This window comes from Pempheris klunzingeri, chromosome 20 (assembly GCF_042242105.1).
Source record: "Pempheris klunzingeri isolate RE-2024b chromosome 20, fPemKlu1.hap1, whole genome shotgun sequence".
Classification (NCBI taxonomy): Eukaryota; Metazoa; Chordata; class Actinopteri; order Acropomatiformes; family Pempheridae; genus Pempheris; species Pempheris klunzingeri.
This window is the reverse complement of record NC_092031.1, coordinates 3,565,704-3,854,061: the sequence shown is the minus strand read 5'-3', so window position 1 is coordinate 3,854,061 and position 288,358 is coordinate 3,565,704. Positions and strand designations below refer to the sequence as shown.

General features: G+C 42.2%; 8 protein-coding genes across 10 annotated transcripts; 2 read left to right on the top strand and 6 right to left on the bottom strand.

Annotated features, from left to right (window-relative positions):
- Positions 1-79,811: 79,811 nt before the first annotated feature.
- On the bottom strand, positions 79,812-82,985 carry ormdl3 (ORMDL sphingolipid biosynthesis regulator 3). Its single transcript, XM_070852024.1, has 3 exons — positions 82,799-82,985; positions 82,093-82,244; positions 79,812-80,751 (listed from the first exon to the last, which is right to left on the bottom strand). The coding sequence occupies exons 1-3, from the start codon at positions 82,970-82,972 to the stop codon at positions 80,616-80,618; spliced, it is 462 nt and encodes a 153-aa protein (XP_070708125.1). The 5' UTR covers positions 82,973-82,985; the 3' UTR covers positions 79,812-80,615.
- Positions 82,986-92,478: 9,493 nt separating this feature from the next.
- On the top strand, positions 92,479-110,533 carry wnt3 (wingless-type MMTV integration site family, member 3). Its single transcript, XM_070851312.1, has 4 exons — positions 92,479-92,558; positions 104,449-104,690; positions 107,484-107,749; positions 110,054-110,533. The coding sequence occupies exons 1-4, from the start codon at positions 92,479-92,481 to the stop codon at positions 110,531-110,533; spliced, it is 1,068 nt and encodes a 355-aa protein (XP_070707413.1).
- LOC139219455 (vesicle-fusing ATPase-like) lies at positions 92,549-136,977 on the bottom strand. 2 transcript variants are annotated; one of them, XM_070851311.1, is made up of 22 exons: positions 136,893-136,977; positions 133,253-133,338; positions 132,908-133,004; positions 132,032-132,071; positions 129,567-129,733; positions 129,333-129,449; positions 129,171-129,246; positions 128,339-128,494; positions 125,963-126,162; positions 124,157-124,322; positions 123,900-123,974; positions 123,266-123,453; positions 122,293-122,388; positions 121,735-121,891; positions 121,422-121,555; positions 120,966-121,032; positions 120,742-120,821; positions 119,365-119,499; positions 118,923-119,036; positions 115,958-116,013; positions 115,671-115,743; positions 92,549-92,591 (listed from the first exon to the last, which is right to left on the bottom strand). In XM_070851311.1, exons 1-21 carry the CDS (start codon positions 136,902-136,904, stop codon positions 115,713-115,715), a joined length of 2,250 nt encoding a protein of 749 aa, XP_070707412.1. In that variant the 5' UTR covers positions 136,905-136,977; the 3' UTR covers positions 92,549-92,591; positions 115,671-115,712. The 2 variants fall into 2 exon arrangements, with proteins under 2 accessions (XP_070707412.1, XP_070707411.1); XM_070851310.1 differs by lacking the exon at positions 92,549-92,591 and adding an exon at positions 113,150-114,364.
- Positions 136,978-138,691: 1,714 nt separating this feature from the next.
- Positions 138,692-146,887, bottom strand: psmd11b (proteasome 26S subunit, non-ATPase 11b). Of its 2 annotated transcripts, none has more exons than XM_070852108.1 (13): positions 146,788-146,887; positions 145,523-145,624; positions 145,233-145,429; positions 143,666-143,723; positions 143,108-143,302; positions 141,911-142,055; positions 141,735-141,799; positions 141,315-141,373; positions 140,946-141,071; positions 140,190-140,225; positions 140,043-140,094; positions 139,785-139,927; positions 138,692-139,691 (listed from the first exon to the last, which is right to left on the bottom strand). In XM_070852108.1, the coding sequence occupies exons 1-12, from the start codon at positions 146,876-146,878 to the stop codon at positions 139,785-139,787; spliced, it is 1,269 nt and encodes a 422-aa protein (XP_070708209.1). In that variant the 5' UTR covers positions 146,879-146,887; the 3' UTR covers positions 138,692-139,691. The 2 variants fall into 2 exon arrangements, with proteins under 2 accessions (XP_070708209.1, XP_070708210.1); XM_070852109.1 differs by having other exon boundaries at positions 138,692-139,686.
- A 2,811-nt stretch (positions 146,888-149,698) lies between these two features.
- On the top strand, positions 149,699-150,607 carry cdk5r1b (cyclin dependent kinase 5, regulatory subunit 1b (p35)). Its single transcript, XM_070851911.1, has one exon. It carries the CDS (start codon positions 149,699-149,701, stop codon positions 150,605-150,607), a length of 909 nt encoding a protein of 302 aa, XP_070708012.1.
- Positions 150,608-158,646: 8,039 nt separating this feature from the next.
- Positions 158,647-239,552, bottom strand: myo1d (myosin 1D). Its single transcript, XM_070851909.1, has 22 exons — positions 239,458-239,552; positions 221,972-222,180; positions 221,248-221,341; positions 219,241-219,406; positions 218,518-218,571; positions 218,051-218,146; positions 217,373-217,489; positions 216,550-216,753; positions 215,990-216,135; positions 215,688-215,802; positions 215,332-215,502; positions 203,721-203,791; positions 201,816-201,890; positions 201,216-201,348; positions 200,794-200,960; positions 196,666-196,873; positions 187,642-187,865; positions 186,848-186,986; positions 186,233-186,337; positions 185,965-186,078; positions 178,094-178,248; positions 158,647-158,892 (listed from the first exon to the last, which is right to left on the bottom strand). The coding sequence occupies exons 1-22, from the start codon at positions 239,550-239,552 to the stop codon at positions 158,736-158,738; spliced, it is 3,015 nt and encodes a 1,004-aa protein (XP_070708010.1). The 3' UTR covers positions 158,647-158,735.
- A 1,222-nt stretch (positions 239,553-240,774) lies between these two features.
- Positions 240,775-244,582, bottom strand: LOC139220012 (uncharacterized). The gene is made up of 10 exons (XM_070852049.1): positions 244,575-244,582; positions 244,396-244,446; positions 243,948-244,022; positions 243,620-243,685; positions 243,127-243,189; positions 243,004-243,046; positions 242,641-242,820; positions 242,280-242,549; positions 241,718-241,810; positions 240,775-241,412 (listed from the first exon to the last, which is right to left on the bottom strand). The coding sequence occupies exons 3-10, from the start codon at positions 244,020-244,022 to the stop codon at positions 241,006-241,008; spliced, it is 1,197 nt and encodes a 398-aa protein (XP_070708150.1). The 5' UTR covers positions 244,396-244,446; positions 244,575-244,582; the 3' UTR covers positions 240,775-241,005.
- Positions 244,583-248,846: 4,264 nt separating this feature from the next.
- On the bottom strand, positions 248,847-254,767 carry pdk2a (pyruvate dehydrogenase kinase 2a). The gene is made up of 11 exons (XM_070851693.1): positions 254,621-254,767; positions 253,691-253,832; positions 253,227-253,298; positions 252,748-252,932; positions 251,800-251,889; positions 251,572-251,649; positions 251,112-251,188; positions 250,922-251,020; positions 249,684-249,794; positions 249,228-249,341; positions 248,847-249,035 (listed from the first exon to the last, which is right to left on the bottom strand). Exons 1-11 carry the CDS (start codon positions 254,763-254,765, stop codon positions 248,892-248,894), a joined length of 1,257 nt encoding a protein of 418 aa, XP_070707794.1. The 5' UTR covers positions 254,766-254,767; the 3' UTR covers positions 248,847-248,891.
- Positions 254,768-288,358: the final 33,591 nt, after the last annotated feature.

The following is a 288,358-nucleotide window of genomic DNA, read 5'->3' as shown; positions in this document are numbered from 1 at the left end:
AAGAAATGAGCTAAAATGAAATAAAATGCATATAATGAATGAGTGCAGTAACAAGTAAGTTAAGTTACCCCAAGCGCAATACAGGAAGTAAAAGTGCAGTACAGAAACCAATCACTCCAAGGCACAGGAGAACAACCAGATTTTTATTTTGGATCTGGAAATAGCTAGGGTTAGGGCACATTTGAGATCATCAGGAAGTGTGTTCCATTTGTGTGCATCATAGTAGCTAAAAGCAGCTTCTCCGTATTTGGTTCTGACTGGAGGCAGTTGACTGGTTCCTAAGGATCTAAGGGCCCTGCTGGGCTTAAATTTTTCAAGGAGATCAGACATGCATTTAGGCCTGAGAATGATTTATAAACTAGCAGCAGCACTTTAAAATCAGTCCTATAAGTAAGTGAGTACGGTCTGAAAATGAGGGCTCCAATTCTTGCTACTTGCTTGAGATGATAAAATGTTAATTTAGTTATGTGGCTGCTGAAGCTCAGAACAGAGACTGTTAAAAACACCAAGATTTCTAACTTGGGTTGTCGTCTTCATAGCTCTGGAATCAAGCTGAGCAATAACTTTCATTCTTCCTTCCTTGTTGCCAAAAACAATGATTTCTGTCTTTATTTAACTATAGGAGGTTGAATTCCATCCTACCTCCATGTGGTTTTATATCCCACCAGGAGTGTTCAGAAGCTGTGTTTCTGTTGGTTGCCCTCTTCATATTTTGTCGATTTCGTCATTTTCCCTTAATTTTTGTGGCAACATTTCTTATTTTGTCTGTTTTAATTGTGTTTACTATGGATATTGCCTACTTTGTTGTGCTGTAGCTTACAGACAGTAGGCTAAAGTGAAAGTGAAACTATTTTTCCACTTTCAATTAGCTGTCTGGTGCCACCAGTTATAAAATAATATTGATGTAATGATGACATATACAATTGGGAGTCTGTACTGGGTGTTTTATTTTGAAAATTGACCAAATTCTCTATGTCGTTTCAATGTCTGACTTCCTGTCTGGCTCATCTGCTCTGTTTGCTTGAAGCTGCAATCCATTGCTTTTGTCAAAAATAAGCCAGCCACTTCTGGGACACTCCTGAAATGCTATGCAGTGCTTTGGGTGGAACTTGAAGCATTAACTAGAGTATCACGATCAGCTCCGGCAGCCGCGTTGCAACAGGAACTCAACGCAGACACGCCAGGTAGAATTTAGCTGCAAGGAATCACAGTCACTTGGTGAAAGAGCCAAGTAAATCCAAGTGTCATCTGCATAGCTGTGATAAGCAACATTGTTGTCATGTATGATTTGCGGTGGAAGGAGCATGTACAGGTTGAACAGCGGCCCAAAAATCGAATCCTGGAGGACACCACATGTCATCTACTCTCTCAAGTGATCCTCTCCGATAACTGGGCCCCAGTGACATTCAAGATATGATCTGAACCAACTGTGGACTGTAACAGATAATTCCATCTGCTCTTCCAACCTGTCGGGTAACTTTTTATCATCCACAGTATCAAAGGCTGCGCTAAGATCAAGCAGCAAAAAAATGATGTTTTACCTGAATCAGTATTAAGACAAGCATCATCTTCAGTGGTTTCCATGCTGTGATGTTGTCTGAAGCAAGACTAAGAGTTTTGAGATGGGTCTGTACTATTATTCTTATTCAGTATTGAAGGGACCAGGCTGCCTTTCTTTAGAAGGGATATAACATCTGATTCTGATGCATATCAAAAACCCATTGACAATTTTTTTTTACCGGATACAATTTAAACAGCTGTACAAACAGGGAGTGGCTGGGCTAAAAATTAACTGTAAGTGTCTTTGTGTATATCCCTACATGAAATACTAAGTACCTAATGCAACATGTGTTCTTTACACAAGTTAATGATCTGTAAACACATGAGTGATAACATCTTAACTAAGAATAGCTGCCTGCATGTGTTCGCTGACTGGGTGTGGTTTGTTAGATGTGCCTCTGCTGGTGTGAATACGTTTGTATATGCATGTATATCAATTGTATGCGTGGCCCTGCAAGTGTGCTAGCATGCAACCTCCCTGAACTTCTGGGTCCAGTGTTGACGGGCCAAAGCTACTGCAGGGCGGTAGTGCACACTAATCACAGAGTGATTGTCTCACGCTTTGCATATTGGGTTTCCTGCTATCCGGGCCAGCTATGTCGAAGGAAACATGAAGCCGTCCTCTACACCAAACACATGGAGACGCTGCAGAAATACAGTGCTCACACAAACAGCCTTGTATATACCCACACACATGCACACAGCAAGCATTCACATACAACACACCCCTTGCCACATGCCAACACATGCTTGTGTGTAAAAGAAGACACGCTGCTTTCAATTTTAGCAGAAAACTGAATCAACTTAGATGAGTGTCTACTGTATGCCAGATTTTGTTTATTGGCTGCAGTTGAAACACCTCAGACGAGGAATGCGCATGCTTGCCAGATCAGCAAGTCTTTTACAAAGACAAACACATGCACATGCGCACACACACAGCTTCAGGGCACTTGGCATTAAGTTGGTATTCTGGACCTCCCAGTGCGTAACTCTCCATCCCTCCACTTGGCTGGCAACACTAACAGGTAGAAATTAAACACACTCCTTGACTTAGTAAAATGCAACACAAATCCTGAGACAATGATACATTTAAATTGGACAACAATATCTAGGTTTGGGAGTAGGATGGGGGACTTGGTGAGCTTATAGCGTTACGTTCATTATTCCATGCAGTGCACATAGCTCCCAAACTAGTGCCTCAAATTAGTGTTCATGAGCACCAGAATGCCTTTGTGCAGCAACCTTGTTGATGAGGATTTAATCATCGGTTGTGCTTGATTGTATTAAGGGCAGACTGCCATTACAAGAGCACTTACTCTATCTTTTGTATGATTATTTGCTAGTTTCACACCTCGAGCTGACAAAATTTCCCTTTCAACAATCCAGCACACCTGACATAAATCATATGAATCATAAATACAGAAATCACTTCAAAGCAGCAATTCAAGTGATTAAAACAAATGTTACACTTGGTATGAAAAGAATAATCACTGACATTTGAATTGCACATGTTTTCAATTGTACTTGAAAACCTGCTAATGTAATATAAAGTTAACCATGAGGGAGAACAAACACACTGCAGCACTTTCACTTAATGAACCACCTCAGTTTTCCCATTTTATCTTCCCTCTAAGCAGCTTTAAGGTTAGAAAAATCATCTTACTCCACACTGTTTGACTGTTAGAGCTGCAACAAATGATTATTTTCACTATTGATTAATGTTTATTTTGTGGATTAAACTAATTTGTCTATAAACTGAGCATTTGAAAAATATCCTTTACAACTACAAACATACTGAACTTGTTTTCTTCAACCAACAGCCCAAATCCAAAGCCCAATATATGATTAAAAATAAAGCATCAAATCCTCACATTTGCAAAGCAAATGTTTGGCATGTGGATTTGAGCAGGGCTAGGCTGCACAGTATGTGTTTGTGATAACAGGTTTAAAAGGTTAAATCCATTTGGACAGCGAGCATCTGCAAGTGACACCTGCAGCATTGCTTTGGATTAAAAAACAGTTACTTTGTCCCGTTTAAGCAAGAATTAGCAGGTGAATCTCTGCAGCCTCTAAAGGGCTGCTGAGACACTGCATCCACGAAGCCACGACGACAGAGCGACCTGGACAAAATGAATGCTGACCGTTTTATCACAGCATTATCTTGATATAAATTCATGTTAAAATGTTAAATTAAGCATTCGAGCCCACATGCTAAAAGCTCAATTTTATGTTAATGCATGTTAATCACAGTGATCATCTCTCTGTAAACATTATCCTTTAATCACTGTCATCAAATATAAAAATACAAGAAAACTGGCACAGTATCAGATGAAAAGTGTGCCACTGTGCAGGAAATTAAGATAATAATCACGAGAAAGTGACAAAGGGAACTTCAGCATAAGCAGCTTTGGCACGGCAGTGTCAACAGAGGTGCCTTTCCTGTTACCAACATGTCCCTCCGCAAACCGCAGCGCTCCCACCTGCAGCTGTAATGTAGTGGCAATTTCAAAATTTCCACCATCATCATAATTCGATCACACAAGCAACTGCCAAACTGCTCCCCACTCTGATGTTCACACATACGCACAGGAAGGGACGGTGTGTGGCTCCTTCAACACATGCACTGACCTGACTCAACAAAGGGCCGACTTAACTGAACTCTCTTAAAAGCGACGCAAAATAATCATAGTAAGGAAAAAAAAAAAAAGGCATTGGCTTTAGGTACAAATGATTCCATTTTGCCGTGATGTCAGAAAAAGAAAAGAAAAAAAGTTTCCTCAAACAGAAAAGTGCTTGGTGGGCAATAAGAGAGAGGCCCAGTGGAGAGGGTCACTGTCAGTCACACTTCAGAGAAGCCCAGCTAAACTCTGGAGCGAACTTTAACCTCGCAGACAGTCATAACATAAACCAAAGTCTAATTCCTCAGCCAGGGGAATATCTTACATACACATACACTCGCTGCCCCAGTCAGACAGGGTTGAGACTCGACCACTGTGAAAACCAGACATGTGACCGAAATCTAGGGCATTCTCCAACTGAGGGCGCAGCTTGCTGTAAATTAGTAGGAGAGCTGTGCAATAACAGTTAGAAAGATAAAGCCATAATAAGGCTTGCACAATCCCTAAGCTTTAATTACTTCTTTTTCAATGCCTAATTATAAAATGCATTACCAGTACAGATATATCTTATTAAGACAGACCCGTAGTGACATTTTACAGTGATTCCCAACCAGGGGTATTTCTGAGGTTTTCAGGGGGTTCATGGAGAGACTGTGTCATAGCTCAACTAATTAGACACAACAGAATTTCATTCATTCATCCATTGACTACACCACAGCTTGTGGGGGAGCTAGAACCAATCCCAGCTGACATTGGGCAAGAGGTGGGGTGAACCCTGGACTGGTCGCCAGTCAATCACAGGGCAGACACATAGAGAAAGACAATCATTCCTACACACACACACACATACACATACACACACACCTACAGGCAATGTAGAGTCACCAGTTAACCTAACCTGCATGTTTTTGGGCTGTGGGAGGAAACCAAAGGGAACCCATGCACACTCCACACAGAAAGGCCCCACGTAGAATTTACTAATAGGTGAAAGAAATGGATAAATGGTTTAGATATTTAAAAGCAACATCCAGCTTCTGCCGCCCCAAATAGTACGAGTGCAAACCAAACCAACCTAAACACTAACAAATCAATTGTCAACTCATTAAGAATATATCTTGTTGACGAAGGGGAGCTCGCATGCATAACGGCCTCATTCACTCCTGACACGTGTAACTCCACACTGTCTGGAGTGAAAAGTCACGACCCTAATGAAAACCTACATGTTCCTATTCTGGACGCCAACTGTATAACCAGAGGTCTTCATTCATTTTAGCCGTCTAATTATGCAGCAAAAGCACCTCAGGTATATGGCATGTGTGGTGGCCTCAATCTGAATCCCAATAAAAAAAAAAAAAAACTACAATGATCAAGAGGTGGAGTTTTGTAGAAGCTTGCCAAACTGTCAGGCGCTGGAACAAGTCCATCCAAATTTCCTCAAGCATGACAGATTACAAGACAGGGAGCAATAAACCTCCAGCCTTTGCTCTGCATAGCCAAGCATTTATCCAGCTCCTAATTCAGGGGCATTTGAGAGGAATTTAAGCAGTGGAGGCTTTTGTTCGATCAGTTTATCAAAAAAAAAAAAAGAAAACCTGTTTTATTTGCAACAGCAGCAAGGAAAAGGCATAACACTCACTCTGACAGGACGTTTGAAAAAAAAAAAAAAGGTCAAACTATTCTGTACGCATGGCTTTTTTTCCAACAGTAATAAAAAGCTGACCTATATACAGTGCATGTTGAAAGAGCAGAGTGGCCATAGCGGGACTTGGGTCTCAGCCAAAATTCTAATTGTGGGGTTTTATAAGCATCTCTTTGCTCAGAGTTATTCATTACCGCAGCAGATAATATGTTGAAGCGTGGAAAATTTCCAAGTGGAAGCGATACAACGTGTTTGTTCTTTTGCCTCTTTTCAGATGCATTTTAACGCTCACTCATTAAAGCCACCAACCATGCTGTCCTCCACCTATGGGAGGTGGTCGGTTTTGGTAAAACCACTTGTGTACTATGTGTACACACAGTATTGCAGAATTACAATACTGTCCAATGTACTGGGCATGCTCGAGCTGAAACTAAAAGAGTTTAAGTTTTAAACATTCTCTGGTTCCAGCCTCTACATTTTGAGGATTTGCTGCTTTTCACTGTACTTTACCATTGTGAATGTTACCAATTTAGATTAAATCTTTAATTACTTTTCACTTCCAATTCCTTTGTCTCGACCGCACATACACACACCTTAATTCCTGTCGGGAACTCTGATTATAAACTGATTATCTTCTGCACAGATACTGAAATTGTTATTGCCAATTTAATCTCAAATCCACATTGAGGGAATCCCCCATACGCCCCAACGCCTCAGTGTTTATGACACAGTGGGAAAAAAAGTAGCCACTTTATTGTCTTGGGAACTGGTTGTTTAATATGTCTGCACGTGTGTAGCGACTTAATTTCTGTCCCACTACATAAACTCTCGTGGAAAGCGAGTGAAAGCAGTTCAGCGCCTGCAAATGTGGGATGGACTCCTCCTCGTAAAGTGCTCCGCTTCACCCTGGCAAAAATAAACCTCACGGGCCTCGGTGCCAAGTATTCCCGTTGATGAAAAGCCAGTTGTGAGTGGCCCCAGTTGTACCCAGGCAGAGCCAAGCTGACTGGTGTTAATAAGATAGAAGTGCGGCTGTGTAAAACAGCCTCACTACTCACTCCAGCCAATAAAGGCCATTTTACAAATTATAATTTTCCCTGGTGATTTGGAAGCTGCTGTAGTACAAACTGACTGAGAGGACCAAAGTGAGACAGAGGGGAGCAGAGAGTAACAACACCTCACACACAGAGGAACAGAGGAATAAAAATGTCTCTGGTAACCATCTGCATGGAAACCAGTGCACAACACTACTGAAGACAACTGACAAAAACAGCAACTAACTACTAAGAAAATACTGAGAAACAGCTACACACTAGGAGCATGCTGGCTGACAGATTATGTCATGTGTCTGTAAGTGTGTTTGTGTGTTGGGGGGTGGGGGGGGTGGGATGTTACAGTATCTCGAAGACAGCAGGACCCCCAGAGGTCTGTGTAAAGACGGGTGCAGAGTGCACTGATAATCTCTTGTCGTGTTCACCATGACAGCATGCTTATCAGTGGTGGAGCTTCATGGGCCTCTGAATGCAACACAAACCAGCTTCTACATCACTGTGGAAGATTAGCCTTATTCTTCTCACGGCTAATGAGGTTCGAATTGCCAACGAGGACACACTCATTATTTTGCGTGCCAGATATTACAGCAGGAAACAGCATGGAATTTCCTTTATGGCAGAGAGGACAGAGGATACACATTACTTTTGATTATTACTGATATTTAAATAGATATCCACTGACTTGCCCTACTTTTTAATGAATCCAATAACTTTATCTCAATAGGTTTCATGTGATTGCACATGTGGTCAAGCCCTGCTTTGAAGGAAAGTCAAAAAACTCAGATTGTTGATAGATAATATTTTAATTTCAAACACAAAAAAGACCTTTGATTGTAATTAAATTGAATTTGTGACTATTCAGGCTGTCTGTACTATACATAATGTACAGTACTGGCTAATCTGGATCCACTCTGATCACTCTAACTTGGCTTTTTTTGCATTAGTGCCCAGTGTGCTGTACATTATCATAAGTCTTCCAACAAACTGTTAAAAATTAGAACTTAAAATTAGATGTGTGTAAAAGATGTGTGTTACCTTCTAAGATTTTTCAGTTGATATATTTGGAAAAAAACTGCAATATTGAGACAGTTGAAGTTGTTAAAGAATGTGACAAAACATAAAAGTTGGAAAAAGATGAAATAAAAGCTGAAATCAAAGGCTGAAAGGAGCAAATATAAGAGCCTGACTGAATTTTGAGGCCAATACTGATGTCGACATTTCTGAGTTTGTATCGGTGAATAGTAATTTCTTTTAACATAGACAGATCACATTAAAAAACAGATCAGATCCCCTTGGAATTGTTTTGAGAACTTTTGTTTTGTTTGTTTTTACACGCTGTGTACACATGACAGAGCAACACAGTGAGATTAGCGGCGTAGCCAGGTATGCTTTTACTATACTTATACTGCAAACCTAACTTGGTCTGGACCAGGTTATGTTCAGTTTAAATCGGCTGTGAAAAAAAGCACCGTCCTCTTTTCCCTGATGATATTTTCTAGGAGCGATGTGGATTCTGAGCTAAGCACACATTAGTGTAAACTCCATGTTATCAGGCTGTCATGGGGAACTACAGCCCTCGGCTGGTGTGCAGAAAATCCTGAACGTCAACACACTTGGAATTGATTTTTGTCGGCTCTGTATATATAATTTATTGTGTTGTGCACATTTAGCTTTTATTCTAATTTATATTTTATAACAATTGGGTTATTTCATTCCACAGCACAGTTTCATTTGTTGAGCTCTAAGCTGCTCCGTAGAACAAACCGTAGGCCGCTCTCATCTCTTAATATTAATACCTAATATACAACGTTGAGTAAAGTCACAGATAAATAATGCTACACAATAAATAGAAGGCTAAACAGCCCAATGATCGGTATCAGCTGTTACTGCTTCTGATGATCGTGATCAGCCCCAAAAACCCTGAAGGCAGCACCATTAACCTTTACTGACACTGTGCCCTCTGTTGAACACAGTATTAGCACAGATTTTGTTTGGCATTTCTGCACTGCACTTCTTGTCACTTATCAGCCGACGTAAACACCAATAATATGAGCCGATATACGCCTGGCTCTGGTTGACACATTAGTTGAAGAGAAGGTGTTAGATTGAGCTGAAAGTGTGAGGAAAAGTTGAATCCCTGAGAAAATAATGCCGGCTCAAGTGTATGAACTGAAAGAAGTTGTCAGTTCAAGTGACAGCTGAAGAATAAGCAGATGAAGCAACAAGCTGCACATAGTGTGCTGTGTAGTTCAGTATCAGTATCAGAGCTGGATTTGGGGAAATAGGAGCAAGTTAGTGAGAAGTAGATGGCTCTGAGGGAATGAATAGCTCACCCAAATCTGCAGGTCATCCTGCTTTCATTTGGGCTTGGACTCAATTAGAATGCATAATGATGCACAGGCATATATAAACAGACGCCTGATGTCTGCTCATCATGTCCTCATGCAGAAAAGAGGCCGATTTATTCACTCAAATGAAAACAAACACAATCAAACACTTCTATGCTCTTTGATAAAGAAGGCTTTGTTGATGAATACAGTATGTTGGTACACAAGCTATGCTACACACTGCCAGAAAATCTATTAGCCCAGTTCCGTGATCATCGGGTGACATTTTGTGGTTGGCTGCATTCGCCCTGGCTGAATAGATCCTGTGAAACAACCTACAAGTCCATAGCATACGGACGCTATAATCTAATTAGTCATCGGGGAAGAGCACTGACAACATGCTAAAGCGCCTTGGGGCCCAGCGTCTATAGGATGAGCAGCAGTCAACTGAGGTCAAGCAGAAATGAATGTAAGAGAATAACAGGCTGATTGCATTTGTAGTCTTGGATGTGCATTTATGGAGGAAAAGGCAACATTAAACGTGTCAAATGTGATGCAACCAGCTACGACTGTGTCACCTTTGTTGACCTGACAACATCCTCCAAGGTCCAGTAAGTATGTTTAAGTACTCAAGGAAAATCTACATCAGGGTTGGGATGTCTTGAGATATTCTGTTTGACATATGGGCAAACAATGTAGCCGCTCCCTCTGGGCAATTACTGCCATGTTGAGGACATTCTTTATCCTGGGATGCATCATTTGCGCGTTTCATTAGAACTGACAAGTAAAACAAACATCTAATCAACTGTATATCCATCACCCGTCATTAAAAAGAAGGAAATGGGAGGCAAATCCTACCTCTCTATAGTCAGTTCAGGAATAGCTCTTGACATATTGGCCTACCCAGCATGCCCTCTGCCTCTCCAGACAGCTCTGACATCATTATACAGCAGATACAGACCAGGACATCAGCTGCACAGCCAAGGTTATATAACTGAACGCTCTATGTTTCTAAGCATTAAGCGCCGCTGTCCCACCGTGGGGAATAGGAGGGGATGGGAGTAGACGAGGAGTGGGGGTGGGGTGCCGGGTGGAGGGATGAGGAGTAGGAAAAGGAGCGAGGAGGGCAGGAAGAAAGACAGACAGAAACAGGATCACAAAAAGAGAGGCCCACTAGGGTGCTTGCTGCTGGGAGAGACTGAAGAAGGTCACCTCTGCCCCCCTAAAGGAGCCCCAGCCAAGAGGAAGAGAAGAGAAGAGAAGAGAAGAGAAGAGAAGAGAAGAGAAGAGAAGAGAAGAGAAGAGAAGAGAAGAGAAGAGAAGATATAGACCAGGTCACATGGGGCTACACCCATCCACCGTCTGTCTGTTCTCTCATGTACAATGCTGTTACATCACTCAGCAGGAGCAAAGCCAGTATTTCCCACTTGCTTTCTCTCTATGCATGGAAAAACTATCTATAATGAAGGAAAGGAGGAAAAGTAAAGTGCCAGTGTGAGAGTGAACGTCACCTAAATGTTTCTAGGAGCTGCTCTGGTTGTTTCGGATGGAAGACTCATCTGAGTGCCTTTGATTACACAAGTGTTTGCCCTCTTCATGGCCCACATGTGGTCTATCTAAGATCATATCCTTAGAGAAAATGTTTATACTTGTATGGTGGATTTGTCCAGGGCTAATAATCAACCCAGGGAGAGAACACTGCGATTTAAACTCATGGCTAATGATTAATGAACAGTGGGCATCTGGGGCCATACCACCTGATCTGACATAAATTAGCTGTGCTTTAGCTTGTTCTTTGAATAGAATCCAACAGCACCGCAAACATTTCACTGATGATGACAGATGGATTAGGTATTAAAAATAGTATATAACGTTGTGTGAAAAAGCTTTTTTTATCTTCACTCAACTGTAAAAAAGTTTCATTTCTATAAGATGTCCCACTGAGACAAGCTGCTGATGTATTCATACTGTAAACATACCTCTTGAAACTTTGCAAAGACATCTAAAGTCTCATGATTTAGACATCAACGAGTCCAAATTACTTAAGAGTTTCACTGGTTGCCATGTCGATGGGAAAGTCCACACACTGCCTTTTAAAATAAGCGTCAGGGTGCCAGAGGAAATGCCTCTGTTGCCAGCTTGATTGATTCAACTGCAAGAGCATACAAGCTTTTAGACTGTCACCTTCTATCAGCACACTGCGAGATACTACTGTGACAATGAATGCGACTGAGAATGGAGACCCCGAGAAGGCTCGCAGCAGAGCGGTTACTTGGAGTGATTTAATTATTAGAGCACTGTAATGTGGCGACGAAGGCCTTCACACACAAACAGCTGCAAACGCACTGTGCAAACTGTCACCGTTATATTAATGATCTGCTGTCCTCAATCATGCACTGGGATTATTTTCACTGGGGATTTTCACATGGTCTCAGTGAATGATTAAGTGTCAACAGTCAGGCAGGGATACAGGACATCAGGCTGCATGATTTAACTGTTTCTTGGCAACGTTAAGCGTTTTAGTTCCTTTATAATCAGTGTGAGTTCATGTCAATGCAACTTCCTGAGCAATGTTTGCACTGAGTTGTATTTTGCCGGCATGCTCGCCGAAAACACACCCGTTCTCTCTTACAGCCGAGCTTCTGTGGTAATTTAATACTCAGCCCTGACAGTTTTAATGAAATGCACATTGTGTCTCTCCAGAACAGCCTGTTCTGATACTGCTAATTTCTGATACGTTTCATCTGACAACATCAGACGGTGATCACCTGCGTTCGTCCCGTCACAGGCAGCAACACAACCATGAGGCCAAAACAACGGCTAATCAGCTCTGTGAGCATCCCAGGGATAACTGCACTCACATGCATCAGTTATATACATGTTAATGGTCCAAACCTCACACATTGAATTTGATTTGGACACATTTAAAGCAAACACATGTTGACTCTGGGTGGGAACAGTCTCACCGTAGTTATACTTCAGTGTACAGAGGAGCTCTGATAATAGCTGCTCAAACTCACTCCTGCAGCACCTCAGGGAGGAAAGAGGGAAACCCAAATGATGGTAAAGTGAATGTAAAAGTATTAAAGCTGCTGATCCATCTACCTCTATGTATGTGTGTGTGTGTGTGTGTGTGTGTGTGTGTGCGCACGCGTGATTGGACTGTGCGCGCGCCAGTGTGCAGTAGGCATAAATCCAAGTTCGGGCCTGTGCGCGCGCGCACACACACACACACACACACACACACACACACACACACATAAATACAGTAAGAAAAGGGGCACCATTGCCGCTCTGCAGTTACATCCGCCGGTGGTGGCGTTTCATTGACAACAACCACTAACCAGAGGAAACGTCAACAATTGTGGCGGACTGCGCGAGGTCAGCCCTGCCTGCTGTACAGTAGGCTCCACCGTGTGTGTACCTTGGCTGCTGATCTGATCTGTCAAACCAGCCCAGGCTACTGGAGCTAGCACCGCCGAGCAACTGCATGCACACCGCGCCGTGCGTCAAAGCGCCAAGACGACACTCACCGTCGGTATTCCCCACGCGGTCCGGACACCAAGTTGCGTGGGATATTAGGGCATTAGGGCAGAAATGAAGCGGGAGAAAGTCTGCGGGGCTCCTCCGGTTTCTGCACAAGTGTAGCGGCAGCGCTGAGCGCCTCCACGTCCCCCTCACTCCGAGTCCCGGTCCCCCGCCTCGTTCGGCCCAGTGATCTCCCTCCTCACACGGCTCCTTCCTGCAAAGCCTCTGCGTGAAATCGAGTAGTTTGTTTCCCCTTTTCTGCTGCCTTCCAGTAGCGTTTGGACGGGCTGCAACGACAGGAGGGAAAGAACCAAAAAAGAAATACTACACGGTCGCTCCTCCCTCCGTATGTACAGTAGAGTGTGGGGAGCGCACGGCCGTGTGACCGCTTATTAAAACTATCTACCGCTCTCTACAGGACCACCTCTGTAAAGCACACACTGTACATGCCAACACATGTTGGGACGCTGAGATGTGAGCTGCGGAGCATCCCCTGCCTTCAATCGCCTCTGCTTTCCTTATTTATTGACTTCATCACCACTGCGCAGAAGCCCCCTCCTTCCTCATGCTCCTCCTCCTCCTCCTCCTCCGTGTGGGAAGGTGAGATGAGTCCACCTTGTAGCCCTGTAGGTAGATGAGAAATTACAGATTTGGTTTAATGTGTTGTGATAAAAACACACACACACACACACACACACACATGCATGCATAGTGTAATCACTCCTTAGATGTCTCATACTTGGGTGGTTCAACCCTTCTTTGAGTGTAATAATACTGATTAGTGATAAAATATTAAGCCAATTAATCGATTAATCCATTGTGAGGAAATTAACAACAGCTTTGATTAATCCTGTGAGTCATTCATCAAGCAAACATGCCAAACTTTTGCCGACTAGTTTCAGCTTCTCAAATATGAGGCTTTGTTTTTTAAGAACAAAACCAGCTATTTCATTTTTTTTTTTTTTTTCCCGTGAAAACTATTAATCGTCTGGTCTCCAAAATGTCTGAAAATAGTCCGTTGCCTATTATAATTTCCCAAAGCCCAAAGGGGATTTACCGAAAGTGCTTCATCATACCGGAACATATTCAATTTACCACACCTGAAAAGATGGGATGTGCAAATGTTTTGCATTTTTGCTTGAAAAATGACTGAAAGACAATTAATTTATCAAAATAGCTGACTAATCGACCGATCGCTTCAGTTCTATTGATATGATATTAACATTCTGATCATCAGTTAATACTTTAAGTCATTTAAGTCACTCAGATGTGAGTATTAACTGCTTTGTTTTGTCTCACTCTAAATTGAACTTCTTTGAGTTTTGAACAAAACAAGCAGCCTGAAGCACGACTGCAGCAAACTATTATTGTCATTATCATCCTTTCATTGTTTATCTTTGAACTGGTTGATTGTACCGTCCAGGGTGACGACGTCTTCAGATTACTTGTTTTGTCCGACCGACTGTCCAAAAGCACACGGAGGACATTTACATGACTTACAACAGAGAAAAGAAGGGAAATCATTCGGCAAAATTGGCGACCGACTGCGGACATTTTTAATATTGTGGACCAAAAAATTTTAAAAAAAAGTTAGTTTCTAGTGATGATTGTAAATGCAATATTAGCAGAACACACACAATAATCAGAATAAACACAGGCAGTGTGGGTCAGGTTGTTCTCTGATCAGCTGATTAGCTTTTCTGCATTAATCCCCGGCTTGTTTTACATCATTTTAATGGCTGCCAACAAAAACAGAAGTGTATCTGCATTCTATTTAAGCTTGAGAGATGAAACACTCCACTTATTTTGATCAAAATAACAGCTGGAAACACAGAGTCTTCTTTCCAGCTATAAAATGACCATAATTGCTTCAAATAGGCCGCACGCTGACAACGCCATCCTGCAAACATCTAGGATCCTGGCGTCGGTGTAGCCAAGGATTTATGTCAACATATGGGAAAGTGAGAGCTTTTTTTTTTTATTCACAGCGTCCAACTTAGTGCAGTGCAGGCAGGGCTTACGAAATAATATTCAATGGGATGGCTTCGGCTATGATTCATACGCTTTCTCCTTCCTCTCCTCAGTCTCAGGAGAAATTCTCTGCTGAGCGAATTTATGCTGACTGAAGCCTCCACACAGGCAGGCAGATATTTCTGTCTCTAATCTAGCAGACAAATATCGCCAGCTGTGAGGGGAGCACAAACTCCAAGCACTGAATGCAAAGAAGTGCAACATTCACATTTGATGGTTTTCTATCGCAGAAGTGGGAGAGATAGTAGAGAATACAGGCTTATTTTAGGTCCAGATGATACCACGGCACACACAGATAAGATTCAGACAAGACACAGGTCTGTGTTGGACAGTGTGTGTGTGTGTGTGTGTGTGTGTGAACATACCTGTACAAGGCTTGAACATTTTAATTTGAGTCTTGATACAGTCTTGATGTCTGATTACATGCTGGTGTCGTTTGTAGCACCGTCTGATTTCCACTTGGATTTCCAGTAAAAGTCTCCTCTACAGAACCTAATAAGTTCCATCTGCCGACAGCCAAATCAAAACAAAGGACATATTCAGAAATTTCACATGCCAATGAGTAAACTCTGCTCTTGAGCGTGCTGGTTTCTGTCTTCTTATAAAGTGGCCAGTGGACGATTTCCAGGGTTGCGTCGAGTATGGAGTGCAAATGTCATCTGCTTGCTGTGAGTTGCTGTGACAGCCGATTAACTGAGGGTCGTAAATTACCACGTTTCCCACAGCTCGTCAGATTTCAAGAATGCGTTACTTCAGAGGAAGTTTCAGATCACATTCAGGGCAGGAGGATGTGACTACATACATCCCAGCCTGCAGGTATGACTCAGCTAAAAAATTACATTGGCTGTTTCTCCAAAACCCCAGGCTATGATCAATAAATACCTTCATCATGATAGTTATAGAATTAGTTTTCTATATCAGCATATGGAAACTACAGTATAGTTCAGGCTAGATTTAGGAAACTAAAACTATAGGTTAGGTAATGATCATGGTCATGTCTAAAGAATAGGTTTGGACTTCTTTCATAACTGCAATATAATGCTCATACGCCATATGTTCTCTGAAAGAGTTATTGCTCCCAGTAATCATTCCTTCTGTCCACACTAGCCTTGTAGAGATCCCTCCCTAGCGAGACCACAAAATCCACAGTCCCCATTCTGCGAAACAAAGATGCTTCTCAAATTCTGCTGAAGCCAGTAAGACGCTCCGGCAGCCTGATTTAGTAAATCAGATGGGCATCTTCCAAAATTAGCAATTTTTAGTATGAAATTCTGGTTTGTCTTCCCAAAGAGTGTCTCTTCCTGCTAGTGGAGGAGCGTCCTCGCACGGCAGTCGCAGGTAGAGTCACGTCACTTGTAATAAAAATATGCATGACTGACAAGACAAAGATACCCCTCTTGATCTGGCTGCCTCCTCTTTAAAAGTGCACTGACCCTAACAGGGAATCACTCCACAGCTATTATTCACAGGAGACTAGTTTCCAGCCACACTAGCAGCTCTGTGAGCCTGAACTAAGGCACAGCGAGGCTTAGAGCTAAATAACCTCATGCTAACATGCTCACACTGACAATGTTGGCAGGTATCATGTCTGTCATGCTCACCAGCTGACCACGCTAACATTTGTTCGTCAGCAGTACAATCAGCACACAGCACGGTTGAGGCTGATGGGAATCTCATCAGGTTTACAGATAACTGGTCATAAATAACTGGTCATGATGTCTCTAGATGAATTATCAGAAGATCTCTGAAGTTATTATAAATCATCCTTTCCTTTGTACGTAATTACACAGAAATTCCACTGCAACACCCCCAATTGTTGATGTTGTCGACATGTCACTCTGCACCAAAAGTGTCATCAAATGCGTCATTGTGACACAAAAATAGAAGATAGGGGATTACCAAAGTCATGAGGATGCCTGGTCTGGGAGTTTCCTGGCAATCCATTTGAAGTCTACAGTGGTACCGGCATCATCGTCGTCCTTGAAGCTAGCCTGTAAGTAAAAAAATCAAGTTAGGTAACTAAAACAGGGTTTTAGACAAAACATCTTCATAGTTACAATTAAAAAACAACGCTAGTGCTGCAAACCACGGCCTCACATGGCCAGTCATGCATGTTAAATATGCGCCCATCCACCAAGCCCTATTTTTGGCAGCGTTTCATAAATGTCTCTAATTCCCACACTGGCAGTGAGCATTAGCATTGGACGCATGTAAACTGCATAATTGTCCGAGTGAACATTTTTCCCGGAGAGAATGGGCTGTAAAGGAGCTGGAGGGCGTAGCCACGGACAGGACATCTGTCCTCCAGAATGGATGGATACATGGACGAATGCAAGGATGGACAGATGGATAACAGCCCCTCTATATGAATACAGCACAGACTGTAGGAAAATATGGACGTTGACTCTGAGAGCTGATTTGGGTTTACCATTCACCACCATTACCGAAGCCTCAAATGTAGTCAAAGGGAAATATTAACGCAGTCAGATCTCTCCCTGGTGTTTTCTTTAAGGTGTCGTCATAATGTGAATATAGTATTGGTTGTTATTTTCTGTTAACTGCCTATTTAAGTGCATTTGATAGCTTTAATTGTTCTTTCTATGCATATGTATATACTTGTAATGAGCAGTGTTTTACTCTTGGGATGAAAAGGGCCAAAACAGCAGCACACAAGCAGACACACATGCAGTCTGAGTCCACTTTCAGTTTGCAAAACATCTGAAAAGCAGCCTTGATATTTGCTTAAATACATACAAGGGTACATTTACATTGCAGTTAAAATGTTAATACTCGTGTTTACTTTGTTCAGCTTTGTGTGTGTGTGTGTGTGTGTTTTGCTGTATCTGTGTGAGCACATGAGAGCAAAACCAGAGTGAAATTCCATGTATGTGTGCACATACTTGGCCTACAAATCTGATTAGCATCATAATAATATAATAATTTAATATAATAGCATTACAGTGCTGCTGTATTTTGTCTGTTACAGTAGGTTTATCATGTGCATCATTAGTTTAGATTATACTTTTATGGGTTGTACATTTTTTATTGTGTCATGAGGATTCTTTAATGCACATAGGGAAACATGTAAACGTTATGTTAAATAGTAAAACCGTGATCTTGGTTGTCATTGTTACAACAATAATCATGTGGCGGCTCAGGAGCGATCGTAGCCAAAAGCCAACATTGGCTTGTGGTTTTAAACAGGAAATGAACAGCTATCTCCCCCCACCCTCGTAGACTTGATGACGACGTCAGTGACTTCCTCCTTTGCTCCCATCATAATTACTTCAGCCGACAGACGACTTTGTCAATTGAATGTAAACTTCTGCTTTCCTGGGGGGCCTCGCTGAAACACATCCCCATTTACTTGTTTGTTTTATTTTGTTTAAATTGGATTTTTGGAGCCCATTTGCTAACTGGCTACAAACTTCAAAATCAGAAATCCAGCTTAAAGATAAGGAAAAGCATAACAAATAGACCCCTGAAATCCACTAACTGAAAGGTAGTTAAATCTGAAATCCCTTCTTCAGGCCAGACGTTGTCACACTTGAGAGAACAGAAGGTTTAAGGTGGTCATTAGTGACTCTGCTCGCACTGACACTGGCACTCTACCCTTGGTTTACTTTCATTTCCTGCCCCTTGACCCTTTTACTGACTGTGTGCTACTTTGCTGGTAGCATTACAAAAAGGAGGCTGCACCTGTGACATTTGTCAGCAGATCTTCCAAATGAAAAACTTTAAGTCTTCATGAATATGAGCGTGGAAACTTAGGAGCATCCACCATTTTGACTAAATCTTTAAAGAGCTTAATGCGAATAGGTTGAGATATAACACTTTGTAATTAGCCCATACACTTCTCAGCATACCTCCTTTGTCCAAATGCAAACAAGTGAGAGTTAATCTAACAAATGGCTGTCAAAGCCTGATACTGGAGAGGCTCTGCTCTGAATAATGGATCACTCCATCTGCAGCTTGTCCTCTGCCTTAATGGCACCAGCACCTAATCTAGCCCATGATAAAGTTCTCTGTTGATCAAAGTTAACATGTCGTTCTCAGGTTCATACAGACGCCGCTGTGTTAAAGGTTATGTGGCAAATTCATTATTAATCGACTACAAAACAAACTGTGACTCAGTTGTCAAAACATGTTTTTGTAATACTTTTTTAATTCATTCTAATTAGAAGATTATAGCTAAACATAAAGGCAATATAGTGGACTGTCAATTATAATTTTCTCAATCCGCCACTACAGCACTATATTCAAATCGCCTTCACATACACACACAAGGAGAAACACGCACACACACACACACACACACACACACACACACGAGCATGCAACATGTAATCTAGTGTGACTGTTTTGGTCATTTTCTGCATTTTGACAGCAGGCTGATGTTAAATATTGCAGGGAGTAATGGAACAAGAATAAGAATTGAGTTGTGTTGCATTTCCAACTCCTCAGCAAGGTAACAAACGTTTCTTTAATCCTGCTGGTGTGTGTGTGTGTGTGTGTTTGGCTGCTCGTGAATGTTTGTCGTAGCATTCAACCACACATGCGGTTATCATCACCGTTACCATCTGTGTCACCAAATCAGCAAGGACTGAAATCTTGTGACCTATAAAACTTTGATTGTCTGACAGGATGACGACAATTACGTTTGGACATTTTTTTTCGGAGTGAGGTCAACACTTCACACATGAACCCATCAGGAGCATCTATTATTTTAGTCACTGCAACAAAGCGGTAAACAAGTGTCTCTGATGAGATAACACACTGGGCTCATAGACATAGGTGAATGTGCCCTTTGATTTCAGGCAGGTGGTGCAATAGAAATAAAAAAATGTTCTCATCACTTAAGGCTCAATTTATTTCATATGATTAAGCACAGATGTTGAAGGGTGTTTTTTCTATACTTAAAAGGAAAAAGTAACAACACAGGAGAAAATCACACAACATTTTATCACTAAATTATCATACATGTCATGTCTGTGTCACTATCCTTCAAGCTGCGTAACATTTATTCATTATCTTCCACATCTTTATCATTGTTTTCTCAGCCTTCCAGCGCCTACCGTGAGGCTATGAAATACATGCATGTAGGACATCATTCAGCTGCACTCCATTACTGTTTATCTTCTCCACTGCTGTACAGGGAAATCTTTGTTTTTACCAGCCCCTTAGGAATTTCATCTTTCTGATAAAATCAATGATCATTTTGTGCCCAATTTACTGTTTGTATTTGGTGGCTTGAGAGAAAACATTCCTAACATTTTCTTTTCTCACTTTGCTGCCATAAACAACCGGCAGAGAGCTTCCAGGGAAAGGAAAAAGTTTGCTGAGAACAGTAGTGTAAAAAGGGCCAAATGATTTAACCCCAAACAACTCTCCAGACCCTCCTGCAGGCAGGATTCCTTCCTCCTCCTCTGTCTGATGCTCACATTAAGTGGAATGCTGCAGAAATGTCCTGTCAAATTTGTTTCTTTTGCTTGAAACAAGCAGTAACAGATTTTCACTGAAGGAGATTTGTCACGATATAATGCACAAAACCATACAGAAAAGCACAAAGTCCGGAGGAAGAGGAACCCTGTAGGTAAGTCCCAGATACAAAATTGATATACAATTCTGGCTTTTACTCACTGATGGATAAAAACACTAACTATGTAAAAGTGTGGAGTTTTCTTGTAAACAATCAAGAGTAATTATTTACATTCAGTATTAGTCACCAAAAAGCACTCTGTGTATTCTTGTAGACTAGCAAAAGTGTAAATGCATTTCCTCATAAACATTTGCTGTGTTGACTTCCAAGGTATTTTGATTCCAGTATTGTTTAAAATGAATGATTATAATAATAATAATAATCAGTGTAGCTTGTTCCTAGCTCTCTAAGGGCTTCATATAAGGAAGAGGACCTTAAAGTCAATTTAAAATTTGAAAGGAAACCAATGCATTAGTGTAGCTAAAACTGCACTAATGTGCTCTCTTCTCTAGGTTCTGGTTAATAGTCTCTTCTTCCTTTTTTCCAGGAGGCCAGTAAAAAGTGCATTACAGTAATCAGGTCGGTTTACAATGATGGTTGTTCTTCAGCTAGTTTTCGAAGGTGGCAGAAATTATGTTTTTGTCACCTTGTTAATGTGCGACTTGAAACTTATATTTCAATCTGAGATAACACCTCAGATGTGTAACCTCAGATTTAATCCAAAAAGTTAATTTCTCCAGATTTTAAGTAATGATAATTTATCCATTTATTTACCATCTAAAGGAAGGTAGTAAGGGAGTTCATAGCTGCAGCATCATTTGGCTCAGCAGAGACGTATAGTTGTGTATCATCCACATAACGATGGAAACATTGTCCTTTCTGATGATGTTACTGATGAGTGGCAGCATGTACAGTGAGCATAATAATGGACCAAGGCAAGTGGTAAATCCAACTTTTCAACAGGATTCATCAGGATATCATCGTCAATCATATCAAACGCTGCACTTATGTCTAAGAGGATAACAAGTGAGACCTTATTTTCAACAGAGTTCAGTCTGAGGTTGCTGATTATTTTAGCCAGAGAGGTTTTAGTGCTGTGGTATGCTCTCAAGCCTCACTGATATTCTTCCAGGATATCATTTTCTTTAATAGAGTAATTTTTTTTTGCACTGAAAATCTTTTCAAAGATCTTGCTGATGAATGGAAGGTCGGTCTACAGCTGGTCAGTGCTTTACCATTTAGATTTGGTTTCTTTAGTAATGTTTTTACAACAGCTGTTTTCAGAGACATCTGGGAAGACGCCTGTTTGAGGAGGTATTTATAATCTTCAGGTCATGACTTGAAACATTGTCAAACACATGCTTAAAAAATGATATAGGTACAGGGTCGATACACGAGGCGGAGGGGTTACATTCAGTGACAGCCTTGCAAAGCTACGTTAATGTATTCTGTCAGTCAACCTCGTTTTAACCTCCAGTGGAGCAGCGGTATTTAAAGCAGATGACGATGTATTGTTCAACAATGTTATTTAAAGAGCAGTCACAACTGTACAGCTCAAACATCTTATAATACTAGAGTACTTTCCTTCAGCTTCGCCAACTAGGATTCTCTTTTGAACCAGAAAAAAGGTTCAAAGGTTGGCATAAAAAACACATAGTGATGGTCAGATAAACGTTATGCTGATTATTACTGCCAAGTCTGGAGTGTGCGTGGCTTCATTTACATGTTGGGTGAGTTAAAAGCCGTCAAGTAAATTCAGTAAAGTCAGAGTCACTCTTTTTTTTTATTTTTTGCTAATATGAATATTGAGATCTCCATTAAGGATTAATCATTCATAGCTGGTGAAAACAAATGAGATCAGCTCTGAGAGTTCCTGCAGAAACAGCATTGCTAGTATAATGGAATAATTGGCTCTGATGATTCAAACAATGCCAATTCACCTGGGTTTACATCCATGTTGTAGCTTCCTGAATCATCCTCTTCACTGCCTTTGTTGATGCTAAATGTGTATTGATGTGTATCCCCCCTTGTGCATGTGCATATTATAGAGAAACTGCTCCATAGTGCTGCCAGGGGTCAAACACTCCACAGTGAAGCTTTAATAAAAGGTGCCTAACTGGGTTCAAACATCTATTGTGTGATCTAATTAATTTTATATTGTAGTGACAAGCCAAGTGTTTCTAGTGCTCGCTAAGCTACAGCCTCTCTTATTATCTAGTAATTCAGTAATTCATGGCAACAGAGCTCAGATTAAACTCATCGTTATGAGCCAGAAGAGCGAGGGTTGACCGCTGACAGACCCTCTAAATCCTGCTGGACGTGAAAAGGCCAGTGATCAGAAATCAAATAAGCAATTGAGGCTCTTAAAAAGTATGAATGACTGATTGTGATCGCACTGTGTTCACCTTGTTGATTTATTTTTTTTTTATTACATGTGGTTTTTAATGCATGTATGGTTTTATCTGCCTTGTTCTCCAACAGTTTCACAGTCATACGAGGGAGTTGTGACTTCTTTGCCTGGAGTCCCCTGCAGTGTTTCATCACTATATGATTTATATCTGGATTTAGACACAGACAGCTTATCTTTGAAACATATCCATTAACTCATTTTCCAAACTTCTCAGCTGTCCAAACTTGTTTCATCCCTTTGTGCCGCGCTCCTGAGGAAGCTGACTCATGTTCATCATCACAGTGGGACATTTGCATTTCAGGCCTATTTTTCATTCGATCTATTTTTCCTTCTCAAAGGAGAGGCACTTTGATGTCCCTCAAATCTCATTATGGCTGGGGCTCAACACCGGCAAAGACTGATTTCCTTTGGTTTTGCAGTGACTGGGAGGAAATGATGGAGGCGAAATCCCTGTGGAGAAAAATCCGAATGGATATGGCCGGTCACGAGGGGAACCATTTGAAACGCACAGCACCAAGAGCCTCATTCCATCATGAAGGTATAACTTGTTTAGTGGTGATTAGCAAAACCCAGTGTGACATGGAGATGCAGTGGTTACCTAAAATCAGTTACATGACACGTGCAAACTCAGACAGACGCATGAGAAGCATTATCTCCACACAGTGTCTAATGTCTAATAGACGGCAGTTTTATATACAGTACTAGAATTTTAAAGGTGCTATAATCAATAGTCTTATGACAATGACTATGTGTAATGTAAGGGGTTAATGGAGAATGATCACTCAGCTCAGCAGCTCCCCTCAGCTCTGCCGTCAGCTGATTGTTTTGGTTTTCTGGCTCGTAGCGTTTGAGTCTTGGTTCGGTCTCACTGCTCTCATCTGCATAATTTTCTGATGCATTAGGCAGCTGATCCTTTTCAGTGAAGAAGCTGCAAGAACCCACTGCATGCTCTCTGCACAGCAACCAAAGGGCACACACACTGAGTTAGAGGATGATGCGTGTACACAACTGCCTCTCTATGAGCTCATTCATGAAACATGAAGTCGCCCATAGCAACAGGGTCAGCCTTGACCTCCTCTGTTCCATAGTAAAAGGTGCTCTTTGTAGTTTTGTGGATCTCAAGAGGATACTCGTAGGTAGGAACTTTAAGTGGCATTTAGGAGGACCCCCAGTGGTACGATAAGATGCTTTTGAGCATAGCCCCAGGTTTTAAGTCCTTAAGTGTGAACCTTCACCCCCCCAAAAAAAAAAAAATCCCCGTGGTGACAGACGCGCTGTGGGAGGATTACTCAAGCTGGAACATAAATAAAGGAATGTAGATAGGGTAATTAACCAGCATTTTTCTTCTACGAAATCCATTTATAATCAAGCTGTGCGGAAGAAAATTACTCATATACATAGACGAGTATCATCACATTCAACTTTCATTCATCCGCCCATCATTCACAATTATCAGCGTGCATCTGACTGCAGCAGTAATTACACAGTGCGTGTCAAATGGAGAAATGACTGCAAACATCTGACTTTGGCATGAAAATCTATTTATAATAAATGTTTGCAACAATACACTATGTTTATGTCGCCCCCCCCAACTGCCAAACCCGCTGGTAGACCATGAAGTTTTGTTTGTCACATGCCAGGAACATTCAGCAAGTGTGAGCATCAGCATTTTTAAACAGGCAACACATGAGTGAGTATACATGAGAAGACTGAGTGCGGTTGGACTGCCAGATTTGGAAATGCAGTCAAGCTGCCTCTGTGGGTCTTCTGGGCCGGGACTGTGCAGTGGTTTACAGTACAGAGAACAAACATTTATTTAGCGCTGTGATTTTAATGGTGAGGATACGATGCGAGTCAGGGTTTGATGGAAGAGGCCTGTTCATCATCGTGTCTCAACAATGTGGAGCTGAGCTCTGATGGCTGCAAAATAACAAGCTTCGTTCACACTTTCCTCCTGCCAGAATATCAATTAATGTGTGGTCTCTTTCTTTCTCCACTTCACACAATCACAGAGACTAAGTATGTGTATGTGTCACATGTCCCTTTTCCACCTATTGTGCACCATCCAATCTAAGACACACACACACAGACACACACAGACAGCAACAAAAAAAGTTTACATTCAAGGGATTCTGGTCTGGACACAATCCCAGTGTGGATCGACTCTGTTCGTTCAGGCTGACAGGATGATTTGCCAAGAGGATCTGCGGTGGTTTTCAGTAAGCAACATGTGCAACAAGGTCACATGGCCATGCACTTACGTTGAAACATAACACAAGCAACTCAGGGAATACAGGAGAAGATGAGGAGTGAGAGGAGACTCAGTGAAACTAAAGAAGAAGAAAGATGTGTAGAAAAGACTAAACAGAGCCGAGGAGGCTTATGGGAACATAATCACAAACAAAGGAACAGTGAAAAGATTGTTTGCTGGGGATCACAACTACAAGCACACAACAAGGGTGCATATTTCATTTCACTGCTGGGGGGAACAATAAACCTAGAAAATTCCCAAGACATTAAAGGTGCCACCAACAGTGCTGTTGTAACAGTTAATAATACATTATATATAGATAGATGAAAATCTAATTACTACCGTATATGCTAGACAACTGACAAGTAAATAACACAAGGGTTGTATCAGCATGTTCAAATAGATAATTATAAGGATAATAATGGTAGTTCTCTGTTCTGTGAGCTATCTGTTACAGACTTTAGTCTGGCTCGTAGCTGGTAACTAGCTTTTCACTGTCCGAACACAACACAGAGCCTCTCAGTGACTGCGATGCTGCAACCTGAGCTTATCTAGACAATTAAAAGGCTGAATGAAGTAACTGAAGTACCCCACAACAAACCCACTAGACTACATCACATACACACACATGCAGATTGTGCAACAATGAGCCCCCGGACACGGACGTGTTAAAGGCCCCCCTCAACGTATTGCATTGAGCGCTCAGCACCTCTAAAGTCCTCGGGGGGATAAACACTCACTTGAAATGTATCATGATGGCTTCTTCAATGTGAATGCTGTGTTATTGGCATGAATAACTTTGACCAAAAGTGCTAAATTAATCACATCGGGCCCCTCGGTAATCCATTCATGCACATGCAGGTTACCCTGATAGACAGAGTGGGGATATGGATTGAGCTTAGGGATATAAGAGGAGGGGTCACCAAACAAAATGCAGTCTGGTTACAGTTGTAAATGTGTGAGTGGTGGAAGTAAAGAAACATGTCTGACACATCCTTTGTTACGTAATTTATGCAAATTTGTTATGTAATGTTTTCAAAAGGAATGCTTTATTTCTAAGTGCTGCTGGCAGGGATACTGAACAGCAGGCACTGTCTGTGCATTTAGTTGATATTCCTAATGAGCGTTGCTTTTTTCATATATTAAGGAGGCTGGAGGTTGAATCTGTGAGGGTATTGGTTTTCTTTAAGTGCATGCTGCTACTTTCTAGAACCAATAAATCAAGAATAATGTCTGGAATCCTTAAAAGAGTCACTCAATCATTAAGTACAGTTTTCATTCCTTAATTTCAATTTCATGCTGATTTCTGATTAGCAGCAGACCAAATGTCTTTAACTGACTGACTCGCCGTTATTAAAACCCTGAAAGATGAGAGCACAATGGTTTCAAAGCGAGGATATAACATGTGACGATCTGTTCCTGACCTGATGCCGCAGTGGGAAGAGTGTCATTCCCTCTGGATATAAGCAAAGCACTTGTGCATGAGAATGCATCATGTCTGTGGGTGGATTGTTAATGGCGGTATCTGTAGCTTATATGTTGGGAGTGTTTTCTGAAGTGTCTCAAACTGTGAATAGTGATTACCATGAGATACTTTATGATACATTTCTGTGGAGACAGAGGTGGCAGTCTGAAGGGAGCCGGCTATCTGAACAGATGATGGGCTGTTCGCCTAAATGCCTGGAGATTATAACTGTTGAACTGGTTGTCAATCATTGTCAATATATTCAGCAGTAAGGACAAAGGAGTGAGAGGAGGAGGACAGAGGAAAGATTAGCTATGATATGTAAACAATAACTTGATGACATGTCACAAACATTAAGCTCTTTAAGACATTAGTACATCTACTTTAGAGATTTTTTATTGTAGCTGTTGAAGCAGTTCCCTCAATTGTCTACACAGTGACATGTACAATTAAAGACATTCAAAATGACTACAGCTGACTGACATAATGTCTTGCAACATAGCATAACTGTTTGGAAAGAAAGCTCGACTTTTTGTGGGTGGTAAGAATTGTGCACTGATGATCACAGAAGGAAATTTCTGCTGTACGTTAAAGCAGGTGTGTATTTCTTGCCACATTAAGTCAAATTGTTTTATTTTCTGGTAAATTATTTCAAATTCTAAAAAGCTAAAGCTCATCGATTTAATCCGTACACAAACAGAAACGTTAGAAAGGCAATCTGAGGTTTTTAAGGGGAGTAATTCTGGACGAGCAGCAGTTTATCTGAAAAGCTTTTCTGCGCTGCTTCTACCTCACTGTGATAACAAGAGTGCAGGATGTCACTCAGCCAGGCTGTTGTTAACAACTTTTCATGCTAAGCTAAGCTACGGGCCTCCAGGCTGCATTTGAATAACACACAGACATGAGAGTGGCAGCCATCTCCTCATCAAATATTTGGCAAGAAAGCGAATAAATGTATTTGCCTTCCTTGGACTCCACGCACAGGAGTTCCCCAGGGTAATGTTTGGGTTAAGGGGAAACCTAAAGTCAGGGAAGCCCCGTCTCTGTGTTTGGAGCACAGTTTAGCTGTCTGGTTGTTTGGATTGGCTGGCGCCCTCCGGATAAGGAATGACGCTTCAGTGTCAGGGTTACCAAGGTCGAAGGTGATAGCTGTACTGTGCTCCAAGACAGACTGTCTCCTGTCTGCTAATGTGCTGATGGCGACCTGGAAATCTATACAACATGATCAAGTGTGACGCGGATTGACGTAGTTCCTTATTTAGAATTCAGAGAGCCAATAGAGTAGAACGTACATGATAGTTTCACAGTCCGTATGTGTTGAATATGTCTCATATGTGGAAAAAATAAATGTATGTATTTTTTTTAGATAAACACTTCCTGTTCCCCTTTCAAAGTAAAAGCCCTGTAGCGTTTCTGTGGAGAGAATCCCTTCATTTATTCTTATCATTAACTGTTTGTGACATTTATAATGACATGAAGTGAAATATTCAACTATTTATGACCGTTATCAAATGCAAAGTCAGTGTGGAATATAGAATATAGATAGGTGGACTGTGTGGACAACACATGTGTGCGAGCCACATCAGTTCACCGAAGTAGGCTGGTCACAGAGAGCAGCCCTCAGAACTGAGGCGGCATCAGGCTGTGCTCACACTGTGGTGATAATCTCTCTGTTCTCCTCACCATCATCAATAAACATTCTTGCGTAAGACACCGACGCCTCCAGACAGCTTATCTTCATAGCATGAGTCAACCAGCTTAGACGATTTCCATCATACTTGCAACATGGGCACCATCTATGTTTGGGCCATTATCTTAAGATGGAAGCAGGTAATATGAGGGTTTTTTCTGTATATAATCTTGTTAGTTTACAGTATATATTTTATGGGGAATTTTGTGTTTGGGTATAAACAGATGTAAAACAACAAACAGAGAAAAAAGAAATTCATTGATAATTTTAATTAGCAGCTCCCACACATAAGAAAATATTATTGTAGCAACAGATTTTTAAACAGAAGTGTGATAACTCTGCATGCAGACTTTAGGCCTGACCTCTACAACTGTTCCAATGCAAGAGTGCCAAGTAGAGCAAACTAGTTATCCCACATACAGATTGTAAGAAGAGAGGATAGTCTGCTTGAGATTTCCCTGAACATGGTTCTATAACTTCTTAGAGTACAATTGCAGTAATTTATGTGTTGACACAGCTGGTAATGGAAAAGCAGGAGAGAATTGCAGCTCTGAAGATAATTTCAGTCGGCATCTGTCTATAATCAAGATCCCTATCTGAAGGAAGAACTGACACCTTGGTATAACAGCAGGTACAAAGATTTCAAAGCCTAATATTAGAGAATCCAGCAGTTCTGTGTTACTGTGACGCCTGTACTGTGTGCTGCACGGCTTGCCCCCACCATTTAGTGATGCAGTCATGTGAAGCTATGCATACAAATAACATTTGTAATAGCTAGTCCATCATTTTCCTCTCCCTTATTTTTTTTTTGCATCAATGCCAGCGAGAAGTTTGTTTCAGAGGCACGTCTCAATCCCTCTGAAGAGCAGCGGATAAAAAACAAATCTGGAGACACCAGCACCATAAGTAATAAGATTCACACGTACAGATTTGTAGAACAGAGGGAGCCGTAATTGGTAAATGTCTCTTTGAAAGCTGATGAATGAGTTTGTATTGACATTGTCTATTGAGATCTACATGATTTCTCCTCTGTTGCACATGAGAGCTCATGTGAAAATGTATTTGAAGAATACAGCCAGGAGCTGCTTTGTGATTTGTTTTCTTACATGGAGCATTTTGGGACTATAGAGACGTCCTATTTTCAGTTTGAATACGAAAAACATCCAAGGTTACAATCTCAAGCCAAGAGACCAAAAATAAATCCTATTAATATTAATATTTCCATTGTGGAACATTTTCCAGCAAGTCTTTATAAATGTCCCTGCAGCACCTCCATCCCAAAGCCTCGTTGAAGCAGAGCTTTGATTCATAACATCAAGTGACCCAATAATGCGTATGGCCCTTTGCGATACCCTGTGCTGCACATTTCAGCCCGCTGCAATCACACACTCTGCAGGCAACTGAGAGCTAAGTGCTGTGAGGGTGCATCCATAGTGTTCATCAGAGTATGTGCACAATGTGCTTATGTGTCCACGGCGACAATGATTATATCAAACAGAGAAGGAATGATCGCAAAACACTACAGACCGCGTTTTTCTGTTGAGGCTCCAAGAAAACTGCTCTGAATCAGAATTGACCCTTTGTCTGTCTGAGTGCTGGAGCACCAACAGTTTACCTCTTTACTGTGATTCACTGCATTCCTACTGTGTCACTGCTGTTCTGTGATGATACAGCGGTAGTGTTCAACCTTGACTGTGTACAGCGACTGTTGATAATCAATAAGAACCCTTTGTTGTGTTGGAATTGGAAGGAATTCAGATTTTAAAGGATCAGTTCACCAATAAAACTAACATTTGTAGAGCTGTATAACTGAAACGTCCTTTTTAGCACACACATGTAGAAGAATGCATACCAGGAGTCTTTGTTTAAATTTGTTTTTTCAATGCTTTGGGCACCATAAATGAGATTTCAATCACTCCCATTATTTTGGGATCTCAGTCTCAGATATTGATTTGTCTATACATCTATCTGCATGGCTCCACACTACCGGGGCTAAATAGAAAAATGTATCTTAAGATGAATCTTTTGCAGTGCCAGTCGGTTACTCTCCATATGGGGGACACCCGTATGTCTGACATGTCTTAGAAAGTATTACATGCATTAAATTGCCTTCCAAGCCTAAAGGGCACTTAGGGTCATACCCCATCATACCTTCAAGTGGCCCTAAACCCTTTTTGAAGTAGCTATAGAAGCATCTTGATTGTCTGTGTTTTGGCTCCTGGGCTCCCCTGCATACTAATGTTGCTGTTTGATAGAACATGCAGCCTCCGGATTCCCTCTGCTATCACCTTTCTTCGTCTGCCAAGCACAGCGCCATCTAATACATGGGCTGAATGCACGAGGGCTTGAGTGACAAGTGGGGAGAGAGCATGGTAACAGACAATCATGAGAATGTGCACCTGTGTCATCTGTGTGTGTGTGTGTGTGTGTGTGTGTGTGTGAGAGCACAAAGGCATGTCCAAGACCGGTTTCCCTCTGCAATGCGTCAGGATCCCACATGCAAACCCAGCTCCTGGCAGCACTTACAAAGCCTGTATGTTCGGTGAAAACACATGCCAGCCACTCTGCCTGGGAGCTGGCATAGTTGCTAAGAAAATTCTGAATATTTCTGCTCCATGCGAGTGTGTGTACATGTGTGAGGGAGCTACAAAACACTGGCTGGGTAGCGGTGTTCTATAGGGAGCTCACTTCACTCTCTAGCTGTGCCGAGTCCACAGGGAAAAGCATATATTCACATACAGGCATGTCCCAAGGACTACACGCAGCATTGTCCTCCACTAGAAGCTGATTGGAAGATGTACAAGCACAGCCTATATGTGAGGGAACTCACAAATGATTGGTCAAAAGAAACAACTAAACATTTTCATTACTGAGCTGGTGGTTCTGATCATCCCCTTCTTTGGAAGCAGAAAAAATGATATAATCTCCCATTGGGCAATTAATTTTCGATAAACAATTAACAACATCGGGGTCATTCGTAGCAAAACAAGTGAAGTTATCGTCATTATTTCACTGAAATAATATCAAACTATGGGCTGTGGGACTTCTATCTCCTTTACCTGGTTTCTCTTGTGCTAATGAAGAGTCTGCAGCCATGACAGCTTCACAATACCAACGCTAATATACTGATGTTGAGCACTAAATGCAAAATACAGTTGGGGCTAATTTTACAGTTAATAGTTTTCTGTGTATTAGTTCATAAACCAAAGTACTGGACAAATAAAAAATGTGTAAATTCGAAATAAAATGTCAACCTGCAAAAAAAAAGAATCAAGAATTTCCTTCAGGATCAATAAACTTCTATCTTATCTCATCTTATCACCCCCTGATGGTCCCAGTCTACACTTTCAGAACAACTGGATTAATCACTTGTTCATCAATCAAAAATACAAAAAGTACATTATCTGCTTCCAGCTCCTCAAATATGAGAATTTGCTGCTTTTCTTTGTTGCATATCATCGTAAATTGAATATTTTTGGATTTTGGACCGGTGGCCAAACAAAAACGACATTTCAAGATGTCACCTCGGGCTCTGGGAAATTGTGATGGGCATTGTTTTTACAATTTTCTCACATAACATAGACAATCAATTAGCTAAAAACAACATTTAACAGGTTTATATTGACCTTATAACAGATTTCTCCATCAGCACACACACACACTCAAATGCCACAAAAGTTTGCAGAAACAGCCAGCACACACTAGTTAATACATGTTGAAGCCTACAGCTCTCTGAAGTGAATGTTTACCGTTTACATATTCTTAGTACAGATGGTACACAGAGACAGTAATGCCCCCTGACACACACACACGTATAGAGTCGATGTAGTTAATGTAAATCACTCATCATATTCACACCAACTCTTCTAAAAACAAGGTCGCTGGCTGCGCTGATTTGACGGCACAGAGGATCAAAGCGCTGCTCCACCAGTCTCTTGGAGACTGACGCTGCAGGTGCAGAGGATTTACCACGGCAAGGAGGCTGATAAGTCCTGCTCAATATTCATGGCAAAGGAGAACAAAATGAGTGCATGTCCTCCAAAAAAGACTTCCTGCCTCCATGTTCACAGCAGCTGGGAAATGAATCAGAAAAATCCTCCCATTTAAGTCCTAAGCCGCCCTGGTGCTCATATTTATGCACTACGGCACTCCTTACACACTCCAGCGGGGAATCTGTTTGTCTTTATGGCATGTTTCAAAAATCTCATTAAGCAAAGTTGTTGAGATTTTTGAGGATGACAAGTCACAACTTCTGGTAATATTGATGGCTCAGTTTGCACTTGTTAACATGCTAGATGAACACAGTAGTATAATGGAGTACTGGAGCTACTATAAGCCATAATGTTATGAAAATATCAAAATAATCATATTAAGACTTGAGTGGTTTAAGAAAAGTGTATTAATATGATTTAAAAGCATATTTTGAAAATGACTTTAGAGTAAAACTATTACACTTTTATTGTTATAACATTATAAGAGTGGTTCAGGAAGAGTAGAAACCCAATGGCCATTTATTTTTACTTTCCTTTTCCTCCAGAAAATATTAATTGTTGGGAATTACAAACATGTTGGTGCAGTTTTTATGTTCTGTCAGACACTTCTTCGTTACAACAAGCAAAGCGTGTCTTTGGCTCTTTGGTTTACATCAAAGTGTTCATATTCTGCGCTGAAATAAGTACATCAGCTCCGTATTAGGGAGTCAAAGTACAACATTTCCATGGAGTGCCCTGTAGTGACATAAAATCAAAGCTTACTACTAAGTGAATGTACTTAGTGAGTTACAGTGCACTTTCTTTTTTCTGTAGTAGCAACGAACACATATCAAGTCGAAATGATTAACTGAGTAAATGCTACTGTAAAGAACAAAATCACTTGGAAGAACTTAAAAGACATAGAGAGCAGAACCAGATGTTCCCCTGACAGAATGTACTGGCAGAATCATTTCTATTGACTACAGTATATAACTCCTACTGAGACAGCTGCCTGGGGGAAATAAAGCCACCTCCAAAAAAACATTACAATGGACTGCATGGTGCTATTGACACAGACAAGGTTTTCATTCAAATTTACATTAAAACACCCACCCCTGTGTCAGGATGTATTATTATCATGCTTTTAGATTAATCAAATAAGAACTCAGTGCTTTTAAATGGGTACTGAACATGCTCAATATTACAGATGGGACCTTTATGAAATTGTGCCAGTTTTGTATAAGTGCATATATTTAAGAGCAAAGACATGCTGGCCTCGTGCAATTCAACAAAACTGAACATGATACTGCACAAAGATGCTTACAAGTTAAAAATTATAGTCATATATAACATACTGTATATGAAATACGCAGTATGGAGGCATGAATCCTAGTTAAAGAGCAGGCATGGCTATGCTGTTACCGAGCACCTAAATCCCGCCAAAACCACACTGAGGCAAAAGTGTGAATACAAACACTGGAGATTACAAACAGATTTTCTTTTCCTACTATACACAAGCGATTTAGAGACCGTTTTCCGTACTTCATGGGAGTTTGTCAGTATCAGGTGAAAACAAGGGGCAAAAAAAAGGAGCTCGATTTCTTTGCTTGTTATGGAGTCTTATGTTAGAGAGCTGGAGCTGCTAAGGCATAATCACCTTATTTCTCCTAGAAGGTCTCAGCTCTCAACAAATTGATGAAGCTGCTGTGTTTCTTTGATGGCTGCCTCTCTCTTTCACTGACACCTCGCCTTTGTGTTGAGGATAACGGTGGATCTGCTGTGTTTTTGATTGCCGAGATCCTGAGAATTGGACATATAAGAGCCCTTGGAGAGATGGGTTACTTTCCACTGGAATGGCCCTGATTGAAAAGTGTTCTCTGCACCTGAAAGCGTTATTCTTTAAGTACAAAGTGTGGCGCATCTATCAATGTTGACAGGACACAAGGCAGTCAAGCAATTACATCACAGGTCACACTAGTCTGCACATAGACAAGTGGGATCTTATGAAAAGCAAAGAATACCTGCGTACTGCTGTTTCAATTCTTTTTTTTTATGTCAACTGGCCATATGTCCAATTTTCACATCTTGAGGTCCAGTCAGACCAATATTTATGGCAACAAAACTTCAGGGTTGATTTGATTTGATGAATTCAGTGGAATCAGTAATTAGGGAGTTTGCACCCAAAGACAAAGTAAACCTGAATGGATTTTTTTTAATAGAGTTCCAGTTTGGTGAACGTGCTTGACAGCGCTGACCACTGAGCGTGCAGATAGCTGGAGAATAAATCACTTCACAGTAGAGTTGTAGCCTCATTTACAGTCAGCTGTGAGGCAGTTCAGTTAGCATCGGCATTGTAACTGGTGGTTGGTACGCTAGCTAGCTGCAGTGGGTTTCCAACATCACAAGAAGCCACTAATACTCCAGACTTTCAGGACCAACTATTACGCAAAGATTCACAGATTCATGCATCTTTATTGCGCAGGTGGAAAGAAAAAGTTTAACAACCCAATTTAGGGTGACCAAAAAGACGGCAAAGTGCCCCACAGTGTGTCCTGTGCCATTTACTATAACTGCGCTGTCCGAGGTTGGAATCTAACGGGGAACCTTTATCTCAAATCATGCCTTAAGAGATGATCCTCTGGAGGGGAAAAAGAGAAAGTTGGGGGAGATATGATGCAACAAAGGCTGCAATCTGGCTTCAAACTCACAACACATCTAAGACCATACCAGCACCTCCTCCACATCTTGTTGAATTTGTCTGCCATTCATGTAGCCTGAAACTCATAAATGCCTTATCATGTCACATGCCTGGAGGCACAGCTGTCAGAAAGCTCATCCACGACCTGAATCCAAAACAAACACAACCTCTGCCGCTCCATTGCTAGGTTTGCCATGCACCCATTTCTCCTCAGATGTCTCTTATTCCACACAAGCCTGAGAAAACAAGGCACTGGAAGCAGTGGAGGAAAAGCTGGAGAGGTATGCGAGCAGGAAGAGCCCGAGCTCTAATTTCTCATGTGTGCTGCTGCCAAACCAAATGTCTTTGTTGTTGGGAAGTGTTCCCTTGTTTAGCTCTCAGCTATTCCAACTGAGATTTCATTTATTATCATCAAATATACCATGTAATGAACACTTTGGGTAAAAATAAACATACAGTTGTGGTGAATGCCAAATGCGAGAACTCTACGCCTCAAAGGCATGCAATACTCAATGGGATGATACACTGACTTGTTATTATGCCAGAATTTACACAGTACGAGGACACCGTAGCAGCTTCTAATAAACTTGGCACATTATTTTTTTTTTTTTAAAGAAACCACATAGTAAACTGGACATTAAATTGCCGTTGCATGCACGGTTTAGAAACAGTACAGCGTAGTCTTCAATGACACTTTTGGTGATTTAGTGACATTGAATTGTCCTCTGAGGACTGCTCCTGGTGTGTGCTACCATGAGCTATAAAGGATCAGTGACTCCGAGCAGATAGAGGGCCCAGTGTGTTAACAGGTCATGCCCTGTTGTGCTCTAACCTCCTTTTGCTCACTAAAGCATTCCTCTTTTCTCTTCATTTACCCACTGATCTTTCTGCCCCAATCGTCATACCCTGTTCCTTGTAACTTTTTTTCCCTCCAAAATAAAATAAGTCCTATTTTACCTTTGACATAAGTAGTGGCATTTCAGGTTTAATAATGCATTTCTGAAATAGAGATTGTGGAAAATTGTTTAAAATATGAGAAAAATGAGGAATAAGCAAATGTTTGTTGGATGAAAACAGTCTCACAAGGACAGTAGGCTGATTTTTATCAGGTGCGTTTGCAATGTTCATAATCTTAGTTTAACATGTTAGCATCTGCTAATTAGCACATAACACAGCTTCACCATGAAAAGATTCTTTATGGCCAGACTACCCTGGATGTCAGCAGCAAGGGGTCTCAGATGATAAATGTTTGTGGTAAGATTGCTGCTGGTGGAAATCTGCCCACTGGAGTAACAACAACCGAGCTCGGTGACTGTCTGCCTGTCAGGATGCTGGAACTGCACCGAGCTGAAGGAGAGGACACATTATGGATAAGTGGGGGTAAATAATGAAGCTGCTCCTATGGAGAGTCTGTGTGTTATAATGTTAACCTAGGAGCAGAGTGGGGAGAAGAGTACCGACCAGAGTGCTGATTCACACCAATAATCAAGGTTGATAACAATGCAGACTGTGGTGGCTGCTATTGGAAACGAAGAGAAACCTTGCTGCACCTTGAGAGACAATACTGTGTTCTCAGGAATCCTGCAGGATAGTAACACACACTATGAATCTGCTGTGTTGCAATTTATGAACCATTAATCTACTGTGCGGCAATTTATGACTGAACAGTTAACAGAAAGAGGTCCGTTCCTGAGGTTAGGCTCAGAGCCATTGTGGTTTGATTTAAGCATAATTTTATAATTTATTAAAACTTTGTTGATGAAATAACCACATGGGATTGTCTCTTTTTGCCTTAACCAGTGAATTAAACTGAAACATTAGGGCACTGCATCGCATCAGTGAAAAGAAATCATGGACATCTAATGAAGGGAGTCCTGCTCATTAATTTGCAGCACTGACCACAATGGTCTAACAGAACCTGAGGCCTGTATTACGATACAGGCTTTGGCCTGGTGGTGAGGTAGCTGTCAGGTTTAACTCTGGGTTTCTTTACCGCAAAGGCAGTTCACTCATTACTGGGGTGCATCGCTGTGGTGACTTAAGCTGCAAACATAACCTGCCCCAGAGCAGGTTATGTTCGAAATACACCCATAACAACACGTCTACAGACTAATCAATTCTCTTGGAATTAATTACATTAGATCCTGACCGATCCTGTCAGCGTATTTAAATAATCAATGAAGATATGCCGCTGCGCCTCATGCATGTATGTGCACAACGTCTTTCTTAACGGGGAGAACCAGGTATTGATGTGCAGCGGTGAAACTATGTTTCACATTTTGTAATTAATGAGGGCAAGAGGATTCAGAGACAGGCAGCCTTTTGGTATTCCCTCATGACTTTCATTTTAATTTTTTTCCTGCTGGCTGCTGTCAAAGCTGTTTTAATTGTACTATTGTATACAGATATCGTCCGACAACAGAGGCTGACTGACGCACGGAAGCCTTGAAACTAGATGTACTTATCAGATATGAAAGTAAGCCTACTTACCACTTTAAATTATGCTTTTAAATCTATTTTTTATTTGCTCCCAAGTCCATCTGACACCGCTGGGCCATAAGAATACAATTTAAATGTAATTATACTTAAATCTAATCATGCCCTAATGATGGAGCAGTGATATTATAAGCCTAGTAAGTTACTAATTAACAGAGTTTGTTTCTAGTCGTCCTTCCTGCATTTGGCAGCTGCAACTGTGTTGCTTTTAGCCTGGATTAGTACTTAACTCCTTCATAGTTTGCTCTTCCTTTACAAAATGCGCTGCTCTGCTGTCGGGAGACTTTTCCATGTTTGTGAGCGCTCATAGGTCGCAAACATGTCTCATAGCTCGATTCGGAAACCCCGGGTGGCCTCTGACCCCGTCTGCGGCTGTAATAGGTAGTGAAGCCAGATAAGAAAAAGAAACCCTGCGTATGTTAAATATGACTTGCACTACTGGCCTCAGAGGTATTAAAGGGTTTGCTAACATTGGAAAATTCTACGAGATCTGACAAATTTCCTTTGTATATTTTAACATATGGCCCAACCCTGAACCTCAGGTTGATTTTTTCCACCCTCTGTGTGTGTTTCCATCATAGAGAAATATATATACAGTAAGCTGCATATGCTGCTGATGTGTTTCTTTACCGGCACTGCTGCAGACTCTTGGCACAGCTTGAGCCTTCATCACGCACTGTCTAAAGCTTCCATCTTGGCGCATGTCCTAACCCTTGCTGCTCCACCTCTCTCTCTCCAATCACACCAATGAGATGTCAGTCTGCCAAAAGAAAAAAAAACAAAAAAACACCCATTTCTCTCCCACACATACTGTAAAATCACCCCCCTCACATCTCTCCATTTCTCTCTTTCTCTAGCTTTCCGTCTCTCCTGCACTGCAGACATTTTAAAAGGCTGATAGCATGCAGGCCCACTCCTCTGGAGCAGCTCCAGGAAGTGATTAGAGAAGGGACTGAGAGTATCCCTGTGGCTGACGAATGTCCAAGTGTAAATTATCTTGAAGAGAAAGAGAGCAAGAGAGAAAAAGAACCAGAGGGAGAGAGAAGGTCATACAAAAAGGAGCAGATGAGGGCGTTAATCATTGTTAAATCACTTAACTCTGTTAGCTCATATTGTCAGCTCAACAAAAACCTGTGACCAAAAGTAAAACTAAATCCTGAGTGTCTGAACTACTGGCCCTCTAAAAACTGCCTCATCACTCACTCTCTGCGACAATAGTCTCTCTCTCTCTCTGTCTCTCTCTCTCCTTCAGTAAAATAACTTAATACCAGCTAGAATACAGCGCTTCGCTGCCCTCTCTGGTGGAAAGCTTTAAGCCACACCTCCGACCACACCCAGCAGAGTACACTTGTACATCACAAAGTGTAGAAACAAGTGCAGGTCAAGAAAAACAAGATGCTAAATTCCTCCTCAAATTTCACAGTTTCCTATACTGCGATCATTGACTCGTCAGTAGGTAATTATCTATATTAATTTCCATTCCCTCCTCCCCCATGAACAAATATTGACTGAATTGCCATTAAAATCTGGGCAGACATTAATGATGCCCAGAAGAAGAATCCTGCTGACTTTGATCCCTGATTTTTCCCCGTGCTTTAATGACATTTCCATCAGCCTCTGATGTGCTTCATGTTAAGTGCGTATTAGCCAGAGTAAACAGGAATACACAGGAAAACTTGATAAACAAGGTGGAAACGATACTTTCTAAAGATCTTAGCAGGCCTGACATTACACTCAGTGCAGCCCCAGCCAGTGCCTTGCATGCTTTCAACTCTTTGCCTTGTTCACTTCTAAACAGAACATTTTAAATTACATATTGTATGAGCAATAACACTTAGCTAACACACTTAGCAGTAAAGCTTTTCTTCCCTAATACCAGTGCAAAACATTGTTTGACTGTTTAGAGTCTTAAATACTTGGTAAATATTCCAATATATTTTTGCAGTGGCTCCCTGTGTGCAAGTCTGTTCTCACAAATGAAAGGCAAGACTGTGCTTGTGATTTTTGTTTAGTGTTTTGTTAAGAAAATGGACTTTTGTGTGCATGCTCACTGCTTGTGCCAGTGAAATAAAGCCCCTCACAGACCAAATACCAGAGACCTCCAAAACAACTCAGCCACAGAAAATGCCAGCCGCTCCAAAATCAAAGACATTTTACTCCTAAGCTTTAACGCTGCCGCTCCAGAAGAAGTCACCTGATAATTCATTAAAACCAGTGTTATTCTCCTCATCCTCTGTCTTCAATATTTCTTCTTTCCTGAGCAAAGCCCACGCTGATATTTCCAGCCGCTTTTTATTGGTTTTGTTGGCAGTACAGGATCTACAGATGATTCCAGAGAGGGCAACATGAGAAAATCAAAGCTTCATTGATCTGCAGGCCCACACAGAAGCCTTGGTTTTTTATTGCCTAATATCAAAAAGTGACCCTTGTCAGATATCGGGGTCAGCTTATGTCTACAGGTATTCTGTGTGTGTGTGTAAAGGCCAGGAGGAAGCATCTTAGAAAGAAGCAGAGCAACAGAGAGACCTGAAGAGTATTTTAAAAAATAAAAGTCTTCATTCTTTTCAGATTTACATATGTAAATACATAAATAGAAGACGGTTGTTACCAGGAGAGGCCAATGCTTAATGCCGTAATAAGTGTGTATCAGCAAAAGTATTGAATAAATGAGAAGCGTTTGTATGTGCATGTCTTTCTATCTTCCATCTATCCAATTTTAAATGTGCAGCTTGTACGTATGCAAACTTGACCACTGTGTTTGTGTGTATGCTTTGACAGATATGGGCCTCAGTAGCTGTTTAGTGGTGATATAGTGGCTAAGTGGCTGAGGACGTCCTGCCAAGTCAGCAGCAGCACAGGAAGAGGAAAGAGGCTTGGCTCTGGGGGCCAGCGGCTACATTACCCCCCTCCTGCATATTAAATATTTAACATCCATTCACATTATTGTCAACCAAGGACGAAAATGTGGATAAATTACAGGAATGGGCGATAGATCAAGCAGCTGATGTCAGATCAATATAATCCCTCATTGCTGTGTTAGGTAGCAGAGATGGTGTATTGTGAAAGCTGTCAATGCTCACCTTAAAAATGATCATTTGATGAACTCCCTGGGGTAGATGAGGACAATTCTGATTATCAGATATGTTGAATTTCCTATCAGGCAATGATGTCTATTTGGGAATCTGCAGGCATTGCTCTAATTTCTGTTCCCAATAGTTTCTTGTTTGTAGACACACATTTTAATGTGGCATTACATATATCTGTTTCTCATGAATATCTAATATCACCTTAATGTGAGGAAAATCCCTCAACAATTTTACTACCAGGGCCTCTGACCAAACACTGTGCACTGCATTCAGAGTGAGCATCTATTAGGCGGCTGATATATTTAGTGGTGTATCATTTATGTCCGCCTACTCTGTCTGGAATTCAGCATCTAAAAAGGTCACTCACATAATGGCTTAGATTCCCGAAAACAAACACGAATCCAATACTAAACAGCACACAAACCAGCTAAAAGTTAGAAGGGAAAGTAGGTAAAGTACTTGGAGGAGATATGGACAAATGCCTCTCCACCTCACAGCTGATTAACATGCTACACATGCATTCTTTGAATCAATAATTTGTGAATCACTACAACAGTAATGCATACAAATGTCCCTGGATTTGATGTTAATGCGTAACAAATCCAAATTACTCTACATTTTGAGTGGCCAACAGCATAAAAGGCCGATCCTTTAAACTGTCAGCTAATTTACATTGTAAAGAATGTAGAATATTTTCTAGACCTGGTGTACACCTCGTATTAAATGGCTTCTCAATCGTGACCGTAACAAAAGATAGTGGGGCATCATGGGAGGTGTTGTTTACGTCAGAAATTTCGTTTACAGATGAGATAATGTATTTAAGTTTTATTCACATTACGTGTAGTCGGGTTTATTCGGGTGATGTTATTTCATTCTAACAGCTAATGCTGCGTTAGCCTGCTAATCTACCATTAGATGAGTCAGTTATCCAAACAGCTACTGCAGCTAATGTTATGTGGCAAATTCAATTATGAGATGTTATCCGTCGTCTAAAGAGTTGAACTAAAAATAACTTTGTGAGGGTGTTCATTACATTGTTCCAACATTACCACATGCATTAGCTTTGTAGTAAACTAGACTGGCACCTAAATATATCAATAAGTCAATACTAGATTTCTGTGTGGCCAAATGGCTACAATCAATGATAAATTGCTGTATTACTGTTAATAATCTATAATTCTGTGACGTATGATTTACATCTACCCTCAGCAACTTAGAGTTATGTTTTGTCTTTTCTCCATCGGGCAACCGCTTTTATATTGATAAAGCATCAAGTCATAACTAACTAATCAATGGAATAAAAAAACAAAAGAAAACATAGTGGCTAGTTCGCTGACTTCTCTATCTGACGTATTATCTTGTGTTTTTTATTGACAGGCGACCAAATGAAAAGCACCATTACCCTGAATTAAATTATGGATTTCTCCGGGTTTGAACATTGTTGGAAACATTTGGGAAAATGTAAGTACACAACAAAACATATAACATAGGTCTAGTCGTATTTAGACAATTCTAATGCAGAAATGTTACGCATTATACCTTTAAACATCTGGATTCTTCTAATGAAAAATCTGCTCACACCCAGTGCATCATCACAATTACACCTGGCATCCACAGTCTGGAATGTATCCTCCCCGCTTTTCTTGCAGTCGATGACACTTTCATAGAGCCAGTGACACTATAATTAACTTCAGAATAGACTAGCATGGCATTCAGTCAAGTCGCTGCACTTTTTTTATCAGATCACAGTCTATTTATTTCCACAGCAGGTTGCTAAATTGAACAAGTGAGTCTTTGATAAAGCCACTGCAAAACCTGGCGGTGATCGGCTCAGTGAATCATTACACTAATTAAAGTAATTGTTTGGCCAAGGTGTATTGATTATAACTAGGCGACTGATTGTTTTAACATTTCAATTAACCTCTGCTGGATAATGTAAGGCTCACTGAAAACCCAGAGATGACTGTGAAATGCTTTTTGTATAATAATTTGTATAAAAATACGTCTGACTCTGACTCTGAAGCTATAATTTCTACAGATATAGTTTTTTAGATATCTGTTCAACATTTCTTTCTACCAAGTAAAGAACATCACAGTTGAACCAGGAAGATGGTCTGTGAACCGTCATGGTACAATTGACAGCCTGAGTAATAATTTTACTGTTCACATTTGTCTGATTAGGCCCTTCCTGATGACCAAGTGGTTAAGATACTCATGATGTACTATTACATACAGACTGGAAATTGATTACGGTTGTTGCTTAAAAGAAGATATATTGCTTGACTGTTTGTTTCTTGCCCTATCTGACTACTTCTCACCAGTGATGCCGTGTTCCCAGATATCAGCAAAGAACTCAGCGAGCACAGTATCAAATTTTAAGTCACAGTAACAAATTAGCCTTCAATTTTCTCACAGTATAATAACAGAGATTTATTTCTATTCTTCTATCTGAATGGATGAGTCACGAATATGTTCCTGGCCGTGGGTGTTGAGACCAGGCTGCAGTAATTGTGTTCTTTTCAGAAGCTTCCTAAGTGAGCGTTGCAGTGTTATGCTGTGTTTTTCTGTATAAAGAGATTTGTGTTCAACCATGTGAGTCCACCTGTGTGTGTTTTCACCTGTGAGTGGGTGTGTTTGTTAAGCCACAGCGAACACAATGTACATAACTGTATATTCCAATTAACTTCACAGCAGATAACTGAGCAGATGTTGTTTTTTTTGCCAGTGACATTTTACAGAAAAGTCCTATCAGCTTGGTGTGGATCATGAAATATTCTCTAACCTCAACACAGAACTGCTGTTGCATCCAAGTTCAGGGTCACAAGGTTTGCATATCAAGCCTGAATACATTACAACAACATTACAACACCATTCTCATTTCAAAAGCTACTCTGAACGCTGCGGAAAAACTTTGCAGGACAAAACTTGGTCGTCCTTTGCAGCCCTCAGCATCCCATAACCCACTGCAGCCTGATAAATTGGTAAACGGTATCCTCGTCAACTTGTTGGTACATGTCATGATCTCATCATATTTCCTGGCTATTTGCTTCTACATGGCTCATCAGTCAGTAAATAAATATATGATATCATTCTAGGCCAATAAAAATATCCTCTGCAAACGAGACATCTTCTTAGCAGCCAAGACATGATGTTAATCAGTGTGATATGAATATACAGTATATTTAACTTGGTACACCATTGCCAGTTTACTATTTGGGGTCTTCAATTTCTGCTGGTATATTATATATGCAATGTATCATCTATACCTAATAACAGTCATGTACACTGATTTGTTGTAAATAGATATAGCAGCAGTAAATGTGATGCCCTCTGATGCTCCGGTCACACATTCAAGTACGAAGAGACTTCACGCCCCAGGAGTCCAGTTCTCCCTGCTGGACCTGATGGGATGCAGTCAAACGTCATCCTGACCACACTGATGCTTCTCTAGAGCATCGACATGCTCACTACACACCCTAGAAAACAAAAAGGTGCAGCCGTGCAGACACGAGAAGTGAACTGCACCAACCAATAACAGCAGTCGATGCACCTTATTTGTCTTATTTCATATCTGCTATGTCCTCTGTCCTTGTATGATCAGGAGCTCAAACAGGTTTGCATTAGCAGGGTGACTGAAAGAAACAGGGAGACAAATCAGAAAAATGACCTGCACCTCCTGAAAGCTGAAGAAACGACATAAGTAGCGGCACAAACCCGCGTTTGTGTCCAACACTAACAACATATAACTCCTGTCTTCATGTTCCCATTACATGAAGCGACAAAGAGCCACGGTAAATCTAATGTTGTCTGCTCCTTTCACAGAGGCAAAGTAAACATCAGGAAATTATTACTTGGAAATGAGTGCCATTTATTTGTCGTGTCAACAACTGCAGGAAAACATATAGCCTACACGACCCAATGCATTGTGGGAACTTGGCAAGTGTTCTCCTTGCTATCAGCATGTTGCATGGCTGAATAAACATGATAACAAATGGTAGCAATGACAACACCAAAGAAAATAGACTCATTATATAAGCCTGTTAGGGTAATGGCCAAAACAACTGAATCTCTAAACACACCTTAACAAGCAGCCCAAGTCATGCACATAGATTTCTGTATTCTACTGATCTCTCCCAGTTAAATTATGACCACGATCACTCTGCCTGCATGTAGCTCCCTATATATTTCCTCTGTAGCTGCTGAATCATAACGGTAGCTGCTCCAAGGCTGTCAACACAGCAGATACAAAGGCAAAGATACACTCAAGCACCCATTAATAAAGGAATGCGACACCTGTAGGATCTAACACAATCTATTACGACTCCTGTAACAAACCATAGCTCTGATTTACACTTCGTCTTTGACGTTCTTTTGCTACTTGTTCTTTTGTTTCCCGCGTTTGTCCTTCTATACTTTTCTTCATACTCCAAGCGTATGACAGCTAAAGTAAAATGTGTACTGATAATTAAACTCTCTAGCTGCATAAAAAGCCACAGAAGCTGCAGGAATCAGTATTTTTCATATCAGCAATGGGTCAGATAATTGTTATGATTCACATCAGCAGAACATTTTAGCCTCTTTCAAGCTCATCGGTTTGGTTCTACAAGCTTTTCAGCCAGGAAGTGATGCTCCTTTCTGAGATTACAGGGTTTCTGTAGCCTGAAATGATAAAACTATCCATTATTATTCAGGAAATATTGTCAGTGGACTGCTGCTGAATATTAGCCAACAAGCTTGCATTGAAAACATTACATAAATGCTGGTTTGTGTTGCCATTATAAATAAACTGATCAAATCAAATGACTACGATGTTTTTTAATATGTTTCGTGTTACGCGTTACCTCTCAGATACATTTCCTGATGGGGGCCAGTGGCTTACACATGAATGTATTAGTAATAATCCCATAACACTGACACCAGAATACTTCATGTGCATGTCTGTGTCAGCCTACTGTAACACACCACACTGGTCTAGTCCAAACAGGGCTCTTATTCCTCTGGGGAATATAGGCAGCAAACAAGCAAGCTAAACGATCTGCTACACCATTTATACTAACTTATACTAAAGCATATATGATTATTTATACATTTTGTAGTTCTTCCATTACAACCACTTGTGCTGAGGGGATGTGCTGCTGAAGTGGGGTCAATTCATTCTGGCTGAATGAATGAGTGGTTAGAGCTTTGTATACCATGGCTGACTGCGCTCTCCACCAGGCCTCTAAGTCACCAGACAGCAGCTATTAGTGCATCGCCTGAGCCCTGAAGGGATGTTTCAGCCATCATCAGCCAGTAATGAGGAGAGGGAGTGGGAGGTATACAGGGTCATGTCTTTGCTGCTGGTCTGCTCACTATTAATAATAAATTCTCAGAGATCTGTCTAAAGATCAAAGGTAGGCATATTTTTAATCTACTTGCAAGGCATCCATTAACACAGGTATATGAAGTCCCAGCGTAGTCGCAGCTGATGAAATAAAGTAGGCTGTCAGATTGTGGATGGTGAACGTTTACACACTAATAAAAAAGGAGCCTGAGGAACCATTTAATCAATGAAATGAAATAAAGTAAAATGGATAAAAGAGTAAAAAAAGTTTTCGGGCACAGTGACTTTGACAGGGTACATGTACAAGCAATAGTTGCATATATATATATATATATATATTTATATATATATATATATATATATACATAAATGCTGTCAATGAATTGGTGTGAATTATGTAAAGAATGTGTATTTTCTGAAATCTATTGAACATCACACCATCAATAGATTAGACAGAAACAAAAGGCAAAAAAGGGCAAAGCAGTCTCTGTTAATTGTGAATAAGAATCTGATTGTATCATCATTCAATATCAGGACAATGATTTAATTTACCATAAACCCCAAATATTAAATCAAGTGACTAGAACTGATTGTGAGCTCACATTAAACAAGCTGGTGTGTAAAGTTTAAACTTAAAATTAAGAAAATAATACTCAGTTAAAACTGGTTTGATTTCAATATTTAAAAAGGAAACATGTTCCATCTGTAAATCAGAATTTTTCAACATTTAACCGAGGTGACGATCTTAAACCAACATTAACAAAGTTGCCTTGAGTGGCCTAAATATAACTATTAAAACATGAATCATGCTTTAGCCAGGAATGCGCTTGCTATTGCAGCTTAGCTTGTAAATGAATGTTATTTTCAGTCGCTCCACTTTTCCTTGAACAGTTTGTTATAAAATGTCCCAAGATCTGACAGCTTTGAAGAGCTCACCTCGATAATAATAATAATAATAATAATAATTTTCATAATATCTTTTCACCCAACACGATGGATATATTTTTTCTTATTCACAAAAAAAACATAGATAATGTCTGTTGTGATAATAATACAAGGTCACTTTCAACTGGTATCTTATTCTGGATGAATCTAGACTTTTCAGCATGTCAGCCTCCAGCAGAAGCAGCACCAGGAATATATTAAATACAGTACTGGCACATAGACACACACACACACACACATACACACACACACTTCTACGATTGCAAACAGACAAACCACATCTCAAAAACCAATGGAAATAATAAATTCTATGTTGGTTGCTTCGGTTTAGGTCATACTGAAACTTACAGTCAAACAAATATGGCTATGTAAAGTACGTCCTTAGCATCACAATGTTGAAGAGGTCACTTTTACTGCAGTTAAGGGCAAAAAATTGTGTTTTTGTCCAAAATGGGAAGAGGTCTGATGCCCCGTTCCTCGGCCCCTCAGCGATGACTCACTGCTGGAGTCATGGGCTGGGTGTCATTAGTCCTTCACTGTATGTTCACTGTATTCACCCTCATGGGGTGTTCCCGCCATCATCACAAGTGTCTCTGTGTCTGAAGAACCTGAAGTGAACTTGGCTGAGGGAGCGATTCAATGGCGATGATCACTAATAATGCTTTACTATTTATGCATTCGGTGCACTGAACCGTGTCAGTTTGGGGTGGAAGTGCACAAAGGCAGGTGTGTTCCATTTAAAATCGCCCCTTCTCCTCCCCATGCCCACTTTCTCTCTAAATTCTCTCTATAAGTGGCATCCGTGCGACGTTACGTAACACCGAGGGCTGAGGGTAAGACAGTGAGAGGAAGTGGAACTGCTAATGAGACGCAGCCGTGGTTTGGCTGTGATCTATGAGGCACCCTCTCTCGGATCAGGGTTGTGAAGAAGGAAGATGCAGACTGGGTTACAATGCAGGGTTTAAGCCTCTCTGTGTGTGTGTGTGTGTGTGTGTGTGTGTGTGTTTGGATTGATGACAAAGCTATCATCACGCCATGCTTGTGCCATGGGATAACTTCTCACAGTGCTCAGGAGCCACATGTGTAAATACTGCATGTGTACAAAAAGGGTTCATGTGCCACACTGCACAGAGAAGCTGATACTCATAGAGACAGACACTGTGGCGACATGTGAGACAGAAGGGAGAATAACAGCAAACAGGAGGATTTGGGTGACATTTCATTCAAAGCCATAATAATTTTAGCACATTATAAACCTCAATATTTACTTTTTAGGAGCATGATTTAATTGGTTTTGTAAAAAAAATTCTGTATGATCACTCAAACCGTGCATGACCACCAGATCAGACATTTGACCTGCTGCCTTATGTGGGATCAATAAGAGGGGTTTAAGGCCTGGTTACACCAGAAGGTGATTCAAGTACGCAGCGACATCATTAACCTGTGTGGGCGCACATGTCCAGCAGGTACGGTGGGTCAAAGTTGAACGAGGAAGCTGGACTGAAACTGTCAGTCAATAATTGTACTGTTTTCTCTTCTTTCTCGCCCCATCTGCCATAATCCAGCAAATTTAATAAGTGGAAATCTATTTCAAAAGGCTGATACAGGGATTAAGGCTGCTAAATGAATTTTGTCTTTAGTTTAGGACTCAGGCAGCATTCACACTGTATTAATAAGCCAACTCTAATGTATCTCTGAGCACCTGTGGAGGTGGTGTGCTGGATTACATCTTGTCATTGAGATTTAATGCGGTTTTTAACTAATTAAAATCTGATAACCCAGCAGGCTTGTTAATGAAAGGTGTAAAATGGAGAGGGAGTTTGTTATTAATCAATTTGCAGACTCTGAGCCCTATACTGTATGTCTCTGTGATGTATACGACGTTCTACTCAGAGACAAAAAGCACAGATAAGGATGCATACGTGGCGTTGGCATGACCATATTTATCACTTCCTCCCAAGCTATTTTTCACATAAACCAAACAGGCTGGGAAGATTAAAATTCAACAGTTGGAGGCAACTGAAAGGAAATTACCATCTGCATGCCCTCTGGATGAAAGCATCATTTCCATCTCCTCTTAAAGCTGCCACCTGTAGGATTTAGTATTTAATGACATTTGATGACGGATATTAGTGCCTTACTGATGGTGCTTTTCTTGGATTAATGTAAACCTCTGCACACTCCTTTTCCCACATTCTAGGCCATAATTTCTATTCTGAAACTGAAATGACTCTCTGATTAACTGAAGGACAGCTGGTCGTTACCAACTATCTCAGACGTCGCTGATTTTGCACACTCCATCGCATTTTCCTCCTCTATCTGCAACATCGGTCCCAGATTTCTATTTACATCCTGCGAGGGAGAACGACACACATCATGGTGCTTCAGTGCTACTGCAAAGCTGCTCCTTTGATGTGAGAGGAAAGAAGAGGGATCACTGTAGGACCACATCAAACCCTGCAGTTTGAAATTATTAATCAGAGGGATGGAGTGATGGATAGATGGAAAAATACAAAGTCAGATCCTAATGTACAGCTTCAACGATGAATCTCACAAAGAAAATGGTGTTTTTACGAGCTGCTCAGAGAACCGGAGACTAAAGACACTGCAGTTCTATGAGTGGCTTGAAGGACGTTTACTGTATCATGTACTGTATCTACATTGTGAGTCTGTGATCTATGTTTAGGAAACTCGACATCTCCATTATCGAAAGATTTCTCTCTTATAGAATAGTTGTACACTCAGGAGAGTTAGATGAGCTAGAGACCTACAGTCTCTACAGCTGACAGTTAGTTAGCCTCACAAAGACTGGAAGGAAACTAGGAGAAAGAGGGAAACTGTCCAAAAATAACAAAATCAGCCAAAGCTCACTAATCAATACGATATATCTCAATAAATCTCTTGTTTAATTCATACAAAACCAGAGTAAAAACGACCAGTTGGGGTCGGGTGCAGTGACTTCCTGGTAGGGCTTTCGCAAATATCAGATATGATCATCACGATATTTTCTCAATATCTTTAGAAAATTTGAAAACAATGATAATATTATCGGTCAAATTAATCTTTAACTTTGCAATTCAGCTACAATTTTAATGATGGAACATGAGAGTTTATGAGATTTCAAACACTATATGAATGTTTACACGGTATCGTCATGTGTGTTTTATCAACACGATATGAATATTAAATGTTTAAGTATCACTTCACCATGAGTGCTGCCAGGAAAAGAGCAGAGCCCAGAGGTTTACTGCGCCTGGCAGAGTGATAGTCCAGAGAATAGTCTTTTAATTGTTTGGCCAATTAATGAACCTGCTTGTTCTGCACCTGCCATCACATCTCATGCTGTGTGTGCAGCCAGAGCACTTTTCCATACGGCAGGACAGTGTGGTGGTCGGAGCACTTTACCTTGATTATGTGTTGTCGATGTGTTGCCTCTTACAAACCGCAATAAGAACCTGGAGTTTTTCATCGTACAGCTCACTGGAGTCCTTTCATGTGGTAACCTTCCTCCCTGCAATATTGAAGACAGAGAAAGCTTAAGAATTACATATATTGTTTATCTATTAATTTATCTATATATTTTTTTGGTTTATTTATTTCCCACTAACCTCAATTTTACTATTAAGTGGCTACTTTACAATAAAAGCCACCTCAGCTTTCACCGCTTGATCATCTAATATGAAACAGGAGGACAAAGGATTGTTCAGTTTGCATTAGCAGTAACAAATACAACTCTGATATAACTGTAGTCTGCACTCTGCTTCACATTGCACAATTACAAGAAAACAACAAATTATTAGATATCAATAAATAGATAAGATAGAATAAGATCAACAACAAGGATAAAGATAATTATTCACTATGAAATGGGAAAAAAATCTGCGATGTAGGGAGGAACAAGGCAATTTAAAGGTTTACAAACAAGTAAAAATCAATTCTACAGGAAACAGACATTGTCTTTGTTTTGGTTAAGACTCTGGTCGCAGCATTCTCAACTAACTGCAGTTTTCTTATTGACTTTAATGCAGGAATCCTCGCATGCATCATCTTCCTGTGCCCCACTTGTGCATGTGGAGGTAATTTAAATACCACACGGGAATGGCAGACTGTCAGTAACAATGGCAGACAATATACTGTAGAGAGACAGTTTCAGAATTTAAATTCATTCAGTGGTTACTGGAGAAAAAGTGCTCATTCTCCATCTGCCACTCCTCTCCACGGCTAAATCTGCATTCATACAGATCTACCGCTGCATGATCCATAATGACAACACCCCTTCCTGCATGTTCTCTACAATAAATAGCAGTTCTTTCTGGTTTGGCTTGTACCGCATCTTTATCATACATCCATATCTTTTCTAAGCTTGTGAATTGCTTTTCTGTCCCTCTCCATTAGAGAGCCCATATATTTTCTCCTGGCGAGGAGGGGAATCACATTAAAACAAGCTTTGAACCTAGCTGGTTAGCAAGCTGGTTACATCGCGCTAGTCATCTTTGCTGAACCAGTTAGCCTCAGATCAATTTGTGATGTTGATTGCTTTTGACGCAGAGAGCTTATGAACTGGGGAGAGTAGGACAACAGCAGAATCCAAATGGGTGAAAGAAGCAGGAAATGATTCAAACAAAGAAAATGCACCCCATTGTGCATGGGGTATATACGTGATGAGGATACTACCTTTGTCTTTTAAATTGAGGCTTGCAAAGTGAATTCTGTGTCCTTAATGGTGCAGCAGGATTCTTGTGCATGCACGAGAACTCGGTGCAGCACACCACAGCAAGAGGAGGTCAACTCTGTTTACATACCAGCCTGTCGAGGTGCAAATGGATACAGTACACATGAGGATGCACAGCAGTATGTATGCCCTGCAGGGGGGGGGGCGCAGATGGTAGCAGAATCAGGTGTCGACCAAGACGTCAGTGCACCAGCAGAGGTCTTATCAGCAGCGTTCACCTGCACCCAATAAACCTGTGAATCACCAGCTCCGTCCTTCATCTCACACACGATGAGTTACTATAGAGGGTTAAGTGTCGGGTAATTGACCCATGATGATGTTTCTGTTCCATCTCATAGTACGTATTCAGCAGGCATACAGCCATCAGAAAATCCAGCAGAGCCCTGAGCCTAGAAGACAATAACTGAAGTGTTGCAAGAGCATGAGAAGGAGCCACAGGTTGGTTACTGTCAGTTCACCTAAATTATGTTTTTGTGCCACAGTTTCTTCCTGCAAACCTAAATCATCTTACTCTATGTGTCAATATCAACATGCACATAAAATCCTTTTATGTTATTGTCATCTGCACGTCTTACTTTGTACAACATTTATTGCAGCATTCATTGCACTACCTGTTCCACAGCCCTCTACATACAGCACATAATGACGATCTGACCTGTACTATACAGCTATGTTTGCTTATAATGGTCTCGCTTGAGTGCAATTTCCTGGAAGACATTTCCAGCCAGATTGGCTTTACATGCAGTGTTAAAAATTGTCTGTCTGACTCAGATCTACTTCCACAGAACACTTTGGTCTTCAGGGCTTACGTACCCTCCCCCTCCAAACAGCGCAGTCTTTTTAATCTGAGCTGCGCTTCTGCTGATAGTGAAGTCTTCATACATCACAGGAAATTCTTACGTCGACTGCTCTCTCCATTGGAACCTCGGAGAACACAGACAGTGGAGAGGCCCGCTGACAAGAGAACCACAAGCATGTGAATACAGACATGAAAGCAGCCAGAAGAAAGCAAGAGCAGCTTTAAAGAGAAATGCCAGCGGTTCGGAGACATATGCTTTGTGTCATTCTTGAAGAACAACAGATATAGTGGGCCTCGTGGAACAGCTGATTAGCCTTAAAGCGGTCTTACATAAAAGTCAGTTGTAACTGTGTTCATCAGTATTTGCTTCCATGTTATGCTAAGAGCTCCATTTAAATGGAGAACATGTTTCCACTCACAGGAACATCTTGCTTCTCTTTGTGCAAATAGGAAAATAATTACCCAAATGCTTTTAACATAAACATTTTTTTTATGTCCTCCATGCATTACTTTGTCGGGACAACTCTAATAATGCAATCATTACATTGATTTGAAAAGGGGACGCTGAGTGGTTCTGCTTGGTTGACTTTTTATTGCTTCTTACCATAATTTCCCTTGCAGGGTCTTTCAGCTCTGTTCTGCAACATGTTGTCCGCATGTTGTTTTTTGTCTGATATTAAATCAGAGTGACAAGTGGAGCACTTTGTCCTCTTATCATAACTGCGATCCAACGGCTTTCTTCGCACCCGCTTTTAATTAAATTCATTTATTTTAGCCTCGGCAGCCTATGAGTTATTTCTTTAGAGGTGTAACAGTGGAAATATGTTGCATGGAGACTCACAGCTCGGGGCCACTGACAATAATAGATCGTATTTCTGAGAGGTCGCCGCTCTTGTAAACTCATGTATAACATTGTAATGTACTGTATACTATAGTATGTAAGCGATTCCATTTCTGAAGTGCATTTGCCAAGAAAAAGGTCTCATGGATCATGTAGATCTGTTGACAATATGGCCACAAAATGTCTGTGCTGTTATCAGCTGCTCAACAAACTGAGATTTTGGGAAATATTCGAGCCACATGCCTCTGTTCCACGGAGTCAGTTTTAGTTTCATACATCTCAATTTAACCCTCGTGTTTCTTTCACAGGGCCTACAGCGAGCCGCCACCCTGCAATTCTCTTGTTAGCTTAGTGCTACATTTCAAGGCAGAAATTCCAGTCATACGCTAGGATTTGTTTTTGATTTGTACTGCATGAGGCTGCTTTCTTCTGATTCCAATGCAAGAAATATACACAGTGCTTTCACATCCAGTCTGTGGAGTTCGGACAGAAGTGGTGCTTTGATGTTATTATTCATAACCAATTTCAAGCAACTGCTTTGTACCGGTGCTTCTGCCGACCATGATTCACCCAAACATCTCTACTTCCAATCACAGCGTAAACGTGTTTTTGCTTGAGAGCACAACACATAAATCAGCCACAGGATTTGTCTATACAGGAAACAAAGCTCTAGGAATACTGTAAGTCTTACAAGGCAAAACTATGCTGCGATCCCGCCTTTGAGAAGTAACTAAAAGAAGCAGCGCCTGCAAGCTAGTCCACCGCTACGTTCATGACAAGCCCCCATCCCAACAACACACACTCTCCTCTCACTATACTGTATATCCTGGCTGCCCCGAGTGTCAACCTGTCTGCTGAGTCTACGTTACCCTCAGGAGGAGTGTGAGGCCTTTTTCATCCTCAGATCTCAAAAATATAACCCCAACAACTGTATTTCTATCTTTAGTAACCCATTGGTCTTACGAGCACCACTTTCTGTGCTATTACTACAGACAAACAACGCACTGCGACCAGAGGAAGATGCTAATCCACCGTTTCAGAGTTCTCATGCGTCTTTTCGACAGTCTGCTAGAGAAGTAAATGCTTTCAGTAGTGTTTGAAGGACAACAAAGAAAACGACTACGTTTCTAGCTGGAACATTAATACATTTTTCATGCCGATAGTGGCTGAGACATTAATTATGATAATATTGATGATGGTCAGTAATCATCCTCAACAGGTAGATGATCATTTTTGCAGGTCTTGCAGCAGCACACTGACTCATTCGATATATTCACAGGAGCAGTGTGACTCATCCGTTTGAATTAATGGTATTTGGAGATATTCATTCTAAATGCTGACTTTTTTTTAATGGGAAAAGTTGTCTCTCTTTTTGCAACTACTGTACATTTTATCTTTAGGGAGGATATCACTGCAGCACATCCTTCTCAATAGTGTGCCTGTGAATGGTGAATGTGTCTGTTACAGTCTCTCTGCAAAGCCTCATCCGAAATGAAATGTGTGTCTAGTCACAGCGAGTCTCTCCGGGTTTTAAATCACATCATTTTCATCTCAGTCACATCAGCTGTTTGAAATTCTGATTTTTTTATTAGAGCTGGAGAAGTTTTGCATAGACATACAGTCCACTTCACCTAATCAGCCAAACTGAAGGCTCTATTATTACATCAATAGGAGTTTTGATTCATATTTTAAGTTCCATTAATTGAAATCAATTGGACACCATAAGCAGACCAAGACCAAATCAATGGCAATGAGCTGTAGTCCCTAAAGACTCGGTTAACATGCTCTATTTGTCTCAGCTTACTGAGTGAAGTCTGCGTGGGCTTAGCTTCATCATCTCCATAATGAGGTCTGAAGCGTCCCATTCATTATCACATTTAACAGTTGACATTGGGACATTTGCACCAGGCCATCACTAAAGGACATCAGTGTTTCTTATCTGTAACCAAACTCTCTCCGACGCCAAATGTTTGACCGAACGTCAGATGAGCCGAACACGATTTCATCGCCTCACTCTGAATGGTTCTGAAACCAGGCAGTGGTGGTTTGTTTTTGTCAGCCAGTCCAGCACTCTGGTCACGACTTAAACATCCCAGAAATTATTGGATGGGTTATGATAAGATTTTGAACAAATATTCATGGTCCCCAGATGATGAAGCTTACAGGCTGACGTTTCTTCTAGTGTCACACTGCGGTCGACATTGAACATTGGTGCTTACATCCATGCCTCCTACGGGATGAATTGCATAAACTCAGCTGTATTTTCTGTTCATACTGTTTAGTGCCGATAAGCAAGTGTTAGCATGCTAATACTGTTAACCACTATAGTTTATATGTTTTTGTTGTATCTTCATTTGAACATTGAACAACTGAAGGACAAGTAATTGCCTTAGAATTATCAGGTCTGGGTGTCGTTTGTCATTTCTTTGATTCTGGTGCTGCTGCAATATCTAGTTTTTGTGTACCAACACCGAAATGATACTGAAAACACTGAAACCTGCAGTGTAAAAAATGAGTAGACCACAAATTGGGAAATATCTAATGTGAGGATGTAAACAAGATAACAATCTGATTAACTCCTGAAGCTATGGGCACATTTTCTTTGGTACCATAACAATTTTTAGGTTTAAATCCCAGAGCAGTGCACACCTAATTATGAACTGACTGAAAATGTTGTATCAAACTATAAACGGAGTACAAGAGGCTAAAAAAAAACCACCAGGGGGCAAATTATATTAAATTCAAGATGCTCTTGGTTTGATTTAGTTTTAAATTATTTCAGTTAATATAATGTTTTTATTTAAAGCTGATTTGCTCAAGTTCAGTTTTTAGTTTCACCTTCATCACTGGTTGATCACGTTTATCATGGTCCTCAGTGCTCTCGTTATTGAAGGAATAACTGCTTGCCTCAGGTACAAAATGGGTGAGCAGAAAACATTGAACCTGACTATCAGGACACCTGGAGGAAACCTTATCAAAGGTACACAGTCAGATGTCTAAAGAAAATGATGAAAAACATTACATCCTTTCACCCAACTTGCTCCAAGTTATAACAAAAAAAAAAAAAAAAGAGGGAAAGAAGAGCGACAACTGAAAGTTCTTGTATTCTGTGGAGAGTGGGAGGATTAAAGACTGAGAGAAGATGAGAAGAGAATGAGAGAGACTATCTGAACGAGCCCTTGCAGTGGGGCAGATTACTGACGTCTGTGGTGTTCACACAGATTTCATGAAGCTAATATCAAAGCAACAGCTGGAGGAAAAGGCCAGGCAGAGACACATGAGGACGGCCACAGAAAGGGAATGTGAAATGCAATCTACGTAATAGAGGAGGAGCACGCCAACAACTGTGTGCTCACGTGTGTGTTTCCATGTATATATTCATACACAGCTCAGCACCCGCCCGCCCACCCTTCTGCCTCTTTAACTTTAAAGGAAATTTTCTTGTGAAACTCAGTTGGCCAACTCTTGTGGGCTGATATTTTATACAGCAGCAAACTAAAACCTTGGGATGAATTCAGAAGCCCTCTGATTGAGAACATCTTAAAAAATGCAAACTCCATCAAAGAGCTCCACTCTGAATCCATACGAAGATGCAGCTGGCTCTCACTAAAGCTTTTTTTTTTTTTCTCTTTTAAACTCAGAGCAGCTACTTTATTCTCCGGCCTTGATGTAAACTTTGTGGTGTTCGATTATTAAAAGATCTTCCCATTTTTAGAAATAAAAATTTTAACCACTTCCTCAAACATGAGTTTCTCTGTGTTTCTTCTTATGTTTTTGTTCAACTTTATATCCATTATTATGAAATGTTTAATGTTAACAACTTACATTATGTAATATGTTATCTACAATAACTTATTTGGTCATTTCTGGCCCTTATCTATGTGGTACATCTTTGTTTAAGAGTGTTCAATTCCTCAGCAGCATTAATTTCCTGTGAAGGTTAATCTGACGTAAACTAATACAGAGTTCATATAAAACATGCAAGAGAGGACAGTTTACATTCAGATTCAATGAATTCAATCAATTATCTCATTAATACAAGCAACTGATGGTGATATTTTAAGTGAAAAGCTCTATGACTAAACCTACAAAATATGATTCAGCATTCAACACTGAAAGTCTGATAGAAATCAAAATTATTCATTGCGTCTTGCACTCAAATATCAATAATAGTGATATTTAAAAGAAGAAGAAAGTCTTTAAAGCATAGAAACCACTCCAGCATGTAACGATATTTGCAGCTGACTAAATAATTAGCTAATCGAGCCGGCGAACTGATGTTAGATGTGTTCGTCGTGTTGTTCTTTCAGGAAGCCAAGGTGCAGCACCACACATGCTCCGAGATGGAGAACAGTGAAACATGAGCAGGACAGCTAATGTAGCTTGATGTCCAGAGTCAGTGGCTCTTCTTGTTGTGTAACATGCTAGTCAGTGTGATTGTCTCCCTCCGACAGAATGGTGACATTACTGCTTTCTATGAACATAGTTGGAAGTGAAACTGTTTGAATTTCTCTCTTTTGGCACTGATTTGTCTCAGAAAAAGAGCACAGGACATGTGATTTACAGAGCAGATATGTATTCTGGTGGGGGAAAAAGAGAAAAAAACACATGATTCATTCTAACTTGAACATTTTGGACAGTTAAACCTAGAGAACATTTCAGATTATACAGCTGGACCTGCTGTAGCGCAGCTCTAATGGTCAGGGAGGGCTGACTGGCTGCATAATGATGTGCTCCCATGAAAACCTTCACTAGCCATCTATGGAAGGTTTCATATAAATACTGCAATTTGTGCTGTAAAAAAAGGAGCCATGAATTGCTACGTTATGAAACCAGGCTAACTGGCTGCCTGGCCAATTAATGGGGCATTGAAGAGGCAGTGGAAGAAGAAACATTTCATTGTAATCTAATTTAATATGCCTCACCCTGTGAATATTTTTTTTCTCGTGGCTTCTGTCAACATGCAGACGCTATACAAACATTTCAGGGGTGACAGAGGTTAGCAGCTCTGCTGCAGGCATGGACACACAGTCAAGGTCATGCACATGGATATTTTACGACCTGTGACATGCTTTTTTAATGTTGTACAGGACACAAACATTATTTATTTATCCAGCCTGATGTAAGTGGAGTGTATACACACTCTGTATCACATTCAAGTTTGCTTTCCACTGTGTCGCTCCCGTGCATTCACTGAATACCTCATACACAAATAAAATCTACACATTTACCTCATCCACACACTCGCACACATGGAAGCACATTTAATCTGAATCGCACTTTCGTAAAAACAAGGTCAGACGTTCAAATGCACACATACGCACACAGGCAGCTTGGAGCATGCTTAAAGGGTGTGGGGGCCGGGCTCCACCAAGCTGCCAGGCTGCCTCCATGTTGGTGGCAGAGCCCGAGGTTAAAAGCCTTTAACATGAAAGATGGCGACTACAGCGGCACATGAAAAAATAACATAATAGGTCTGAGTAGACAGGATGACGGGGGAGGAGGGGAGGAAATGTAGTAGTGCTGAAAAGAGAGCAAGGAGGATGGGGAGAAAGGACGAAAAAGAAAGTCTTCTAGCGCTAGCTATTTGTCTAGCAGGGCTGCAGCTAATGATTATTTTCACTATTGATTCATTTCCTGAATATTATCTTTTGATTAAAGGGGTACTGCAGCGATTCAGCACTGCACTTTCATTAAGTTACAGGCTTGTGAGATATTAAACGAGGAATGGGCAAAATGGAAGCAGCAGAGGCAGAGATGTCCTCATGTCCTCGGCCCTACATTTCTCTGATAGAAGCCACAGAATATATCATACAGCTCTGTAACTTTCCCCCCATAAACAGCACAGTTTGTGTGTACAATATGTGGAGTTGCCCTCAAATTAATAACATTTTGCAAAATAGTAAAAAAAAAAAAAAAAAAGCCCTTCGTAGATCTCCAAAGTTCAACGTGACGTCATCAAATCACTTGTTTGTTTGAATAAGAACTGAAAGAAATTTGATTTAAAATTATATAAAAGCAGACAGAAACAACAACTCACATTTAAGAATCTGGAAACTTTTGTCATTTTTGTTTGATAAAAGATTGCTTCTGAAATTGTTTTTGATTTCCTGTCGATGGTCTGATCAGTCAAACAGAGAGAGGAGGGCGACTGCTGCTGTCACCAGATGTTGTTTACACAGTCACACATCACGTATTACTGCTGACTCTGTCTAGACGATACACACTACAGGTCAAATGCAATCGAGATTTCTTTTCTCCATTTCTCTCACGGCTGCACAGACACTTTTTCTCCTTCTTTACCCCCAGAATTGTCTGTCTCTTGGCCTCAATTCTTCCTCTTACGTCGATGTTGAAGCTGAGTTTCATTCCAGTTCAGAACTTGTATTAATGTTTAATTAAACTGAAATGAATCACAGAAAGCTGTCTCAGGGATTACTGTGCTAACGACATCAGGACGTTGTGTGTGTGCATCAGCCTCAACCGGAAATAGGACATAACACTGCACTTCAAAGTTGTCTCCGAAAATGGAGCCAGCGAAGGAGGATACAGGATTTTAGGAACACACAGTCTCGACCTGCACGGCCAATAAAACATTTAATACTCTGGTGATAACACTTGACAAAGCAGCACCTTCTTGCCAGCCTACGATGTAACACATCAGTCCATTCAGCTCTTATGACTTAATTTCTCCTCAGATGCACATAAATGACAATGAAACTGGCGTGGAATCAAATCCAAGAGTGTGTAAGCCATGAGCACAGACTTTTACCGTACAATATTGTCTTTTCTATTCATACTGAGCTCCATTTTAGCTCTGGTACATGTGATCTCCACGTCTTCACTGTATTAATGTGGGACACGTCTAACATGTCTTGTGGGGTTACGTCTGCTATCTGCCAGCAGGGACCCCAGTGTCATTAAGCTGCAGGACGCATGCAACGTCAAACCACAGTCACAATCGGCCGTCACCTCGGTCACACTGTGTAGCTGTGGATGTTGTATGTGTTCCTCAGGGGAAGCACACATTAAGCAAAGTCTACAACAACGACTGAAGGCAAAGATGAGCGGGAAGCGGAGCGTTAAAAAGAGGGCACGTGTTGAGATGTTTCACCCTGGTGCAGATGATTGAACATTACCCACTGCCTGCCAGTCTCACCATGACCTAAACTATGTCCGCTCTAGGAGTTAAACGCAGAATGAAGATAAATGGTCTTTTCAGCAGTAGAGAGAACGTGAAGGAGCACTTAAGCCTGACAAGTCTTACCTGACACATGTTCAATACTTTTTTGATGCAGACTGAAATGTGCCTCTTTGCACCGAGCTTGAGAAACCGTCACTACGAAGAGCAGCACCGAATGTCTGCTCAGATTCTCGTTCAAATTACTTCCTTTGTTGCCAATTTTAGACCATTTAACATTTGAGAACTCTTCTAGATTTTGTGCAAAAGCATGTTTGTCAGTCGGCCCATCTCCTTTTATCATTTGTGCTATTCGGTTAATAAGGACAGCTGTTGGTTTTGCATATGTCCCCCCTCACTCTCCTCCAGAGATTTGCTTTTTTAAACAAATGGTAAATCTCAGAGGAAATGTGCAAATGGCACAAAGTGAGAGTGAGCAGATTGTGATGGAGGTGCTGTGTGCGGCTGTTCATGTGGAATTTTAATAGGCAGCACACAATTGTGTACACACACACTCACACACACACACACACGCATGCATGCATGCATATTTCTTGGAACAAAGTCTCTCCATGCCTTGTCTGAAATGAATTCACTTTTCTACATCAGCCAGAGAAAAAAAATGTTTTCTTCAGCAAACCAAAACCAATTTGGAAGAGAATAAATGATGTACCTGTCCAACTGAGAGATGCTAAAACCTCTGATCCCTTGTTGTACACTTCATTTCTTTCTTTTCACACCATGATAACCAATTGCATAGCAGGAACACTCTGTCAGTCTCGAAGATAATCATTTCCATGCAAATAAGCAGAGCCGACGGGTAGACAGCGCACTTAACGAGCACTGAGATATAATGCCCCGCAGTCGATCGATAAACAACTTGTGGAAGTGACTCATCATCAGTGCGCTCACCCTCCTCACCCCTCAGGCAGAGTGCTGAGGAAAGGTTCTCCCTACGACCGCTCCAGAACGGACAAGGAGAGATGTGATGGGCCCACTCAGACACAAGTGGCCTGCTGGCAGCAAGTCCATCTCATTTCATTGATCTGCTCAATCCGCATCTAAGAAATATGACTGAGGGCTGATTCCCTAATGGGACCGCAAATGCAAGCAGTATGGCCGCGGCCTGTCCGCATGATGCATGCCAGGCAGATGGACGGGCCACTCATCTTCTCATTGTCAGCTAATCGCCTCTCCACCGTTCCCCGTGTCTCGGTCGGGCCATGGCTAATAGCCGCTACGCTGCATCTTCCCCTCTCACAGCCAGCCCCCATCCTGCTGCAGATCAATGTCATACATACATACATACACAGGCTACGTACCCTCTCACCCCTCTCTACTTTATCCCACTCCACCCACCTTCCCATAGGGGACAGGCCGAGTGCTGCGGTTATGGCTAAGTGTTGCAGTTGTTGCAGTACACATACAGTTGTAATTGAACACATGGCACCTCTGAGGCTCCAGCATCTTTGGTTCAGGCACACATCGACCACAGCTACAGACTATCTGCATTCAGACGGGCTTCAAGAATTTATTGATTTTAATAGTTAAGGCAATGTTCGACACAGTTGAAGCAATATATAAAAAGTAACCAAAGCTCAACTCAGACAGTCTGCTGATGATATCTCTCCACGATATTGAAAAGGTGGCTGATAAGATCGGCCCAATCAATCATTTGGAAGGGTAATATTTTTTCCCAGTACACAAATGCAAGTCAGTTAATCTTGAGATCAAATCAGAGAAAGTGTATTAAAGTTGAATTATTAGAGTAAACCTGCATAATAAAAGGAGCTTTAACTAACGGAAAAAAAGACAACTGTGAACCAGCTCCAGTTTATTTACTTTGCAGTTGATCATTATTTCTTAATAATTATTAGGCCTCAGTATTGAACCTCAATGCTTTTCTGTACCAACTGAATTGTGTCTGTAGCATTGCAGCACTGAAAACTCTTAAAAGCTGTCAGTGAATGTCTGCTCACATTCATAATCGTGTTTACTTGAGGCTAAAGAGTTTGAGTCCTTTTTCAAGCAAAGTTGTTTTTAAAAAAGACAAAAATGTGCAGTTTTTCTTGGTTTTGCATCAAAATAAACTGAATATTTTGCAACATTTTGCTTAATTTAAGCTATTCAGTTTAGAGCAAAGTCATATTTCTCTAACTACGGTATCAAAAAAGTAGCACTCTCTGCACACTGGTTTATACAAGTATTTCCTCACTTAATTAGCTGGGACCCCATGAAACAAAGCCACGTCTACTTGTGGCATCATCACCAGTTGCATAAGTCTGAAAGTTTAGAGGAACATCTGAACTAACATCTACAATTTTGTGTAGCATAAAAGTTTCCTATTCTGTTAATCATCTTGTGATCCATCAGATTTATTTTGTGACCCCTCTGGCCTAGTGTGGACACACACACACACACACACACACACAGGTGTCATGAAAAGGACTACATTGGGGATAAAAAAGGAGTTGGAGTGACATGACAAGACGCATCAAAGACAGAAAATATACACAAACCATCTGAACCGATGGAAAGAGAGAGAGGAGGGTCAGAGCAAAGTGCTGCTGGTGGAGGTGAGATGGTGCTGATGGAGTCTCAGTAGAGCACTGACGTAAATGCAGTAAAAGATAAAAGTTCAGCTGCAGCCTGTAGTGATATTATAATTATTTGAATGTCAAGTACAAATTCGAGCAATTGATCCTGCAGTTGGCTGGTCAGAATTTATCCTCACCGACTCTGAAACACACGGACAGACGCAATCTTTAACCCACCTGACATACAAGTGAGATGAATACACCATATAATCCATTCAGATAATATAGGATTCAAATGTTTGCTAGTCTCTTTTTCGAAATGCTAAAATTACCCACAGCAAAATATGTAGTTTGTCACTGGCTTCTCAAACAACCCTTATAACCTTTTGCAAAAATAATTTATAGGAACTTGTAATGATTTGCCAATTTTTAAGTCGGGGTTTGGACAAGAGGTTGACTGATAGTGGATTTTTACAGGCCAATATATTAACAATATTTTGGAGGAGGAAAAAGCTGATATCAGCCAAATCAATTAATCACTTGATCTCTAGTCTGGTTAAGTCGAAGCACTAAAGCTGCCTGGTTGTGGTTAAGGAAAAAGGTTTGCTCCTAACAAACAGCAGTCTTTACTCATACAGCCTCAGCAGCTGGCGAGTAAGGAAAGTGCAAACATGGGTCATGTTAAGCTTTGAGTAAATGATGGATGCTGCTGAAAGATGCAGAAATCAGCATCATTTGAACTCATCTCACACTTTTCTCTTTTCGTTTCCTATGAGCAGCTTTGAGGCTGTTGAATGAAATAGTCTCATTCACAGTATAAGATCATCTATAACATGTCTTCTGTGTCGGTCTGTTCCAGCTCTTCATTGAAGCTGTACGATGTGACGTATTCAAACCAAAGACTCTGTTATTTACAGCTGCACATTTCCACCAAATGGAAATATTGTAAATGATAACACACTTGCTTCCCCAAAGTTCAGCCTAACATATATAATCTCTAATGAAAATATGGTTTGAAGTAGTTTAAATTAAAATAGCAAAGCCAATCAAGCAAAATCTGCTATTGAACATATCCCAACACATCAACGAAAATATATTTCTTTTGCTTTTTTCCCCAACAAATGACCAAAATCAATAATTACATGGAAATCTCAGTATCTGTGAGAGTAAATACATTATTATCCACCTGTTCACGTGTGACTGCATGTGTAACAGCCACACACATTTCAAGTTTGATGCCTGTGTTGCAGCATGCTTCCTCCAGTCCATGGAGGCAGGTAATTTTCCTACATGGATGTATGTAGGTGGTAATAGAGGAGATGTTCTCAGGAGATAGGAGCACAGCAGCCACAGTGGCTGACCTTGGTGCTCCTCACGAATCAGCCAAGCACTCAGCTCAAGCCCAGGCAGGGGGAAAAAAAAATCACAGTGAATAATTTCTTAATGCTTTCACAGAGGAAGAAGAAGTGAGGGTGAAAGAAAGGGGTCAGGGAGAGAGGGAGAGAGAGAGAGAGAGAGAGAGAGAGAAAGCTAGAAGAGGAGGGGGAGAGAAACATAGTGAAAATTTGAGACAGAGCAAATAAGAACTGGAGACAAAGAGAAAGAGGAGAGAAATCGGAGCGTGATGATACATAAAGTCAGAGTGAAAAGGAGGAAGGGATGAAAGACGGGCTGAACATAAGAGGGGGAGGGCAGAGGGAGGGCAGAGGGAGGGCTGCGTCCGGTGGCCAGGGATCCTGCTGCAGTCTACATTATTCATCGCAGCACCAGAATCATCCAGGGTGACTTACATCACTCATCATTTACATGCTATCACCCATGAATCATTAAAATAACGAGTTGTGGGTCTGATGATCCATAAAGTATGGGGTTGAAGTCCCAGAAGAGAAACATTGACTTAGAGGTCACAAGAAGCTTGACCCTGCATAAATATACTGTGTCGGTACACGGTAGCCACACTTAAAGGTACATTACGTAAGAAATGGCCAGAATTTAGGTTTAAAACATTTAGAAATCAATTAATAATATCATCTGAATTAACAGTATTGATGTTATGTCAACGTGTGCTGTGTATCTACTGAAGTTAGCATGCTAACCAGCTAGCACCAGACTGTACGGTCTTGTAATACCACTTTGAACACGAATGTAGAGTAAGTAGGCTATAACTTTCATTTTACTGTGCAACCCAATGTCGTACAATGAACATTGAGGCGCTATACATTTCTGTGGATATTGCAAAGCTTATTAGGGGAGGCGGAGGAGGTGAAAATGCTGCCCCCCTTTTTATTTCGGAGCATGTGGCCAATTTTTTTTTTTACATACTGCACCTTTAAAGACCAGGGGGGAAATGTTCTCCCATTCATTAATTCATTACATTTTTCAGCAAATAGAACATCTGTCTCCAGGAGGAAACGAAATAACAGTCGCTGGATAAATGGTGCAGTGTGTGAGACAACTAGCCTGAAAACATTCACGCCCACAGCACCTGTGTGCATAATAAGTGTGAGGAATAAAACATGAGGTATAAATACACCTTGTTGTATCTGGTGTTAGGACAAATACAGAAATCTATCTCTCATAAAGCATCACTTTATGATAAAGTCACCAGCTCCACGGCTCATCACACCAGAACTGGAGATGTGGACAATATGGTTAAAGACACATTTTATATTTTAGTTTAATTTGATCTTTGTAGGATCTGAAAGAACAAGACTTACACACGTTCATATAGTGAGAGCTTTTTTGATAAGATGCAGTAATTAAGCTCTGACTGTGAGAGCATGCTGCGGCCTCAGCTGTCCCGTCTTTTGTGGCACCGGTTTGAGATTCCATCATCATCTTCGGTCTCTCTAATCAGAATAAAAGTGTAAACTATCAGTCCTCACTTTGGCAAAACTGTAAAAAGATGGCTTAAGGATCCAGGCCGGTTCAAATCTGGCTGGAGACCTTTACCTCTTCCTCTTTTTCTGTCATCTTGTGTTGTGATCTTCCACAGAAGATGTGACATGTGTTTGCTCTTACCGACACTGTGAAATAATTAACTCTGGTGTGACGGTGAAGGTCTCACCGTAGGGCTGGTGTCTGTGTCACTTTGGCACTAATGACTTTGTGGTCCACATTGCCGGCCCACAGCAGCTTCCATTCATCATCTGTCCACAACAGTAAATAAATAAGCATCAAAACTGTATAGCTAGTAATACAAAGCAGAGGCAGCCTCAATAAAGTCAAATCCAACATGTGGATGTTAGATGGCTGCAGCGTCCCATCCTGTTAAAACATTATTAAAATGTCTTTACGATGAAGTTTGGATGTATTTATATACTGTTTTCCTTCATGCAGGAGTTTTTCGGCTGCACACGCTAATGGATTTAAATTTCCAAATGTCCCACAGAATCAATAAGAGCAAAGAGCTCTGGCACTATGATCACCCCATCAGGCAGCATTCATCCCAGCCTGAAAACTAGCTACCACATAAGGACACTCCACATTGTTAGCACTGTTATATATTTAGGCCATTTATAGTACTATTCATTAAGATGTGGTCATACAGTATATTGCTGATATGAACTGGAGCCAGGTGTGAACCATTAGAGGCTGCTAGTGTGGCGCTTTGGCAGAGCAGTGCTATAATCTCATTTTATGAAGTGTAATATTCTGGTCACGTGCTCTCTCCATCTCTCCGTGTCTCTTGTTCAATTTTCTCTCTTAAGCGCCGTCTTCTTGCTGTGCACAATTGCTGTGTTTAAGGCTGCTATCTGTGGTGAAAAACATTTCCAAATGGGAACACATGATTGTGAGTAGATGTTTGATATGAAGCGTCATTCAAATCCTGCTGCCTTCCAGTAACTGCACACCAGAGCCGTTAACATTTTTAGTGTTTGTATTATGATCATTGACATTGGACTAGATTGCAATACTGACGCACATGTTGACTTGAAGTCTGTACTAAAGGGTTTCTCCATAAGATGACACTTTGACAAAACATACAAACATTTACATATGTTCATTTGAGACAACTAACTGCTGCAAATTTATGAGAATTTTGAGGAGAAAATGTGTTTTAGGATACTCCTTTAGTTGTATTTTTTATTATATTTCATACTGTTAGTGTTATCCTTTATACTTTTAGAGCAGCACGTCTAATTATACTGTTTGACAATGTAGAAAAATATATTGATAAAGGGATGAAATGGCAAATAATAAGTTTCTCTCCTGCTGTCACATGCTGTACTTTTCCGCATTTTCCATCATTATATGACAAATATAATTTCTTAGACTTAGAAAATTACAGAATCAGGTTGGACAAGTTCAGAGCATATCAAGGAAACCAAACAATAAGGTCTATTATTATTTTAGGTTTGTTTAAATATGAAAGCCAATAGTTATTAAATGGAAAAGTTAAGAACCTTTACTTTAACATCCTCTCACCTCTCCTGTGTAGTTTTCTACATGAGCAACCGCCATATTTTCATACTATCCTGCCATTTTGGAAAAATGGATGAGGGACTTAATCCTGACTGGCATCAGCAGGGTCCACAAATGTGTGCTAATTTAAGACATCAGATGCCAGGAAGGTGAGTTTATGTTCATACACAGCACAGTTTGTAGGTGGCAGCAGATTTAAGAGCCTGGCAGACGAGTAAATGAGTCTACGAGGGAAAGGCAGTTTAACCAGGCCGCCTCAGTGAGCGGTAGTGTTTGATAAACAGATAGTAGATAGATAGCGAGCTGCCACTAGCTGGAGCAAACTTGGAGATCTTGGTATTCTGCTGTTGGTTTCTCCTGTCGGTATTCTCTCTTGTTGGCCGAAAAGGTTCTACTGTTGTACTGAATTAATGCAACATCTGTTTGAGTATTCATGAAGGAGGAAAAAAATCTTTTTGTATAAATTATTCTGTTTGCTAAACTTTAGTTGTATACTAACGTTAAAATCCCAAATTACCAAGTGGACAGACGAAGTGAATATCTTCAGTGTATCCTTCACTGAGAATCTAGCCCTAAATGTTTTATATGTATTGAACATTTTATGTTTCTTTGATATTATTTTAAAGATTGATTAAACGAATTGAAGCTGTCGAAATGTTAAACTTGTTCTGCATGGTAAAATAGTTCAAGCTTCCATGGAAAACAAACAAATAGGCCTAGAGTGAAAAAGAGGAAAATAAATCTTTAAAAATCTGAATCTTTTTTCTTACTTACTTATTGATTGCGGCCCTACAAGTTGCAGACTGGCTGAAGACTTGTATCATTTCCTGTTAGTAAAAATGGTAAAGCGTGTACTTATTGGACGCCATTATCTCACAGAGAAATGGGAGCGTAGTTTACAGTTTTCCTCACAGCACACATGTTAGCTTATCACAGGTGTAACTAACAGCATCAACGAGAGCTCAGCTTCCCAGTTAACCAGCATGCACAGGGGCAAGGCCGGATCCTGCTCACTGAAGGACAGACATGTTTTGTAACAATAATGTTTCGCACACTAAAGCAGAGAAGAACCGCACTTACAGAACTTCTTGTTATTTCTTTCCTTGCTAAGAAAAACCTCCAAGGTTCCTTCAGTAAAAGACTGCCCTCCTTGGCAAACAGGCCAGAGCGTCTCGCCCGACCCCAGGTTTATGGTTTTCCCAGAAGTCTGCAGTACAAAACATAAAGAAAGATAAATCATAATTCTTAGTACTGCATGTTCAGAGGAAGAGAGACCGTTTGTTCTCATGATTTTTCTTTTTAAAAAGGACAAAAAAGATTCATTTTTAAGCTCAGTAACCCCTCTGGAACATCTTTAGAAAGTTTTTCAACGCAACAACTGTCCAAAGTTCAAAGTAGAACCGTCCCATTTAATTATATTTTAGAACATGCCCTCAGGCAGCAGCTGTCAATGAGACCTGGTAATAACACACAGGGGGGAGAAGCATTACATTTGATGATGAATGCATAGAAAGCTTGAGTGGTTTTATTTAAAAAGTATAGCAAAGATTGAATTATTAATATGCAGCACAATTAAGTATTGGAGAGGCTATCTTAAACGGTGAAGCTTTCTAGTTTCGAATGAAAAAAAAAGGAGATGAACTTTGCACACCGATAGTAATTGGTCCAATTTATGGCACTTTTTTAAAGAATGACTGAAGTTAAATGATTTACATTCCAGACCACAGTTTCATCTTTTCTTTTGAGAGTATACCCCATCCGTTAGATCGCACACTGACACTGGGAGCAGTGGTACGATATAGTGAAACTCTGTGGGCAAGGCTGCAGTAAAGCCTTTTAAGCCCTCAAAGATTCAGTGCAGCACAGCGATCAAAGGCAGACACACACAGTTCTATATATATATATATATAAAAAAATGTTAATCATTAATTACTGTTAATCCTCATTCAGTTTAAAACATCTCTCAGCTAACTTATCTTTACATTCCTCTATGAACTGAGCAGAAACCCACATATATGCAGGTGCAGATGCACATTGACGTGGTTGAATAACTTCAGCCAGAGAAAAGTTCTGAGTGTCCAATCTGATAGAAATATGGAGCCAATGTAATCAGACTTTTACAGCTGGGGGGGATTTGTCAGATGTTTTGTTCCCCCAGGAGTTTGACCTGGACCACTTAAGGAGATTAAAAAGAAATTAAGGTCAGAAGAACACAAGCATGTCAGCCGGAGACCTGTGTGTCATCTGTCTTACTAACACTGTGGAAACGTCTTTGTGCCTGGAGCTTTCGTCCTCGAGCCGACTCAGAGTCCTCAGAGTGGTTGGAGTAATGCAATTGTGGTACAGTAGATGAAATTATTATCAGAGTGCATGGCGACGACAAGAGGAACACTCAAAAGTTTGAACGATGCTCACATTACAAGGTTGTAGTGAGTCGTGACTCAAAATCCTTCAGTGCCACCCCCATCTTTTTGGTTTATGTAACTGCATTCATATTTTCTCAACATTTGATTCTCTAAAAAGCCTTCAGAGCCTTTTGCACTCTGCAAGAATACTAAATCCTTTGTTTTGTCTAACTTTCTGTTTAAAAACAATAACAGTTAAAGATTTTTAGACCAAAAATACATCGGAATCAGCCTTTAAAGTCCACTGTGCATACTGAACCCTGTGAAAAGAGCCTGACATATGCATTTGATGGCTACCTGCTACCTGATACCATGCTAAAAGATTGAGGCTAAAGCTACGTATCTCAGGAAAACAACCATCCATGTATTGTTCTTTGATTAGTTGAGTGTTACATAATGCTTGTTTCTAAATTTTAACTTTAACCAAACATTGGATGTGACCTTAATGCTAACACATGTAGCTGATGTGTTACAGATGTGTTTCCAGGACTTGTGGGTAGTAAGCGAGTAATCCTGGCATGCTAACGATTGCAGCTAAAGTTAGAGCGGTTAAACACGCTGTTTAATCCATTCCTTATACTTTTGTGCTTGTGTTTTGGAGCAGCTACAAAAGGTGGAGCACACAGTCCTTTAGATACAGAGCGTTTCTCTTACTTCAGCCCCGCTGAGAGAGCTCCACAGGCCTTAATCGCAGAGCTGCAGCTGCTCGGCTATAATTGGACGATCACAGTATTTGGGGAGGGGTTTAATGGACTGTCAATTGCGAGATGTCATTTTTTTTCTTTAGGTCATTAAAGCCCCCAAATTTCCAGACAAGATAATACATAATAATACATTACAGCTGTGTCCTCAATGCCAGCTAGAGCCTGGTTTAAGACTTTAATATTACATGCGTCGCCCACAATCACTGATGCACATTGTTCTTATTTCCATTGTGTCGATTTGACACAAATGTGTGGAAAGAATATTGTGCATATTTTCTTTCTATCGTGATTTGAAACATCAAAGCAACAAACATTTCCACCTTTTTCTAAATCCAAAGGAAAGGGTCTCAAACCTGCTCAGACGTGGACTGACTGACTCCAGTTAAGTGGTCCTGACCACACACACACACACACACACACACACACTTCTCTCCCCTCTGCACTCAAAAATGCACAAATTGATTTAAAAATTTTTTTTAAAAAAAGCACCAGAGAAACTAAAACCACCCACACACTCAGAGAAAAACACTGCTGGAAAACAATAGGGGCCGACCGTCCTTGAAGAGAGAAAATAAAACAAAAAATAACACAAAGCCAAAATGCACAGTAAGCCCTAGGTAATTAATTAAGAATGTTCAGATTTAGTCATTGCTTAATACCCAGCAGTGCCGTGCTAAATTGCAGAAGTGAAAGCTAATTAGGCCTGTCTCTTAAGCCGTGATGTGTTTTATTTATGACTGCATTTCTCAAGCGTTCTCTCAATTTATGCGGCAGCACCATGGTGACCGCCAAATTTTACACCGCTGGTTTTAAACTCTGGATGTCACAGAGCATTCATAAATCTTATTATTGGGTGCAATGAGTATGTTAATAATGTAAAACAAGAACAGTTTATGAATATTCATGGCGCCTATGATAGATCTTGGTAAGTCGTTATGAGTTGGCTCATAGCTCCGCCCTGGGCAGATCAGCTCATTCTTAAAAGCTATTCATCATTTGAAGGTGTCACCACCGACTGTCTCCTCTGTAAAAGCACTAAAGTGGTTTTCAGTGTTGAGTCAAAAAGCTTGGGCTTTGGGAGACTCCTCCAAACTTCTGCATTTGACACAGTTATTGCAGTTTTTGTACTTTTTTTTTTAATTGTTGGCTCTATTCTCCTGAAGGGGACCTCCAGTAACTCAGTGCTGCCAAACAAAGTGACCTCAGGTTTCCAGTGAGAGAGAAATAAACACCCGCCAGCAGGCATATAAGTCCATTTCTGCTCTTGTGACTTGCTGTCAGGTAATTCAAACATTATTCTGAGATCACCAGAGCTGACTTTTGAGAGTCTATGTTTAAGAGCAGGCTTAAACTGTTAGCTTTTTGATGAAGCTTATAGTTAGGGCCTGCTTTGGACCAACCCCTGGTCATGCTGCTATAGGCTTACACTGCCAGGGACTTCCCATGATGCACTGAGCTCCTCTCTCCCCCTCTGCCCGTCCATCTGTATGCATCATGATCCTTTAACGTCTGTTACTAACTTGGCGTCTTGGTTCCTGTGGATCATGGAGGCGGCACGAATGGCTGCAGACCTCGTGCCTCCATGGATCTCTACTGCCAATCGCCTGCCACTATGGGCCTCAGCCATTCCCACTGTTTCTGATTCGAGTCATTATCCATTAGTTGTCATGCTATTTATTATCAGTCATGAATACCAATGTTCTCTTTTAGTGACTTATTATGAGTGAGGGACAAAGTTTCATAGCCGTTTCTGTATTCTTTTGTTTTGCTTGCTCTTCTAAACTCTAAACTCTCTTCTTGAAGTGGGCGTCCAAAGGTGTTTGGTTACGTTTGTCTGTGCTTGAAGCATTTAAATCAAAATATGATGATAGTCAGTGTGGTTATTTGTTTATTTTGGCAGTCCTGGTGACTTTTTGAATGCTAAACCCTTTGATAAATACTTAAGGATGTTTTTTGTCCAGACTGTCATGAATATTTTACGTTACAAAGAAAACCACAAGATTTGAAGCTACGTTTTGAGAGACTTAAAACCAATGAATCACCTGGAAGCTAACTAGGGTTGAAGGTTTTGCTGTGATCTAACATTTTAAAGCTTCCCAGATAGTAGATGTTGGTCCTTTAGCCGAGACTGGCTTGTGTAAAAGTACGTAAAAGTAAAGTGGTGCGATCATCTAAATCCAACAATGGGCTTCTGCAGTCACTAAAGGCCCAGAGGGGAAGTGCACAGTGAGCAGTTACCCACGTACATCTGGAAGGGAAAAGAACCAGGATTATGGCCCAAAGCTTGCTTGGTTTAATGAGACCAGTTTCCTCTAGCGTTTGATTGGATACCACTACAGATGTTTCCTGGCGACCAATTTACACATCATTAAAGTCTTTACCTGCTAAGATGTTTCTAAAGTTCTCGAGGCTGAACTGGATTTAGCAAATCACTGTTTTTTTAAGAAGTAAGTTAGTAATTAAGAACTTTACACACAGATGCACTAATGGTCTTACAAATAGCTGGTGTGACCCAATCCAGGCGTTTGTGATTTTCAGAACAATTTACACATTTTTTAAATTATTTTGTTTCACTGTGGAAAACACGATATGTTATTTGTGTTCTATTATACCCACTGGATTATATGTTTTGCTATGTTTAGTTGAGGAACCCACACCCTTGTGTCAGCTTCAGAAATCAAACAGCCATCCTAAACTATTAAATAAATAAATAAATAAATAAAGGATCACTTTTTTTTGTAAGTAGAATTAAGGCATGATTTTGTAGATTCGCTTCTGAGACAAATTTGTTTTAGTGAGCCGGGAAAGTGGGGAAAGTTCCACACAGAGACGACTTCACAGAAGAAACAAAACTAATTTAAATGCTAATTTTAGTTTTCCAATTTAAGTTTTGGAGTGATGCAGAGAAGCGGTTGACGTGTACATTAATACATTCTTACCATGCTGCAGTGGACACACTTACAGTCAAACGGCTTCACGCCACATTTACCGTATTTTACTTTTCACCATCTCCTGAGTTACGGTTAGGGATGGATTTTATGCATCACGTGTGATTTTACGGTGTTTGGCAGAGAGAGAATAATGATGATAATAACTTTATTGAAAGAGCACCTTTCAAAAGTACCATTGCAAAGTGCTGCACAAACAAGAGAACTATCACATATAGCAAGACCAAATAAAACAGCTAAATGAAATAATTGGTGAAAGTGGCACTTAAAAAAACAGGAGGATATCTAGAAGATAAGTAATTAAGATTAGGCAGCAAAGTAAAAGGAAGTCTTTAAAAGAGTTTTCTAATCCCAGTTCCTCATAAAGGGTTGGTCTGTCTGTAGCTTTCACCAGGGTGTAACTAACAAGACCTTATCAGAGGACCTCCAGCTACAGCCTGGTGAATAATGATTTAAAAGCTCATAATAGTAGAGTGACCTTAAGAAAGTGTGCACAGTGCATTTCAGAGACAGCACAGCAGGGGGACAAGGGGCCCTGTCACCTGTCGTCAGTCCTGCCCTTGGCCTTCTCAGTTAGTTCAAAGACCCTGTGGGGGATCCAGAGCTCATAATTAATTGATCCAATTCTTGTAGGGTTCTATTTATAGTTAACAGTAACACTTCCTTCCTCCCTCCTGCATGCAACACACAGCGCTCATGATCAGGCACGTTATTATCAGGTCGAATTGTGTCAGTGTCACAGCAGGGTGACGCAGAAACGAATCTAACGTGTCGTTTGGGTGCGTTTTATCTCGTCCCCGTTGCTGTCACATCCACAAAAAAACAGAGCACACGCAGTGGGAGCCTCGCAACATAGGCCATGCATATTTCAAACGCTCAATCTGAGTAGATGGCATCGCTACGTGTTCTCTCGGTTGCTAAGGGCCTGATGGGGGGGCGCTGGCTCTCTGGCGGGGGGTTATCATCCATATTGAATGATGTTTTTGGTTGTGTGGCGGCCATGTGACTTTGTTTTACTCCAAGAAAAAAAATTTTAAAAAAAGGAGACAGGAGATGTCGCCACAAACTTCCAATCAAGTTCCAGCGTGAGTCATGATGAAAGAAAATAAAATATGTAATCAGCATCATGATTTGTCTCTAGAGCTGAGAGATGATACAGACAGGAGTGAAGAAGCTTTACTGTCACTGACAACATCGACAAGAGGGTGATATGACTATTGGATTCTCACTGATTTAACATATTCAGTTGGAGCACACACACACACACACACACACGTGTTGACAGATGTGTGAACTGTGGTGGAAGCAGTAATAACAAAAGTGCCAATACAACAATCTAAAAGTGCTCCACTATTAGTAAAAGTCATTCAAAACCCTGTCAAAGTACCGTTAGTCAGTGATGGAGGAAGCATTAAGTTCCTTTTGTACATATAAGTAGCACCACAGTACAAAAATACTCCATTGCTATTAAAGCCATTAGCTAAATGTAATGAATAGAAGTATTCAATGCAGTAAAATGACCCCTGTGAGCATTATACTGTTACATAGTCTATTATTATACTGAAGGTTTAATGTGTAAGAAGTAATAATAAAATAATGGATCACATTTATAAGCTTAATATGCTTTTTTTCTTAAATGTATTATCAGGATTTGTCACATAACTAGTAACTGTAGGTGTCAGGTGAATGTAATGGAGTACACTGGAAATACACAAGTAAAGTACAAGTACCTCAAATGTGCACTTAAGTACAGTGTTTGAGTAAATGTACTTACAATAGGCACACTTACAATCGGTGGTGATCTGAAGGGTTTTGAGATGATTAAAGCTCCCAGTGAAGAAAAAGACTGAAAATCACAGTTCTGCTGCACATTTGTGTTCTTTTTTTCTTTTTTTTTGACTCTAATTTGGACTAAAATTTTGTGAAAAGGCAGATGATCAAAGGATCGTTATCGTTATTAGTGGATTAATTAACCCTCTTTGTGTATTTTTATTCCTGATTTAATTCACGGACTGGAACAGCACATGAATCTGCATCACCGACACCAAAGAGGGGGTACAGATGACCTGGAGCATGTCACTGTACAGTAAAAAGAGTACAGTGACATACTGCATAGTAAATACACATTCCTCTGTACACATACTACTAGCTCCAACACTTATCCGGCATAGAAAAAATACAGTCTGGACAAATATGACCAATAAGTTTTCTGATTTCTTTTACTAGGCAACATGATTTTTGTTTCATTAGAGAAAACAGAACACTTCCTACCACTGATAAAACATATTGGCAATCGGCATCGTATTTTCATGAGGCTGTAACTATGAATGTGCATTAATAAGCTTTGAACAGAGGAGAGAAAACCTCTGGAGTAAAAGACGAGAGAAAAAGACCAATAATCTCTCCCTTGCGGCACTCCTATTTATAGGAGTGGAGTGTCGCTTCAGATTAAGATCAATGACAGCCATTTGCTGCCCTCTGCTGGGCAAGTAGATGCTTTATAATGTTGTAATGTTATTGCTTAAATCTACATTATTCTGTGCACCTGCTCCAAACCTTTTACACTTAACTTTAATCAAGAAATTGAGCACTGAGCAGTTCTTTATGTTCACAATGCAGCTGTCATCACAGTGTATTATGCACACGGTATTGTGCTCTATATGCCTCAAATCTTGACCACATGGCACAGGATATAATTCAATTAATTGGACCATGAATTCATATTCGCCCCTAGGCGTTGCTCTCGCAAAGCTCATGACATAAAAATAATATGAAAACGCCTCCGACTCGAGGGTCTGAGGATAGAGGGCGTCGTATGCTGCACAGATTGTGAAACCCTTTAAGGCAAAAATTGTGATTTGTGATATAGGGATGTATAAATAAAGTTGACTTGACTTATGCACAAGCATCTTGATAGAAGACTTAAAATCTATTAAATCACAAAATGTAATTAAAGTTACACCTATTTCATAGTATCAGAAAAAGAGGCAGGTTTCTCTCTGTCCCTTTTTAAGTGCCTTTGACAGATTAAATGAAAAATTTAATGAATTTCAGACTTGACATGATCACTAACCTTGTGATCTTGTACATGATATTGTATTTGCAAATATAAGATTTTGTAAATGGTGCAAAAAAAACGTCTTTATATTCAGAATGACTCTCCACTCAGGGGGCATAGATACTCATCCCAGTCCTAATGTGAATGTTCATCCTACACTCTTTTATGTTGAGCGAGACTTTCTTTCTTCTTTCCTGAAAAGTTGCTTGCTCTTTATCTAAGAGCAGAACTTACTCCACCATGGAGATAAAGTACCGATCTAAGGCCGGAGGAGATATTGAAGGCTGAAATGGAAGGCTGTCGTATACACATGTATGTGTGATGAATACACTACCACACTGTGTCCAACATGCTCTTAAAGAATACTTTGAGCAGTGTTGAACACAAAATAACACACACAGATCAACTCAAGTTTGTGTTTCAGTCTGTGATGTTGGAGAACTGGGACATCAGCGCCCATACAGTTTGACATTTTAACTACTTGTGGTAAACAAGCTGGTATATTATTTAACATATTCCTGCATATTGATGAGCTTCCTCGTCTCATACATGCAATTATGATTCAGCCTTTTTCATATCATGGAACTGTTGAGTCAAGTCATACATTAGAGTGATTATCAAAAAGCTTATGACCATTTATGACACTAAAATGTGGTTCTTCACTGTAAATAACATGCAAAATAATCTCCACAAACATTGGAGTTCTACACCAGAGTGCCAAGCCAGCAATTAATCCAACACGATACCCTGTAACATTCGCTCTAATACATTACTTTCACTTAATCAATGTTTAACAAGCCTCCGGTGTTGTGTAACAGAGCGAGCACTGTACAGCACCTGTATCAGCTTGCAATGTTGAAATAAAGACCGTGGATTAAATTTTTGATTTGAAACACCAGTTTGCTACCAGGTGGGACTGACAGACAGCACAGAGCAGCGAGGTTTAAGCTGTAGGCTCTGGGACCAATCGTTGTGATGAGTTTTGTATGCTGCAGGAAAGCATTTACTGCTATCAGCACGCTTCGTGTGCACTTATAACTGTAGAAAATGAAAAGCTGAAGCATTTCTAAATGTGAAAACTCTGGCACAAGCAGAAAACAAGTGCAGAAATGCTGTAAATGCAGATTTCACTGGTCATCACTAACGGAAATTATGTGGACAATTCAGACACTTTTACTTTACCAAAGAGATGCTTCAGTACAGGCTTGATTGATACTGAGATGTAATGTAAATAAGTTGTCTAAATCTTCGAATTGAACTCAAAAAAAGACGTCACTGACTGGATGCATGTCAATAAATTCACTGAAAGAAGAAAACAATGTTTCTGTTTAAACCCTTCCTGACTTATCAATAATTAAGCCCACATAAAGCAGGAGGATCCTACAGGTTTCAAAGCCCTTAACAGGCTCACATCATGTAGCACCAACTATTGAACACAATTCAGCTAAAACACAAAGGCAACAATAAGACTTTTGAGATGATACTTGAAAAATACTGTATTTTTGGGTCTTACAGAACATCACATTGACATTTCCTTCAAAAAGCAAACACACTGATCAACAAACAGAAGCCACGAGCGCACTGTTTCACATTTTATCGACATTCAATTAAACCTTCTTTCCATAGCAGTTGTCCTAAACGGTCCAGTAAGTATCACTTTGTGCCATGAGATATCACAGCATGTCCATGAAAAGCCCCTGTCCCATAAGAAAAGCCCTTTATGCAGACAATATCTCAGAGACGTCGTAACGAGGAGATGAAAGCTGCAGAAGATCGACTAGTATTTACAGATCCACAATTCTTTGGTTCTTTGGTCCACATTTGTCATCGTTTGGATCATTGCCTCAATTCTGAATGACGCCAATTCAACACATCAATCTGCCGTCAGAGATAACTGAATAACCGGGTTCAGCTGTAATTCATGTGGAACACCGTGAATCAATTGAATTTAATCAATACTTGCGTCTCATCTAACGTGACTGAAAAGATGAAACTGGTATTTTCACCACTACTGCTACTGCTGACTGCTGTAATATTAGTGTTTATGCTACTATGGCTACTGCTTTAACTACAGCTCAGAGTGAAACACTCCCTGTTAGGGCCGAGATCTGTAAAACATGTTCTAAAAAAAAAACATGGGAACTTGTTTCAGTTGGGTGGAGACATTACTTTTTGCCTCCTGTTGCTGCATAGCACATAACTCTGCTACTGTGGTGTATTCGCTAATTATTTGTCTCAGTCTCTCGTGTTTATTCAGTGACTGCACAATTTTGGCTAATCAAATTGTGGTTTCTAAGGTTGAATCGAGAACAAACGCTGTGGAATCAGACTGAATCGCAGTTCTGGTAGCGATTCATACCCTACAATCTAATATAGTCACATTAACAAGAGGAGGACTACCATGCTGAAATGGTTAATGGACACTTCAAGCCTTCCACTGGAGCGCGATGAGAAAACAGATCTTACAGGTGCAATAGACAAGCAATATGTAAGAAAAACGCTCCCTATCATTTTGAAATGAACTGCAACCTATTACCTTCTAGACATTCTTATATAAAACAAAGCAGCTTGGTAATATCATGACTAATCCCTTTAGCACGCACTTCACTATAACTGCAGCGTCCTTGTATCCTAAAAAACAGATATTGACAGTGTGAAGAGGACACTTGATGCTCTGGATTCAGATCCGACTTCTGTTTGTGGACACGGTTACTCTAAATGTCATCTGCTGCTCGTGTTTTAATAAACTAATATCACTTTCAAATTGTTTTATTTATTTGTTTTATATATTTTTATTTATTTATTTAAGATGCACTAGAGCCACTATTTGTTAAATCAGCGATGGACCAAATGGGTTCATCGTCATGGTGACAAACACACAGAAAGGTATCACCAGACTTCTGCACTTCCTCTCAAGTCTACGCGGCTTTTTAGCTCATTGTTTCGGTTTTCCAGTTTTTGCAAACAACTCTCTTATCGATGTTGTTTCCAGCATGTAGCTGTAGTTTCGTAAACCCGACTGTGCCCAGCGCCAAACAGCAGACGGAGGAACGGGAGGCTGGCTGGTGAAAAACAAGGAGCTTTTAGGAGCTAAAGAGCCAGACATTTTCCTCAGGAGTTGGTGGAGACCAAAACAGTAGTAAAAGGAGGGGGGGAGATTGGACTTACATTCATCAGTGGGCCACAAACACAACTCCAAATGATTGCTAATGTTGCTCAGTGTCAGCTGGAAACACAGTCACCATTAAACTGTATCAGGTTATAATATGTTTGTGTTCTGTTTAAAGATTATTTAATGCACCCAGATGGCAAAAAAAATCTAAAAGTGGTGTTTCTAATATTCTGCCCCTTCCGTTATCATAAATGGTGGTGAACAAAGCATTAGAGTATTTCAGTATTGTCTGCAAGGCTACTATGTTGGATGGCATTAAACTGCACAGGCGTACCTAATAAACTGGTAACTCACTGAGTAATTTACCTCCAGACTCTAAACTGAGATGCAGACATAATAATGGGTCCTGAGTACTTTTCTAGAGTGACAAGTGTGTGTTCCCAGAATGCAGCCTTACTGTGAATAAAGTACAGAAAGACCTATCTGTTATTCTAAGTCGTATCAGAGTGTTTCGTTATCATTGGAGTGCTCTTGTACATGCTCTCTGCATACAGGCCAGAGGATTCTGCAGACAGGAGTCTTGCTGTGACATAAACCAGGACAAGAGGAGTCCAAATATGGAAATGGTCAGATAAAAATAAGAGTTGCTTAACTTCCCAATCTTGGCCCTGAGCTGAACAGCGAGGGCTAAATATAAAACCTTGTGGTTTTCCGTGTCTCGCCTCTGCAGCAGTTCACAGGTCCCTTACCATTTCATTAAAGTATTGTTGCTCTACTCGAAAGCCAGAAACCTCAAGAAAGGGGAAGCTTCTCGTAGGAATGAAGCTGAATAAATACAGAAGTGTATCATTACATACAAAATAACTTTGACTACTGCCTCAGTGTGCCAATGGTTGGAAAATGGCACATGGTGTTTGTGCAACAATTGTCCGCTCCCACTGACACCTACCACATCAGGAAACTGTCATTTCTACAGAAACTGACTCAACACTCCCTTTTTACAAACGCTTTTTAAGTGTCTCTGGAAAACCTGCAGCTCAAAGGAGTTAGGCCACAAACAGTCACTACAGTACGCTCTCCCTTTGCTCCCTTTGTGCTCTCTGTAAAGTGTATTGTGTGTCTTTCCTGGGATTTGGTACCATGGCAGTATCCCCAGCAGGCCTCGCTTAGATTGCTGCTCGGCAGAGTCCAGAGCCAGAGAGCCACAGATCCTCATGGATCTGCAGCCAAATCAGAGGCCTGATACTCTTTGTGCTCTCAGCAGTCCATGGGGACTTAGGGAAGGAGGTGTCCTCTTCCGCCTTGTCAGTACTTATTAATCCCAAAGATCCTCACACCGTGCAGCTGGGGCAGTTTGGGGATGAGTACAGTAAGCAAGGAGACAGTGTTGACCACAAAATGGACCCGATCGTATTTGGTGTAGAAGCTGGTAAGTATATACCTGAATAAGAGATAAATAAGAGAAGAATGTATTATGACTACAGGGGTAGAGATGAGTGACAGAATAACTCCAGATAGACTCGGACATGTCATTTTGTTATATAAGCCTGAAGAACACAGCAAAGAAAAAATTCAAATTGTCAAAACATCCCTTTCTGTTTGCAATAACCTTTCAGTGATTGTTCTTCTGATAATCACAGCAAGATGTTTCCTAACACAGTGCCAACGCTGTTCCAACATGCCGAACAGCGGGATTGCAGCATAAGTGATTATTAACTGAACTAGAATAGGCACAGATGATGCTGTGAAGCTGATCTACGCATCTATAAATCTATACATCTTTATTGAGGAACGACTCAATTAATAGACAAACAAACATTAAGAAAGAGTCCCCTGCACTTCCTTTATGAATCCTGACTTTGTGCTACACACAGGACACACAGATGTGCTATTCGCCTCATGATTTCATAAAAACAGCTCTTTACAGGTGACTGCACACACCAGTGAGGGATTTTTTGAGCTTACAATGAGGAATTGCACGTCCTGTTCTCTGCTGAACACTTGAGGACACGTAATACAGACTCTTAGGAGACAGACGTGCAGTTTTTCCATCTAAAGCCTTGAGAGCGACCACTTGCCTCTTCCTGCTGGCACTGATTGTGAAACAGAATGACTACAGTGAGAAGCCTTTGGGGCTGGTGTGTATGAGAGTACACCTGCAAAACTGCTATCACTACAATGTTAAGGCTGAGCTGGCGAATCAACCCCAGGGAACCAGAGTGCTTCCTGTAAACTGAACTCTGCTGGCTAATAAGGACAGAAAAGGGAATGAAAGCAGGAAGGGGTACTGCTGCAAATACTGAGCCCCTTAACTACTTGTCACCTTGGCTAATGAGGGAGCAGCAGCACCAACACTTTGTGAGTGTGAATGCAAAAGTGCTCAAATAGACTAGAGAGTACATTTTATCATAAAAAAGTACATTTTGTGAAATCAGCACAGGTACAACATGTTCAGTCTGAACAAAAGAGAAGATAATATCAGTGGAGGTAAGTGATTAAGGCCCCTGGCTACCGCAGGGGAAACGACACTCACACACTTCCACAGAGACCCACAAACACAATTGGTGCTGGTGAGTGGGAAGCCAGTGAGGGATCACATCCTCATCAGAGCACTAGGGAGTTGTTCAGGTTGGTTTGTCTACACTGTCTTCTTCTGTCTCATCAGTTTCAAGCTTTAGTGCTCAATGAGATACAGTCCTGCTGGTTTCTAAGCATCCGTAATAACAAGCTGCTCCCTGTTACACTACTGCAGGCTGAGCACTGAGCTTGGGGGGCTACTTACAGCACAATCGGTGTGATGGTGAGGAACTTGCGCGAAGCCGTAAACTGCACGCCGTAGTCCATCTGCTCCCAGTGCGTTAGGAGGCGAGCCTTGCCCTGATCGGGGGTCTCAAAGGGCGTCCCTTTGACCGTGTGAAGTAGGAGGTACATGCACTGCAACAGACAGGAGACACATAGCTAGAGACGTACAAATAACACAAATGTCACGCTGGTGGATAGCAGATCATGTGTAGATCAGATCCGTCCTAGAAGACTTCCTGTGCAGACCCAAAAGCTGGCAGCAACAAACGGATTTCCTGTGTTAGGAGCTTAAAAACTGCTTGATAAAATACTACTAAATCCACTCCTGTAACACTCCTCTCAGATACTGAGGGCCAGACAGACAAGACAGTCTTAGATAGTCAAAGTTTATGACGCAAGGCTGAGGAATACCTCAGTTCTGGAAATTAAATGCTGGTAGAAACATTACTGGCACCAATTCATTAATAGAGAACATGACTAAGAGCTGGGAAGCTGCAAGTACAACTTTCCTGTCGTCCTACAAGACCTTCGCACAGAGTTTTGTCACCCTCTGACTCATTGAACGTTACTGTCATTCACCACTTTTTTTAATCAGGCTGCTCTGTCTGACACGGCTCATTCAACGAATGTTAAAAAGGAAGCCGAGGCGACGCTGGCGTCTACGGGGGCGTTTCTGCTCCGCTTACCAGATTGTGAATGAGGTTGGTGAGGGTCCAGACGACGGGCACGCTGGCGAAGGGAATGCTGAGCAGGATGACGTGCAGGAGGCCGATGCCCAGGATGTAAGACAGCCACATTCCTCTGCTGTTCATCACTCGTGTGTTGGGATTCACCTCGCTGTGCGCCGTGCCCACATTCATGATGGTGCCACTTCAAAGCGCTGTGTGCGACCTCGGTTTGAGTCCAGCTGGCGTGACTGTCTGCTGCAAAACAAACAGAGAGGAGTGTAAGCCTGATTATTCAGACGGCATCTGCCAAAGGTTATCCGGCGAGTCATAATCTAGACTCACAGCTAGTACCTGAACTGTGTGGTGACTACTGGTGAACTTTATTTATATAACTTGCTCTTCTGTCTGCAATAATCAATTCAATGCAGGGCTGGGAGATAATGTAATATTATGCTTTATGTAATATTTATGTGAGTCCTGTGAATGTATTTACAGATAAAATGCTGAAAAGAGCATTGATCGTGGCTGATATCTAGGATTAGTTTATCATGTGTGGATGCAAGTTAATACTTTTCTAGATGATTTTGCATAACATGATGTAAAAATTCTTTATTATCATTACTAAATGGATATTAATTTCAAACCATGTGGCACAGTCTTCAGTCCCTGGGTGCTCGCCATCTACTGAGCTTCACATATTGTGCAATAAAGCACAATCAATGATGACTTTAGGGGACACCTGCCAGCCAATCACAAGCCGGTATTCCCTGTGGCCACGGTATGACTGGAAGTAACGTGTAACTGAGGCTAAATAAGGATATAAGTGGGTTAATTCTAAAGAAAGTCACCTTTGACGTGAAGGCAAATCTGCTGAGCAACTCTGGGGTCAACAACAAATGATTGACAAGAGTAAACAGCGGAGCAAACACTTGGTCATTCCAGCACGCTGTTTGGTTAAGTTGTCAGAGCCCAAAAATGTGACTGGCTGCATAATTACGCGCAACGTGGCTACAAAGATCTACAAGTGGGCTACCAAGCGCTGCCGGAGTTAAAAGGCTACTAACATGTGAGTTTGAATGGAGTAAATAAATCATTACACTCACTGCAGAGGGGAAAATGGCTTCAACTCCGACCTGTATTGGCACTAGTCCGTTATCACAGTTTTTGTCTTATCGATGGCTTCAGTTATGTAATTGATACTATCACTGGGAGTGCTGCCTCAGGCTCCACTGTGTCGATCAGGCGTCCAGGACCGTGTGCGAGCTGCAGACGCGGCGCTCCGTGCTGCGGTCTGCGCGTTAGGACGCACGATGAGCCGAGACACATCCACTTCTCCTCCGTCTTCCAGACAACAGCTGGTGACAACACAGCACCGCTTCATGATCCGACGTCATCGCTTACTCGCTTTCACGGCCCCACACTTCGGGGGGGGGGAGCCTTTCCTCCTCGCACTCTGCGCTGATTGGCTGCTGCGCGTCACGTGGCCCCGCCTGGCCAATCACCGCTTGATGCGTTGGAGGGGACGTTGGACCACGCCCCCCCTCCCAACCTTTGGACGTCACGGCGGAGGAGGGGAGCTGAGGGAACGGGCATGGGTGACACTTAAAATAAAATAAATATTTTTATACAAGAAAATAATCATTAATTTGTGACTTTAAAAAGCCTTTTAGAAAATAATGAAAAATATATAAATATTTCTTTTGACAAAACATGATTTTTTTTTTTTTCTAAACATGTTTGTATGAGATTATTTAATTTTCTCTCTTTTTTGTGTGCAAAATAAGCAACTGGAAATATGTACACTCTTCTAATGTTGCATATGAAAAAGAAAAAAACTGCTCTTACGGATGTATTTTTTTTAAATGTATGTAATATCCAGAATTTCCCCCTGGGGATCAATAAAGTATTTCTATCTTTCTATCTATCTACCTATCTATCTAATCTAAAATTGTAAAGATCATGCAGCGTGAGCAATCTCACCTAAGTATTATTTTAATTAAATATTAAAAAAGAGAAAGAGGTGGCTCTGTCAGGCAGCACTGAGTCTTAACTTGAGTCACAAAACTAACATCAACATTCACATGATTGCAATGACAATGCAAATATGCCTATGTTTAGCATTATAATGTTTACTAGGTTCACTTTGTTAGTTCAGTGTATTAGTGTTCTGACATATGCTAATTTCCTCTAAACACAAAGTTCAGCTGAGGCTGATGGGAACGTCACTGCTTTTAGAGAATTGGTTTTAACTAGTGCTTGAGGAAAAATGAGGGCAAGTTTTTACAATTCATCCCTGAGGGGAATATGTGGGGGCAGAGGGTCGGCGGTTCAACTCCCAGTTCCTCCAGTCCCCAGTGTCCTTGAGCACGACACTAATCCCCAAATAGCTCTCGAAGCACAGTGTCGATAAGCGCGTGTGATTGGTTAGTTTCCTCCTGATGGCAGAGTTGTGATCAAAAAGACATAGTATAGTCCGTTTGCCTGCCTGTTCTAAAAAAAAAAAAATTCAAATTTCAAACCAATCCAGCTGATAATTATTGAAATATTTCAGTCGGGGTCAAAGTCGTGGCTCAACCAGCGCACCGACAGTCAGAATGACATCCCATGGGTAAAAATAAGGAAGATCATTCAGATACAGAGAAAGACACTGGAGATATGTGTATGTATCATGGTTCTTCAGATATAACTCAAAGTCACTTGAGTTAGTCATTTCTGTTTGATTGAAACAGCCACTGGCTTTGACGTCTCTCTTGATTTCCAAGTACAAAAGGAGGCCCTTGACTTTTTATGTACCCAAGGTGAGAGGAGACGCTGCTGGAGGCAACTGAAAATGACTGACGGGGCTGAAACTCCGGTCCCAAAATCCAAGATCAACAGTGTCATGTTGTAGGTCCCAAGATAAGACCTAATACTAATTTAGGCTCACAGTAGCCCGGGGCCAAAGGGGTCAACTGTGTTCTACTTGCATGCAATGTTACGTGACACCCACTGTTTCTAAGGGTGCTCCTGTGATGAGTGGCAAGAAACAGGTTTAGCCGACTGACAGTGGACTCTCTCATATGCATAGCCTTGGGTGCAATAGCTGTGTTAGCTATGTAAACCTAGAGCTCTGTTCAAATGCGAACTATGGATGACAGTACTGTGAGATCATCGCTGGCACTGGAACAATGGCCAAATGCATGACATTGATAAAACAGACCTGAGGAGGGGGGAAAGTGATGACGCCAACAGATGCAGTGTCCCATCAACAAGTCCCCATCTGGATATGTTTGACACTGAGGGACACGATGTGGATTTTTTAAGGAAGAACTCTTTTCAGTCCTTTTATAAATAACATGCACTTCAAGTGACTGCTGTGCAAATAATGGTGTTGAGACTTATAGCTAGAGTCTAAATAAGGAAACACAGTTAGGATGCTATGCTTACTGTATCACTTATGATGGCAAAAGTCATTATTTTAAGGTTGACGGTCGTCTTAAACTATAAATATAAGTTTAAGCATACTGTATATGAAGATTAACAACAAATGAGCTGTTTTTAGATTATTCATTCACATCAGTTCCTTCATTCACACGGTGTTGCTTTTATGTTTTGTTGTACAGCGTCCATCTGGAGAGGAGGTATCTGATCTTTGCTGTAAAAAAAACAAAAAAACACCTTGACAATGAGAAAATCAAAGCAGTCGTATCAGTGTCTTCACAACCACATAATTAAGAGAAGTTTAGATGTGTTCCTCTGTGGACTACACCCTCAGGTCATCTGGCTGAGCGCTCCAAACGTGATGTGATTCCACTAAATTGATGATGTGTTTTGTTCCGGCGTCAGTGGGCCGTCTTTAGCTGTGAACTTAGGACGGAGATTTGAACCCAGGACCTTTATGCTCCATCTACATTTCTGCTTTCACTAGAAGAACTAATCACCACTGAACTGTTCCAAAAACATTTCATACTTTGGGATTATTATAATTATAATGTACATTTGTTACCACTTTCTTGTATACTCCTAAAAAGAGCCAGCGTTATAGTCTTCCCTCCATTGCAGCTGATGGTTTATCAGCCGACCGAAGCCTGTCTAGTCTTCTTTTGTGGTTGTGTGTAACCAGCAGATGTCACCATCAACACATTTGAGCTGTTTGCTGCCGTCCTGAAGTCTGGACCAGGATGCACCTTCAGACGAATAACTGCAACACAAGCACAGTGTTACAGTCAAGATTAAAAGTATAGTAATTAAAGGAAGTTTATTCCTTTTTTTTACGCTTGTTAAGACTAATTAACCTTTTTATGAATGCATATATCTACAAAACTGCAAACTGCAAACTCAACGTTTCTGATGCAACAGTGTGTCTCTTTATATATACACATATTGATAATTCAGCATGATTCATCGACCCAGATTAAATGGTATGTCCATCGTCTGAATAGCAGCTGCTCCGTGCTTTTGTCCTTATACATGTACAGTGCACAGTTATCATTTAAGTGCATCTGGATTAAGCCAATGCAATCTAATCCAACACATGTTCACTAACTCATACCTTCAAAGCAGTTCAAACATGCAGAGTCTGTTGAAAATGTGTTTCAAGAGGTTTTGATTCAACTTCATGGTCATTTTGTGTTTATACTGAGAGGTATTTCTAGTATTTTGCCAACCGTCTTCATGTCAATTAGGGTTACATCTTCTAGATTAAAAGGGATTAGACAAGGATATATCTTGCTACAGTCGACTTTACACTCAAAACATACCCTACAATCTTTACTCAGCTTCTTGTCATTTCACTTAAGAAACTTGCTGACAATTTTCTCTTAACTATTGTAGCGTATTTCCAGCACTTTCCATATTTTCCGGCAACTTTTAGGCCGCGTGAGTGCTTAGTGAACTCCATGAGCTTTGAATCTGAGTGGTGTAAAGATGAACTAGCATGCAGTGAAGCCAAATTAGGGATGATGAATATAATTTAAAAAAGGAAAATAGAAAATATTCCCAGCTTGTTCTGTAAATCTAATGAGTAAAGCATCTGAGTATAATGTGTCATGTTTCCAATGACCTGTCGTCACTGTGCAGTGCAGTAGAAAAATGCTACTTGAAAATATAAAGACACGCATGGCTATTAATACCAATGTGTCTTTAAGGTCAATGGCACTGGGGCTTGCATGGCCTGTAGATGAGCTGGATGTGACAGGAATGACACTGCTGGGGCAGTTTTCTCCAATTGGGAGAGGTGGACTTGTGACCCTGGCAGGCTTGGATGATAGCCTGGCTGGAAAAGGCTGACGCAGGGAGTCCATTATTGCCCCTGGAGGAAGCTGAGGATTAGAACACCAAAGAATTTCAATAAAAGAAGTGTCTGTTTGGGGGTCGGGGAGGGGCAGAAGGATGGTGGTGGTGTTGGGGTGGGGGGTTCCCCTCATTGTCCCAACAGTGATTGAGAGCAAGAGGAGGGGAGTAGGATGGCATTGTGTTTGCAGCTCCTCTGAAGAAGGTGGTTATTAGGGGGGATGGCTAAGGAGGGGTGAGGGATGGGGAGGCTGTTGACTCTTCATCTTGTGTGAACAAAGTCTCTGGCACATAGCCCTCTTCTGTCCCTCTGTCCTGGACTCCCTTGTTTACGAGTGCCATGAATTCTGTCCCTCTTGGCGGGGACCCCCACCAACTCCAACCTGCACCGCCGCACATTGTGGGGCTTAAGTGCCCTTTAATTAGGCCGCCTCAGTGTCCGGCTGAAGACCACTGAGGGTTTAGGCTCTTCCCTGTGGGACCTCGCTCAGCGGCTCACACACACCAATAGAGCTTCCCTCACACAGCCGATGGATGAAGTGTTTGCTGCTCTAATGAAAAAGGTTTATTTGGGGGAAGAGTTCTTGTCGTCTTTGTGCCCCATCTTAAAAAGTCCTGACAAAGGCATTGATATTATCTTTAACACTCTGCCATTTCCAGGACACATTAGTGAGGACTCTGGGGTGAGCCAGCAGTCCCTCAAGAGGCGCATGACTTCCAACATTCCCCGGACAAATCATGACAATAAACATGATGCATTTCCTGTACAGACGGAGCACACTGCAGTCCAGGACTTCATCGTTATCATTATCTGCTATTAATTAATTAGACAGGGCTTCACAGATGGAGGCAACAGAAAATCTGGTTCATGGTCATGAAATTTGAATGGGAGATTTCCATTTTGCAAATTATGTAGAGGAGCGTGAATTCATGCAAAAATATGTAAAGGAGCGTGAATTCACGTAAATTCGCCCATCCGCATACACAGCCGAACACATGCACAAGCTTTGTCATTGTGATGGAGCACATTTCATTATCATAACAGCAAAAAAAAGCACAGAAGTATAAAGGGGGAGGTGGGCAAGAGGCATTGGGAATTTGCTGAACTGCTCCAGCAAAATGAGTAATTTCTGGATGCCCCATTGTGTGAAGAGCTTACAGGGTGAGCGGCTGTGAAAGGAAGAGGCAAAGGAAGGATATAAACATGGGAGCAAGTGAAATAAAGTGAAAGATGGAAGGAATGGGAGAAGAATGATGAAAAGAAGTTTGTGAAGGGAGCAGGGCGGGATTGGGCGTGTTCAGAAACTTTTTCGCTACAGCCCAGTGTGTGTAGATACCCTCCTAATCCTGGTTTTATTGGCTGCCTGTGTCCAGCCATGCTGGTCGGATTGAGTAGGGAGGGTAGAGAGGTGGGGGGGCCGAACACATGTCCGTCTTTGTGGTAATACGCTGATTAGGCCTGAGAAAGAGCCGGACCTGGTTACGGCCTTTCTCAGGTCACCGTAGAAACCGGCCCGGTAGGGGACCTCTGTGTGCGCCTCCCCCTCCTGTGCACCTACTGATGCAGACACGCAGACGGAGGCCTTCCTTTGCAGAGGTTTGTACAAAACACCACCACTCAAAACACCACCACACGTGTTGTTGAGTCACAGTACATTTCGAGATCAGGCTCCAATGTTCTTGACCTTAATCGCTGTTGCCTTTCCAGACAGTTCGCATTGCACTTGTGGCCTCAACCTGGGAAACGTGGTTTCAATGTTGTTCAGATGCAGACCGCAGACTGATTCCTTTGCCTGCACTCATAAATTAGACCACCGTCACATTCCCCACATCCATCTCTGGCCGTACGCACCGTCTATCGCTCCTGCAGACCAACTGTCATCCAAATCTCAGAGCTGAGCTAGGCACATTTCTGACGATGCCGTAACACACAACAATGTTCCTGATGGAAAACAGGCCTGCCTCATTGTCAGCACCGCTATGATATACCACATCTTGACTCGAGGCATTGAAAAGTCGTCTTCATTGGTAAATGTAGAAGACTCCCCACGACGACTGGCTGGAGAGCAGGCTTCATACAAGTTTCACAAAGATATCTATCAATTATTGTCACATTTAGAGACTCAGAGGACCCCCCCCCCACTTCTCTCTCAAACAGGGCGGTAGGTCGAGTGCTGCTCAGTCACTGCCTGTTTCCCTATCTTCTTTGTTATGGAGGAATAAAACAGAAGGGGTGGATGAAGGGGGGCACTCCACTGCTGACCTCCAGACTGTGGTCACTGGGCTCTCTCTCTGTGGTGGGCACTCAGCCTCCTCTCTGCAGAGTGCACGCTCCCAGCCCCTGCTGAGCGACCTTCCAGCCCCCTCAGTCCACCGGGCTCACACACGCCCTGGAGGTCCTCAGCAGAAAGACCACGGCCCCCGGGCTGCACACATCAGAGGGAAAGCCAACGCGAGATCTTTTAGTCGAGTATAAATACACATTTACTTTGCCGTAAACACCCGACAACATGTGATATTTGAGTCATCTCTCATTTTGGCAGCATCATAAACTCTAATCTCTGAATAAAACAAATGACACAGGTATCAAATATATATATATTTCATCACCACCACCATCTTCATGTCCACTAAAATAATTTTCATTCATTTTGTTTTTGCTGCTGCGATATTAAAGCCGGATGGTATCAATAAAACATCCCATGCTATGTCACTGAACCTATTATGACATTTCTTTCTTGGAAACAGCTCTCCCACATGCTGGCCTCCATATGGCTCCACACACTCAATCTGTTGTGAAATCTATCATGTAATCCATCTGGTCTAATTACTTGTAAATGTATTTATAACAAGTGTTATGCACATGTTTAAATTATGGGTTTCTACGTAAAAAAGTTATTATTTACACGTCATTTTGTAATATTGTCACAAAAAGAGTTCATTGTGCTGAAACAGGACTTCTTTAATAGCCAATGACAGCAGCCGTCTCTAAAGGGCAAACTGGTTGGGATATTAGAATAATCCTAATGTTAGAGAAACTTCACTTTTCATGAAAAACTTTCGTTGTGTGTAGTCAAGTGTGACATTTATACTGATGAACCTCTCCGACACTGCTTTCAAAATGTCCTCTGCTGTGGCCCCGTCGCCGGTGGTCATTCTTTCCCTGATGGCTGGCTGATAATCCTCTGAGACAAAACTCTTAACTAGGTTGTCATCACTACAACTGACTTTGTTTGATCTCTGCCGGGTATCTTGTTTGTATTCGTCCTCATCAGTTTCCTTGTGTGTGAATCAAATGCATGGTTACTTCAGGCTAAGTCCATCACAAGTGTCCCACCCTCCTCCTTCACTCTCTATCTGTCTCTCTCTCCTCCCTCCTCCCCCTGTCCCACGGCCGCTCGCCCCACAGCCCATCAGAATGACAATAGTATTGATGTAAAATGTGTCGCCTTTGGGCCGCTGAAGCATATAACCCCTGCATGCCTGGCCCAGCCACTACCACAGTTTATGGCTTTATTGTGTCCCCTTTTATGTCCTCCCCTGTTGGGGTGGGCGGACAACAATTTAGAAAATTCACTGTATATGTCCCTCTGACTGGGACAGAGATTATGCGTGTGTTGACGTGCATGTGTGTGTGTGTGTGTGCATGTATATCCGGATCAATTAGTCAGGGCACAACCCCTAAAAATCAATGTGTCAACATGAACGCCAGCGTGTGTTGAACTCTGCCGGCCTACATCCCTTCACCTCCTCCAGCCACTTTGTGGAATCTTTCTTTTTTTTTTTTTTTTTTTTTCAATGATCACTGATGAAACAAGTTGAGTAACAACTCTACTCTACCTTTTTCATGTGTCCCTCCCTATACCTCCCTCTCTCATTTCCCTCCCTCCCTCTTTTCACTCCTTCCTTTCTTTTCCACATTACCAGGGGGTGGCGTGTGATTGACAGATGGGAACGAATAATAATTTTTTTTTTTCGTAACCTAAGGCCATCTCCTGTGATTGGCTTGCCAGCTGACATCTCCAAACCTCATTCCCCCCGCCTCTCCCCCCCCCCCTTTAATATTGGGCCTGTGGATGAGGCATCCTGAGGGAGAAAAAAGTAGAGAGAGAGAGAAAAAGATATCTACCTTAGGGAAGAACCTCAGAGAGAGGGAGGGAAGGAGAGGACGGGTAGGAGCGTGTGTGCATGTGTGTAAGAGACACTTATTCTCTTAACTACTAGGAGACAGACACACTTTCCTGGCCCGACTCAAAGAAGGGGGGAAAACAGGAGGAAGATTTTTTTTTCAATATCATTTTAATCTTCCCCTCATTCAACAATCAAGCTGCCCTAAAGCTTCTCTTCCTGGAAACTCTTCTTCATTGCCTGCTGGAAGTTCTATGTATTGATCCATTTACCCTCTCACACACTACAAGGCTTACCTCATGGATTTGTATCTGATTGGATATTTGATGTGTGTGTGGTTGTCCAGCTCACGGGTGCTTGGAGGCTATCCCATCTGGTGGTGAGTACAAATCCACAGTTTCAGCATCCGACCCTATAGTCGCATAAAGAGAGAGAGTCTTTTTGGTCAAATGATCATTTCTGAGAGGGCAGAATGTGCACTTTCAGTTGACTGCGTGGAAAAATGTTCTCCGGCCCAGTCCAAAGAATCTTAACCTCAAATACTAGTGTAACGGAAAAGGCTCGCCGTTCTTTTCCCTTCTACACTCAGGTCCATTTATCATATTGGGGTATGTTGTGATGCGAAGAGGATGAATTTTTAGTTTGGGAACCATTAAATGTTTCAAAATGGAGAGCCCTTTTTGAATTTAAGAAAAAAAAATACATCAGTGAGTGGTTGCCATGTTGATATGAACTGTCAACAGCACTGTGAGGACTTCCAAGGCATTTCTACACAACAGTGCAAGTCAGTAAGCTCATTCATTATTACATAAATTGTGGCTCTCGCTCAAGGACAATGATAACTGATGTTGTTCATGAAAACTCAACAAAGCCTCGAAAAAGCCTCCTGTTTCTGATTCATAATCAATTTCTCACTTGAAAAACATCAGTACAATTTTAGGAGTGCTTCAGGGAGGACAACAATCATGACTTATATGACCAGCGTCATTTTGTTTTATTTGCTATTGTGTGTCACTGTTCTACATCCAAGCTGCCGGCCCCCAAACATGCCGTGAACTGAATATGAATTGTTTTGGCTTTTTTTTTTTTTTTTTTTTTTTTTTGGCAGATGTATGACGTGAATTTGAATCTTTGCCACTGACAAAGTTGTACACAATTTTTAAAATATTACAAATTTGCGGTGTGCCATGGGGTATCAGCTGTAATTAAATGAATCTTTTTTTTAAAAAAAACAGTTAGGCATATCATTTTGCTTTTCAATTGCACCACAATTCACCCCCTCCACCACGGATTTGTCAGGAGACAATATGTTTAGGTGCCGCAGGGTTTTATTCTTTGTTAAATTATCCCAGATCGCTTTTGGCACCAGCAACTGAAATTTAGAGGTTTATCTCATTACAAATTCAGCTACATGCAGCTGACCTCATGGCTCCTGGTCTTCTTTTGTAACATAAAGCTTCTATTTTGGAGATATTTGCGTAGGCGTATGACAAAGCTCTTTTGGCTCACAACACAATACTTGTCAGAGCTACTGCACTTTTAGTAGCCCAACTAGCATGTGGTCCCACCATAGTGCTGTCCAAACCGCGAGCATCTTCTGGTTTCATTTACAGAGCAGGCAGCTGCCAAGCACACAGGCCACAGGGCTGAAGTGTTAATGGCAAAGAGGACTTTACACCCACTCCTGGCTTCAGCAAGAACCACCAGACAACAGTGACAAAGAGCCTGGGATTCTCTCTCTGTGAATTACCTGCAGCTGTTCTGTTCAAGGAGCTTACATGACACCGGTATAATGTTCGAACCTTAACAATGCGCACTACCTTTGATTTGGGTAACAAATTTTGAAGTGTATGCTGGGTGAGGGGTTACTGGGAGGGTGGAAAGATGAAAAGCCGAGCCGTAGCTCCAGGTGACTGGGCAGGTGCTGAGGAATGGGTGTCAAACAGCGCTGTCAGTGGCATCACCCCGCGGTGTCAAATACGTCCAAAAGGAGGCAAAATGAGGTGGTGCGTCGAACAAGAGGGTGCCGAGTTTCAAGCAAGGGCCCAGGCAGGCTCCTCTCAGCTTCTGTCTCAGGGGCGATGACTTGGCCATAAATTCTCCAGCCAAGGTGGGACGGGTTGGAGGAAAGAGGAGTTTAGACTGCTTTATGCCTGGCAGCCTTGCTTTTACAAGATGGGGTGTTGAAAACAAAACAGAGCATAAATAGCTCCAGTGATATGCACATATGCATGGATGAAGATGAGGTGTAGTAGAAAGAAAAGGCATAGCAAACTAATGAGGTGGGTTTGAAAAGGCGAGGCTGAGAAGTAAATTGCCTCCTTGAAATGCAAGAATGTTGGGGAAACAGTTGTTTTGTACAAAATGGGCAAAATCAAGCTTTGAGAGGATTCATGACAGCTTAAATCTATGGTGTGACCCCACAAAATCCAGCGTCTCTGTCCAATTATCTGACAACACCATCCCTTCTGTGTGATTTGAAAATGAAAAAATATCTGTTGTTGGACTTGTAGCGGTGTTTTGGTTTCACCTTTTCACCCATGTTTAATAATCAAGCAATGTCGCCGTATGAGGACAGAATATTCTTGTTTCATTAAACACAGAGGTGCCATGGCTGGGATTGTACTGAGGCGTGCAGCCAGCAGCGTGTTTGTGCTCCTTGCATAAACAGCAGTGATTGTAAGTGAATGATGACAGTCACTTTCAGCGAGGAATTACCTCAGCTGAATTTGCTCCATCCGTACCAGCCATCCAGAATCAGCAGAGATTATCAGTTTAACTCTGCCATATCACAGCGCACAGCCACGAGATGTTAAAGTCCAATAGCTGTTATTCTCTTAATCCTCTGTTATCTTCACTACTGTTAAATCTGCATGAGAAAGCAGAGACATTGTACACTTGATGTAAATTTCTTTGGTCCTCATTGTAATTTTAAGTAGTTCCATCTCACTCTGCTTTTCCCAAATAATGTTGCAGTGCTTAGTATTAGTAAAGATGAGCATTGTTCTAGTTATGAAACCAAGAGACTGAGACACAAAGATAAAAGAAAGAGATTGTACATCTATTGTGAAAACAGTTATAGTTTTATGAGAATGGTCAACATGCACTTCACCATCATCATCTTTAATGAGCAATCAATGCAATCCTGATCACCCAGTATTTATTTGAGTTAGCACACCTGACAGGGCTTCGTTTAACTTCCTCTGGGGTGAAACGTGATTGTCAGTCTAATATTCAGTCACTGCTACAAGTTAAATAACTTTGTATCATCAGGACAAATAAACAAATAGTTTGTTAACAGTGCAAAGAATATTTTTCAAAGGAATTGCACATAGAAGTAGTATTCAATAATTAGGCTCTGCATTTTAATTTAATTTAATCTGGAGCACGTATAAGCTTAAATATGGCTTCTTGGCTAAAGTTGTGTTTGCAGTTTGAAGCATCACTTGCCTCAATAATGCCGGTGACATACCTCTGGAAAGCTCTCATGCAAAGCTATCTAGGCTTACCAAACTGCCCCGTCTCTACACAGACCTTTCCAGTTCAACCTGAGCGGCTTAAATGGGGCTCTTGAGTCCATCTCTGGGTCTCAGGAATGTCATTATCTGACTGTGACACCCCCCCCCCCACCTCCAATCTTCAATCCAATCTTCAACCCCAAAACCCCTACCATTGGCAAAGGGATCACTTAAATGATTCTTACTGCGGGAAAATCCTCTGTCTGCCACCTTGTGTGAAAAGATCAAGGATGTTTGGGTATTATTCTCAGCAGCGCAGTGGAGAGTAGAGAAAGGAGCAGGAAAGTCCAGAAGAATGTCATTCATAAGAAACTTTAGGGTTCCATTATGAATGGCTGCTTGCTGCCATAGGGCCAGGGTCAAAGGCAATTTTGGGTTAGGGCCTAAAAGAAATATCTCCACAGAGTATGACATCTACATAGATACATGAAAGGAGTAAATTCCTCCAAAACATGTGTGGCTACGTAATATGTTCTAAAATTACCTTAGCCTCAAGCAGGTGTATTGTCACCGTGAAGGTATTTAGGCCATAATGAGGGAATATTACTAAAGAAGCAGATAGAAAAAAAACCTCCTGGATTTGATTAAAGATCTCGTGACGTGCATCTTTTAGTATGTTTAATACTTCTCTTAAAGAATGTTGCATATCACAGTGACCAAAAGAGCTCCGGGATCGGACTGGATTTGCGCTGACTGTCGGTGGGAGTAAGATGTGCTGATCCAACATGTTACTTCACAAAACATTCTGAGACTGTTTTCAGTGAACAAGCACGTGGGAGGACATTATCCAGACAAACCCAAGCTAGGTGAGAGGTTCAAAGGAGAGTGGTATTTCAAAGCAGCGAAGGCGAGTCCTAATCTTCACCCACCATCAAAGGACATGCAATGTGCTCTTGTAGGAAATGACAAAGTCCCCCCAGTGCACAGCTATTAGCTGCACTAAAACACAGGCCAGGACAGTTCCTCAAAGGGAAAACGGCAGCGGCCAGGGGCAAAGAGATCATTAGGGGACACGTGTGGAGGCACAAACACACAATATTTAAAGTCTTCATTACCTGACTGATCTCACCTGCATGGCTTGTTTTAGAGGTCAATTATGAGCAAAAGGCCATTTGTCTGACACACAGGGTCAGTGACAAAGATGTGCTGATCGCACCTGCACAGCCTACATTCAGTCAGCGCCCTCAGGTCACTGACCAGGTCAAGCAAACAGCTCATAGACGCAGAGCAGAAAGGAAGAGAGGAATATCAGCTAATATCTCTAAATTACAAAGGATCCAGTTTATATATTGTAAAATAAAGGGTGTTACAGATAATGTTGAGTAGAAGGTGTTATTGCAATGACAAAAAGTCACCTGTGACGATTACATTTATACGTCATGTAGCACACATTTACCCTCTTCGTGTTAGGGCTGGTTATCTTTTCAAGATTTTCAATACTGGTGCTGATGTGACGGCTGAGTTCTGGTTCTGGTATCAGATTAGTTTTGGTTGTTTAAAATACATCATTGTACAAAAAAACCTGTTTTATTTTCTAAAATCTAAAAATACTCTTAACACATTTAGCTGAACAAAAACTTTTCCTTGATAAAATCTAATATTGATTTTTTTTTTTTTTGTTAAACTCTAAATCAGAGAATACGTGAACAAGATCTGCCCACATGTGTGATGACAGCTTCAGAAACATTCAGTGTGTTTTAGCCAGCACCAAAAAAGACCTCATGTCTGACACCCAGTCCTACTGAGGGAATCCAGAAGTAAGAGGGAGAGGCAGAAACATGCATGATGTCTGGTGTCATACAGATGGGGACCTGCAGGTTAGAGGCACTAACCAGGGTGGGATGCTACCTGTGAGTGGAATATCTGCAGACTGGCAAGCGTTTTACTCCCCACAATGTAGTTTCACATTCCAGAGGTTTTTTCAAATCAACCAGGCTTGAGAAAGTCAACAGCAATTAGGTTTTTAATTACTTTTAAAGACGCTGTGTGGTGTTTCAAATTTCCACAAAGAAATACCAGACATACAATGTAAGATTCCAGACAATCCATTACGAGTTATGATTTGCATAGGATGCATTTCTGCTGACAATTCAAGCAGCAGTGCCAACAAGCTGCTCCTAATGAGCAGAGGCAGGGAACAATGCGCTGTTTGAGTTTTGCTTCATTCACACAGTCCCTCAAGACTCTCATTCAAACAGGCTCTGTCCTCTCAAGACAACAGCTCAGACTCTGTTGTGTCCACCTACAGACAGGCCAAGACACCGAGCTCCCAGTCTGACATGCATTTGTCAGTGTCTTGTACTCTCCAGTGCACTTCTGTGCAGAGCTACTGCTGCTCTCATTCACTCGCTGACAGGCAGGTTCACAAGTTTACACCCTGTTCAGTTTCCCTCTTCACGTCTCCATACATGTGACTGCAGGGGCTCCTTGTCCCAACTCCGCTCTCTTTGCAACAGTCTGCAGAGAGGGGAAAGGAGGGGAGGTAGACAGAAAGAACAGGTTGGAACATTTTTCAGGGGTCCTGTCATTTTTTATCTGATCAGCCAGGAGCTGTTGGACTACAAATCAAAAGTGTGCCAAAGAAAAAGAGAAGACAACAAAACACAGACAGGAGCTTTGCATTCCAGCCTCCACCAGGAAAAGTCCCATCCTCGGGCAAAGCCGGCAACTTTCCTTGGCCCACTTACTCTCTTTCGAGTGTCTTTATCTCTCTGCTGACTCTGTTGTGGGATTTTAAAAGAAATTCTGATGGCAATGTTTTCAGTGCACGTCTCTCACTGCTCTGCTAGGGCCTCATTTAGCAACACGATGTCCTCCGGGCAAATATGACAAGTTGAGCTGCGGCGTCAACATATAGAGGTAAATTAGAGGTAGATTAGAGTTTAATGCAAACAATATTCTTGCAGTCTGTTACCGCAGAGGACTTTTTTAGGAGCCGGGCTCTCACAGAGGAAGTGACAGAACACACTTGGGGCTCAGCGCTTCAGGCGCAAACCCAGCATAAGCTAACATTAATTTCTTTTTAATGAAATAAGTTAACTTGTTCAGACATGGCTTAGAGCGGCACCCATCGTCAATAAATAGAATGGCAAATACACTGGAATACAATAGCATTTTATCAAACCCGAAGCATCAAATCTGTCTGCAAAGGCTGAATCCTTTCAAATGTACTTATTATTGACTCTTGTCATTTATTGCATTTGTTACGAGAAGATACAAGGAAAAAAAATCCTATTTAATAACTAACTTAAATGTTTTTATTCTGCTCTTTGCTAATAAAATAAAAGAGGTCAAAGATTTGATGAGAGATTCATCAGAGCATCATAGCTGAACGAAGCCTGGTATTTTTTAGAAGCAGGTCTAAAATGAAACCATCAAACTCAGTCCCGAGATGTGGCTCTGCACAGATGAGGTGAGGTTGAATACATCATCAGCACTAAGTCTCCTCTTGCCTGAACAACGTGCCAGCTTGTGAAGATACAGAATGGAAAATGATATCATCATGCATCAGCTGTTTTCAGCGTGTCCTGCAACATGGATGCAAGCCAGCTGACACTGTTACGATGTTTGCACAGAACGGACAACGTACATAAGGCAACGCACCTCTTGCCATCATCTTAGCATGAACCTCGCTGGGAGTAGGAATGTACAAGTAGCAACACAACCATGCAGTCGAGCCCGCCTTCACACATGCATGCAGGTTTCCATGAGCCTTTGAACAGTGCCTAAGGAATAAATGCACACAGGGATGGATTGTGACAGGCTCTCTAATCCCTCTCTTTTCTTCTCTGCTCCACTCTCGTACTTTGGTTGCCACTTTAACAATGCAATTTGTTCTGAACTACAAACTACTAAAAAAATACTTTGAATTAACAATAAAATTAACAACCTGAGTAGAAAACACATTATGATTTGAGCTTCAAGTATTCAAGGTTGATAATTTCATCTTAAACCAGCGGTGTTAAGTAACAAATTACATACTGTGCAGTTTTGAGGTATTTGAACTACCCGTTTTTAACATCAGACTTTTATTCCAATTTCAGCTATTTTACAGCTGAAGTTACTTTGCATGTTCATATGTTGCACGTGCATGTCATAAACTCATAAAATGTGTATTTGCATCGATGAAAGTCGCTCACAAGTGTGTTAGCCAATTATCAACTCAACCAGCTATAATATTAAAATACTGCATGTATCAAAAACAACCACCACTAACAGTATGATATAACACAGCAATGCAGGGAGGCCATTTTGTCATACTGTAGTACAATAAGTACATTTTGCTAATAAAAAAAACAGTTTTTTAAATGCGTTGGTGGGCAAGAGAAACAGATGCAGTGTGGTTAGTGACTGAGTTTGAGCAAATCAAGGCCAAAACAAAACAATGTCTGTTTTACTTTGAAAAACTGACCCTGTTAAACTAAAGCAGCTCTTCTCTGACTACGTGAACAAGAGGGAATTATTACGGGCACAGTGGACGTCCTATACACTGATGTTACATGTTCATCATCAGGAAGCATTGAGCTACTGTTTAGTCAGTTCTGTTTCAGATTTTCTGATGGCTTAAATACATACAAATCAAATTCTGCTGTTTTCAGATTTCCAGATCCCTGAATGATTCTTTCCATTCAGGACAAAAATGAACACAGTTTGCTGCAATAGAGGGGATGATATTATGATATTATCAAAGATGGCAGCCGGAAGAGACATATCACCTCCTGGGTTGTTTTATGCAATTCAAGATAAATACAAATATTGATTATATATGAAAATACACAGTCATAGGAAACCCTATGACCCTATGATGCAAAAATCTGAAGTATTAAAGATATTTAACCCGCTCACCCGACTTTGCGCTGTAGTGTGTGGACCCAGCTGTGGAGGCAGTGTGAGGCAATGTGGAGACCTCATGCTCGGGGGATTCTGCTTGGGGTTTGAGAAACATCATGCTTGTCGGAGGAGCGCTGCGTACGTTCGGGAACCTGCGACCCTGTGACAGACTTTGACAGATTTACCATCCACACTCAAAAATAAGCAGCAACTCCGACGAGATATATTGAAGTCGTGTTTGATCACATGTAAACGTCAGTGTAGTATCTGAGCTTGAGCAGGCACCTGCTCGTAATGAGCTTCTGTTTGATTAATGAGGACAACAAGGCGGAGGCCAACACCCCTGGTCTCAGATACTTGCATGGGGGCCCTGGTCATGAACTTCAAACTGTTTCTGTAGGCCATCAGGCTCAAGGCAGTGAGGTCAGATGTCATGTTCTGCTCAACAGGTTCAGAGGGTCACCTGGTACTTTTTGTGCCTCTGGACATAGGAGGCTGTCACACAAAGAAAGCTCATCTGTGCAGAGACATGTGCTACACATTGACCCCTGTAATACAGACCTCCCACAATAGCAGCTGCAACATATTTCTGATAGTGTGAGAGTCCTCGACTCACCCCTCGACTGAAGCCGAGCTTGCTCAGAGACAAATTAAAAACGGAGAGATGCAACAGAGTAACTCCTGCCTCTTCACTCCTCTAAGCAGGCAGCAGAGATTCTAGTCGAACTTTATTCCACTGGGAGTGGTTAAGTCAAAAGTTTTTGTTGACAGTGTGGTAGTTTTGATTGTGTGAATTTCCACTCTTCAGCAAGGTGTGTGGTGGAATCCCTTTGTTTCCTCTGCTTCATTTCTGTGGTTTCCAGCGGCCCGTCATACTTTCACATCAGCCCAGTCAGATACTGAGAAAACCCCCAACCAAGCCGTAAACCCCCCCAGGCCAGTAGAGGCCCCATACGGACCTGCCCGGGCATGCACCTGCCAAGCCCTGCCGTTCGTTGCTGTTCTGCTGCTTGTCTCGTCCCCTGCAGCAGATTCCCCCGGCATTCTGCCTCTGTGGAGGTCTCTGCGTCTGCTGCTCCCTCACTCGGTTGAGACACGTTGCTTGTGGCTTCCGAGAAGTGATGCAAAGCAGGCAGGATCAGGATGGCACACATGTGGTCTACATGCATGAGTCTGCGTGTGTATCTGTTTGCACGATACGCCTCATAACCCCTCAGGGTTAAGACTCTCATTAGCACCCCGCCAAAAAGATATCCCTTTCATCTCATCTGTCCATACAGATCAAGTGAGGCACATCCTTTGCAAACAAAGACAAATAGGCTGGCAGATCCACAGTCTGTAGTCTAAACATGCTATGTCCACCACAAAGTCCCAATGCGGTTAGCTAATTGATTCCATCAGAAATCCCAAATTCACTGGTTAAGCCAGTGCCTCAGAGTGGTGGGCAAGCAGTTTAGCTGTCCTGAATAGAACCCAAAATGCAGCAGAAGTTGGCACAGTGGTCAAAATACAGAGATGTCTCACATGGGCAGGAGAGATTTTCCTTTGAGTTAACTGACTGATGTTGTTGGGGAGCATGTGCTACCAGGGTCCAAATCCAAACTCTGAGCATCATCCACTCTGGTCCATCCCACTGAGAGATTAATGGGTAGTAACCTTGCTAGCAGACAGTGTAATTAAGGTCCTTAGTCACGCAGTCACCAGACAGAGTGAAGTCAGCAACACTTGAACTCAGTGATGTTGGTGGGATTGGGACTGGCAGATGAGCTAATGTGGCTGCGTTCGCTTGGGTAAACTCAAGACAAGAACATGAATGGAGATTGATGAGCACTATCAAATTACTGACTGTATGGGAACATCAAATTGGGAAAAACAATTTGAGTTGAATATGAAAGGCGAGAGACTTATTTTTCCTCGCGTCTGAAAGTTTTAAACTGTTTATGTAACTGAGATCAGACAGGATTTCATAAGGAAACATGAGATTTGTTTGTCGTGCATCGGTGTCAGTCAAGAAGCTCTTGCCAACAATACAACACAACAAGTGGCTTTCAGCTGATTATCATATATTCCAGGAGACAAGTTGTAAAAGCAAAACAACTCAGTCTCGTGTCTCAGAGTGTAAGCTCCACTGGCAAGCCGCTCTACCTGGGAGCCTGCAGTAACAATGTTCACCTGAGATCAAAAACAGTGTATGGGAGGGGAGAAGGGTGCTGGGAGGTGGGGGCAGGGTTTAGCCATATGCAGAAAGCAAAAGCACACATGAGCTGTGAACCTATCTAAGGGGGGATTTTTTTTTCCCCTGTGACTTCAATGGCTTGACTTTTGTGTTGGGGTGGGGCACTGCGCTGCACTCATCTGTCAGAGTCAGTGGCTGCTATGATTGGGTTGCGCCCTGCGGGGGTCCTGAGGTCATCCCGAGTGGCGCTCTGATCTGATCATCGTCAATTGTTCCCCCATGATCTTCTCATGGCCTCCAGCGCCACGCTGTCCGCCCAGACTGAACTGGCAGCACATCTTCACATCGCTAACCCTGTAAACAACCACATCACACACATCAGACCTGGTCAAGCACGTTTGTGTCTCTTCAGGTGATACACTTCATGTCCAGAGATAAACTAACATGAAATTTGAGTCTGATTTGAACCTGCAGTAGTTTGCATGAGCTTCTGGAAGAAACTGTATCATTTTGCTGGAGCTTGTCATCACAAAAAGCATGTTAAAACACGGGCACGGCAAGCATGTCTTCTCTCTCTTTTATTTCAAGAGAAATAGAAAGCAATTAAAATTAATTACCTGAATGAAACTATAATGGTTTCTGGCATCACAAGCTGATCTTGGCTGTCTTGTTGTGGTGATTAATCCCCGCTTAGGCACATCTGTACGAGCCTTCTGGTGGGGCACATAGTGTCAGATATGCTCTTTTCATTTATCTCCAGCGAGCTCAGCTGTATATGCTGTCATTCTCCAAAAAATCAGCTGCAGAGGAAAACCGCAAATTAATGATGGAACTGCAGAGGCAGGTGTTTTCGTATATTTGAAACGGTGTGAGGGGGCTTTTCCCAAATCAAGCAGACAGGTTCATGTGTGTTATCTGTCAGATCAGCAGATCTGTGTATGCTAACAAGTGGGAACACTTTGAAAAGTCAGTGCTAATAGCTTGTATCCCTGCCCTGAAGTGGGCCTATTAGCCTCCTCCGCTGGTGGAAAAAAAGAGACAAAATAAACAGGAGCTCTTAGTATAAACTACATTAAGCAGATAAGTCAATAAAACACTCAAGTATGAATCAGTCTATTGTCACAGAGCTACTCTTACAGTTAAACCTGAGATTAATGGATACGGAGGCGCCCTCCTCTCTGCCGTACAACAGGTTGCCTTTCACAGAGGCCTCCCTGGCAGGTCACCATCATTGCTTTTGTGTGGTTGAGTTCAGGGGGGGCACAGACTTGTATTGTGGGCAAGCAGTTTCACTTCCCACATCCTATAAAACTGTAAAAGCTCTGGAGCTGTTTGTCAATTGAAATGTTTCTATAATAGTACAGATAGGATTCCAAGATGATCTTAAAAAAAACCCCACCTTTTTCAACAAGAGCTTTTTGTTCATTGAACAAATGAAGTGAAAGTTCTCAAACGTTAAATGTCGTGTAAAGACAAAACTTATTAACTTTCATAACTTGACACTGTGGACACTTTAGTACCAAAACATATTGAGGTTCAATAAAAACCCTAAAAAGCAAAGAATGTAGCCTAAATTCAGCTTAATCTTTATTTGTTAGGTGTTTGATTGCGGTGATAAATCTTTTGGGATATCATGTTGCAGTTCTTTTTATTCCTAGTCCCCTGGAGTGTTTAACACAGATGCGGAGATGGTTTTAAGCGAGCAGACTTTGCTTAACGATGCTCTCCCTCTCCGTGTGTCTCAGGTCCCTTGCCCTCGGGCAGCAGTACTCGTCTCTGGGCTCACAACCCATCCTGTGCGGCTCCATCCCCGGCTTGGTGCCCAAGCAGCTGCGTTTCTGTCGCAACTACATAGAGATCATGCCCAGCGTCGCTGAAGGCGTCAAGCTGGGGATCCAGGAGTGCCAGCACCAGTTCAGGGGCCGCCGATGGAACTGCACCACCATCAAGGACAACCTGGCCATCTTTGGCCCCGTGCTGGATAAAGGTAAAGTATTTACAAATGCTAAAACATTAATCCCATCAATCTTAACTGCAGTATTTTGAAACAATGTACATGTGTGTGTATGTGAGGCTTAGAATATAAAGTCAATGATGATCTAAGTGATCTCTGCCAAACAACACTCGACTGTAAAAAGGAGGTTGTATAGCTGAGGCTATTGCAAGCTGTAACAAAACGTAGCATTTTAAAGTTTCCACCCTGAGGCTCAGCACTGCCTGTTCTCTGGGCCTTTGCTGACAAACGACTAACTAGGGCAATTACAATAATATACACCTTTCCTGGCTGCTGTGAGAAATGAGTGCAGGTACAAGCACTGACACATTATTCAACTTCCATCCATCTTTACCTTTGATATCGCATTTGTCTTCAGAGTCAGTGACTTCTTTTAGGTTTTCCCAACCGTGTTTACACTCTCTTACATGAAAGAGGGTCAGCGCGGTAAATCTATCAACGAAACCTGACAAGCACAGCTGATATACTGGAACCATCCATCAGGCGTTTCACACGTAGAATACTAATTGTAAGATACCTCCACGCTAACTGTGTCCTTCCCACTAAATGGGACAGTGGGAAACAATAGGCACAGGTGTCCAGCGTAGGGCCTCGCAGTCCCCGAACCATAAAGGTAGAAGTTTGTGTTATGAGTGAGGCTGCTGATTGGAAATGAATCACCCTGTATGTCAGAGGGGAAGGAATCTGGGCAGAAATGGGCAGTGTGAGCAGTCCAAGCTCCTCAGTCAAATAAAAGGGAGAAGGGAGGCCAAATGAGATTACAGGCAATAGAAAAGGGCCGGGGGGCTCCGCTCAACCCCTACTGTGCATGAAGACCAGTGCGCGCCTCACACAGTCCAGCTCCCACGGACGCCCCATTCACACGCCCTTTTGACTCTGTCATGAAAACAGGCTGAAAGGGGATCTCTCCCAACCTAGCCCGGGTGTGCACTTTTGGTCTAGGGAAGCAAGGGAAGGAAGGAAGGAAGGAGGGAAGGAGGGAAGAGGAGCACCTCACTTTGGGAGAGATGAATGGAAAAATTGGAGTTAGGGAAGAGAGAGCTACCAACCACCAGCCCCGGCCACCTTAAGCTGCGTGTTGGCCGTGGTGGTGCTGTTGGTGGATGCTTTTGGAGGAAGTGGGGGGTTGAGGTCCTGTGGTGGGTGGTGGTGTATGGGATTTCAGCTCAGGGTGTTGGCAGAGGGGTGGCTGGAGAGAGCAAGGAGGGAGGGGGTTAGGGAGTTTAGGGAATGCCAGCTCCGGGCAGAGCGGAGCTGTGGGGGCGCGAGTCGCTGGGCCCTTTGTGTGGATAATACAGTGTGACACAAGGGAAACAAAGGCGGATTGATGGGCCCAGCAGGTAGCAGGAGCAGCACTAGCCTTGGCTAACAGCCAGAGCTCCAGGGGCCCAGGGCTCACAGGCCCCTGTTGTGGAGGGCCCAGCTAGGCTTGCCAGGGTGAACAGGGATGCTGAACCTGAGGACTGTGTGTCATCCAATTATGCAAGGATTCAGTGGTGATTTAGACCAAAGCTGTATCCTTTTACCAGGACTGAATGGTGAAAATACAGTATTTCTAGACAAACAAGAGTCTAGTTAGTATCTTATTGTTTAGAGTTAATAAGATATATCTGAATAATACCAAACACAGGTAGGACTTCCATCCTTTTCTTATCATTTTTACAACAACAGACCACATCCATCAGACCTTTCACCCTGTGAATTATTAGAAAAATAGAGCTACTGTTTTGGTGATATTCACAAAACAGCACTAGGATTGTCCCCTCTGGCATCGAATCAGCCCTACAGACAAAAATTACACATAAACACAACATAAAAAGGTATTTTTGTTTTGTTCCTTTGCTTGCAGACACATCCAGGGTGGGAACATATGACTAGTCTTCTGTGGCTTGTAAATTGGTCTGATTGGGTCCTGAAAACCTCATTGGCAGTGGAACTGCTGAGGAACTTTTGGCTTTAGTAGCCAGTGTGGTCTGCAAAATACCAGTTTAATTCTCCAGTCGTGTTCATACAAATTTCAAAACTCAAATTACGCAGTCGTGTTTAGCAGAAACTCACTGCTCCTTATAAGTCAAGCCACTGCTTAAAGACACCTCCCTCTACCTCTGTGCGAGTGTGTTTCTCTGTGTCTGTTACAGAGCTGGTGGAGTGTAATGGGTGAGCCACGGTAAGTGTGCTGTGATTGTGAAACAATGGTGTCTGGTTACATAATAAGCTGTTGCCTTCAAAGGAGGCGTAACTCCATCCCTCAGTGTAAAAAAGAAGCAGGCCGACACACTGCTAGGTTTCACCAGAAGGCCTTGGGCCCTGAACGGGGACGGGTAGGGGGGGGTGACAACATTCCTGAAACACTATCCAGATGCAAAGCAGCACACCTCAGGGATGACAGGAGGTCACTGAGATCCCGCTGAGAGTTAGGCCCTCCTGACACAACCACAATGGGCTGATGTCACTGCAGGGACTTTGCTTTAAGGCTCCTTCATGTGTCCGGTAGTACATCGCTGCTGATGATCATATGCTGGGAACCGTGCTTTCATATTTCTATAGGCTTCTTGTTTGTTACAGTGGCAAATACCAGTAACATAAATGTGCCTTCTCAAGATGAAATGCTGTGTTAAAAGGTTACTGCCTGGAGGCAAGCCTTTCAATACCTCTGTCTGGATGTTGGCAGTAGTAAAGATTGCCTTGTCCATGTTTAACACAAGATTGACACACTCTCTCTCCCTCTCTTTTTCCCCTCTGTCTGTCTTCATCTGTCTCTCTCAGCAACCAGAGAGTCAGCGTTTGTCCACGCTATAGCTTCAGCAGGTGTTGCGTTTGCAGTGACGCGCTCCTGTGCCGAGGGCACGTCCACCATGTGCGGCTGTGACTCCCACCACAAGGGACCTCCAGGGGAGGGCTGGAAGTGGGGCGGCTGTAGTGAGGATGCAGAGTTCGGGGTGCTGGTGTCCAGGGAGTTCGCCGATGCCAGAGAGAATCGTCCAGACGCTCGTTCAGCGATGAACCGACACAACAACGAGGCCGGACGCACGGTAAACACACATATGGGGTCAAATGTGGACACATGACCTGCTGGAAAGGTGTCCCATAAGGTTTTGGAACCTGGCTGCAGGGATTTGCTCCCATTCAGCCACAAGAGTGCTCGTTAGGTCAAACACTGGTTACTCAGGGTTTGGCTCACAGTCTGTGTTCCACTAAATCCCAAAAGTGTTGGATGGAGTTAACGTCAGTCCAGTCAAGTTCCTCCACACCAACCTAGAAAAAAAAACATTTCTTCATGAGTCTGGCCTTGTGCACACAGGCATCACAGTGTTGAAACTGAAAAAGGACAAAGCAAAAGGCAAACGTTAAGACTTCCCCTCACTGAAACTGCACAAACACAGAGAGTCCACATACTTTTGGCCAGATAGTGTACGTATTGATTACCACAAGCCTAAACTGATCAGAGAGCAGTGGTTTAACAGCTACAAGGTGTGCTGAGTATCTGTAGGACTGACTGTCTGCATGTTAGGAGCAGGTCCTATTGTGGAGCACAGTTTGTACTGTACTGCAGGATGAAAGAGCTTCACACCGCTGTGATACATCACATTAATTAGACAGCCTGAGCACACATTGTGCTGGGACTCACAGCAGATAGTCTCAGACAGTCTCAGAATCTGAGACGCAGACAAAAAAAAGACAATCATATGACAATCTTGCAAACCGAATTAATTTATCCAGGTAACGTTACTGTTCGGGATCACTGATTGTTCACATGACGGCCAGATTTGGTATTTGACTTGTCCGCACATTTCTGAGTTTCCACCTAAAAATGAGAACTTGACTTTGAATGACTGGTTAATTGCTCATCTAGGCAACACCCTCCCTCCCTCCCGCCTCGCCCCCACACCTCGCCTTTCATGCCTTGCATCCCAATGAAAAATTCCCTGCCAGTCAAATAACCCGAGTGAGTTGAGGGGGAAAAGAAGGAAATCAGCTCAGACTTAAAACATCACTGGCTGCTGTCACCGCTCGGAGAGAACAGGCTCTCCGGCTGCTCGCTGAGGGGCAAATGGAGGGACCACACGGCAACAAGACAGCCCTTTGATCTGAGCACACAGGAGCAGGCGGGGAGACCACAGGAGCTCCGTGAACAGCAGTACTGTCAGGAGTCTCCTCTCCTCTCCACCTGGCCCTCTCACGCTCCATTATTTAGCCCCCAGGGCCTCTGGGGCTTGATGTTGGCATGACAAGCTCACAGTGTGATGTCACTGGTACATCCACCCCTACCTCTGCTCCCACCCCACTCTCCCCTTCCTCACCCAGAGGTGCCCCAGCCACCTGCCTTCCGCCCCAGCTGGGGGAATTCTGCCGCTAAATATAGCTGTTGAATTAAAGCACAACAAAATCAAAACACAAAGGGAAAAAATATGCCCCGCGGCGGCACACTCACAAAGTGAGCAAGTGACTTCAGAGAGAATTAGCAGCAGCACAGAGCCTCTGTACTTCACAGCTGCATGACACTTATATAAATTGCAGCCAGTGGCATATTGTTTTTCTTGGCCTGCTCTGTGAGTCTTTAGTGGTTTTGTTAGTCTGCATTACAGAATTTCCTGTAAATTTCTGACCATAAAATTCCAATAGTTGCTCGGAGATTACTGACTTGACTGCCTCCAAAGCACTGAGTCATCAAATTAGGACCAGCGCATTTTAGTTAATTACACTTTAAAGGAATGCTCTACTCAAAGTCTACCTTTTCAGGATAAATCTCACCACCTGCAGGCTCTGAGAGGTTTGTAGCTTCCCCACACGATGGCAGGTGTACTCAGCCTGAATCCACAAAAGTCAAGCCGGATTCCAGTGGCAACAATCAAAACGTCGGCAGAAACCTCTGGCCATGTCACAGCTCCAGCGCTCTGCCACATGAAGTGTATTTAGGGATTTTATGGTGAAGGAAAAAATGTTCAGAGCGCACTGAACATATGGATCCAGTGCGGAGACGTGGTCTGTGGGTTTAAGGAGTTTTGATACTGACATGACTCTGGATTGCCTGTTGTAATGCTGTAATCTGCCCTGAATCCAAGCTAATGGAGAAAGCTTCAGCTCAAAGCTGAAAAGATCCATTTTGAGTGGATTCTTCAAGGCCTCAGGAAAAAAGGGTTTATGATAGCTTAGCTGATTGAATGCTTGCCAGCTGATTTTTTTTAAAAAACTGATTCTCTTAGGACAAGAAAAGTGCAAATGGTTTGCAGAAAACATTCCCTTGTACGTGTTATTTTACAAACAGGAACAACTAGTGAAGTTTAGAAGTGATTCAGGCTTTCAGCACTCATACAAAGTGATTCTGTGTTCCTCAGACCATCCTCGACCACATGCACCTGCGCTGCAAATGTCACGGCCTGTCAGGGAGCTGTGAGGTGAAGACATGCTGGTGGGCGCAGCCGGACTTCCGCATGCTGGGCGACTACCTGAAGGACAAGTACGACAGCGCCTCAGAGATGGTGGTGGAGAAGCACCGCGAGTCACGAGGTTGGGTGGAGACACTGCGGGTCAAGTACGCCTTCTTCAAGCACCCCACCGAGCGTGACCTGGTCTACTACGAGGGCTCGCCCAACTTCTGCGAGCCCAACCCAGAGACCGGCTCCTTTGGGACGCGTGACCGAGCCTGCAACGTGTCGTCACACGGCATCGAGGGCTGCGACCTGCTGTGCTGCGGCCGCGGCCACAACACCCGAACTGAGAAACGCAAAGAGAAGTGCCACTGCATCTTCCACTGGTGCTGCTACGTCAGCTGTCAGGAGTGCGTGCGCGTCTACGACGTTCACACATGCAAGTGAGAGAAACTGACTGCTGGACTACAAGTGCTGCCCTCCCACCCTTCAGCTCCCCACCGCCTGCATGACTTCCCTGTCTCCCCCCCCCCAACCCCACCCTCCCACCCAGACACAGACCTGCACACTCTGCATCCCACCAGACACACACTCAGGCCCACATGGGTGATGGCACATCAGTGATGGACTCTCCTAAATAAAGCCGCTCTACAATCTGTTTCCCAAACCACTACACACCTTTACCACCTGACCACAGGTGTCCTGTGTGGACCTGACTGGTCGAGTCTGCTCTCGTGGGAGGAAGCTTGAGTTGTGCCACTTTCCCCCCCAAGTTTCCCTTTTCCTGCTGCATCGGGCCACGTCCCCACCGCCCTTAACCTCCCCTTCCTCTCCCCCTTTTGTCTTTATTTATTTCCCCCCCCCCCTACATGCCAACACCATGTTTGTGGCACGTACAGTAACACTTTTGACCTGTGAGATTAATGCAGTAAAAAAACAAAAAAAAACTTTCAGACTCTCTTTGCTTTTTAAATTAAAAAAAAAAAAGCATCTTCTAACTAACACCTCACTTCTCTGGCCGGTCTGGCTGGTTTACCTTTTTGTTTTGTTTTTTATTTTAACTAAACCAACCTCTACACAGTCACTTAGTGCTAAGTGACACTGAACACGTCGGCAGCCCCAGGAAACCATCGCTTTGGAACTACTGAACTGAACTGAAAGCAGCAGGCAGGTGTTTTCAGGTGTTGTTTTTGTGCCACAGTCCTGTCGTTTGTAAACTACTGAGCTGATGAAATCCTCAGTGTTGCTACTCCCTGCTGACTGACTCTACTGCACCAGTCATCCGGGGAGCCTGGAAGATATATGCTACAGCCTGATTTTATAGCCCTGCATTTCTGAAATATTACCATTGGGCTGGGACTGGAGGTATGCAGCATGTGTGTGAACAAGCATGCTCATTCCACTAACACATGTATATGTATGCACTATTCAGCTCCCCAGAAGTCCAGGTGGGAAAGATTGGAGCAAATTCTTCTTCATTGCAAGACGGCTGTTTTTATGAATGACGACTTTGTTCCTCTGCATTTCGTGATCAACCTGGAAATCGCTCATGATTTCCACAAAGTGTGATGCAACACGGTGGTACATTTGACAGAGCGCCGCAGCGAGAACAACCAGATAATTTATGGCCGTTTCATTTATAAATTCACACGTCAAAATTGAGTCAAGCTTTAGCATGTTTTATATCAATTCTGGTCTTATGAGCAAAGTAATTATTGGGAGGGTTTTTTTTTCTTTTTCTTCACCTTAACACCTCGTGCATTCATCCGGCCCATCTTGGAGACGTTTGTCTGAAGCAAATCTTTCTTGTATCACTGTATAAAAATTAAAAAAACAGAAAAATGAAAAGAAAAAAGGGGGACATGTGATGACATGTGGAGACCAGAGCAGGTTCTGATTGGCTCTCACACTCTCCCCTCCTTCCCTCCACATTCTCCTTCAGTTACACTGCTGAGGTTTTTAAGAAGCCCCATTTATGAACTTGTACTCCTGCCAGTGCCCCCAAAAACGGCCCCTCTTTGTGTTGGTCTGGTAGATTGAGGAGAACAACATACTATAAGAATAATTCACTCAAAAGGTTTTCTTTCTTCAGAGCCGTGGATGTAATTTTTATAACAAGGACATAATTTGTAAGATCATTGAGGGAGAATAGTTGTGATTTTTGGATTTAAAAAAAAAAAAAATTAAGAAGATTAATCAGAAGAAGGCTGGGGAACTTCATCAAGAGTGCAAGATGTGGATGTGTGTGTGTGTGTGTGTGTGTGGATGGATGGATGGATGGATGGATGGATGGCAGGCTGTCTCTTCACGACAACATGTCCTGACAGTCCCACCTGCTTCCTATTAATTATATTCAACAACAAAAATACAAGTTACGCAGTAGTGTATAGGCTGTCCTCTCTTTGTGACATAGCTTAGCATTCGTGTCATCTCCTACACAGCCCTCCCTACCTGGGCCTACCTTTCTGTGTTCAGTTCCCTCCAACCCCGACCCCCACCCCCCACACTCCCACTGTCCCTCCCCCCTCCCTCCCCCTCCCTCCCCTGCTATATCCAAAGTTTTGTACAAATGTTTTAAAGTGAATAATTCCCTTTTTATTTTATAATCGTAAATGTTATGTTTTTATAAATATTATTTATTATACAATGTATATATCTGTATGACTGAACTAAGATTATATATTTGAAGAACAAAACCCGTCTCTTGCATTTTGCTTTATAGCCACACACACACACACACACACACCAATAACCTCACTTCTAAAATAAATGTATGGTGTCCCAGACTGTCATAGAAATGCTCCTTGCATAATAAAAAGCATGATTTGATATCTCATTTATCACTTTCAATACAGTAAACCATTTACTCCTCCTAGATCTTGTTCCACAGTGTTGCCACAGAGCTACAGAGCAACTCACACATTGTTGGTTTTAGTCTTTTTGTGGGATTTTGTGGATTATTATTAAAGAATTGCTCATTTTAAATATACTGTAGTTTCATTTTAGAGGACACACTAGTTCTTACGCATGAGATAAGTATACAAGAAATGTAGAATCATAGCATTTAAAACTCATTTTTCACTTTTATTGCAACACTAATGATTCTTCAATATTACAAACAAAGGGAAACCGATAACAATCCCCCAAGCTCAGGTTCACCTTCATCTAATTTGACTGGTATGTAATGAGGGAGGAGTTACTGATACCTGGAGGACCTGAGTTGAGGAATCTGCATCCGATGGATGACTTCCACTGCAGCCCACACAGACCCGACGCAGTAGCTACCAGGCTTCGTTCTCTACCTGTGTGTGTGTGTGTGTGTGTTTTCAGGCTGAGCTGTTCGGTGATTGCACAACATAGATGCAGGTTAACCGCAAATGAGTAGGTTCATCACATTATGAGATAATGGGATGTCACATTTCTCATAATTATAAGAGATAATTATGCTAAATCACAATTATGAGAAAGCTCCTTATAATTTCAACATGCTTTAATTACTTGTTAATGAAAACTAGTACTAGATGGTTGATTTGTTTTGTGGCACAATGGTTTTCAGGGGGACTGCAGTAAACTGTCCCGTCCTGACAGCGTTTGAACTAATTCAACAGCTGAAGAACTAGATATTCCTCTGTGGATGTTACAACCAAACTTTGGCATTAAAAAACATCTCTGAAGCTGCGTGAGCCCCCTGGTGTGAGGGAACTTCATGTAGAACGTCTGGCAATCATTCATTTCAACATTAATTCCACAGTTTCTTGTCAATAATAGAATTAATTTATTCATAAAATAAAAAAAGGGCTGACAGAATTAAGTACATAACAGTATAAGTGAGATCTTATCTCCATCTTTGTGGAATGATCAGATTACAAATCTGTGCAGACAAATTAGGCCTTTATAAAACAAACTGTGTTGTGATTAGTGTTTGTGCATGCACATTTACTTGCAATGGAAATTCATCTTTTGCCTTGACCCTTTTATATGTAAAATCCCAATGGAGTGCTCGGGGCATCGCATAGACTTTACAGCGCTGGTCGTCAGGAAATGCATTATACGCAGATACCACGAGCAGCACTTCTGTCTCTTATTTAACGTGGCCACATAGCGCTGAAGAGGAGGGGGTTGGCTGACTTGGTGCTGTAGCAGAAAGCTGCAGTGCAGAGAGAAGCGCACAGAGCTTCAGGGATGGGAAACAAGGATGCAGAGAAAGAGAGAGAGATGGAAAGTATCTCTCGCTCGCTTCCTCCTGCCAGCCTCTTTCAGGCTTCCGTTCCTCAGCAACTGAGTGAAGAGAGACAAATAAAAGTGAGAAGAGACAGGCAGGCGAAGGAGACATGCTGCCACAAGAGAGCACCTGTCTAGTCGACCTATTTTTAGGTACGACGTGCGCTAACTATACCATAAAGTCTCTGAGGCTGTGATGAGAAGCAAAGCTCTGGCTGCGAGTTGAAAAGTTGTTCAAGTTTTTGTTGTTCATCACCCTGGGCGGCCTCTCCTCACGGGGCATATTTCACAAGGCTGAATTAGCAACTTAGCCAGATAACTTTAAGTAGAGGAACATCCTCTGAAACTTTTCCATCATCAGCAACCAGAATGAGTCGTATTAACAATATGTCGTTGTTTTACAGATTCAGAGCAGAACAACGGGGATATAGGGCAGTAACCTCAGTTATCTGAAGGGTTTTCTGATTAGAAATTCTCCCCTGACAAGGTTTCAGGCTTGTACTGACCCACAGTATATACACAAAGGACCCATTTGTACTTTTGGTTTATAAGTCAAGTTCAAAGTCTGTATTTTAAAACTGCCCTTCACACAAAACCACCCTGAAAACACATTTACTGCACTTTATGAACAGTCAAAGACATCGGGAAGAACAACATAATCAAAGGAGTAGAAGAGAGCATTTTGGGAAATGATTACTTTCTAGTCAAGACTCAGTATCTGGTTAGCTTAGCTTAGCATAAAGACTGAAAACAGGGCATGGAGAGCTGGTCTGACTCAACACGAACCTCTAAAGCTCACTGATTAACACAGATTAACACTTTAAACTGGAAGTAAAGAATAGTTATGTATGACAAGACTGCAGGAACCCACATAGTTCCCCACAAATAGACGCCCTGTCGTTTTTACACTTTGGTTTTTGTGCGCTAAGCTAAGCTAAGCTAACCTGCTGCCAGCTCATCCTTCGACGATTTGTTTATTACAAATTGTAAAAGTGTAAAATTAAACTATTTTGACTGTAAAAATCTAAAAAAAAATCTGTCAAAATGCAAAAAACTCAAAAAATCTAACAGTAAAATCTCCTTTATAAATTATATATTGATGCATGGAGGGAAAAGATCTGAATGCATGGCCATATTCTCATTGGGCTGATATTCTGTGGTCGGCCTGCTTGACACGACTTGTGTATCATTTGGTGCATGAAATTGTCATTATTATCATTATAATCATCATTATTATAAGTGAGGGGATTCATTACTAAACTGCACTCACAGTTTACACATTTCTACACGATTCATCACCCCGAACAGAGAACGATGACTAACAGTATGACCGTGTGTCCCGATGGAGGCCGTGCAGTCTTACCGTTGAAGGGTGCCTCTTTCTCACTACGTGGCTCCACGGAGTCTAGATTGCCACATACCTATCAGAGCCCAGTCTGCAGGGGAAAATGTCTATTATTAATCACACTTAATACAATGAACAAAATGTAAATAATCTGTGCTTCGAACTAGACTGTTCCTTTCTCTGCCACGTTTGTAAACGGAGAGTGGTAAAAGTGACAGATGTGTGCGTGGTGCGAGTGTTCAGTGTCACCGATGAGCCCGTCTTGCTCAAAGGAGTCGGGTTAGAAACAGGAAAAGAATACTTACGCTCCTTCATCCTTCAGCAGACTCAGGAACTTGCTAACTCTGTAGTCAGGATCCATCTAGAAACAGTCACATTACCTCTTAGTGCACATGTGCATGCAGTGAAAGTACTACATTTACAAACAGGCCTCGTTTTCCTTTTGGACAAACATCTGTTTCATTTAAATTTCAGAAGCAAGGTGTTGCAACGTCAGTGCAATTTAAAATAGTAGGTAGGTCCTGGAGTTCATGCTGCAGTTTGTACAAACAGGACTGTAGAAAAGGGGAGGGGGAGAGGAAGTAAAATTAATGGCAACCTACGCAATAACTTACAGTATGTCTGGAATCGCCTGTAGCTACTAAGACATGAGAGCAGTCAGAAACATTGGAATGAGAGGAAAAAAGATAAAGAGAAGACTGAAGACTGACTATGGATGTGTGTGTGTGTGTGTGTGTGTGTGTGAAGCTGTGCGGCTGTTTGCAGCATGTCTCGGCAAACACAGGTTCATACTTCTTCAGGCTCATGGGGTGTGTATGTGTATGTGTGTGTGTGTGTGTGTGTGTGTGTGTGTGTGTTGCAGGGCTGCAGAGCACGGCTGCATTTGTGCATACCACAGCAATTACACAGCATCCAGCACCAACAAACAGCAGTACACATCATCAACATACCACAGACACACAGTCAGGGGGACAAATTAACACCAGCCAGCAGTCAGATTTAGGTCGATCTCTGCTGCTGCTGCTGCTGCTGCTGCTGCTGTCTGTTACAAGTCTGCTGCCTGTTTTTGGAAGTGGCCACTGTGGACTGCAGACAGAACATTATCATCTCTGGAGCACTGAAGAAGCAGCCGCTATGAAACAAAGCATCTTTGGATGATACACTAGAGTCGGAACCTGCTGCAGGCTGTCAGGCTCAGGGTTAAACGTTCATGGCCGAGTCGAGATTGAACTGGAAAATATCTATTACGGAAACCAAGTTACACCTAACAAGCTATCACAGATTACAGAATCCGTGCCACAACCACCGAGATATCCTGACTTTTAGCTCCTGATAACTCGAAAATCATCGGATCCAACAATCTCCCAGCCCAAGTTGAGACATCATTATGACCTCATCAGGGCGATTATCTTCTTACTGACAGACGACACTCTACATCTTAAGGCCTGGGCAGATTAAAAGCAGTTACATTTCACAGGAAAGTCAATTAATTTCAGTGGAACTGTGACAATTAGACAAGGAACAGAGAGCTAGATACCACCATTTGTCCAGCTGAACATGTTCGCCATCAACACACCAGCAATAGGACTTTAAATAATCTGACAAACACACCAGAGAAGTGGTCGTTGCTGTGTTTAAGGGGTCTGAGGGTCTTTATTAGCAGATCCAGAGATACTCTGGAGCAGAGTGCTGCTACTCAAGAGCAAGCAGAATGCTAGCCACAAGCTAGTTGTTGCTAATGAGGTTTATTTGTGTGTCATTACAGGTAAGCTGTGAGCTTTCTCTCAAGCTAAATTAAAAAAAAATCTATTTGGTTGAAAGTGTGTAAAAAATTGGAGAAAATTAAAGCCTCCATGAGTCCTTATTCCTCCCGTTCAGATCACTTCCCCAGAACATTGTGTCTCAGGGAGTGATTTATGGCTATCTTGACTTTCTGCAGTACCAGTTAAATTGATTATCCCAGTGTTTTGACAGGGTCAGGGCCCTCACAAAGCTTTGCAAGTAAATCATTTGGGTACAGGGCAAACAGGAAAAAGTACACCAATTTCAACAGGGAGTGTTGCAAAACAAAAAAAGGAAGAAAAAAAAAAAAGCATATCTCTAAGGCCAAACCACAAAACCCCTAAAGGCCACTTTAAAGTCTTTATACCTACTGTACACATCTACATGCACACGACTGGTGTGCTGAAAGGAAGCCAAGAATCTGCTATGAGTTGCTGATATCGGTTTCCAGTTCTTCCCCACAGTTGGACGGGTTTAATGTAAATGTTTTCTTAACCTGCACTGCAGTGCATACTGGCCCCTAGGATGACCAATCTTAATTGAATTTGCTCTAAATTGTAGGTACGCCGAAACCACGTAGTGTGATTGTTCTTATGAGTGGCTTCCCTCTGATTCAGAACACGTGAATGTAACTTGGAAAGCAGCGCAGAGCGTGGCCTCCCATTCGAATGCACCGAATCCCAACAGTTTGGAGAATGGTTTGTGAAGTAGAAATGTACTGGATCCTTCTGCTCAACAAATCATCAGCAAAGCCACACAGTTTTACATTCCAGCTAATAGATGACAGTTTTTTGTGATGGAGACAGATTCTGTTGACTGCTGAGAATGCCGGCCAGATGTCGAGGAAGAGGAGGGACAGGCTGCTCGTTCTCAGACCGCACGATTAGAAAAACAACAATGCACAGGGCTGAGCCTATTCGGAATTTCTGTTTCAGAGTAAAAAACATGAAGTGATTGTGAGTTACTGAAAAGACAAGACGGCCTTGTTCTTCACCACGTACCTTCACACAGGTCTTCTTGACCTTTATCTTTAGGATCTAATGCCACCGGTGTGCATGGAGTTGCATTAGCAAAACATTTGCCATCTTATAGTCGGTAAAAATGTGAATATTACTGATGTTAAAGAGAAATGAGGCTGGCAGCTCTGTGAGGCTGCTCTTTGATGTAGAGGTGCTTAAGCTCACAATAACTGTGCAAACATGTTTATCATGTTAATTATCTTAGTTTAGTGTGTTAGTATTCTTCGATACGCTTAGGACCGCGAAACACAAGGCACAGCTAAGGATGATGGGAATGTCAATAGTATTGAAGGTATTGAGTCATAAACTAAAGTACTGGATAACCAAAACTATCACAATTCACCCTTAGGGGGGCATGAAAATCCATCCAGTAGCTGTTGAGACATTTCAGTCTGGGTCAAAGTGGTGGACGGACCGGCAGACTGACATTTCCATCACTACAGCCACAGTACTTGTGTCCTTTTCTCACCTGCGCAGCCATTTCAATCAGCATGAGCAACTTCTTTATGCCGATCCAAAGGCTTTGGCCCTTCACAGCTTTAGCTATTTTGGCCCGCTCTGTCTCGTGAAAACTGCCCAGCAGCTGTGGGGGGAAGACAAAGAAAGGAGAGCACTCAGCATGGGACCGAAAAGGGTAAATTCATTATTTCAACTGGTAAAAGCATTCAGGAATTGTAAGAAAGAACTAAAAGTACAAGATGTATCCGCAAAAAGCAAATAATGAATGTCATTCTTGAAAACAGTGATCGAAAATCTGTGTTTTACAGTTACATGTAGGTACTGATAAACTCTCTTCTCTCCAAGATGGATATAGACTTTATGTCTCATGCATTTACGTGAGAGTGTGTGTATGCATTCATTCATTTGTATGCTTGTGTAGATGTGTGTGTGTGTGTGTGTGTGTGTGTTACCTCCAGGGCCTCGACCAGCTGCTCTCCGCTCGAGATGTTGGGAATGTGGATGGTGGTGCTGAAAACATCTAACATCTCCATTTTCTCAAGGACGTCTTTACGACTGGTGGTGCCAATGATCAGTAGCTTACGACCCTGAAAGAGAGGCGTATTTGTTAGTATTTTGTAGACTGGGGGTTCTGTGTTCATGTGAAGGCCCCAATCCCCTGACGGATAACAGTAATTGTGTAGGTTCACTGTGAGAGACGGTCTGTGTCAGAGGTGTGATGTTCTGGCCTATCATACTGTGATCACGACGTCTCTAGTTAGATTAGTTTAGAAGCTGAAGCCAAACAAAGAGGTTATTCTCAGACTGGATGTAGCTCATAGCAGATATGACATTGTGAGAATTTGGTCCTGAATTTCTGAGACTGTCAGGATCTTAGATGCTGGCTGCCGCTGATCGCAGCTGCTCGTGTTGAGTGTTTGGTGGATGTGTTTCAGAGTGTCGATGACTAAGAATTTCACCACATTTCCACTCGTGATTGTGCGAATTTGGGCAGTCCCAGATGAAAGTTCACAGTGTATAAGGGCCTGAAGTCACAACAAGAGCGAAGACAATAGAAAATAACAGGAGACAGGACAACAGAATAGAGTATAACAGACAGAAAACAACAGAGGACAACAGTAGAGGAGACAAACATGAGCGGAGAAGAAAGAAGAGAAGCAAAAGAAATGTAGCTCCGCTAAGCCGACAAGTTGGAGAAGGACCAGGAGAAGAAGACGAAGGAGGAGAGGCAGAGGAGTGGCGAGAAGACAGGGGGATTATGGCTGCCGGCTGCCCCCCCATGGCGTGGGGGGTTGTGATGCTGCATGCAGATGAGGTACCACACAGGCGGCGGTGCTGCCAGGTCCTGGCTCTCTCACAGAGCCCATTCTCCTCCCTGTCCCCCTGGCCTCCCCCGGCCCCAGGCACCCCGCTGGGCCCAGCGCTTTACAACCCCAGAGGAGCACTGCAGCCAGGCATTCAACACCAGGCCCCGCGCCACTTCTCATGCACATGCAGCCATATAGTGGGCTATACTCTCATTCACAAACCCATCAACAACAGACACACACACACACACAAACTACAACTAAAAGAAACTATGAGAAATGGGTCTCTACCACCACCATTCACTGCGAGCACAACAGGCCTGGACCAAAACACTCACTAATAACCATACACTCACACACAGTCGCACACACATGCCAGTTGCAGCCAAAGACCTCCAACAATTCCTCACAAGACTTTGCCCCGACATCCAGAAGATCTGCTGCCCTCTTTCTGCCAGCTGAGGACTAGCACCCCCACGGTGAGCATGCTCCACATGAATACCACAACAATGCTTTTGTTACCTTTGGAGGAGGTTTCTTCAGTAGCACCAGCAAAGCTTGTAAGACCAGGTTGGAGAAACGAGGGCCAATAGGGACGTAGTCTGATGAGACAGATCGTTCTGTTAGCAATTTCTCATTTCTCGTGTCACATATTGGTCGATTCACAATTTGATATCTTTTCAAACGGACCAAACAGAAAGTGACTTGAATTCAACACAGCAGATGAAGGACGACTGAAGTCTTACCTAACAGACGTTCAATGTCATCCACAACCACACAGCTCAGCTGGGACTTGTAGGCATCTTCGAATATCTATCAAAGGGAATAAAAGTGCACATTTCTTTATGCATGAAAAACACAGAGAGGAATCGTTTGTTATGGTCAGTTTGGATTTAAAAGTGTTTCAAATGTGAGATGTCTTCAGTCCAAGTTCAGCTTTGTTTACGGGTGACATGTTAATGCGGTCAGCCAATAAAGCTTTTAAATGGAGAGATTATTTTGACAGCATTCACAAGATTGTGGTTTGAGCCCCATTAAAACTGCCATCATACATGCTTCAGTGCTGCAGATACATTTTCCACATCTTTACATACTTTCTGTATGAATCCCAAACCTGTCATGGCCTACAGATAATTACTAGAGATTATAAGTTTCTACTCAGCGTGTAAAGATTTTTAACATTGTCAAGTGGTGAGTGTTACCTTTTTGATGGCTTGGCATTTAGCAATCTCCGAGTGTCCGATCATCTTGTCGGGGGAGCAGATCTTGATAAAAGGGAACTGGGAGTCTTCAGAGATCTTAGCAGCCAGCGCCGTTTTTCCACTGTTGGGTGGACCTGAGGGAGAGGACCAATCACAAATCAGTTGTAATAACATAAATAATTTGGCTACAAAGGGATATCCTTCAAACATAAGGCAGTTTTTAGTTTAGGAGCCATCTTCAGGTTTTTATGCTCACTAAAGATGTTCGGTCTACATGCTTGGGTCGCATGAGGTCAGCGTGTGTGAGTCGTACCCTCCAGTAGCACAGAGACCAGCGGTGTGCGGTCGCTGTTCTTTGTCTGCTGCACCAGCAGCTCCCCGTCCTCTAGGACCGCTGACACCGGGTCGCCCCAGCGGATGATCCCGTTCATGATGTAGCTGGCGTAGTCCTCCTGATTGGTACCAAACGCCTGGCCACAAAGACAGAAGAAAATATATAAAGACCAAATTTTCGCTGAAGTACTCAACATCTTTATTGAACAAGACCACATTTAAATAGTTGCATGTACTTTGGATTCATATTAATATGTCACAGTACAAGACATACAATAAAAAACACACTAAATAGACATGTGCTGCAGAAAAAGAAACCCAATGGGATTATACAAAGTCCTCTCCAAAAGTTCAGATTCAGTCAAGTGCAGCATAATTACCATTATCTCATTTACTGGAAGAAATGAGAGGTGAAGGATAGGTTTGTCCAGGCTCATAATATCTAGCAGCCTCACACAAGTTACATGGAGGCTTCTTATAACTAATGTTATTATAAAATACATCATAATAGGTTCATGGAGGTTTTTATTATACTTACAGGTTTGATGTCATTATTCAGTGAGGCCAAGAAGTCAAGTCTGTTGACCAGCAGCTTCTCTGCCGTCTCAATGTTAACCTCCACCGTGTTACTGGCCTAGAACAAACATAAACACACACACAAACATCGTACAAGTTGAGCGACGGCAAACAACGAGTTACTTTCGTTCCAGGATGAACTCCGTGCCCCCAGCTAATGAAATCCATTATATGAAGTATTGCACATTTAGATTGCAGAATGTGTCAGGAGACAACGCGCTCCCTCAGAGCAGAAAGGTCAGGCCGAGAGGAGGAGGGAGGGAAGAATAAGTGTTTAGAGGAGTGAAGAAAAACGTCACAGCCATCAGACATGTGTAAGCCCCTTGTCCGTCATTAATCATCACCCTCCAATATCTGCTGCTCCGTGTGTGTCTGCGGGGGCAGAACACTTAACAGATGAGAGCTTCACCTTATCTGTGTGTCCCACTGAGCTGTGTAGATTTGAGCTTATGCACCTGATAAAACACTTAAGAGAGGGGGCGCATGCACGCACACACCTGGGATATTTATCCAGCCCTTCTCTTTACCTGGGTGGCTAGTTAAACTGGCACTGTACAGCAGTGTACCATGCACCTTGAACTTAGCAACATTATTCCATTATTCTACACTGAATGTAGTCTTTAATAGTACCAAAGATTAAGATCAAAGATTAGACACATTTTTATTTTGTATGTAAAAGGTGCTGGTCTGGTCTCTGATGTGGGGGAGTCATTTAAATCAATCAAGCAAACAACAAATCATACTTAAACTGGCTATTGTGCTTTCCATTATCACAGCAGTACAACAATAAAGCTCTATTGAAAATTATATGAAAATCTATGTATTGTATAAAAGGATGGGAGCTAAAAAATCGGATTCATGAATGTAAGAAGGATTTTTGAATATGAGAGTAAATGTGAGCATTAATATGCCAAATGTCCCTGGAGGACTCTGACCTTGATGTGTCTGTTCATGGCAGTGGACTGTGCAGCCCTGACCAGGCCCTCCAGCTCGGCACCGCTGTAGTTCTTAGTCTCCACGGCCAGCTCCTTAATGTCTACGTCACCGCCCAGCAGGTCGTACTGGCGCATCTTGGCTGTGTGGATGTTGAGGATCTGAATGCGGCCCTTTTCATCGGGTAACCCTGGGAGAGAAAGGGAGAGATCGGGAACTTGAAGCTTCAACATTCAAAGGTATGTTGACCGTGTAAGGTGTCCTGTTTCTATACTACTCTTATTGACACAGATCAAGTCTCACATTCACAGCAGGGAGCCGCCAATATGCTGCTAAACTACCTCCTTTGGGCTGCTGGTCTTCACTGGCTGAAGTACAATGCTCAAAGATACTTTAAAAGCATTTGATAGAGTGGAGACTATTTTATATTTACTTTGCCTGTCAAGACTAGAATGTCTCATGTAAAGTAAAAAGGAGGTTAAATGTAGTTGATCAGCAGCTGTGAGATTTTACCCTTCTATGACTTAATCTGGTTACAATAGACTGAAAAAACACAAACATTATACAAACCACTGAGATACACACAGAAATGTATGGAGTGATACTGAGTACATCAGTGCGTCCGTCACTTCTTACCAATCTCCATCTTTACCTCCAGTCTTCCTGGCCTCAACAAGGCCTCGTCTATCAGGTCGGGCCTGTTGGTCATACCTGAGGGAGGGACAGATGGACAGATAGTGGAAAGGGGAGACAGCAGAGGAAAAGGATTGATGAGAGGGATGAGTCAGAGCGCAGATGTTCGGGGATGACAGCGGAGAGCCTGTGAGTTTGTGTGTTACTTTGTGGAAACAGAGGGAGGGTGTGTGTGTGTGTGTGTGTGTGTGTGTGAGCACCTATGACCAGGATGTTGTTGAGCTGCTCCACTCCGTCTATCTTGGACAGCAGCTGGTTGACCACGGTGTCGTGGACTCCTGTGCTGCCTGCCATGCTGCCACGCTGTTTACAGATCGCATCAATCTCATCAAATATGATGATGTGAAGGCCGCTGTTTGCACCCAGCTGCACAGCAGAGAGATGAGGTAGAAAGAAATACATATAATATTGTAAATATGTGCCGTCCAGTATCTGCTCACACTAGTAAAGAGCTCCTCTTGTCTTGCAAAATGCCCTTTGGGCTTGAAAAAATTACTTTGCAGTTGATGGTGGTGTACAAGTTATTTACTTAAAACTACAAAACGTAAATGCATTTATAAAGTCTTTGCCTAAATAATCCAGGGTATGTATTCTTCCAGTATATCCCAAACTGAGTTAGGCGTCAAATTAAAGGATTTCCACATGTTATTCAAGGTCTTAATGTATCATAATTGGCCAGTTCTGGAGTAAGCAAGGCCACAAAGCCTGATGAATTAAGTTTTAAGAAGATATGAGAGTCTGAGAGTTTCCTCCAGTGGGCAGAATCCTGACCAGCTGTAAGCCAATAACTGTATTAATTAATTTGGTAGCTTAAACTAAGATAATTAGGGGCTCCGATTTTACTCATGTCTGATCAATTCATTCATATTGAAAGTGAATATTACTCTTCTATCAGGACAAAAGGCACTGACTTTGAGGGCTATCAAATAAAAATGAAATGACTATATTTCATATGTTTAGTCATCATCTACTGCAAGACAGAAACAGAAGAGGAAGCACAGCGGTCTCACTGAAGCCATATACAGGCTCTCTCAACACAGACTGGCTTGTATTTTTTGGCATTTAATTCCTTACACAAATATTTTCTGCACATAAAGTCAAATATATCATAAGAGACAGTAAAACATTTTACAAATGTGCTACTCCTTTACATGGTCAAGACGCTGCCGATGCTTTTCTTTCATCCTGACTTGAAAAATCAGTCCTGACCCTCAACAGAGAGACAGATGGAAAAAGTGAGAGAGCAGCAGGGTGGGGGGTTATCCCTCCATCTACAGACCTGTCAGTCTCAGCCCTAGCATTTAAAGCAGGTGTGGAGCTGTCCTTATTACACACAGGATTGTGTGTGTGTGTGTGTGTGTGTGTGAGTGTGTGTGTGTAGGGAGGTCTAATAGGAGGTCAAAGAGAGCCCAGCCCCTCATTAGGTGGTGAAGAGTGAGGCTCGATGCTAGTGTCTCACCATCCAAACCAACCATCACTGTTGGGTTTCAACGCATAACTGCCCCCCCACCCCCTACACACACACACACACACACACACACACACACACACACACACACACAGAAACACACAGAAACACACCAGAACTTTACCAAAGTTATTACAGCTATGTCTGGCTAAAGGGCAGATCTCTCCACTCCTGGAGAAATGAGTTTTTTTTTCTGTTTAGATAGATGAAATGCTTATCTGTGCTTCATTGGGATAATGGGAGAATACTGACCCCCGAGAACAGACCTGGAGTGACTTTTTATCTGATGTGTGGATAATAAGAGCAGCAAAGTTGCACTGTAGCACTACAGGTAATATATCTGAAAGGTGTAATAAAACAGACTCATTTATTAGCATCAAAATATGAGCTTTTGCTTTGCAGGTTTAGTACTTCTTTAAATTCTACACCCCGTGAAAGCTCTGGCAACAATAATGTAGTTTTTACTGCACCATTATACATAAATCAGGAGAAAGGCTCTTGTATAATATATATAAAATGTATTTTGTCCTTTCCTCACCTTCTTCTGTTCATCCTCTGCGTCTGCAAACAGCTTCCTGATGTTGGCCTCAGACTCTCCGACGTACTTGTTAAGAATCTCGGGGCCGTTGACGATCTTTGGCTCCCGGGCCTTGAGCATCTTGCCAATCTGTCGAGCCATCAGAGTTTTACCGCAGCCTGGGGGTCCGTACAGCAGGATTCCCTTCACATGCTTACAGCCTGGAGACAGACACACAACCAGGGAGAGAGGAACAGAAGTTAAACTGAACTGAGAGCAAATGTTTCTACTGGTTATAAAAGCTCCTATCTTTGCTAGACAAAACCCAAACGAAGGACTTTTAATCTGATGTTTCAAACATGGTAATCAAGCAGCTGGATTTATCCCTTTCAAGAGTAAGGTCTCGTCCACTGCCAACATTTAGGGAAGAATTTGCCTTTTTCCCCCTTTCCCTAAGCTACTGGTTTACTACTAGAAGTAGTTATGTAATAATGCGTATGGCAGGGTAGAGTGGTGACCCACGAAGCAAAGTCAGCTGAGCTGTGAGATCCTGTATTTCTGAAATGTAAAGAAAATCAATATCACACATTGAAAGAGAGCTAGATGACTGCTAGCTGGAAGTGACTTTGGCTTCATAATGCGTATGCAGTTTTTTTTTAAATGTTACCCAGTTGTTTGTGGCGATAACTGATCGTCCAGACAGAATTTATTGCACATGAAAAACTGTGGCGACAGAAGACAGAGGCAACATCATCTGGACACTTATTCCAGCTGTCTGCTTACACAGAGAAGCCAGGCCTATAACTGCTTTCATCACAGCACCACTGGTTTCCTTTTTATTTCATTTCTCCTCCATAAAGATCAAGTGTGGGACTCGACCAGGTTTACAGTCTGGGTCTTTTAATGCCCTTTTGCACCTGCTTAATGACATTTAGCCCAGACTAATTGAGAGGCCCCAGATAACCATCTGAGCTGCCATTTGGGCCTGCTGAAGGAAAAGCAGCCGGGATGACAGGTGGGGGTGGATGGACGCCTTCTCCAGCTAGGCGGGGATAAGTTACGTGGTTGTGTTGGGTTTGGGAGCTTCTGTCTGTCTGCTTCACCTCTCTGGGAGCAAAGGGGAGACAAGGTGAAACTTTCAGACGTTTGCTCCAACGCACACACAAAATGTGTAACGCACACACACGCCCACCACCTCTCTGTCAGCACCTGCTCTCCCTGCTCCCCACGCCTGCCAATTACAGCTTCACCTTTAGCTGGATGCTCTATCATGGCATGCCATCTCATTACAGCAGCCAGCTGGCCACAGCCAAAGGCCGACTGCTGCACACAACCGCCCGGCTAAAGGTCAGCTCACACACTGCTGGACGCTGCCACAGGCCCCGAGCACTGTGGGTAAGGAGCGTCTATGAGTACCAGATGTAAGTTATGCGTGTATTTACCAAGCTCAGTGATCTTAACAACAGGCTTTCACAAGACTTCTGGGTCTGGGAGCAAGAATTAGGACTTCTGTGACTGTGTGCACATGTGTGTGGAAAGGATTCTGTGTATGAGTCACAAAGAGGACTACCTGATGGCTTTCATTACAGCGAGCTGCTGTCCTTTGCAAAGTGAATCACCGTATTTGACAGCTGTCAAAGATCTATTAATGAGTGTGTGCAGGGATCGCTGGCAGGGGATGCCAGGGTTTTTAGTCACGGTCGAGGCACACACGCTGCCTTGCCTGCTAATCGTTGATTGTGGGTTTTCAGCGATTCGAGCAATGATGCATCCCTGTAAAGGAGTTATTTGACGTTTCATTGGCCACAATGTTGATTTGAAGATTGAACACAAGCTGAAAACAGTGATTATATTTGGCATGTATTACTAATCGGCTAAACCTGATGAATGCTGAGAGACACTGAAATGTACCAGTCCTAAGAGAGACTGCAGTGTTTCTCACAAGGTTAATGTGTTTCTTTTGCTCGGTGCAGCTATTTATATTTAGCATGTCGATGAAAGAGAGTGCAAATGTTCTCATCTCAAGAACAAACTGAAAAGGAAAGACTTTTGTTGGTGCATTTTGGACATCTGGCATTTGGGGAAGTGGCCCTATGAAATTTTCAGGGAGGCACTTCTGAAGACACCTGTCTGACCTGAGGGAGCCTCCTGGTGCATCTGTGGATGATGAACTGATAGATTAAAATGACTCAGGACAATGAGGAAGGCACAGAAGAAACATCTGTGCACGTCACTCTCCTGTGCTGAATTTAAGGACTGAGCATGAAAATAAAACTGAAGCAAGTCATATATGAAAATGTCCTCACCACACAGACAATTTCATGAAATCATCGGCCTTGCGGTGAGACAGTGGAAAGTGGAAGCGATAGCGGCATTAAGCGAGAGAGGGAAACTCACCCATCTGTTCCACGATGTCTGGAGGGAAGACTCGGGAGGCGAAGGCTCGACGGAAGATGTCAGAGAACTCCTTATCGAGGCCGCCGATGCCCATCCTCTCAAAGTTCCAGTCTGGGCTGATGATGGACTGGCGAGACTCTCGTGTCTTGGCCTTCCCTGAGGAGGTCAGACACAAACACACTAAATGTTTTGGAGAGCCTGATGTTTTTGATTATTCACTGGAAAACACGCATATTCTTTTACTTCTATACAACAGCGCTCTTTTTTGTTGTGCTTCTTTAATTGACAGTTATAAGTGACACCTGCAGGAGTTTTTTCAAGTTCTACTCTGATTCTTTGCAGCGAAATTAGTCTGGTGTATTGAAGGAGCACTGTTTGAACAATTGCTTTGTCTTTTACATGAGGTAAATTCTAAAATTTTGCTTCGTTTCTGACTTCTGTGTTCATTAAAATCTCACAAAAGTCATACAACTAGAATACATTACATTTAAGGAGGCCATTGGCACAGATGGACTTAAACATTGTACCGCAAAATGTGAGAGGGAAAGCAAGCGGAGCAAAATGTGTGAAGTGTGCCCCCTTGTGGTTTTACACAGAACTGTCCTACAGCCAGTGAATGTAAAGACACATTTGTATTATTATATGTTATTGTCATGACAGCTTTAGTGGCTGTATTCCACATTTGCACTGGCTATTGACTAAAGATTAGAAAACAAGATTCAACTGAAATCATGTCCTGTAATCAACTAACCATGTGTGGTTGTTACTTGAGCTGTGTTTCAACAGGTGTAGCAGCGAACTGTTATTAGAGCCATGTTTTGTGGACACTCACCAACCAGTGTCACGGATGAGCTCTCTGACTTCTCAAAAATCACCTGACTGTTTGGCAGCAGCAAACCGATCTCAATCTGAGGGAAGAAACAAAAAAAGTCAACTATTTATTCTTTTATTCTTATTGTATGTGTCTGGAGGAAAGGGGAAAATCTCCAGATACCTTTTTCTGTTTCTGTTTCTTGTCGGAGGTGTGATCTCCCCTTAGGATGCTGGGGTCCATGCCCTCCATGTCCTTTATCAGCAAGGCAAACACCTTATCACAGAAACTAAACACCAACTAAATAAAAGAAAACACACACAGGCAAAATTTATGGGATGAGGACAGAAAACCAAAAGCTCCAAACAAGCAAATGTTTAGACCGGAACATTATTAACCCCTGAACGGCCCAAACACCTGCTGGCCGATGGTGAAGCTCTGGTTGTTGAAGTCCTGGATGAACTTGCTGGCCATGTGGTCTGAGTCGTAGGGGTTGCTGTCTGCGTTCTTCTTCTGCAGGAAGTCAATTTCCACTGTCATGGTGCTTATACACTGTTTGGACTTGTCAAACTTGTAGTTTGTTACTATAAAGAGGGGAAAAAAACGATAGGTGAAGAGGTTTATAGTTCAGACAACAGCATCTCACACTGAGCTGGACTGTTTCTGATGGGACGGTTAGTTCTCCTCAGAGCCTAACTACCCATGAACTGGCCAAATGACACTGTGCTTCCTGTAGGTTCTCAGGAGCAAATGTCTTCTTTGCTTGTTGTGGCCACTTGAGGAGGAACAAGCTGAAAGCACAACGTCTGTCAGATCATCACCCTTTAAAGTTGTTATCCCAAACAGTTGCCTGTTTACACATGCAGTAGACACAGAGGAAGATAAGGATTCAGTTGGAGTCTGATGTTCACTCTTCTTAAGCTCTGTATCAACAATCTGGCTCTTTAGCTGCTGCATGCTATTCCTTCTTCACCAGCTAGTCGCTAATGCTGCCTGCCTGCCTTTGGGTGCTGGGCAGGTTGTGAACAGTAAGTTTGTCTGAGTTTTTTGTTTAAAACAGCTGTCGGCTTCTGCTGGAAACGGGTTAATGAGAGTGACATGCTTTGGTAAGCTGGACAACACTGCATAATTCAGGCATGATTATTTATGGGTTTGTCTATGATGCTTATGTAACAGAACTGCTTTTTACAATTACACATTATGCAGCCTTTTAATGAACAGTTTTAATGATACATAATAACTGAACACTGGTGACGCTACGCTCCAGGCAGACTGCTTGACTTGTAGACTGTATCGCAGCATTCATGGTCTGATTACGTCCAATTAGTCGATAACTAAGCGCCAGGGTCTAAGCTCATTAATGCATTTTGAGTGTTCACCAAATCAATTAATGCCTTGTTAGCATGCTGTTCTAAACAAACACAGTTCCTTTAATCCTCTAAATCAGCAACACACCAAGCAGTTCCTGTATTTGGTATGCTGCTACACTGCTACATTATGGAAATCAGTCGTACTGTAAGTTGTTCTCTTGTAGACTGAGCTGATATTTAGACCGCTGCCATTTAATTAGCAATATCTGCTACATTATTCAAATTCCAGTTACCAGGAGACGCTGCCAAAACACCCTATCCATTATGGATATTAATTCAATGTTCAAATATTCTGATATAGTTGGCAAAACTGTGAGAATATTCCTTTGATCAAACATTGAAAAAAGCGAAAAGGCTTTGTTGTTTTTTCTAGAGGATGTTGAGAGAGATAAAGGTATCATGAGACTTGTTCACTCGGTGGATTATATTTTCATTCCTCCTTTTCACTCCTGATATGCAGACAGTATCATAATAGAGCCCATCACTTTGGGCATGGCTTGGCCTGAGGGAGCCGAGCGAAACATCTTATCAAAGAACAGAACCTTTCCTTTCTCTGGATGCTGGCCAGCCTGTGACACAGATGTGCATTGACACACCACCCAGCCATATTGTTATCGTGTCTCTCACTGTGCAGGGTAAATCATGACCCTTTGTGACATCTAAATAATAGCTAAACCCCCTAACCCCTCTTATAATTAGTCATCTGCAGAATATGACCATCAGAAGTCAGCACAGTGACATGTTTTTTTCTGGCGGGGAGAAAGACTGCAGCCTTTAAAGTCAGGCACATGTACGCTGCATGAATCCCTCAACGTCTGAGGGTTAGATTTGATGTCAGAGGCTATTATATTTCTATTGTGGCGAGGTGTCTGTGACTAAAAAGGCATTCAGGGAAAAGAGAGGAAGACTGTCAAGCACTGCTAATCAATAGATGACAAATTAATGGCAGTCATCACAAAAGGCTGAAAGGACACCGTAGAACAATCGGAGGCTTGTGGGGCCTGAAGAATGAATTTGGTTCATGGTGCAACTAAAAGTGCACCAGTATCCATGTGACTATCTTTATTTACCATGTTGATGTGCATTACACCAGCTGCTACAGAAAAACTTTAGTTATACTTAACTGTATTATAAAACATTGTACACTGAATGGGAATGTCTTCGAGTGGGACGGGTGAAAAAAGACGTAGACTGAAAGACATTTGATGGATACGGACGGTGTTACAGCATAAAATGTTTCAATACTATATGTACGTAGTTAAAATGTGTCAAAAAATATGCAGTTTCTAAACATCTGGGCACTGAATTCTTTAGCGAACGTTTCTCATGTGTGAGGAAATAGTGCATTTGTTGGGACCTATTTTCATCTGCGGATTAACAAAGATTTGACAGCACAACAGTCTATGTAGCATTGAGTCAAAACAATCTACAGTGTGTGTGTTCACAGTAATGAGTGTGGCTCATTTAAAATCTAGAAAATCACAAGTCTTGTGCTACAAACATGAAGCTTACCTTCAACCTCTTGTCCAATGGATAGACCGGCCCACTTTCTCTGTAGAGAAAAAAGGCAAGTGATTGTTAAAGTTCCATGTCTCGTCATTTCCTTTTGTATTAGAACAAATTATTGCCGTGGAAAAAAGGGCAGCTGGTTACAATTTGGCCATCAATAAGATTGTCAGCTACAGTGAACCTCAAATAAACAACACTACAAGTTTCTTGGACTCATCAGTACAACGTTCCTCTGCAGCGTGGTCTTATTTCACACTTCTTTACACTACAATGCATAACTCAGATCTATATCTAAAACTTCTTTAACCGCCAGTTGACTAGTTGAGAGGTTGAGATGGCGGCCAATGATGGCTGCCATGTCAGATCTGAGCGGATCAATCAATAGATAACATTTAATAAACTCTTGTGGTGAAATAAGACCGCCTCGAGGAGGTTACGGTAGTACCTGTGTGATGCTGCGGCTGCCAAGTTTATAGACGGAGGAAGAGCAGGCAGAGACAAGCAAGGTAAAAAAGGAAAAAGCAGTAACAGACAGATTGAGACAAACAAAGAGGTCCATGCAAAGAGCCCACAGGCAGCACAGTTTTTCTTAGAGAACATCTTGACATGCAGCATATCAGGTCACATTCTGTCCTGCTAGCAAGGTTTACAAATATATATCTATCTTCAACACCAAACAAGTGTGCACCGGTACTTCAGCTATCAAATAAATGTGTTACTTGGACAGCAAATATAGGCATAGTGATGATAAACATCCAGAAACAAAAACATTTTCATTTTGTCTCACAAAATCACTCTTTCTGGAGGATATCTGCAGAGAACAGTTTTCACTGAGAGCATGTGGCAGGGAACATTTCTCTGTCAAACACTAGAACCCACCTGTGGCAGGCTGAAGGCGATGGTCCCGGCGTTAACACTGGGATGGGTCTTCAAGGTGAACACAAACTTGTGGGTAAAATTGCGCACAATCACATGTCTGCAGTGAAATGAACAATTGGGAGACAGAGGAAAGGATTATGAGTTAAGAGTCATACAGAGCACATCTGAACCCAGATGTTATTGTCCTCTTTCACTGAAGCAGCGAAATGATAAATAATCAGTCAAGGCTGAAGGAATCTGTTGATAGAAGCTAAGCTGACGCTCACATCCACCCATTCAGCAAACAACCCACACACACACATACATACTATCATTACTGCACGTATGAGAGGAAACCCCACTCACTCTTCAAACTGTTGCTCCTTGTCGTTGATAACAGCACAGTTGGTCAGTGACAGGTGGTCTGTTGGGCAACGAGCCGCTTGCATAATCTGAAAACAGAGCAAAAGAAGGCAGTGACTCCGCTGAGGAAGTCATATCTCATATCGTATTTGAACCATGTGGGTTTTCGGAAGCTGCCACTCTCAAAATTTTAACACAAGCTTCTTTTTTTTAGTCCTCTAGAAGCCATTTCCTTTGAAGTTATAGACATGATTAATGGTTTATAGTAAAATGGGGGAAAACTTAATACAGCTTAAGACAGATTGTGTCAGTCAGCACTCTTGAAGCTTTGCTCCCACTAAACCACCATTATATACATGTTGTTGTGGTGATCTCTCTACACCTTCAGTACGGGGGTCTGGGCTCCAAAGTGATGTCCTCAAATATCTTGTTTTATCCACAACCCAAAGACTTCTAGTTTACGGTCATAGAGCAGTAAAGAAACCTGAAAATATTCACATTTAAGAAGCTGGAGTCTTAAAAAATAACTCAAACAGATTATCAGTAATTGGAATAGTTGACCACTAATTGGTGCAGCTGTAGGAAAGAGAAAACTCTTACTTTACTTTGTCTATAACAACCACTAAGGCAAAAAGGTTTACCTCTACTGAAGTTAATTGCTTGAATAGACTGAATACAGGGTGAAATAAATGTGAATAAAGTCATGCTATGCTGCCAAACATGGCTAAAACCCACTGAACTATATATCAAATTCTGGTGCTGTTCCTAAAGTTCCCAAAGATGCCAGATATTTCAGCCTGAATCTAAGGGACAAGTGTATAAACTCATGAACAAGACATTCTGAATATTTCCTTTTGATGAAATGCTGCAGAGTCTTAGGTTTGAACGTTTTGCGCAGTGTAAACATCATACCGCTTCAATGAGAATACGCTGTACATGATGCTGACAGACAGTGTGGGAAGAGATGTTTTAACAGCCTCAAAGCTACTTAAGCGGAGATGAAAGAGGGAAACGGGATGCGAGGAGCTCACACATCATTATACATGGAGCAAAGTTGCAGCTCTTTGACCTCTGCTGTGGACTGACACCATCATCCTAGAAACACCATTAGTGACGCGCTACAGTGCCTCACCCTGAGCCACTCAGGTCTGGCCCACAGTATTAGCTACTGGCTGGGTGAATCAGCATCCTCATGGCTTTGGTGAAGCATCATGATGCACTGTGACGGAATACCAAGTTAAGGTTAAGCTGGTCCTATAGCCTTTATTTGGCCTCAACAGTTTAAGTGTAAACCAAAAAGTACTAACTCTGTGTAGATACAGTATTTATGGTCTATTACAGATAGCCTCTTCTGACAAGGCAAGTCTGTCTAAGTCACTAAGAGACTATAAGAACACTGGCAAAGGTCTGAGGGACAGAAAACTTGATAATATGAAGATTTGGATTAAATCAGTTTGAAATAATAAGGACAAAGTGAATTAAATACCCACAGCTGTAGACACTAGATCTAACTCCATGGGTAGATCTAACCACGCAGGGCTGAGGGGCATTGAGTATGTTTACCAAATAAATCTGGACGACAACAGTTGTGTTAACTCCCCAAAGAGTAGAACTCTAGCTCACTTATCAGGTGAAAGACAGTCCATATGCATTACATATGGTTTGGTTGTCACACATAATGAGTGACAGAAATATGAAGCGATGCACCGTATAGTATATTACAAACATATTTTGGCAGATGCTCTCGTCAGAACTCTTGACACCTTGAGGATATGACAGAATTATGAAGACGACAATTCAATCAGAGTATAAGAAATGAATCATAAAAACCACATTTTAAGTGTCCAAGAAAAATCTACCTGCGCTTATTCTCATAACCTAATTAAGTTGCAGCAAACGAGGGAGAATTACTTGCTGACCTACATCTCACACACATTAAACTTTGCCTATTTCAAGCAGTTCAGCATCTAGGCTAAAGACGGCATCCTGATTCCTGATGTGCTTCGAAATGTATTATGTATACATTAAATATATTTTTATTTCTATGCGGTGTCTGATAGTTTGTGATTAATTACTATGTATATTTTGAATGCCAATAAAATTAACATTATCTTGACACTTGAAAATGGGAACCATGAATTGTGCCTTTAAGCCAAAGTCCAGTAGCATAGAGAAGTCTTTCCTAGGCACCAGAGACTGTGTAAAGGGCATTCCTTGCATTGTTTCTATGTAATCAGCTCAAATGTAAAGTGTAAATGACGTACAGAAAGGATCTGAAACAGCATATGATCTGGGAGACTCTCTCACTATTTTAGGCTAATGTGAATATTGTTGCTTTGAATACACCAAGAATGGAGAGACAGCTGAAATCTTACATTGCATGATTGCATACTCACTTTTACAGCCTTGATACTGTTTTATACAATAGCCCTGCAGTAATTAGCCCTAATTACAGTTCAAGTGTACGGTTATTGCTGAAAATGTTTTCAGGAGGTGTTACTTCACCTTTAGGCCCATCTTTGAGTCTGTAATTTGCGGTGCTGTTAATTGCATTGAGTTAAACTCACTGATAAAAATGGATTGGACCCTCTCAGTATGGTGCAACACAGTTCAACAGTAAAACAAACTATTTTTCAGTGAGTGAGATGCAAATGACGGCGGTGAAAAAGGCCTGTGGACGTGAATATTCATTCTCTGAACTTGTTTCAACACCAGATTGAACTGAAATGATGAGGTAATTCATTAACGACAGCATTTATTTTAATAATCAATCATTTTAAAGCAAGAACTGCCTGGCTCCATCACCTCGTGTGTGAAGATCTACTGTTTTTCTTACTTTTCTGTGAAATCAAACTGGTTATTTTTTTTATTTTAGACTGTCAGTCAAACAACAGAACAGTTTCAAGATGCCAATCTCGGCTCTGGGAACTCGGCTGATGGTCATTTTTCACTATTTTCTGCCATTTTATACATGAAATGATTAGTCGAGAATTCATTAATTGAGAAAAAGTAATCAGCAGCTTAATCAATAATGAAAATGAGTGTTTATTAAAGCCACAACAACCTCAGGAGTTATTGTAGGGTTGAAGCATTAGACTGTAATGTTTTCTCTTCTAAACAGCAACTGTGTGTATTTGTAAGCATTAATGAAAAACACTGTCACACAAACAGAGAGACACTTTGTTTCCACTGCAGCTACCTGCTACTGAATTGATCTGACTGCTTTTCTTGTTCCTTTTTAGCCATTTAATGTGGTTAAACTTCCCTCATTTCACTCCAGAACCATCACTGATTCAGCCTCTCGCAGTCGGAGCACTTTTTTTTTATCGCAGTCAACAACAATATGGACCATGAAAGTTAGAAACTAAGAGGCCGAACTGCCCCTTACATGACCACATATTAATTCAGATCAAAACAAGCAACACTAACTTCTAGCTAGCAACAGTGTGAGTGGTCATAAGATCTTCTTCCGGGATTCCTACGAAGTTTTGAATGACATCTGATTCTGCCACACAGACCAGCTTCACTTTACGAGTTAAAAAAGCCTCTCGTCTTTTAAACACACGTTAAGTTTAGTGCTCTGTGTTTCCCCTCCGTGGTGTGCTTGGATTTTAACTCCGATATTAGCTTCAAACGAACTCACCCGGGCGGTCATCTTTGTGTTTTTTTGTGTTTTACTCTCTTGTTCAACTCCAGTTCGGCATTAACGCTGACAGACCAACAGCAGGAAGACAGTGACGTGGAGGGGCGGGATCTGCCGACGTACCGTGATGTCATCACGCACTCGACGCACGGAAGTATGTAAACTTCGATTTAGACTTTACTTTATTGATCCCCCATAGGGGGAAATTTACATATTACAGAAGCAACAGAGGCAGGGGCAAGATAATAAAAATAATAAAAGAAAAAAAAAAGAATTAAATTGAATAAATGAAATAAGCAACAGTAGAAAATGAAAACAGAAAAACAGATGAATACACGTTTATTTTTTAATTGTTTATACTTAATAGCATCCTGAATGGTTATGTTGCTCTTGTGATGAATAATATTTTTAAATTGGATGCAAAGATTGTTATTTTATACCATGAAAATGATCACAAAATACAACTTCGACATAATTTGACTTGATCTATTTGGTAAATTACATTATACAAGATTTTCTAGATTCCTCCTATCTGTTGACATTCACACTATCCAATTTGAAAATTACATTTTAATTAAACTTGATCGGAAATAATTTAAATGTATTGGTATTTCGTGGCTTAATTCATTCATACCATATTCTTTATTCAGAAAAAAATAGTCAGGGTGCAATATTTTTTGTGCAGCATTAAGGGACCACTGTGTTTTTAAAATGTCTAATAAATGAACCTTGAATATCATTGTTCTGTAGTTCACGTCTTATATGTTGTAAATGTTTCAGTAAAAAATAAAAATTAAAAAAAGCAACACATCACATTGATAAGCCTCAAACATGATTAGAAATGTTCAAGTCAGAAATATAAAAGGATTGTCTGCATCGTATGTGACAAATTCAGAATGAATACCATTGAAAAAATGAATTATTGATTCTAACTCATCTGAACATCAGTTTAAAAATGTCTAAAAATCAAGAACCACGAGTATGTTTGATATTAATCTGCATTAAAAACAAGCAAATAGTTGCTGAGACCCACATTAAGATTTCTAAAATGCAACATGTGAATATAACTGAACTACAGAGGTCGAGTAAAATCTTTATTCTGGATGCTAAAAGGGTGACAGTGAAACCAACACTGAAGGAAACCAGATGTGTGATAGAACATTTGAGGCCTGGAAGTCGTCTCTCACTGCACGGCCATGACATGATTGTGCTTCTCATCGTCAGTCTTGAGAGGAAAAGAAGAAAGAAATTCACGGCACTTGTTTGAAGTTTAAATCTGCTGTGAGAATTGGAAAACGGTGTTGACGCACATTAGATTGTTACTGTTCACAGATGTGCATCGGTCTGTAGTGACGAGCAGAACATGTCTGTGCCTACGTGTGAGAACACGGGTGGTGTAATCATCACACTGTACAACTCAAAATGAAAGACAATCCAACGCTGTCCATTAAACTGATTTAATGCCCTTTGATGTGAGGTTGCTTTTTTAAATCAGTGACAAATATAGCAGCAGGAGGAAGAGACTCTTGGGTGGATTCTGTATTTCATAGTGTCGTCTGTTTTCCTTTAGGGGGGGGTATTCTTTAAGAAATGTCTCCGATTGCTTGGATACCTTCCACTTAACAATTGTACCCATTTTCGGCCTTTAACTCCCATTCTTAAGTGCATTTAAAAGACACTTTAACATGTAAATCCCGTTTTCTCACCCTAACACTGTAAAACAGATATAGCTGGGTGGCTACTCGTGTTATCAAGTCAAATTATCATCTGCAAATTTTGCAAGAGACAAGACAAAATCCTTAAAATACAAAATATTTATTTTGAAAATGTCATTATAAGAGAGAAAAAAAAATAAAATAATCAAAACCAAATCAAAACCATACAAATTGTTTGGTTACTAGCATACCACACTAGTGCTAGGAACTAACAATGGAGAGTTGCTCACTCAGGGATAACTCAAAGACGCTCAGAGGCGATGAATACATCTCCACCTCTGCCCTCCAATTTCATATTGCGCTCAAACACTGAGGCAAACAGAAGCGCCGAGAAAGTGGCACTAGTGGTGAAATGGCATCCTGTCTGTTCTATGAACGTACATAAGCAGGGCGGGCAGACACGTGGCAACCATCTGATTCTCTCTCTCTCTTTTTTTTTTTTTTCTCCTTTTCTTTTTTTAAACAAAAACACAAAACCAAAAACAAATAAAGTGAGTTTAATACATATCTGAAATACAGTGGGTACTTAACTGTTGGCATTGATATGGAGAGGAAAAAATAAAAAGCTAGAGGGAGCACTTTGACCAAAATTCAGAATCCCAAGGAGTATCCCAACCTTCCAAAATCTGAGCAGTGTGCTTGTGAAAGATATGGACAAGAAGGAGAAGAAAGCCTCGAGTGTGAGGCCGCAGAGGTCAATGTTGCACCTTTGAGGTTGCAGTGGAGTCATCTTAAGGCTCGGCAAGCCCAACCTTATAGCAGATATAAACATATATGTATTCTTAAACCTTTTTATCTTTTTATTGTGGTTGTACAATATTCCCTGATGGCCTGATTTGGCCGCTGAGTGTTATACAGAATCCTGAAGAGATATCAAAATTAAAGAGGAAAAAAAAACAAACAAACAAACAAGAGAAGTGATGAAATTGTCCATTGAGGGAGAGGAGGGGGAGTTTGATGGGGGAATCCTGTTTGTTGCAGTTTGTGGGACTTTTTGTCGCTCTCCCTTGTCCCCTTCTTAAAATGTTACACACGCTGGTCAAACACACACAGTTCCTCCATCGCACTGCCGTGGCAATCTGCTCTGGGGACGGAGAGAAACAACACATTTAGTAGAGAGTGAAGAAGGAGCACGTAAAGCCACACATCATCTTCTCTCTCAGACGCTTTGCTTTACCTATGTCAACTTCTTGGCTTTGTTGTAAAGTGAATCCACGACTTTGCTCATGTTCTGAATTGTTTCCAAGGCTGCTTCGTATGTTTTGTCCACTGGGGGCTCTTCAAATATGATCAAGACGCCTTCACCTTGGTCAAGGATTCCTGCAGCAGTAAAGAAAAAAACACAACACATTAAAGGACACTGAAGACGCTTGCGCTGCCTGTGAAGAGCACGAGTCTGATATTTGTTTTAACAAGAACAGACGGCTGCAATTACCGTGAAACTTTTTGTCCAGAATCATCTGTGATAATTTCCTCTCAACATCCCCCTGTAAAGAAAAAGAACAGAAATGAGGAATAAAGCTCACACCTCAATGCTGATTTTAACACTCTGGATATATCGGTCAACTGCAAATATACATACCTTTGACAGTTTGATTAGACCTGATATGTGTTCTATCTAAAAGACAGAAGGAGGCAAATTAAATACAGGACTTTATCATTAACGACACAGGCACAGTATTAGAATATGGAAAGAATACCCCAGAGTTAGCTCTTCAAAAAGATTCATGAAAACACACTCTATGCATGTTACAGTGAGATTATCACTGGCCATTCAACAGACTCTAATGAAGCAAAGGACTGCACCGCTTTGCATGGCTGCTATTGCACCAAAATCATGGCTATGATCTGGTAATCCTTCTTTAAAACCTGTTCTGTCTGAAAAGGGCTTCTTGGTCACAGACTGCATAAAAGAAGTGGACATAGCGACCGCGACATCACCCATTGGTATGTGGATTGCCGTTTTGATGCCTCAAGTTTGGCATTTAGGCCGTCGCCATCTTGGTTTCAGAACCAGAAGTGACAGATTGGTTGGTCTCCCGGTAGTCTCGTCCTGAAGCATCACCCTGCTTTGGGATCTATTTTATTCTAAATGAGACTGTAACTTAATAAATGAACATCATGTCGTCACAACAGACTGAAACCATAAACTTTTCTGAGAGTTCTGCTCATTTTCTTCCATACAAACAGACTTTTTGCAACCAGCAGTCGCCCCCTGCTGGCCATTAGAAATAATGCAGGTTAAGGACACTTTGGCTTCACTTTTCAGCTACGTCCACTTCTTTTACAGTCTGGTATAAAGTTAGACTGTACAAAGTTCGACCTAGCATGTCCTCACCTGTACTCTGGAAAATGGCTCAATGACTCGGATGAGGTTTTGTTCCAGCAGGTTGTCGTACAGCTTGGCCAGGTGAGTGTTGATGATGGGATCGTCCCTCAGTTCTGCTCTGTACTCCGTTAGGGCCTGGAAGATGCACAAGTTTGATTGTAAAATACTGAACCTTGAGGTATTAGTATGGATCTGTACTACAAAAACTTCACTAAAGTATAATCATCTAAAAACCATGGGGTCAAAGATCATTTGTGTGTGTGCTGCACAAATCACTCAGTGGGGAAAAGGAGCAGCACTAAAGAGAGAACAAACCTAAAAAGTCTAGATGGAAATTCACAAACTCACAACTATTATTAGGACTAAAGGGATTCTTACCTTTTCAAAGTCTGCTAATGATCTGTTCTTGCTGGCCTGGGCAACACATTTCAGTGCATCTGTCTACATAAATAAAACAGAAAATGTAAATATTATCCCACAGGAACAAGATTAATGAAAGTGTCTCTGCACAAAACAGAGATGCCTACTAAGTAAAGTGAAGGTCATTTTCTTTTAAACTGATCAAGACAGAAAGTGAGACACAAAAAAGTGAAGTACTGCGAGCTGCATTGTGAAATCCAACAAAAAAACAGAACATTTTCAGTGTTGACGCATCAGTTGGGATTCATCCTCCAACATACTTTTGTGATGTGACAGCAGCAATAATCAGGAAAAACAAAAACAAGTGACGTTTGCCAACAGTTGGAGCTCATGACTTTGCTGCTTTACCCAATGTGTTGAGTGGAGACTGATTAGTACTTGCCTGTCGGCCGGCGTATCGCAGGGCCAGTTTCCCACTGATCAGAGCTTGAACCTCCTCTGGTCTGAAACGGTTACGCAACAGAAAAATGAATAATCAGATACAGAAATTCAGTGATGTTCACGATTCAACCGCAGTAAAACAGTGTACACTTTCAGTTTTAAGCACTACTCACAAGTTGAGAACAATTTTGCACAGAAGCATGTATTTGAGTGCCGTGATGGCTCTGGGGCTGTCGATAGAGTCGTAGCCCTCGAAGGCCTCAAAGAAGTAGGAGTAGGCCGTCTTCCAGTCCTTCTCCTCTGCTGCATGGATGATCCCTGCAATAGATGACAAGGCACGGTGGTTAGCGTCTATGGCCAAAACACACTGTGAAATGCCAACAGAAACTGGACAAACTCGCGGAGCTGAAAATAAACACTATAGCTGTTTATTTTCCGCTTACTCATAAAGCAGGACATTAGAGAAGCATTAGCCCTTAGCTGTGTCTCTTTATACCAGTTCACAGTGTTTTAAAGTCATGATTAAACATGTTACTTATCATACCTTGCAGCTCTTCTGCCTTCTCACTAGTAAACAAAAACTGTGTGACTCTGAATATGTTATTGGTATGAAATGAGCTGAGCCACTGAACACACCTTTCCAAGCGACTGTTGAGATTCATGGACGCTTTTGAGTCGTGAATTCTAAAATATTATCAAATTTTTAAGTCTTTGTTTGAGGGTAATAAGCAACGTATTGCATGATGACCACAAAATGTAATTACTCACTTAACCGCCATTAAATTGATGACTTGCTTGACTATAACCAGACTGATCCACTGTCATGCTCGTTTAAATAACTAATAAGAAACTAATCTAGTGTGTGATACCATCAAATAAGACAGAATTATCTGACCAGCCGAGTCCACACCTGAATAAATGTTTACCGATGTTTACCTCCCAGTGGAAACGGAGCTTGTGACACATAGTTTGGCTATGACTTCCCCCGACCCATACACTGGGGAAAGTCCCACTTCTCTTGTTCAATAAACCCAACAGACCTTTATTACAGCAGGTACTTTGACGTAGTCCATTTGAAAACATCCATTAAAATGTTATTACCCAATATGTTCTGTTGTTTTTTCCTACACAGACGGTACAGCTGCTAAACAGCAATAAAATCAGTGCCAGAAATGATAATCACTGTTATGTATCTGAAAGTTATTTTACCATAGTTTTAATATTTTCTGTCGTACTTATAAATAATAAATTCAATACCTTACTAGTTTCCCCAAGTAAGACAAAATCCCCTATCTGTACCCCCCCACAGAGAACCAGGAACACTTGAGCCCGGGCAGGGTGTGGAAGTGAGAACAGCAAACACATCTGACCTGACTGCATGTCCAGAGCTGCCTGGAGCTTTGGAGGACAGTAAATGGCGTTGGCGGTGGTCCTGGCCGAGGTGAGGGCAGCGCGGGCCTTGGGCAGATTACTGAGAGCGTGGTACGTCTTACTTTCGAGCAGCTGAACCTCTACCAGAAGAGCTTTGTCATCCATCTTTTTTAGCTCCTGGAGCAACTGGGAGCCTGAGGCAAAGAGAATAAGAAAGATGCAAATAACACTTGGTAAATAGCTGCGGGGTAAATGTATAATTACAATCCTGATACGTGCCGTTATTTCTCCTCTCTTAATGGGTAAAACTTTTGCAAACGATTTGTTTACAAGCTTCCTTTGTCAGTTTGGCACATGTTCAAACATGGACTACAAATTTCAATAAAAAGCAATATTAATAATAAACTTTTTACATGGATATGGAATGGACTCGAAAACATGGGTGCTATGCATGTTTGATCAACAGTAGCAGTACCGGTCTTTTTATAAAATCTCAAGCAGAAGACGGACACTGCCATTGACCAAAAGATAAAAATGTCCCGTCTCTGAACACTCACCAAGCGCCAAGGCCTCCTGGTATCGTTTGGTGTCAAAATAGAGTGAGATCAGTCGTGCCTGAAAGAAGAGAGTGCTATTAGACAAGCAGAGAGCAGCTGCTCCAACCTACTGCGTTGCAGAAACACTGCAACAAGTATCCAAAAGAGACAAAGTACCATCAGTTATAACAAAAATAAAATAAACAAGAAGCTTAGAAAACAGGGTCTCTTTGTCTCAGCATGATTTCACTGACATTTTGACATTTAGACCTTTATCTGAAAGTTAACTGTTAAACTTCTTACAATCTGCTTAAATGGGTGGATGCAGATACATATAGACTGTAGGAGCAACATGTGATGGAGTAGACATTTTAGCTAGGCTTGTGCCTCTTCAAAATGTCCGGCATTATGAAGCCATTCACGGCAAAAATCAAAATGTTGTAATGCCACTCACACACTTATTGGAAGAACGTGTTGAATTATAGACAGTTCCAACATTCCCAAGAATAACTTCTTGCAGAAAGAGGAGCTGAACCGACTCTTTGCAAGGGTGGAACTTCACGCTGACGCATATAAGTGATGATCTTTTTACTTTAAATGCTGCAACCTGAAGCTGAATTACATTGTTGTCTGCTAGTTGTAGAAACACACATACATTCCTAACACCTGTTTTAGGTTGGATCTTATCCTTCTACATGAGGACTTTTCTCTCAGCCTGAGCTCATGGTACACACAAAGATCTAAAGTTCCTTGTAATTTTTATTTTTTTTTTTACTCCTATCCCCGTCACTCTTCTCAGATTTCACTCACTCATAGATGCCACAGTTTCATTAAATTCTTTACTTCCACACTTTATACGTATTACTAATACTGAATAGTGTTGATCCTGTGTTCTGTAGTGCCGCCAAAGGCTCTAGATATTCCTGGCAGTGAGAGTGAACCTGCTGGCACTTATTTGGCCATGAAGCCCGTTTTGGCTGCTACAGCAGGGTGATGTCATCATAGGCGGCAGAGTGTAGCTGCTGAATTATCTCTGCTTGTCAGTTTCTTCAGGAAAAGTTTAAAAATTGACTTCATCGCATGTATCAAGTGTCCTGTTTTCATTTGGTGATGTTGCATCTCTGCTAACAAACGCTCCACCACAGCATCACCTGCATGAGTCTGAACATGTTAAATCTGATCCCACAGCTGCTGTTTGGAGATACTACTTTTGTTTTTACTACTTTTACTTTTATATTAATTTTGTGTGTCAGCCCTAACTACGGTTGGCAGAAGGGACAAAAGAAATCAAGTTGTCAAATAATTGGTGCACCAACAGTTGTTGCAAATGCCTTTGAAAGCCCAATAACCTTTGGCTACACAGTGTTATTGGAGTACTTAGTTGTAGCTCTCCAAAACATATTGCAGAGGCTTATGTTTTACTTGAAAGCTTTGTATTTCAGTAATATCCAGTTGAGTGCCACAGTTTTCCTCTCAGTTGAGAGGGGTGGGGGCCCTATTGCCACATTCTAGCAGTGACATATGGTGTAGCTTAAGTTACATTTATGCCATTTGATAGCACCAACACACTCATTCTAAACCTACTTACCTCCAGAGCCTGTCGTAGGAAGGTTCTCTTCTCGGCCTTGGCCCACTCAATGCACTCAAGACACAGCTCAACCTCCTGCCCCGTTGCTGCCTCCATGTCAAGAAACAGGTCCAGCAGAGAGCGGACCAGCCGGGCCGCCTTGGCCTTGCTGATGGAAATCAGGAAAGGCCTCACAAATTTCAGCAGACCCCCTAGTTCTGGAGTGAGACAAAATAAATATATGAGCAACAAATGTCAATTAGATTATCCAGAGGCTTAGCTGAAAACTAAAAAAAACACTAGGCTACTACCTGCAGCCTGTCCGGTCTTGGCCAGGAGTGTCCCCAGCTCCAGGATGCTCTGTTCTTTAACCCTGACAGCTTCTTCATCGTTCTCCTGAACATCTCTCCTCACTGTTAAAAACAAAAACAAACAAACAGTAAAGCAACAAGTTGACAAAAGAAACCAAAAATTCTTATTTAAATTCACACATGATGCAATATGAGAACTTTAAATAGTTAAAAATAAGAAAGTTAATCACTGATTTGTTTGAGTCCTGGACTCTGGTCCTGTTTTATGGTTTTTGATGTCACATATTGAGAAGATCTCATTATTGGGTCTACATGTAACTGTCAATTAGTTTTTAGTACATAATATATTAATAAAGGAGTAAAAAACACAGATCTTAAACTAAGCAAACTTTAAACTTGGCTACTAACTAGTATAAAACTTAAATATGTTAAATTCGCAGTTGTAAAAGTGGGAAAGCAGCAAATTAAGATGGAGTCAGTGAATGTTTGGCTTATTGCTTTATAAATGTCTTACACAATTGTGAAAAATCAAGTTGGTTATTTTTCTGTCAAAGTGCTAATAAATCAATATCCCCCGCTGCTGAGGACAGGATCAATGTTTTGTCACAACATTTAGATTTTAGCGGAATAAACAACGCAGCAGGACATCTTGACAGCAAGTGGGCTGAAGTGACAAGGCAAATTGAGGACAGTGGTGCCTTTGAGAAATGTAAGAACTGTTTACAGCACATAGTAATGCTGTTTCCTGGTGAGTTCACACGACCACAACCACATAAGAAACCTCGGCTAATTACTCATAAATGTCGCAATGATAGCAAAACAGGTAGTAGTTCTTCTCACTCAGTCAGAGAGCTGCATTTCACTGTGTTGATGGGTTAAAGGCTTTTGACAACAAGCTAATGACGTTAGCCACTATAGCAATCATGCTAACGTGACAGTCATAAGTAGAGCTAATGGTAGTTAGCCTGGAAACTGTGGTCAGTAGCAAAGCAACACAAGACCAAAGTACACAGTCACACTCATAACATTACTGATAACTACTACATATTTCACACTCGGGCCTAGTGTTGCTAAAAAGCTAACAACCACTAGCAGTTACCGTTACCCACCGTTCAACAGTGAGTCAGCACGGCACACCACCGGCTCTTGCTATTGAACGCCACTAGCTAGCATGCTAACCACGCCACCTAACACTGGCTGAGAAAAGGTGGATAACAGCGGTCCGAGGAGTAATGTCCACCTCACGACCTCAGCCGAACACCCACCTATTGAATGCAGAATGTCGATAGAGGCGTTGCGGTCCGTGCTAATGAGAGACTGCGCTCTCTGGAACTCAACCACTGCTGCAGCCGCCATCTTCCTTATTCAAAATGCTGCTTGAATGAAAACTACGTGCGAGGGCTACGTTACTTAGCGTATGTGACGTCAGCGTGTGACTTGCATGACGGGACTTGAAGGCGGTTGGGAAATGTAGTCATATATATATTAAAAAAAAAAAAACTGTGTACCAGAAGGTCATTTTTCCACATATTTGGTTTAATCATATACATAATTTAAGGGAAGTAAATAGCACTAATTTAATTTTCATTAGATGCAATTTTATCACATAGTTATAGCCAATATTTTGTGTAAATACTCAATAGTTTCATGAGAATGAGACAAATTTCAATTTATTCAGTTTGTTTGTGCGTCTAAAGGTTAACATACGCCAGCAAGACACTATAATATAATATATTATAATATAATATAATATAATATGATATGATATGATATGATATGATATAATGTAATATAATATAATGTAATATAATTACACTGCAGCATACACAGTAGGCTACGAACCAATGGTAAAATTCTTGAATAGTCTATGGAATAAAGTAGATACTTGCTGAAAATTATTTATTCTTGGAGCCTGTGGTCTAACGGGAATAATATTTGTAATGGATGACTGGCTGACATCCAGCACTGAATAAAACAGCAATATCTGCGCTAATGGCAAAATTATATATTGGTCTGACCACAACTCATAACAGAGCACCACAGTCACAGGAAAAACCCCATTAGAGGACTGTAGGAATATTAGAAACTGCTTGAGATCGCTGTCAAAGCCCAAATGGAGATTAGAATAGGACGATGTGATACAAAGATCCCATTCTATGCTCAATATAGAGTTATAACCGGCATGCACTCCACATACAAGTGCTCATTTCAGTGTTCTTGATATGTTATGTTGGTGCTGAGGAGAAAAACATCGCGGCAGTTCACTGGGTTCACTTTGCACGGGCGCTGCTGTGTGTGGCTATAGGTGGAGTTGTTTCCCAGCAGAGACAGCAGCGCGCACGGAGCGCAGAGCGGCGCCCCACCACCGCCTTTGCGTCAACCATCCTCACACAGTCAGTGACACAACACAACATCAGCCCTCGCAGCATCCGCATCTCACGGCCAGGAGGACCAGGAGCACCTTCATCCAAGCATCCATTCCACAACTGCCCACCATCGTCTGCGCACCGACACCAGGCGTGTTCATCCACCGCTTGCGCTCTATTTTTTTATTTTTTTGCATCGGCTCGGATTATTTCCTTTGTCGCATTTCTCTTCTCCGAGATGGTTTTATGTTTAAATCACGCCTTGTAGGGGCAAAACAGGCTCGAGACGCGGAGCATCATCGTTGCGGCGCAATTATATTCTCACTGAGCAGGAGATCTGGTAAGTGTGTTTTAATTCTGGAGCATATTCTTGCTGAGAGTGTAGGAGTTTAGATTTGTGGATCCATTATATGAAGAAAAAAAAAAAACAGGTGATGCGCAGCTATATCTTATCAGGAAAATATGGCGATAAACTCACAGAAATCGGGATGTGGAGTCAGAGAAAGCCCAAACCACCCTCATAGTGTGAGATATTAACGAACAGGGGGGGGGATATATGAGGGTTATCTTCATTTTGAAGCCACCGCCTATCGTGGCCAGCATGATCATTTCGACGCAGACGCTCAGCTTCAGCACCGTGGAGAGCAGCCCGAGCAGCCCACACGGCGACAAGCCCGCTGGATCCACTCATTCCAGCCCAGCGAGGTGGCGATGAAAGCTGGTGTTTCGGAATCTCTCCGCAATCAGCCACCAGCTCGTAAACAGGGCGAAGGAATGAAGCGTGGAGCAGCTTGGATGCTGCGCAAGTGAGCAGAGTCCGATCCGTGTGCGTCCGTTTCGTGAGCAGAGCTGCTGCAGAGAGGAGGAAAATGTGTCGTGCAAAGAAGGACTCGTGCATCTTTCTTTGTTTATCTCGTTTCTGATGGAGGTCAGTGATGTGACCTTGGATTTGTGCGCTAAGATGCCCAATCCTATTTGCATCAAACGCGACCTTCACCTGTTATTAAGGTGTTTACGTTTCTGTCTTCCATTTTAGTGAGAGGGGTGGCGCGTGGCTCACTCGTCGGCCATTGCCCATAAAATATGGATCTCTCATATCATAAAATGTTTATGATTTTCATCCTATAGGATCCACATGCAGAAATCCCCCGTGCTGTTATTTTTTTTCTTCTCTGCTGATGAACACAAGCTGCAGCACAATTTCACACTAAGAGGTTTATGATGTTTGGATGATTCTCCTGCTCGTTGCACCCATCATTCGCAGCAAGGAGGGACCTGTGCTGTTTGAATTAATCAGTAGAAGCTATAGGCCGATCCATTCCCCCACTTACTGAGTCAAATCAATGCTGCTAATAAGCCTGAGGTTCTGTCGGATGAGCCGCTCAGGCACACATCTACAATACAGAGCTGATAACTGAGGAATTATCTGATGCAAGATGGATCATCTTTGATCTGATATGAGATCAGATTCATTTTGGTTGCTGTTTGTAAACCTCCTTGAATTAATTGATGTTTCACCGGTTATTTTTCTGATAATTGATCTTTTCTGCTTCCAGCAGTGGCCATCTGGAGAAACTGACAGAGAGCTGAAATACAACAGAGGCTGTTTCAGCTGAGGTGATCGTTATCCCGTCAGAGAGCAGCTCACAGGACAATTTCCTCCTCGGCTTTAGATGCCCAGCGGCAGCCTGTAGCCCGGGACTCCCAGCTCCCACAAGCGTTGAGGCTTTGAGACCCTCAGGATCTCCCCTGGCAGCCGCTCTTCTGACCCAGTGAGGCTACAGCTCCTGGACGCCTCCCCGCAGTCACCATGGGAACCGTGCTGTCTTTGTCACCTAGCTACCGAAAGGCGGCTCTCTTCGAGGATGGGCCGGCCACTGTGGGCCACTACACGGCCGTCCAGAACAGCAAGAACGCCAAAGACAAGAACCTGAAGCGCCATTCGCTCATCAATGTGCTCCCGTGGAAGCGGATTGTAGCAGTGTCGGCCAAGAAGAAAGGCTCCAAGAAGGTGCAGCCCAACGGCACCTACCAGAACAATGTCACCCACCTGAACAATGAAAACCTGAAGAAGTCGCAGTCATGCGCCAACCTGTCCACCTTCACCCAGGACCAGAGCACTCCAGCTCTCACCAAGAGCTCCAACAACACAGCCTCGTCTGTCAAGAAGGCCCCTCTGGCCAACTCCAATGTGGCCCCCGGGACCCCAAAGAGAGTGATTGTCCAGGCCTCCACCAGTGAGCTGCTGCGCTGCCTTGGGGAGTTTCTGTGCCGGCGTTGTTACCGGCTTAAACACCTGTCACCCACTGACCCAGTGCTGTGGCTGCGCAGCGTGGACCGCTCCCTGCTGCTCCAGGGCTGGCAGGACCAGGGATTCATCACCCCTGCAAACGTGGTCTTTGTCTACATGCTGTGCCGTGACGTGGTCTCCTCCGAGGTGGCCACGGAGCACGAGCTGCAGGCCGTGCTGCTCACCTGCCTCTACCTGTCTTACTCCTACATGGGCAACGAGATCTCCTACCCTCTGAAGCCCTTCTTAGTGGAGAGCTCCAAGGAGACCTTCTGGGACCGCTGCCTGTCCATCATCAACCTGATGAGCGCTAAGATGCTCCAGATCAACTCCGACCCGCACTACTTCACTCAGGTGTTCGCCGACCTGAAGAACGAGAGCCAGAAGGAGGAGGAGAGGAGCCGCCTGCTCATCGGCCTGGACCGGTGAGGGGATGCTGGGGGGGGGGAGCAGAGGGGCGAGGGGAGGAGGGGCATACTCCGGTCTGGCATTTTGACAGGTTTGAGAGATGATTCGTGTTGCCATTTATTTATTATTGTCCAAACTGCAGAGGGACTGGGCCAATTAGGAAGTATTTGACATTCATAACAGCTTTGTATGTAGTAAGACAGAATCTTCAACCCTGGAGGGTCTCAGTGATTTTCACAGATGTCAGTTGTTTTCATTGCATTCGAGGGAGTTGCAATAATCACCGAAAAATGGGGCGTAAAAGTAAGAGCACTCTTTTTATTTTGCCTCTTAGAGACGTGTAATTATCAAGGCCACATTCTATTTTCAAACTGACACAGGATGGATTTTCTGTAAACCTGAGAATGAAAGCTTTTTTGACAATGATATATAAACAAAAAATGCCAGACTTGGGTAAATCCTTTGCTAACAAACAAATATATATCTATATGAAATACTGAAAATGTAAAAAAAAAAAAAACAAAACAAAAAAACAAAACAATTTAGACAAAAAAGACAGAAAAAAGTAGAACATGAAGCATACTTCTACAGCAATGAATGTGGACAGGACTGAGGCTGCAGCAGCCGACCAGTGACCTTCTGACTGTTTGACGATGTGGTGTGCACTGCCTACTGCAGGAGGGTGAGGGCCATCGCCTGACAGGCTTTCTTCATGCATCACGGATGAACAGGCATCCCTGGCTGCAAACCTTGGCTCTTTGGAATGCCAACACAACGTTCCCTCCATTAATGTGGATACGACTGGACTTTTTTTTTTTCCCGCTGCAATGCATATCTGAAAGAACAGCAGGGGCCGTCAATGCTGGATCCATATTTTTGTGGGTTTCTGTTTGTGGCTCTACAACGGGACCTGTACTGTACAAAGGAACACTGGATGGACAATAAGCAACCGTTGCATTGTGGGACTTTTGATAAGAAGACAACAGCCTGAGGATGTATGGCCGGTGATGAGTGGTCATACCGTGTGTGTTCAGAAACACCCACTTTATTTTCATCTAGAAAAAAATAAAAGAACAAGTTAATGGATGTTTTACTCCCCAGAGGCTTACACCTATGGCGGCTTATTTATTGCTTTTCTGGAACAAGTTTTCTTTCATTTTTTTCTTTTTTTACTTAGAAATGTAATGTTTTGCACGTGTGCCATGCAATTTTACAGAGTTTCCGGGAAGGCAGGAGCAATTATTACTTCTCTTCTTTTTACTTATTTGTAAACCAACTGCATCTGCATTAGAGAATGCTGTGAACAAAGTGACACTAGTTTTTTTTAGCTATGCTTGCTAAAATAGGCTATTTGTTTACCAGGGAAATTCTTTTTGTACTTGTCAATAGGTTGTGTTGCAACCACTTTGGAATGATGTTTGAGTTTGTGCTTTTGATTCAGCATAGAAAATGTTAAAACAGTGCCATATCTTCAATGAAAATCCCACAGGTCTGAGAACACAAATACTGTACTGTTTGTCCAGCTGTTGAATACTGGGGGTGGATTTTCATCTACTAATAGCTACTTACTGACACCTAATTTATTGCCATTTACGTATTTATTTAGGCACATTTATTGTAAATGAAAGAGGAGAGACTTTGAAAAGGGGATGACATGGAGAGGGGGTTTGCTGGTATGGCAGGTGCGCTTATCTTTGGTGGGAATGAAGATTGATCTGGATTATGCAAATGAATGTTGCAGGAATTTATTGATGAATATCTAATCCAAAAGCCCTTAAATCAAAACCGATGTTTAATCTGACCATCACCAAAGTGACACCATCAAGAACACCTTGACCTTAGACTTTAGAAAATGCCCTGAAAACATCGCTTTGCCCTGCAACACTGGCCTGCGTGAGGAGCTAACCCAACCTGCAGTCCCACATATCAGAGAGACAAAGCACACACATTTTTCCAGGGGAATAAATTATTCAAATGACACTTGTTCGGCATCACCACAGAAAAGCACAGCTCACCTTGAGGATAATCCATCAGCATCACCTCTGAGTAAATCAAACGTGAGGCGGCATCACATTTACAGAGGAGCTGTAGGATATGAGGCCATTTCCACAGGAATAATCACATTTTCAATCACAGAAACCACTCGACTAAAACGCCATGCTGGAGTGTGCTGCGGCAACGACGTGACAGCCGAAACAGAAAGCATGCAAAACAGTTGAGTTATTTTTTGGTTTCACAAGAAACTGCATCTCCAAAACAACTGCGATCACTGGAGGAGCTACAGTATTTCCATCCAGAAATGTATGAGAACGTTTTTTTTTTTTTTTACAAGTGTTCACATCTCATCTCAACACAGAAACTGTGCACGCTCTGTTTCAGTGTCGTGAAAATCTACCTAAAAAAAGCATAACAGACAGGTCAGGCTTCTGTTGTTTCCGGAGAATGGAAAGCTGTGTTAGTGTGTATCAGAGAACATGAGCAGCTCTGACGGTCACAGCCTGTGGCCTCCTCTGCTGTGTGGCTGCCATGTGGGGTTAGAGCAGTGAGAGAAACTTCATCTGGAGTGTTTGCACCGGCACAATAGGGGGACGCTCACTTTGGATGGGCTTCTGCTCTGGCAGGACAAAGCAGGGCATCGGAGTAAAGGGCCTCAAAAAGAGACCACCAATTTTTTTTCCTCTCCGTCCACTCTCCCCGACTCACTTGAAATGTGCCATTTTTTCCACTTCTGCATCATCGAGTAGTTGTTTGAGAAAATACTTTCAAAAGCTTATAAAATATGAAAAAAGACTCAAGTGATAGTTAAAGGTTTCTGTCAAATTCTTTTCTGTATCTCGTTGCGTACTTTGTAGATAAAAAAAACGAAGCAGTGATTAAAAACTTCAAAATGAGAGGCATTCGATGGCTGCATGTGTGTGTGTGTGTGTGTGTGTGTGCGCGAGTGTGTGTGTGACTGGCAGCGTTTTCTTTGTACAGAAGAATGTGTGACATGTTTTCTTATGGACATGGAGCATAAACCAACCACACTGGTAACTGGACTTGGTTTTCTCTCGTGGGGTGAGGGAGGGGTGTCAATGCCATTCAATACAAGTTTTTTTTTTTTTCTTTTTTGAAAAAGACTAAAAAGCTGTTGCTGTAATTCAAACTTTTTTTTTTTCCAGTTAGTTTCTGCTTATTTTAATTTATTTTTGTACTGTGATGGAAAAATAAAATGCACTGATCGTTCAAGACGGCCACTTGTCTTTTTGTGCCCCCGGCTGTGGACTCATTCAGTCTAAACCTGCACTTTGCAAACACAAGATGTGACATAAAACAACTATTTAAAAAACAGCGAGGCTACACTGAGGAACATCAGCCACGACACACACCTGGGAACTGAGTTTAGGGGCTTTGCTCAAAGGCACGTCAGCGGTAATAACGAGGGACTGGCAATGTGTGAAGGAATCTGGGGATCCAGTCTGTGGTTCTGCCTTGGATCACAATAATAAATAATCTGAACAAAACAGCTGTAATTCTACGTGTCTGCTATTAATCGTAAGGTTGGAGGTTCAGTCTCCACCTCCACATGTCACAGTGTCCTTGGGCAACGACATTGAACCCCAAATTACTCCCATTATTTGTGGAAAAAAGTCGGATTGCAATTTCCTGTTGTCTCCAGATGTCCAGATGTGACTGGAGGTGTTAATGTGTGTAGCCAGCTGCTCTGGTGCCCAGTTAGGGGCTGAGACCTGTCAAATCAAGTCAAGCTAATTTTAATTAAAGAGCCCAAAGCCATACACCAGTGCACAGTACAAAACACGACACCCTCTACCCTTAGATCCTCAATTTGCATTTGGAAAAACTCCAGAGACGTCCAGGAAAACACAGGAGCAGTGACAGAGGGAGGACAGAGTAGGACTACCTGTTGGTCTCTGACGCTATATAATGTTTTCAATCGAGGGACTTTTATCTGGCAACTGTGGATGTTTATCAGAATCAGTCACTCGCAGCATGTGGTGTTCCTCTTACAAACGTCTCAGGTCGGAGGGAGGCCTGTCCTGTGCAGGTGGCCTTCTAGTATAGATGGTAGTTTATTGGTTGGTTGGACACTGACAGCAATCTACAATCATATGTGTCCTCGTAAACACAAACATGGATTATAAACCCTCTGACAGCTGCAGAAGTATGTCCCCTGTTATACCCCTGCTTGGGAATCAATGCTGTATCAAATATACTGAGAGCCTCCTACATGGAGATTAGTTTGGGTCAGTTCACTCATCGTGCATCACTCTCTGTCCATTAATTCCTATTTATTTAACCACCAGGTCAGTCAGTCCTGTCTTACTAAGTCACTGCCCTTGGGGAGAAAAGCAGCAGATAGTCATCCATCAGCCGGTGGATTATAAACCCCCGCTGAGGTAGCTGGTGATGGCTGACACAGTGGCAGCTGGAAGCGGCGTTGTCATGCCGACTGCAGAGGTTTTAGCCGTCGCGACGTCGTCACCCAGTGAAACAGCTGTTAGAGGATGGATTAACGTTGAGCCCTGCCCAGCTATTACCACATTACGGACCACGGCTGGCCTGGAGAAACATTTGAGTCAACAGAACATCAGTCTTAGCGTGACATCCAAACTAACAGTTTGATCTGGTCACATAAACACACATGAAACAACTAGTACACAAGCTTAGAAAACGACTAAGAGAAGCAGCCATGGAAGCAAATAAATTTATTAAAATGATAAATGAAATATTTTTCATTATGGAACATCATGGAATGCATAATCTGGATTTATACAGAGTACATTTGCACAAAAATAGTATTAAAAGGTTTAAGTTCCCTTTAGACTTGACAGAATATTTATGGTATATAATCCCAAATATGCAAAACATAAACTTAATATAAAATTAGGCACATGTCGAATGAATGGTGTATTCATACAGATTTTGTTCAAAGCCACAGAGCATGGAATAAATTATGGAAAAGAAAATGGAATTTGTTACCCTTTGGCTAACATGGACGGGCTTGATAATAAGAGTCAAATGTACTACAGAGAACAATAAAGGGGAGAACACAATGGCACAAGTCTCCACGTATTAACATTCATATTTGGCATTCTTTTACACCCATTTATAAAAGTACATGTAAGCAGGAAAGGTGTGTCAGTTTCTCCCTGGCGGTAAAGCTGAGAATCAATGGGATTAGTGATGTTTGCTGACTGGGGTTTGCACCAGAAACAAATCATTAGAGGAGAAATCTGGTGACGTTCTACTACAATACTACTTTTTACGTCTTCGCCGGGAACAAATGTGCTGCTACGTGGTGCCACAGACGGGACAGACAAGTCAGAAACTACTGAGAGAGTGACGAACACATTGGTGGTTTTGGTCTTTTCATGGCTGGTGTAGAGAGTAATTAAGATATAGAATGAAACCATCCTTATTTAACAGTATTTATATTTCACGTTAATATACTCAACTGTCTTGTTTTTCTTTTCTCTGCTGCATGACACCCTTTATTGTTTGACATGCCTTGCTGCTGGTGTAGTTTCCCTTTTATTTCCACACCTCCTGAGCACAGGATGGCGGAAGGAGAAGAAAAAAAAATAATAGGAAAGCCTTCACTGGCCCGCAGGATGGTACAGTCAGAGGAGAGGAGTGATCTGACAGAGGAAGGTAAGCGGAAAAAAGTAAGGAGGGATGAAGGGAGGGGTGGAGAGAGGGAAAGAAAAGCGGAGGGAGTGGAGAGGCCAAGCGAGGTTTTGTTCGGCAATCCCCCTTTCGCCTTAAGAAAGTGAAGAGAGGAGCGCTGAAGTGAGAAGTGACATGGAGCCCATCCTAATGATGAGTGGTGAATAGCAGAGCAGAGAGGAGGAGAGGCCCTGTGGGAGATTACTGTGCTGAAGGATACAGAGAGCTGCAGAGTTACAGTCCACACACACACACACACACACACACACACACACACACACACACACACACACACACACAGGCAGCCTGAGCTCCTTTGAAAACCGCCTATTAACGCCGCCCATGTCACTTCCTTAATCCACGCTATGAGCGCACCAATTTCCCCAAACAACTCTTTCCTGCATCAAAGAGCCTTATCAAGCAACAGGACAAGGTCAGCCACCACAAAGCAGCGAGGCAGGAGGAGGTCTGCCTCTTCAGAAGACAGGGGCCCTTACAAACTAATTAAGATAAACGACTTGTGTTCAGACAACACTCAGGTACAATTAGAAGCCGCTGCTACGGCGGCTAAAATGACTTAACCTTGGGCTGTCGCTCCTCAGCCCCCAGTCTGTAGGCTTTACCTACCAAGACAAGTCTCAGCAACAAACATCTTTACATGACAGAAGAACGGGACATTGACGCCTTATGTCCTCAATCTGTGGATGGGTATTAATATTAATATTAAAGCCAGACATCTCCACCTCACGGGCTTCTGCTCTGTGCAGCGTTTGGAGAGAGAACATACTGTACTGTGCTAACACTTTCCAAAGAAAGAAAACAGAGTGAACATTTTCGACACAGCCGGCAGATTGTGAGAACAGTACACACCAAACTCTAAGTGTTCAAGATGATGATTTGATTTGGCTTGAGAACAATGAAGGGAGTTTAGCATGAAAATCAAGTCTCCAGACAGTCCACCGCCATTGTCATCATTAGACAGGGAGGTAAACTAGGACAGCAGTCTGACTGCAGACTTCACGCCGGTCTGTCTTCACTCCTTCACTGTGGCCAGCAGCCAGTTTCTCAGTCTCAGAGCCAAGAAGAGGAGCTAAAAGAGCTAATCCACACACACATACAGTAAACACACTGCCCACAGCCGGACTCACAGCCTCTCCTTCTCTCTGTTGAAGGGGATATTTGTCTCTTCCAAGGGACTAAGGACCACTACATGTCATCAGGCTATTCACTCAACACAAAGACAGTAAATGAGATTCATGGGATTCTACAATACTGGCCAGCAACACTGCGGCTAAACAAGAGAATTACATCTTACAGTTCAGGAGAAACATGAACTCTTGGAAAAAAAAGTAGTGCTTTGGTTATCATCATCTTCATGTTTGCCTTTTGTTAGTTATCGCATCCCTTTTCATACTAAGTGCAGTTTAAATATTTCTGTGGACATAATTGTGGTTTTATGCTTTTCACGTAAAGTATACTCTAACCTTTAATACAGTATATACGCAGGACTAGAGCATTATACAAGTACAGACTTTGCAGTAGAGAATATAAGAAGCAGGATTTAAATTAATAGATATTAATGTGTTGCATGTAGCAGGTTACAATGTTCAGGATATGCTCAACACATCCTACTCAACACCCTGTGACTAACAAACTATGAATTCCATTTGAAATGAGTGCTCAGACACTGACTGAACCACTGAATCACATGTTCACACTTGTGATTGTAAACATTTTAGGAAGTCAAAGTGGACGCTGCGTTTCCTGTCATTTACCCAGTAGGTAGGCAAGTCTTCAATTAAGGGCATTAACATTATTATTCCTTAGAATATAAACCACAAACAGAGTCTTCCTCTGTTTCAGGGCAGATAATCAAAGCTGAGCGAGTATCTGAAAAAAGAAGTCATACATAAATCTAATCTTACTTCATCTTTCAGGGTTCCACTTTTGATCCTGCTCCTGCTCAGGGAGCTGTGGGGGTTATAAATTCTGGCAAAGCCTTTGGATTCTTCCTTTTTTTTTTTTTTTTCAATTATGCAACATCAGTGATTCTGAGAGCAGTTGTCGCATAATCTCCCCTCACCTTGACTCCCACAATATTCCATCTATAATATAAACTAAATATTGCACAAAGCAAATCATTTGAAATTTGGATTTTAAAAAGAAACAACACTTTGGTGGATTATCCTGTAGTGCATTTTTAGAACCTGTGTAGCTGATAATATTTTTGCATGTAGGCGTATTGTGCACTTCCTGTTTATAGCAACATTGCATAGAAATCTACAAAACAGGTCAAATTTGGCATGGCTTTGTATGTTGGGGATTCAATTACCCCCAATCCTCCTACAGAGCTGCTATCTGAATCAACACGTTATTAGCAGTGAATCAGAAGTGAATCATCATCATCATCATCATCATCATCATCATCATCATCCCAGCCTGGTTTGAAATCAGCTGTCACTGTTTTTGCGTTTGGCCCAGTTTAGTTGCCAGGAACAGCCAGGATGTAACCAGATCGGCTTTTGGTGAAGTCCGGCTGTGATTGGTTGATCTTGGGCTCGACGGTGACCGTGCACTTCCTCCCACTCATGCTGCACTGGATGGGGCTCGTGGTGTTGACCTGCAGCTTCCTCTTTTCGCTGCAGAGAGACGAGACGAGACGAGACGGAGAGAAGAAGCAGGGGTCAGGTTGCACGTTTTTGCAAATATCAGGAAATCAACATTTGGAGATATAATCAAATTTCACTCATATACTCCGACTATCGCAACCCTAATATATAAGGAGCTTGCTTCAGCGGCTTCACATTACATGCAGTCATAGTTTAATGCACAGGAATAAAATATGCAGATCCATTAGTGACCTGTGTGTGTGTGTGTGTGTGTGTGTGTGGAGAGCAAAAGTAAGAGGGCCATAAATCACAGCTGCTCTCACAAATAGCATCATAATCTCACAAATACTCTGCATTCAGTCCAACACTCACACACAAACAACTACTGTATGCACTTTAGTATCCCTGCTACTTTATATGCATTGTACTTTTGTACAAATTCACTCATTCTCACTCACGCATACTATTAAACTCTCACACACACACACATTTAAAACCTCTGCAGTCCTATTGTCAGGTTGAATACTACAGTGAGATGATCACATTCACGAGAACGACCACACTGTAAAGAGGAGAGAGTGATTTATATACTAAGAGAGCAATGACAGTGTGTGTGAGAGACAATAGTTGTGTGTGTGTGTGTTGGGAAATTGTCAGAGATTTAATTGAGATCTACGATGATTGTTTTTGCAGAAACACCCAGCAGCTCATTAATGTTCACAATCTTCAGGTAAGTCCTGAAAATTTTAATTTACTACAAGCAATGTGAAATGTTGATTATTATTATTGTATCTCTCATAACGTTGTCGGTCCAGGTGTTATTTTGCTTAAAGCGTCACGAAAGGTCTAATCAGGCTGACAGAAGTGAACACACTGGTGTAGGTGAACCACGATTGTGTAAACATTGGCTGAATGTTCACCCGACACACTGAAATACAGCTGAATCCTCATTTTCAGACGCCTCATTTCCTCCAAATATTAGAGATTCTGCTATAGAACTTATTAAGTTGATACGCTTATATTACTGAATGGTTTAAATCATATTGGCCCGATGTGATCACTCCATGTTTCATAAAGCCATGATGATCTTATCTTACATATACTATTACTAGAGACAGTAATGAGAGAGTATAGGTGTATGTTTTATGAGAATGTATGGAGGAGAGTATGATGTTGTGTGTTATGGATTATGATTGCTCCAGTCAGAGGGTACAGGCGAGTGTGTAGGAGAGAATAATAGTGTGCATGTGTGCATGTTTCAGCACAAAGACTTAGAAAATTAAGATGAATAACGGAGAAGAAATCAAGCAGCAGTGATGTTGAAGTAATGATCCATATGGCGTTGTTGGGCGGGAGCACGGCAGCGGATTGGCTTTTAGTGCCTGTCACATCTAGTTAGAGCCTTTCTGGGTGAACGGGCGCTTTGCCTCGGTTGCTCTTAAACAGGATCGATGGCGGGAATCAAACAGTGAGAAGAAAAAGGCAGAAATGATTCGGCTGCTGTTTGGAGAGAGAGAGAGAGAGAGAGAGAGAGAGAGAGAGAGAGAGAGAGAGAGAGAGAGAGAGAGAGAGAGAGAGAGAGAGGGAGGGAGGGAAATGTGATGAGATGTAAAAGTGAGTGGGAATGCAAAGATGACTGTCATAATTGTTCTGTGTTTGAAAGTTAGTGAGAGGGAGATGTACCGTACATGTGAAGGGCCTCAGAGATCACAGGCTGTGACAGGAAGCTAAAATAAACACACAAGCATCTCTTCCTGTTAACGTGAAGTACCTGTTGTGACACACTTTCTCACTGGCACGGTTACTCATGGCTACCTGTGTCACCCGTAAACAAATCCATTAACCACCGCAATTACTGATGGATTCACGCACAGCCGCCAATTTCTGTCCCTCAAATAGGGACGGAGATAAATCTAGGAGCCGAGTCGTGAACCTGATAACACTCACTTGTTGCGCAACAACAATAAGTCATAAACAACAAGCTCCTGCTGCCCACGCCGCACTCCTCTGCAGAGTGTGCGCCTCTCTGTATCTCGGCTTATGCAGAGCGTACAGGCTCAGGGTAGCGCTGATGCTGGTTTCCATGGCAACCCCCATGAACTGAACTCCCCCATCTGTCATGGCCGCCAGCCAGCCAATGGTACTGTGTATGTGTTTGTGTTGTGATGTGTCTCTTTCTCTGTCCGTCTCTTATCCTGTTACTTCTCCATCTCGCTGAAACGCCAGCGGGGAGGCAGCGCTGTGCTCCTAGTGAAGGGCAAACAGGGCCGGGCTCACATTCACAGAAATATACCCCCACACACACACACACACACAATATAATAGACCGTTGCAAGGCTTCTGTTGGCTACATCAAACAGGTATTTGAGACCTGATTTTCTGATCTGTCGGTGACAAAGCTTGCCTCTGAATAAATACTTTGGCATTCCAATAAAAACCAATCGGACACTTCATCTGTGAAGAGAAAAATCTGATCAGTTAAGTCTTAAGGTCACTGGCTGGCCTTTCCCATCAGGAGCTGGCCTGAGCCAGTCAGAGCCCTGAGGGCAGACTTGGTCCTTCACTCCGACTGGAAAAAAATCAATGCTTTCCTTTTCCCCACCCCCCGTTCCCTTTGTGTGTCTTTGCCCTTCATGCCATGTGAGTCCCGGCTCACTTGCTCCCAAAAGTACCTCCTGGATGGATGGAAGGAGAAGGCACATGAAAGGAATATGGTGGGGAGAGATGTGAATTTAAGAGTGGAGATTTCTAACGATGAATATGCAGAAAGCACAGAGTAAAAAAATAAAAAAGAAGGGGTGCTAAAAGGTATCAGAGTGAAGGAAAGTGCCGTGGAATGAGAACGGGGGAAGAAAAGTGGGAGAGGACGATCCAGGCTATTTTCAGGTTGAGCAGCCAGGATTACCTCCAGTCTGTGAAGCCGTCCAGTCCCACTTCTGAGTCATCCCTCTAATAGTGTACCTGGCTCTCCCCCAAGCTCTCTGCTGCTGAAAAATATATGAGCGCTGCAGGTGGGGAGGAGAGGAGGGACGCAGGACTTGGAGGAGGTGATCAAAGGTGGATCTTTTCCCCCACTTCCAGCTATGATGACAGAGTCATTTTAGGAAATGAAAAAAAAAAAAAATAAATCCCAGCACATCAGCTACTGAAGGAGCAGAAACACTGACGGTGACGAATCTCATTTCCAAATGAAAACTGGCAAATCAAACCAACTCATTCCTGCAAAATTAGTTAAATCAGTTACTCGTTACCAAGGCGCCGATCTAAAACAAAAACTATTTATTTTATGTGTTTTTCCTATTTTCTGTTTCAAATAAGCATCAAGGTGTCTGAACCACCTGATCTCCTCCACTCTGACCAAGTGAGAGCACTTTCTTTTAAAAAACTAAACAACAACAAAAAAAAAACCTACAGTCTGGTCACATCAATATTTCAGTTTGAGAGACCACACTGAGATCAAGAGAGACAATGCAAGGAGTGAGAAGAAAGTATATGCGCTCTCCTGACAGTGTGTGTGTGTTTGTGTTCGTGTCAGTGTGTGTGTGTGTGTGTGTCAGTGTGTGTGTGAAGGTCAGGCACCACGGGGCAGGACTGAGGGAGCGCACACTGCAGGCTGGAGCCATGCTGTCTTTATGATTGATGGATAGCCAGACATTTTCTCCAGACTCCTCGTGCACATTACAGCAACATTTCTACGTTTCTTCAGCCACAGCAGGATCAGACACACTCAAAGACAAACAAACAAACAAACAATCAAACAATGGATATGCGGACTATTAACAGTATGGGGGCAGTATATTTAACAGTCTGTACGAGAGTGGGAGCATTATTGCAGTTAAACATTTCGGGTCATTCAGTTCTTGAAGTAGCACGACATTATATGGTAAAAGATCTTTTGCACTGATTTTTAACAAATGTTATGTCCAGGTATTTTTTTTTTAAATATTTCCTGTATATTTCTGCCATTATTCCACAGTAACAGCAGAGACTGACAGGAAACATGAGAGTGAGCGGGATCAGACTCACACAAAACTCAACTGATGATCGTGAATTTAGCCGAAATTTGGATTATTTTAACGTGACGGCGGCGCTTTATGAAAAGTCAGAGTATCACCAACGTTGGCACGGTGAAAACGACTGAGGTATGTTTAGATATTTGGGTGGACAGAGTCAGGTTTGGGTATAAGGTTAGACTGGTTTCATATCTATGGGTGTGGTGTGGGTTTCTGTCAGAGGACAGTTAGACACTGAGGTTTTGGTGCCTTCACTGACCATGTGGTAACACATTCATCCACCTAATATTAGATTAATACATAGTAAGTCCACATTTCTGTATCCCGTCACTCTTTTTCTACATGTCACTCTTCCTTCGCAGCCACCCACTTAAATACATGAATTTGCATTTAACACCAGCGCTGACACAGCATCTCTCATCCTCTCACTGTCACACTCTTTCTGCCTCACATGGATGCATCGCAGGTCTCACGTGCTGCCGTGTGCTGTGTGTGAGCGTGGATCAGCCCAAACACACGGGGCACACACCTGCATCAGACTGTAACTAAACCTGAAGAGGCTTTAATGGGAGGAACGGCTATCGTCATGGACCATCATCACAAAGAGAGAATTTGATATGAGGCAGCTTCACCAGTCTGGGTGGATGAAACCGTAACAGCTTTATCTGCCCCAGTTTGGAGGGGCTGGGGTTTGGACTGGTTCAAAGTGTGAAAACTGCCTAAGAGGCTTTCTGAGTGCGCTTCTTTAATTAGCATCACTGAGCCCAAGATATGGAGTTCTGTTAGTACTGCGACTGCAGATAGGGTGTATGAATAATAGAGAAAATGCAGAGGGAGAGGCAGAACTCAAGCAGTTTTGATGGCATGGTGGGTTCTGAGATAGAGTAATTGCGGTAAGATACAGATGCTTTAGCTCAGCATTAAAAGAAGTCTGGAGGGATATCTCAGCGGTGCAGACATATCAGTAAAAGTCATGGTTAACACGTCAGAACCAATTTCACCTGTGGAGAATTTCTGCATCAGGGTCGTGTCGCCCTCTTCTCCCCTGACACAACTTGTTCTTCAAACTTTTTGTCTTTCTTATGAATAATATACTACCAATTCATGTTTCCACATTCTTATTCCTTGTTTCAGAGCTGGACACGACAACTGACTACGACTCTACAGCGAATAAAATGTTTAGAGGCAAGAAAAAAACCCCAAAAGACCAGATGAAATGCTTCTGCAAAAACCATCTTGGGTTTCAGCAGGTTTTGTGCATCAAAACATACCACAAGGCAGCCTGTGCTTGCAGTATTCACTAAGCTGTGAAAAGTACAGCAAATATGGGTTTGGGTATCTCCTGTTATGCCTCACTGTAATTGTGTGTTCCCTTTCTTGGCTGTTATCTTTTCTTCTAGCTACAGAAAAAAAAGAGCTGTACCCAAAGTGGGAGAGATTACCAAGTAGGTCATTTAAAAAAACGAGGTGAAAATGCACTAACAGCTGCAGTGGTATTGACTATCGTGTGTGTATAGAAGGATGGAGGGGGAGAGAGAGAGAGACAGAAAGAAAGACAGATCAATCTTTAGTGTACATGGAGAAGTGGAGGTCAGAGGTGGCGCTGCCAAAGCGAGGCGTACATCAAACACGGCCATACAGCGGCTCCAGGCCGCTGCAGACAAAGACAAAGGTCAGCAGCTGTGGGGAGAGTGAAACTGTAAACCTACATGTTCATCACACTCTCAAACACCAGCGACGACGTCCCACAAGACACAGTCGACTTCCCAATATTATGAGTCTCCAAAACTCCCATGATGCTCCATTTAAAAATGGATCATACATGAACGCAGGATAAAACGCCCTTTTCTCGTTAATATGCTCAGCCAGCATTTCTGCTTCTTTATGCACGGTAAGCGATATCTGGGGTGCTGCAGTGTGGGGAAGAGAGGCGCTGAATATCAAGGGCCCCCGAGGGCCCCCGAGGTGTCTTGAATAAAATGCTTTTTGTGATTCTCAAATCTAAAATTATAAATATTTCATAGAGTTTTTCCCAGTTTTCTGGTTTTGGTTGAAATCTCTCAAACAAAAAACAAATATACTTTAGCTTTAAAAAGAAGTGATTTAACAGCTGCTGTGTTGTCTGAGGAAAGCTGTAAGAAGCAGCAGCTCAGTTTGTCTCAGCTGTTTATCGGCTCTAAACCCTCTATACAGAGACACAGAATGAGGGAGGCTCTGAACAGAGAACTGCCGGTGTGAGAAATTGGCCATGGCAGCTAAACAGCTGTATCAGACCTGTGATTCTAATCAGGAGTCATCATCCTGTAAATGAATGCGTGGAAGTCTTTGGGTTAGACAAGGATATGTTGGCTGGATTTAAAAAGGGCCATTCCCAGAATATTGTATTTTACCCATAATAATAAAGCTCAATCTTTTGCATCTTCACTACTTCTAGACTACTCCTACTACACTGAAGATCTTTTTTTGTTATATATATTAATATTATATTTTCCTACAGACAAGAACATACCTTCTGACAACATAAACATATATATACACACACATATACGTACATACATATATAAATGAATGCTTACATAACCGCATACATACATACACAACACTGTCTGTTAACCTGCATGTCCTTAAACTGTGGGACGAAGTGGGAGAACCAGAGAGAACCCATGCAAGCACCAGTGCTGACCACCACACCACACCACACCACCCTGCTGTCTGTTCCTGGGGGTTTGACTATGACAGTCCTCCTGTGGCCACAGCCCATAATTCCTTGCAACGCCCCCGAGGAGAACAGAAGATGGAGTAGACGGCAACATGTGTGCTGACCACTGGTAGGTTGTCCACATAGCATCTGGATGTTCTCTATTCCCACAGGACCGTGGGTGAATGCTAGCTATCAATAACAGCTACTTGTGCAAGCTGCTCTGGGTCCAGTATTCACAGACGCCCCGGTTAAACAAAAAGGACACACCTCTCACCTCTACATGGCTCTGTTTAAGAGAGCAGTGGGAGATGAAACAGAACCGGAAATATACAAAGCAAAGGCCTCCGTCTCTGGGGGATACGGTAGTGGCTCCACAGATGGTGGAGGCTACCTCACACTGCACAGCCATAATAACCACACAGCAGGAGGCTTAAACAAGCTTGTGTGTATGTGCAGGAGGTCAACGGTGCGCTCGATCTTGTCACTGTCATTGTTCTTCTCTCTATACCGTGAAACCAGTGAGCTAAACTCACAGATCAGCTGCATCTTTGGCCTTTCAGAAGGACTCTCCACCATCGCAAGGCTGAATGGAGTTAGCTTAAAAACACATTAGCTAAATCAATAAGCTGGAACACACTGAGTCAAAACAGAAAAGAAAAAAAAAAGACAGGCAGCCTCAATTAGATGCTCATTACTGGAGGGACGTCGGCCTCTTTTCAAGTGGTTACACCTCCAATTCTGTTCATTAAAGGCAATCAGTACATCAATCAAAGGCTCATCTGTTTCCATCTTGTGACATGTCACGGTTTTCCATTGGTGGTTTGAGTGTCCAGAATGAATCACCGTCAGGGGCGTGTGTCCTCTGGGTGATGCCATTCATCACTCACGGCTCCACCTGCAGGGTGCTGGGACCGTGTAGAGCTTTGCCTCCTTGGACTGAGAAAAGTTCTATGAACACGGACACATGATAAATGAAATGGTAGATCAGGCTCTCGTCTTTTGGGTCATGGAGGCCAATATAGTTTCCCAGGGAGGGCGTCCTCTCCTTGTTTCTCAGTTTGAAAAGAGAGTTGTTTTACCCAGTGAATTAGAGCTACTTTAGTTATTATTTTAGTTATATTTAAGACAAAAAAAAACATTGCATTTAGAGACTGAAATGAATGACTGTATTTAGGCTGTTGAAAACTTAAACTGCTCCTTTAAAGTTGAACTGAGATGGTTTTTTTAACTCCTTTGTGCTTCATCTGATGTAGATGTTTCACCGTTTGTTAGATCAAAGTCACAGTTTCCTTTGTGCGAGCATCCCCAGGCCAGGACAGCTGATTTGCTTGGAGCTGGACATTACATAAGGTAGGATAAAGACCAGAAGTTAATGGATGAAATGGAAGGATACGGGGCGAGGTGGAGCAGAGGAGGTGTGATGAATGAGTGACGTGACAGAGATTAAAGTATGGCAGTAAAGGAAGGATGAGATGAAGGGATGAGGGAGCAAAGATGGAAGGGTGGGAAACAAAAAGGGAGTGTGATGAAAAGATCCTTGGTGGAAAGATTAATGGCGAGTGGGAGATGACGAATGGAGGCAGGGACAGAAGACACAACTGTGGGGGGATAAAAGACCACATCAAGGGACGGAAGAAAGGAAAGGAGGAGGTGAAGGAGGCCGAGGAGGGAGGAGGGAGGAGGGAGTGTGCTGAGGCTAATCATAATTGGCCTGATGGTGGGAGATGGTATGGTGCTGTTGCTGGGTGGAACATGTGTGTTTGGGGGTGGGGGTGGAAGATTATAGGGTGAATGTAGAGGTCATCACCCTATAAAACATCAAGGCTCCTACTGTATCATCTTAACTGTGGAGCACTTCAGTGATGCTTTTATCCAAAGTGACAGTAAGATGGCAGAGCAGAGTGAGCGCCTACATTATAACGTGTACATTCAGTGTGAGTGGAGCTCCGATGGGAATGCAGAGGCAGCTGCTCTGCTGGTGAATGGACAAATAGCTCACACACACACACACACACACGCATATATTATACATATATGCATATATAGATCCCTTCCCATTCTGACTACTATATCTAAATATACGGCACATAATCTATACAGAGGTTGAATTGGAATAAAAAAAAGTACCGGAAACCAGCAGCTTGCACAAAATGCACATGCAATCAATCATGATAATTACTAATCTGAGGGCAGGAATGACTCATTTGTAATAGGATTTGGTTGATAAATGTCCATCACAGGTTCCTAATGGCCTAACACCCAAAGACATTCAGCTTAGTGCCACATATGACAAAGAAAAACCAGAAAATCCTCAGAGTATTTTTTGCTTGAAAAGTGACTTAAACAAATGGCATTTTAATAATTTATGATTTATTTATAAATTAGATGAAAACCTACCAAAAACAATATAAGTAAAAAAAACAGCGAGGGCCTAATTTCTGTCATGAAAGCATGGGGCATATTTGCGCCGAGGCTTTCATTCAATTTGCACTCGCAATCTGTTTGTAATTAGCGTCTGATTTACTGAGACAGAAACTAATTATGCAATCAAGGACTGGGACTGAGTTTAAATACATTTTGCATTTGAGGGGGAGCCTAAAAGGCAGAGTTCAGAGTTGGGATTTGTCGATTTGAGATCAACAAGCTCAGAAAAAGAATCACGATGATCCAGAAATAGAAACGCTCGTTAATGAAGCGCATTCCAAATAACAATAACTACGGCGGCAATTAAACTTCAGAGGCAGAGAATTTTCCATGCAAAACTGATCCTCGCCTAGTGGTGTGAACTTTAGCAAATCCAGCGACACATTTATCTCTTCCCATTAGAATGCATTTGAAATGAGGCTTAATAAATCTGTCCCGGGTGCTGAATCTGTCAAAGGGTCACAGCTAATTACAAGTGTGCAGTTTTGTTCACATGTATCGTGAGACTTCGTACGTTATTGGAGGATGTAATGATCTAGAGAAGAGTCAGCTGTGTGGACGACTGTGGTGGAGGATGATACGACTGTCAGTCAGTCAGGCAACATTCACACAAGAGCTGCAACTAATGATCATCATCATCATCGAGTCATGTGTTTACTTTTCTCATTAATAATTAATAGTTTGGTCAATAAAAATGTCAACAGCAACAAATCATGCTTAATTTCTCAGAGCTTCTTGAAGTCGGCAAGTATTTATTGAATTTACGATAACACATCCTCACATAACAACATGTTTGCTCGATAAATGACTTAAAAGATCAACCAATAATCTGAACAGTTGATTAATCTTTTGTAAATCAACTACTTAGGAATTCTCTCAGTGCTGGTTCACTGTGCTTTGGCTTTATATCTGACCCAGACGTCTGTGACTGAAGCTGTGCCCGTTTCAAGACAACACGGTAGAAAGTGGAGTAAGGACTTCTGCAACATACTAAATTAAGTATGTTTGTCCTTGAGTGTGAGAGAAAGAAATGAAGAGAGACAAAAGGTAGTTTGGCAGTGAGCTGGCTGCAGTGGAAAAGTAGGTCAGAACAAGTCGCATTCACACACACACACACACACACACTCACACACACACACTTTTTTCATTCATACACAACCTTTGACACATACAGTGCATTTTTTAAATGTTATTACTCATGTACTCATATACAGTCAGAATGCATAAACACATCCTCAGTCACACACGCCCACACACACACACACACACACACACACACACACACACACACACACTGGCCTGGCCACTCGTCATCCATCACTCCACCCAGCCGGCCTCCTCCCCCTGCACGGTGCAGCACAGTGCCAATGAGACAAGCAGGACTCCCCATTGGCCCACATAACAATGACTCTGAGTGTGTGTGTGTGTGTGTGTGTGTGTGTGTGTGTGTGTGTGTGCTCGAGTCTGTTTTATATGTGAGAGAATTTGTGAACTTGCAATTTGACTTTGCAAATTGGAAGTTATATAACGCCTATGCAGATAGATTATCCTTGAAGACCCTGCGATGCCTAAACAGAAGGCTGCATAAGTTTTGCACAAAAAAAAAACATGACTTCCATCTTTTCCAATGCCAAAACAATACCTGGGTTTTGATAGCAAACTAAAGTTCTTCTTTCTGATACCTCAGTTTGAGAAACAGATGCACGTTTACCTACAAAAACCTTTTCTTCTTTCTTTGTTTCTTTTAACTGGAAGCAGCCAGGTTCTTAAGTGTGAAAAAGCTGCAGGAGAATTGAATAAAATGGTCTAAAATTGGAACATTTTATTTAAATCAGGAACAATCTGAGGGAAAGGAGATTACAGACATTTTGGCTTTTGGCAGTATTCGATGTTGCGAACACATTTCAGTGAGAAAGATGTGTCCAGGACTGATTTGCTGCTGCTATTGTCTGTAGAATAAAGCTTTAACTTCCTCTGACATACATTTCTTCACTCTGCCATCTTTCTTTCTCTCTAATCTTTATATTCCTCTCACATTGTTCCTGTTCTGTAGTATTTGGTTTTGTTAACATGTGTCTCTGCCTCCATTCTTCTGTCTGTGGTCTGGGACGAGATGTGCCGTTATTATCTCCAGCCAGCAGGGTTATTAATGGATCGCATACGTATCAGACAAACATGGATCCAATGGTTGCCATGGGAACTGCATCCGCAGCGCCCCAGAAAGGAGGGAGACAGAGGGAGGAAGGGAGACAGAAAGGGAGGAGGATGAGGAGAAGTGGAATGTGAAGTGAAAAACAAGGGGGGGAGGGGGAGGAGCGGCAGTGGGGCGGGTGATTAATGGAGAAAGAGGAAATAGAGAAGGAGGGATGGAGGGAAAGAGGAGAAGAGAGAAGCCCACCTCTATCAGTCTGAAATATTTGATTCAGCAGAAAGGGTGACCTTGGTGAGGAAGACAAAGGCAGCTTGGCTTTCTTTCCCTCTCTTATTCTCTCGCTCTGTTTTTCTTATCACCTCTCTGCCACCCTTTCTCTCATCCTCCCTCCATCTTACTATTAGAAATGCTGTTAGCGTCATCTGAAGATATAACAGCAAATACGCTTTGACACATTTATTTAACAACAGTTTTTGTTCTTAAACATCCACTCGTCTCTGCAGCTCCAGCTTCTTTTAATCTAAGGACCACAACAGGGAGTTTGCCTGCTTTATCACATTCATCCCATTAATCCTAAACTGTGTTGTATCTGTATGGATCGACATATCTGGAACCTGGAATTGTGAAAAGAATACATCCAACACTTAATACAAGTTTAGTCCAAATAATTTTTAGGTTTTTTGGCCCCTGACCTCGATCTGAAACTTTCACAATGGGTATCTGCTGATACCAAGTCAGGTCCGATACGTATATTCACTTAAATGCTGATTAAATATGTATCAGACACAATAAAATGAAACAAAAACAACTGTAGCCGACTGAATCTGACACATTTTTCATGACATACTTAATACTGAAGGTCCAAGCACTGCTTCAAAACTATATTTTTCTAAGCTTAACTTCTTGATATGATATGAACTAAAGTTAAGTTCAGAGAAGTTCAGACTCACTTTCAGCCCACTCACTGAGTAAAGCTTTTCCCCTCACAAACAGTCTTTGGCTTTGGCTTGCAGAGAGCACTTTAACCAGACAACACGCGTTTACTTTGGCCTGTAATCAAGCTCCTCACTGAATTAACAATAATTAGCTGGAAAAGTCTGCTGCTAGCTGAATGGTTGGTACACTGCTCCTTGCTGATCATAATTAGCAACCTAGCTTAGCAAGTTCATACATTTTGCCATCCAGGGTGCGTCCAAATAATTTGTCATATTCACACAATGTAATTTCCTTTGCATATGTCTAACAAGACGTCATAAGGAGAATGTAATACTGATTAACTACACAGCACACATTTAAAAATGAAAATTTACAGTTTAAGGAGCTAAAATGTAAAAAAAAAAACACTGGTCTGGTCCTTTAAAAGCCATAAAGGAGGGAAATGACGAAGGCTTAAGCAGACAATGTGACTAAAATATCTGTGTTAGTCAAACACGAAGTGAAAGGAAAACAATGAACTGAAAGCAAACTGATGCCAACGAATCTGCAAGCTGCTGCAGAATCATGTGAATCCTGATTGGTTACCTGAACCTCAGGTAACACAGTCTGCTTCTTTTCACCCTCAACATCGTCTTCATTTCTTTCTCATTCTCCACCACTTATTTGTCACTTTATTCATTTTGCATTGTGTGCCGTCTCTCGCCTCCCTCCCAGCTCACTGTTCCTCACACTCTCACTAACGCTTTTTGCGCCCCCCACCCCCCCACCGCCGCCGCCGTCGTCACCGCCACCAAGCAGTACGGCATAACACTCCCCTGAATCCCTTCTGCAGTGTTAGAGGCGAACAGTGGGAGGCTAAATGTTCAGGTCTTCAGGCATGAGGGGGGGGGGGCACAAGCAAGGGCAGAAACAGAATATGACCACATCACTCTGACAGATCAATGAAGGGCTGTGTACTGCACACTGCTGCTGACTCATACTGTGGGGCGGGTGAGGGTGGGCGAGGGGTGAGGACGAAGGAGAGGAAGAAGGAGAGCGAGCGGGAGGGAGAGACAGAGAAGGACAAAGGGTATCGGTGGAGGTTAGAGGAGAGCAAGACGGAGGAAGTATGAATGGATGTGGCCATGCTTGGGGACATGATACTGTACGAGGGAGGTAAACCTATAAACATCTGTCACAGAGACAGATGTGGACAGTTTACAGTGGTGGAGGGAGCGAAGGAGGGAGGGAGGGAGGGAAGGGGACAGAGAAGGATGTCCTCGTGCTCACTGTCGGCCTTAAAGCACCAGAATGCACCATCAGGGGCAACAAATGCTTAATTATGGATTTATTTAAGTATCGCTTAGGATGAACTGTAAGAACTTTGGTGATCCACTGACTTCTAATACAGGCTCAATCTTCCTAAATGTCCAGTTCTTTGGTTTATGACCAAATATCTGCGAAGCTAATAACATTCCCATCAGCCTCAGCTGTGCTTGTACTGTACAGCATGTTAGTATCACCAGGCTGCACGCGTTAGCATGCTGACATTAGCATTTAGCTCAGAGCACCACTGTGCAGAGGTGCCATCATGGCCGCACACTTTAGTTTCCTGTAAAATACTGCGGTGTGGTATAACAGTTTAACTATTTCTGGCCTCTGAAATATATCTCTCTCTGTGATTGTATTTCTCTCAACACAGTCACAGAACCAGAGATGGGACGCTGCAAGTAGACACGGCTTTGTATCGAGCGGCCACAATTAAAAAACCTCTGGATTATTCTATTGATTTTTTCTTTTGTTTAGTCTCTATATAAATGTGTCAGTTATCTGTCCAATACTAGAAGCTGGTTTCATCATGGTTTTTCATCAACAGCTGCAAGTGATTGGACTTGGATTTAAAATGTGCTGATTTGGGCTTTTTGTTAAGTGAAAAAAAAAAAGATGTTTGTAAAAAAATCATGTTCAGATTTCCCAAAGTGAGGCATCGGTGCAACTGATTCATTTTCTGTCCATTGACTCATCAATTAAGCATTTCAGCACTAAAACGTCAATCTACTCGATGCACCAAATTGGACACAGAGGACAGCAGGCTCAGGTTAATAAAGTCCTGTCAATGACACACACACACACACACACACACACACACACACACACACACACACACACACACACACACACACACACACACACACACACACACACTCAATCAATCTACTGCACAGGGTTTTTCATTAGTCACTGTGGACACCGGCAGTAGTGGTAGCAGTCGGTGGAGCAAACACAGAGTTGTTGCTGCAGAAACACTCCACAGTGCCTTTTCTAATTCCAACTGCTTACACAACACAGAAACTCCAATGACAGGAAGACAGAGGAGATTATGTGAACCAGGGATTTGAAAGTGTCGGTCATGAGGCAACTTTGTTATTGGGTTGTTCCTGGAAAAAAAAGAGAGAAGTGGGCCAGAGACAGTGTGGCAGCAAGCTGCAACTGACATCATTAAGGTGATCTAAAGACATACATAACGTCAGAACGCCACACTTCTCCTGCTTACAGCAAACAAGAACATTTCTGCAGAAGTGTGATGCTATGTTTTATTTGATGGAGAGAAATCTTTAAACTGCAGTTTACCACCTGTGAGAATTGAAGACGCGGATGAATAATTCAACACGGAGCTATTTTTACATCCAGATCTCAGAGGGAAAAGTGTGAAGCAGAGCTCTGACTGAGAAATAAACCACTAGAAGTGCTGGATAAGTCAACAAGAAATAAAAATGACAAATAAAATAAAATGCCTTCAACAGACTGAATGTGAAATCACAAGACATTTGAGAACATTGTGTATTTACACTTTTCTTGACTTCTTAAACCTCTTGCTCAAGGGCACAGCAGTTGTAGTTGAGACATTCACTTTCCTATCTTGTCTTCAGAGTTAAACAAGCAACTGCTTTCTGCTATCAAACTACGTTTCATCTGCATTGCAATAAATCTTTTGGAGGAAAACGTGTGATTATATGAAGCATAAACCTGCCAGTGGAAGGCAGCACACTTACTTTTACTGTGGGTACATAACATGTAGAGAATGTCGAGTTTGATTAACAGCAAAAAGGATCAACAGCCACACAGTATGGCACAAACATCAGAAACCAGGGGGACATCTTATTAAAACTATAAACTGGGAATAAAGGCCCGTCTCTAAAATAAGCCTGTTTCAAATAGGCTCAACTTCTCTCACTACAGATTTCAGGTAATCAACAGGAGAAGGTGGAACGTGAAGTAAAGCCTTTGGATCGTCTGAGTGTCTCATTGATTTTGCAGTTTGAGTGTGTGGGTGACAGATGCTGTGTGTCTGCGCCGCTATCCTGGCAGCGGACGGTGGGAGTGCTGCAGTCGCTGCTGCGTGGGGCGCATGTCAACACACACACACACACACACACACACACACAAGACAGAGAGAAAGGGGGGTGGCTCTGTCTCATCTAAATATAGGCTTCAACAGCAGCACAGCCTTAAATATTTCATTGCCTCCTCTCCAGAAATGAAGAAGGGGGGGGAAGTCAGGGGAGCACAAGGGGAAGATTTGCAGAGAGGCAGAGAGACATGAGCAAGTGGAGGGGGCCCGCAAGGGGTTCATGAGAGACTGAGATCAGTACAGAGGGGATACAGTCAAAAATAGGAAGTCACAAAAAAGACATGAAAGAAAGAGAGGGGGAAAGGAAGGATGGAGGAAGAAAGGGAGGAGGCTGAAAGCATGGGAATTTAATCCCCCCCCTCCTTCATATGCAAAATAAGAATGAAGCATTTTTGAATTTCTCCAGACAACTTGTGCGTCATGGCCGATAAGAGGGTTATCTTCTTATGTGCGTTTAAGGAATCTCTGAATCACTTCGGTTTGAGGCGACTTGGTGTGGTATTGATAAGTTTCAGCCTAAAAAAAAACAAAACTGAAATATGCCTGCCGTGACACTATCGCGAAAAGAAACGCACTCCAGTCCTCAGCAAAATAAAAACTCATAATAACATGAAGAAACAGATTAATGCCAAGCAGATTTGGAAACTGTCAAAAACAAATCGCCCCTCATGAAAAGTCAAGCATCCAGACACAGCCGTGACAAGAAGAGGGTTTATTCTCAGCTGCAGTGTCATTCTGCTTTGGCCTCGCTGTCACTTTGAGGAGGATGAAGTGTTGCTTTGTTGCTGCTGTAAGCTGCCCTTCTCCCTGCTCGCTATTGTGCATATTGTGCACTGTGCAGCATGTTGAAGGAGAGATAAAGGTTAAAACCACATCTACAGGGAGCTGCAGTGGTGGGACACTGCACACAAAAGATCATATAGTACGGATACACAAACACCAGCACAAACACCTCTGAGGAATTCCTCCTCTTGCAGACACATACACATGTGCACGTTAATGCAGTCAGAAACACACACACACAACGCACATGCCCTTTGTTCTGTCACTGTTTTACAGTGATGGATGAGTCTGCATGTGAAGCACATGGAGGGCCATTACATGAAGCCCTGTGGAGGCTTTTCTCTGCCCGACACCTTCAGAGAAATGGGCTCCACAATGGAACGAGAACGAGATACCATCACAGAATGGCAATGATTGAGCAAACACACACCTCCCTTACACACAAGCAAAGCTGCACACATACACACCAAGATAAGCAGATTCAGACACATCTGTCTGCATGCACAAATCCTCTCTCTCTCTTTCTCTCTGCACACACAGACAGACATGAATGCACAAATCAATACATGTGCCAGACGACTGGGGAGGAGTCAGTTCAATAATTAGTGCAATGAGCGATGTCAGTGATCCCAAATCATGCTTCACCAAAACAGTAACCACAGCATCAGTACAGTGTTTGAATTATCTGAAAAAACACAAATGACTTCTTCTTTACTTCACGACCTGATTTTCCGGCTTCCACAGCTTGATTATTGAGTTGACTTCAAGATTGATTGTTTCATTTTGGCTTTTACAGTTTTAGTTCTACTGCTGCATAACGTGCCGAATCAACCACAGACCGTCTGCACTGTGTGCATTTGGGTTTTTTAACTTTTCTGGCGGCAGAAAATCTAAATTAGTGGCAAAGATGAGGAGAGCTGATGAGGAACAAGAGTAAAAATCCTGTCTTTAGGAATTTTTGTGACCTTTTTATGCCCAAATACCTAAAAATCTATTTACAGTCTCATCAGCTACATCTGTGCTTTGTGTTTAGGACATTTTAGCACGTTAACACGCTAAACTAAGATGGTCTCTGAGCCTCGTTAATTAAAGGCCATCAATCCACATTAGCATCCATCCAAATTAGCTTTAACATGCTGCTAACGTTCTACTGAGCATCTAGCAGCCATTATAGAGGAACTGCAGCTTAAAACACTCAAAGCAGTTTAACTATGATTAACGGTGTGAACACAGTCCAGAGATAGCCTGCGTGCTAGCTTGTTGTCGGCTCCACAACGCGTTTCCCACTCACAACTGAGTGGACACAATCACCCACTCAGAGGGCTTAAATAAAACCATGTGTGACTCACAGGACAAATCAGTTAATGGTAGCACAGCTGGATTTAAGTGCAAATCCAATCCAAGTCAAATATAGTGCACTTCATTTAACTGGGAATAAAAGTTTTGTCTTCATGCTGTGAAAGGAGAAAGACGGGAGCAACAAACTGACCCTGAAGGACTAACGCAGGACTCGGAGTGCTCTACAATACATCAGGTAGGCCTTTTAATACGCCCCTTGACATCTAACTAACTTGTAGGGATTTTCTGACATTGCAGCAGCACTTTGTCTTCTTTCATCCCTATGCCTTCATTTCTTTTTGCGTGTCTTTATGTGTGTTAGCTAAGGAGGCAGATCCATCCTCTCCCGGGATTAAAACACAGGATGAAAGCGGAATGAGGGAAGGATGAATGAAATCACTTCATTCACAAATTTCTCACTGGAACTACATTTTTAAATTTATTTTTGGGAGCTTTTTAGAAGAGGAAACAGGAGTCAGGAGGTTCCAGCTGATGTGTTGCTAAACCACGTGTAAGCTGCTTATACCGATGGGGAAACTATACAGTCTTCAACATCAGTGAACACTGTTAATTGCACGTGACTGCAACTTACTTGACTGCATAACAGAATAACCTTTTACTAGAACCAGAGGGTCATTTTCAACTGTCCTCATCCAACATAGAAAAGAAGAGTGAAGTGAGGACAACTTGAGTTTAGCCTGGTGTTGAAAGAAGTGGGTGGGTGATTCTTTTGATGGTGAGTTGGAAAGACAAGCACATTTACTGCAGTACGACTCGTGTGAACTGAACTAAAAATTAAACAGACCGAGCTCAAGGAAGAGATACTGAGATGCTACCTTGCACTCATGAACAGAACAAAACAGGAAATGCACAATATTCTGAACCAGTTTGTACAGATACTTTAAGTCCTTAAGTATCTGTATGAGAAATGTGCATGTTATTGAATTCAATACGTTGTTATCTCTGAGACGACAAAGTGGATTTTCTATGCTGTATTGTAGTTTTGGAGAGTAATATAAAGAGGGGCAGTCCTGAAGTGAACCTCCTGAAGTGAACCGGAAGGTAAGAGAAAGAGACTGCGGGGTTCAGGGATTTCATTTTAATCTATATCTGCATTTTTCTCTGCTTAGGAGGTTGGAAACCAAATTAATGCTAGCCTTCACAGTATCCTGTCCTGGACAGACCTCTGAGCTCAGATTAAATGAACATTAGGGTTCAAGTTAGGACAGCTGCGACTGTGAACTCTATCTGCCCCATAATCCTCGTGCCATTGGTCACACACACGCCAGCTCCACTGAACTGGGCCAAAACTGCTGGATTTGACACAGTGTCTGGAAGGTTATTTCAACTTTAGAGGAAAGTCATGTCTGCAAAGTGAGAGAAGAAATGAGGTGGCCTCTAACCACGGGTCATTTCAATCAGCAACTACATTTTGGAACATTTCAACAAATTATTAATTCAGTTTTTACCACCACTTGTTGCCCACCGCTTACCTCTTGAAGTGGCTAAGCAAGGTGCCAACCAGCTCCCCGATGCGGCTCTCATTGGCAGGCACCATGCCCTGCAGGCACACCACCAGATCCCTGCTGTCCTTGGTGTGGAACACAACCAGCTGGTCCTTCCCAGGGGACACGCTCACCCCCGTCAGCTGGGACAGAGCGAGAGAGAGAGAGGACACACAATTAAACACAGATAAACCTACAGAGCTCAGACAGAAACACAAACATGTGAGCAGGCAGAGAAATAGAACACATAACCGTCTGTAGTGCAGATAAATACAAACACAGCACATGTACAGACGCAGATGTGAACCCATGTCAGGGAATTGAAGTTGACAAACCCCAAAGGACATGAATTCACTGGGGTTGTTGCACCAGGCTACAATTCATCATGTTTTTATCTTCCACTGGAAGCAAACGGAGAAGACCGAAGGAATTTTGCATATTCAACAGATAAAAAACAAAAACCTAGATAACAAAAGGTACAGCTTATGTTATTTTGTTTCTGATTTATAGGACATTTAAATCATTAAAATATCTAAAATGGTTCTGTGTAGCTCAACAGATATCACAAAGTTCTTTCCCTTAACCTTTTATCCCGTCCACTGCAATACAGTTTTCATCCTTTCGTTAATCCTCTAAAAGTTTCAGTTCACTGTGGTGCACTGTTTTATGATATAAAGCATTACAAGTGAATGAAACGTCTAATGTTTGGTGTCTTGAATAAAAAGGAAACCTTTGTGACCACATTAACTTAACTGATGCCTGGTATGGCTGTAGGATTTTACTGTAGTGTTACGTCAGTATCTTCAGTTACAGTGATACTAAATGTTTAATATCAAATAATATAATAATATGTATATCCTGGAGATAAAGTAAAGTACAATCTCCAAACAAATAAAGGTTAAATAGTATAAAAGCCTTAAAATCCGATGATTAACGTGTACAATGTTGAGATATTATTAACTTGATGCATTAAAAATGACACATTTTAGCATTTAGATATTGATTTTACGTGCTAAATTAAGTTTTGAAGTCAAAATTACAAGTATTTGTGTTAAGAGTCACAGTGAGTGAGTCAAAGCAAACGTGTAATACTGCAAAAAAAAAAAAAGGGTCAATATCTGGTATCTGTGGGTGCGTAGGATTTCTCCTACTCAAGTCTTAAATCAGCACTTGCAGTAAAGATTTATTGATCAACATCCCAAAAGACCAATCGGGTTTTTCCACTCAGAGCCCCCAGACGGCATACCAATGGAGAGCAGCCGGGCTATGAGGGGAATCCCACTTTCACGGTTGGATTGTTTAGCTTTGCACGTCTTCAAAGTGCACACAACAGGAAGAAACCAATATCTTCACAGGTAAACACAACTCAGGAGGACAAGGAGCTCATTAACTCCCCTTTCACTTCTCTTTTATCCACAGCTCCCTTTTACACTCTTCTCTCTCTCTCTCTCTCTCTTTTAGCCTTGCTTTCCTCAGTCTCCTTTATCACTCCCTCCCTTAGGTTTTTAGTCGTTTATTTCTTTCTTAATTTGTCTTCCTAAGCAGAACTGCAGCGGTGCATGTTGAGGAAACAGCCACAGGGCAGCCAGTCAGGTACATTAACATCCACTCGCCAGACTGCAACACTGAGACAAATTCTCCATCAGGGGAGGACAGGTTGCTACCGGCGGCTAAACAACCAGCTAGCTTATTTAGCTCCAGCATGAAGCCTGCGACTTCAGAAACAAACACCTCATGTTATCACCATGAATTAAAGCCCAAAGCCATGCCTCTCTGTCGAGCAATCCACCCGCAGTTAATTACATGGAGCCGAATTCATTTACATTTATATTAAAGGCTTAATTGATTGGAACGACAGTCGGTGTTCTAATGAGCTGGGTAATGATACATTCTGATTCGTTTCCTTGTCTAATTTTTTGTCTTGATTCACCAAATCAGTTTCACCCCAAGTAGGAAGTCTGTTAGAGGCATTTGTCTGCCCAGCCATCTGTTCGAGTGTTCGTCTGGCCGACCCACAATCTGACGAGACTTGAGGATGAAACATTTCGTTACTGAAGTCCGACTTATTTGCGTTAATTTGTCTTGATAACTAAAGGTTCCTACGAGCGGAGATAAAAGCGATCTTGGAGGCTCACTGCAAGCAACACAGAGCGAGACGGGCCTGATAAAATCTTGGTCGCTATCTGTGTCAGACTATATCATATCAACTGAGGCGTTCGACTGTGCAACGAATGCCTGATGAACCTTCTCCAACTTCTCCGTTAGAAAGATTTTCTCCTGTTCTTTGTCTTACGTGATAGTGAGCTGAATGTCTTTGGGTTCTAGACTGAAAAACAAGCTACTTTGGACTTCAGGAGTTTGTGAAGTATCTTTTCTGCCTCATTGCTCCCCATTTTCACAATTTTGACATTTTATGGAGCAAATAATTTATCGAGAAAATAATCAGCAGATTAGTTGTAGTCTGAATTAAGATGCAAATAGGAAAAAAATGCTAAGAGAGCGATCGGCTTGTGTGTTCTGGGTCATTTATAGATGTGAGGTCAATTTGGTCATACATTTCTGACACTGACAGAATTTGGAGGCCATCTTTGAGGATTGCTGAGGCTTTAAACCTTCCATCAGTGGACAAAAATGTGGATTGCAGAGCAGAGATTTTCACGTTTGTCTCACAATTGTCCACTTCAAATTGTCCACTGAAGTGACACCACTTCAGACAGCACTAAATATAAAATATAAAAAAGCCCGATGAAGTGAAACATGTTGCTCTTGTCAGTGTTATTAAAAGACCTTTCTATAAAATCTTTACGGGTGTGTCTTCTCTAAACATGTAAACATACATTTACATGTACATGAAAGTTTGGGAATATTATGCATCACACCACTCTATTATGTCTCCTTCACACCGAAGGAAGACATCACAACTTCAGGTTCAAACAAGTTGACATATTTGTCTCTGTTTGGCCCAAGAGGACTGCACCATTTGTTAGGGGCACTTGTGCCCCAGCAGTAACACCAGTGGGTGTATTTCATGGAGAGCACTAGTGAGCAAACTCCTGGACACTGTGTAGTTTCCAATGTGCAGGCAGGACCACGATGGTTTTTGTCAAGGGCTCTCTGGTCTGATCCACTCTGCTCTGCGGCTGACTAAAGGACAAAATCTGAACAACAGGTTCTCCAATGGGAAAAGCGTATTGGTCAAATAAGACATCTCAACAGTCCTGTAAAGATAGAAGGGGAAAAACAGCAAGATCCAAGGGTGGGGGTTCTGTGGTTAAATTAATAAACAGAGCTAAGCTGTGCAGCCATTCACGTTTTGAGGCTAAGAGGACACCAGTGAGCCAACCAATCATGTCTACAGAGTCATTCCCCTGCAAGTAGCATGTGTGATGGATGAACGCTTCATCACCTTCTCATCGTGATCTCGTGTGCTGTGTTAGTAGGTTTGTGTAATTTGAGAGCCGCTTACAGACAGCAGGTTATTTTTACAGCCTGCTAAAAAAACCCATCCGTGAGAGTACACACAATTCATCTTAGGTTATAAACAAAGTCTATATGGCCACACTGCAGCTGTGGGTGGTGCTGGGTGGAGAACAAACAGGCTGAAGTGAAGGGATCAACGGGTGAGTGAAAAAAAAAAAAGAAAAAAGAAGAGAGAAAACAAGGCGGAAAAAAGGGCGAGGAGAACGAGAGCCGCAGGGATCACAAATAAGCCTCGGTGGGGAAGGAGCGCACATACAGGAGAGCGATTTGTGCACATGCCTGAACGACACCAGACATCAGCTGATCCTGCCCTACCGCTCGGTATCCATGACAACACTGTCTCCCGGGAAGTTGGCATGACAACAACGGGAAGAGAGAAGCGGCAGCAGAGAGAGGAGAGAGGGGAAAGACAGCACTAGGATAGGGAGGGGGGAGGAGGAGAAGGAGGGGGAGGAGGAGGGGGAGGCAGCAATAGAAGGAAAAAAAAAATGGGATGTAAGAAGGAAAGAAAAGATGGGGATCGGCAGAGAGATGAGCCACTGATGCAGAATGGATATTTCACTGTTTCTTCAACAGTATTTGTTTTATTCAAGAAGAAATAAAGCGTAATGATCTCACTTGTGCTGCACAGGCATTAACTGGTGTTTAAATCCTTTGTGCAGACAGTTGTTGGCTAGTGCTGGCCATCTATCAGCCTGGCTGTTCTCCCTTTGCTGCCCTGCAGGAGCAGCAGTAAATACACCGTACGGGGCAGCCAGGGGGGGTGCTGTGGTGTTAGCCTATCAGTGCTAATCAACAATGAGCTAACTGCTTTCCCCTCTGTTTGACCTTCTCCGATCGATAGCTCCACGTCACGCTGCTGTGGCTCTCAGCCTACAGTACATCTCCATCTCTGCCTCCTCACCCCTCTGTCTTTCTACACTCGCTCTCACCCAATTTTGCCCTTTTTCACCTTGACCAATTCACTCACACACTCAGCTTGACATTTACTGTGCAAAAAGGTCCTCCGTTATGGACACAGCAAGGCAGCGGTTAGAATCAGAAATGTGATGGCGACTCTCCACTGACGAGCACAATCATTAGCTAAAACATATAACTATAAATGATGAGGCAAGCTTTATTCTATAATTCTCTTATTGTCAACAAATTCCATGAAAACACCAAAACCAATAATACTTTTGTGCTGTTTATAAGATGAAACAACATATTTGTGTGTATCTAAAGATTTAGATCTTCAGGAACCAATGGGTTTGGAGACAAATTGGAAATTATTGAGAGAAAAACACTTTTAAAAAGCTGTCTGTACAGTAGACGTATGGACTAGAGTCTATAACGTATTATTTCACTTGAACTGTTTGTTGTATTTCATTGATTTATATTATTACGGACGCTTAAACATTCTAGAGCAAGTTATAAATCCATAGTGAATGTACTTACGTAAAGGACAAGTTTGCCATTATTCTATATTTTTCAAAGAAAAAAACCAAAACCAACAAAGTGCTGGTCTGTCTGTTAAAAGATTGTTTCATCAGATTGAGTTGTGGGGTCTTATGGGTGTCTTATATAGTCAGAAATGTTTGTTTTATGGTTAAACGTGCGGTACTTGATGGCCGTAAAGGTCTTTGGTTATAATGTGTATGTGGAGTTTGTGGGTACTGTAGTACTGTAGTTCTCTGGTTTAGTCACTGTCAATGTGTGAAAGCTGCAAACCATACCATGCCCTCCCCCTTGTCTTCCTACAACACTGATGGCTCCCCCATATGCCTTGTGTATGGGACTGAGCCTCATCTATCAACTCTGTGTGTGTGTGTGTGTGTGTGTGTGTGTGTGTGAGACTCCCTGTCTCTGAATGAACAATAACTAAAAATCTCCTTAACTCATGCTGCTCCCTCTCTGCCACCATCTGTCTCGACTCCATCTCCCCGCTTCACTTCCAGATGCAGCGATACAGGCTCTGGGTGTCCGTCTCCAAGCACTCTAATTCCTCCTTGTCGCTTTGTCAGATTGAACACTGGGGTGTCTTGTCACAGTTGTCACTGCACACCGGCCTCATATCTCACTCATTTCACCAAACGACGGGGGCGTCTCCGCCTCAGAGATTAATGCATTACACCTTCACTCTGTCTCATTTCTGCCTCATCTCCAAGGTCAGCGGGGCGAATAAACTCCAATGGTGATATTTATGTCATAGCATAGCATAACAACAGGGATTGTTAAATCAGAAACATCAATATCAATAATTTGGTGATTAAAAAGCTGCTTTCCTTTCTCTTTTTGTCTCTGTTTTCTTGAAATGATGATCTGTTTACCTCCAGCTGCGTAAATGAGTCTGTTTGTGAGGATCTATTTGATTTTTATATTGTAAGAGGACATTTTGGCTTCAAAGGGCTGGTTTTAGGATTAAGGTTAGGTTTAGGTTAAATGTGGGGGAGGGGGTGGACTCAGGCATGTAGCCATGGTGGTTAAAGGAATATCTTGACATTTGAAAACAAGAGAAAAGGAAAGAAAAAAGACAATCAACCTTAAATGCAACAGATTCAGGCAGCGCTTGTGAAAGAAACAAGCAGTCAACACACACAAACAAAGGACATGTTTGCCATGGAAACCGCCTCGTGTGCATGGAGCGCCCTTAATGGGCCTATCACAGTGTGAATGCGAGTTAAAACCAGCGAATTGTAGAGCTGAATGAGATCTTTTGCATACTGACATGTTGCCACAGGATAACAAGCTGGTGGGGAATCAGAAATAAAACTGTCACCTCTCCACAGCCTCAGGAGGCCACTCAGACTGCTTCCCTGTGCTTTTATGAATCTGACACACAACAGCATATAAAAAAGGAATGTAAAAGTCAACCGGAAGACCAAAATATCATATAGCTGATGTCTCTCTGTTGTACAAAATAAACATTTCTTGTAAAAAGTGTTTTCTCGATAAAATAAATTACCTAATAGTGTTTAAAATGTCAGAAAATGTTCAGTTAATGATATAAAACATAAAATCAAATACATAAAAGCAAATATGAGACACTGGAATCACCAAATGTTTGCTAATCTTGCTTGTGAAATGACCTTGATGGTCATAGTGAAACAAGAGTCTCTGTAAAGAAGATATACTCTACTTGCTATGCTAGTCTGTATATAGATATTCAAACTGAAATGATGCCTCATCCTCCCAAACCAGCTTTCTGGAAACCTCCAATCTAAAATATATATTTTCTTACTAGCCGGGGTCTGAGTATTCAACATTAGCATGTAGTAATCTACAGTGTGTGCACATTTATAGACATTTAAGTTAAATGTGCAGCATTAGACGCATGTTAAATAATCCTATTACAGCAGCAAGTCTTCAATAATCAAACAAGCCAATCCACGTATTGATTCTGTGGGAGTGACCTTTGGGAGACCTCTTATGATAATGAGGTAGCCACTGTAGCTGAACTTGGCCAGAGGTAGATTGGTCCATATGTTGATAGGAGCAGAGTTTAAATTATTACTGCTCATTTCCACATCCCTCGATGGATTAGGATTAAACTACACACTCTTGTAGTATGTAGTTTAATTTTATTTGATTTAATTAATGGTTTCAATCCTTTTTTGGTGGTTTAATGTTTTATTCAAACTCCCTTTCTTTGTTTTTTTACCTCTTGTAACTCCTCATCACATGATGGTCGTCTATGGGCTGTGAGCAGTTTGATCTGAATTACTTTTATAGGCATGGGGAGGTATTTCTGTCATTAAAGCAGAATTATAGTTTGTCTTTCTTCCAACCCTATAAATCAACACTTCCATCTATCCCCTAAACACCTGTGGGGGTCCGGACACCCAAGGTTGGGAACTGCTGTACTGTAAAGCACCCTGAATTTCCTTTGTGTGCAAATAAACGTGCTTTGCCTGAATTCATAGCTGAAAATTCAGTAAAATGTTCAAGAATCCACGTGATTAAACGGTCAAAATGCTTAATGGAGGCAAAAAAAAACACAGTCTGTCAAAAGCACGTTGACTTCATTCACCTTTCTTATTCATATATGGATATTTTGACATGAGATTCATTTCAGCAGTAGCAGCAAGAACAAAAGACTCTTGTGCTTTTGGCGACGTTACCTTGAGCTGATATGATTTATGGGGTGTCATTTTAAAGTTGCTCAAGTGTGTGACATGTAATTCAGTTCAAATCAAAAGCAACTCTGTCTAAATCACTCTTGTTGTGGCGCACATTGATCCATCAGCCACGTATTAAACAGGGTCTCGTGGATCTGCATCGAGAAGATCCGTCTCTCTAGAGTAAAATGCTATTTCACCTGTGTCTAATGAGCCGCCCTCTGTTTGGAATGACCCTGTGTGTGCAATAAAGGAGGCTGTTACAGAAAAGGAGTGTCATACGTTGTAGAGGGGGATGCTCTTCATGGGTTTGTACTGCTTCATGGGGTCCATCTTGTACAGGTGGCGGTCAGTGATTAGCACAGCCCGGTCCTCCGCCTTGTGGAAACGGTTGATCTGGGAAACACAAAGCTCCTCATTAGTCGCCCCACAGGATGTGCACACACACACACACACACACAAATCTAAACACCCTGTTGGGAGATGGAGCAAACCAAGAGCAGTTAGGTTTATTTGTTTGTGACATGTGGTTGCTCTGAAAGCCTTCTACCTTTCGTACGTTGCAGGAGAACAGAACTCTCATGAACTTGTCTTTCCGCTGCAGCTCGCTGGAGACCAGTGTAAACGCTGCCGCTGTATCAGGGCTGTCTCGCTTCTGCCGGCCACAGAAAAACAGAGGAAGCCCGTTCAAACACTGCAGCTTAATTTACAAAAAGTCGGAAGCTGCACTGGCATTTATCAAGTATTGATGAGGATGTGGGAGAGGAGTTCCAGTCTTATGCAGACTAAGTGGGAAATATGGCTTCACGCCTTCTCATTTATGACTGTGAGCAGGTGGTTAGCTTAGCTTAGCTTAGCTTAGCACAAAGACTGGAGACAGGGGGAAATATCTAGCCTCACTATATAAAGGTATAAACCCCCCAAAAGAAGCTAACTTATGGTACGTCGATGTTACTGTATGTCTGAACATGAGCAGCCGTACAAGAACTTGCCAAACAATTAGGTTTAAAATTGATGTAAAGCAGAAACTATCTGAATAAAGAGTGAATAAGCTCTCTTGTGTTTTTTTGTGTGTCTGTTGTTGTGTTTAGTTTTCTCCCTCTAACACACATGCACACACACGTACACACTCCACCGCCACACCACTGCCATCCCACTCACTCACCAGGTAGTTTCCTTCCCAGGCCCTCTGTAGACCCAAGTCGGCCCTCTGGCCCTTCAGAGCCTCCAGACCGGCTACCTTGGCCCTCACCTGCAGGACCTCCTCTGGAGAGAGGCCTTTGATCAGAGTCCAAGCCCACCACCTGGAGGTAAACGCACACAAACACACACACACACACACACAAAGAGAAAAGTAAGAGCAGAGTTAAATCGATTTTCTCCATCCAGGTTAGTGCACAATGCCCTGATAGTTAGGTCCGTTGGAGCGGCAGTACACCCCAGCTGTACCGTACTTATTGGCCTTTCACTCACAGATCCTGACAGCCAGCATCATTCTCTAGGAAGGTTATTTTCTTTCTGCGCCCAGCTTCAAATAGAAAAAAAGCAAACAAACAGACATTGGGATGAAAGGCTGTGATGAGTCTTTGATGGGGGAAGAGAAATCAATGCCCAGCGTGAGCCCAAGGCAGAAGGAAACATGTGTAAGTTGCTTCAAATGGACTCATCTGGACGACTTGAGGCAACGTGTTCTCTCCTGCGTTTGGGGTCAGATCTGCTTTTAGTGCAGCCAATTTAGGAAAGTGATTTTCTTCAAAAGAAAACAATTTAAAACATTTTATTTTTCAAAACGGTTCTGCCTCTGCCGTTAAATATTTAAGTTTAAATTTGAATTGTTAAAAATGAAACCTTATCTGTTAGCACGAATACAGCAGCTTGTTGTTTGTATTTGAAAGGCAAGAACCTTTAAGTTGAAATATTAGCAGAGGTACAATAGTTACAATATCTTTTTCTGAGTACCTGTTGTAGATGCTTTTGAGGGCCTCTTCAAACTTCCGCAAGACTTTGGGGGGCGTGGGCCACTTCACGTGCCTGCCGTAATCCTTCATGGATCGGACGTTTTTGAAGCGCCGGTTGACTTCGCGGATGTAGGACTTGACCTTGTAGCGCCGGTAGGCTCGCAGGATGATGAGGGCTGCTCTCATCCGCCGGTATCGCATTCTGGCTATGGTGCCCCTCCACACCTGGACAGGCGAGACAGCATCATGAAGAAGTAGACCGGGACCCTTCAGTACCCACACACAGGTAGACACTCCTGCTCCTGGGTCACATTATGGTCAGTATGGTAACTCAGAACTGAGAGGACTCACAAAGACTTAAAGTGAGCTGTATGTGCAGAAATCAGTCGAGTTCCCATTTTGCAGCAGAGGTGCATGAGGGCACATTTAGAAGTGATGTATCTAGATTTTATTTATTTAGTAGAATATCCACCACTAACTGGTTATTTTAAGGTCTTAAAGAAGTACAGTCTCTGTTCTAAAAGTACAGTGTGGAACATATGTATAAATATAGCTTTATATTGCTGTAATAGCTCCTATACAAACATTTCAATGCATCAAACTGCTGGTTTTTTTCCATTACTCACCACTGGAAGTCATCGTACGTCGTTATGTATTTACTTGTTATACGTTAGTGCTTGTTCAGTGTTAGCATAGCATGAATTCAGACAAAAATAGAGGCTAAATTAAGGACCCCCAAGCCTGCCTGTAACCAAACATAGGGTGAGTGGCTATCAGACCCTCTAAAGCATGAATAATAGATGTAAGTGGGACCCCAGGGAACCATAACTCCTGATCCACTCTCTAAAATCACCACCATATGCTCCCTTTTTACTGTATTCTCCCTCTTTCCTGCATTTTGCAACCTCTCAATTATTTACACATTTATTTGACTACACTGTACATAAATAAACATTAATAGAGTGCAGGTAGTGTCGCAGGCCTACTGCACACTGCACTGGAGGCTCAGTCATGGATACCATCTTAGTGTGATGCTGAATAATCATGGAGATCAATTTAATCTCTCAAAGTGTGGGGGTGGCCGAAGGCACAGAAAAGGATTTCTCGCATTTGCATATTAAAAGTGTGGAGGAGGCTGTTTTCACCTGATGAGACTGGTGGTGTAATCATTTGCAGACGATAAATCATGCAACACTGGAAAATGTAAGCTGCAGATTCATTTATGTCATTTCCAGATGATAAGATTTTAACCACATCAGCAGCAAATGTGTGCTCAGGTTGTACTTTGGCATTATTTCTCTAATGTGAAATGTCACTTTTAACTAAAGGAATGTAACATGGAGCCGGCTGGCTCCGCAGGGGAGCCATGAGTGAATGATCTATTTCGCAGCATTAGAAAGAGGGTGGTCTGCTTCTGTGGGTGACTCACACTGAGATCGATGAAAGAAGGTCAGTCAGCCATCTAATCGCCAAGCCAGCCTGGTCCTATTGTCTTTCTCAGAAAATAAAGGTTATATTTGGATCTTTTAAGCCCTTAACTTTCTGTAATTACGTGTTATACCCAGCAATCTGAGATAAAACCCTGCTAGACTGATCTTTGAGCACGCAACCTCTGATTCTTCAAAGGGTTTTTTTATATATTACTACAAATGCACTACTAAATACAGAACTAATATTTTTCATCTATGAAAAAAAGCAGACTGCAGTCATGTCTAAAGATTTCTCTATGTTTATGCCGAGCAACTGACATCTACTCAGGTATAAAATAGCTCCTTTAACTGTGTTACTGTAAGTCTCAAATGGTGCTTCCCTGGCAAAATGGCAGTTGACGACCTTATCCTCTGATTCCTCCTTGCTGCACTGTCTCTGATACATAATGGATGAGAGTGAGAAAAGAGGAGCAGCTACATATTCATGACTAATCGACCCCTGAGATGACTCTCTAACATGCTCGGGGTGACAGTAGTGGGAGGAATGAATGGATTTTTACTGCCTGCTCCTGACTGCACCTCACTTAGATGTCTCTATGAACAAGGTTAAAAGTTGTATTTGTTTATATTCAGACTGCATTCAGAGTGTTACAGTAAATTAGGCAGAGCTTTGAAAGCCGGCATTGGGTCAAACATAACTGTCAAAATGGCCCTGGTGTAAATACTAGCCAATTAAATTGTCAGGTTAAAGATAGTGAATAAAAGTTATGTGGGAAAACACTACTTATTCTGAGTGGACGTGCTGTTTTCATGTTTGAGCTCCATTTCATATAGATATCACCATTTTGTGTGATTCCTGTTTCCTATTGTGTGCATCTTTTTCATTATATTTCCTCCAGGATTTTACTCTCATACTTGTAAAAAACAAATTCCTGTTTATTCCACGACTCGATAATTTACAGAGCATAAATTCATATAAACAGCAACCACTTAGTATACATCAGTAAAAAGTTATCTGCACGTTATTACCAGAAAAAAGACTGAAGCTGAGCAGTAATTAAAAGTGATGTTACTTAAGGAGGAAATATAGAATTAAGAATCGATTCAGCTCCATCACAACAACAGACAGCAATTATTTCGCAGTATTCTCCTCAGCAATTGTGCTCAACATTCGGCCAGTGACTTTCAGTGATATGAAAGCTCGCCTTGTCGCTGCCGTGTGATTAATGGTAGTCATCATGTTTGCATTCGTTCGTTTACTGTGAGAGAAAGCAACAGTTGAGGCACCTGATGAGGGTCCATGACCAAAACGTTGTAATAAAGGTCGATGCTGTCAGTGCAGGAATGAGACCCTCTCTAACACAAAGGTCTTATTAGTGCATTCTGTACAGTATTAAACATTCAACTAATTATACCGATGAAGATCTCTATAATTATTCATTATAAAATAGTCTCTCAGCATATAAACCCTCTATCCCTCCCACATAGACGGAGTCCCACGGCCATATGTGCTCATGTGATACACTGAGTGAAAAGTGGCCAAATTAGATCTTCAGTTCAAGCTCAGTTGAGATGTTGCCTGCATAATATCCACATGGTGCGAGGGGCCTACGCCAGATCAACAACTGTGTTTATCTAGGCTACAAATCACTAATTAAATTGAAAACGACTGGGGCTGGAGGTGGGAGGCGACGCAGGAGAGAGAAAAGACCATAAAGCAACAATGAATCAGATACCGGCAGACATAAAATGTCTCCACTGTCTTTGGAGCCTCATTAAGGTGTGTGACAGGTGGAAAGTGGCGAGGGGTTAGAATTATGATGGAGCCATCCACACACACACACACACACACACACCGTAAACACATTTTCTGCTTCTCAAACAGCGAAGTAGGCCGGCTGTGATGACGCTGGTGAGCTGATGAAGATGACACTCCAGGGATTGTGGATAAATCAGGCCAATAACAAGGCCCCTGACGATCTGCCCCCTTACTCTCCTGGCCAATAAAGCCATCTGATCATCCTTTTAGAGACTCTGCCATCATGGAGCCTGCCCTCACCACGCTCCACGGCCGGGATTTACGAGCTCATCAAAGCCAGATTGGGGATCTTTCGTCTCAACAAAGCGGGACAGATTGCTGGGATTTTATTTGGTGGGCTGGCTGGTTTGAAATGCATACTGGGTAAAAGCACTCACAAATCACATGTGCCAGGGCGACTGGTGAGCTGGAAGGTTTTGGTTTAGAAGTCGAGCAAAACAGAACACAGAAAGGTCCCATTACTGGCTAATGAATGCCTTTAATCTTGAAAGTATTGGGACTGCGGCTCTAATAAAAGGCCATTAACCAAACTGCAGTGTTGGCAATTTAAAAGGTCCACTATAAAAACAACCCCATACCTACAGGGAACAAATAGCTTGTCCAAAGTCCACCACGGAAAGACAGATAGGCTGGTCTGCACACTTGACTGCCATTCACTGCTGAACGCCTGAGTTTCCACATCCTCTGGGGATATTGAACTGGTTTCCCTGCGACATGCTCGAAGCACACGGTGGGCGAAGGGAGGCGGGATCAAGAGTGTGTGACACAATTTAGTGAGGCCGCAATGCGCTCCGACCACAGGCTGTCATAGGGAGAGATCGGGCCGAGGCACAGGCCAGCAGTCATTATCATAAATCAATAAAGTGCTCGGGTGAGCGGCACACTCCCACCAGTATAACCACCATTATACTGACACGGATTCTCATTCCTTCAATCACGTCTCCCAGTATTATGTCATTTTTAGCTCCGGGCTAATGCACTGCGCAGATGTGAAGCTAATATGTTCTTGAACAATACAGTCTAATTAAGAAGGACAGTATTGGAGATTAAATTGAATGGCTCTGGACCGCCCATCCATCAATTAGATGGGATTGACAAAAATAGATTGGAAGAATATTGCCAATGGTAAGCAGTACGAGCCTAAAACAACACACTATTCAAACAGGTTTGAAGGACACACAATAAAATCAACGTATTGAATATGTTAAGCATGAATACAGTAAACAATCCATCCATCAAAAGAGTCAGCTCGTCCTTACAGTATCAGTGCAGGTCTTAACATAACATTATGTCCACACACAGTTTGTTCTCTACACTGCACAGCTGGTTTTTCCTTATTTTGCATCAATTGGCGTCCATTTTCTCTTAATTTCTAAGAAACCTGAACATCTAAAGTAAAAACTGACAAGAGCTGAATCTGCTGCAGTGAGAGCAGCAAGAGTCAATTCAGGAAATTAAGAAATTAAAAAGGTGCCTTTTTGCATTCTAACAAACGCACAACACAAATATGTTGAAAGCATTTCCTTCCTCATAAAATGTTGACAATGCTCATCTTTTAAATACTTTTAAAAAAAGCATGTTTCATCCAAAAGATTACTTTATCCTCTTTGATAGTACACTGAATACCGGATGAATAAAAATGGTAAAAATAATTAGCTGCATGCTTTGAATTGACGGCGACAGACTTGAAATATTGTTGAAATAAAGGATTTGTTGGTTGTGAGCCATCAGTTGCCATGAAGCAAGGCCCACGGTTACAGTTTAGTGATAGTCAGTGTTATTGTGTGCACCATATTTATAGGCTGACAGAAAGCACACATTCAGTTAATTCATATGATTGTTCTGAAACGGCTTTCTTTGAAAATCGATTACATGGTTAAGGACATTTGAAAGGTCGGGATAATAAGCACTAAACACCAAATATACTGGAGATTTGTGAATCAGGCTTAATTCTCAGCTTTCTCTGAGGACAGAGGAAGCACATCTCGTCTCTCTTGCAAATTCAGCTCGTATGATCGTTTTCAAAAACCTCAAGCGATCCTCCTGTGATCTGCTACAGTGTTCGCACCCAATTTGTGGAGGTGATAGCTTTGGATGATAACTTAAATGCTTTGCAGGTTCAGAGGGGATCAGAGGATTAGAGACCATGTTTCTGCTGAGGTCTAGCAGGAGACAGATCAGTTCTGGACAGTTAAGCAGAGAGGAGGCAGAGCTAGCCTTGCCCTGCTAAGAGCTTTCCACACATTACACAAAGAGGGAGTCTCCCAAAAACAAGATTTGATTTATCATTGCACAATTTATTGCCTCAAGAGACAACTTATCTATCGGGAAACCATACAAAATAAAGGCTTTTTTATCCTTTTTGGACATTTTCATTTAGCTCCTGCTCAGACGAACTCCCTCGTGGCCACGCCGTGAAAACTGACTACCCAAGACATAACGCTCTCCACGTCTGATAAACCCACTGCTGCACAGAGACTGTGTAAAGCTTTGGAAAGCAATTAAGGCAGCAGAATACACGAGGGGGGAGTCTCTCCTCTCGTCACCGTCGCTGCTCTGACAAGCGCCAACAGTTAATGTGATGTGGATGGCTGATCTTGAATTTATGAAATATTCATTTTAACACCGAGGGAAGGTGGGGGTGGCCGATGTATAATTTATAACATCTGTATTTACATTGGGTTTTGTGCCTTTTTAAAGCCATGCTTCCAGTTGCCTTTTCTTAAAGTGGTAATGATTAGATTGTAGAGGTTTCAGCGGAGGATGTAGAGCTACAGTATCACTGGTAATACACCCGCGGGGCTTGATTGCAATAAATTTCAGGTTTGGGTGGATTGGGTGACTGTAGCACATTAAGAGTGGAAGGATGAGGCTACTAAGAGCACCTGAAGAAAGGACTGAAGGATGAAGAGACCGGCAGGATTAAATGGAGCCGTGAAGGAGCCTCCTGGCCCGATCCTTTCCTCCAGCCAACCCCCCCGCCCCCATCTCCTCAAAGCAGGAGAGGTTATGGTAATTTAAAGGGGGTAAAATCACACAATGTTCTGCAAATCTGGGCAGGCAGTGGCTCTACAAGAGGGTCACTCAACCTGTCTTTAGGAAGTGTTGCACATTCACAGATGGTGTTTTTTAGTTGTTCGATGGGGCAAGCTAAGTGGCATTATTATAAATCCATGAGGCAAACGGAGGGACAAGAAGTGTGTCTGAGCCTCAGTCATAGGCTGACAGTCCTGGCACTGTGGTCCCGACTGGCATAAGGCAGCGTGGTGTGCCAGGTGCTGATAAGGGGATTGCTTGGCGCAGCAGATCCGACTCGGGCTGGGATGTTTGTTTGAGTAGCAGCATGATGGATACAGGAGTCAATGCTGCTGTCACACCACTATTTGATTTTGTGTGTCAGTGAGTGTATGTAGCATGGGTGAGCATGTGTGTGTGAAGCACATACTGCATGCCTGGCCTTAACATTGACAGAGGGCAAGATTAAATACGCCTGCCTTGACACCTCTGCTGCGCTGTGATGTTTGTTTTGGTGGAAAAGCTGCAATTCCTCTGGGCTTTCCCTTCGTTATCAAAGCCTGCTTATCCTGGGAGATACAAGATAGGATTCTCCTGAGAGAGAGGTGGAAGGAACACCCGTCTGTGGGAAGAGCCTGCAAAGGGTCATACGGATCGATACGAAGGTCAACCAATCAATCTGCTACAGAAGTTAATTTGGCTGGATAACCCTTTCATGTCTGAGAGCTCTGGGCGAAACAAGAAGGCAAAATGGTGGGAAGGAATCTGCCCACATGATTCTGGTGTAATGACAGGTTGGGGGAAATGTATACTTGTCAATCAAGTGGCTCCCAGGTGTAGGATATAGTGCTTTAAGTGCCCAGATGATGCCTGCAGCGAGCACACTCTCTCTACACACAAAGCGTTGACGTTTCTGAGCGACCTCACTGACAGTCAGACATGGCATTTTGAAGCATCCAGGCCATTTGCATAGCACATCCTTGATTTGACAGCCGGGCAGAGCGGCTCTCCACGTTTACAAACCAATCCCAAAGTTCTGCTCTGCACGCTGATCCGACACATGTCAGCGCACGAACCATTATCACGCCAAGATACTGACATTCTCGCCTGAGGGTGTCATCAAAACCACTGACGCATGATGGGCCTACCAACAACTGAATAGAGAGACACGCAAACACGGATCAGATTCATGTCCAGCTGGAAGGAAAAACTGATCACAGAGCAAAATCACAATCAAACAAAACTGCTATTATGATCGAATGTTTCACATAAAAAGGCAGAGCACGTGGCCACACCCTAACCAACACAGCTCAGAGGGGAAAAGAACTATTTTCTCAGGTGGTAAATGTTAGGAAATAGAAAATGTGCAGGCACGCTTATGTTAATACATTTATGCTTTATTATCAGGAAGTTTTAGCCTGATGCAGGACTGTGCGGTAGTTGCTGTGACCTTTACACAGACCAAAGAGATGTGTGTTGGTGTAGGATGTGTCAGACTGTGCTTGCATTCTTGAGATAAAGAAGAGTTGGAGAAGGCCTTGAACAGTGAGAAGTCAGCGCACCTGCGTTTCTCACCAACCGCCCCTGCAAGGAGGAGAGGGAGCAGGGTGCGGCGGAGGACTGCTGAGAGGAGGAACTTGCTCAGTGCAGATGTAGATCTTTGCCTGTACTCCTTGCTTGTTGCAAGTAAAACTTTGAACTGAGATCTGTCTCTGAGAGTTTATCTTGTGTGTTGGGAAATTAATGGTACGAACCAACAGCGAAAATACAGTTCTGGTCTTACAGAAATAATTTCCTGGCAGTAAAAATGAATTAAATACACCTAAAAAAACAACTCTTTGAATGAATTGTGGATATTTATCTATATGTGAATCATCTATAGACTCCAGTATAGTTCAGAGACTTTATGTCAAGCAGCACTGAAGTGGGTCTGGAGGCTTATGGCGGAACGACGCCTCACTTTTTTTTTTTTTTTTTTAAGAGACTTTAATTCAGACGCACAGCAGAGAGAGCGACAGAAAATGCAGAAAAAGAGGGTGTGACACGCAACCCGGGTACCTGACTGGGATTGAATTATGGTTATATGATTATAAAACTCTGAAACATCTCAAATTACAAGTCTGAGCTCCACCCATCACCACAACTTCACGAGAGCTGCGTGGGTGAAAACTCAGACAGAGGAAGAGAAAGAGAAGAGGCAGTCACCCTGAGAGATAGAAGATTCTAACGCTAATTATACAAGATTACATTAGCACCAAAAATACCTCAGTGCTTGTATAACTCGCAGAAAAAATTTGAGTAGAGTTTTTTTTCAGTCTCCAAGGTTATTCATATGCAGAAGAAGGGCTGGTGAATTTCAATGAGAACACGATTTGGGCCTTGAAACCAGAACATCCTCATGATCTCGCTTGAAGGCCCTCGTCAGATAATAGTGGTTAATGACTGGCAATCAGACATATTCACAATGACAGATGTTTGCAAATAGGAACTCTTTCAATGCCACTAAATACTGAAAACAGATATTGTTCATTTGGTTCATTGGTTGAAACTCAAGGCAAAATCAGGAAGAGGAAAAACATGATTAAGACAGAAATGTAATCAGTGACTACAGGGGGCGTCTCAATAGCTTTTCCTCTTACATTTGACTGTAAAAATGAGCTTCCCATTGGGTCACAGCAACAATGCGTCAGTAATTTGAAGTTTCAGGCTGTCACGTCAGTATCTGAGCTCATAAGCTACCATGAGCTAGTCGGGCCCTCACCTTCTGGAGGAAGAGGACGATTCTCTGGACCATTTCCACTCGCTGATCCTCCAGGCTGAAGAGCGTACGTGGAGTGCGGATGAAGACCTTAGTTTTGCCGTAGGCCACGTCGTGGTCAAATCCACAACCCTGAAGGAGCCTCTTCACTGCATCTTTGTCTGACGGCAAGTCATGGTTTGGCCACGTGAACTCCGAGATCATCTTGTATCTGGAGGAGGGACAAAGTCAGGAAAATGTAGCTAATGAAGCTAGATCGCTGCAGGAAGGAGCACTAAGCAAACTTTTAGCGTCTTAAAAGATCAAACATTTGTTGTTAAGCCATGCTAGCAGTGTGAATATCGGATGAACCACCATGAAATTTTCACTCATGATCCCCTCATGTTTCAGGAGGAATTGTAATAACTTTGGTGACTTTTCATCCGGGACCACCATCAGGTCAAACTTGAACTAGAACTAATGACATTACCGTCAGCCAGCACTTTGTGTTTAGTGCTGGTTAGCAAATGTTGGATTTTATTGTATTTTACTGGGCTGAAGCAAAATGAACAACACAAACATTGTCAGTGAGAAAGAAATCTTCAAATCCAGGACTTTAATTTCTTAGAGTCTTTGAAATTGAATAATGCATGCGTCTTCTCTGTGCTGGTTTAAAATGGCTTTTATATTTTCATTCCCTCAGATCTTATTGTATCTAAAGGAGGAAAAAAGTAAGCTTTTGGAATATATATCTTTTTAATCACTAAGCAAGCATGGGACTTTGCTCTTGGCGTGGTGCCATGGAAATCATATCCTTTAGTCCATTAAAAAGGGGGATTAATTGTTGCATAGTGCACCTACAGCCCAACACAAGGGGTAAGAGGTCAAATTATGCTTTTAAGAGCCTTTACAGTGCCATAATTCGATTCACATACGGGACCTGAAAAGCACATTTTATAGCGTCATATTTTTATTCTCAATCATCAGCCTTATGGTGTTTTTAAGACCTGTGGAAGCTGTTGCAAGAGAGACTACGCTCAGTCATAAACTGATGAATTTAAGACTACTACTTCTCGTAAACAAACTTTTATGTATGGTTTGATGGACGGTCACCACAGCTGAGTTTGTCCTGAAACAGCTTGTGCAGTAAAACTCCCTCTTGTACTAATGTGTGTTCCACTTAAAGCAACGCTGCTGTATTTGCTCGGGTTGCTTTGACTGAAAATTACTCCTCAGGAGGAAAAAGGGCGACGTCAAAGAGGACAGTGACAACCTACTGAAGCTACTGAATCATAATTATGTATTTTCAAAAAGCTGACAGTTAAATTACCATGAAGTTACACCGCTCTCTTCTGTATACATTTCTCTCCCCCAAGTCAAAACTATAAACCACAGAGGAACATAAAGTTCACGTTGAAATAATCAATATTACTTTTCCGAGGCAGGAACGACACTCTCGGTCTTCCAAAGATCCCAGCGCCTCTTAACAGACTGCATCCCTGCGTCATTTCACAGCCGACCCACTGGCGAGGCTGTGATGTAATACCAAGTCCAAACACATCGTCGAGGAGGGATTGGAGCGACAGAGTTGGATCACTGGATAGCATGTTACGCAAAGGACTCGTTACCTAATCCTCCGTCCACCCTGATGGCTTCAATGAGGGCAGTGGGCAAATGTGGCAGATGGGAAATAAGGTTAAGGTTGCAACAAGTGTGTGTGCACTACTTGGCAGCATTGGTTCATATAATGTGTGTGTGTGTGTGTGTGTTAGGAACCAACAATCTCATGCTTATTATCGTGCTATTCTGATGAAATTCTGGCGGGTTATGTGGGGACTTGGGGGCTTGTAACCATTAAAGAACAAATCAAAACCATTCTGTCGGGCTTAAGATCTCATCTGTTACACAACAGGCAAAGCATGTGTCAAAGTGCAGTATGTGAGTGGAGCTTTCTGGGTCTTATCTGATGTCAGAGGCTTGTTGCAGTGATACCAAGGCCTTTGCATCGCTCCCATTGTCCTCCGCAGACACCGAGGACACACGTCTGTTCTTTGCTAAAGCCTCGCCCTGACCTGACTGACACTCTCATCTCTCTTTTTGTTATCGTTAGTGTGTGGGAGATGTTTCATCGTGAAGATTAGAGATATTTACAGCTGCAACTTATTTTTACAGCACATGTCCATCACGAGTTCTGAGAGCCCGACGTGAAACATCATCTTTTGTCTGATCAAAAGTCCAAAACCCAACTATATTCAATAAAAAAACAAAACAATGAGCAGCTGTAAGGAGAGAATATGTGCAATGTCTGCTTGATTAAACAGCATCAGTAATCTGTTTCTATCAGAGAATATCAGAATATATCCGGTTTTTGTGTCTCTTGAAGGAAGGAAGTCTCTGACGCTGGAGAAACTTGTTAAGTTAACTAGATTTTTGTGTCCAACTGAAAACATCACACCCCCTTCTCCCTCCTCTGGCTTTGGAGGGACTCTGACTAATCTTAGTGCGCTGGAGGACGAGTACATGACACTGATGAGAAGACGGGCCGCCACGCCGCTGGCTAACAGCCTCTCAGACCTACAACTCTGCTAAATGCCGCAAAATAGCCGTCATGAAGAAGCATGAACTTTAGCTCACTTGGCTCAGAGGCTGCGCTTTGTGCTGATTGGTTATCTCCATGGATGTGTGGTTAGCTAACTAAACGACAGCCTGTCACTGAACACAAGTGTGAGAATTGTGTTTCTTCGGCTCAGTAGGTGTGTGCTTCATGCTGAGTAACTCACAACAGTCACTGAGCTGTGAATTTTGGCCGCACTCTCTCTAGCTCAGCCTTGTGGAAGTCATACGCGTGTCATTGGGTCTAAATGACAGGTTTATTACAGGCCTGCGGCAGCCACACACACACCAGATATTTGTCTTGTTTTAGTCAAACTATCTTATTTATTGATTGCTTTCACGCTCTTGTGAGAATTAAGAAATATGAGGAAAAGTCCTTCTAAAATAAGCTGCACGTTCTGCCCTTGAATGTTGGTATCAGCCTCTAATTGGGATGTAAACACACTTGTTATGAAAGGTGTTTGAGCTTCTACAGTATGAATAAAACTAGAGTTATTAACTCCGGTCACTGATGATAGTTGGCTCCTACTTTATTGCATTAAAAAATAACCTTTGCAGCACATTAAATTGTTTTAACGTCTCTCTAGTAATTATAACCCAGCCTGCTTTTAATTAAAGGTCAGAGGACAAAAATATTATTCTTGTACCAAACAAAAGTACTATAAAAGCAGGAGATGATGCTGATGAAGGGGTTATTTTGTAATGGTGGCTGCTGCAGGATTAGTTTAGAAGCAGTCTGATTAGGGTTACACAACACATATTTACACCCCACAGTCAGGACTTGTCAAGTCATTTCCTTCGGTGAGTTTGCCCAGAACACATAAATGTAGAGTGTGAGGTGAAGGAAGAAGTGTTACTCAATCACTTCTTCAACAAACACTTTAAACTTAGTCCCATGAGCAAAAATTAACCTTCAAATCACAACCCTAGCATGACTTGTCAATACATTCAATTATGTAATATGCCTTTGGGTGACACAAACACGCTCTCAGTGGGTGTTTGACTCCGCCAAAGGCTCTCCCTCGTCACAGATTCTGGTTTTGTTTCGGCACAGCTGAGGAGTCTAGTTTGTGTCTTTGTTTTTGCAGATGACGTGGTCCTGTCGGAGGCCATGGCTCTCCAGTTTGGGAGTGAGTTGCTGCCCCAAGCGAGCGACTTCAAGTATCTCGGTGTCTTATTCACAAATGAAGGTAAAATGGAACGGGAGATGGAGACAGATGGAATTTTTCCATAGTTTTTTCATATAATTAGAGATGAGATGATTAATTAATCTATTAGTCTGTGGATGGAAACTAATAGGGACTTTCTGATTTATCTCATATATGATCATAAATTGAATCTGTTTGGGTTTTGAACTGTCGAGTCAGATGCAACAATTCAAAGGTGGTTTCTGGTGATGTATAATGGTCATTTCCACCATGTTTCATTTCATCCATTAATCCAAAAAAACAATCAACAGATGAATCGATAAAGAAAATGACCGTTGCAGGCCTCATCACACGGCCGGGCTGCTTAGAGTGGTGATTATGTTGTGGGTACCTCTGGAGGAAGCGAGGGTATGTCTGTCTGTAGGCGAAGCCGGCACGCCGCACTCTGACGTTCTCCAGCAGCCCGAGGTACTCCACCTGATGGCGGCAGCGCTCCTGCTCGAACAGGAGAGGGGACTTGACATCGTTGGGCTTGATGCATCGGACGTAGTAAGGTTCCTACAGAGGGTAACAGGGCGACAGTGACTTATCTTATCTTAGAATAATATCTTTAAAAAGTAGGTTAAGGTCTCCTTCTAATTATAACACAAAGCAAACTTTATCAATAAATTAGTTGAAATACACCAAAAAAAAAGCAAAAACTATTTTGGTAATCAACCTAATCAGAATTTGACGGGTGGGTAAATGGCTTTTACGCATGTTTAGCCTCCACTACATGCTTGCATTTGCCGTTTCTCAGTCCCGTCTCCTCACCTTGGAGGCCAAGTTCTCCACCAACGAGATCATGGAGTTCTTGAAGAGGGTTGCAGCTGTCAGCGGTCGTTTGGTGACCTCAGTGATGCTCAGTTTGCCCTCAGGCCACATCCCCTTCAGGACTGGGTTCGAACTGGACACACGAGGGGAAAATAATTAAAAAAGGAGAGTTTTACAAGTAGAATAATCACAGCACAAGTGTTTATGAAAGAGGGTTGTTTTCAAATCTTTCAAATGTTGCGTTTAAGATGGTTATTAGATTTGAAGAACTGGTACCTTATTGTGTAATGTCATTTAATGTAGACAAAAACGGTGTTTCCATTAAGTCAACAAAAGGCTGCTGTCCAAATATCCTGACACTCGTGTGTGAAGAGTATCATAAAATGCACATTAGACCAGTCAAGAATTACTAGACCTGTCACATTTATATTCAGCAGAGGAAAAACACTGGAGGAGGAGGAGGAGGAGGAGGAGGAGATTAGTTGTACCTGCCCCGTGATGTTTTTTCTAGAAGAGTGGCATGTAATCAAAGAGCTGCAATGAATACAATGAAGAGTGTGTGCAGGTGATTGAAGCGGGGTGTGTGTGTGTGTGTGTCACCTGTTGTACAGCAGTCTCTTGAAATCCTGGAACAGCGTGTCTTTGTTCTTATCAATGAATCCCACCACTGAGTACCTGTGGGGGAGGGAGGCGGGAACAAACACACACGTTTTGTTATGTCCTGCTTACTGTCCTTAACCAGTGATGCCACAACTACACGATAACTTTAACTCTAAAACAAGCTAGTTACACTCAGTGGCCACTTTCTTCATGCTGTGAGTCTCCCGTCCTGACTGAGGCCGTAAAGGGACGCACATATTCATCAACAATACCCAGGTAGGCTGTGGCTTTTCAACAAGTCTCTCGTGGTGTTAAGGAGCCTGAAAGCAGCCCCATCAGTAGCCTGCACTGATCCTACATCTGCATGTCACAGGATTTCTTCTGTCCTCTACTGCCCAGTTTTGGGGAGACTGTGCCCACTGTGGCCTCCTGTTCCTGTTTCCTGCTCTGAGCCGATGAAGAGTGGAACCAGCCGCTGTCTTCTGCTGCTGCAGTCCGTCCACGTGTTGTGGGTGTTGTGCTCTTCCTCATCCCATTGTTGTGATGTTAAGAATCACTATTAACCTCCTGTCAGCTTGAACCAGTCTTCCCCTCTGTCTTCTCCCAACGAGACTGTTTTCATGCACAAGAACTGCTGCTCACTGGATGTTTCGTTCTCTGTAAACTCTAGAGATTGTGCAGTTTCTCATATACTCAAACCAACAATTGTTCCACTCTCGAAATCACTTAGATCATATTTATTTCCCACTCTGATGTTTGCTCTGAGCAACATCTGAACCTTTTAAGGGGGTCCGCATACTTCTATGCATCAGATAATAGCATTAACTAGGAGGACAAACAAGTGTACCTAATAAAGTGGCCACTGGATGTACTGAGTTAATCTAAATATCAGCTAATCCTTATAACCTCTCGTTAATATCTGCTTTAATGTGTTCTGTTGGTGATGATCCTGCTATAAATAGTAAAGCTGTTACACACCATGCTGAGAGATGGTGCAATTGCCTGGTCTAAGTGGCTCAGGGATCAATCAAGCCTGCCAGTCAGGCCCTGCTCCTCTGCCCGAGTCCCCCCCCCCTCCGGGTTGCAGACACTTAGCCCTCACAAATGGGCTCAACACGTTTCCCTGAGAGCACTTTTTAAGGGCTTAGCATGTGTGATTTATTCATTTCAATGATGTCCAAGTACTTTGGGAATTGGGAAGTGGTGCCGTCATTTTGGGGGACGTCATCCAATGAAGATGTTGTTAAAACGCTCAAGTGTGTGCATCAATCTGCGTGTGTGTGTGTGTGTGTTTGAGTCCTTAAGTGTGTGAGTCTAAGCTTTGAATCTATTCTGATAAAGGGAAAAATTGCTGACTGATATTTTCAATGTCTTTCAATCCTGTTTTTCCATTTTATTTTACTGCAGACTTACAATGCAGACCTTGTTTTCTGATGACTCAGCACATGTCTGTGCACTGGACCCTCAATATAAGTGCACTGCACAGCAAAAGCAAGATTTTCAGGGGGTGAGAAATTACACAATGTGAAATCTTCACACACTTTAAACGGTCAAAAAGAGGAAAGATTTCATTGATGTTTTTCTTCTTCAAAGTTCGGAGGAATTATGTGTCCAAATTCCTGGCTGGTGGAAATACAGAGGGCTGAATAGACAAAGGAGCCTGGGTTATGAAAAGAACAGTCAGAAAGTGTGAATAAGTGGTGCACCTACAAAACAACCATCAAGTTTTATTTAGGAGCCCAAAAACTCCCACCTGCTCTTTAAGTGGCCAAAAATGCAAGACTGTGGTTTCAGTAGGCAGCACTGAGACGTGAATATGTAGAAATGTACAAATGTGGGGGAAAAAAAGAGCATGAATCACCGATAAAAGCTTTCCCTGAATAAATAAAACTCTAAGATACTTACACCACGTCTCCTGCATAGTGCCTGATGCGAAAGTCTCTGTCAAACTCCAGACTCTTGTCAGTTGGTGAGAGCTGCAGAGGGAGACAGACGGAGAGCAGAGTGAGCAATCATAAAGCCTTTAGTCCTAGAAAAACACTTTCAACATTCATCTGAGAATGACTGCTACTGTTAGTATTACATCTATATTTTACAGTGTTCACATTTAAAAACCCATTATCAGAGCTTTTTGCAAGTCTCAAGTCCTAATAAAGTCAATTGCTGGCCCTTATGGTCTTCATTATACAGCAAGTGTGCAGCAAAACCAAAACACACACACACAAACACACTATAATTACAAAAGAAATATGTAACACTGAAAGCACAACATCAGCAGAGCAGCATTTCAGCCAGATGTGATTAATACATTAGCAGAGAAAAGGATTTTACTCTTACGGGAAGCATTAGAATTAATCATAAAAGACAAAAACAATGAAGACTTGGTTCCAGAGCTTCTATTACAGCGCAGGAAGGGTGGTGAGGATGCTTATGGGAAATAGTGCCCAGGTTAAGCCTGAAATCCCGATTTATGTGACTTAAAGTCTGACTCGAATGTAAAGTGACGAATACGACAGCTACCCTGGAGCAGAGGAGGAGAAGCCTCCCTTAATCCGTGTTTGCTAGAAATCCGACTCCAATATCTTTTTTTTTTTCTACCATCCCTGAAGTTGAAGATGTGTGGTTTTCCCAAACCGGGATGTTTTGGGTAAATTGTCCACCTTGGAAATACAGTGAATTTCCACTAAAATGTCCGTATTCTTAAGCAGCCCTGTCGTTATTACTCCATACAGGTTAAACCAAGCGGTAAGAATGATTCGCAAAACTGGTCGAGCGACTGCAACAGCAGATGCAGTGATGCAGAAAACACTAGCACTGTCAGGGTGGATGAAGTCTCACAGAGAGGAGGAGAGCAGGACAGAGAGGAATGTGCGAGACGCGATGAATAAAATTCAAGAGACAGTGAGACAAGGACTGAGGAAGAGGAGGAGGAAGAGGAAGCGAGGTGAAGTGTGTGTGTGTGTGTGTGTGATATGGATGCCTGTATGTAGGCCAGTTAAAGGAGAGCAGGGAGGGAGCGGAGAGGTCTGCCACAGCTTCTGATGACCGTGATTTCTGTTTCATCCACTTTTGACAAGTAACTTTGTGATGTACAGCAAAGTGTGTGTGTGTGTGTGTGTGTGTGTGTGTGTGTGTGTGTGTGATTCACCAAAGGTATTACGCTGACATCAGAGATAAGAAACAGAGAAGGGTGTATCCCACGCTCTCATAACAATCCCGAGGAGAGAGAAGTGATTAGCATGTACGAACAGAAGGCCAAGAGTGCAGGAGGAAGCACAATAAAAGCTACGGATAACGTGGAGGACGGCTGGATGTCCAATACAGCTAAAAGCATTTGGATATCATTGTATACCTTTAAATGGCCCCTTGGTTCCATTTAAATTCAATTTTAAAGAAATAATTCAACACTTTTTCACATAAAGACTAGAAGCCGGGACAAACAGCTAATTCAAATTCCAAAAAAATCAGCCGACTAGTACCTCTACATTTCACTGTTTGACACAATGCATTATGTTTTTGGATCTATAAACAATAATATGTGATTTTAGGGGAATTATGTGCTGGAAATATGAATATTGATGAATTCATCCATCCACCCAGGACTACAGCACAGGGTTTACCAGATTCAGTCAGTAAGCAAACACTTCAGTTTCAGTGTCCGTGTCTGTCAGTCAGTGCTGGCAGGTTAAATATATATATGTTTTAAACTAAGCCAGGCGCCAGCCACAGTGACATGTTTGGCCGTCCACACACTTTTGGCAGTGAAGTGAACTGAAACAGAAGAACAGCAGAAGGGAAGAAAGAGAAACACATCCGACAAATAAAACTTTTACAGCCACCTCGCCCTCTACCTAGATGCTATTTCCGTCAGCTGAGCCAATACTGTGTGTTCCATTACTGGTGAATCATCTGAGGGCTCGGTGCTCACACACACACACACACACACACACACACACTCTCTCAGACAATCACACAGGCAATCAAAGAAGGAACAATCCCATAAGAAAGCAAATACTGCAAACACAATAGGAACCTTACAGAAAGAGACAGATTTACATCAGAGGGCTGAATGAATCAGTCGGGCCTGATTCAGGTCCAAAGCTGGAATCAAAACCACACAGTAAGTCTGACTGATCCCAGTGACTTTCCTCAGTGAAATCACTAAACTATTTACCTCCCTGGCACTTTAGAAATCTACTGACGCACTGAAGTGCCTCCAGTTATATTCTCTGAAGTTCTTATTGCCAGCAGCTCTGCGCTCAACAAACAAAGGAAAGAAAATGTTATTAAAAGAGTTTAAATGAACACATTTATCAAAACTTTATGAAAAATATCAGGATGCGTGATGCCACCAATTCAGAAAGGTCTGAATGTTCAAGATCTCTGATAGGAAATGAAATGAACTGTTAATCAGTTTGAATATTAAGAACACACACACACACACACACAGTGGATAAACACTACTATCACTTGCAGGAAACATAAATGTACACAAACAGAGAAACAGATGCACTGACAGACAGACAGCCTGCATCTGCTGGAAGCCACGCTGCCCCTCATCCATCACAATCAGTCACACTCCAACACACACACACACACACACACACTTTGGCAGCTTTACATAAGCACCTCCCCTGTGTTTGGGATTCAGCCTAATGTTATGGCCAAGGGTGTGATGGTTGATGGTGGGTTGTGTGTGTGTGTGTGTGTGTGTGTGTGTGTGTGTGTGTGTGTGTGTGTGTGTGTGTGTGTGTGTGTGTGTGTGTGTGGAGAGAGGGAGGGCAAACTAATAGAAACAGAACAAGGTCAGAATAATGGGAAGAGGAAGTGGGGATTGGAGGAATGAGCCAACAGGCCAGAGAGAGACAATCTTATTAAGGAGAAATGATCAACAGTAGGAATAAGTTGCATCTTTCTACTGATCAAGTTATTTATATGACAACATTTATTCCTCAGACACGTCATAACCTACAGTATGGCCACTTTTATCAAATTACACTATGGCAAATTAAAAAAATATCAGTAAATGGAAAAATATTAAATTGTTGCTGGTTAAAGTTTCTCTTAAAGTTTTGTTGCTTTTCTCCATTTTTAATCATTGCAAATTAAATATCTTTTGGTTTAGGACTGTTGGACAGACAAAACAAGCAATTAAGAGACACATTTTTGGACTGTAGCAGGCATTTTTGGACTGTTTTAATTATTTAATTAGTTATTTTTTGCATTTAATAGACATTAATTAGCAGCTGTACCCAGGCCCACAGAAACACTCCAAAATAACTCTGAAACAATTATTAGTTGTGGCCAAAGTTGCCGTCGTCAATTATGCTGCCAGGACAAGTATAAGTAATTATTATAAAAGTCTTACAGTATTTTAGCAATTCTTACTTGTGTAAAAGTTGTTAGAGCAATTACTAATTAAATAATTTTCTTCATCTTTACATTCATCAGTGTGTTCCTCTCTTTATAATGTATTCAATGCTGAGGTTGAAAACTCTAAAATAAATGAAAAATATATAAAATAGCAAATACATTGGGTCATTTTCGATTTCACGTGTCTGGTAATTCTTGTTTTCTTCCTCATCTTCATGGATAGCAGCCAATTAGACAAGCAACCCCGACACAAGCAGCTGAAATCTGTGCAGCGAGAAAAAAAAGATGATATTGCTGTCCCTTAATAACTGTAGAGCAATACTTAACCCCCAGCTGTTCCACTGGAAATGCTAGCGATGCTAATTCAGGCGGTAAAACTCGGTGATTATGCTGAGCAGCTTCAGGCGGACCACGCCATGAATGTAAAGCAGGGATAGTGCTGAAGAAGAGCGAATTCAGCAAGCTTTCCCAGGACCAGCAAAGGTTACACGTTTAAATACCAGTAGCACGTGCAAGTAGCATGATTGTTTTTGTGATTAATCTTTTATTAAAATGTCAATAACAATACAGAGGTTCACAATTTATCAGAGCCAAAGGAGAGAGTGGGCATCAAGTTGCTTTCACCTGAATTACATACATTTATTTGACACACTCAAATCTCTTCAGGTATGAAAAGCTGTTAAGAAGCTGTAAACAGCAAACTAATGATTGAGTCCTCTACCTTCATATGAGCCTCTTCTCCTTTGAAAAGGGAAAACTGTCTGTATAGCAGAATTACTGACAGCCAAATCAACAGATTAATGAAGGACACAGAAAGCACAGTGAGACTCTGAAAGCACATTGAGCTAGGACAGGAACAAGGTGACGCATATTAAAAAAAAAACTAACAATAATTAACTTCAACAGCAGCTGCACAGAAGAAACGAAGGTGAGGGGGTGTTAGTTCTGATTTGTCCCAAAAGTAATAAATATAACAAAAGGCAGAACCGAGCAGGGAGGGCGTGACGGGAGCATGTAAATTAGAGGTGCCTGCGGAGAAAAAACAGGCAGGAAAACTGTGAGCGGAGGGAGAGCTGAGGTGGGAAGGCGAGAGACAGAAAGAGAGGAAAAGTCACAAGAACAATGTGGAGTGACTGCAGCAGCACAGTCAGCAGAGTTCAGCTCTTATTACCCTGATGTGTCTTCACACTTTGTTTGCAGAGGACAGGCACAGATTAGCTACAGTATATAATACACTTTCTGTGGGTTTCCTTTCATTAGTCACCCATCTATACCTCCCTGGAAAGACTTAGATGTCCTATAAGTCTTTATGAAGGCCAGGCACAATACCCACTGATAGTTCTGGCCAAATGTCTTCATAAAGGGTCAGTCCATCCAAATGTAAGGATGGTGGCTTGATAAGTAAGATATTAAGTACTGAATTAATTCAAGTATCCACTCAGAACGCTTTACTGTCAACATCTGTAAGCACCTGAAGGCTAAAATAGCTACAACTCAAAGATGTCAAATCACATTTCAAGTTTCCATCACTAGTCCCTGAACTCGCCTGGCAAACTTGTTTGGCTCATCTGTTGTCAGTCCGTTGGTAATCTGTGTGGACCACATTACAGCACAGCCCAAACAGCTTCCTGACACTTCCACCCCTGCTAGACTTCTCTACAATAGAAGAACAACTCAGATTGTTTTGACACTCCCAGTAAAAAGATGACTCACACCTCAGTCTGACCCTCCCTTACACCTGTCCACTGCCCCCCCCCCCCCCTCTAGCAGCTCTTGTAATCGCTTTTCCAGCAATCCTGTCTGCCACCTGTGCCCTTCTGCTCTCCGGCCCCTGGACCAAACAGCCATCTACTGTACGTGGGCGCACGCCAGACCTCCCGATGAGCGGCGTCTGACGGCCTCCAAACCTGTCAAGAACTCACAGTGGGACCACGGGAGCTGATCCAGGCAGCAGATGAGGAGATGGATTTTTGCATTTCATGCCCAATGCGCTGACTGGCAGCTGTCAGGGCATGAAAACAGTGAGTATTGAGCTCCCTCCTCACTCTAGACAGACGTATGTATGTGTACAACTCACGTTAACACCCATCAAACTGTGTCAGTACTGAACTGCTGGCTTCTATCTCCACTAGAAGCTTCGTGCTTAATCGATTAGTCTTCTCCATGTGTCCTTGCTGCTGCTGCTGCTGACCTTGTGCCTCCCTGGAGCTAATGAACACAGCATCTCTGATTAACATCACCAACACATGGCCCATGAAAGCTTTACCACTTAGCACAGACCCCCGACATGCATTCATACATGTGGCAGCAGGTGGAGGACACACATGTGCGCACACACACACACACACACACACACACACACACACACTTCGCATCGTGTTAGTATGCTGCACCTGTACACACCACGTGCTGAGGCACTTGAGAAAAGTAAATGTGGAGGCACATGAGAAAGTTGGGGAAAAAAAAAGGTGATAAAGGAAGCGAAGACAACAGAGTGTTGTTGTGAAAGAGGGAAGGAGGAGCAGGGAGGGGCAGGAAATAAATCTGCGATGAAAGCTCCAAAAAGAACTGCTCAGCAAATGATTAAAAGTGAAAGAGCAGAGCAGGAAAGATGAAAATAACATACAGTGAGACAGTGAGACAAGGAGAGAGGACTGTAGCCATCCGCTGGTAGCAGAGAACAGAGATGAATGCTTGTACAGTTTTAAGTGTGTTGATGCTTCAGGTAAGATTTGATTGAAGGTTGATGTTGGAGCTTCGAGCCCGTTGGTTCCCACTGAAGAAGTAAATGTTAAAACCTGCATTATCAGCTGTTTTGACCACTTGAGGGCAGTAAAACAGGAAGAAAACAATGCTGAGAAGACCAGCGAGGCTAAATCAGAACGGTGCAGGTGTGGGCTGATGAACCGAAACGATGAGATACCAGGTGTTAGTGTAGTAAATATATGTAAGTATCGAGTATAGATGAGTCCATTATTAATGTGAAGTAGCCGCTTTAAAGTGGGTCAAACATACAGAGTTAAATCTTTAAAACTGCCGTAGTAATTTCCTGAAGCAGCTGGACAGCTAACAGTCCTCTGGTGGGACTAACCTACAGGCAGCAGGTCAACAAGAGTAAAACATTTATGAAACTCATTAAAGTTCAGAGTGATCAAAGTGTGGTGTCTAGTTAACACAATCAGACGGAAAACAAGTGGAGACAGCCGAGTTCCACTGCACCGACGCACAGACAAAAAAAAATAAATCCCACTGAAGCATCACATCAAATTCAAGCGTTTCCCTTTAGGTAAGACATCTCTGTAAACAAGCCCGTGGCTGCCATGCATCAAGAGCGCCTGATTAATTCATAACAAGGTTGAGAAGCCTGGAAGCCAATAAAAAGAATTTCTCATCACCACAGTGAAAAACAACATGACATAGCGAGATGTGAAAGCTCAGTTTAGAACCACAGCAGAGTGCATCTGTTAGCCATCTAAACTTTTCTTTCCCCTTCTGCTTTTCATCCGTTATCAGGTCTTTTCAGGACACGTGCCTCTAATGTGTGTCTGCGTGCATTCGTTGTGCCATCAAATGATGTGCACGCACTGTGGACATGCATTATTAGTGAATGAATTGGGTAAGCAGCGCGGGCAGGAGGGAGGGAGGGTGAGAGCATCAATGCAGACACACAGCACAGATCAGGTTACAGGAACATCTCCCAGAATACAGCTCTGACTCACTCTCTTCCTCTGCACCTCTCTCTCTCTCTCTCTCTCTCTCTCTATCGTCACTGTGAAACAGAAACTGATGATGTATATATTGTTTGTTTGGTGTTGGCGGCGGCAGCGAGGACTCAGGGTTCATTCTTGACCTTGCAGACAAGCAGCTTGACGACTTTAAGCTTTCAGCTACATGGCATGTCCTCCCTGAAGTTGTGCTACATCATCATCCTCCTACAATTTGATGGTTACTTGACTTTTCCAATTCTATATGAATGAGGTGTATTTTTTCATGAAGCCATTGTGTGGAGAATTTGAACAACAGTGTGTGTTATAACAGTCAGAGTGAGAGAATAGAGTATGAAAAAGAAGCTTTGAGGGTTTTTTGGCCACTTGGCTGCAGCAGAAGCTGTAAAATACAACGTCTGACACATTTTCACCTTTTGTTGCAGCAAATATAAAAGCAAATTTGCTTGCTTACACATCCAGCGGACAGACGGAGAGCAACAGTAGCTTTCATTTGGAGTTGAGTTCCAGTCTACCTGATGAATGAGTGAATTCTATTTTTAGTTGTTTATAAAAATATCTGTCTCTTCAGCTGCTAACTGTTTGGCCGTGTTCACCAACTTGTGGCCGACTGTTTGTCTGAGCTTCGTAACTGAAAGCAGCTGCCTGCTGCAGCTGGAAATGAGGCTGATGAGAACAAAGTCTGAGGGGCAGAAAACCAAAACAATGAGCTACGGTAGTCTGAAAAGAAGGAAGGAGGGGAGCTGCAGATGTGAATAATAATTCTCTGTGGTTCTGCTACAGTGAGCGACCCCTTTCACGTTATTCATAGTCATTTCGTATTAATATTGATTAGTGGAGCCATAAAATAGACCAGAAATATACCCCTGATACAGGGGCTGCATCAGTCATCCTTTACTGTAGTTTCCAGCCCTGGTTTGCTCCCTTTCTACCCTCCTCTCTCTCCCTTGATGTGCATATCTCACTTCCTCATGCATTTAATTCCCAGTCGCTCCCTGCACTCCTCCCCCTCTCTCTCTCCAATCTCTCTCTCTCTCTCTCTTCATCTTTTTTTTTTCCCACCTTCACACTTTTATCCTGGCAGACAGACTTGAAGCGATGTGAGCTCGGAGGTTAGAGAGCCACAGTGGATGTTTAAAGTCTGCAGAGCTCGTGTACACTTTGTATCGCCACGGCCTTGAAATTTTCAAAACTTTCCCGAGAGCTGATTTGCAACATGAGTGTGGCTTAAGATGTCTATTTTGGGCCACTCTAATATGAAAAGGGTGCATTTCTCTTTTTTCTTTGGCTGCGAGTAATTCAACAATCTCAAGGTTCTCCTCCATTCATGTGAATGTAACACAAATACAGACTCTAAAATAAATCTGGTTTTCAGTAAGATGACTATTAAAAGATACAAACTCTACACGTAAGAAGAGCAGTAGGATTTACTTTTTTAATTACATTTCTGCTGTATGTGGGTATGTGCGGTGAGCACAAATTAGATTTTTAAAGTTGTGCAGAAGTGCAAACAACAAGCTTTAACCAGAACCGTTGCTTTTCTATAATTTCACACAAAGAACAATAAATAGTTTAGATGGAGCATCCTCTCATGTCAGCCAGCAGCAGGTGCATTCAGTGTCTACTAGAAGAACACAGGGTGGAAAAGACTGCAAGTATTTCTACGACCACTAGGCGGTGCTGGGAAAATAATGCCTCATTAGAGGCATGGCAGTCCCACTGCTACACCTCCTCAATTAGTGTCCATATGGGTCAGAGTAAGACAATAAATCACCCTCAACATGAATCACCCTCATATCAATCAACGTGCAAATACTACACTGCCAAAAACAGCTCAGGTCCAAGATTTCATTCAGCCCATGCGGCTCTATCGTGTTTGATGGATGAATCAAGTGTTCCACCGCTGATGCTGGGAGGCAACACGACCATTTCTATGAATGTGAACCCTCGGATGCTCTGCTTGTTAACCACAGCAGTGTTTCTAATGATGAAGTTGGTGAAACCGGGGTCGATGTAATGAGAAACTCCCCACTCATGTTTTCTCTGTAGTACATAATGAAAGAAGTAAATTATAGTATCTGGTATGTGCGGCTCATATTTTTTGAATTACTTTGTACAAAAGCTAATTTAAGCGACAATGAATAATTCTATTGCACACGAGCAGCAGTTTACTTTGGCTCGTCCTGTTTAGAATTTATAGACCGTATATAAACGTTTACTAAATTGTTTATTATACTATATTGTTGTAAGCTATTGTGAGCACATATTAGTGTTATTAATGTATTTGTCATTAACCAGAACTCCCTCTGTGTGCAGCCGACAGTGGAGGCTAAACGACGGCCAACAAATGAACAAATTAGCTGAACACAGTACAGAATAAGTTAGAATTTACTGCGCAATAATAAACCTACATGTTACAACCACACTGTAGTGCATTATCAACCATTTATTTCAGGTTTATTTAGTGCTCAGAAATGCTAAATGTGGGGACGTTCGCCTCAGCAGATTCATTCGAACGACAACAACACTAAAAATGAAGCCTCGTCCTGAACGCTCTCTGGCTAGATGCACTTTCATGACTGTTAATTCAAACGTTAACACACTTTGCCTCCTTCCCCCAGAGTGCCCTGGAGATCTACTGAAGCCCCCAACAATTCACACCATTTCCTGACAAAAAGTCAGCCATTATGTTAATGTTGCCTGGCAACAGGACCTCAGACAGTACAGTCTCTGGCTAATATTGATTCATACCAATATTGGAAGTAGCAGCTGGATCAGTGGAAGTTTCAACCCTTCATTTCACATGTCTTTTAGAGGGGGCAGGTCAGAGAGCAGCAGAAGGGCGACAGCAGGGAGCATATTGACTCCAGGATGATGGGACTAAAGGGAAGCTTCACCAATCAATACACGCTGCAGCACATTTCCCTCGTCACTGTGTGCTGTATTCACCGTGAACTTTAAGGAGTAACAGTGTCTGCAGGATTCAGTTCCCACTGGGTCGGCTCAGCGTTCTTTCTTTGCATTGCATGTGAGTTGCCAGGAAGCCTCTGAATAGGCCGTCGGCCAAAGTGCCTCCTCACTTTGTAGCCTGTTGCTTTAAGTATTTTTTTACATTCTACATAGAAATATAGAGTAAACATCTACATCTACCAACGACTTGTCATCAAATCATATCCACTGCATCACCATCTCGCTCCCTCTCTTCTTCCCAGTTCTCTGTTTCTCTGCTTCTCCTCATAAATGTGTAAACACTGCCTCCCTCTCCCTCCATCACCCAGTCCAACACGGCAAAGCGCCGGCTCCATACACTCCCATTGGCTGGCAGTGACATCACTTGTGCAAAGTGTCGAGTCAGACCCCGGCTCGCTGCCTCTGACAGCTCGTGCCCCCTCGCGTCTGCTGAGACAACTGCAGTCACTGCTGTGGTTCCAAGTCTGCTCATCAGCTGTCCCAAACACACTTCTGCATGTTCAACATCCGCAGAGAAAGTGGAAAACACTGACCCCAGATCAGCCACCATGAGTGACTTTCACCTTATCTAAGTCACCTGATCCCACGCAGAATGGGATGTTTGCAAAGTAAATTGGCTTATGTTCAGTCTTCCCGCACAGGCCATTAGAGTGAATTAGACTGTAAGCCTTCCTGATTATTAAAACTAACAGGATCATGTTCTCTCATGTCTCATGCTAATGGTTACTTACTGCACGGTGTAATCTGCCCCCTGGTGTTCTCAGGTTACTACAGCAGCATCCGGCCTCACCACCATCTGATACACTGCTTCATGTTTAGAATATCATCTGTTATACTGTTCTGTTTATTCTTTTGTTTGTTTCATTATACTCGTCTTTGCCGGGAATCTGTGATAAAATCAGCTGTCATGCTCTGTAAAATCCACAATTTTAGTTGAGTTAATATGTTCAGAATTGAGACTTTTTTTTAATAATAGATGAACGTAAAGATTATTTTCTAATGAACTCCTTGGTCTATAAAATGCCAGAAACTAGTGGTAAATGCTGACAATCCATTTCCTGTCATCAGATGTATTTCTTTGTCTGACAGACTCCAAAACTCCAAAATATTTAATGTCTAATGTTACGACAAGGACAAGCAGCAAATTCTCACATTTTTGAAGCTAGAACCATAAAATATTTTTGCTTGATTAGTGACCTTGACGATTAATTGATTATCGAAATAGCTCATTTTCTGTGAATCAACAAATGAGTAGACAAACTGTTGCTGCTCCAAATTAGACACTGATGTCATAATTTGTCTGCAGTAATATGAAAAATATTGTACATTTTCTTTAATTAACACAAGTGCCCTCTGTGAACGTGAAAGGAAACACAGACCAGCTTCAAACCCGTCAAACATTTCAAGCTACTGAGTATTGAGTCTGGTCTGTATCTAGGGTGTCCTACCTTGCGGCTGGTGTAGTGGGCGTGTTTGGCCAGCTTGCCATTGAGTCCTTGGAGGAAAACCTCATCCGTGACTTTGCCAACATTCATACAGGCTTCGTCCAGCACGGAGAAGATGCCCTTATGCTGCTGCTCCACCAAATCCACAATGATCTGGTTGTTGAAGTAATCAATCTGACAACAAAGAGCACAGATGATAAAGGTGACATAAATACATAGCAGGCTTTATACTTGAATAAAAGTCCTGAAATCTTTGTGGCTCTTAAAGGTCAAGGTTTAGTTCTGTACTATTTTGGAAACATTGAGACCATAAAGCAAATAAAATGAAACACAGTAGGACCAAAAACTGTTGTCCATACATGTTTCCAGGGGATGCCCTCTCGTTGATACTCTTCCTGTTCCTGCTTTAGCACCAGCTGGATGAAAAGCTGCTGCAGCTTTTCGTTGCAGTAGTTGATGCAGAACTGTTCAAAGCTGCAACACAAGAGACGAAGGAGACTGAGTGTTATGTTAGAATCATTTTATGGATGCAAGCAGGTGTGGTCTTTGCTCTATGTTACGAGCAATGAAAACAAATGTCTGAATGGTAAATATGGACACAAAAGCAAGATATGTCATATTTCTGTTTTATCCTGGTGGAGGACTTGTGTCTCATACATACCTGTTGTTCTGGAAAATCTCAAAACCGTAGATGTCCAGCACCCCGATGACTGTGTTCTTCCCGTGGACTCTGGCGTCGTAGTTTTTCACCTCTATTATGTCATTGATTCGTCCCACGATCCAGCAGAACAGACGCTCATACATAGCCTGCGGTCGACACAAAGGTTAAACGTGACATGTGTGTCTCAGACTGATTGGCTGCCAGCAGGTGAGCTAGAGTGCAGAGGAGTCGAGCACACAGACAATTAACAGTAACAGAAGGGTCACTCAGAGCGACGTGTCACAGTATCAGTGAGTCAAAGCCCACGGTGCTGGCCTTGAATCTGCCTACATACATTTGTTCCTCTGCAGTCTCCAGCTTCTGTCTGGAGTCATAACATTGTGACTCACGCTTGTGTGAATCACTGTAAAAATATCGCCGAGCACTTAGCGAAATGTCACAAGCCTCCGGGTATCAGCGGGCTAAAGTTGTTGTTTCTTTCTTTTTTTGGAGCAGCCAACTACAGGAAAGTGCCCCACAGATGACAACAACATGCATTTTTCTATCTCTCCTGCAGTAACCTTGGCGAGGGCGTCCCGTCCGTAGCTGGCCTCTTGTGCCGTGTGCTGTTTTTCGATGACATCACGGCCCGTCGCCACAGTGCGGTACAGCAGGGCCTTCTCCACGTTTTCCTCTTTGGTGGACAGCAGCTCCTTAATTACAGACACCAGCTTTGTGTTCTCTATCAAAGTCACATCACCGTCCACCCCGAAAGTCATATTGCCCTAGAGGGGAAGTCAGAGAGGACAGCTATTCTTCAGTGCACGACATTTTTCATGAAAGGAATAGTTCAACATTTTGAGAGATGCACCTATTTGCTTTCTTGCTGAGAGTTACATGAGAGGATCGATACCAATGTCATGTCTGTACCCTACAGAGGAAGCTAGAGGGAAACAGTTCAGCCTGTAAAACCACAAGTTGTTGCTTCCGTTTGCATACAGATTTAACGACTGTGATAAAATGTGTTCATCAGAAAACTTGTTTTAACTCGATATTCTCATCTACATCTCCTTGCAAGCAAATAAACATATCTCTGAGTGAATATTCACTTTTATGTCTCAAGGAGATCGGCCTGAAAATCAGCACCTGCTTATAAATCTAACAGTTCTAACTTAACTCAAATAACCGTGTTAGAATCGTCTCAATATTTCCTATAACGAGAACCAAACTGCACGAGTCTTTACAGGGAACACAAGCATTTTCAAACCCATACACACACACACACACATTTGTAAATTCCCCCATCATGGGACTAATAAAGGAATATCTTATCTTACAAATCTACACACAGAACTTCATTATAACAGCTGGGGTGAGAAATGATGTGATATTATTAGGGATTACCAGATGTAGGATGGTGGCCAGGATCTTGTAAGTGGTCTGAACCTCATCCCCTGTGAAACCGATCACTTTCATGGCGTCGGCTACAGCTTTGAAGTCGGCCCCATCGTTGATGCTGGACTGAGGGGACACAGGAGGAACGTCGGAGGAGGACGGCAAATTACTGACAGTTGATTGGATGAATCATTGCAATGTTTCTTTCTACAACTAGACAGCTGGTTAATATTCCTGCTGATGCAAATATAAATTCTGATATATTAAATTTTTTCGTGTATGCTTCGTCCCGGGTCGCAGCCTTTTCCTTTCTCTTCCAATTAATCGAGCTGGGATATCAAATTCCCACAGTTAATTAAACAACAAACTGCTGCTGAACTGTGATGTCTCGCTATAAAAAAAGGAGCCGCTGAGGCACACTGTGTACAAACCGCCACCTCAGCTGTTTGGTTGTATTGTGTTCCATGACATCAGCCTGTCATTAAGCTCGTGCGAAGATGGCCGTGCAGAGCAGAAGTCTAAATAAAGACTTTTTCAGCATGTGATACTTTATACTCACATACGTGATTTGTTTGAAAAGTTATGTAAGCTCTGATGACACATCTGGAAGTCATGTGCTCTTATTTAGCCCTCTGCAAACACTTACACTCTCTCAGCCTCATGTTGTTGTCTGTTTGTATGCAATACCTTAATTTGGCCTCCGACTTTGATGTAGTTGTAGGCTGTCGGGTCCTTCTGGATGTGAAGAGAGCGCAGCAGGGAATCTGGAGCTCCTCTGAGCAGCTAGTGAAGGACCAAACACACACACACTTTACTTACAACACTTCGTACAGCACCTTTGTCGTGTTTTTGAATGAATAAATGAGCAGTTATGCAGCTACAATAACTTTACATGGTGCCAGCTGTAGTTTCACATCCATCATGTTTGGATTTAAAGCATCTATAGAGATAAGATCTGTTCACTCAACATCCAACACAGACTGCAGCCTCATTTTCCGCTCACCAAACTCCTACATGGAGGATTAAACGGCCTCTTGATGACTCAGGAGTGCTGCATGGACTCATATTTCACATGCTTAACAAAAGAAATAATGACTGCACACACACACATACAGCTAGCTCTCCTCACATGTAAATACAATCTCACACTTTACCTGGTAAAATGAGTGAAAGCTCCTCTCTCCTGGCTGTTGGAAAATGACCCTGGACTGTTGGGGACAAAAAACATAAAAGAGGTAAACATAACAGCTTAAAGGCACTTCTAGCAACAAATAAAATGAGGGTGTCTGAATGCAAAAGCTACCGAGGGCCAGCGGTTCCCAGTGTGTTTGGCTTGAGAGGCTTTAAAGTGGAGCTACGATATGTCTATTTGCATAGTCACAGGTTGAACAATGAGCACTCCAACCAAAGAGCGATGTTCCTTTCTCAGTTTGTTTCATTTGAATAGTTTTTGAAAGCCTGAAAAGGGAAAACTTTCCAGTATTTCACAAGAAAAATGTGAAGGTTACAGAAAAGCCCCCCAAAAGTAATATAGTCTGTGCAGCAGTGGAGGTTTTTAATTTCCTGCACTATCTTGTTCATCTCATCATGCAACTCAGACCTCCAAGTAGGGAACCAAGGGACAAGAGGAAGATGGCCACCGCGTAGCTAACAGCACTGTTTGGGTAAAAACAGCACAACTGGAACAAATCCTGAGCAGATGCTTGGCTGTTTGTGTGATACTAAATATTCAATGCTTCTACTCCTTTAAGAGAAAACATGTACTTACGACACAAGGTATATACTACAGCTATAAAGTAGAATCCAAACAAACTTCATTATCACCACGTGACAGGTGTGACGACGCTCTTTCATCTCTGAGGCTGATCCGCCTTTACCTTTTCCAGCAGGTAGTTGTTGATGTGGCCTCCGATGGGATCCCCCTTGAAGTCAAAATTGATGTCCATGTACTTTCCGAAGCGGCTGGAGTTGTCGTTGCGGTTGGTCTTGGCGTTCCCGAAGGCCTCCAGGACACAGTTGGATTTAAGCAGCATGTTTTTTACCCTGTGGGGAGGAAGGGTGATATTAAAGGGTTAAGGGAGGGGGAGTGACTCTTATTGTGAGCTGGAGTGATAACATCTGTAGTCCCACATGTGCCACAACAGTTGTTTGGTCTATAAAATGTCAGAAATGTTTCCCAAAGCCCAACATGATGTCCTTAAATGTCTCGTTTTGTCCACAACCCAAAGACATTCAGTTTACTGTTATTCAATTAATTGTTGACAACTAATAACTTTTGAGATCTACTTTTCAAATGTTACTGGTTTCATATTGATAACGGATTAAATGAACACAGTGGAGCATTTTGCAACTTAAAGAGACAGATTTTTTTTTCTCAAGTTGGCAGAACCATGATTCTAAATCAGTGCTTATGTTGCTCTGTGTCTTATAATAGAAAGTTACACGTACAGAATTATTAACACAGCGTCACATGAATAAATCCTGCTGAGAACAGGGATAGACACGTCTTGTCAGGATCTGATGAGGCACAGCTGGCTGGTTTTCATGTGCATTTCCATAATCAAATGGTGGCAACTGTTTCCCCTGTCAACCCCTAATAACACAACAGGAAGAGACAATCTTAGCTGATATCTAACGCACATAGATCGCTGGCAGTAATGTGCTGGGAGCAGTCAGGGCTGGACATCACTGAGACGGAAGGTCTGCCTCCTTGTTTACGTGGGACCTCACTGCTGTACATCATCATCATTTAAAACTAATATCTACAATCTCTCCTTTTGTGAATAACCTTGGCACAACAAGGCCTGGTTCTGTTTAAAAAATATGTGACCTTTCATACATCAAATGAACTTAAATGACAGCATAGTGTAGATTTATAATATTGCGGGGGCCAAGAGTTAGCATGCAGAAAAGAGAAAAATAGATTTAAAGTGGTTTTTTTCCTATTTTTCAGAAAGATATTACAGCGAAATCTGATGTTGCAAAGACTGGATAGTGTGGCAGAAATACAAACATACAATGCTATGATATTCTGTATGACTTTCACATGGATCCTGACCAGCCTGTGACCCTGTGAGCTACATCCTGGAGACCTTCATTACATCCTACATTATTACATCCTCTCTGGTGGTTAATGTCTGCCTAGTGTTTGTACACGTGAGCAGCAGTGGAGGTTAGATCCTATTTGTTCACATCACCAGGAGTTTGTGTTCATCATTTAACTGTAAGTGGACAGTCGACCTTAAAACCTTATCTCAGTCTCTGACCCACATTTTGTTCACTTCAAACCAAAGCTTATCTCTCGCTTTCCTCTGATTATCTAGAATCATTATAACCATTCAGCTCTACACTGAAACACCCACTCAGTTACCAGTGATGTGGTTTCCAACCTTGTTGAGGTGTAACTATATCTCATTATAGACTTGCCAGAGCTGATTCCTGGAATATGACAATAATGACTTCAGACCACAATAGCTGTGATAAGATAAGACAGCTGTCCTGTAATAAATGTCACTGCAGTCTGATAATAATTAAGAATGAGTAATGAAGTTCTTCGCAGCAGCGTCAGGCATTAAAATGACATTTTCTCGTCAGTGGAAACTGTGATTTGACAAAGAGGACACAATGCACACACACACACACACAGTTTTCCCCTCACATTAACATATCGTGCATGTCTGGGTGACTCATTTGGATGAGCAAACTCATCTTTATGAAAGGTATAAATGGGTTTTTGTGCTAACAATCTCTAGTTAATTGTTTGTGCAGCAGGACTAACAACTTTAATCCAAACCCTCTCTCTCTCATCACATTTGCTGTTTAGTCACCAAACCAGGCCTGTGCACATATTCTGCAGTGTGTTCAGGTTAAATAACAACACTCACCTTTCAACTTCAGCCCTCTGATTAGGATTGGTGATAGCAGCAATGTATTGCATTATATACTTGCTGGCTTCTGTCTTTCCTGCTCCACTTTCCCCTGCGGCAAAAAACACAGTGCAGAGAGTCGTTAAAAATAACAATAAATATTACTGGAAATTAAACCACCAAAGGTTATTGCAAAATAAAGGTGATCTTTTCTGCCATCAGACTGTGAGTTAAGCCTGATTTGCCATTATTCTGTTTTATATTCACTTTAACTTTGAAGCCTGTACTGTGTAGCACAAAAACATCAGTCTAATTTTAACTGCTTTAACGTTTAACTGGTGTTTTTCTCCTCATGACATGATACCAGGGTTCAGGAAGGCTCAGTTCCCCCTCTGACCACTGAGTGGTGCTTGTTCCTCTTTGTGGTTTTTCTTTCACCAGCTTATGACCACATGAAATATCTGTTTCAGACAAAATAAGGTAAAGTACTTTGAATTTCAACCGAACAGATGTTATATTGATATTTTTAGGTATTATTCAGAGAAAACATCTGAGTATAAGTGGAAATTATTATTACTGCAGGATGTTGTGTTCACATTAGAAGGCCAATGGGACAAAAGTTGCACAGAAATAATATGATCCCAAACTCAAAGTTCAGTTTAAAATGCACAGTGTTCAGGAGTGTAAAACATCTGTGTGCTTTTCTTTGTGTGGCCCGTGCGGGGGGGGCTTCCCGTGTTACCTGAGATGACAATACAAGTGTCTTTGTTCCTCCTCTTCATGGCTTTGTAAGCAGCGTCGGCGATGGCAAAGAGGTGGGGCGGCCGCTCGTACAGCTCCCGGCCCTTGTACTGCTCTATGGTGTCACGGCCGTAGATGTTCATGGCACGGTAAGGATTGACGGACACCACCACCTCTCCGATGTAGCTGTAGATCCTCCCCTTCTCAAACCTGGGGACACACAATAAAGCCTTTTATGAATAGAAATCGATGAATAGATGTGGAGGAGAAATCGTTCTGTTTGTATTTGATCATAATTCATTACCAAAATGACTCTGTGTCATCCTTTATTCATTCACATGTGGGATGAAAAGAAGAAACAAGCCTCCCCAGCTTCAATTCAAACATCCTGTAGTATTTTGGACATCATACTTTAAAAGATTAACCAAAGGGCTTTTTTCTTTTAACAGAAAAACTTGAAGATGCATCGTCATTCTCATTAAAGAAGTAAAATACATTTATTCACTTTCTGGTAGAGAGTTAATACCACTCTCATGTCTGTATGGTCAGATATGAAAGTGGTATCAAGTCTTCTCATCCAACTCTCCCCCAGAGGGTGAAAAAGCTCATTTTGATTAAATGATAAAATTGATAAAGGTCTATATACTCCTTTAAACATCTTGAGTATCAGTAAGAAGCTCTGCAGAAATCCAGTATTAAATAAGTATCCAAAAACCACTGGAAAAAGGAGATCTCAAAATTAATTACAATAAATATCAACATCAGCCCCACATGTATTCATCAATGTCACAAATTCCCACAAACTAAAACAGCAACCAAAACAGCTTTGATAAAAACTGAAGAGAATGAATGCAGCCCCCCCCCCTTAGAGGCATTCAGGGACAGTTCAACAGAAAAAAGTAAATAATTATCTTTATTATTAGTATAAGAAGCAGCGACTCAATAACAAAATAATATTCACCTTTGTGTTTGACTGACTTGGCTGTATTTATAAGCAGCTAAACATTAGCCACTATCAACAGCTTTATCAGACATGTAAATAAGCCATGAATGTTATGACTCTGTGTTTATGTTTCCCATCTGTCCAAGGGGACAATTTTGCATGTTAGTCTAATAGACAGCTGTCTTTTTCACACCCCCTATCACCGTCAATAAGGAAGTTATTGTATTTGACACCAGTAATGTGTGAGGGAAAAGATCCAGATCCTTCTCCGTCCACTTCTCTGTTCATGCCACAGCAGCATACACTCATATTTTAGATACTACTGTACGTCCAGCTTCCCAAGCTGGCTCCACAAAGAAATGATTGTCCCAGTTTGGAGAGGAAGAACTTGACTGGCCTGACCTCGGCCCCACCCATCACCTTCGGGAATAATCCCAACACTTGACTGTGAGCCAAGACGTCCTCATCCAGCCACCTCACTAATGCCGTTTAGGCTGAATGGGAGCAAATCCCTGCAGTCAGGTTGCAAAATGTGGTGGAGAGAAGAGTGGTGGCTGTTATAGCAGCAGATTAATGGTGATTGTTTTGGACTGAAATGATCAATAATCACACCTGTCTGCATGTGTGTGTGTGTTATGTGTGTACACAGGTTGGTTTATGTGTAAAATTCATATGGTCTGGTCTTATTAAGTGCTGTATAAATACACTTTATTATCATCATGCCAGTTCTTCAAGTGTCCGCATACTTCTGGAGATGTCCTGTAGCTCTATTGCACGTCTCTCTCTCTCTCTCTCTGTGCCCTCCTCACTCACACAAATGTTCTCTCTCTCTCTCTCTCTCTCTCTCTCTCTGCCCCAGGCCGCCTGCCTGACTTCCTTCCTCTCCATAGAGGACTACGATCCCAGTTTCTCTCGACAGAAGAATGGTTCCTTTCTTCACAGCTGCCAAACCTCCGTCGCTGCCTTGCAAACAAGGCCAAAAGCGTATTATTCCCGAATGATCGTAAAAGGCCTCAGATTGTGATTGTGGTTTGAATCGATTGCCACAAAAACTAAATCAAACACTAATATTTGCTTAAAGAGCTGCCAGATATTGAGATATCTTTTTTTTTTTTTTTAAATAAAATGCAGATTCGGTAAAACTACAAATCAAGCATTGATGAAAGTTACGCTTGGATGTTGCAGCAGTAAGAACAATGTTTGTCCTGCTTATGGCTGTTGACGGATGCCCATGACTGTCTTGTTTATCAATGTTTCCTAAACCTTGACTTTTTAAATAGACACGAGCCTTGGACTTTACTAATCCATCTTATCTTCTCTAAACTTTCTGTAAAGTGCCACTAAACAGCGTCAGCACCAACAGTGCCAGGAGAATAATAATAATAATGTGTGACAGCTAGACACAACAATGCTTTACCACAACTGTAGGCACTTCACACTTTACTGCACAGCACATACTCAGATTAGCTCATCCCTGTGTGCCAGTATTCATACTGTATGTCAGGCCATGCACAAACTGGCACGGCCGGCTCAGAGCGACATGGGATGCTCATGTGTCCCTGACAGCGTGGGACGACCAGAGCATGAGAGGCTCCAGTGTAAAACAATGCTAATTTCTATCAGAAGATGAAAATGACGATGTCATCAATAAAGATCGAAGCGTTTCGCATGTTTAAGCCTGTTTAAAACAAGTCGTGTGCGCTTTACATCACAGCTGATCCTTTTGGAAGTGATGAACTTTTTCTACAATCTATTCTAAGAGAGTTCTTGTTAATTCCAATAACGTACGTATAAATGTGAAAAGATTACATTTTAAATTAGGCTAAAGAAATAAAAACAGTGTAAAATAAAGGTAAGTTCACAGAATAAGCAGATTCACAATAATTTGTCTAACCAGTTAAGCTAACATGCTGGCTCTTCATCCTTTGGTGCTGCAGGAAAAAGGCCCATTGTGAGCTCCCCCCCCCCCCCAGTCAGGAGGCTGCTGTGTGCCAGCTCCATTGTTCACATGTCAATCGGAGGTCTTTGTCTGAGACAGGCCCTCCGTCTCCCCCTACATGGGCGAACACGGCGAGCTGCCCACTTAGCGCACATGCACAATAGCTTCTGGGGGGTTGGCAGCAATGGTTTACATTATGGGAGGGGTGTATCTGGAGCCCCAGCTGGGGATGCATAGAAGCAAGGTGACCGGGTCTGCTCTGCATAGAGGCAGGTCATACGGGACATGGTGCTGGTTCTGAAGAGGGAATTACAGGGAACCAATGAGAGCATGAACCTGGACAAATGTGATGCATTAATATAGTCCACTCATATTGATACATGTGAAGAGACACTGTGCTATTAGAGAGCTGTGGAAACAAGCTAGTAAAATCCAATGAACTATTGTATTCAGTGTGTATTCATAACCATCCAGACATTGTGTGTCCCAATGCAAAGACAAGTGAGGAATTAGAATAAAAACCTGAAGAAAATGAGAATGAGCGTGATGACAACAGTAGGATGAGGATGTTTTCCTGTGGTGCTCTTGCAGCTGAATACCTGCGGGTTTGAGTAATTGTGATTAATGATTAATAATCACTGATAATGACAATTAATAATCAGCAATATCTGTCCCTCATTTATTTAAGCAGCCTCTGGCGATAACAGTAATCATCTGTGCCGTCATATGAGAGCAATAAATACAGCGAGGTGATGCCACTGGATCCGTGTCTGTCAAACACTCAAGTCAATTCAAAACAGACTCCTGAATAAGGGCTTTTCCCAGCTGTATTACAAACATATCACTTATTGCTAACTTAGCAAAACTCCCAAGATTGAGTTTCAAAACGGACTTCAACAATATGTCAAGGGGATATCTGCAGAAATATTATTGTTGGGAGTGAGAGTCTGGCAATGTGGCCTTCAGCTTCCCACCCAGTAACAAAACAGTGCACACTGGACAAACAAAGTTCAATCACACCATCCAACAACATCACAATCGTCCGTGAAGCTGCACAGTTTGAATCATTAGAAGGCCCAGAGGAGCCTGGTGTTTTTCCCCCACCTCGGAGTTTATAAATAGCACCTGCGAATCATGTTTGCGTCTATCATCCATCCATGGGGAATGGAGAGAAGAGAAGAGAAGAGAAGAGAGTTAACAGAGATACAGGACTGGCTGATCCATCTGTTCCACTTTCATTTAGGAGGATTTAAATGGACAAACAGGACAGAGATTAGAGAACCTTATGATTCATAATAGTCTCCTAGAAATCCTATTTATAGGTGCATCAAGACTAAATCAGATTTAAATTTGGTGACACACTCATCTGTTATTTAATTTTCAGACCAAACTGGGCTGTGAACCATCTCATGCTACTGGTTGGATATAAACTTGAGATACAGAGAGAGTTAAAGTTTGAAAGTACATAAAACTTGAAGAGAGGGTTGGTAGTCCATAAATTCTCAGGTGTAAGAGCGTAACTCCCTCTACATCATCTTTCATTTCCCCCTTCATCTCTCTGTCTATCCAGCTGTGAGGGGAAGTGTGTCTGAACTGGTCTGACCTGCAGCCGTGTGATCTCTTTCCAAAGGGACCCCTCCCAAGAGCTGCCAGGAAGTGAGAGAGAGACAGACGGAGAGAGGAGGTAGAGCAGGCATGAAGAGAAACGGGGAGGAAGAAAGGTCATATGTGGCTTAAACCATCGCGTAAAGGGGGTCTACATAATAAACAGACTCCATGAAATTAAATGAACATAGAAAAAGTGCTAAATAAACGTAGGAAAACAACTTCTCATCATGAACGCTTCAGATTCAATCAAACCTAACGAGCTGAACGGTGAACTATGAACTGCAGCTTTGTAGGATTCTGCGAAATGACTGATATCAAATGCAGGTAAAACACAATCAAAAGGCAGGTTAGACGTTTTAAGTTTGAGACAGTTGGGTGGAAATGACTTGAAACGCACCCGTCTGTGGTCTAATGTGATATTTTGATCACTTATACTCACGATTGAATTTTGGTGCACAGATTTCTTTTGCTTCTTTCTGACACACTACAACTTATTAGTGCTTCCTGTTGGGTGTTAATAGTTAAAAAGCCGAGCATTAGAACATAATAGCGATGGGCGGTGACGCCACCCGGCGCCATGAACCCCCATCTCTGCTCCACCACAAACAAATACAAAGGCCAGAGCTGAAGCTGTAATGTGTGCCGTCTTGATGCGGGAGGTTTCCTCTTTGTCACTCATGTAAAATACATCCTCACCCGCACTAAATGTTACAACCATGAACTCCAACAGGTCGACTTGGGTCGCTGTCGTCACCGGTCCTGCTGTAACTCAGCGCGCTCTCTTGTAGCTAATCAAAACGAGGCTGCTAATAGAGGCAGGAGAGCTGAAATGATCGTGGTATGGAAATAATTCAAACTGTTGGCAGTAGTGTTGCCATCATAAAGCTTTGCTAAGCTACATAGTAAAAGTGTTTCATTAATCTCTACTCCCTCCACCTTCCTCCTCAGCTCATTCAAAGAGACAAAAATCAGGTACTGACAACTGTGCAAAGGTTTTTCGCGCAGAAAAACAGAAAGGAAATGTGACCAATGTTTTCACTCTACCGAGAAACTTTGTCTGCCCCAAAAATACCAGAGGAACCCTGATGACACACACACACACACACACACTGATGCCCAAACCTACAGCATGTATACACATTCGCACACACACTCGCATCAGATGTGAATTACAGAGCAAAGCCGAGCACAACCACTGTCTCCAATCTTGTTTGGGTGGGTCTTTTTTATGGTTAACTAAGGGAGGAGCGCTGGCGATTTATGACATTTTCTCACCAACAATCCCTCCTCCTCTTCCCCCCACCCCCAAAAAAACTTCTGAAAAGAATCAAGAGGTAAATGTGTCTAAAATAATGACGCCAGACTGTTTCCCTCCACATCTCTACCCTGTGGCTGAGCATACTGGTGTAATTATGACACTTTATACAGTAGGCTTCCTCGACTGAACACTCAAAGACCTTCAGCAGGACAGCAAGATCCAACATGAGCTGCTGCAAGAGGATTGTAATGCATAAATGCTGAGCAATTCCAACATGACAACTACTTTGGGTTACGCTGCATTGTACAAACTCCATCAGCCTGTTAACATCTGCCAGTAAAGTTCAATTCAAGTGAGTGCAGATTTGTCCTGAAAAGCAGAATTTCAAGGCAACAGAGAAAATTTATCAAGACTTCAATGAAATGTTAAAACTCCTAAACTTTGTAGTAACGAGGAAACTGATTCAATAGTGCTTCTGTACAGTGGCCTGTGTGTGTGTGTGTGTGTGTCGGTACTGTATGGAGTGATCTGTGGCCCACATTGGAGCGAGCTGAGCCAGCACGTGTCATCATCATTATGCGTTTGAACTTAGGGGTCATTCTAGGAATTATGAAGCGTAGGGACATAATCTGTGTCTGTTCCACTTTTATCTCAGACTTCATTACCATCACTGCTCTTGTTTGGACTAATAGCAGTATGCTTTAGGGCTTATCCCCAGGGCTGCTGCGTAAGAGACATCTCGTCTTTCAAAAATTGGTTTTCTTCCTCAGCAGCAGGCTCTGCTACAGCTCATCTCATCTCCACGGCTGCTGGAGTCCATTCTGCTCTTTCTTTTCACATTTCACAATACTCAAATCACATATCGAGTACAAAGCCGCACACAAACCTTCTTACATGTGTACACAACACGGACACCCTAATGTCACACCTACGTGAAACTGAATCATTCATCTGCTGCTATAAACTGCCTTCACTCTTCTGGTTCCAGGCTTTCCATCTGATCTGAATTTTCTCCCATTCAGACACAAGAGCTTTACTGAGGTCCAACAATTAGGTGGAAAAACTGTCCACAATTTCTCACAAGACAAGACAATGTTTCACCTGCTTTCCTGGTCCGGAGGTTTTCTGCCTGTGTAGTTAGATATGTGAGGCAAAGATAGTGCGTGAAGTGAAAACTAGAAGTTTGTGTAGTTTAACCCACTGATTGGGCCAAGATGGGCATCAGTAGTGATGGTGGGGCCACACAGCGTATCCAGGAAATTAAGATGGAGTGTGGGTCTTGTTAATTATAGCTAAAGCACGCTTGTCCTTGTATATTATGTGATGTATAGTTCAACTCCATCACAGCTATGGCTCCTTGGGGGCTAATAAAGATCTAATAAACATCAAACTGGGCTTTTGTCTCTGGCATGTCGCTGTAGTTCTCATTTTGGGGACCCGGCAGATACGAGTGAAAAGTGCTGCTCTACTCCACCTTTCTCTCCTCTCCTCCAGTCTTTTATGTACAGTGTGACAGAGGCCTCCTTCACGCTCTGCAGACATCAGACATCTGGGCTCTGCATTAGGGGATTTTCCGCTGCTTTGTAAAGCCTGCTTAGTGCTAAACAGCAGCTCCCAGACTGTGTGTAGGAGACACAGCCCATCAACACAAAACGCATCCACCCTCCCTCAGGCCCACATCAATCTTCTCCTAAAATCAGAAGAGGTAGTTTCCCTGCTACTAACACAGCTGGCCTGCACCGAGGAGGCAAGGAGACACATTATGTAAGACTTTCAGACGAGACTCCACACTAAGGCTTTAAGGAGTGTCATTCCAAAAGATGTTATCCAGTTTAAAAAAATAAATCTAACACAACAACACTGCGTTATACAAAGTCTTGTAACTATTACATCATCTTTTTATGTCCTTGTGAAACAAGCTTGAATAAATCTAAAGGCTCTGGACTGAACTCAAAACTCTGCCCCACTTTCCTGCCCTGTAATGAGGCCGTGTCTGTCCGAGAGTAAATGATATAATGTTATCGAATTAGAAGAGAGAGAGAGAGAGAGAGAGAGAGGTCGGCATCCCATCTGTTGACACAACAAAAACAGAAGCGTGTGCAGGATGTGATGGAAACACAGCCTCAGCCATTACTGCAACAAGCAGGGCTGTGTTCAGAGCAGTGGAAATGTGTTTGCCTCCTCCACATCACGTCATTACTAAGGATGCACCGATCGATCGAATGATGACCAGAATGATGGGCCGCGACTTGTGACCCTGTTGATCAGTCTCAGCTGATTCTGTGCTGATTCACCTCTCACTCACAGTAACTGACTGTGTGGAGGTGGAACAGTGAAAAACACTTAAAGCCCACAACAGCAAACCACAGGGGCGACGTCATCGGTGACGTGATGCTTCTACACTAGCAATTTGGAACTCAGATGTATGAAACCATGCATCATATGCCAAACCATGGCGAGTGATCTGATAAAAGAATAATAGAAGATGAGCTCCCAGGAGCTACATTTGTAAATACACCTGACTGTTACAGTGTAAGTCAATGAAAAGGGTTGATCAACAGGTTAGTTGAGGAAGGGAGAGTCAGCGTGAGCAGCAGTCAGCTGAAAACAGTGGCACAACCATTATCTTTCACAATTTCAGTAAATCTGTGAAAATCTAAACTCAGGCTGAGGACAGGCAGGAGGACGGACATCTATACTATTTGAAACATGACGCATCCTAATCACATGTTGATTAAAACACTGCGTGGTAGTGGTACATTTTCAGTTTTGACCAATGAGTCAGCGCCAGCTGAGCTTGTTGCAGGTTTAAATGTCCATAATAAATGTTGTTTATCACGCTAATATTAGTTCCACGGACCACGTGAGTTTCTAATTGAACAAAATCATGTTTGTGTTCAACATTTTAACTTACTGACAGATTCTCAGAGTTTTGTCGGATGAAAAACGTGCAGCAGGTGAACATAATTCCCTGCACTGAACACGAGTTATGATTATTGTGCAGCAGCTAGTGTTTGAATGCTCGGCCATGAAGAGACTGATACCGTTAACTTCACCTCTGCATCATGACAGGAAACAATCTAGCTTAAGTTACATCTGCCCTGCGTGCACTCTGCAGGAATTAAAAAAAAACAAAACAATCCTTTTCAAGTAGTTGCAAAAGGGTAACAAGTACACTCAAAGACAAAGCCATGAAGCCATGCTTGAATAGTGCTTAGCAACATGTTGCTCACATTCACACTGCAGGATGTTCCCATGAGGCCGGCTGGTCTGGAAATGGGAGCCATGTGTAAACAGCCCGGCTGCAGATCAGGTGGCCCTCCTGTCTTTGCCATCTACCACACCCTTTATACACACACACACACCACCACCACCACCAAGCTGTTACTGTAACATGTATTTCCACTGAGAAGATTTCCAAAATTCAATAAGAGGGCGTTCTGGTGAAAGCAGGAGAACTGAAGGGAGGGGCTGTGGTGGCGTTTTCAGACCTGGCCGCTGGCCCGATGCAGAACCTGTTTATGCTTTAACACACTGGCCGGCAGCGACAAATGTAAAAATCACAGTGAGCTCAGCTATGAAAAAGGATGACTGGATGGATTTGGAGAAAAAGAGAGCGAGAGAAAAAAAAAAAGAGCAAAATGAATCCATCCAAAAGAACCAGACATTACTCAACATGCTATTTCAAGAAGGCACTACGATTTCTATCAGGGCTGAAAAGGAAGGGCAGGAAGGAGCGTAAAAACAGACAGATGGCCAAAGAATAACACCATGAGAACAGACAGTTAGAGGGGAAACAATCGGATAAATAACTATACAGAGGTGGTAGAAGAAGAACTCAAAACTTTACTTCAGTTTAAGTAGTAAAAGTCCTGCATTTAAAAGTCTACTTAGGTAAAAGTAACTATTTATTATCATGAAGAAAGTAGTCAGGATGGAGCACAAGGTGGAACTACTTTAATTACTTTAAATACAGTTTAGTCCAGTGGTTCCCAAACTAGGGGTCGGGCTCCCTCCAAAGGGTCACAAGGTGAATCTGAGAGGTCATGAGATAATTAATGGAAACACACTTTTAAAGCACTTTTTTTATTACCTAGTCTGGTGAGGAACAACATCTCATGCATGAATTTAATTGGAATCACAATTACATTTTTTGAAGGGGATAAAAAAAAAAAATCACCCAATGGTGGAACTACTGACAACATCTTACAGCTGACCCCACGTATAACAAGGTTTTTTTAGGGGGGTTTGTATCTTTTATGTTCAAAAAATACATTTGAAAAGCAACTGCAGCTGTCGTAGGGCAGTAAAAAGTACAATATTTCACACTGAAAAGTAGGAAAGTCGAAGTATAAAGCAACACTAAATGGAAACACTTAAGTTCAACACGAATACCTTGAAATTTCACTTGGTTACTTTCCACCACAGCCTTGTTAAAGAGAAAAAATGTGCATTGAGTAGAGGCAATAAATTAGCCAGCCCAGTGTGTGTGTGTGTGTGTGTGTGTGTGTGTGTGTGTGTGTGTGTGTGTGTGTGTGTGTGTGTGTGTGTGTGTGTGTGTGTGTGTGTGTGTGTGTGTGTGTGACTGTGAAGTGATGTGAGGCGCTGGCTGTGAAAGTGAGTAAGCTGTTCCACCCCCACTGCGGCTCAGGGCACAGCTCCAACAGGTGGACAGGAGAACAATACAACACTGAAGGAAGCACAGGATGAGGTCACAGCCACCTGGGACACACACAAAGAAAAAACCTGAACCTCACACACACACACACACACCCACACACAGGCGCAGCATCAGCCATCTGAGTCACATGCATCATTAGGGATTCCCAAACATGACGCCATGCTGGCCAATTCCTGAGACATGTAACAAGTCACTAATTCAGTGAATGAGGCTCAGATAGGAGATCGGAGTGTCGCATGGGTGCATCATGTCTGACGTGCGTGTGGGCCGGAGAACAAGGCTAATGGGAAGTTGTGTCTGGGGGTAATGTTGCAGACAGAGGATGCGGTTGGTTGTTTAATCATGAGCCAGACAGTTTTACTGTGATACTTCACAGCGTTAAATCGTATAGTGAGAAAGTACCAACAGCAAGGACGACAAGCATTCTTTCACAGTCATCATTTAAGGTCCTGGACATTGTAAAATTACACAAGACAACCAGAATTTAACTGAAACCTTAAATGTCATTACAGGGTCATCAAGACCACGTCATCAGTCGTCTACACTAGTAAACCCAAACCCAAGTATTTAAATATCTTATTAAAGACCTTGTGCATTTCTAAAATATCCCCATTTAATAATTTCAAAGATTTAACAGCACTTCTATAAGAGATATTTACCTTTTTATTTATCGCGTTCCTCTTAATTCTCAAAAACTGCCACCTATTACCCACAATGCAACGTGACTGCAGATAGTTTGATCAGAGACTTAGCTGCTAATTTAGCCTCTAGCCTCTAGCACGGATGAGGAGTGGACTTCAGAGGCCTGGTGAGCTCGCTAGAGGCAGTTTATCAGATTTGGTGCGGCTCCCTCTGGAGCCACGAAAAGCTTCTTGCAACTTTTTTTTTTTCCCCCCACATGTGAATCAGTACTCGCCAATAACTGCACACAGACTTCGGTGTATAAAACAAGCGCACCTCGCCTTCAACAAAAGAAGCCAAGCGTGCAACAATGCATTATGTTCACTTCGCAAAATCAGGTACTTTGCCTGAGTTGCAACCTCAACACAAGGTCCATTAAGAAGCTGTTCCTGAGCTCTTAAGTCACATGGAGACAAAATGAACTTGAAGTTCTCAGAAAAATCCATGACAACTCTATCCTAGGGACACGTAGGGACACATCCGAGCCTGCAGTCATGAAATATTGAGGTTTGGCACCCACTCTTGGCAACTTAATATATAGATATCAGAGATGAGACATCTTATGTAAAAAAAACACACACAGACACACAAATTAAATAATACAATAGGAATAAAATGTACAAGCGACAGTAGCGAGAGGCCAAATGAGATGTCAGGAAACGATGACACAAAGGCACTAAAAAAAGAAGAGAAACTGGTAAAAGCTTGTGCCGAGCTGCCTGCTCCCGACCCCGCCTGCCAACTCAGGCAGTCCACAAATGAGACGTCTCTGAGAGCTGGTGAACTTATTTTAGAGGGGGATAAAGCTACACAAGCACAGCCCCTGTTTATGTAAGGATGGTAATGTGTTTCAGATTACAGATGGTTGTATGGAAATTCTTGCGGCGAGACTGGACTTTTCACTGCTGGATTGCAGGGGAGCAGGCCTACGAGGCATTTCTCAAAAAAGCCTTTTATGAATCTGTCGGTTCAGGGGAGACTCTTTTTCTTCACCATCAGCAAGAAATCTCAGAGGAATGTCAGTCTGGGGCATCGAGGCTGCACTTGCATGAAAGAAGTTTTCATGACGTTTTGACTACTAAAACATAAAAAAAAATAAAGCATATTTACATGTGCAACTGGCCTACCATCTCCTCCGAATCCTACATTTAGGCCTGCCATTGGAGGTGACGCTGCACTCGCTTGCTGCTGGTCTTGGCCAAAGAAAGAGCTACCGGGCAAACGAGCAGGAAGCCGGCAGGAGAACGCGCTCTATCTTGGTGCTCATCTATAAATATTTCTCTTCCAGTCACTGACCACGGTTAAGAGGAAAAAACTTTAATAACTGGGTTGGGAGTAAATATTCTTAGAGACATTTGCTGCACAGTATGTGTGTTCTGCAGATGGACTTTGGAACAGGGAGGAACAAAAGGCATGAAAAAATGTGATCCAGCACAGAAAAGGACCCTGGGCTACAAATATGTGTGCAAAATGAGAATTTAGTTTTTACTTTGAAAGGAGCCAAATAAAGAAAGTGTTTTCAGGGTCACCTGTGCTTTCACTGTAAAGTAAGAAAGGTTGATCTCCCAGGAGGAGCACAAAGTCTGACCCTTGACCCTTCTCTCCCTGCCAATCCTTACTCTACCTGTCTGTTTATATTGCAGGAGAAAGAGAAAGGTGCACCACACCTCTTTGAGTCTACCTGCAGTTAGAGCAGCTGAAACAGGAGAGCCATTGTTCCTTAAACAGCAGGTGAAAATAGTTTGGCATGTACTCCAGGAACCACCAGAAATAGAGTGACAACGTTCCCTTCAAAGGCCTGCATTATGCAACTCTGAACAGTGTGTGTCCCAGAATAAAAAAAATCCCCACAATCTGGAATACATGTGCCTGTCTGCACATATGGGATCCCGAAGTAGCTGGGAAGAGGAGCTGCAGGAAACAATGAAATGTGAGGAGCAGAGGCAAGGGGAAATGCCAGCTTTCCTGCTTGGTTGGCCTGCTCCATATTATTGGAGACTTCCTGTTCAAAGTCCTCCTTAACTCCTCATGGATGGGTTCAAAGGTCAAATCACTTGGGGCGCTCACACGGCCAAACAAACGGGAGCGTTCAGAATTTCAGCACAATATTCAGGCATGATATTGGATGTAAATGTCCAAAATTATTATTAGTATTACTGGGAAAACACAAGGAAGGTGCAGAGCTAAGAGTTCTTCTTCTCTAGTTGAACATGTTTGTACCAGATAGTGGTGCATACCACATCGGGGCCATTCACTGTGTTGTGTACATGTACAATGTGCAAAGCTGACTTTCAAATAGTGCACATATTTGGGCACTGATAGTGTTTTTGCTATGGGATACAAGCCCTTCCTATCATGCACTTTTAAAACTAACATCCAGCTCTGTGAAGCTCAGACTCTAATATACATAAGAAGCTAAGTTTTGTGCTTGTCAGGTTTTGAATCTGGAATATCAGGCTCCCATTTGGAGGAGGAATGCCATAATTATTTAGGAAACACACAGCAGTTTGCAGGAATGTTTTTTTTTTCCCAGATTCCAAAAGGGACAGACAAAACAACGCTGCCTTATAAAGTCATTTATCTGCACTCAAACTGTGCCTGGCTGCTGGAAACACACACATACTGGAAGCTAACAGACCTCCAGTAGGCAGAGAGCGTTTGCTGCTTCCTCTCATCATTATTTTGTCTGTGTTTCACAGGTTAAAACAGACAGCACCAGGCCATCCATCCTGCTGACACTGACCCTCTATTATTTGCGGGGAAACTCTTCTGTAGCTACATTACCACTTGCGGCATCCCTCTGGGCAACAATTACATTTGGAGGAGGAGGGAGTAATCACAGTTTAAGAAAAAAAGAAAGTAATGTGATAGTATAATTCCCTCCAGTCTGTAACCCGCTGTATTTTCCCATCATCCATCTTTTTAATCACATATCAGATGATTCTGCTACGCATGCACTCGCTGCTCCAACAAGCTGGGACGCACAGTTCCTGCCCAAGATGCCTTATCTGCTCTGGCTGGTCAAATCAGGCAAAATTCCCAAGACCGTGCAGCAATTTGGCTTGAACTTTTATCCCACCAGACATCTCTACAAAGACACTGGGCATCTGGTGGGTTCTATTTAGAGACTGGGAGGCTCTCTGGAACAGGCCACACAGTTCAACCTCAAGTCAAACAAAGTAAATGTCAACTGAACAACCACGTCTGGCCACATTGGGGGGGGGAAACGAGAAATCTTTTCCAAATCATGTCTCACATGCAGCCACTGGGGGACTAGTTTATCTACTCAACTAGCACTTAAAGAAATCTGCTGCACAACTGTGTCATTCAGCTGGTTGCTGGTCAAACTCAGGCAGTAGAGGAGGCAGTAAATCAGGGCTGAGGGCTCAACTTTTGACCCACTTCTAATAAAAATATTCACAAATACTGAAAGAGCAAACAATGAGAGTGTTTCCTCTTCCAGTACTTGTAAAAAAAAATGTCCAAATACATTAAGCTTACTAAGCTGAGATATGATGTGAAGTGAGCCTTTTTAATTATGTCAGGCATTTCACTGTGAGTCACATGTGGCAGAAAGTACACCCAGGAGAGATGTGCAGACTTTTTTTGGGCAACTGTACCAGGAATGGAGACTATTAGATGCCTCATGGCCTCTGGATCCCTCCTTCCAGTGGTCCACTCCCATTCAGGCAAACACACTCATACATGCATGCATGGGACTACGGGAAGAAGGAGCAAAAAGGAAGCACTCCTGGCTGGTCACACCCTCTACAAATAACAATCTGCACACGCCATCTCCGGGCCGAGCTGTCTAGATGGAGGGAAAACAAACAGACAGAAAATGGGAGAAAGCTGGGAAAATGAGGCCTGGTGCTGTCTGGTAGCTCTCAGGTCTTCTTGCCTGGCTGCCAAAGCTACTGTACGCACCACTGCAGCTTATCCAATTTAAGGAGGTATGGCTACAAAAACACTGTTAACCAGAAGAGCCTTGTCCTCTATGAAACATGCACACTTGTACACCTGCCGCTCTCCTCTGGATATTTTCAGTTTTAGACCCTTAAACAGATGAACACTCTGAAGTTCAGGGGTGCAGCCAGACTAATTATTACCGTGATTATGGATTCATCTGAATCGCATTGTCCACACTGGTCACTTTGCTTCAGAGCAACTCATCAACAAACAAGAGGAAATAATGCAAACACATTTATTTTCTACTATAAACAGAAAGCTAAGAAAACCTTTAAAAAGACGCCGCAAATCAATTTATCTTTCAAACAAACAATACGATAAGTTCATTGTTGACTTTGGAAACACTAGTTGACAAAACAATGTCACCACAAGGTTCATTTTACAGCCGTTATGATCATCGATCCTCAGTAACGATCGATGATCCTGATTACTGTGTATTTATAGGGACTTTAATTGATTATGAAATACAAGAATACCACAGATGAAGAAGTTCATTTCATACTGTCAACAAAGCAATACCTGCTCTGACAGGGACACACACAACTCTCTTTATATATATATATATATACATATATATAGAAAATGTTCAAACACAAATGTTCTACATCTCTGACTATGAATCAAACCTCAAACTTGAGCAGACACACTTTGACAGACACGCCTGAGGCAGAATAAAGTATAACAAGTGATGCTGATACCAGCTGTCTAGAGGCAGTGGATGATTAGACTTTGACGTATCAACAGTTCCACGCAGGGTCGACTAGCTCGTAAAGATGTCAGGGCACATTACACGTGTTTAGAACAAGTGGATGTTGAATGTCACGATTGTCTTCAGAGAAGGAATCACAAACAGAAGTACTCCTGAGCTCTGCAGCTTGGCCTTAGAAGGGAAGCCATGCAGCCGACTAGCCAACGGGAGAAACCTGCATCCTTAAAACCTGCCAAATATTTATTCTACAAGTCATTACTGGCAGCGTATGGAGCACACTGCACCGTGACTGGATTGAAAATTCATTCCAGGCAGCACAGAGAAATTATAACAAGTGGGATGATGAAGGCCTTAAATAAAAGACACTGCTGTTTCCTATTTCGCTATATTTGTTATTTATTATCTGCTCAGACTGTTTCCTGTACTGTTCTAACAGCATCAATAAAGTCTTCTAATACTGATAAAGCACAACAGCAACTGGGAAAAATCAAAGAAGTGACTAATTCAGTGATATAAAATAACCAAACCAGCCAACTTGTGATCATCTGTGGGTCATTATGTACCACAGGGGACAAAAAACAAAACACAGAGCTCAATTTCCACAAATCTATCTTCCACTTGTGACAGATGACTACCTGAGATGAACTAGATGACTCAATACCAATGCAAAAAGATCTCTGGCTAAGAGAAACGTAACACTTCAGGAATGCATGTTTGTTTTTAAATGTGGTTTCAGGTTATTTTGCAACCCGTATTTCTTCATACGTGGGCAGCAGCTTCTATTTAATGGTGTTTAATGGTGTAAATATCACACCACAGATGATTCTTGTGCTGTTGGAGAAGCTTCTGTTGCATCAACCTGACACTGAGCCGCACAGACCCACAATTAAAGCAGCTTTCTCTGACTGTCCTGCTGCAGAGAGCTGCACTGATGATGTCCTGTTGACATCTACTGTTCTATGATCGACTGTCCTGCAGACAAACCCGCTGACATCAGCGATCCACTTACACTTTTTTTTTTTTTTACAGATGGCAGAGGTGAGGAAGGGAGAAGCACTGCTCCCTCCTCACCCACTGAGCACGCCTGACATCATGTTTGACACTGAGCCACTGATAACACAGCTGATAGAAACCAGTCTGCCTCAGTGTCTGTGCACTTATGGTGTGTGTGTGTGTGTGTGTGTGTGTGTGTGTGTGTGTGTGTGTAGCTTGGGTGGAGTCTCACATAGCATTTCTTCAAAGGGAATTACCGGTTTGAGATACAGCATCAAATGAATGCTCACCAGTTTAGTGGCTCTCTGCAACAACCCTGATACACAGACTGAACACACACACACACACACACACACACACACACACACACACACACATTTCACAGTGAAAACACAGGTGCAGTCTGCATGAATAACATGCAGGCTCGTCCTGATCATATTATATCTATTATTATATATATAAATATATTCTCAGTGGGAACAGATGCTGAACACCTCTCTGCGAGCCTGGCAGCACCTGTTGAAGGGCTGCAGGCGACACTTGGACACATTTGCGGCTAAAATGTTGCCAGACAGACACCAAGTTTTGCCTTCGGAGCTGCACAGGTTCCCTGCCAACCTCCTCCCCCCTCCTCCCCCCGGGCAGAGAGCTTATTAGGCGCTCGGTGGATCTCCAAAGGTGAATGGCCGCCGCAGGGCTGGCTTACCTGACTTTTAGGTTCGTCATGAATTCCTCCATAGAAACGTTGTCCAGCAGCACAAAGTCTGCTTTCCCATACTCCAGGCTCTCGTGCTCTGCCATGTTGCCACCGTCCTCTCTCGGCTGCTCTCTCTCGGGGGTGTTTGATTATTTCAACAAGTTGCTCGGAGGCTGAAGGTGAACATTGGCGGGTTTCCTCTGACCGCCTCCTCTGCTCTTCCCAAGTCAAACTGCAAATTCAGTCATGTTTAATTAAGGTCTGAGAAACACCCTGCAGCTGTAAATAGTGGAGGTCAATGGCAGTAAGTCCGGCTTTTCTACTAGGAGGAGCGAATGATCCCAGATATCCTCATGCCCGCACAAACTTTCCTCTTCCAGCAGAAATGTGTCCCCGTCCCGTCACACCGCGCGCCAGCTCCGCCCCCTCCAGCCTCCTCCTGCCGTCCGCACCGACCGTCGGCCAATAGGATTGAGGCGGGCTCCCCCAGGCCCCGCCCCCCCCAGGCCCGTGGAGAGGTGTGGGTCAGAGCCACAGCCGGGACCGGGACCGGGACTGGACCGGGACCACAGCCCCGCTGTCTCCCAGACATACTTGAGCGATGACGGGGCTGTGAAGCCCTCTGAGCGTGTTTGGGCCCTTTATGAAGCCCCGTGTGACCATAAAAGGAAACATGAGGGATCATCACAGTTTTCTCAGCGGGACATGAATGAAAAGTGCGGCTCAGTTTCTCCAGAGTCATTAAGAAGCGTCCACAAGTCAGTGCACGGGCTCTGGACCACCACCATCATCATCATCATCATTATCATCATCATTTCCTCTTATCTGGAGGAGGCCTCCTGTTGAAGAACTGCTGAGCACAAGAAAACACTGACAGCAGTCATCCAACAGGCTTACTGTGATGTTAGTGCGCCACCTGGTGTGGAAAAGAGGCACGTGCCTTTTCTATAGAGATAGATAGATAGATAGATAGATAGATAGATAGATAGATCTATCTATCTATCTATCTATCTATCTATCTATCTATCTATCTATCTATCTAGGCTCGTTAATCCTTTTATACTTGTGGAAAACAATGTGAGATTGAAATTGTATTGAAAATTAGTTAGATTACAGACTCAGCCAGGACCACACTCCACTATATTCTGCATTAATTATATTTATCATATTAATTATCCAAATTAAATATCAAAAAGTGGTAAATTGAACTCTATTTTAACGCTGTATTGTGTTTACTGTATACAACAAAATGAAAGAGTCTCAGTATGCTTGTTATTCTGTTCTGTCTCCTGATGCACGTGTCCTAAGACCGTATCAACAACACACTTTTTATTTTATTTTTTGCTTTAATCTTTACATGCAAGCATTTAATCAGGCATTCGGGCATCAAATCGGGCCTTTAGCTGACACTCCAGAGCAGTTTACAGTCACACTGGTTGAATATCACTGAATCTAGAGGGGAAAAACTGGATGGTTGTGAGACACTCTATTCACATGTTTGTTAAAATACAGTTCCCACTCTGTTCAAGGACACATGAAGAATCTACAAAGCTAAAGTTATTTCCACTGTGCAAGCAGTGAGCCCCCAAATGTGATGGTCGTGGAGGCAGCATTGGCCCAGGACCTACCACAGTTGTGGGTGACATACACTACAGCCCCTCTGCGGAGGAAAGTCATGTACGTAGACAAGCTACCGACACTGGAGGGCCTGGGGACGTGTGTGTGAGAGACAGCCACCCAGTAACCGTTGACCACCAGCCACAGGTCCGTCTTCACACCAGCACTGGCTGCTTGGGTGGAGAAGAAGAACTGGTAGATTCCTTTAACCGGAGCCCTGAACGTCCCGGTTCTTCTGCTGAAGGCTCGGCCGACATTCACCAGCACCTTGCTGTACTTGATTCGGTTGACTTTGCCCTTGAGTTGGCCCGGGTAGGACGCAAAGAAGTGGATCTTTCTGGAAGACACTGGCAAAACATAGATATTATTGTTATTATTAGTCATAGAAGTGCTGTTGGGGATTGTTGTGCATTATGGGAAATGTAGGATCCAGTGATCTAGGGATTAAAAGTCAGGATATTTAATTATCTCACTTATGTGAAAGAAGATTTTACATACGGTCCTTTAATTAGACCGTGAAAGTGCCAAAACTAGTTAATATGTTTGTGTAGATCTCACTGTGTAGATCACTTAAAGGCATGACCCTCTAGTTTGAACCCTGGTTTATAGGACGCCCCTACCCCCCCAAAACATTAATATAATAATGACTTACTTCTTTTCTTCCTCTTACACCTCCAGTTAATCTTATCACGGCTCACACAGGACTGGTTTCTCCTGCACCGGCCACATACAAGTGTGTTGATATCTGAGAATAAGACATAGAGCATCGTTCAGGCTTCAGCTGTTAACCTCATAACAAGCCTGCAAAAAGACAAATGGTGTTTAAAGTCAAATAAATAAGAAATATCATTCCAGGTTCCTTTGGTCACAATGTGGCTTCATGAACTGACCACTGATCATTTGATGTTATGTACTGTACGCTCATAATTTATATCTATATCTGTAAAAGTTGAGTATGAGGTTTTTTGTTCAATAAAACATATTTGGAACCAAAAGACACATAAAAGGAAGGTAAGGTTAAATAAAAGATCTAGTGCCTTTACAGGAATGATCATGTATTTTTAAATAAACATCACTTTTATGATGCTGTGTATTCATGAGTCTGCCGTGTGTCCACCTCAAAGTTAGTGCAGCTACATAACATTTAAAGGTCAAAGGACGTTGTGTTCTTCCTGTCTAAACAAAAAAAAAGGTGGTATCCTGGTATTAAATACCTGCACAGTAAGCCAGATAACAAGATGACGGCTTAGTGAACTTGTATACAAAGTAGTTGCCGCGACACTTCTTGACCTTGATGGGGGTGGACCGGAAAGCGCAGCAGTTCTTCTTCCAGTGGCCACACACATTGCGGGTGACGATGCCATTCCTTCTCTTCGGGTGGCGCCCGACCAGCCACAGCGGGGAGTGGGTGCCACATTTGTTCACAGGCACACACCTCTCAGGCATCTGAAGACTCCTCCCCTTGTAGTAGAGTCGGTACCAGCCTTTGGTTAGAATAAATAAGAATTAAAAAAGAAATAATCCAAATTGACATGATCATTAAAGTAAACACATCTCTACAGAAAAAACAGCCACCTTTCCATTTGACGTGTCTGTCACACATCTTAACTTTGGTGGTGGTGTTGGTGGCTCGCCAGGCCTGGTCCAGGACCGTGTAGTGGAAGCAGGGGTCACCCCGTCTCCTTGAGTCATCCTCTGACAAATGCGGGTCATCTTTCTCGTCATCATTCGAACCATAAGTAAGAATGTTTGTTCCTGCTTGGCGAAACAGATTTTTGATTGAGTTGGATTACAATGATTGTAACTCTGCCATAATTAGATCCACAGAGAGAGAAAGAAAGAAAGAAAGAAAGCAGGTTGCAGCAAATAATGTTTGAGAGTGAATGCTATGAGTCATTCTGTTTTATGCAATGAAATGTTTTTATTCCATTGACTGACCCACTTCCTGCTGGGCTCTTCTCCGGTGGCTTCTTTTATGCATCTGTGAAAGAAGAGCATCACACGTTCAGCTGCTCATGCACAGCACAAAGACAGACTAGAGGGAAATGATTTAGAGGCTACCTGAGCCAGAGCATGCTGCTGCTGCTGGAGTCTTGCTTGTTCCCACCTCAGACTCTCCATCTCCTGCAATACAGCAGTGTGCATTAGCAACAAAGATCAAACTGTTGGAGATTCATCTTCACTGTAAATGTTGCAGCTTCTGTCCAGAACTGACTGAGGCAGGATATTTGTATTGGCGGGGTGGCATGAGAATCTTAATTTTGGACTATTAATTATTATTGAGTAATCTGACAGTTATATTCTCTATTAATTTAATATTTGTTAGTCTATAAAATATCAGAAAATATTGAAAAATCACAATTTCCATAAGTCTATGAAATGTTTCTGGACACATAAGACAAAGAAAAGCAGCAAATCTTCACATTTTAGAAGCTTGAACAAGAGAATTTTCTGTATAATTCCTTTAAAAAATAACCGGAAACGATTGATTTTCTGTCTAATTATTAATCAATGAATCGTCTGATTGAGTAACAGGTACAGTATATCACATCACCTTGAACACAGAAGCGAGCTGCACAGCCACAGGTTGATTTTCTATGCTCCACAGCTTCAGTTCAGTCTGGACAAGAAAAAGAAAATGAAATAAGTGTCAAACAAAACTTGAGACTGTTGCAGGGACTTTAAAAGTAATCAGTTTTAATATCAGATAATGTTCTATTGTCTTTATGCAGTAGGTTCAGTGTGACAGAAGTTCAGCACAGTTCGGTCTGTGCCGAACAACATCTGGAAGAGGGAAAAACTTTTGTTGCATAATGTATGAGTTTCGTGTTCCATCTGTGGCTGCTAGCGTTGTAACATCCGTGAACAAAGCTCAGACTCACTGAATTTGTGCTCCCCGGGCAGCCAACTGCACAAGACGACAGCGTTACAAACACAGCCACGGCTAAGACAACCATCTGGAGATGACAACAGTTGCACGGTTATGTAAAAGAATACATTTCAATGGTTTCTCACTCACTCGCTGTATAATAATCACATGGAATGAGATCAATATCTGCCTCAGGGGATAGTGTTACTAAAACAGAAACAAGAAAGAAAGAGTGTGAATGTGTGTGTGAATGCTTGTATAGATTTTTTCTAACTTCATGTATTTATGATTTGTGATCTTGGTTTTGTGATTTAACAAAATATTTAGATCATCTGCGTTATGTGACAGTGATTCAGTCGCAGGCTCACGGATCACACATGATGTGAATTATATTGGGGGAAAAAACATGATAACACAAAACTATCTGTGGTATTAAGATAGCATAGTAAATGTAAACGTACCTTGATGAGGCAAGTAGAGAACAGTAGACACAATAGAGGCCCATGCAAATGCTGAAAGAATAATAAATCATGAACATAACTCATTAAATATGTCTGAGTAGCCTTTTCAAATACTGGAGATCTTCTAAATACATTACTATATAAAAATGTAAGTGTATGTTATATGTGGTTATTCTTACCTCTTCATATCAGCATGACGAGAAACTCAAACACTGTCCGCAAATCACCTTATATACCATCAGCAGGTGACACAGAAAAACACAGACAAAGGGGAAATGACAGGCTTCAGTTTAACAGCATCTTCCCCACTCAGCTTACGTGTTACTTTTCACAGACTAGTTGCAAATGTAGACATGAAATTCGAGCAGCGCAGGCAGATTTTCAGTATGTACGGTCAGCAGGCGGTGGTAAAACTGTAAAAGTTGTTCTTTTGTTACTCCACACCGTCCACACATGGAGGGGAAACTGCCAAACCAGCTTTCATGTGAAGGCTGCAACTCATGCTGAACAAAATCTATTACCAAAATTACAAATAAGTGCAGAACAAACACGTGCACTGTTATTAAGTGTCATTAAAACATGTGTACCACATCTGTAAGATTAGACTCTACCTCTGCTTGGTGTTGTAAACACCTTGGGACAATGCTGACCTTTGAGATGAACAAGAAATTTACTGTTTACTGTTATGAATGTAAATTATAGGGGCGGACAAGCTATCAAAGAAGTAGACTAGACTTTTAATGAGCTTGTCTGTGAACTCCGAGATCAGAATTTCTGAGAAAAAGAAAGCACGGAGGAGTAGATTACTGAACCCAAGTGCTATTCTTCCCTTTTCTTTTCCCCCAAAAGTGTTAAAAAAAACTGCTTATATGTATTCATACAAACTGATGTGCTCAGGAAGTGGATGTTTCTACCAAACAGACCACTAGAGGGTAACAGCAGCAGCCCGACTCGAGCACCATCACCGCTTCATTAAAATGATTCCCTTTTCTGTACTTGAAACGAAAACCCTGCAGTGCTTCAGCGTGGATTTCATGACAGGAAGACTGACAGAAACTGGAGTGGAGGAAAACTGCAAAAAGTACAACACACGCCTCAGGTCTGACACTGGCAGCACATGAAGGCATTCACAAAGAAAAAAAAAACAACAACAACAACAACGCCCCAACGACAAAGCAACCAGAGCTCTCTAACTACCACACTTTTGTTAAATCATAACCGGCGCTTCATGAAAGTACTTCACGTGGCAGCGTGGCCTCTGTTGGCAGCGACTCTGTTGACAGGCCTCTTTCACACACGCGTTCGTGGATGTTGGCAGCAGCGATGTTGTGATGTTTGGTATCAGTAGTAAGGGCACCAGGCCACAGGTCACTGGGGGATCTGACTAAGCTGAGCCAGGCTGTTTGTCCTCAAACATCAGTGCACACGTATTCATTGTTGTGCTTTTCAATTTCCAACCTCTTTTGTCTGATTGTACACACACACACCCTTAAAGATGAGCTCCTGTTCCAAATGTGTTCCTTTGAATTGATTTCAAACTTGATTCTACCTAATACTGTGATCATTATATTCTTATATGATCATACTATTGATTTTTAGACAAATTAATTATGATTGTTGAGACATTTGGTCAAATTTCTCGGTCAGCTGGCAGGGGAAAGATACTTCCTCGTTATTATTAATCTTTGTGTGTGTTTACATATCTGTTTTGCTCAATTTCTACTTCCTGTTTTCATATTAGTCAAGCTACTCATCAATCTTTCCATATTCCTGCGGATCCCGCTGGGGTTCAAGATTTCCTAGATGACAATCACTGTATCATGTTACATACATCTGACTGATCTATTTATACCCGTTGCACATCTCATGTACAAACTATACACAAGCTGTTTGTAAGAATTACAGTTCGCACCAACATGCAGATATCGGACATGTTTGTGTTACTGTACTGTAGCAGTTGCTCCTGTTGCTATGGAGAGTTTATCAGCCTTTTGTTTGCATGAGATAAGGAGAGGGGCACTGTTGGATTCTTTCCACTCCTCGATGTAGCTGTAGTGGCCTGGCGGTAAACACGCCGGTTCACAGTCCGCATTTAGATCAGCTGCCGTTGGCTTGCTGGCCTTTATAAACACGATCTGGCACCCGAAGGATCTTTCACTCATCCACAAAAATAGAGAGGCATCCCCAGAAAAGAATGTGCCAGGTTAAATATAGCACCTGCATGGTTAGCCAAAACTACTTGGAAATAATATATATGATGTAATATATATGACACAAAGAGGAACTAGATATAAAAGTTCAAGGTCAAGCCAGATATAGTGTGTTGCACTGTTTCATCATTTCATTATTAGCTTACAATATGTCAAAAAAGCCCCAAACATTTGTCCCCAAATCATGAGAATTTCATCAGGGGGTTTATACTCAGAGGGCTCAATTTTTTCTGTCTGTGTTTGGGACCATTTCAGCCAGACACTCTTGGAAAAAAGTGGGGGCGAAGAGGATTTTCCTGCTCATTAGAATTCAGCCAACTCAGGCATTTAAAATTGTTGTGAGGTTGGAGGTAGATCGGTTGTAGCAACTGTCATCAGACCTGTGACCCTCCATCACAAGCAGTCAAAGCAGAATGATGTTTCCTTTCTCAGACGGTTTAGTTCAAGTAGTTTTTAAAGGTCTGAAAAGGTAAAAACGAACAATATTTCACTTTTATTCTGTTTTTTAACTTGATGTTAGGTAACATATCTGTGGTCATATTTTTATATCTACAGGTCTTGTATATATGTTATTGGGCTCTGAGCCAAAAATGGAACAATTTTTTCAAGTGTGATCCACTTTGTAATTTTCTGGCACAACAGAGGTGCAACTCTCTGCACCCACAAGTGGGGAAAAAAAACACAGCAAGGTGGAAACTTCTCCACACACAACTCTAACTGTGGCCATGTTTGCAGCGAGATGACTTTGTGCCTGAGGTTCAAGTCCTGGAACGGCTGCCGGTTAGAGTTACTGAACGTGATCTCATCCCCATCTCCAGACTAGATCCAGTGACACCGAGACAAAAACTCTCCGCGCTCTTGTCATTTCCATTTTTGTCCCTCGCAGCTGCATGTCAAACCTAAAAACAAGACCACGGTAGGGATCCTCCACTGATTCATATAATTAACGCCCTCTGTGCAGCTAATCAACTGCAGTCTATTCTTACACTCACAACATGCAGGATAAATAAAACAGCATTTTGTACCGAAGTCTTTCCTTTTTATTATGATTTGGATTGTATTTACAGTATGTACAATCATTTCAGTCACAAAAAAGTGCAGCTATAAAAATAACCTTTCACATACTGTATGATTAAGATCAATTTAATACAAAAGAAAACTGCGCATTTTCAACACAAATGGACCCAGGGCTTTTTTTTCTCATATGGCACAGTGTAATGGCCTTGCCTTATTGGATCACAGACATGATGTGCACTGCCTTCTGGGATTTAATAACACTAGCCTCCACTGAACTCAGTTAAAAGTGTTAAACTTCCAAACAAGCATGACAAATGCTCTGGTCGCCGCAAAGCGTGGTACCTCAGAGAGAACTTGGGCCCGACAGCGCCGTATTTTCTATCATGTGATACTCTTTGTCTCTGTAACTAATGCTAATTAATGCACAGAAAACGGTGGAGTACATTCAGCCTGGTCCAGAAGACTGATGCTAAGATAACACAGTATCTTATCAGTCTGAGCGAATACTGCGATTATTTTAAGAGGCTGAAATATCAAAAGCTTGAATCAATATCCATGCAGGAAGCACAAAACCACTCAACTTAAAAGTCAAACATTTGTTCAAAGGATTACAGTACTTAAACTTTACCAAGATGCAGCATTAGTATTACTTTAAATAGTTCAAGTATTTCAATGAAATGAGCCTTTGGGTGAAGTTGCTACTGTAAGGCTGGGGGTGACATTTCCTACAGAAGATATGATCTGGTCCTCTTTCAGTTGATCAACAACAGCTTCCTCCTTCATATTTTGCTCCGCTGACACCTGCTGTAGTAACTTTACCGCATGTGTCCTGAACTGGAATATCTAGACCCTCCTCTGTCTCTTTGTATCAGTGACACCCATCCCATGCTGGGTGCTGCCCGTCTCTACCTGCACACGACTCTAGGCTGCATGTTTAAACACGCACTCCCTGCTGATGCGACACTGGGGGGGGCGTTTCAGAGGCGACTGCGCCGAGCACTCTGTTAGTAGCTGTTTTCTATTTTCTTACAAAGAACCCAAAAGAACAACAGGAGGCGAAAACAACATGAACATGCTACTGCTAAAACCAGACTGAAACACAGGAGGGACACTTCGTCTGCTTTAGCCTGATGACATGAACCTACTCTTTCAGGAGACGAGATTCGGCGACACATCTGCCGTGACAGATGACGACATGGGGATATGACAACAGAATTTCTGAAGGTTTCATGGTGTGCAGGCTTGACGCACCAGGCCTGAAGGGCACTTTCACTTTGCCACCTTATAGTTGCTCAGATCTAGGGGTTCTTTGCTGGGGATGCACCAGTCGTCAGCCTCTTGGCTCACTTTGTAGTTCTTCAGAGCAGTTTTGTTGTACACCGGCAGCCTCTCGATGGAGTCTGTGGACAGCGCCTGGAGGGACATGGGGACAAAATGTAATTGCAAATATCATGTCATACCTGCACTGGCTCCACAGGTCTGCAGGTTTGTGTTTAACAACATGTCACAAGGCAGTTTCCTCTCTCCCTCTCTTAGGTGCTGCAGAATTTCAAACTCTTGGCACTTTTGTTACAGTTTCATGCATGATCACCATGTCTGGCTCACCTTCAAGTAGATGACGGCGTCTGTGCCGTGGCCCTCCATGGAGTAGAGCTGCAGGTCCCCCTGGAAGTACTTGGCGTAGAGGCGAGAGATGGGCAGACCGTAGCCGAAGCCAGCCTGCGCAGAGAGACAGAGGATCAAGGGTTTAAGAAGGCTTTGTTCTCTGTCACACTGCAAGCAGCAGCTCTCTTCCATGGAACAAACAGGTCTTTTGTCAAGTTTGCTTTGTGTATTGTAGGTCACTCATTTTTGTGAGGGAAAAAAATGGTGCCAGGATTTCAATCTTTAAATAGGGAAGAAAGTCTAAATAAAAAGGATGGATGAGCCTTTTGATGCTTGTGGGCAGCACAGAATTGCAAACAAATGGCATATGGTGCAATTACCAGAGCCTTTATGCTTGTATAAAAAAGCATCATTTGTTTTTTTTGTTTTTTTAATATGGCCTGTATCTCTACTTACCAGCGGAGGCCGTGTGTGCTCTCCTATCTGTGGAGCAGGAGCGGTGGAGTACATGTAGCTGAAAAGGTTCTCGATCCTTCGAAAGGGGACACCACCACCCCTGTCACTCACCTACCGACGGGGCAGAAACAGAGTTTGAAGACGGTGCAGGGAAAGGAGAGGGACTGATGTCAGGTCCTTGAACAGTGCTGAGCCATAAGAAGGTAGACGTGATGCCAGCAGACAAGTGCATGCCTGTCATGAACACTTGGACTCAGCGCAACAATAGAGGCTAAGTGGCCTTCTGTCTGTTTACTTCAAACTCACATACACACATAGGGGCAGTCTAGGAGCACATTAACAAGAGAGAAAGAGTTATGCCTTTTATTTACTTCTAGTTCAGAGTAATGAAAGTCTATTCAGTCTCCTATTAGTTCTGTTTTGGGCTCCACCAACTCCTGAGAACAGTATCTGGCTCTTTAACCTCTAAGGGAGCTGCAGAGTCTGGAGATAATCATCTGTGTGCTACTAGCAGCACCTTTCACATACCACACAGAAGTTTGATCCATTGTTAATATTAAAAGACTATTAAGTGCTACTTTAAGTCCTAAATTTCATTTTCAGCAGTTTGCTAAATTAGACCAGACGAATATTTCTTATTTCTGTTCATATGAGTGACAACAATCAGTGTGAGTAACATGTCCTGACAACACATGGGCATTAAGATGAGCTCTATGAAGGCACACAGCCCATGTAGCTAATCTTATCAGAGCTTAGTGGCCTCGCTCGCCAGTGAGCACTGTGCTTAATTGAGGGAGAAGTCATTACACAACAGGTTTAGAGGAACGTTTGGATGCCAACGACAAAAATATATATATATATATACCACAGTTTGTGTGCAATACAGCTGTCTAGATAATTTATTTAATACTGAACTGATCTGAACTTGCAATAACAACAGCGTATAGTGGATTAGCTTAGTGTAATAATTTGAACATCACAGGCTTCATTAAACGTGTTAAGAATGTGCTGGTTCACACAGAGCTCACAAACATAAGAATACACCCACACTCCTGCTCACTCCTACAGGGAACTTAAGTTCTAATCCACTTGCTATTAGTAAAGCAAGTGAAAATTATGGGAGGAAACTCCTGAGACAAAAACAGAGACCTCCACACCAGTAAGACTGTAAACTGTGCTGACTGCAAAGCTCCACATTTACCAAAATGATCATTTCTGTCCTGTAATTTACAACCCACCTTGATGGACATGTCCTCGCCTCCTAGAGACACCATGACCTGAATGGGCGGAAGGTTGTTGCTGTTCTCATGGGTCTCGATTGTGGCCCTCATGGCATTCTACAAAAAGCGTAATGTAAAGTAATAAAACACGTTAAAGCAGTTTTTAAACTTCACTTATTGTAATTCGAAGCTACAGGACGTGCTGTACCTTAAAGAGCTCAAACAGCATGTGATAGAGGTGAGAGGGCACGTACACGATGTTTATTGGAAGGTTCTTCTTCTTGCCTGTACAGGGGAGGAAACAAATATATAACTTTATCCACTACACATTTTTTCCGCATTAGCGTCAGTTATTCTGTTCTGGTTTATGTTTTGTGAGGATGGAGAGGAAAAGGTCCGTGTGTCAATATTGTCTGAAGCTGTCAGCCGGGTCCACTTAGCCATTACTTCAGCTTCAAAGCTATAATTAGAGGCCTCTCAGGTCCATCTGGCTGATCGCTCATTTACATACAAACGCTAATACTGTATGCACACATAGAAGACTTGGCTCTATTTGTTCTTCACTTGAACCTCTTGAACAGACTGCGATCTTTCCCTTTGTGATTTTGACATTAGGAGTAAAACTGGCTGTGTATTCAACCTGCCAGATATAATCAATGTAAGCTTACTGCTCATCTCCTGCAGTACCAGATCAGGGGAGCGGAGATAGTACTGGTCACACAGCATCTTGGCACTGTGGAAGGCATCTGATTAAAAAAAAAAAAGAGGGAGAGTGATGTCAGAGACTATGATTACAATACAAACACCTGGTTGCAACTCAAATAAACAAAGTTGTATTCATGTAGTAATCAAAAGAAAATGAAAAGCATTTAACTTCAAACGTAACTCATATTTACCCTGAACTACATCTCCCACTTGGCAGTGAGGGTCAATGCTCCCAATGGTGTTTGGGTGGACAGGGTTGGTGGTGCCGTCAAAAATAAGAGCTGCAGGGAACAAAAAACATCAAGTTGTAAGAAAGCAGAATGTTATCTGTCATTTCTGAGCCATAAACACATCAAGCTCAGTAAAAGTTAAGGCCTGGCGTTATTTGACATTTTACCAATTAAATATAAGGTTGGTTCTCATGGAAAGGTGATTGTTTCTGATATTTTCTTGACAACCCACGCTGAAGCAAACTAAACCGTTTTTACTGTCATTAACTACAATTAGCTAAATTATCGTTTAAATAAGCAATCATGCAATCACATAATAATAATCGGATCTGCTGGAGCTTTTCATGCCAGCTTTTGGTACTATTTTTGGATAATTTGCACATTTTAGCTGGTACCCACAAAGAACTAATGTTTAACATGTTATAAGTCATAACAGAAGAAAAACTACAGGTATGATTCTACTGTAAAAACTGTTATATTTGGGATTCAAGGATCTTTATTGTCACACCAGCACACAGTTTCACATGAGATGGAACAGAATTGAGTACTCGGGTCCCGGTTATATATTATAACTATAAACTATAAAATACAAAAAAAGCATTTAACAGGAGCAGTCTGAACTGGTTACACACACATCATGTAACACAGGCTAGACATGTTGCATGATTAGATACAAACACTCTGAACTCTAGCTGCAAAAACATCCCATATATAAATATATAATGTGTGTGACAATAGAGGTCGTGAGGCGACAGTTCTATCTGGACTATTTCAGGGTACAGAGGGTTTATCTCTCCCTCTGGACGTCAAGCAAGTGATTGTGAGACAAACCACAATACAGATTTAAACAGATATAAAAGCTACACAGTGACTTCAGATAAAGATTTCACTTCACTGAGTGTTACTCACTGTGCTGGTTGATGAGCATACGGATAGAAATGCGGCTCATGTAGAATCGGTCCAAGAAGTATTGGATATTCTGATTGGTCACTGGGTCCTGGGGGAAGGCCTCTTTGTACTCTATGATGCCCTGGGCCATGGTCGGCACTACGTCGTTGTGCCTGTTTCTGATGGTGACTAAAGTGTCAACAAACCTGAGCAGCAAAGACATAAAGAAAGGTCTTTAAACCCAACAGAACACAGGAGGGCGTGTGTGGGAGATAAGCACGTTAAGAGCAAAGATAACTCCAGGTTTGAACACTATCACACCCTGAAATAATCAATTACAACGCCCTTTTACCAAAAACCTGACAGTAACACACCTGAGTGAGTGTTGTGTCTCTTCAAAGCATGAAAACTGACCACAGGCCTGCAGCTTAACAATGACAAACTCTCTCTGCCTCAAGCAAAAGTGAAAACGAGCTTGTGCAGGACAATTCAGAACTTACTCTCCAAGGACTTTGTAGTCATCAGGATTCTTGTCTAGGAATTCAAGGATCTCCATTAAACTCTGGATGTACCTGAATCACAAACACACACATGAACACATGTTGTACAATGCAAGACAAGCAGCTGAGTGAGCCTTGCAGGAGTTCTATATTCTCTATATATTATATATATTTGCAAGGTTGCGTTGGACTTCCTCATAAAGGAAAGAAAAGCAGACTCTCTTGAAAAGAGTCACGTGACATGTGATGAGAAACTGGGGTAAAGTTCACCAGAGAGAGAGCCTCCCCCACCCTCGCACAGAACGAGCTGGAAGGAGTTCAACTTTTTCAACCGTCCTACTACAAGGGAATAAACAACTCAACAGCTGTGACTGTGAACCTGCCACCGCTCAGGGGATGAAGTCTGGTTTTGAATATGGTTTTACTGAATTACTAGAAGCTGGGAGAAATACGTTTTGACTTACCAGCTCTGCACCATTTGCACAGACTGTGTGGCGAGCAGTCTGTCAGGCAAAAGGTTAATTTCCTTCATAATGTTTGAAAGTCTTACAGGGAGCTCCTGTCTCAAAAATACAAAGGATGTCTTCTCACAGGCATTGATGGACCCTGAATCAACACAGAGAAAAATAATTAGAGCTGAGGGATGTACCGATTAATGAATCCATTCGTTTGAATCATGTTTCATGCAAAAAATTACACAGAAAACAAAAATCTTTGTTAAAGAATTTAATATATTAGAGATTTAGGCTGTTGCTTGTACAGTCTGACTGACATTTCATAGAGTTATCGACTAATATGTAGTGCAGGATATCAGGAAATGATCGATAATTATGGTCTTTAGTTACAGTTTTGTGACACCAACAGATAAACATAGACGTTTTTGATATTTTCTGACATTTCAACCAGGCAATCAACAGAAAATGGTAATTACATTAAAGGTTACTGAATATGGCCCTAAACTGAATTCTTATGATAAACTGGATTGTTTATGAGCATTTTGATCTGCAAATAATAATCAACATTTCTTCCTTCCTCTGTGAGGATCTTCCTGAATTCTCCTGCACAATCTGCAAGCTGCTGAGAGACTTTTATTATAAGTTGTTGGTGATTTTTAGTAGAAGTAAAGCAGTTGAGTGTCCTGCATTGGGCCCACATAGTGCAGACTGAGCTGGCTACAGATCTGATGCAACACTCTGCACTATGAGCACCATGCACCTGACGGTAAGGCTGCAGGGAAACCCTCAGCCTTGCATTGCTCGCCTCACAGATTTGCATGTGAATTTGGTCACTAAATTGCGGTGCATTTCTGCATCAGGTTTAGAGACCTCTCCATATGACTAGCTCCCTTGTTGTATTATTGCACATGAAGCATCTGAACGGGGATCGAGACTCACCGAAATCGAGGAACTGCTTCATGGAGAGCGGCGAAGGTGAAAATTTAGAAAAATGCTCGATATGTTTGGGCAAACTGGCCAAGGCGGCATTTTTCATAATAAACCTGACAAACTTCATTACTGCGGTGCAGGATCCTGTGTTCATCCACAGCTGAGCCTCCAACTGACAGGACCTGTACTCAGCCAGGAGGTGGGAAAACAAGGGAGGCTTCTGCAAAGAAGGAGCGAGCTCCAGCCAATAGGAGGCCGGGGTTTTTTATTTACCTCCCAGGCTGACCAATAGGAATCTCTGGAGGGAGGGGATGGTAAGTTTGGGTGCTCCCAGGCTGGAGTCTCCTTCACAGAGGCGATTTGTCCTCTTTTTATCATGCAAACTCATTATGAACCAGTCAGACATGTCATCAGGGTCTGAATGAGTTTATAGGTGTACATTTATTTAAAATGTGCTTAAATTTGCAAGAAGACAAAACAAGACACAATCTATTGTTCCCCCAGGTGAGACACTACAGGCAAAACATCCTGGTTTCATGTGCTGGGCAGTTTTCATTTCCATAACATGTCTTTTTCAGAATAGAGGGGGAAAAAAAACACATGTAGGTGTTGACTCTAATACACTTTGTCTAAAATTAGTTCAGAATGAGTGTTTTTCTTATACTCAGACCCTCAAAGCTCCATTTCAGTACTTATAAACACCAAACTTCACAGTTTTAGTCCTGTGTTTATTCTGGAGGTTCATATATCAGAACCTGATTTATAAATAACACATTTTACTTCTGAAAACATGGCAAAGAAGTCATTTTATATTCCTATTATTGGCTGTTGACAGTGTTTTTTGATTCATGGGGTGATAAAAAAGAACATTTTGAAAAGTGTAATCAAATCAGTGCACTTATAAATGACTCATTTACATGTTTTAGATTTAAAATTTCAGAAAATAAGTCGTATTGTTAGTAATCAACTGGGGAAGTTTTTACCTGTTGTGTCTCCTCTTAGTTGTGGTTGAGTAAAAATGCTAAGGATATTTAATTATGTATGAAATGTAGAACAAAGACGGTGAGTTTACCCCAAAATCCTTTCGTGGAGCAGCTCACAGATTTAAAACACAACTTTTCATCATCAAACTTTGTGACCTTTGGGCACAATGATTCATTTTCACTATTACTGAAATATTCATGAGTCATTAAACTAACCGATCGCAGACATTATAAGACATTATCAGCCATCTGTCACTCTTTTTTTTCATGGGTTGTTTGAGTCATAATTCACATTTTAACCATGTGATATCAGCCAGAGAAAAACCTGGCAGGAAAAAGATGAAAAAACGCTGGTCCAATGCTAAAGTTGGGGGATAAGGTCCCAGGAAAGGTGCTTCCTTGAATTGATGCTACAAAGTCTGAAGCACGTTGTTGTCCAGAATAAAATTTGTTTTAGTTAGAACTAAAGAGCCTTGAACCAAAAGTACATACAGTAAAAATATGTGAATCGGGCGTCCACTGTTTCAGCTGAATCATGAACTGTTCTACCTTTACGGTTTTATTATCATATTAGTAAACACACAGGAGAGGCAAATCAGTGATTCAGTCAAAAGTAAAAGGGAAGTATGTGAGTTAAAAGACCGTTGACGTCTAGTTAAATCATTAAGGAGGTTATTCAGGAGTCCTTTTCGCCAACAGATGTGTATTTAAGGCCGTGACGCAGCCTGAAGTTAAACTCCATCCACCTCCATCCTCACCTGGATGATACCACAGTCAGATATCCTCTGCTTCTTGTTTACTTCCTCCTGTTCTGATGGGCAGAAGTTCATCCTGTGTGAATGATTCTCTGGAAGCTGGCCACCCAGGGTTTTGAATAGAAATGCCTTTGTCAGGGAACACAGTGTCCCGGTCAAATATCCCATTGCATAAGCAGCGGCTGTGTCAGTACAGTTGGGATTGTCCTTATAAAGCCAGCCTGTCCCGCCTCTCTATCAAAACATTAGTTTACACATTTTCTGTTTGCACCGAGGAAGCAATAACAGTAATATTGCAGTGTGATGTCAGAAATCTGCACAAAACATCACGACTCATTTCAGCTTTGCCAGCTCACAGCAGATAAAGTGCTGATCCCTGCTAGACAATATCAAAACAAGTATTAGTCATATTGTGTCCAAGTGTTGGCTGTTTGGCTTTTTAGTGGCTGTTGTGCTACATGAGCTCCATCGGAGCTGTAACACAGTGTAATCTCTCTCCAGCTGAAGCTTCTTTTGGCACGAGATCTACGATACAAGCTGCCCACTTGCAGCATCCTTTATGTCCAAACCTGGTGTTTTTGTGCCGCTCTGCTTGCAGTATAGTCTGGATTTAAATACCTTTGAGTCCACAAAAGGCCTTGTCACCTGTCATGCGACACATTTAAATCTGCCAGTCACAGCAATAATGTTGTCCCTCAGGCAGATGCGTCCTTTGAAAGTGAGTCAGGGGGGCGAAGGAGCTCCTGCTGGGAAAGAAAAAGCTGTGGTCAGCAGTAGATGCATTACCTGTGGAGATTTATTTGTGTTTGACTACAGGAAATTGAGGGCAGTAACGTACAAAACATTGCTCTTCTACATTTTTTGTGCAGTTTTTTAGGCCGGTTCATTTCATATTTGCTTAGATGGCCCTCTTTCTCACACAGTTATGCAACGCTAATGTGAAAAAACTCTTGTAACAAGAGAGGGAGGTTAGATTTTTGCTTCTGCCACCTAATGCTCTGTTCTATTCCACTTAACAGGACATTTCTAAGCTTTAAAGTGGTAAACTAAAATGTCATGCATTTATCTAATTGATATAAGTGCAAAGTGCACATTGCTGTGGTGTTTCTGCACCTCAGCTCCCAGAGGGCTGATGAAACAGTCCAGTCACACGGCAGGTGTTTTACTGTTCCTCTTTTCCTTTTTCTCATTCCATTTTATTCCTCTTGTCGTTTTTTTTTCTGTTGAGGCAGTCGGTCCAAAGACAATGACTCAAGTATTACTCAAGAAAAGCACAATTTTAGAGACAGTATATCCATTTTATGACACTGTGTATCTGCCAGGGGTCACAGTTTCTTCACCAACTAATATTTTGGTCCACACTGATTCAGTTTTTTTGCACCACAGGATTTTATGAAGTAAATGAAGTAATTCCAGTGAGTTTCAGCTGCACGTACACAGATTTTAAATGTGGGGGAGAAAAAGCACATTGGTGTTGGATCAATACTCACAGACATTCTGAGTTCTGGTATCAGGACATAAATAGTCTGATTGCTCCATAAATACTCTCCCAAGGGCTGTTTTTCTGCATCACAAGTCCTTTTACTTTTGATATTTAGGTGAAATTGCTGGATGGGGTTTTTCTTTGTCAGAGTACGTGAAAACATACAAGGAACAGTCCAGTTGTTCTACTGCTCTTATGTACTTGCACATAAACAGACATACAGGAAAACAAAGCAAAGCAAATCTAAACAAAGTAACATAAACATAAATGTTTAACTGCCATGTACAAATGTAAATATATAGAAATGTATATAACTATATCATTTATGTAAAAAGCAACTATTAAAATAATTGTGGCTGATCAGTTTCCAATCCAGAGCAGCAGGACGCACTTATCTATAAATCCTTGACAGATTATGAGCCTCTCTAGTCTATATGTTTCAGATTTGTTCTGTTGTGAAAGTGCAGGCTGTCCTTGTTTATAACTGGCCCTGGAGACACATGTAGTGGAGAGTGCTTAACTGGTCAGGGGTGGGGGTGTAGTGGGGGTGGTTGTTGGCTACCCCCAGTACTTTTCCGCTCTCCATCAGCCTACATTCCTGCCAGTAGTCAGCTCCTATTCCCCACAGTCAACAAACAGCTGGGCGTATCGGGCATAAATGGTTGGGCATTCTGTCAGTGGTTGAAGAGACAGTCACTGGACAACAACCACTCCAGTGGAAATTTCCTCCCGCTGCAGGCCAGGGGGAGCTCTCGATGGCCCATTAGGCAGAGCCGGGGTCACCACAGTCACAAACTTCACAGGATGCAACATCACCATAACAAAAGATTCCCTCTAATTCAAGTTTAAGTCACACTAACTGTTTTACTGAACTCTGCTCTGCATTTGAACACTTAGTCTCACCAGTGTTATCAGGACAACATTCACCGTGTGTTCAGCTCCTATTCATCAAACAACCAATAACGGCGGTGCGACGTGAACGCAGATTAGAGAAGACTTTACCACTAATAGTGGTGAACTGAGCTTGACATGGTCATTATAATCACTTTGAAAGGAGTTGCTGACAGTGGACAATGAAAACAGTACGGTTGGAGAACGGGTGGGGATATAAATGACGGAGAGAAAACTTTCATTTCAAACCACACGCCTGGAGTGAACATTATGTGACCAAGAAGAGTGTTTAAACAGCAAATGCCATGTAGATTTGTTCATGTATTCACTACATTAGATGACTGATCATGTTTTTTAAACACTTTTTTGCCTTTATTGAACAGATCGGCGACGAACAGACAAGAACTGTGGGATAGAAGAAGGGTTGACATGCAGCAAAGGGGTTCGACCACCGCTCACTGCTGTTTTGTGTCTGGTTACTGAATCTCAGCTGTCTGAACCTCCGGTCTGTTCCCTCTTGCCCTTTATTTTAATAAACTCGATATTCATTTACACATTTTGATGAGCTGAATGAATATAAAAAGTGATCTGATTGCTGCTAATAAATTCTACATCTCTTTTTGTGTCGTTTTATTGGAAAATGCTCAATAAAAATACACAGACACCTGCTGTCGTGCCCTAAAAGAATACACATCTGCACTGGTAGAATAAAGGAAAACTGTACACATAATAAAAGTATGTCAAGAAAATCATTTCTACATCTTAACCAGGCGCTCAGTCATTTCTGTGCTGCTGCACTGAGATGTCAGTCAAATCACTTGTTTATGATGAAGTCACGTGACAAAACAAACAGAAATACAGGTTAAAGTTAAAGTGTGATCTGCTATTGACAACATGGATGGTGACAGAGCAACTCTGCCTGCTGGAAATGACAGTTGTGTACTTTAACTTGCAGTTTGGCAGAAACACACTGCCGTCCGCTTTAGGTTTTTAATCAATACGACAACAGGGAAATGATGAATGTTGATAGCGAACGCAGCTGCAAAATGTCCACTGACAACGACTTTCATCCGTTTTCCTACAGTATCCACTTTTGCAATATGACCACTAAATGAAACATAATTAAACTGATTTAAGGTTCTGATCACTCAAAACTCTGGTTCGGGAAAGACGGTCAGCTGGGTTACAATCAATAATGAATCAAAGGTGAAAGAACATCTGAAAGTTAAGGCTCACTTACTATCAGAGGGTGAAACTATGTAAATCTGTACATGTAGTTATGTCACTTGCAGGTTGTTGCTATCAAATCAATCCTCTCCATCCTGGGGTGTCGACAAGCTTCTTCAATGATTGTCAGAGATGTTAAAGTCTCTGTGCTCCAGTCTGTCGGCTGTAAGACATTTCAGAGAGGCCTTCCTGATTAATCACCACTGCTTTATTATTCTGATTTTTCTTTGGTTTTCAGTGATACACAATGTTTTTTCTGTGCTGTATTAAAGCACATGTTGAAGAAAAAAAATATTTATCAGATTTATTTACTAATAGTTCACTAATCAAAAAGAAACCTCTCATAACCTTTGAACTGTAGTGTTTAAATTAAATACACAGTCAGCTGTAATGTTGAATTTCTTTATGGTATGAGAGGAGCGGAGGTTTATTTGGTAAATTATTTTTCTTTAACACATAAAAGCTTTACCACTCACTGAAAAAGAAGGAATCCTCTACTGATGGGCTGGTCCTTTGCTAAATGATTTCTACAACAGACGCAATTTTGCCCGCAGGCTCAAGGTCGATGTTTTAAAAAAAAAACACCGTTTTCCTTTTAAAAAAGTAATCTCCCCACCGTGATGGATTGGTTTCAGTCCCCTGTGAGTGAGAATGAATAAGCAGCACTGAAGAAAATGAATGAGGCAATAAATTCATTGCAACATAAACCATGTCTGTTTATATTTAGGTTATGTTATGTAGGAAACAGCCTTTTGCACATTTGTTTGATGAAGTATGCGCCCAGGGTGATGGAGATGTTTGTGGAAATATCACTATAATTGGTGGCATTCAGAATCTGAAAGGACCGTCTGATTCAACCTGGGAGATTTCTTTGAGTCAAAGTTTGATCCGCGCGCCTTGTTTCATCTCTTTAATGCTGTAGGAATCAAAAACAAAAGCCATGATGGCATTTTTTAAAGGGCACTTCCTTAGAAGACACATCCCCGACTTGATGCTCTGCCGGGAAGCATTCCCTAAAAGTCTATTTTTAAAAATGCACAACAGAATATCCCCTTTTAACGGGAAATAAACTTAATAATTGTCTTCGTGTGTCCACTGGGATTAGTATGCAATTCAGTCTGAGATTTAACTGTGCACACTGTAGAGTTTCCATACAAATATTTTAATACAGATAAGAAAGTTCTGAGTTTAACGCCCAGTATGTGCCGAGTAAATACGAAAGCACTGTGATCAGTTAAACTAATATCCAAAAACAGCACTGTTCCATCGATAAGAGTGAGCACACAGCTGCTTTTGCCCTTTAATTTTCCAGGTCAAACAGCATGAGGCTGCTGGACGTAAAAAGGCATTTTAACAATCATTTTATTGATCAGACAGGTAGTTTTTTGATACAGCCGATTCTTCAGTAAACAAACAAAAAATGCATAAAAACACATAGTTCCTGGCTGCATTCATGCATCAGTACTGATGAGACGACATTGATCTCAGAAGGGCAATAAACATGTTCCAGCAGCACAAAGACAGATTTAGAGGTGAGAAAACAGAAGTCTTTTCTATTTTCTTTGAATTTAATGAGTAAAACTAAAATATGACATTATATAAATGACATTAAAAGAACAAGTAATCTTATTCATTTACAGAAAAGGCAACAGAACTCATTCATTAAACATATGAAAAGGTCAATCAGCACATCGGTAGTGTGACCAAACCAAAGAATCAGAAACGTGATGGAGTGAGATGGCTGTGAAACTACCAAGATCAGCGAGCAGCGAGATAAATGAGCTGTCAGATCACGAGCAAAGTCAAAGTGCGTCTGTTTCTCTTCTTTCCTCCACTCAGGAACCTCTGCCGCTGCCCCGGGGACCAACTCATCCGCTGGTCGTGCTGCTCACTTGACAACGTAATAATTTTGACAGTCAGAAGATGTAAAGACAAGCTAAGCCTGTAAGTAGCCTTCACACTGCAACGCTAAAGCCGACACCACTTTCTTCCATCAGCAGCATGTTCAGATACAGAGAAGAACGTCTCTGGATTCCTGTTTATTAACCATTTTACCTCTTCGATTCAAATCAAGTTTGTGCTACTTCAGATTCAGTTTTGCCGTCTCTGTTTCTCTGTTTGTTGCTGCAATTTTTCTACCGCAAATTAAATTTCAGCCTGTAGTTTTGCCTTCTCATGTGCCATTTGGAATGTAAGTAATTCTATTTGTCTCTCAAATGTCAAGCCTGTGGATGTCAAAAAAGGTCGAGACAACTCAACAGCAGACGGAGCAGAGCAGACGGCTTCTTGACTGAAGAAATAAGCTGCTCACCGCCCTCCGTCACTAAAACTCACATTGCCACAAGATTAGCCTTCAAAAACGTCTTTAATCTCTTTCATAATGATAACTGCTCTTCCAAAAGATACCGACTGAGTTTCAACAAAGTCAGCAACGTCACCCATGTAGAAAACTCACAAAACAACTTAGACTAGAGGTGTATGACAACTGTGCACCCAGATATTCACCCATAAAATGGGAGTTTCTAACTGACTGCCAGTCTTAAACCGTACTACACTATATAGACTCATCCTTAGTCTTCATGTAGCTTCATGGAGAGTAGATTATTTACGTCCTCCTGATAGTTCAGGACAACCAGAATCTGACGACTCCCCTGGAAAAGCTCCCGAAGAGCAGCACAAACTGAATTTACAGCAACACTGTGAAAACAAAAAGTCCAAAGGGGTAATACCACTATACCGACCAGAGAACTATGTTCCAAAAGGTTTGCACACAGAGCGTCACTTACCCAGCAGACAGCCTGAGACTAAGCCTGAGACTAGGCCTGAGACTAAGCCTGAGACTAGGCTCAACTTGTGATTGCAGCACAACGCTCACTCGGCCTTGTGCCGCAGTCCATTTCATGTTGGAAGTCCATAGTTCTGAGTTGGTTGAGTTGGTTGGTTCTGAGTTTTGAAGCTCACAAACATCTACTGAGGACCAATATCAATGTTTCACAGCACAAACACTGATGAAGCATAAATCTGATCACTGTCTGTTGACTAGTATGGCATCAACTATGCTTTATTGCTGGTGAACTTGGTCTGGGTGGATCTGTCCAAATTTCCAACTTTGAGTTCGAACTTGAATGTCCAGTGGACTGATTGATTGATTTATGTGGTTATATATAAAGATTATATATTACTACATACTAAAACTCTGTGCTTGTGGATGTCTTTTCTTTCCTCCTTTCTCTTGTAAACCTGCATCCTGCATGCAGTCTAGAAACGTCCGTCACCAGCGTTTGCTCTCCTCTCCTGCTCGAGTTACATCGGTGACTGAAGAAGCGTGAACCTTGATAATTGTGTCATCAAATCCTCAGATGACGCAGCTATCTTGGCCTTAACGCACAAGAATAGCACCCCGTCAGTGTAAGGGGAGAGTTGTGAAATGGTGTGATAAGAGCCGTCTCACACTGAATGTGAAAAAAGACGTTTTTGATCCCAGAGGTAGAAGCCTGTGGTTATCCATCACGAGTCCTTCACTCACATCAGCTCCTGCAGGAAAGATGGAGTTCACATTGACAGCAGACGAACTTGGGGGAATCACATGGAGAGATTTTGTTCCTGATTTTGGTAAAGACTGCATTTTTTTTTTACACAGGCAGGGTTGGAGTATAATACTCACAGTCCTGGAGGTTAACGACTTCCCTGTGCAACACTTGGCACGAGTATGTGTTTTTACGGGATGCAGATAACTGTCACTAATCTCACATACTTAATGTATAAAAGCAGATGGTTTTCAAACGAAACATTCAACTATCACATATGGTTGTCTACATGCTTTGTCTGGGTGTCTACATACTTTCGGCCATGTTCTGCATCCATGAAACTGTATGAAAAAGATACCAAATAACATTTAAGATTAACATCAACAATAATGACACATGCAAAATGATTTTCTGTGTTTGGGGGGGGTAAAAATAGCCATGCAAAAGCTTTAAAGTGAAGTTTAAAGCTCTGTGAACATCCAAACTAATGAACTACAGATCTAAATGTCACAATTTGGGACTCATCAACAAAACAAGAGTTCCTCTCCCAGTGTCACAGCTTCTAGGAACCACAAAAGTGACGCATTGATCCAAATTAGAGTCAAAAGACTATTTTAAATAGTGTTTCCAGTCCCTGACACTTGGTTGGTGGTTTGGCGGCATATACAGACACTTTTCCTTCACAGTCTTGAAAACAGAAGGTGTGAGGAGTTTTCATGTATAGAGGATATAGACATTACCATGTGGCTTCAGATGGAAGCTGCTGAATTGTTTGCACATATATAGCTGGAGCTCTAACTACAGCCCAGCATGCACTTTTATCTTCCTCCCTCTCCTGTGCACGCACTCAGTGTGGGGTTTGGCTATAATTTGAACGCCTTGTGGACAAATATGTAAATAAGAAGCATCAGATGCGTGAAGCTTCCTCTGCAGGCTGCTCTGGCTCTTCCTTTATAATGCAGAGTGACTCCAGCAGTAGACACAGACGTTCACGTTGAAAGAGACTGACGCTCCTGTTCCCGCGACATCATCATCCCACACTGGTGGAGCTCCACGGTGTGATGATGATGCTCAGTCCTGCTCGGTAGCAGCTACAGGAGGCGTGCTTGTCCCTGCCACAGGAGCACAGGAGCGCAGGAGGAGGACCGGACCGGAGCGGAGGCCAGCAGGCTTATTACCGGCCACTTGACACACCGTGAAAGAGAGCGCTTTTTGGGGGTGCTGTGCCTCCCCACACACCCCCCCCTTTACCTCCCACCCTCCCGAGCGATGGCATCCACATATCGATCAACGGGAGCGCGTGAGTTATCCTCTTTATACAATCCGTGCGATGCCTTTCATGTGTCGGATACAATGTGTGCTGAAGATACGGAGCGAGCTGGATGTGTAACAGCGCAGCGCATCACAGCCATGTTTTAGTCACCGCACCGATTGAGCTCAGCCTCGTTTTCAAATGGGCCAAACAAGGAGGATGTAAGATCTAAAAAATCACCATCCGCTCTGTTTATTTATCGTACGCGCAATTTATTTGCAGCGGCCACAGCTGGTGCGTACATCTCCTTAAAGGAGACGCGTGTGCGCGGCGCTTTGGCAACATCAGCATCACTCAGGAAGATGCTCCGGCCGCGGGCAGCCTTCAACTTCAGCCCAGCGCTGACGGAAAGCGGTCAGCACAAGCAGCCTTCATCTGCCTCCTCTCTGGCTCTGCTTTAATCACTGCGTCCTAGCAGCCAAGTGGGTTCATACTAAGGAACAGAGGCAGAACTGAGTCTTTAAAAATCTCAGCACAGCCTTCAAGACACAACACAGCTGAAGTGGTTATGTTATTGTATCCTTTTGAAATTCAAATGATTTTCCTTTAGTAGTAGCTGGATAAGACTGCACTCTTAGGTGAAGCTAAAACAACTGTGTTAACCACATGTAGGAATTTTAGGCCAACAGTTGTTTTTTTTAAAGCTGAAAATGAGCCAGAATCTCATGCAAAACACGAAAAGTTGGATGATTTTTTACGAGACTGAATATTGTGCAAGTAACTGATGGATATCTCAGCATAGACTTACTGGCAGCTCCCCTTTGAATAGCATTTCAGTGTTGTAGTAACACCAAGGAGAGCATAAGCCTGATAGTGTAATAATAATATGTCTAGTTTCAGTAAAACAAGCCCCATCAACTTACATCCCTCTAATAATGTAAGAAGAAGAATAATTAAACATTTTTAGGCAGCAGACATCTTTAATCTGACAATGAGTTTGCTCTCTGCACTCACTCCCGTCTCTACTCTGCTGTAATGAGACTAAAAGTCTGCAGCCATGTTAGCGGCTCTGTGAGGTTGGACTTTGGCTCAGAGGTGCTTTGAGTTAAATGCTAATGTCAGCATGCTAACTTGCTCATAATAATGCTGACAGGCGTTTGTTTATCAGGAATAATGTTTCATCATGCTTGTGATCTTTTTCGCGTATTAGCATGTTTACATTTGCTAACTAGCACCAAACACAAAGTACAGCTGCAGTAAAGTACAGTGAGAATTTTCGGCCTGATGATGGCGCTTGAAACGCCACAGGATCATCCAAAGTTATTATGATCCATCCTGCAGGGACTGTGAATGAAGGCACCCTTTCATGACAATCTGTCCAGTATTTGTTGAGACTTTTAACTTTGAGACAAAACCGTCAACCTGCTAGAAGCAGTGGAGGAAAAGAGGATCACGAAAAGGATGTATTATCTGGGAACCATGAACATCTGGACACGCTTTAGATTTATGAGATAGATGTGAAGTACTTTTGTTTTATATGTGAAAACCTTTTAACCTTTTAGTGGTGCTAGATGACGTCAGGGAGCATTAGGATAAGTCATCAGGGGACCATGAATATCTGCACCATTTCATGGCAATCCATCACATTTTTAGTCAATATATGTTAGTGTGAAGCAAAGATTAACTAACAAACCCACCACCAGCATGTATAAAAGCATAGCATCAGTCTAGCTAGTATTTGTAGCTGTGCATCAGACCAAGGATGGTTAAATGTAAGATGAAACCAAAATGAAACACATCGTTGGCTTTTTCCCTTTCATTAAAAGATGAATTTATCTGTATTAATATAATAGTATAAAAGACGTTTCAGATTATATTGAAATAACAAGACTGAAGTCTCACAAACACATAGGAATCTTGTATGAAGTGAGGTTTTCAGGGGGCCTGTTGTTGTGCTCAAAGAAAGCCTGGAGAGGATGAAGAGTGGACAGCGGCGTGGTGCTGAAATACAGCCGAGTTCATTCTCACTGGTCCCTCGCAGCTAAATGTGGAGGGCTGATAACTTTTAACCATGAAAGAGAAGTGCCTATGCCAAAATAAATAAAGAAAGGAAAAAACCCCACTACTTATTCACGCTATTGGTATTCAGATCTCTGATTCAAGTCATTATTCCACTTGCTCAGACAAGCCTGATAATTAGCTCCAAGCCAAAGTCTGTCAGTTAGTGTCAGTGTCTCTGCAGAGGCCTATAAGAGGGTCAGTAGGCTACATTAAGAACTCCTTATCTTTTGCTTGCTGTTCATCCGCAGAGTGCGATCTTACCGGTCGTCAGCCCTCTGTTGATCACCACCGCTTCATTTGAAGTACTCAGCCCGCCCTTCTCGTCAGCGCCCAGGGGGTTCTGTTCTAATTTAAGAAAGTAAATCATTGCTAAAGCCTACCTGCTAATCACCAGTCATATAGCCACTGTAGTGCCGTAAGTCTCTCATGGGTCTGGGCTTGTTTTTCTGTATTTCTCTCCTCGTTAATCATATCTTTTTTCCGCCACACTCTTAAATTGGATCGCAGCGAGTTCCTCCATGCTTGAAGCTGTTGTATAATGTACTTTATTATGTGCTGATGAGCGCTGTTGATGTTGTTTTTCTAAAACTACATGATGCACTGAGGAGTGGCCAGAGTATGTCAGTGATTTCATTTGCGAGAGGAAATGGCCTCTCAGTCTGTCTGGTATTTACTGTACATAAATATATATATATATATATTTTAAATCACTAGAGCTCTACCAAGGAAGCTGCCCCAGTCCAATACAATGCATCTTGTTTCATTTTGTTTGATGGCATCAAGTCACTACAGTCCTACTTCCAACATGCTCGGTTCAGCGTCGTCATCATGAATGATCCATAATCAGAGACGCATCCGTCAAGTGCTCGTTTGTTGCCTTTGTGGAGTTAATTAGAGTGTTTTTAGAAGCCAGCTGACCTTTGGCACACGGGGTGAAGTTCCTGGCGCAATCAGCTTGAGAACATTGGCACCTTGGACTGAACAAAGAAAGTGTTCTTCCTCCGTCGAATGAATTAATTTGAAGGAGCAAATGGGAACAACAGCTGAAGCAGTTGCTGTTAGAACAACTTGTTCAGCGTTGTGGACAATGGTGCTAAATCTGGAAAATCATATCCTTACAACAAACCGTGTAATCTTTTTTAAAAGTCCAAAATTGCACAGTTGACACTTGCAATCCACCGCATCTGCAAATTGTTGCCTCAGTATTGCAAAGTCAAGATAAGCGGCAGATTATTATTGTCTACTTCAGGCACATTTTGAACCCTGCAGATACCTGGAATAGTCTTTCTGCAAATTACCCATTAAATTCTGGCAAGCAGGGAAATATAAATCTGTTTTTCACTTATTTTTCTGTTTAGCATTACTTATCTTCCAAACATGTTGACGATGACATTAATTAAAGTTACACATGGTGCAAGTCTCCGTTGTTTTTCCTACTTTCCTAAACTTCTTCTCATTAATAAAAAAGATAAATCTACTTGTAGTGTACTAACCTTAAAAGCTATACGTTAGGCCTTCTGCAAGAGAGAGTCCAATACAAACTAAACAGCATTAACATTAAACATTATGTTGTCTGTCACCGCCTACAAAAACCAAAGCATTCATATGGCTTTTTATTTTAAACAATGCTACAATTAAGGTCTGGGAAAAGTTTTGTGGTTCTGAAGTCAAAATGGATCCTTGTCCTTGCTGTGTGTTGCAGTTTGGAGGAAACAGGTTGCTTCTTTGTTCTTTGCTAGTTAGCCACATGGTGCTTGTGTGCTCCAGACTTTGTGTCATACCTACTGTCACTAAATACACTTGGTTCTGGCAGGACTCTGCTCTCATTGGCCGGAGGATGTCAGGGGTCATGTGCCATACAGTGACCAGTGGGGTGCCTTTAGCACAGATGTGAAAATCTAAGGACTTTGGGAAATTGAGAGCAGAAAAGGATCATGTGGTCCCCACCATTTTGAGATGGTGTGGGCCCACCAGAGGTCTGATAGCTCACTTCTTCCCGACTCCCAACCCTTCAGCTCCAACTCACACTGACTCAAGTGACCTCACATAAGGAAATTCATCAGATTTTCTGCACAAAAGGCTTATCCTACCTTTTACTCATACTGTATGCAAGACACCAGACTGTTAAAATAGGTGGAGTTGCCCTTTAAGGTTGGGGAAATATTGTGGAAATGGTTAAACGAAACCTATATTGCCCCATACTGTCTTCTACAGAATCGGAGATTTAAAGCTGTCAACATAATGAGACCAACATGATGTACCATCACTGAACAGAACACGTTGTCTTCACACAAACCAGATTTGTCTTCATCTTCTTTAGTTAACAAGCAGAAGCACTTCTTACATCACAGTAACCAAACATTCAAAAATGCTCAAAGAGAAAGTCAGTCAACCAATTCCAGCTCTTTGTTGAAGCTATATGATGGCTTATCAGAGTAAAATATTAAAACCCAACACTTCATGTTTTTTATGGCTGCACCAATCAAATAGATATGTCCTCGATGCCTTTGTATCATTTCATGCCAGTAAAGCAGCTCTAGTGAAGGAAGTGTTGCTCCGACGGTTAGTTGGTCAACAACTATTGGATAAACTGCTTGGAAATTCAGATGTTCATGATCCCAAGACAATGAATCTTACTATGATCCCTCGACTTTTCCTCTAGCGCCACCATGAGGTACAGCTGTTGGACAATTTGCCGTATTTGGTTCACACACATTCAACTATTTCTAACTATTCATCCAACACCACCGTCATCATTTCATTTGTTCAATATTTTCTTTCATGATCAAATACCTGAAAAATGAATTGCTTTCCCATCAGCCCCAGCTGTACTTTTTAGTGCTGAATAGCAAATATTAGCATGCTAATATGAAATGCATAGTATTATACCGCTTTTTTTGTCTGCACATTGCCTTAACATAATATTTGCTGTCTGTTTGAACAAGCATTTACTGGCTGACCCACCGGTAAGCTGCTTGAGAAACTTGTTTTGTGGTTTAAGTTATCATCATTTCCAGTGATATGTGTTTATGGCCACTTTAAAAAGTTTGATTGTAGCATCACGGCAAGAGTAACACAATTTACAGTGAATTTTACAGTAAATATTGCAACCAAAGTTGCATTAATAACCTGCTCTGTTCACTCTACAGCTTGATGATGCTGTAGTTTCCACTGAGCACCTGAGAGCCCGGCTCAGACATGAGAATATGAGGTCATTTATCTCACTCTGCAGTATCATCACTGGTGGGCAGCACACATTAGACCAAATACACACACACATACACACACAGACAGACACACAGACCCACTGAAGAAGTGTCCTGCCTAGAAACAGTGCTGATATATTTCACAGAGAGCTAATTTATGCAAAACCTATTCCATTTTCCTCCAGTGCCTTTGCCACTGGTTTCTACTCATTTCCAATGTTTCCTGCCCCTTGTTCTGGTCTCTCTGTGAATCGACACTTATGCTATGATTATGTTCATACACATAAACAGGGAGGTTTATGTAAGCTACTTACAGGCTGAATCACAAAATGAAGAAGGAAAGCAGGGGCTGTCTGATGGAATATTCATAGACAGCTTTTAAGGGTCAGAGGGGTAAAGGAAGGAGGAGACAAAGAGTGAATGACGCACTGGTGTGCTGCTTTTCCATGTAGGCCTTTCTCTTGAATAAGTCAAAATATTCCAACGCAACTGTGTCAGATCTTTTGTTTCATAAGTCAGTGCAGCAGGTTTCTGTGTTTGACATCTGTGAAATTAGAATTTTTGCAAACAATCATCATTCTGGGCGAAGACAGGAGATAATGACCATTTCAAAAAGATGCTAACCAGTCATGACTGGTGACTAACTGTCAAACATTTTCAATACAGCAAGAACCAAAATCCAATTAACTGTAACATTTCCTCAGGCTCACTGACATGAAAACAAACAGGAGAGGCTCTTTTTGAAGTAAGTTTGATAAAACCAGAGCACTCTCTTTTCATTTTTAATCCAAAAGATAAGCAAACAGCAGGCAATGCCCAGCCACTGACAGACAGGTTGCTCCTTGGAGCATGGAGGTAATATCCATCCAGATCTCACTAATCAGGTTTTTGGCACAGTGCAAAATGCTTCAGGACCAGTCACACCTGAAGGATGTTTCTGTGCCAAATCAAAGCTTTGATAATTCCAGGAAACTTTGCCCAAAAGGGATCTTCCTCTCCAACCTTCAGGAAATAACGAGAGCACAGTCACGTAGTAGCTGTAGTTTTGGTCATCGTGTCTATGGCCTATATCATAGTATTAGTAAAGTATAGAATAAGATAAAAAGAAGCCCAACAAGGCAGAAAAACACATGCAGTCAGTCAGATGTCAACGATGTAACAGACATGCAGGTTAAACAAACTTAGGAGAAAACAGAGGGGAAATTATTACCCACTTGTGTCTCATTTTCCTGCACAATGAGGCTGTGCTCACACAGTCTAGATAATCAGGAGACTCTGGTCGTCCTGCTGCTTATGTGTCTTGCACCATCAGAGTGTACAAAATTACCATAAATGATGAGAACAACTATGAAAATAACACCCAAGTTGTCGGCTAATAATATGCCGACAGTGTTCTTTCAGGAGAAATAACATTTCATTACTGAGGGAATTCTGATCAAAAATGATGTGTTTGTGGGTATCGATCAGAAAGAAAGCTAGCTTGCAATGGGAACGCTGGCTTGTGTGTGTGTGTGTGTGTGTGTATAGTGTATCTGTGTGTGTTTAGGTTCAGCTCACACTCTGACTAATATCCCTTGTGCCATTTGTGACCTTTGCATGGGACAAGAACAAAAGTTTGAGTCCAGTTTGCGCAGACTGTTCCCGGCTTTCCAGCAACAGCCCTACAAAAGGTGGACTGTACAGGCTGTCCACTGTGGAAATACTGGATCTAAATGTTGGTTTCATTTTAGTCAATGTGTGCTGAAAGCTGCTGGATAACAGACCCTTTGTATTTCATCCCCAAGGTTTGTGTGAGAGTCTTTCCATTGACTTTGAATGCAAACATGCCGCCTCTGTATTCACTCTGACTCCTGTCTGAAATACACAGTGAAAGACTATGTGGCCAGATTCACTGTGGAAGAACTTCACTTGCTTTGTCTTCTCTCTCCATATTTTATTTCATTTTTTTACATAACGGTGGTGTAATATCTGTGGGCCAAGGCAGTGGCCACCGATTCTCTCTTTTCTCTTGCTTCTGAAAAAGCCATGGGCGGCCCACCTGCATCAAGGCTCTCCTTTCTATCACAGTTTTGGCTTCAGATGATTCACTTTGCCATATTCTTTCAGAGAAGAAAGCCTCACCTCTTTCCAAACTCTGTTTTGCTGCTTTCAGAAACACCAAACTCACACCTCCCACTGCACCCGTCCCGACTGCTTTCATTGTTCAAGAACAACCCCACCGACTGCGCCAAACGCCACCGAGTCTTTTCACGGCAGTACATCACGATTCCGCTGATGGCAAATGAAGTTTTTTTTGTTTGATACGGAACCTTGAACACTGCGTGACAACTGGAGGATGGAGGATGGAGGATAACGGCGTTGTAGTTATGTTGCCTTTGTTGTTAGAGGACACCTGGTTGCTTAGGAGACTGAAGGAATGTGATGTAACTACACTGAAATGTGACCACTCACTCTCTCTGCCCACTCACAGCACTGTGCCGACCGTGGAGGCATAATGTAGAGTAATATGCAAGTATGACTGTGTGTGTGTGTGTGTGTGTGTGACCAGAGCAGAGAAAAGTATCTGTGTGACAGAGGGGCTCTGATGTACCAACAGAGAGCTATAGTAAAAATAGAGGAAAATAGACACTAGAAAGGACCTTGTGTGTGTGTGACACTAGAGATATCCTGGTTCGAAAAGGAGGCAGAAAGTCCGTTATGGGCCTGGAGTCTTCGTGCTCACTGGGGATTCACATGATTCTTTTTGTGTCTCAGAAAAACCAGGTTACCCACTTGCTTGTCACTCGTTAGTGGACTGCCTAAACTCCCTCTGGTGCACCTAGAAATATCTACTCACACTCTGAGAATGCCCCACCAGTGTTTTATAAGAATACGTCTCTGTTGTTGACATCTCAGAAAATGTTTTCTATCTAAATTCCACTGCCTGTGCCATTATTTCTCTGCTTTTATTAAACGAAATAAATGAGCAGAGTCATGCATATTGACGACACTGTCACATCTCTCAGAACAAAGAGACCTGCTCCTGTCTGGAATCAGACCCAGCTAAGTAGCTGTTGTGAGATTGTCTCTGCGGATACAAAGAACAATTTCATCTGTGAGATTATCTTTGTGTCTTTTTCAGCAGAGGCTTGGCACAGCACATAGATTTCCAATAATTATGTGGCTAAAATACAGCTAGCATCAGAGAGAGTGACAAGTAGGCGACTGAGCGAGGCTGAGAGGAAGCACTGAGTATCTGTTTGTATTCTCTGTGCTGCATCATTTTACTTTGCAGATTTATGTAGGTCTTTACTTCAGTGGCTTTGTAAAAGAGGACCAGCTGCTTTGTATTTACAACCTTAAAGTCTTGGAAGTGGTGTTTTTGTAGGCCAACCACAGACGACTTGCTTGTTGCTAGCAGACAACCAGCTAGAAAACTGCTTGCTAGTCTGTTTCGGCAGGTCAGGAGGACATATATATCAGGTTTACCTTTAACTGCAGCTATGTTTAAAGGTATTTGCAGAATTTTTGACCACTGGTGGTGCCTGAGGACACGGGTTTGCCTATGAACATATAGGGTAACACGATACACACTCCAGCTGACTGCAGAGGGTAATGTAAACTTGTACTCAAGTTGTATGCAAGCTCTGCAAATTCCCCAGCTTCACACTATTCCACTGACTGACAATTATAGCAACGTGCCAGCAAAAGGCAGGGGAATGCTAGCTGATGTAAACATGGATGCAAACTTTGCACGCTTCAAAATATTCAACAATTGGTTTGGCAAAATGTTGTGAGGGAGGAAATGCATGCAACATGTTTGTTGGGCCTCAAACATCCCCACAATCTGTTTTGGTGAGAAAAACTTGATGTAAGCATAACTCCACAGGGCAGCTTTAACCTAACCAGCAGCATCTTCAAAAGTAAAAAGCCCTAAAGGTTTGTTCAGACAGGATGTGAGGGGGATTTTAGACAGGGCATATAGAGCCAAAGGAGAGACGTGAGTGGGTGAGAATAGACATGAATTTGCCTGTGGTGTCATAAACTAAGGGGGGAGGGTGCATCCAAAATGTCCACTTTCCCCTGGGCTTTACCTACAGAGATGTGAGGACACTGGAGGAAAATAAGAGAAAGAAGTGAGGTTACTGAGAACAGTCTTAACTAACGGATCAGTCTTGATTAACTGATGGAAACACAAAGAACATATTTGGTATATTTGTTATCCAGTTAACAGAGCAAATACTGTGTGCTCATTGTTTTGTCTGATTTTGTCTTCAAAATCACACAAAATGTAGCTCTTGTGTGTTTGTGGTCTGTTATATTGTGGTACATGCAATATTGTGTTTGTTTTGGGATAATGGGAGTAGCCAGTGTTGTAATGCTTTGAGGGTAACTGCTGTGTTACAGGAGTGAGAAAATGATACTGACACATTTGCAGTTACATTTATCAATATCCATCGCCCCTGTGAGCATTAAAGACAATAACACCCCTTGCATTGGATAGATTTGTTGTGATAGTTGCTTCCAAAGGTTCAGGTATGTCAAACCAGGGAGAGCATTGAAGATGATAATGATAATGTCATGAAAATGTCTTTCTAATCATCAAACATTAAGGAAGATTTAGGCTTGAAAAACAGCTGAGCAGCCGAGTACATGAGTCCAGACTAATAGACTTTGCTGTCTCATTGAAACAATATCACATCTATTCATGGTCCAAGAATGTGTACAAGCACATTGTGTTTCCTGTAGGAAAGCCTTGGTAGTGTTGTTGCTTGCGTGGGCTGCTGTCCGTGAAACTGAAAGCCAATAGCCAAATGAAATGTACACAAAGGACGGAGAGTGTGAATTCTTGGTTCCAAGTGCAAATCAATACAATGATATCGATAATTCTCCACACTCTCCCCATTGTTTTCCCACAGTAGAACAAAATGTCTTATGTAACGCTCTTCAGAAACAGTGTTTTCTCTCCAGATCTCACATCCCTGGCGTGTATTGCTATCACGATTGTAGATAGTATGAGATATAAGATAGTAGACTAGTAGTATAAGATACAGTATTGCACGTTAGACATGAGCGAATATGAGCTGAAGACGAAGAACAGTTCACATTCCATGTTTCATAATATCACCTTCTTCTATCATGTGGTTGATGTTACGGTCAAAGACCTTCCTTCAACACCTCCTGCTGCAGCTTTTCTTTCATGCCAGATGATAAGACATACAGAGGTGTGACATGCGTGTGTGCAGACTTACTATATGTGGACCAAGACCAAGCTGGCAGCATTTTCTCTGTGGTGTTTCTTCACTTAATGACAAGCATGCTCTCCAGTGCAGGCTTCAGTGTGTGTGTGTGTGTGTGTGTGCAGTATGTGTGCAGAGACACATGAACTGGAACATATTGGTTCGATGCCCTAACAAGTCTGTTGTTGTGTCTGTGTCTGTGTGTAATAATTGGCTGTTGAACGCAGCCCTTCTACCTGATCCTGTAAACAGAAAGCACAGCCCAGCCTGCAAACCTCTTTAGCCTTCCTGCATCCATTCATCTCTTTTCTCTCTTTCATTCCCTCCTTCCTCCATTTTCTCCCTTTTCTGTCTCTGTCCGTCCTGTCGGCTGGGCTTTAATCTTCTGTAGTTGTTTGTTTTATCCTCCACAAGTGTTGCATGTCCCCAAACCCCCCCACGTCTGTCATTCCTGTGCTTCCTCCTCCGTTTCTCTAACTCCACTGGCAACTGCATGCACCTGCTCTTTGTAGCGGAGCTAAAAGTATTGTCGGCCTAGCTAGAAACACAAACACATGAATGAAATTAAGGTTTTTCCAACCATATCACTGAGGTGGGGCGTAGGCATTATTTTGCAAGTCAAAAGTGAGTCCTTATCTGACATGTAATTCCAGGATAACATTCGTGTGAAGTAGCGGCATATTGGTGTTAAAGTGAAGGGCGACTTTAAAATGTTTGTGATTCTGCTAAATTAAGTCATCAGATTCAAATCATGTTTACTTTTACATTTTGCCTACTTCAGACTGTTTTCTTTATCCAGAGATCTTGTTCACTTGCTTGTGTTTAAACAACATTCATCATTCGGGAGCCTTTTTTTTCGTTGTTGTTAAAAAGTAGACAAAAAGAACCATAAGAACAAACACATAATAAATGATAGAACCGAGTGTCCAAAAGCTCTTTAGACACAGAAAAATCAAAGGTTAAATCTGGTATTTTTAAACCTGGACCCTATCTTTATATATTTTGGATATGAAATGACTGTAGGTCCAGTAGATCACCTCAGCCAGCAGCTGAGGACGGTGTCGTACCGACTGTAATGGCTGCAATGTAATCCTCTATTGCCAAAGATCAAAATATATCCACTGATATTTTTTTTTTCCACTGAGAGGCTTAGATTGATAGTTTCAGTGTCTAACAACATTACATAAAGGATCCCTACAGAGATAGACCTCTAAGATCCTCTTTGTTTAACCAGAAACTGCTGTTAAATCCCTAACACAACATTTGTATAACACACAGTAGCACAAACTAAGAGATGGAGGCAGCAGTAGACCGGCTCCTCCCGTGTCCTGCCAGGTAAAATGAAAAGGTTTTGTCAATGGAAGCTGGTGGGTTTGAAAACGGCGATACAGCGGCAGTTTCTGGTTAAACCAAATATCCTTTACGTGATGCTGTCAGACACTTACAGTAACAATCTGAGCCTGTCAGTGGCAAAAACAAGCACTTTTACTGGACCTACTTTGATTGGGCACAATTGCAGAGAAGGATCATTTCAGCCCGTTTGCAGCCTGCTGTTGGCTCCTGGCCGAAGCAATCTACTGGACCAATCCCAAAGGTTTTTGCACCTACCAGTCATTTCCAGCCTGGGTAAAAATAGCACCCAGGTTTGATAATACTGGAGTTACGCTTTGATTTACCGTGTGTGTGTTCTTATGTTTCTGCCTGTGTGTCTAAATGGCTCTCAGATTCACCACTGTGCCGATATGACATTCAGATGTGCTCCAGTCTCTTTCCCAGGATCAGACTCCCCCCCCCCACCTCTTCCCCTCAGACTTCAGTGGCATTGCTCGAGTACATTTCCTATGCCCCTTACACTGTCCTCCACCCGCTCACTGTCTTTTGATTGCTCCAACACACACACACACACACACACACTCTTACTCACATACACATACATGCTGCTCTCTCCTTTCTTAACACTCCAGTCTCTGTGAGAAGATGAGCATCACAGGGCAGCTGAGGGGGGAGAGTTGCAGGGTTTAATGAGTGTGTGTGCATGTGTGTGTGTGCATGTGTGTGTGTGTGTCAGTTGGGGAGAAGGAGAGCCGCCTTCAGTGGCTAAGCGGTTGTCCTTTGCCAAGGACAGCGACTTTCATTTAAGTAATGTACTCACACGTTGAGAAAGAGGCACACGTGCAAGTGGAGCACGCGCGCACACATTTAGAGGACATGCACGTGCACCCATAGGCCACCCTGTGCCGTTTTTATTTTTTAATGACACCTGGATGATTGCGCGTAGATGATGTCACACACGTTCCTCACATCATGAGTACACATGCTCAGCTCCCACAATGCACTGCTCATGTTTATCATGTATTCTTTCTGATCCAAGCCAGTGCTCTCTTTTCCCTCACACATCATCTTGTCTCTGGACTCATCCAACAAGCGGCAGCAGCGTGCACTATTAATTAATCAGCAGCCAGATTGTCATATCAGCACTTGGAGCCAATTAAACACTTGGTTATATTTTCTCTCATAAGCAGCTTCTCATAGATCTTTATGTCTTAGAATAATAGAGGACAGAGCCGGAATTAATCTCAGTTTCTTGCAGCTGGTTTGGGTAATTTTTTTTTGGATATGATTGGATTTGAATTTGTTATATAATTTAGAAATGGAATAAAGAAAGCTTTATATAATGATCCAGCTCTCTGCATAAGCCTTTTTCTGCGTAAAACCATGTCATGCTTTGCATTTTATGGTGCATGTGTGTGGGTATGTCTCTTACTTATGCTTTTGTTCTGTGCCTTTTCCTGCATCCGGTGTCTCAAGAAATTTCCACTTGAGAGCAATTAGTTTGCCTTGAATGGGGATGAAATTGAAATCTAAAAATAAGTAAATACATAATTAATGTGTTTGATGGTGTAACAGCTGTATTTCTAGCGTCCTCTATACGCATTATTTTTAATTTCAAGCATCTTTGGTATACCATTTTTAGCTGCTGTTGTGCGTGTGTGAGTGTGTGACTATCAGTCTGTCTGTTAGTCAGTGCATGACAGCAGAACAGACACATTGGAGGAGGATGTGATGTTCTGTGAGGCATACAAGCCTTTAGATGCAGGGGGAACAAGACAAGACTGAGAGCCAAGTAGGAGTCAGGGCCACTGGGGCTGGAATGATTGGAGCTGCTCCTGTTGTCAAGGTCTCTGGCTGGCATTAATGTATGAATTTCATTGTGAAGGGAAAGCTGTGTGTGGTGTGTGTGTGTGTGTGTGTGTGTGTTTTCATGTGATGAGATCCTACTGACGCTGCACTCCAAGTAAAGACTGTGACGTCATGGCACGCTGTACCGTTTTGGATCACACGTCTTCCTCGCCACCTGATCCTCCCTCGCAGCTGGTTATGAAAACAGCAACTGCAGCATCGCTAAACGAAACCACAAAACCAGAACCACCCTGTGCTATGTATAAAAAATTACAAACCATTAATGAATAAACCATAAGACGCTTCACATCCCACAGAGGAGCAGACTCTCCCTTTGCACTCTTTGCTGAAGCCCAGCCCACACTTTACAGATCAGAAAGCTTCAGCTCTGGATTAGGGCTGCAGTGTTTCCATTTTGTGGATTGTTCACTAGATTAATCAGTTAATTATGAATGTAAAAAAATTTAAGATGTCGTCAAATTAATTCTAAACCTAAAATATTATATTTCATCATTTTCAGTGATATAAAAAAGTGAGACTTTTGCAAGAAGAAAAGCCAAAATCCTCCTCTTACTAATTAAACAGTTGAATTCATTATCACACCAGTCAGTACATTATCAAAAGGTCGAGTACAAACAGTAGCTTTCTGTTGACTATCGCTACTGTTAGCAATCATATTGACACTGAACTTAAAGACTTACTAACCTCACACTAACTGTGTTTTAGCTGTTGTCCGTGCTGTGTTTATTCCCATTACTTGTGGCCACAGCGGCTGCTGTTCTGCACTAAACGTTTAAAACAATTAATCAGATCTAAAAACTGTCGTCAGTCACCTACCAAGCAATCGACTAATCATCTCTACTCTAAATGATCCTGTCAGATCTTTACAGGCTTTACATATTTAAACATTTACCACTAACAATTATATATATTTACAGCCTGGGATATCTCTTTTTATTTAGAAATTCAGCTTTTAAAGGTCAGTGAATTGATTTTTTTGCCCACTTGGGTTAGGGTTAGCGTCAGGCAACACCCTTCACATAAATCATCTGATCCATCGTTGAATATTGCATAAATGTGTCAGTCTGACCTCTTGTAAGGCTAACTCCATCCACAGCTCTCTCTCTCTCTCTCTCTCTCTCTCTCTCTTTTCACCACATTGAGCATCTCATCTGTCCCGAGCAGCCATCTTTCACTCCAGCCTGCTGGCGTGCCAACTGTGCATCGGCAGAAAGCATCATACTCTCACTCTTAATTTGCTTTTTAACAGCTGAGACCAAATTAAAGCCGTTATTTCACTGGGAAACATACTAGGGCTTGTGAGTCATTGAACTTACTCACCCTGTCAGCATGTATGTGTGTGTTTCATGTACAGCAAGAGTTCGTGGCTCCATGTGGCCACGGTTAATTATAGATACTAAGCGAAGTTGGTAAAAGGAGGAGGGCTTAAACTGCGACCAGTGAAAACAAAAAGTCATTCTTATCTTGTCCTCCGTCTTTTTCCCTCTAGTCTTTGCTTCTGGGCTGCAGCTTAGCGCTACTTTGACTGTGATTTCAGAGCGAGGGAATCCAAGTATTGGATCGGTTGTAGAAATAATGAGGAGATTAATGTCTTCTGTGGGGAAAGTTCTCATTCAAAGTCAAGCTGGAGCTTTTTTTCCCCCCCTCTGCTCAGGGGGCTGTGATGAACTTTGCTGCTGAATACCAAGATGGATGAGTGACAGAGAGAAAGAGCAAGAGAGGAAGGGAAAAGAGGGTGGCGGGAAAAAAAAAAAAAAGAAAAGAGGGGAAGGAATTGGCGGTTCGCTACAGCTCTGGTGGAAAGAAAGATGAGAGGAGCTAGAGAGAAAGAGAGAAAAGAGCGATAGAGTAGACAGAAAACAGAGAGGGGAGGAAGAAAAAAAATACAGCAACACAGCTCATTGTCTCCATCCTGCCCCTGCCATCAATCTCCCGAATGGCAGCTGCCTTACTCACACACACACACACACACACACACACACACACACACACACACACTCTGCCCGCCTGCCTACGCGGCTGATTCCCAGAGTGATGAATCATGGCACGGTATGGCATGGCACAGCACGGCATTTGTTAGAGGTGCTGTTTTTCTCCTGTACTGACAGGCTGTATAAGCGCTTTATATTGTGTGTGTGTGTGTGTTCACGTATGCGTGTGTGTGTGTCGACGTGGGTGTGTGTATTGTGGAAAAGGACAGTAGTGGCACGTAGCTGGTGCTTAGCTGTGTGTGTGTGTGTGTGTGTGTGTGTGTGTGTGTGTGCAGTATACATGTGTATTAAGAGTACATGTTGTCTTCTAGGTAACCAAGTCTGAGCTCTTCTCAGCAACAACAGCTTTATTCACCAGAGCAGAACGCACAAAGAGCTGTCACTCCTTTGAATAGTGAAACAGTGTTTGTTAGAGAGAAAAAGAAATCAGGGTTATTTACTACATGTATTGATTTAGTTTATTTCACAATTCTGTAATTCAGCGTTGCTTAATGAGTTGAATTTGACCTCACTGAATTATAACACAAACCAAATAATGCGCATAAATTGTCCAAAAAAAAGCAGAAATCTAAACTAATTTAAAGTTATATTCTATATTTATGTTTCTTGATTATGCACCGACACATTAAGGCAAATTCCTCGTAATGTGAAAACTTATTTGCCAATAAGCATATTTTTGATAAACCTCATATTGTCCTTCCTCTGTCGCTTGTTTTGGCACATTTAGCCAACACTTACAACAACTACACCAGACCCACACTGTATATAAAGTGCCGGGAGTGAAGCATGAGAATAAAAAACAGCTCTCAGTAGCACACATGAAATGTACCAGTGCACTCACTGGAGGTGGTTACTCTTTATACTTCGACACATGCAAGCAGGTGAGAAATGACAACCTCTCAAGATACCTGACTCAAAGAGCATTTGCTAATATCTCTTGGCATTTGTTTGAACCAGTCTGGAGTACCAGATGGTTCGGTGTTATCATATTAGGCTGGAGTTAAAGTTATTAGGCTGGTTACCAAAAGGGATATGGCTCAATGGGTGTACTCACAAACCTTTTTCTTTCATCGAAACTTTTTTTTTTTTGTTGTATGTGTGTTGATTTCAGGCTCACATCATCCGATTTGAACCAAAAAAAACCACCCAGACTGTTTTATTTAACTGTTTTTGCAAAGTCTCATACATTCAGGTGAGTTTAACCCTTTAAAACTATCATAAAAAGCACCTACCTCCCCTCTGGTACTTCAAATAGGTTGACACAAATGCAGTTCTTACCATTTGACCCAGGTGTAACAGCTATCAGAGGCGTTTACCCACAATGCTATTCCAAGGAGACTCAACTGTCCATCAACACCAGTGATGGACAGTCGAGTGCTTTCTTCCACCAGCGTACTGTATGGAAGGGAAATAGTTTAGCTGAGGTGGTAAGCCAGCCAGATGCTGATGAATCTCATCTCATGATTAATTAGGTTGTAGATGGCATCCTAAATAATGGCACTGCTAAAGGTCTTGGTTTTTATTTGTGGGTTTCAGTTCTAAGTGAGGTGGGAGACCTCTGCTATAAATCACTGGAGAACAGTTATTCCCATGTATATATATATATATGTATGTATGTATGCACTAGCTCAACTAATTTGACAAAATAGAAATTATGACCTAATTAAGAAATTGCCTGTTGTGACACCTGAGCTATGTTGTGTCTGAGACAGCATGAAAACTACTTGACAAGTCTAAACAGTTAGCTCAAATGGTTGAAATAGTTACTAACAGATACCAGATACAGCATCCATGTGTTTAAATGAACACATCTGGAGCATGACGGGTACTTGAACTCATCAAACAGGGCAGGAATACATCAGATAACCACCACTGGAAAGCACTGCCATAGCTTTTATAACCAGCACACTATTAGTAGAGCACTGCAACAACCAGATTATCATCATGTCTACACAGTAACATTTGGATATGCAGATAAATATTATATGTTTGCTGTCCATTTATTGTTTTATATCTATTTTCATACCCATTACTCGCCCCCCATTGTCTCATATATCATATATAAGATGTATATATACGTATATGAATACGTATATCCACCCATGATGTGTGCATGTGTGAGAAGATAGCTCTAGGGTACGAGTGGGTAGCAGGAAATTTTTAATTATATTTGTTTATAATCTAGCATCTATAATGCTTAGTTGTCATAGGTTGTTGGTTTTCTAATGAGTGCAGCTGATAAATGATCCATTTCATAAGGTCAGAGCACAGCGTCAGTATGGATCCAGTACTGTGGAACAGTGCATCAATACCTACCTGTCTCTCTCTCACACACACACACACACACACACACAGAGCACTTCTCCTTCTGGCACTGCTGCCGCCATGTCCTTGTACTGACACGCAACACAATAACACACACACTGACTTTGCACTGACTTCCAAACTCAGCCACGTTTGGGTGCATGCACTCACATGTATCAGTGCGATACCCTCACGCAGACGCGGTCGTTCGCACACACAGCGGCACGCAAAGACACACATTTAAGCGGTAGGCCTACCTGCCAGCATGTTAATTGGTTCTCAGTGTGTGTTGTACCGTCCAACTCTGGCCTCGTTCAATGTGAAAGGAGGCTTTTGCAAAGGGAACAGGTGCAGTGGAGCAAAGCAAGGCATTGTGGGAGCGTTTGGTGGATGAGCGTTGGGCGGAGAGGCACATCACCTCTCTTCCCTGGACTCTCCACTCGCAGACATACTGTCTGAGTCAGAGGTGCCAAACATCCAGCCTGTGGGGATCACAGGGTGGCATTGAGAAGAGCTGGACTGCTTAACACCGCCAGACTGAGAGGGGGGGGGGGGGGGGGGGGGGGGAGGAAAAATTTCAAGAGCGAGGTTGGGACAGAGAAAGGATGAGATGAAAAGAGAGAGAGGAGCAGTATGAAATGCATTAACAGCTGTGGGAAGGGGAGATAGCGAGGAAGGTGGTTGCATCTCGCTTGTACAAGATCAAATAATTAAATTCACACACTGCAGGGACTCGCTCCCATAGTTTCCTCTTTGATCCTGTTTCTGTTATCACCGGAAAACCTAGCTTTGACCCAGCTGGCGCGGTTTCTTCTGCTCTCATGTATTTATACCCTGGGATACAACAGAGACACAGAAACACAGAAGCTTTATGGAGAAAAAATAAATACCTTCTGATTATATACTGGCCTTTTATTTCCTTTTGCGTTATCAAGGAAAGGGTCATGTCACAAAGCAAGAACCAGAAGAGAACGTATCCATATTAACATCTGCAAGAAAAGATCTGCACCATTATGGTTTACTCCAATCCACAATTAGCTAACTGGCAGACACACTCATCTCCCCCATTAAGAGAACGATCATCTCTAGCTTAAATTCTCAAAGGAGCCTCGAAATATGATTTGCAGTATTTACATAAAGCACAAGCTCTGGGATCTGATTGGGTTACCAGCGTTTGTAAATGGATGAGGCTTGTTCTTTTTCAGTCATCGTGCTCACACTCTGCAGCACTGCAGCTGCCGTGTGTTGTGTTACACCGAGAATACATTAAGTGTTTGCAATACTTCGATTTCTCGTTTGAAGTCAAATGTACAGTAAAGTAATATTTCACAGCCCCACAGTTTGGTCATGGTGCTATGTGCGTGGAGAACTGAACATACTGTACACTAAGCAAGTAACAAGGACAAACAAGAAGTCCGTCAGACTGCTAATAATAGATGTGCTGTGGTGACTGTAAAGCATTGTTCATAGTGGGTGTTAGAGCCATTTATACAAGGAAAATGCAAACATGCTGGTGCAAAGAAACGAGGCATCAGATGAAAAGTTAAGGGAAAACCAACCAAGGGACATGAATGTGTGTGTCCAATTTCATGGCAATCAATATTATAGTAATTTCCACAAATTTCAAACTCACGGTGGCACTACAGAAGAAGTCAGCGAAGTCAGCAGAATTCATCCCCTGGGGACCAGGAATGTCTGTGTTGGTGCACCGGCAGATTAATTTTACCATCCATACGGTCATTAGCATGGCTAAAAACATAAGGTTTTGATTCATTTGAGCTGTGCAGTGCAGAGCATGCTTTTATAGCACATTCACACTCTAAGCAGTTCGTGTTAATAAAAGCCGAAAATTTAGGGAGAAAATCGAATGTTATTTCTCTCTTTTGGGGGACAGAAAGAAATCACTGGGGTTCAGCTGGGCCCCCATCTCCACTAACGTCATAAAAAATAATAAACTTCTCTGAAATACAACATTAACCTGCAGGGGAAAAGAGCTGAGGTGCTACATCACACAACAAATGCCACATATTTATTGAGAGGAGTTGTTGTGTAAGCCATCATCGACTATACTGACCGTGGGGGAGATGTGTAGTTTGTCTTCTGAGCAGCTTCTTGGGGGAAAAACAACTCTGTGTAATTTATTAAATTGATTTTAATGACCACATTTGATTGCTTTCCTTATCTAACCTCGTGTTGCTGCAGCCATGAGATTAATTAACATTTGATTCGGTCTTGAGCCGCGTTGGAAGAAAACGTCATCGGGTCTGACCTTGTCAGATTCTTGTTGTGACTTTTACTAAACATGACTCGGGGAGCTTGTTCAAACATGAGACTGACATGAAAAACTGCCTCCAGAAGAAGTAGGTAATGAACACGATAGCTTCTCAGAGTCACCCACTCGGGTCATGGCTCTAAACCTTCCAGGGCCACTGATGACGGCAGCAGTGACTGGACCTTTCAGTGCTGCGTACGGCGACATAGAGGGAAGGGAATGGTGCTTTAATCTCTGGAGAGAAAGGTAGGAAAGGGGAACAAGGGAGAAGAGACAAAGGAAGAGAATGGGAGGGGTGGTCTCAGTGGAGCAACGTATGCCGTGTGGACTCCAGGTAATGTACGACTTCCTGTGGTAATCGGTATAATGAAGCAGGGAGCTGGTCAGCAGCGAAGTGTTCGCTTCCGCTGCTACGGTACACTGCGGCCCCAGGAGCCTCGGCAAATGAGCCCAGAGATTCAGGAGATAGAGTGGATAGTGTGTGATTGGGAAGGAGGGGGGGATTGGATGAAGCTGAATGAGGGATATTTTGGGTAGAGGAGCGGAGATCGAGAGAGGGGAAGGAGCTTAGTAGGAGCTGTGAGAGTGTGTGAGAGTGTGTGTGTGTGTGTGATAAATGCCTCATTTCTGTGCTGCCAATGAGAGGAGCATAGACAAAATGGATGTTCCTGCGTCCCTGTCTTTTATTTTATTCAGTCCCAGGCCACATCTGGACTCCTACCAGTGGCATGTGAGCTAGTCGATAGTAGAGAATGTAGATATTTTCCATGGAAACTAGCCTGCATGTAATGTATATTGGCAGTGCACATACTCTGTATTCCATGTAGATATACTGAGTGTAAATTGGTGCTCCGTACACAATTGAATCATAATATCCACTTAGCAATTTAATCAGATTTTTCGTGTATGGATAATTATGTCCTCCAGCCTGAGTGTAGGTGGATGGTGTATGCTGCTTCCCTAGGATTTTTATGGAAATGTGATCTCTACACACAGCAAGGTGAAAGCTTAGCCTTTTAATATATATTTTCTAACACTTTGTATTTTGCATCCAAATAGAAAAATAAACCTGAGGCGACTCCAGCAGCGCTTGCTGTGTGTCACGTTGTTTTTGGAAGTCATTTTGAGACCACAATTAACCGAGCTGTGCTGATGAAGCCTTTGGCAGCCACGACTACTTCAACTTTTAATTGAATGAAGGCTTTTTATGTCAACCCCCCACCTGAGTGCCATGGACCTCATCCAACAAGTCCTCATATCTAAATGGGAAAATAGGTTGTTTACCAGTGCCTTCCAAAGTGGCAAAGGGGAAAAATGACGGTCATGGTTAAAGCTGCATCGACTGATTTTGTTTTTTTTAGTCAAAACAAGCTGTAAACACACGACTGTTTAGCAGATATGGGGCATCGTTAGTATCCATTTTAGTCCAATATTCACTCTCTTTTAACTCCGTTTTTGGTCTCTACCAACGACTCTTAAGCAACTAAATGCTCCCGTATGTTCACCAGCTAGTCACTAACTGGGTCGGTCTACTGTAAAGTGCTGGATAGGTATTGTACAGTGAGATTTTAGCACTGTTTTGCCTAAATGACACTGTGAGAGTGAACCGAAACTGTAAAGCATTGAGCCAGACAGCTAAAAAAGAAGCTGAAGCTCACTGCAATGGTCTGGAAAGCTGAGGGTTTAGTTGATTCTCCGGAGGTTCTACACTATCAGTGACCCCTTTCATATCATCACACTGCTTTATATAGTCAACCGATATGTTGTTATTAGAAAAAAAGTGATTATAGCTGCTTTAAGTGTTTTTAACAAGACACCATTGCTGTCATTTATGTGGTGAGGACAGTCTCACCCCATCATATAGCTTCATACTTTCATTTTCAGTCAAACCTCCTTATGTTGTTTTTCTAGCATAATGTAAAATGACCCTTACTCATATATTATGCACAACAGGTACAGATATGATATTAAAGTGACAGTGTGTTTGCCCAAGTAAACACCAGACTCGACAGCATGATGTCAGCACAGTACACATCACAGGACCTTAACATCTACCCAGAGTAAACACCAGTCTGCGGGCAGCTGGCAGGTGACCGGGACAGTCCGTCTGTTCATGTGTCGACTGTTTGATAAAACAGGCTTTTTTGTCCACACGTGCGTCTTCTCTCTGCACAACTGTTCCTCTGTGTATTTTATTTTGGCAGCATGTGCACAGACGTGTGTTTGTGTGCGTGCCTGTGCATGTGGGAGTGCTTTTGGATCATCCTGTTAGACCAGCTAGGAAAAGAGCCGTAGATTGGCTGAGGCTTTATCCCCCTCTCTCTTAAAACACAAGGAAAATAGCACCGTGGAGGAAGGGAGCAGATGAAAATAGCTCAGTAGGCAATCGCTGACTCACAAAGCAATGCTGGGAGTCAGGAAGGCATCCATTTCAGTATACATCAAATCAACTCGCTGTTGTGTAACTCCCTCACCGTACCCGTAAATCAAACTGTTCTCGGTGAGCTTAGCCACGTCTAGTATGACTTTTGTGCACATGTCCCCTCTGTGGCCGCAAAAAAAAAAAGAGGGCAGTGTCATCACATGTGCCATTTATCACTTTTGACAGCACTGCCCAGAGTCTGTGTGGCAGCGGAGGAAGGAGAGGAGGGCCAGTTCACTGTGATGGTCAGCTAACCACCCAGCTCATTCATCATGCCACTCATGGAACGTGGGCTGTCAAAGCTCATGTTTTTTAAGTACTTTAAAACGGAACAAGAGCAAAAACCAGACTTATATGTAAATTAGAGCCTGATTAACATATCAGCTTCCGTACATGCACTGGTTACTCATTCACTCCTAGGGCAGCTTTCACCTAAGATCACATGTAGTTATTGCAAAAGAGAGATGCAAAATGAGGCATTTAACTTTTAAAGGCCAACAAGTACATCAGCTAAGAAAACTGATATGTTCACATGCACACGAGTACCTTGGCTATGGCCAGAGTGTTGGAGTATCCTGGAGTATCCTGAAGTATCCAACATATCGTAGTTTCACAAATCTGAAACTAAGATTTTTGTAGAAACCTGACAGCCATGTAAATCCAGATTTCTGATCACTGATCAAGTTATGATATCAGTAACACAAAAAATATGATGCTAGCAGTCGCAAGGCTGCGTTGAAATGAAAGAAAAAGGCCGACTCATCTAATGCAGAGGATAAACTGTATTGTTGCTCTCATTTTCCATTACTGATAATTAGATTGAGAAGCTACAGCCAGAAAGGGGGTAAATATAGCAGCGTGTCCAGGCAGCCAGAAACCAAACTGTTGAGATAAATCACTTGATACAGAAATGACAGATCTGCTGGATGCAGAGGAGTCAAAGACTGGTGCAC

Excerpts from the sequence above, each read along its gene's own strand:
- ormdl3 (XM_070852024.1), bottom strand. The coding sequence starts at position 82,972 with ATGAATGTGGGCACGGCGCACAGCGAGGTGAATCCCAACACACGAGTG. Across the intron at positions 82,245-82,798 it reads CCAACCTCATTCACAATCTG|TGCATGTACCTCCTACTTCA; the intron begins GTAAGCGGAGCA and ends TGTCTGTTGCAG. Across the intron at positions 80,752-82,092 it reads ACCATCACACCGATTGTGCT|GTATATACTTACCAGCTTCT; the intron begins GTAAGTAGCCCC and ends TCTCTTATTCAG.
- wnt3 (XM_070851312.1), top strand. The coding sequence starts at position 92,479 with ATGGATTTGTATCTGATTGGATATTTGATGTGTGTGTGGTTGTCCAGC. Across the intron at positions 104,691-107,483 it reads TGGCCCCGTGCTGGATAAAG|CAACCAGAGAGTCAGCGTTT; the intron begins GTAAAGTATTTA and ends TGTCTCTCTCAG. Across the intron at positions 107,750-110,053 it reads ACAACGAGGCCGGACGCACG|ACCATCCTCGACCACATGCA; the intron begins GTAAACACACAT and ends TGTGTTCCTCAG.
- LOC139219455 (XM_070851311.1), bottom strand. Across the intron at positions 120,822-120,965 it reads TGACATTGAACGTCTGTTAG|ACTACGTCCCTATTGGCCCT; the intron begins GTAAGACTTCAG and ends CTGTCTCATCAG. Across the intron at positions 119,037-119,364 it reads AGCTGGTCGAGGCCCTGGAG|CTGCTGGGCAGTTTTCACGA; the intron begins GTAACACACACA and ends TTCCCCCCACAG.
- psmd11b (XM_070852108.1), bottom strand. The coding sequence starts at position 146,878 with ATGGCGGCTGCAGCAGTGGTTGAGTTCCAGAGAGCGCAGTCTCTCATT. Across the intron at positions 143,724-145,232 it reads TCCTACGACAGGCTCTGGAG|GCACGACTGATCTCACTCTA; the intron begins GTAAGTAGGTTT and ends CTCTTCTTTCAG. Across the intron at positions 141,374-141,734 it reads ATACGCCGGCCGACAGGCAA|ATGCACTGAAATGTGTTGCC; the intron begins GTACTAATCAGT and ends TTATGTAGACAG.
- cdk5r1b (XM_070851911.1), top strand. The coding sequence starts at position 149,699 with ATGGGAACCGTGCTGTCTTTGTCACCTAGCTACCGAAAGGCGGCTCTC.
- myo1d (XM_070851909.1), bottom strand. The coding sequence starts at position 239,552 with ATGGCAGAGCACGAGAGCCTGGAGTATGGGAAAGCAGACTTTGTGCTG. Across the intron at positions 219,407-221,247 it reads CAGAGGGCTGAAGTTGAAAG|GGTAAAAAACATGCTGCTTA; the intron begins GTGAGTGTTGTT and ends TCCTCCCCACAG. Across the intron at positions 201,349-201,815 it reads AAGAGACTGCTGTACAACAG|TTCGAACCCAGTCCTGAAGG; the intron begins GTGACACACACA and ends TCGTGTGTCCAG.
- LOC139220012 (XM_070852049.1), bottom strand. The coding sequence starts at position 244,022 with ATGGTTGTCTTAGCCGTGGCTGTGTTTGTAACGCTGTCGTCTTGTGCA. Across the intron at positions 243,047-243,126 it reads AGCAGCATGCTCTGGCTCAG|ATGCATAAAAGAAGCCACCG; the intron begins GTAGCCTCTAAA and ends CTTCTTTCACAG. Across the intron at positions 241,413-241,717 it reads GTGTAAGAGGAAGAAAAGAA|TGTCTTCCAGAAAGATCCAC; the intron begins GTAAGTCATTAT and ends ATGTTTTGCCAG.
- pdk2a (XM_070851693.1), bottom strand. The coding sequence starts at position 254,765 with ATGAACACAGGATCCTGCACCGCAGTAATGAAGTTTGTCAGGTTTATT. Across the intron at positions 251,890-252,747 it reads TATGCTCATCAACCAGCACA|CTCTTATTTTTGACGGCACC; the intron begins GTGAGTAACACT and ends TGTTCCCTGCAG. Across the intron at positions 251,021-251,111 it reads TGCTGTTTGAGCTCTTTAAG|AATGCCATGAGGGCCACAAT; the intron begins GTACAGCACGTC and ends CGCTTTTTGTAG.